The sequence below is a fragment of the Neopsephotus bourkii genome, unplaced genomic scaffold (genome assembly GCF_033783945.1).
Source record: "Neopsephotus bourkii isolate Nb327-2 ecotype Australia unplaced genomic scaffold, CSIRO-AGI_Nbou_v1 NB_457, whole genome shotgun sequence".
Lineage (NCBI taxonomy): Eukaryota > Metazoa > Chordata > Aves > Psittaciformes > Psittacidae > Neopsephotus > Neopsephotus bourkii.
This window is the reverse complement of record NW_026900959.1, coordinates 823,548-1,048,621: the sequence shown is the minus strand read 5'-3', so window position 1 is coordinate 1,048,621 and position 225,074 is coordinate 823,548. Positions and strand designations below refer to the sequence as shown.

At 50.2% G+C, this 225,074-nt stretch overlaps 13 protein-coding genes and 2 long non-coding RNA genes across 36 annotated transcripts in view; 9 read left to right on the top strand and 6 right to left on the bottom strand.

The window, feature by feature from the left end:
- Positions 1-10,225: 10,225 nt before the first annotated feature.
- Positions 10,226-24,546, top strand: LOC133210335 (uncharacterized). Of its 2 annotated transcripts, none has more exons than XR_009724917.1 (6): positions 10,226-10,365; positions 10,946-11,023; positions 12,043-12,210; positions 12,553-12,814; positions 18,735-18,859; positions 24,520-24,546. It is a non-coding gene; the product is annotated as an uncharacterized LOC133210335 (long non-coding RNA). The 2 variants fall into 2 exon arrangements; XR_009724918.1 differs by lacking the exon at positions 24,520-24,546 and adding an exon at positions 22,376-22,444.
- A 19-nt stretch (positions 24,547-24,565) lies between these two features.
- LOC133210334 (uncharacterized) lies at positions 24,566-26,066 on the top strand. Its single transcript, XR_009724916.1, has 2 exons — positions 24,566-24,674; positions 25,511-26,066. It is a non-coding gene; the product is annotated as an uncharacterized LOC133210334 (long non-coding RNA).
- A 6,199-nt stretch (positions 26,067-32,265) lies between these two features.
- On the top strand, positions 32,266-40,177 carry POLB (DNA polymerase beta). The gene is made up of 15 exons (XM_061349700.1): positions 32,266-32,371; positions 32,499-32,556; positions 32,654-32,720; positions 33,094-33,168; positions 34,048-34,106; positions 34,629-34,678; positions 35,077-35,128; positions 35,670-35,724; positions 35,808-35,880; positions 36,326-36,396; positions 36,927-37,013; positions 37,440-37,504; positions 38,028-38,167; positions 38,762-38,868; positions 39,088-40,177. The coding sequence occupies exons 1-14, from the start codon at positions 32,311-32,313 to the stop codon at positions 38,854-38,856; spliced, it is 1,008 nt and encodes a 335-aa protein (XP_061205684.1). The 5' UTR covers positions 32,266-32,310; the 3' UTR covers positions 38,857-38,868; positions 39,088-40,177.
- Positions 40,178-40,717: 540 nt separating this feature from the next.
- Positions 40,718-49,696, top strand: VDAC3 (voltage dependent anion channel 3). Of its 2 annotated transcripts, XM_061349707.1 has the most exons (9): positions 40,718-40,825; positions 42,667-42,738; positions 43,170-43,219; positions 45,700-45,852; positions 46,660-46,712; positions 47,298-47,525; positions 48,004-48,154; positions 48,967-49,024; positions 49,213-49,696. In XM_061349707.1, exons 1-9 carry the CDS (start codon positions 40,765-40,767, stop codon positions 49,302-49,304), a joined length of 918 nt encoding a protein of 305 aa, XP_061205691.1. In that variant the 5' UTR covers positions 40,718-40,764; the 3' UTR covers positions 49,305-49,696. The 2 variants fall into 2 exon arrangements, with proteins under 2 accessions (XP_061205691.1, XP_061205692.1); XM_061349708.1 differs by lacking the exons at positions 40,718-40,825; positions 42,667-42,738; positions 43,170-43,219 and adding an exon at positions 44,037-44,205.
- A 205-nt stretch (positions 49,697-49,901) lies between these two features.
- IKBKB (inhibitor of nuclear factor kappa B kinase subunit beta) lies at positions 49,902-61,096 on the bottom strand. Its single transcript, XM_061349688.1, has 21 exons — positions 60,948-61,096; positions 60,778-60,872; positions 59,993-60,110; positions 59,213-59,282; positions 58,218-58,306; positions 58,016-58,105; positions 57,593-57,717; positions 56,670-56,777; positions 56,258-56,387; positions 55,607-55,801; positions 55,254-55,368; positions 54,758-54,881; positions 54,353-54,504; positions 54,176-54,237; positions 53,377-53,486; positions 53,067-53,116; positions 52,435-52,534; positions 52,100-52,247; positions 51,808-51,935; positions 51,017-51,107; positions 49,902-50,517 (listed from the first exon to the last, which is right to left on the bottom strand). Exons 1-21 carry the CDS (start codon positions 61,050-61,052, stop codon positions 50,449-50,451), a joined length of 2,274 nt encoding a protein of 757 aa, XP_061205672.1. The 5' UTR covers positions 61,053-61,096; the 3' UTR covers positions 49,902-50,448.
- Positions 61,097-61,262: 166 nt separating this feature from the next.
- On the top strand, positions 61,263-73,875 carry PLAT (plasminogen activator, tissue type). Of its 6 annotated transcripts, XM_061349661.1 has the most exons (15): positions 62,453-62,712; positions 66,664-66,765; positions 67,060-67,099; positions 67,416-67,547; positions 67,925-68,038; positions 68,127-68,301; positions 68,811-68,902; positions 69,159-69,333; positions 69,662-69,747; positions 70,187-70,382; positions 70,862-70,998; positions 71,083-71,223; positions 72,425-72,573; positions 73,356-73,469; positions 73,679-73,875. In XM_061349661.1, the coding sequence occupies exons 2-15, from the start codon at positions 66,682-66,684 to the stop codon at positions 73,691-73,693; spliced, it is 1,650 nt and encodes a 549-aa protein (XP_061205645.1). In that variant the 5' UTR covers positions 62,453-62,712; positions 66,664-66,681; the 3' UTR covers positions 73,694-73,875. The 6 variants fall into 6 exon arrangements, with proteins under 6 accessions (XP_061205641.1, XP_061205645.1, XP_061205646.1 ...); XM_061349657.1 differs by lacking the exon at positions 62,453-62,712 and adding an exon at positions 61,263-61,400 and having other exon boundaries at positions 73,356-73,875; XM_061349656.1 differs by having other exon boundaries at positions 62,454-62,712; positions 73,356-73,875.
- Positions 73,876-74,347: 472 nt separating this feature from the next.
- Positions 74,348-81,924, bottom strand: AP3M2 (adaptor related protein complex 3 subunit mu 2). The gene is made up of 8 exons (XM_061349663.1): positions 81,566-81,924; positions 79,338-79,509; positions 78,814-78,951; positions 78,301-78,386; positions 77,640-77,773; positions 77,135-77,342; positions 76,381-76,525; positions 74,348-75,963 (listed from the first exon to the last, which is right to left on the bottom strand). The coding sequence occupies exons 1-8, from the start codon at positions 81,836-81,838 to the stop codon at positions 75,863-75,865; spliced, it is 1,257 nt and encodes a 418-aa protein (XP_061205647.1). The 5' UTR covers positions 81,839-81,924; the 3' UTR covers positions 74,348-75,862.
- A 3,160-nt stretch (positions 81,925-85,084) lies between these two features.
- On the top strand, positions 85,085-116,702 carry KAT6A (lysine acetyltransferase 6A). Of its 4 annotated transcripts, none has more exons than XM_061349667.1 (18): positions 85,085-85,214; positions 86,986-87,035; positions 87,149-87,916; positions 98,940-99,048; positions 99,601-99,716; positions 99,976-100,057; positions 100,238-100,373; positions 100,608-100,921; positions 101,451-101,569; positions 102,358-102,473; positions 103,567-103,708; positions 104,455-104,616; positions 105,072-105,165; positions 105,869-106,100; positions 106,825-107,035; positions 107,819-108,511; positions 109,285-109,600; positions 111,558-116,702. In XM_061349667.1, exons 3-18 carry the CDS (start codon positions 87,317-87,319, stop codon positions 114,143-114,145), a joined length of 6,030 nt encoding a protein of 2,009 aa, XP_061205651.1. In that variant the 5' UTR covers positions 85,085-85,214; positions 86,986-87,035; positions 87,149-87,316; the 3' UTR covers positions 114,146-116,702. The 4 variants fall into 4 exon arrangements, with proteins under 4 accessions (XP_061205651.1, XP_061205648.1, XP_061205650.1 ...); XM_061349664.1 differs by having other exon boundaries at positions 100,608-100,945; XM_061349666.1 differs by lacking the exon at positions 85,085-85,214 and adding an exon at positions 85,947-86,066 and having other exon boundaries at positions 100,608-100,945.
- Positions 116,703-122,606: 5,904 nt separating this feature from the next.
- ANK1 (ankyrin 1) lies at positions 122,607-175,715 on the top strand. Of its 8 annotated transcripts, XM_061349676.1 has the most exons (45): positions 122,607-123,560; positions 142,505-142,597; positions 151,049-151,150; positions 155,264-155,362; positions 156,175-156,273; positions 156,616-156,714; positions 156,797-156,982; positions 157,118-157,216; positions 157,728-157,826; positions 158,144-158,242; positions 158,438-158,635; positions 158,722-158,820; positions 159,148-159,246; positions 159,466-159,564; positions 159,671-159,868; positions 159,987-160,085; positions 160,164-160,262; positions 161,192-161,389; positions 161,561-161,659; positions 162,025-162,123; positions 162,413-162,511; positions 162,596-162,688; positions 162,771-162,843; positions 163,170-163,193; positions 163,877-163,961; positions 164,219-164,297; positions 164,567-164,664; positions 164,756-164,980; positions 165,320-165,474; positions 165,593-165,804; positions 165,888-166,092; positions 166,203-166,299; positions 166,816-167,044; positions 167,168-167,293; positions 167,382-167,501; positions 167,608-167,692; positions 167,860-167,934; positions 168,502-168,633; positions 168,760-168,906; positions 170,038-170,590; positions 171,151-171,409; positions 172,594-172,677; positions 172,938-173,087; positions 173,337-173,458; positions 175,014-175,715. In XM_061349676.1, exons 1-44 carry the CDS (start codon positions 123,435-123,437, stop codon positions 173,433-173,435), a joined length of 5,892 nt encoding a protein of 1,963 aa, XP_061205660.1. In that variant the 5' UTR covers positions 122,607-123,434; the 3' UTR covers positions 173,436-173,458; positions 175,014-175,715. The 8 variants fall into 8 exon arrangements, with proteins under 8 accessions (XP_061205660.1, XP_061205658.1, XP_061205652.1 ...); XM_061349668.1 differs by lacking the exon at positions 142,505-142,597 and having other exon boundaries at positions 122,608-123,560; positions 171,151-171,415; XM_061349673.1 differs by lacking the exons at positions 122,607-123,560; positions 142,505-142,597 and adding an exon at positions 143,069-143,214 and having other exon boundaries at positions 171,151-171,415.
- Positions 175,716-177,669: 1,954 nt separating this feature from the next.
- NKX6-3 (NK6 homeobox 3) lies at positions 177,670-180,493 on the top strand. The gene is made up of 3 exons (XM_061349711.1): positions 177,670-178,129; positions 179,816-179,985; positions 180,065-180,493. The coding sequence occupies exons 1-3, from the start codon at positions 177,769-177,771 to the stop codon at positions 180,293-180,295; spliced, it is 762 nt and encodes a 253-aa protein (XP_061205695.1). The 5' UTR covers positions 177,670-177,768; the 3' UTR covers positions 180,296-180,493.
- A 3,153-nt stretch (positions 180,494-183,646) lies between these two features.
- On the bottom strand, positions 183,647-191,602 carry GPAT4 (glycerol-3-phosphate acyltransferase 4). Of its 2 annotated transcripts, none has more exons than XM_061349696.1 (13): positions 191,563-191,602; positions 189,176-190,046; positions 187,276-187,345; positions 186,747-187,044; positions 186,501-186,575; positions 186,244-186,333; positions 186,052-186,145; positions 185,519-185,634; positions 185,289-185,344; positions 184,930-185,015; positions 184,661-184,789; positions 184,507-184,586; positions 183,647-184,021 (listed from the first exon to the last, which is right to left on the bottom strand). In XM_061349696.1, the coding sequence occupies exons 2-13, from the start codon at positions 189,338-189,340 to the stop codon at positions 183,913-183,915; spliced, it is 1,368 nt and encodes a 455-aa protein (XP_061205680.1). In that variant the 5' UTR covers positions 189,341-190,046; positions 191,563-191,602; the 3' UTR covers positions 183,647-183,912. The 2 variants fall into 2 exon arrangements, with proteins under 2 accessions (XP_061205680.1, XP_061205681.1); XM_061349697.1 differs by lacking the exon at positions 191,563-191,602 and adding an exon at positions 190,139-190,586.
- A 294-nt stretch (positions 191,603-191,896) lies between these two features.
- LOC133210387 (protein phosphatase 1 regulatory subunit 3C-B-like) lies at positions 191,897-193,262 on the bottom strand. The gene has a single exon (XM_061349709.1). The coding sequence runs from the start codon at positions 193,037-193,039 to the stop codon at positions 192,179-192,181; it is 861 nt and encodes a 286-aa protein (XP_061205693.1). The 5' UTR covers positions 193,040-193,262; the 3' UTR covers positions 191,897-192,178.
- Positions 193,263-194,743: 1,481 nt separating this feature from the next.
- GINS4 (GINS complex subunit 4) lies at positions 194,744-199,278 on the bottom strand. The gene is made up of 7 exons (XM_061349712.1): positions 199,142-199,278; positions 198,939-199,025; positions 198,568-198,681; positions 198,313-198,410; positions 197,914-198,002; positions 197,706-197,796; positions 194,744-197,626 (listed from the first exon to the last, which is right to left on the bottom strand). The coding sequence occupies exons 1-7, from the start codon at positions 199,232-199,234 to the stop codon at positions 197,530-197,532; spliced, it is 669 nt and encodes a 222-aa protein (XP_061205696.1). The 5' UTR covers positions 199,235-199,278; the 3' UTR covers positions 194,744-197,529.
- A 940-nt stretch (positions 199,279-200,218) lies between these two features.
- Positions 200,219-205,144, bottom strand: GOLGA7 (golgin A7). 4 transcript variants are annotated; one of them, XR_009724931.1, is made up of 5 exons: positions 204,949-205,144; positions 203,789-203,941; positions 203,280-203,489; positions 202,263-202,326; positions 200,219-201,497 (listed from the first exon to the last, which is right to left on the bottom strand). XR_009724931.1 is itself a non-coding variant. In XM_061349715.1 (5 exons), the coding sequence occupies exons 1-4, from the start codon at positions 205,057-205,059 to the stop codon at positions 202,279-202,281; spliced, it is 414 nt and encodes a 137-aa protein (XP_061205699.1). In that variant the 5' UTR covers positions 205,060-205,144; the 3' UTR covers positions 200,219-201,497; positions 202,263-202,278. The 4 variants fall into 4 exon arrangements, 2 of the variants coding, with proteins under 2 accessions (XP_061205699.1, XP_061205698.1); XR_009724930.1 differs by having other exon boundaries at positions 200,219-201,494; XM_061349715.1 differs by having other exon boundaries at positions 203,388-203,489.
- Positions 205,145-218,293: 13,149 nt separating this feature from the next.
- The window catches only part of SFRP1 (secreted frizzled related protein 1), an 11,131-nt gene continuing 4,350 nt past the window's right edge, over positions 218,294-225,074 (top strand). Inside the window, exons 1-2 of the mRNA XM_061349706.1 lie at positions 218,294-218,868; positions 222,579-222,656. Coding sequence (XP_061205690.1) covers positions 218,343-218,868; positions 222,579-222,656 — 604 coding nt within the window. The 5' untranslated portion in view covers positions 218,294-218,342. The remainder of the gene's footprint in view (positions 218,869-222,578; positions 222,657-225,074) is intronic.

The window sequence follows — 225,074 nt, the reverse complement described above, 5'->3', positions numbered from 1 at the left end:
GAGGACAGTGCTATTTTTTAGCCTGATTTTTACCTATTGCTGAAACAAATCTATACAAAGATGAGTGCCTGCTTCAGTTTTCATCCCTCCTGGTTCTTTCTTGTTTACCTCCTGTGTCTAGCTTAGTTCTTTCCCCTGATGTTTCTGCTGCTTCCCTCTAGTGAGAGTTTATGCCACTTTTCTCTGCTTTAGCTTGACGTTAATCTTTAATATGTATAGTCTGGGGGATAGAACAGTTTTGGGGAAGCAAAGGTTTGTCTAAATCATACCTATCTTGGACTGTCTTGTTTGAAGTCTTCATTCAGCTTTTATCTGCTGCCTGCCCACATGTGAGAAGCAATGAGATCCAAATGCACTGAAACACCTCCCTTCGTGCTACTGACTTGATTTTCTCCCCAAAGCATCTCCCCTTATCTCCCTTTCTCCTTCCAGTTTTTGCCTGGCAAGGCAGAACTCTCCTTAGGGCCAGAGCTTTGTGCATCCAGCTCTTTGTAAAACAGTCCTGATTGCAATCCCTATAACATCACCGTGACAGAAATAAAACCAGTATGCTGCTTTATCTTTCCCAGATCTGAGCTAGATTTAGGTCTGGTCTTGTGCCTCAGCATTCACTAAGTGCCTCCAAGCTTTCCTTTCCATCCAAAGCACACAGTACAGCAAATTCCTTGACTACTTTAGAGAAACATGGCTCCGAAAAATCCTGGGGAAGAAATTGTGTCTTTATTCAGAAATGTTCTTTTATTCCAGCAGGGCTAGAAGCCTGTGAGCTTTATTTGTCCCCTTGTGTTGGCTGGTTCTCCAAGCTTAGGGCATCTTGCATGGTCATGCTAGATTTCTTTTGCCATATGATTTTGTAATTCTGTCATCTCTGCTATGCCTCCACCTCCTTTTGTCCAAGTAATCTTCCAAGCAGCTTGGAGCATAATGGTAAGTTACATTTGATATATGGAGCCTCTCATCTACAAGGTGCCTGTGGTACTTCAGGACTGTGAACACAAAGCTCATGTCACCTACTGCCATTTCCAGGCAGCAGCTGTTTGCTACAAGTGTTAAATTGTTTAGGACAGGATGTACAAAGTTGGCAGTCTACCTTTCTATAGGCATGTGTTCACCCTTTACTTGCTATCACTGCATCTTGTCTGAGATCCCCTTAAACTGCAAGGGGCCCAAGCTGATGACAGCATAAGCTGTCAGCTTTAGAAGCAGTGTGCTTTTGGCAGTGTGCTACAGGGAGTATCTTTCTGATGGTAGCACTGGCATGGGCAGATAGATCTAAAGCCCCCTCAAGTCAAAGGCAATAGCTGGAGCTCCAGAAACTTGTCTGCTCAGGTTACTGGGCCCTTTTTCTTAGGGGTAGAAACTACCATGCCAGGAGAAATCAGTGCCTAATCTACTTCAGGAGCCTGTCATATAGTGGCCAGCACAGAATGTTCCAGAAGAGACATTTATAGTGTAAGTAGGTCCAGAAATCTACACATGATCAGACATACCTATGCAAGGTCACTGTACCCACTGCTTTTACCTTTCCCAAGCCGACCTATTGCCCTGCCAGCCCACCTCTTCAGCTGATGCTTTTGGCCAGATGGATGTCATCTTCTGCTCACTCCTTCTCCTGATGTACCTGTCTGCTCTTTTACCTATCTACTGTGTTATGTCTTAAGCAAGGTGGGGTTGGAACTGCCTTTTAACTCAGACCTGGGTAGAACCGAGCACACTGTGTTCCTAATTAAAATAGCAAGGTATTGCTATAACACCACCACCAAAGAACTGTGCTCTAGTTTTCTCTCCAATGGGTCTTTCTCTTAAGAACCTCAAATCACAAAAAGAGTTAACACCTTCCATGCACGTCGTACTACAGCAAAAATCACTATTTCTTCTTTCATTTCCATTAATCGCCTCAATGTTGCCTGTAGAAAAGTACACAGGTTGTACCACCAGACATAGGTGCCTGGGAGATACTAGGCGCAATTGTATGCCAGTAAAGCAACAAGCTTTAAAGTACGTGAGCATTTTAGTAATATGTTCTTTCTCCTGTCTCATTTTTGTTCCCTGGCTCTCTAATTGTTATTACTAAAATATACACACCGATAATTACCTTCCTCTGAGCCAGGCTTTTCTGACTGCATAACACAATTACTGCAACTGAGCATCTCATGGAAAACAAAGAAACACAAAACCCAAAGCCCCGAACAAACCCTGCCAACTGCCTGACATTTTAAAGCTCTGCTTCAACCACCACCAGTCAAGAATGGTAATTAGATACACAAAGCAAAATGGTTTTACATGTCAAGGACTTTAATTGAAGAGTACAATACATTTGACTTGATATTTCGATGCCAGAGGTCTGGGGGTAGCTTCATTTCCACATCCTTTCCATAAAGCATCATTGGACATTAGGAAAAGGCTCTTCACTGAGGGGGTGGTCAGTCACTGGAACAGGCTCCTCAGGGTGCTCACAGCACCAAGCCTGTCAGAGTTCAAGGAGCATCTGGATGATGCCCTTAGTCAAATGATTTAGTTTTAGGTAGTACTGTGAGGAACAGGGAGGTTGGACCCGATCATCCTTATGGGTCTCTTCCAATTTCAGATATCCTATGATTCCTATGAGTTTATTTATGCTCAGTGTGTGTCCCTGGAAGACTTATATGTGAAGTAGAAAGGTCTTTTCTATTCTGTGGCCTGAGCCTGTAGTGGGGAAGGAAAGATGCATTGTGCTACTTACTGCCCTCCAGACCCCTGCAGATGAGGCAGGTGAGGAATGGGGCCTCCAGAGTATCTTTGAGAGTAGCCACAGAGATCTGTGATGGTGGAACATCAGCTTGTAGATGACTTGGAAGGTCAGAAGCACTCTTTCTCCCATGCTGATGAATTAAAGTTTGAAAGAGCAGAGATTTATTTCTGGCATCTTTCACTGTTGCAGAAATTAGTGAATAACTAAAATGGGACATGACAAAGAATTTGGGTGAAAGCAGAATAAAAAGAAATGGGTTGTTTATTACACTGTAAAGCCATTTTGCAGGGATCAAATGATGTGTTGTGCTGTTCATTGTTCTCCAGACCCAAGTATAACTGCAAGCTGTAGGTTTTCCAAGAAACTGAGCACAGCCACAAGAAAAAACTTTCTTTTTCTCACTGATGCTTTCTAGGGAATAATCTGGCTACATATTAAATACTAATTAAGAATGTGACGGGAATCAGAAACTGTTCTGCTTGTATGGGTAGGTTATTATCTAGAGGTATAGAGTGTTTTGTGGTTGGGGCAGTAGAAGTGCACTTGTGCCTACTAATGCCATGTAAAATGAAGTGAAAGGAGCAGTGCTGCTCCCACAGTGATGCTGTCGCATCGCAGTCAGATGCCTGGCAATGGAGAGTCAGCCTTGGGAGCTGTCTTCTGGGTTCTGATCATAGTTCTGACACTTATGTTGCCTGTGTTTTGAGATAGTGAATATTTATCATTCCTGAAAACACTTTCTTAGCATTATATGGGGTTAATGACCTAATAAATACAGTCTTATTTCTGAGACATAAGACATTAGCAACTCCCCTGATATTTTACCCTCTCTCCATGTCCTATTGTACTTATCATAGTCCTTAGTTTATTTTATATTTATCTATATATATAAGGTGGTCTCTGGGTTTTACTGCAGAGTGTGGAACTGGTTTTGGACTGGGGCAAAGTGATTTTGAGAAATGCTTTGTGGTCCTTTCTGAGCTGTTACATGGTTGGTGGTGTTCACACAGGACTGGGTTTTGACTTGGGGAACTCGGTCATTCTTGGAAAGGCAACCAAAACATCAAGTGTCTTTATAGCTGTTCAGTTGTAGCAGTTTCCTGGTTTATATTGCTCACTAGGGATGACCAGTTCAAAGGCAGATGTGTTTCTAAAAATATCCACGTGTTAGGAAATCCTCATTCCCTAGAGCTTCAGAACTCAAGCACGTGGAGGTGTGAGTTTCCTTACCTTGAAACGGAGCCCCAGCGACCAGGCACAGGTTTTCCCAGGCTGCCTTGTGTCAGAGTGCCAGTGCACGCTGCTTTTTGGCAGGAAGATGGGGCAAAATGTTCTTTCCATACTGAAGAATGGACCCAAACTAAAATGATTTTTCCCTCCAACATTTTCCATACAAAACCAATGCAGAATTCCTGTGATGCAACATCAGAGAAACCAGCCTTGAGTGCGGGGTTTCACAATAAAACTCTGTCCTAAACTTAACATGGCATGGAGAGGTAAAAGGAGTAGTTACATCCCTTATTTTTAGGTGCTTAATTCTGTTCCTAGGCAATAGAGACAAGTAGCTCACAGTCCTCAGTACCTAGAGTAGGAGACTAAATGCTGACTAATTCAAGCCCTCGTCTCATAGACTGGAAAATCCCACGCAAAGAACAATGATCTGGGGGAGATCTGAATTTAGGAAGTATGTGTGTGTTTTTCTGAGTGTAGGGAGTAGTCCTCCTTTTGCTGCTTATTTGACTCTTTAGTAGAGCCTAAGGGAAAAAATGTCCATCTTGTCTAATATTTGAGCCTGGTTTACTCAGGATAATAATAAATAATAATAATAATAATAATAATAATAATAATAATAATAATAATAATAATAATAATAATAATAGAGGTTTCCAGTATTTGACACACGCTGTTGCTGAACCTTATCTTCACAGTGGTCCAACGTCCTGGGTCTCAAACAGTGATTCCTTTTAGCAAAGAAATGAAGGTGAGAAAGGAGGAGCAGTTAAATGGAGGGAAAAAAGATTGCTGATTAATTCAGTTCATCAGGTAAAGCATCAGTAGTATCTCACCGTATGCTTTTCTGCAGATAAACTTCCTTACAAAACCAATACTTAAGATAATAAAAAGAGGCCATGCTGATTTCCCAGTGTTAGCACTAACCTTGGAATACATCAAAAATCATGTTAAACAACCCACCTCTCAGAGGCTGGAACAGTGTTCCTTTGCTCGTATCAGCTGAGGTTAATTGCTTACTGCAGGGGGGGTGGCTCTTCTATCACAGTAAAAATACACCTTAAAAATGAGTTGTGAAAGCTCCATTTCAATGAGAGGACCTATGTAACTGGATTTTCCTCCTTTTGCTCAGTGTGATGTGGGAGACAGTGAACTGGACTAGAAATGCTGAGGTGATGGAGAAACCAGAAATGAATTGCTGTTCCTTGCAATTTTTCCTTCCCACGCACTACGGCACAAAACTCTCAAGTCATCAGAACTGTCCAGAACTGTATCATTTCTCTCAGAGACGAAGTGTCTGCAGTGATGCACAGTTGAAAAAGTGAATACAAGGCAGCAAATACAAGGGGTTTTGCATGATGCTGGTTCGAAGTCATAGACTCATTAGGGTTGGAAAGGACCTTAAGTTCATCTAGTGCAGGATCTAGATGTTACATCGAGGGAAATTCAGCCAGAGGCTCTTGCTGGAGAAAGTTAGCGCATCAGTGAGTTAGTATTGGAGAAGCCTCACTAACTTCATGGCCATTTGTGCAGTGGCCTCTCACAGGAAGAAGGCTCTCAATGACCTGTGCTAACTTCTAGCAGCTTCTCTTGGTCAAAAAGGACATTGAAGGCTTTGTGTTGGGACCTGGTAGGATAGCAGAAGAAGCACGAGTTCTCTCTTCAAAGATTTCAACTGGACCTGTGCGCATACGTAATCCCCTTCCTGACCTCTGTCCAAAAATATTCTTCTTAGAGCCAAGTGGGGGAAGATAAATCCGTTTTGTTATAACCCCTGAACTTTCCTATTTAATTTTCCTTCCACAGCAGAAGCAAAATCTTTCTCCAGAGGGGAATGACATCAATCCACCTGCTTTGGGATTGCAAGCGTTTTCCTTCAGGTCTAGCCTTGCTCTTTAATGCAGGTCCAGCTTACCTGAAAATAGCAAACAACTTCTGCTTGACAAAAAACAGCACATCAGTGCAAGAGAATTCACTTTCAAAATTCCATTGAGCCAAAAATGTTCTGATCAGCTGCAATTCACACTCCATTGGTTTCATTCTCCTTTTGTGCATTACTGCTGCCCAGTGGATTGCATAAACTCAGAAGCTAATTCTAAGCAGATGGACCTGATTTTAGTTGCTTTTTTTTGCCAGCCCCTCCATTTCTGTGCCAGCAAGAAATCCAGCCACACTGGGAAACATCCTCTTTTTACTTCTATACAAGGCAAACCAAAGCGTTTCTGCTGTAGCGTTAACTTTTTGGCTCCTGTTGCTTTCAACCAACAGCCACAGCTCTCACTTTAGGTCAGTGTTCAAATGGTTCCCAAGCTTTTATGCCTTTTCTCATTGAGCAAACAGTGGATTCATATTTCCATGCTTTCCCTGTTTCCCTGAGAGTAAAACTTTCCCTGTTTACTGGCACTCAATATGCCTGTAGTATTGAGCTCTTAAGGGCAGACCAGCCTGTCCTGGTCATCTGGAAATACCTAATACACTGAGCTGTGAGGCTGAAGTATGAACATCAGCACAGATCCAAACATTTGTGTTGGAAAGGAGGGTTTCTGTGGGAATTGCCAGGTTTGACACATTAAAATAACAATGCTAGCAAAATCAATAGAATATAATTAAAAAATGGTCATTTCAAACTACTTAGCTGCAGAATGTATTTAAAGTAGCAGAGAAGTTAACACAGTTAAAATAAAAATATAGCATAAGGAAAGGAAATGTTTCAGCTTATGCCAGGTGGTTATTTCCTTCCATGATCAATTCCCCAAAACTCTTGAAATTTAGGCTCTTTGGCCACCTGCATCTGGGAATTCAGTACATCTCTATGGCCTAAGAGATGTGCAAGTTTCACACTCTGAGCCAACAACAGGTATCACTTACTATTCCCTCCATGCAAGCTGGAAGGGGATGCGTACACTTGCTACCAAAGCATCGCATCCTTGATACCACCCCTTCTCTCTTTACTCCTTGATAGAATACAGTGCATTGAGGGCATGGCTGCTGTGTCATTGTTTGAGTTAAAATAATAAAAACACATTTCTAGCTGTGGTGGGAACACAGAAATTGGCTTCTTTAGCCCAGCAAAGTGCATCTTGTTCACTGATCTGTGACTTTCCATTTGTGCCCAACACCAGGACAGGAGTTAACTTCATCTCATCCTTACTGGCTACTCACTGCTTGTATATTTATACTCAAATAGTCCTGATGATTCATTGTTCTCCTTTGCAGAAATGATAGAGTATTTGGGAATAAAATCTCGGCAGCTACTGGTTTTAAAGCAGGGGTCCAATTTAAGGGGTTAAAAGGTACAGGGAACTGATGCTGCAATATATAGCCATTCATAGATGCCTTAATTCTAGCTCATGTTTCAAAAGAGTAAAAGTCACATCCATCATTCAGCTACCCTGTGTCTGACAGGGAAGTAACATGTTATCAGAACACTGGAGGCAGCTCCATCTTTGCCATACTGGAATATTAAGCAGTATATTAGAATATTAAGCAAAACAGCCCCAGTGAAATGGGAAAGTGTTATTTTACTGGGGGGAACCTGAGACAGAGATTAAATATTGTCTTCTGGGAGCATAGGATTGATCGCAGACATTCCAAGTAACCTTCTGCTCTACCCCTGTGACTTTCTCTTTCTTGTTGGTGCCACATGTCTGCAGCCAGCTATAAAACTGCTGCTGCTTTGGGTACTTGGCAAGACTTACAGCAGCTGGTCCATGCAGACTAATGACCCTGTCACAGTCAAACATAGTGCCTTTAAATTCAGTGCTGAGGAACGCTGGCAAGGTGTAAGGGACATTTGCTGCTAGACTTACTCTTTGGATATGTATGTGTATTTATTTCTCCCCATATGCTATAACACATTTCACACACATGACATTTATTAGAGATCCAGATTTAAAAAAAGAGGTATGGCAGTATGGGAAGAAAAGGATTTCTGGTTTTGGTACAGGGATGGGGAGAGCAAAGCTCTCTATTTTGAGTAAGGTCTCTACTTCAGTTGTAAAATTGAGATAAAATTATCTTTCTTTAGGGCTATTCCTAAACTAGACTAAGTGTCTGTGTGACGTTATCATAACAAAGCTGACAATTTAGTACTCAGGAGTTTATTTTTAACATCCATCTTATTATTGGCTCCTTCATCCTCACATCCCAGCAGCTGCTTTTATGGCTCTTCTGCCACAGAGGAGCAGTTGCTGCCTGGATCTGAAGGTCTGTGTTCAGGATGTGTGAGGCAGGATGTGTCTGTGAGCATTCACTCACTCAGGCTGAGGATCTGAAATCACTATGGTGCAAGGAATGAAGTGACTGTAGTTCTGAAATAGCTATAGTTTTAGCAAGCTGACTTGTTATATATAACATGGTGTATTGTGCATCTTTGCTTTAAACAAAGTTATGCTCTTGCATTTAGCTGATAGGCAGTTCCAAGGCTTTAATATTATAAAAGCTTGTCATTTGTGGTTAGCTAAAATTTCACTGTAAATCCATTAGGAAAAGAACAAAACAGAGAAGGAGAAACAATATATATAGAATCATAGAAAGATTTGGGTTGAAAGGGACCTTAAAGCTCATCCAGTTCCGACCTTCCAGGGATACCTTCCACTAGACCAGGTTGCTTCAAGCCCTTTCCAGCCTGGCCTTGAACACTTCTAGAAGGCCTAGAACATTTCCAGTTTCTTAAAGGAGGGCTGAATACCAGTGCAAGCTCTCCCAGGTTTCAGATTCATTTTAGGTTTTATTATTTGATACAAATGAGAAGTCTGTCTTGAGAAAACCTCAAAGCTCCTGATGGTTCCTGAATTCTCTGGTACAGTGTTTGTGTGCCCAGGTGACTGTAGTGCTTGGCTGTGGGCAGCAGGGAGATGTCTGACTCCACACACATTCCCAGCTGGCTGGAAATGGCAGCCTGAAATTGCTGCCTAAGGAAAACCAGTTCTTTTGTCCATCATCAAAAAGATTACAGCTGCTGGCTTGCTTACAAAAGCACAGATGGACACCAGCACCACCATCTCCAGCTCTGCAGCACTGTTCTTCCAGTTTATTCTCTATTTTGCTGATGTTTGTAAAGAGGCAGGGGTTCAGCACCTTCCAGCGGGGGACAATCTCACCATCTGAAACAGGACATTTCATTCTCACCTAACACATCAGCCATCCTGGGCATGCAGCCTGCCACAGCAAGGTAGCACATCTGACTACAGATCTCTCTCATAAGAAGTCTGCCTCCTTTTCTGGTGATCTAGAAGATTCCATTTCATCTGTAGGAATGTTCCTTGCCTGCTTTGAAACAGAGTTTGGATATTGCAGCAAATATCTCTTGAGGTAAAAAATACTGCTTAGGCAGGGAGCTAAGCAAAATTATTAACACTCTGCAGTCAAATGAAGGTGGATCCATCCATTTCCTTTGAATTCCTCTGGTTTTGTAATGCAGGTTTCACTGTAGGAAATGGACTAAACAATGTCCATGGGGCATATAAGAGAGAAAAGTAATGTATCCATTTTCCATTTTCATGAATTCGTTGCTACGCTAAAGATGCTCTAGGGGCACTGGTCTATTTGGGAGTGATGGTTTTGCTGGTTAGCAGCCAGGCACAGCAGTGAACTCGGACCAGCTTGGTTTACCAGAAAATCAGTGTTTTATGGTTGCCCCAATTTTTTGTTCTGCATTCAGAGATATTCCTGACATTGACTCATCTGGCTCGTAATATGGCCATGACTCAAAACATCAAGGTCAGGAAAGCACATGATCGTGATGCTTATCAAGACCTCCTGCCTGCACTGAATTTGGCCAGAAACCCCATAAGGAAAGCAGTGAGATAGCTTGTGAAATGACAAGAGTGATTTCTACCTGCTCAGGACTGACTCACACACTGCAAGTGATGCCTTGAAACCAAACTGGGGCTCTGTTGACAGGCATGGTGAGAGTGGATAGTCAAAGCAAAATGCAGTCAACTGGAGTTATCTATATTTAGACCTTAGGGAAAATAACTCGTTATAGTTTAACTGAGACATATGTCACTGTCCTGACTATCATTTACTCTGAGGATTCCCACCTTGGAGGGAGCAGGGAGTGGTTCAGTTTTTGCTGATGTGAGACAGTGGGAAAGGATAACAGGGCACAGGGTAAGTGAGGACCGTTCCGCTGGCAACTGGAAGAATTTTGGAATGCCTGTGGTTTAACCCAGGGTGAATTCAATTTCTGACTATTCTTCAAAAGCAAAGCCCATTGCCATGCAGCAGCAGAGCTCACGAATCCCAAGCAGACCCGTAGCAATGATTGCTGACCAGCTCTGCCTCCAGCCACATCCTTCCAGCCTACCTCAAGGCTGAGAACCTTTGCTTTGTGAGAAAATGTCAAAATCCAGGCAGCCTTGAGAATCCTGGAGGGGGAGAGGATCAGGCTTGATGGCAAAGTAAGGAACGAGTAACAGAGCATAACCATGGATTTCTAAAGTAACACAACTCATCGCTTGCTTCTCCAACTTGAATTCATGGGTCTAGACATTGCTATTAAGGGGAACAGAGTTGTGGGAATCTAAAGCTTTTCCTGCCTGCAGTATGATTTGTAGCAAAATGTATGGTAGGTACATTGAAGCTAAGGATCCTGCCTTGAGTTAACTTGTTGGCAAAGTACACAAATGCGGCTTCAGCAAGAGCTGACTTCTCTGCAAACTAAATTGGCTAATGTATGAACCTGCCACTCAGTTAAAGTGTTCCTGTCATCCCCCAGAATGCTGGAAATAAAAGGATATTGGATTGTGCTGCTAGACTGGGGTCCAGAAAAAGGTTTCATATTCTGAGTAATATTTATCTGAGTTCTCAAGGGAAGGTTTGGCTGGGTCACGTCTCAGATCTTTAAATCTTCCTGGGACTGACCTGATTTTGCCTTTGCTTTCTTGGTGCTCTGATGTACTGCATGTGCATAGTGCTGTAGTATCAGTCCTAAACCTCTGTCTAAGGGAGTCTTTACTGTATCAAAACCCTATCATGCAGTTTTCCCAGGCAGAAGGAAGACCTTCCTATCTGAGCTCCAGATCTGGGAAATGGCCATTCAGTAACACAGAGCCTGAGGTATAGTAATGCAACCATGCTGCAATAGCATGAATTGTCAATTTGAAGAGAGGAAAGATGTGCTAAATTATTAATGTTGATTGAGAATGGATAAAAATACCTTGAGAAAGGGTGAAAGTGTTTAATTGTTTGTGTAATGTATATAAATGTGCATATGATATCAGAAATCTGATGAGGGAGAAACCATACATGAAACCTGTACTCATCTTGCTGTTGTATCTCCCCTGATCCACTTAAAAATAGGCTGGACAGGGTACATCAGAAGGCAGAGAACAGCACCCTCTAAATTTCTCCATTACTGATTTCTTGCATGCTCTGAAATGCACTAACCGATCAACCAGGGAAGGGACTTGAACTGAAAACAAACCCAGTCATTTCTCTATTTTCCTTAATAGGACTTCTGGAACGGGAATCTTTGAAGGGGGCAGGGGTTAGGAACCTGCTCCTATGTAATTCAGTTGCAAAACAACCCTTTTTTTTAAGGTCTGAAGGGATATTCCTTTTGAATTATTGCATTGTAAACAGCAGCAAGATCCTTAGCCCATTCCTGCCTTCAGCATCCCTCCCCATCCTATTCTGTTGTGATCTGATTCCAGATCCCTATTTGCTGGTGGTGCCTGTCTTTGCATCTTCATTGTTACACTGCCAAACTCTGTTCTACCCCTGTATGTCCTGTACCCACAGATACTTTTAGTCTGGTCTCTCTTTTTCTTTAGCCCATTGCATAGCTAAGTGAAAAATGCAGCTCTGAGATAGGGAACGAGTTCTGTGATGCACATGATTATAATTACAGGAGCTTTTTCTTTCTCAAGGTACCAGGTATCAGCAGTCTGTTCATATTCAGGTTCTAATTAGCAGTACATCTTAGAAGAGGTCTTAAAATGGCTGTATGGTGATTTCAGCCTATCTATATGTTTATGGTTGGATCAGACTCCCAGGAGGTGCAGGAGGGACAAATTGACTCATGTTTCTAATAACTTCTTCATTTGTAAAAGCAAAGGGAATTGTATTTCTTTTAGGCTCTTTCCATCAATACATATTGATCACTTAACAAAGCCAGTCTTTGAGCTATGAAAGGCCTTTGATTAAAATTTCACTTGGCAGCCTCTTGGATTAGACATCTTCATGAACACTGGAGCCCCACAATATGAAAAAGGAAAGGAAATGAGGAGGCACTAACCTAAAGTGTAAGAAGTGGAAAATTATGTATTAAATGCCAGGCACGTACTCTTAGATACTACTGTGTCACTTCACATATTGTACAGTCAGTTAGGTTCATAGGGATGGATGTAATCACTGCAGAAAAAAATCTCAGGGGCTAAAAATATTCTGTTTAAAGCATTCAGACCAGTACTTGTAAATCTCACTGTGTTTGTTAAGAAGCTGTAGGTTTTCTACTACATTCTTGTGGTAATTGGAATTCTCTCTGCCTTAGAAAATTGGATTTGTTTTGAATGGGAAGCAAACTTTCTGCTACAAAATCAGTTCTGATATAGCTGAGGTTTCACCTTTCTGTTTGTTTTTGCCAGAAAACTCCATACCACATAGGGAGATAGCTGATATTACCAATAAATGCTACTGTGGATGAGTCAGCTGCAGAGGAGGGGAGCACTGTTCAAGTAACTGTCTGTAGAAAGAAAGGAAAACTCTTTTGAGATTCACCAAAAAGGAAGAAGGCAGCACTTTATTTAGCTGTAAAGCAGCAGTTGTGATCAGAGGTGACAAAAGAAGATTGGTTTTCTTAATGCAAGTGATCCATTCTGGCACTTGGAGGCTGCTAAGAATATCTAGGTGGGTGATTTAACCTTTTCTTATGTGGTTATTTAAGATGTTTCAGCAAGGAAGTCTTTAGGGGACAACACAGTTAATGCCACGTTGAGCTGTATAATGAATCTGATCAAGTGTGTTTGTCCAAAACATCATCCATTTTTTAGTTAGTGATAAAGAGTTGTGACCACAGTCATTCAGAGACAATGAAGTGGTAAAACCAGATCTTCTGCCATATCTCAGTAATGGGACTTCTCTGGGGACCTCCATTATCAAAGCACTAGAGGCTTGAAAATTACTCAGTAGAAATGTGATCTTCTCTCACAACAGAATGAAGCTGGTGTAGAGGAGGACGTCAAAGAAAGCAGAAATGACAGAATGTACTTAAAGTTATTAACAAACTATAAATTATTTGGTTTCGTGTGCTGCTTCCAAGTGCTAACACACTAAGTCAGCAAATCCACCAGAAAAGGTTTGCTTCAACAAAAGGTAATAAATGCCACTTGCTACTCTGTCCTAGGTGAGTAAATTAGAATATTCATCTAAGTCATTGCACCAATCTCTGCATGCACGTGCTTATATCTGACCTAATCACTTTGCTAGCCTTTGTAATCAATAGATACACGCATACACACAGATAAAATCCAAAGAACTCTGATTTCTATCAAGAAATGGAAGGTCCTACTTATCTTTCCTACTCTGTGAGAAGGTAATTAAGCAAAACCAACCGTTTCCTGACTGGGGGATCTCTCATGACCTCAATTAGTGCATGGGAAGGATGGAAACATTTTTTGTTCTATTTTAACCTAATTCTCTCGCCAGGCTTCTTCTTCAAAGGCTGCAGATTAATTTTTCTGATGGTTATTAGATCTTTATCTGTGGGTAAGACAAATAGCGCAACATCTGCAAAGGTTAATGCTAACTTGACCAATCCCCTCCTTTAAAAGGCAAAGCTATATTTCTGTGGCCTGGAGCTGCCAGTACTGCAGATGCTGTGCAGTTACAGGACACAGCACCTCATGGAGATGGCAGGACAGGAGAGCATGTTGCTGCGCACGGGCCAGTAGAGGTTATATATCCTGTACATAGGTGCAGAATGTAAGGACTTCAGCACTTTGGGGGGATCTTTCTAACCTCAGCTGTGAGTGAGAAGCTCTGTCACCTTGAGCTCCCACTGCAGGCAATGGGGATACACATTCATCTCCAAGCTTGGTAGAAGTCTCTGTATGGAAGCAGCCAACTCTCTGTTGCCTGTGAAGGAAGCCATTAGTGACAGCTTCTAGTCTCTCTTCAGTGGGTGTCATGAATCTGTGATCTCACAATTAGATCACAAGCCTCAGACGCCCCTGCTCTCTAAGTTGTTTCAATTAATCAAGGTGAATGGTTGTATGGCTGGAAGGCAGATTGTTATATGTGTAACTAAATCTCAAGTCACACAAGAGTTCATGCTCATAAGACAGGCAGACTTAAGTCTTTTTTTTTTCCTATCAGATAGGGATGAAATTAATTTCATTTATTAGCATAAACCCCAAGGCTCTGTAGATGGCTACAGTGACTGAATTTGGACTAATGTCTGAAATGCGGCCATTCCAGCCCTCTACAATCTGAGGTTGTCACAGCCACTGTGTTTTATAGCCTTGCTTCCAATCTGTTCCTCCCATGGCAAGGTCCCAATCATCCAATTATCCCAAGTGCCAATCTCTCTAAGACCCTGTACTAATAATCCTCAGTATTAACAGAGCTAGTGGCACTAAAATATGAGAGGATTGGTACTTCTCTACATAAAATTATCTCGATAAACTCAAAATCAAGACTGGATAATCAAAGGATTGCAGTAGCAGTTGGACAACTTAGAAGTATTTATTAGTAGTTTATATATTAAACTAGGCTGAATAGGTTGTAGGTGGGTTGTAGTCTATCTATAAAGGACAGCAGACAGTACTGTGTCCCACAGTCCTTACAAGCTAAACCCCCTCTTGCGTTTTAGCTCCAGAATAAATCATCCCACTTTTTGTTGCTACTACTCCTATATTCCAGCCTGAAGTAAATCTCAGTGAAGAACCTCAGGCAGCCAAGCAAGAAGGAAGATATTAGATAAAGGCACAAAAGTATGTAGACACCAAAGCTAATAGGCAGGCAAGTAATACGTAACAATTTAGATTGGTATACCTGGATTCCAAAGCTGATTGTTTGTATGCAGCCCCCAAATGTAACAGATTGAAATTAATCTATGACATTTTCCCCTTTGTTGCCTTATTAGTTTGGAAACAAAGATATTACTGTTGAATGGCCACTTAAAGACCTGAACAGTTCTCCCTCTGGGCTTTAATAATTAAACCCATTCAGTGAAGTGAATTCATTGCAATGCTAAAACAAGGTGGCTTCAAACCCACTAGATTTAGTGTTGATTAGAGTATTTCCCTAGGCAGTGATAAGCAGCCATCAGCTGACTCAGTTTCTTGCTAAGCAGGATTCAAGTGACTAATTCTCGTATCTGTGGAAAAAACCCCAACATTGTTATAAAGGAAAAGGTCAAAAGATGCACAAGCCAGAATTTGCTATTTAGTTCTACCCTAAGGCAAGCTTTAAGTTTAGCTGTGTCTGCAAAGTGGTTGTAGTTAAGGGCAGGATATTTTTGACACCCAAAGTGCCTACTCTTAGCAAAATCACTCTCCCTGAGTTTTAAAGACAGATGGATGGAGAGCCTGACAGAATTATACCCTCAAAAGGTTAAGCCTGTCAGAAACCAACCTGAACCACACTGCATTCACTTTGCCCTATACTGAGGCAAATACTGGCCACTGAAACAGAAACCTGCACATTCACTGCAGGGTGCTCCCAAATTCATGCAAAAGCTGTGAAGAAGAAACAAATGCAGAAGCACAAGCTGCTCAAACCTCCATTTGTTTCTCTTCCCCTTGCAATTCACAGCTTACAATGTCTGTATGAGAGCAGAGCTACAAATAAGTTGGCTGTTCATCCACCGTGAAATGATTTCTAAATTCCTATCCATTATCTGAGCAGGAAGAGGCACCGCTGTTCTAGTTTTTTGTGCTAGCAAAAGAGCTTCTAGTGACAAAAAGACTATTGAAGAGGATAGCTGGATGTCTTCTTGTTTTGCTAACTCTGTTGAGCTAGTTTGCAACTCAATGCCAGCTTCTTGAGAATGTTTGTTGGCCTCATCTTCTTTCAGCTGATTAGTTGGATAGAATGGTTTGCCTGGAGCATCAGTTAAGAGTAGACATGTTGTTAACGACTGGCATTCAATTTGATTCTGATTCCCTCCTAAGAAAACTTGAGATACTATAGGAACCCAACTAGTATTTTCTTCCATGTTTTCCAGACTTTTGCTTCAATATTTTGAGACAGCAGATGCTACAATTCCTCCAGTCCCATTCCAACTCAAGCCAAAACTGGCAGATATTTGCATATTTTACTAAGCTTGAGTGGTTCCAATCTACACTTATAGTAAAGATAGCTCTTCCATTACTGGTCACTGCTTATAGAAAGTACTTAGAAAGTTTATAGCTCCTATAGTACCATCTTTATAACAGTGAGAATATTTACTAATCCCTGTTTGAATCATTTAACCATATTCAGCTGTGATTTGCGACGAGAACTCTCACTGTCATTTCTCATGTGAAGGAGATCTACTCTATATGCTGCCAACAGGTACTTTATTTCACTTTCACAGCCCCTGTCAGCAGCAGGAAGGCATTTCTTATCTGTAGAAATTCCCAGGGGAAGTTAGTGACACAAGCAGTGGGAGTTGGAGCAGCGGCAGGAGCAGGGGAGCAGCGTGCTCTTCCCATGTCCTGTTGGTGGTTCTGATGACAAGTCTTTGGCAGCATAGGACGCTCACTGGAGCCAAGAGAGCAGTGGGCAAATTTCACTGTTTCTGTTTCTGTGGTTTGTAGGGATTTTTTAATCAGTTCATGCTCCCTTTTCTGCTAGAGCAAAGCTGTGGTGTCTTTGTAGTCAGAACTTTCTTTGTTGGCTTTCCAGAGTATTACATTGTTCGGCCAGACCTAAGTGCTTACAAGGATGTGAGCTGTGTTATTTACCATAAACCAAGAGGAAAAGCGTATGGAATGCTCCTGTTCCCCTGGCTGTTTTGGCAGCAAGGGGGCTGTAGATTAATTAGGAGTCCTGCTGGCTTCTTGACAGTAAAATCCTCAAGAATTAACTTCAATAAATTACTGAAATGTGAAAATAATTTGGTACAATCTAGGAATGCCTTGGCATTGCTGTGTCAGATTTAATAGCAATTCCTTGCACTTTCTGCTCTCTGGATGAGAGGTGCTTTATAAATAGAGGATGTTTATCTCAAGAGAGCTCAACTTGATGGGTGCAAAGCACCTATAAGACTGTAGGACTGTAGCACTTTCCCTTCTGTGGCCAACACACTTTCAGATCGCCATATTCCCAGTTTCACAATTATTGCCATTTCCATAACACTCAGTTGTGTTGATTCATCTGATCATGCAGCCACCCATTAAACCTGATTCTGTGAACAGCACTGTTTTAGTCAGATCTGCTCCATGGTGGGAGCACCAAATAGCTGGAGTGGCATTGTTGTGGGAAAAGCTTTTTCTCTCCAAGGGAAGGGGATAACAGGCAGGAGACATAGAGACCAGACCTCAATCCCAAGAAGGAGCAGCATGCAGAAAGAGCCAAGGGGACAACCAGGTGCACTGTGTGCTTAAAACCTGTTGTATGTTTAGACCCTTAGCTGGCAACAGGAAGATGGTGGCTTTTAAAGATAGAAGTTAGGGATTCTGAAGAGCACCTTAGCATAAGAGATGCCTAATTCCTGTTCCTCTCAAGGCATTAAACACCTCTGATGACCTTTCTCTTTTTCAAGCCCCAGGTTCCAAATGCATCCCCTACTCTATTTGCCTTGTTAGTTTTAGTGGCTTTTTTCCCCCCTGCATTTGCCTTCCACCTCTGTCTCAGCCTGTGATAGCTTTGTGTGTGCTGCTAGTAGTGTGCACAACATGAATGCTAAAGAAAGTTAATACATTAACAGCAACTGATGGAAAAATGCTGGATCACACCGGTAATAGCTTTTATTTGCTTTCCAAACACGTTTGCACAAAAGTGTTTTGCCAAGAAAGACAGTGAAAAGGAAAAAGAGAGCACGAGTGTTAAATATAGAGTGTATTTCTACATTGTGCTAATATCATCATGAGGACGTGGGTCATCCAGGCAGCAGAAACAATCTGAAGATCTCTGAGCTGAAGCATGTGATGTGAATAGCAGGGCCTTAAAGCAATGGCTGCAGTGACTGGTTTGTCACTGGCCTATTGCCAAGGCTGACTTACTGAAGGAATGGGTTGTGAATATATCATTTCAAAGCAGCTACATTGCTAAAAATCAAAGCCTGTACATGGTCATTTGAAAAGAGGTAAGGCAGCTCCATAGACCTGCTTGTTCCCCACAGGCTCACTCAGTGCTTTAAGCCTTTTCCATGCTATACAGCTGGGCAGAGGAAGAACATGGCAATTAGATGATTTCTCACTAGAGGGTGACAGAATCATGTGAGGGAAGCAGACACTACCTACCTAGCATCACTTCTGGTCCTAACTCACAGCTAGTGAGTTAGTAGGTTGTGAAAAAAAATTCACATCATTAAATGAATTAAACCATTTCAAGGACAGTGATTGAAGTTCAGCTCTGACAGGAAGAAATCTCTTCTCTGCCTGCAAGGGCAATTGGTGTAATTACACATGTGTCAATGAAATGAGGTAAAGAATAAATCAGTGTCAGGGTAGTAAAGCACAGCGCATTTCTTCCAGCAACATGAAGTATCTTATTGCATCAACATCCTTTATGTTTATTGATATCTTCTAGTTCTCAAATCTCCTGCCTTGTCCATAGGGTTGAAATTCCTGTGGTTTGGTTTGGTTTGTTTTTTAAACCCTCATTTTCCCATCTGTTACAGAAAATAACCCCTCTGTCCCCTCTGAGAATATTGCTGTCTGATGCAACATTGCAGGCTCCAGGATGGGAAGATGAGAACCACTGCACCCTTAACCCTCTTCTACCAAAGCATGTGATAGCTGTCAGGTATGTCTGTGCTCATATAACCTCTAAGTCCTTATTTCTGTAGGCAAAGAGCCAGTTGGACCCAAGATAATTGTTATTCTTAAATATAACCAGTGTGCAAGGTTTGAAATACTTGGAATAACCAAATACTGTAAAATGCAGGCTTATTGAGACTGCATCTTAGAGAAGGCTTTGTAAATAGCCATCTTCTGCTCACCTTCCTTTAGATATCTGTGCCATACTGATAAAGCCAAGACTGAAAAGCCCTTTTAGCTACAAACTAGGCATGACTGGTGGTTTTTTCTAAGATCTAGCAATGGATCATGGTTTAATTTGGTGTTTCTGGATTATACTATATTGAAAATAACTGTATAACCACCATAACAATTGCAGTAGTAATGTTCCAATTGCTGTAGAGCTCTAAACAATGGTCACTGCAGGGTTTTAGAGGCAGATCTGGTACAGTCAATAATGACTTTTAAGGCATGATGTTTGATCTCAGCATATGGTAGTCAAGAGAAAGCTTTCCATCTGTTTTCATTAGGTCTGATGGAGTCACTGTCCATCACCATTTGAGCACTGCTTTTAGAAAACAGACTGAACAAATACTGCAGTTTACACCTTGTGCTTAGTTCCAGTCATGTGCAGGGTTTCACACCTAACTTGCTCTTTGCTCTTGTAGGCAAAGGTACAAAGTTATTAGCAGATTTAGGGGAAGTAAAAGAACATAAAAAGCTGAAAATGGATAGACAGTATTAAAGACTAGCATAAACCCGGGTTGGATCCCTTAACCTTTTTAACAGGGTGATTTAGCAGTAGATGTAGGACAGTGAACTTCAGTCTGTGCAAAGGATTGAGTGCCATCCAGACACAGTTGGGAACTGTCTATCATTTGCTTTGCTGTACTCTCACACAGGAGGAAAGCATGCAAATGATAATGCCTACTTCTTACAATTCTATAGCTCCAACAGAGGAATAAACAAGTAAGCCCTCTAAGAAGTAACTTGTAAGAGAATTATAAGAATGCAGTAGTGGTTTCTGGTCTAGGAAGGAGAAAAAAATATTCATGACTTCAGAGGATAATTTTATGCCTCATCACAAAAGATCACCAAGGCCACTGAGGGGGAGTGAGGGAAAACAGCAGGCATTTTGAGGAAGAAACATGCTGTATTATAGTAATGAGGGTTTGTTGGTTTGTTCATTGGTTTTGTTCTAAATAAAACAAGCATTCAACTGAAGTTCAAAACCCAAGAAAAGGCTTCTTTTCCTCCAGTAACTGACCACTGGTGCTCCTTACACCTTCCCCCATGGTACACATCCTAGTTGTTACAGGTTTGGGCAGTGTACTTGACTTGTCATGGCAGTGTGTAAGGTCCTGCTTACTCACTGTGTGTTAAATGCACCACCGTGCTAAAGAGCAGCAGAAGTGCTCTGTGCTTTGCTCTTCAAAGTGCATCTTTGGACTTGTCTTTACTGCTGCATAGACTATGTATGTGAAGGGTGAATTCTACACTGAGAAGACACATAAAGGGTGTGAAACAGATTCCTCTGGGTTTAATTCTAACATATTTGTACCTAGAAACAGGATTTGTGCAGCTTTTCTTGGGTCTGCTTTCTGATCTGCTGCTGTGAGAGCTTGTGCACAGCCTGACCAGATGACACTGCATGCCAGAAAACAGCTCAGAAACATAAAACACCATGTTCTCCTAGATTTTCTGATATCCTCTGAACAACTCTATCCTTAACTGGGGTGTTGAATGCTTGTAATGAAGCAAATTCAAACAAATCTATGATTTCCTCATTTATCTCCCTCTCTGTAGTGTTCTAATAGGTGTGAAGAAGAGGTGTTGGCAGAGGTTGAAGTTTGCAAATGCTCTGATTGTCTACAAATGAGGCACAGTGTGGTGCTCACAAGACTTAAATAAAACTTTTCACTGGTAACACTGAGAGCATTTGACCAAAATAGTCAGTAACAGTTCAAAGGCTTGCAAGGAGCAAAGCATTGGTATTTATACTTCAAAGTCTATCTAAATTGAGGAACAGACCTAACTCTCTTGCTGAGTGGTGCCTGTGTGTAGCATATTTCACTCTTTTAATGTCTGCATCTCTCCTTAGCATGTTCAGAAATGAGTGAAACAAAACTGTTCTTGCTGGTACACGATAGAAACCCCTCAGATCTGATGCACAAAAGTAACCTGGTCCTGCTTTACTTTTGCAGCTGGTCTGGTGAAGCTTGCTAAAATAAAGCAGAAAGCTTAGGAATTGCTGGAAAGGCAACTTAGATTCATGAAACAAAAGCAATGTAGAGTTTAGCAGTAAAGAAAGCCATATTCTAAAGAACCTGAATTCGTTTAAATGTATGCAATGGCTTTCAGTGGGAGCAGAAGTTGGCTCAACATAGACTCATTTAATTAAACACTAATGATATTTTGGCAGACTCCTCCTAAGCCACAGAGGAACAGTCTACGCAATTAACTTGCAAAATCATCATCGATATTTGGCTGTATTTGCTATATTAAATAAAATGTCTATAGAAAGCTCTAATGGATTGAGTGAGCAATTTGTGTAGAAGAGGGCCCATGATTAAGCACCACAGAGCCATGGAGAAGAAACATGACTTCACAGAAATCCGTAGCAAAACTCCCACAGACATCAGTAGGATGAGATTTCACTCTGAGTGTGTGTGAAGGTGGGAACATTTGCCTAATGCTAGCTTTGTGCCAGCGTGCTATCAGCTCTATGCAAAACTGGCATCTGTTCCAGCATGCCCAGACCTTTGGCTAAAAGCATCTGCTACCTTCTGAACTGAATTCCCAAATCCCTCCTGTCCCAGCTCTGATTGAAATTCTGTGAGTGTGTGACTCAGAGCTTTCACTTGCAGCCTGGGGGAAAACACAATAGGAAAACCAAAGGTGAGTACTGAATGTGAAGTGATGGGAGGAGGGGTTGGCTACTCTAAGGAAGTTTTTGGTTTCCTTTGTTGAACAGCCTGCTAAGGGCTTCTTAATAGCATAAACCACTTCTAGGCTTAGAATCAAACACCTACTTAGAACTAGATAATTAGGTGTGTATCTTATCATCTGCATTGTGTTCCCTATAATGAACATACTGATGTTGTCTCATTGAACAGGTAGAGATTGCCACTTAGTCTGGATAAAGCAGAACTCACTTTACTGCCCTGAATCCAGTTAGTCCTAACAGAATGAGAACCAACACATCGTAGGCACACCTAGTAGCAGAATGTCCAGGAACATCTCACCCTGCTGTTCCTCAAAATCCAGGTTAGTCTCCTACATCAGGGTGTGCATCTTTTAGAAGCACTAATTTCAGTGGGATGGATGGATGATGCTGTTAATCTGCATTGCGAAGATAAAGGACTCATTTATTTCCTATCTCATTGGCACTGAGGGATAATTGAGACACGGTCTTACAGTCTGGCTCTTTATAACTAACAGAGTGAAGAAATTTGTCTTTTGAATTATACTTATGCTCATCTCCAAACTATATTTTATTAACAGTATTTTATTACCCTTGCAGTGTATAACTGAAGTAGTGGGGACCTGCCAACTGTGGTGTTCACTGACTGACATCTGATTTTCTACTGTGATTGAATTGGAGACAGTCCAATATTCCCAAGACTAGCACCTTCAAAATACTCCTGGAGTTCCTTTTAGCTGACTGGAGAGAATAATGCCTTGAGTCATGGTTATTGGTGTGCTATGTAATAAAAGCACAAAAAAGCATATCAAGGATGGTGACAGTGTCAAGGTATTCATGGTTACTGCAGTTATTGTCATATCTACCCAAAAAATGATGAAGACTTCTAGCAAGTCCTGCTGGGAAGGTAAGGATTTGCTATCTGGCATTAAGTCACACTCTCAGCATTTAGACCTATGTATATGCTCTCATCATGGTGATATGTCTTCTGGTTCTAAAATGAGCAAGATCCTATTAGCAGTGGGAACTGAGTGTGATTGGCTGGAGAACTGGAGATGTTCCAGTTGTGCTAATAATACTTCTTGCTTGGAGACAATAATAAGCCAGTTCTGTTAATTTTTTGCCTGGCATATACAGTGTGTGATGTACAATAATGTCCATAAGTGGGGTTTGTGAGTGCTGAATGCACACACTGAAGTTTTGCAAAGCAGCTGTCGGAATTAACTGGATAACAACTCAGATGGTTAATCAGCATGTGAATACATCAGGAACTGTGTCTGCAAAGAGATGTGCTATTTATAAACCCCTGGGGAGCTCTGCCACCAGATGGCCTTTTCTGAGCTGTGAGTAGTCCTTAAACCAGTTTGGGTTTGGTGTTTTACAGGATCATGTAACTTTTAAATACCTTTCTGAAATGGCTCATTCTGTCTCCTAGAGATGCAGCTGGGGTGGGCATCCTCATCTCCCTAATGGGAACACCTGTTTCAGGCCATTTAAGCCTTGTTTTCCTGTGATATGAATGGTTGCAGGTGGATGTTTTTGCACGTACGACCATGTTCTTTTCATTCCTATTCTACGTGGCACGTGTTGTAACCAAGTCACCTAATACATTAAATAGGGATCAATCAAGTTAAGATCAAACCTGTAAGTATTTAAAGATGCAAACGCTACTGATTTTAGCAGTTAAGCTCCTAGATAGGAATGAAGTTGACAGAATCCCAGACTGGTTTGGGTGGAAGGAACTTAAAGCTCCTCCAGCTCCAACCTCTGCCATGAGCAGGGACCCCTTCCACTGGAGCAGCTTGCTCCAAGCCCCTGTGTCCAACCTGGCCTTGAGCACTGCCAGGGATGGGGCAGACACAGCTTCTCTGGGCACCCTGTGCCAGCGCCTCAGCACCCTCACAGGGAAGAGCTTCTGCCTAAGAGCTCAGCTCAGTCTCCCCTCTGTCTGATGATACAGAAATATGAACATAATCAACAGAAAACTGATTTTTTGAGTTTAGTCAAGAACTAGAGGCTCATCTTGCATCTGTTAAATACTGAAAGTACACCAGAGCATCCTCTCAGTTATTTATTTTTGCATTGAAATGATTGCAGCATCTCATATAAATATCATTAGCACTCATAGTTCTAATTCTGCGACACTGAAGAATTTTCTTCCCTCCTTTCCTTGTTTCAATTTGTTTCCCCTTTCTCCCACTGTGACCAGGAATACCATGGCTTATTTTGCATGTGGTATATACGTTCCCACAAAAAGTCTGGGTTGGGAGAAGCTGACATTTTCCAAGAGAAATCCATTCCATGAGAAAATCTCCAACCAGCCCCTTCTCTAACTACATCCCGTTTGCCTTTTGTGGGCACAGATCCAGCAGTAATCACACAAGTATCAACAAAGCTCATTCCATGGAACTCACAAGAGACATCCTGACAGCAGAATCTGGCCTTCTGGAGGGATGTTACTGGGTTCTGGAAGCATATTGCTACCAGCTCTTTTCGACTGGGCATCACCTGGGTAGGTCATACACATTGCATGAAGTTCTGATTAAGCAAGTACCTCCTGCAGAGGTACCCAGAATCCAGCTTAGGCTTTGATGGTGGCCTTCACAAGCGGTTCCAGCTCAGCCTCTCCTATAGAGAGTGTTTATTATATGAATATCTACCTTATTCTGGGATGTTATAATACTCTCCCTGTGCAGCCAGGGAGGACTCCTTCATTTAAGTCTCTTCTTTCCCAATGAATACAGGTATAAAGAAACCACAATGGAAGCACATGGAAAAGGGTTATTTGGGTTTTACTGACAATTCCTGCTTGCTTTCTTCCCCTGAGGAATGTGTGGTCCCAGACTCAACTCCCAGCTCTGAGCCAAGTGCAGCAGATCCCTTTGAAGTCCTCCTGAAGGTAACTTGGCTTCCTATAGAAGTAAATCAATTACAGCATTAGTAAGGCTGGCAGGACTTTGCCACAGAGAATGGCAACGTTACTGCTAAATACAAACCATGTACACAAGTCACACTTAGCCAGCTACCACTCCCTGCATTTTTAACCTCATTTGATGACTTTGAGCGAAGAGAAGGGACTCGAGCACTGCAGGCATCTTTGGCTTGTTCTGACCAAAAGGACAGAAGAAAAAGAAGAATGGGTAGTAGTAAAAAACCCTGCATGGCTTTAGGAAGACAATATTTCATCTGAATTAAATTAAGTGGGATGAATTTCAATTTGGTATTTGTGGCACTACTGACTTTATTGATGGCAGTCTGCTTTACAGATTGCATTGATTCTTCCATTTCCCAGAACATGCTTTACTTTCTAATTGGGGGTGTGCACTGTAGCAAAACCAGACTTCAGCTTGCTCTTCATCAGCAGACACACACATCACAGGAAGGAAAGAGAAGGCAGAAATCCCCTTTATGCATAGCAAATGCTTTCCTCTGTGCTTGCAAAACTTAAAGTCATTGTCTAGAAACTTGCAGCACAGGATTCTGGGCAGGAATTGTTCCATACCCAAAAGCCTGCAGAATGACAGGAGCTTTTGCTAAAGTCATTCTTTCTGAACGTTGTCAGAGAACAAAATCTGATTTGCCTCACTATTCTGGTACAAACTGAAAGCCAGATATCAAAGTGGTATTTTAGAGTTGTAAGACAAGTATAGTGAAATGTACTTAACGTGGGCTGATTGATCTGTGTTGTGTTTCTCTTGTATTAGTCACATTTCATTGTCTTCTGCTGCTTTTCAGCAGGATTCTTAATGCCCAAGGGAAAAGCTTCTCCTTTCTCCATCTGCAAGAGCACAGTTCCCTTCCAGTGAAACCCAATGATCACCTCAGACCTGTCCATCTGGCCTGTACTTTGGGCACATACTCAGATCTGAAGTAGACTTCAAGTATTTGGAAGTCACAGTCAAACACAACTCTAAGTACTTTGCTGTACAAAGACAGCTTAGGCATATACAGCAAGCAAACTTTAGCAAAGCCTGGGGTGACTCCATGCTACTGCATTAAAAATAGGAACACTTCTGGTTCAAACATGTCTTTGGTTGTTCCTAAGCCAGGGAAAGAACAGTATTATCTATCATTCATAGAGCTCTTAACCTTTTGGAACAGCACATGTTGTGCACTATGTATATTTATCCATTAAAAAAGCCTGTAGGTTCGTTTTTCCTCTCTGACATGAAAAATGTGGATGGAAGCACTAAAGGCTTAGAGTGTCTCTGTGATTTGCTTGCTAAAGTAAACACGAGCCAATACTGTAACCAGATCACATACTTGTGGTGGAATAAAGTGACTAATTTCATTTTCAGCCACACTGAGAAGAAGCAGAAAGCGCACCAGGAAATAGACTGAGCTTTCTTTAGTGTGGGAATGAAAACACATGTGGGACCAGGGGGCCTGATGGGGATTTTTGGCCTCATTTTACCTGTCTTGGCCCTTGGGATACACTAAGAAGAATAGCTCAGAATGAGATCATAAAGTGGGTTTCTGTTTCTTCCTCACAGAGCAGTTACTACAGAACCAACCATTAGTGTTACACTGGAGGTGGGCTTGGTCCAGATTTACTTGCCCATCTTCTCTTGTGTTTGCAGCAGGGGGTACAGGATTTGTTGGGGTTCCTCTTGCTGTCAGTTCAGCGTTCAGATCCAGCTTTGACTCAGCTGCCAGGGATGGAGAAAGGCAGTGAGGCAGGAGGCTGCCAAGTCATCCTCTATTAGGCGTGAGCTCCAGCTCCAGGCAGCTGTAGTGGACCCCTTCCCTTTCCGCACAGGATGTGCCACTTCAGAATACAGTCCCGTTCCCATAAATGATGCTCAGCATTTTAGCAAAGTACATAGTACCTTTGCTCCTGCTGACTGAAGGAGTCACAAGCACTCTTGAAAGACATCCCTTGCTTAATATGATTACCAGTAAACACTAATGCTGGGCTTGAAGTCCTGTTTAAGCATGCAAATGACTTAATGATTCTTCATGGACCTGTGAGCAGCACATTGGGTTTTGAGGGGTAGGGGTTTATTTGCAGGGTTGTGGTCAGATTTTACAAACTAATCTCCAATAATTTCCATTAGAAATGACTGTTAGCATCTATTTTTGCTCTGGTAGCATCTGGGCAACCAGAATAGCCTCCCACCCTGCTGTTGTACAAAGTACTGAGCAAAAATCACTGCATGTACTGTAAGAGCACAACCTCCATTTAGTTTAGAAAGGGATGTTTCAAGGTCAAAGCATCGTGCTGTGGTCACCTAAATAAAACCTTTCTATCCTTGGATGCAATTGTGTCATTTTGGATCCATTTGTGGGACAGACAACATGTATCTGGGAAGATGCTTTAAAAGAATTTGAGAGGCTCTTGCCAACCTGAATCATTCATGCTAGTCACAGAGCTCATTGTAGCCTGGGAGAGACTGGGGGGGGGGATGCAATCTGTTTCTGACTCCTGAAATCTGGCTTGTGGCCATCAGGAGGATGCTTCAGAAGGAATTTCTTCTGATTAAAAAGAAAGGCAGGAGCTCAGCATAAAGCCATTTGACAAAGATGACCTCAGTTATCATCCCCCTGCTCCAAGGAGGAAAAGAGAACCTGGTGCCTAAAGATGAGTGAATGTTTTCTGGGTCTGGATAGATGCAATGCATGAAGGTGAGAGACACAGAGCAGCGCTACCCTGCTCGAGCAGCCTTTGCAGCTCCCCTTCACTGAGTGTGTGCTATGGCCCTGCCAGACAGGGCTGGGGCTCCACTGCTGTGCAAGAGCCCCTTCCACTCCAAAAGGCCTTGAGCAGTTCAAGTGCAGGAAGGGAAAGGACAGCGCTATCAGTCCCACTGCACTGGCTGAAGTGTGAAGGGCAGAAATGGCCCAGATCCTGGTTGAGGTCATCCAGGCAGCTTTCAGCAGACACGTCCCTTGAGCCCAAACATTTTTGCTTGGAAGCCACAGGAGGTCAAGCTATAAACCATGCTCTTTTCCGCACCAGGAGCTCGTTCCTGCCTCCAAGCACTGCTCTGTGCATGCACTGCAGAGGATGTCACAGTAAAAGGCAGACAAAGGCAGTAATGGTGAGAAACGCAAGCTGCAAGTGGCACTTAGCAGCTTACTCTGTGTAAGGGCAAGCACAGGCACAAGTAAATGGGCTCACAAATCCAGGCTAGGAGAACACACAGATTTAAGGCAGATGGAAGGTGAAGTATTCTTCCTCTTAACAAGTATCAACAAGCTAGTAATGAACCCCTCGTGCTCCCACCGCCCTCCCGCTTTGACACGCGCTGCTCCTGCTTTGCTTCGTGCTCCCTGCATCTGAGAAGTCCCAAACTGAACCAAGGAGCAGCCAAGCTTGGGGCAGCAGCCTTCACTGTGTGAATCACACCAGCAGCAAATGAGGTAGGAAACCATAGAACCTCCAGACACGGAGTTCAAGTCTCATTGGCTGGGTAAGAGGTGAGGCAGGGCCCTCCCCACTGGGAAGGCTCAGGTCTGATCCGTGCTTTGGGAGGTCTCTGGAAACACTCAGCATTTCCCTGCAGGTTCTCTCCTGTGCAATTGACTGATGCCAAAACTAAGGGGAGTTCCAGGGTGCCTCAGAGATACAGGAATGGGAAGCTGGGGCTCCCCCTGCACCCAGCAGTGTTCTAGCAAAGGAAGTCATTGTTCTGTCCTTAGGAAGAAAGCGCAATGCCTGGGGCAAGTGGGGGAAGTTGCAGTTTCTCTGTGCTGGGACCCATCTACCCTCATATCCTGATCTCCTAAAGCACAGAGGCTTCCCTCTGAAAGAAAGATCTAGTTTGGCTTTGAGTTCATGGAAGGAAAGCCTCCTTATTGCATTGGATCCGCTTGAGGCTTGCACGAAATCCACTGTGTAACTGGGAAATGAAAGAAAACCTGACATTCTTCAGTGAAAGCATCAGTTTGTATTCCCACATTTAGTCTGGGTACCAGGTTTGACATACGTCAAGGAGGATGCTCTCAGGGCCTGCAGACAGCACCAAGAAACCAGCACAAGTGCAGATGATTTATGCGCTCTGCTCTGAAGTGCTGTTGCAAACAAAAAGGAGGAAATAGGGGTAGATTTTAGGAAAGAGCAATGATGTGTGAGAGCAATGAGGTGCGAACCATGGGCCAGATCCCACGTCAACACCAGCACTAAGGCAGCTGTGAGTGGTGGGGGTTCTGTAACTGAAACCACTTTTGCTTTGCTGTCTGTGTAAATAAAAGACGTTCCTGGTGAGTTGAATCCTTGATCTGCAGCCTGCGGGCCGGGCCGGGGGTGATGTCCCCCTTGTCTCTGTCTATCAGAGCCCCCCTTTGCTTGGGGTGCGTGTGCCTGGGTACATGGCCCTTGTTAAAGTGAGGAGCTGCTCCTTGGGGCAGCTTTCACTCGGTTTCGTGTGTGTTTCTCTCATTGGAAGGGTGGAACAAAAGGGGGATGTGGGGGCAGTGATGTCATTTGGGGTGCCCCAGTGTCACTGGGGGGGGGGGGCGATGATTCGATGGAGGAGCGGATGGGGGTTCCTCTGAAGAAAGGGGGGTAACAGCTCGTTTGGGGCTGACTCCCCCCAAAAGACCTTTCCATAACAGGCTCTGCTTGTGGAGCCGGAGCCGCTGTGGTGGCCCCAGAATAGTGCAAACCCCCTGATTCTGGGTCTGCAAGGACTGGGGGGGTGCTGGGAGGGGATACCCGCACAAAACTGGGTACTGCGGGTGAGGGGGGGCCGCGGTGTGGGGCCGGGAGCTGCTCGCTGCTGCCATCCTGTGTCCAAGTTGCGGAGCTGCAGGTGGGGGAGCGCTGTGCAGCGACGTGTTCTGTTCGCTGCTGCCATCCTGTGTCCAAAGTGCGGTACTGCAAGTGGAGGAGCGCGGCGGGGCGGTGTGTTCTCTTTGCTGCTGCCATCCTGTGGCCAAAGTGCGGTACTGCAGGTGGAGGAGCGCGGCGGGGCGGTGTGTTCTCTTTGCTGCTGCCATCCTGTGGCCAAAGTGCGGTACTGCAACCAGGGCTCCACGCATGCCCTATTGCATCTGCTGAACGGTTCGCGGACGAGGTGGGAGGCAGAAGGGAGCCCGGCGGCGGCGCCTCACGGTGCTCAGTAGATACCCCGGGGCCATAGTGCCATGGGGCGCTCGTCCCAGCACGGGAATTGAGGGGTCCCAGCACGGGAATTGAGGGGGGACGTCGCGGAGCAGGGCCTGAGCAAGGGATGTGGCACCATCCCCTGCAGCCTGCGGGTCCCCCTTGTCTCTGGTGGCCCAAAAATACCCCCAAACCCCTCATTCTGGGTGTGCATAAGTTGAGGGGGGGGGATACCCACACAGAACTCGGTACTGCAGGTGGGGGGAGCGCGGTGTTGCGTAGGTTGCTCTCTCTGCTGCCATCCTGTGTCCGGCGTGCGGTACTGCAAGTGGAGGAGCGCGGCGGGGCGGTGTGTTCTCTTTGCTGCTGCCATCCTGTGGCCAAAGTGCGGTACTGCAACCAGGGCTCCACGCATGCCCTATTGCATCTGCTGAACGGTTCGCGGACGAGGTGGGAGGCAGAAGGGAGCCCGGCGGCGGCGCCTCACGGTGCTCAGTAGATACCCCGGGGCCATAGTGCCATGGGGCGCTCGTCCCAGCACGGGAATTGAGGGGTCCCAGCACGGGAATTGAGGGGGGACGTCGCGGAGCAGGGCCTGAGCAAGGGATGTGGCACCATCCCCTGCAGCCTGCGGGTCCCCCTTGTCTCTGGTGGCCCCAAAATACCCCCAAACCCCTCATTCTGGATGTGCATAAGTTGAGGGGGGGGGATACCCACACAGAACTCGGTACTGCAGGTGGGGGGAGCGCGGTGTTGCGTAGGTTGCTCTCTCTGCTGCCATCCTGTGTCCGAAGTGCGGTACTGCAGGTGGAGGAGAGCGGCGGGGCGGTGTGTTCTCTTTGCTGCTGCCATCCTCTGGCCAAAGTGCGGTACTGCAACCAGGGCTCCACGCATGCCCTATTGCATCTGCTGAACGGTTCGCGGACGAGGTGGGAGGCAGAGGGGAGCCCGGCGGCGGCGCCTCACGATGCTCAGTAGATACCCCGGGGCCATAGTGCCATGGGATGCTCGTCCCAGCACGGGAATTGAGGGGGGACGTCGCGGAGCAGGGCCTGAGCAAGGGATGTGGCACCATCCCCTGCAGCCTGCGGGTCCCCCTTGTCTCTGGTGGCCCAAAAATACCCCCAAACCCCTCATTCTGGGTGTGCATAAGTTGAGGGGGGGGATACCCACACAGAACTCGGTACTGCAGGTGGGGGGAGCGCGGTGTTGCGTAGGTTGCTCTCTCTGCTGCCATCCTGTGTCCGAAGTGCGGTACTGCAAGTAGAGGAGAGCGGCGGGGCGGTGTGTTCTCTTTGCTGCTGCCATCCTGTGGCCAAAGTGCGGTACTGCAACCAGGGCTCCACGCATGCCCTATTGCATCTGCTGAACGGTTCGCGGACGAGGTGGGAGGCAGAAGGGAGCCCGGCGGCGGCGCCTCACGGTGCTCAGTAGATACCCCGGGGCCATGGTGCCATGGGGCGCCCGTCCCAGCACGGGAATTTTAGGGGGACGTCGCGGAGCAGGGCCTGAGCAAGGGATGTGGCACCATCCCCTGCAGCCTGCGGGTCCCCCTTGTCTCTGGTGGCCCAAAAATACCCCCAAACCCCTCATTCTGGGTGTGTATAATCTGAGGGGGGGGATACCCACACAGAACTCGGTACTGCAGGTGGGGGGAGCGCGGTGTTGCGTAGGTTGCTCTCTCTGCTGCCATCCTGTGTCCGAAGTGCGGTACTGCAAGTGGAGGAGCGCGGCGGAGCGGTGTGTTCTCTTTGCTGCTGCCATCCTGTGGCCAAAGTGCGGTACTGCAAGTGGAGGAGCGCGACGGGGCGGTGTGTTCTCTTTGCTGCTGCCATCCTGTGGCCAAAGTGCAGTACTGCAACCAGGGCTCCACGCGAGCCTCCTGGGTGGTTCGTGGGTAGGCAGGAGGCAAAGAGGAGCCCGGCATCAGGGGCCTCAATGCGCGCCGCCAACCTGCAGTACCGCGTTTCGTCCACGAGCCGGCAGCACCGAGCACGGCTAAAGCGTGGCAGCGCTGCAGGGCACCCGAGAGCGGGCACCAGGGAGGCAGCACCGGACGGAGGTTTAGGTGAGCAAGCAGGGGTCGCCGTGTGGGCTGGAAGCTGGGCAGAGATGGAGAAGGAAGGAATTGTGATGGCTACAGGGCGAAGAGGCAGGACCCAAGGGCATGCACGGCGAGCTGGCACAGCGGAGGACAAGGGCACTGCAGCGGCAGCGTTCTGTGCGCTCCCAGCCCGACACTGATGCTTCACCCGTTGTGTGCGGCAGCGGCCGCCGGCAACCGCGCTCCGTGTCCCGCTGTGGAGGTGCTCGGGGCTCACACCCCGCTCCGCAGGGCCGCGGCTCCGCACCCTCAGCGCAGAGCGGTACCCGGTCACGCATGCGCGCCGGACCCTGTCGCACTCTGTGATGTCACTTCCGGAAGGGCCTCCCTGCGTCGGGTTCCGCCGTCACCCCGGTACCGGTGCCGGTACCGCCGCTCCCGGCCATGAGCAAGCGGAAGGCGCCGCAGGAGAACCCCAATGAGGGCATCACCGACTTCCTCACGGGTAGGGGAGCGGGCGGTGGTGCTGTGGGGCGGGCGGTGGTGCTGTGGGGCTGCGGGTCCGTCGGTGGTACCGTGGGTCCGTTGGTGGTGCCGCGGCCCGGCCGCCCTCACCGCCGTCCTCCCCGCAGAGCTGGCCAATTACGAGCGCAACGTGAACCGGGCCATCCACAAGTACAACGCGTACAGGTACCGCCGCCCTCCTCCCCGTGCCGGGGCCCAGCCCGCCCGCTGCGAGCCGGGCCCGGCCCAGCTTTGCCCGGGGCTGACGGGCTCTGTTCCGCAGGAAGGCGGCCTCGGTCATCTCCCGCTACCCCGGCAAGATACAGAGCGGGGCCGAAGCCAAGAAGCTGGTACGTGCCCGGGGGGGAGGGGGGGCACGGGGCTGGGGGCTCCCGGAAGCGATCCCGGCTGTGCCAGAGGTGCTTCCCGGTGCCGGGGCCGGGCTTGGGGCGGGGGATGCGGCGCGGCTGCTGTGTACTGGGGCTGCCGGAACCAAAGCCTGGTTCAGAGCTGTTGCCATGGGGAGCCTTCAGTGCAGCCCTTGAATCGCAGCGTGTACACTGCTCGTGTTGTGCCCTTGACGCCCTGTGTTCCCCCCCCCCCCCGGGTCATGGTCTTGGTGACCGCAGAGTTCTTCCAGGTCTGAATTCCTTTTTTTCCAGGTATAACGGCTTTCAAGTCATCTCGGAGTTAACCTGCTTGTCCTCCTCTCCCCATGTTTAGGATGGAGTAGGTGCTAAAATAGCCGAGAAGATAGATGAGTTCCTATCCACGGGGAAGCTGCGCAAGCTGGAAAAGGTGGGGTCCTTCCCCTGTGCTCTGCTTCTCAAGAGCTGCTGTGCTCTGTCACTTGCCAAGTAGAATCACAGAATGGGTTGGGTTGGAAAGGACCTCAAGATCACCCAGTTCCAACCCCTGCCATGGGCAGGGACACCTCACACTAAACCAGGGCACCCAAGGCTCTGTCCATCCTGGCCTTGAACACTGCCAGTGATGGAGCATTCACAATCTCCCTGGGCAACCCATTCCAGTGCCTCACCACCCTCACACTAAAGAGCTTCCTCCTTAGATCCAGTCTAAACTTCCCCTTAAGTTTGAACCCATTACCCCTTGTCCTGTCACTGCAGTCCCTAATGAAGAGTCCACCCCCAGCATCCCCATAAGCCCCCTTCAGATACTGGAAGCTGCTCTGAGGTCTCCACGCAGCTTCTCTTCTCCAGGCTGAACAGCCCCAACTTTCTCAGCCTAAAAGTAGCCTGCATGCTTCGTGCTGTTTCTGTTGTCTCTGGGGAGGCTGATGGCAAACCTAAGAGCAGTGGCCATGGAGGCCATGGTGAGCAGAAAGCAGGGAGCAAGGAGCTCATCCAGAACCTCAGAACTGCCTCTTTGTGAGGAGAGCGTCACGTATGGAGTCAGCATCTGGATGTGTTCCATGAGGAGTGGCAGTTGGACACCAGGAGGCTGTGAGGCAACGCTGCTCACCTTGGCATGGGTAGTTATCAGGCTTGGCACATACGGCATTATTGTGCTGCACAGGACTGCCTCTGGTGCTGCTTTGCACTGATTCACAGCAGCCTCCTAAGCAGATCCTGTCTGAGCTGTTTTAGCTTCCCAGGGTTTCTTTGCTTGTTGCAAATGGAATAAAGAAGGGCTTGGTTTGTTGTTTTCTTTCTGCAGATTCGACAAGACGACACAAGTGCATCAATCAGTCTCCTGACACGAGTTACTGGCATTGGGTAATGTTGTAGTGGAGCCATGATCAGAATTTGGCTGGGCTGCTTTGCTCTGTTGTAGGATGCAAAATGAGGCCTTGGGTTTTTTGAAGTGCTGCTCTGAAGCCTAATGAGACCTTTGTGCTGCTGCTGCCTTGAGTGGGTTCAGAGACTGTGGTTAAAGTAGTTCTTACCGTGCATTCAGCACTGGTATCTGAAGTAATATTGCCTATTGGGTGAGATGGGTTTATTTTCTAGATTGTTCTACATTATCTTTATTACATATCAATATACATTACTATTATATTTATTGCACATTGCTGTATAGTTACACCTGTGCTAAACAATGTGCAGGCCAAGGCCTGGATAAGCCACCTCAGCTGATCCAAAGCACGAACTGCAAATGTGGGTGCTGATTTTCAGAGGGCGAGCATCAGAAGCTACTTCAGGGATGGCCCTGAAGAACCTAGGCAGTGCCAGTGAGCTCTAATGGCCTTTTAAGATCTCTTGGTGTTCCTGATGGCTGATTGTCCCGTCTCTTTGCAGTCCTGCTGCTGCCAGGAAGTTTGTTGAGGAAGGAATTAAGACTTTAGAAGGTAAGTGTGACTTTGGGTCCTTGGTTCATGCTCCAGTGATGGCTCTTTCCTCACCAAAACTGCCTGTCACAGTGGTGCTGTGATACCAGCTATGCCAGAGTTGTGCAAGATGCTAGGGTTAGTGCACAGACTACAGGCAGCACACACGTATCAGATCACAGGGACAACAACAAGGAGTTTGGCTTTGGGGGGAATGGTTTATTGACCTCTTTATCAGGAGGTGCTCTGTGCATTCGTGCTCATTCTGTCAGCTGTGAGTAGTCAGCTTAAAATCCCGTTGTGTTTGAGGTTGCTGCCTTCCTGTTCCGTGTTCTTTGCTCGCATCGTCTTTGCGTTGGTGGAAACTCACTCCAAGAGTTTTATCCTCAAGTAACTTTGGTTTTTCTCAATTCTCCTAGATCTAAGGAAAAATGAGCACAAGCTGACCCATCACCAGCGAATTGGGCTGAAGTAAGCGTTCTTGGGTGCAAGTGCTTGGCTTTCCTACTGACTCTTTCAGATGCTACCATGTAATGTAAGGCTACAGAGGCCAAATAAGGTTCTGTTCTGTCTGTGTGCTCTACATGCTATTCAGCAGCCCTTCAGAGCTTTTGTTTCCTCAGGGCTGTATTTGACTTGTGAGCTTCCCTTTAGCTCTTCCAACATAGATAGCTCTGGCCATGGGTGAGGGACCTCCCTGCTTGCTGTGAAGGGAGGTTTTTCAAGAACCTGTTGTATTTTCAGAGAGCTGTGTCCATAGCAACCCATTGGTTATACAGTAATGTTACTCACCTCATACATACAGTGGGAATAATGTGCAGCAAAACCATCTTCTAAGCACTGTCAAACTTGCAGTTTGCTTAGCAGAATGCTTTCTGAGATGTTGGGTCAGAATGGGGAGCTTTTTGTGATGTGACAGTAATGTAAGTTGTGTTCTTTCCTCTGAGACACATTAAATTGACTAAACTGTGAAGATGCTGCTCTGGCCACTCTTTTATATTTCTATGTGCAGATACTTTGAGGACTTTGAGAAAAGAATCCCAAGAGAAGAAATGCTGCAAATGCAGGTAAGGAGGTGTTCATTGAGGTTGTGAGGCGCTGATGGCTAATGAATGACACCTCTAAACATCCATCGTTCATTTTTATATAGGAGATTGTGCTGAAAGAGGTAAAGAAGCTGGACCCAAACTATATTGCTACAGTCTGTGGCAGTTTTAGACGAGGTTGGTAGTCTATAACCTAATGTTTCCTTTGGGCTAATAAGCAAGACTCATTACTGTATATGTTGTTCTTCTAGGAAGTCTTTACCTGGCTTTAGTATTGCCTTGACTGGTTAGTTCAGTGATGAAACACTCGCATGAATCATTGCTTCTCCACCCTGCACCCATAAAGAGTAGTGTATAGTAACACTTGAATTGTTCCTTTGCTTTTTTTGTTAATGTTTGTGCTTCATTGCTGTAGAGTACAGCAAGAAACTCTTGGGTGTTCTCCAAGATAGGTGGGGATATGAACTTCCTGATGGAAGAATAAGGTTGTTTTTTTTCCCAAATATCTTAACTAGTGACTATTTTCTACCAGAAAAACAAGTTTAGAGGACGAGGTTAGACAGATGTCCACCAGTGTTAGTACACTTTGTCACACAACGAGGGATTGTTCTCACTTGCCCAGGTGCAGAGTCGAGTGGTGATATGGATGTTCTCCTGACCCACCCGAGTTTCACATCTGAATCATCCAAACAGGTATGTTTCTTTGCTACCGTGGGTCAGCACCGTGCATTACTTCCACAAGAGTATGTTTAAATTCAGAAGATGGGTAATCTGAGACTTGTACTGCAGCTTCTTGCATCTTTTTGTTACTCTTCTCTTGGATTGCCATGTTTATTTTGAGGAGTTATGCTCATTTCTCAGGTCTGTGTATTATATTGTGTTCCTCTTCAAGTACTATTCAGTACATTTATTCTTAGCCTTCTGCCTCTCCTCTTTGCTTCACAAAGATTCACCCCTCCTTTGAATTCGTGGGCTTTTACAATGTGATTTTACAATGCAAATGTGACATGGGGGTTTTGGTGGAAATTCTTCTATATTGCACCACTGTAATTCTATCAGCTTTCTGTATTATTGTTGTCTTTTTTCCCCTCTGCATCAAATTCCACATACAGTAATAATTATAATGATGTCCCTTACTTAGGTGGGCCATTGTATGGTAAATGGGGAAGATACTCTTGTTACTTGTAGAATAATTTCTTCTTCTGTCTTGTCACTGTTCCTAGTCGAAACTTCTGCATCAAGTTGTAGAACGACTGGAGAAAGTCCACTTTGTCACAGACGTGCTGTCCAAAGGAGATACAAAATTCATGGTAAGGCCTTTGGGTGGTGAGAGATGGAATGAAAAGTGGCAGAGGATTTGTCAGGAAACATTTGGTATTCGTTCTGTTAGCTTGAGCTTCATCTGCCTTTTAACCTGCTGATGTTTGTGCATGCTGAAGAGCATGGTAATAATTAGGGCAGAAGAATGGGACATGAGAAGTGATCTTTCCTGCTGTAATAAGTAGGAAGCAATTAGATACTACATTGGACTACAGTCTCTTAGCAGTGTAAAACAGTGCTTCAGGCTACTGTGACATCCAGCTCTTACAGTAAAACACTTCTTCAGTTCATTGGGAATTTAACTTTACTCTCCAGGATGACTGAGGGTTACTGGGAGGTTGTTAAGGGGTAGGGAGGTGAAAATTGATCTGAAATCTGTTTAATTTGGCTTTCTTGCTTTCCTTACTTTCTCACAGGGTGTCTGTCAGCTGCCAGATAAAGAAGATGGAACAGCCTATCCACACAGGAGAATTGATATCCGGTAACACGCCAGCATATCCCCAGATCAGGCCCCTGACTTTAGCTGTCTGCTACATAGTAGGCATTTGGATCAAGTTCTGCATTCAGATCTCTACTTTCACATTCAGAACATGGCATTTACTAGGTTTCTAATTCATATGTAGTATGAAAGCTGCTGTACAACTGCCAGTATCTACAGTGCTCTATTTTACTTCCTGACTTTGAGTCCAGTTCCAGGCTTGTGACCTTCTTTATCACACTGCTTTGACATTAATTCTTGGCAGGAGTGCAAGCTCCATAACCATGTAGTAGCTGGACACCAGTAACTTCTGAGTCAGGGTAGATGAGCTGAACCTTTCTTTGAGATGCTTTTAGTTTCATTCTTGTATCTGGCTTGTGGGAAAATCAGATGTATAGAGTTGCAGTAGATGTGCACATAAATAGGAAGTAATTCCAGAACAGCATCTGGATGGCTGAATGCCAGATGGCTTATACCTGTTATATATTTGTTCTACATCTGTACTTTTCTTCCACTTCTATTCTAGGCTTATCCCCAAAGATCAGTATTACTGTGGTGTACTGTACTTCACAGGAAGTGATATATTCAATAAGAACATGAGAACTCATGCTCTGGAAATGGGCTTCACCATCAATGAGTATACAATCCGTCGCTTGGGTGTCACTGGTCAGTCTTTGCACAGAGTGTTATTTCTAGTTACGTGTTTTCTGTGTTCTTAAATTGGTTTCTTGGTGTCCTGGAAATACCTCTGATAAATGCTGTAGTTCCTGCTGTTTTTCACTGTGTCCTTTCTGGTATTAGACACCATTACAGCAGGAGGAGGCAGCTTATGTATGGGCAGTGCTGTAGCCAAAGTTACCTCTTTGGGCCACCTAATCTGCTTAAAGTCTTACTGATCTAAAGATTGTTCATTCAGTGTCAGGCACAGCACATATGTGGTTTCCCACTCTTTTAACAGGACGTGATGCATCTTTTATTGTTTTGCTTTGGAGGGAGGCTGACTGTATACACACATGAGTATTGGTATATTTAACTGCATAACCACATGGCCGCAGAGTTAATTCATTACCTTAGTTCCTTTGACATTAATGAGAATCAATAGCTGAACACTCTGTGTAAAGGTCTGTGGGGGGTGTTTCGGTTTGGGTTTTTAAGTGTGTTTTACTTACAGCAGTCTTGTCTTAATCTCGCAGTGCATTTGCCATTTCAGGATTGTACAGACCTTCCACCTTTCCAATTGCATCTCTAATTTGGTTGCAGGAGTTGCTGGGGAGGCCCTGCCAGTCGAATGTGAAGAAGACATCTTTGACTATATCCAGTGGAAGTACCGAGAGCCAAAGGATCGGAGTGAATAACTGCTTGTTTAGGTTTGTAATGTAGAGATGTTTTCATAACAAAACTGTCTAATGTAGGCTTACTGTTTAATCTAGCAGCAAGAGTCCTGCTTCTGAAGACAGACTGCACCTCTCCTGTTGGTTAAACACAGCCTTCTTGAACTGATGTAGGCATCTGCCTGCTCAGAACTGTATTGGTCTGCTAGATCTTCCTTCCAAGCTGTTTCTAACTTTCTGTATCTTGTGTGGGAGACACCAGAATGTGAATCCTGAAGTACTCCTAAAGAATACCATTTCCAGCTACTGTCTGTATCTCCTTATCTCTGCATTATATGTCCTGGTGTGGTGCTGAAGCTCATGTTAAGCTGTTTCCATGTCCGTCCTTCAAAAACCTTTCAGTATGGCCATATACTAATGTGCCCATTCTTCTGTCACATATGACCCGTATTCTTTGTTCCTATGTTGTAGTACTATTGGTTGCAGTGACGTGTGTTTTGTTTGCCATTACCCAGAAGACTGGTCTGAGTAATGGAGGGATTTGCCTTCTTTTTTATGCAAACCAGTCAGCTCTGATTTTGATATCCCCTCTTAAAGCACTGTGAACGGTAGTGATTATTTTGGATGTGAGAGGAGGGCTCATCAAAATTGCATTACTAGTTGTGTGTGGGACTGGGATTCTGTTGGTTAACTTAAAGAACTTAATATTAAGTAAAACTTAATAAAAGTTTTAAGTAGCAAGCTACTACTTTGATGTATTACAAAGCATCAACATGGAATGTATTGCTGCTATTGTTTTTAAATACCTTGTAGGGATATAAGGCTAATGTGTTACAGAATTGCAAGCCTGAAAACGCAAGGCTTTTCTACATAGCAAAACTGAGTATTGCTAATTGTATTTAATACTTCTTGATACTTTAATGATTAGGTCTGCTCTCTGCCTTTATATGGGGGCAGAGAGGAGTTTGCATCTGTATTGTCAGACTACATAACCTGACTTGAATCATGAAACAAATACAAATTTAATACCTCTTCTTATTTTTATCTGACAAGCCTACAGAACAACTACATTTTTACTTGTTCTTATATAGTTAGTGTTGAACAGTCTTAGTAATGGAGATTATATCCTGGTGGTCTTGTTTATCCCTTTATTTTCTTCTGGTTTTCCTATGGGGAATTCAATTATTTTTCAGGGAAAAATGCATGTAGTTGTGTGTAAGGTGACCAGCAGTAACTCGGTATCATGTGAAGTCTTCTGATGCCTCATGGTGAAAATAGATGTAGCTGATGTATTCAATGTTTTCTTCGGCAACTGGTGGGAATAAACAAAACGATGATTCCATCAGGAATGTGTCATCCTTTTCTTCTTAGGTGTAACTTTAGGAGCAACAGCGAGCAGTAACACAAGCTCACCATGTTTACGCATGTTTCCTAGGCAGCACACAGCATGACACTGATGAGTTCTCTATGATCCTCAACAGGTAGACTGCGTGGTCTTGGGACTTGAGGCAGAATTTGCTGGGCTCTTCCACGTGGCACGTTCAGAGTGTTCGCTTCTTAATGTACAAAGCGTCCTTTTCCTCTCCACATCCTGCCCTCACCCCCGGGTACCCCTTTCTCTGTGCTGCTCTGTGTTACTCTGCCCTCCTCCTCCTGCAGAGCTGGGCCTGCAAAGGCCTCAGCCCATCACGGGCGGCGGTGGCTGCACCCTTGTCCTCCCCGCAGGGACTGTGTGCAGACGGGCCCATCCCGTAGCTTGGTCATGCGTGACCGCACGCACCTGCGGGCTGACCCTGCCGTTTATCACCGGTACCGGCTGCGGAACACAAGAGCGGGGGCTCGCGGTTGGAGCCGGAACCGGGCCTGGGCCTCGGGAAGGGCGGGGCCGCGCGGCGCCCACCGCTCCGCCGGGAGGGGCAGGGTGCGGGGCGCATGCGCAGAGCAGGCGGGCTCGGGGGCGCCGGGACCTGTGCTGGAGGCAGCGCGGCGGCAGGTATCGGCGGGGCCCGCCCGCCTCGGCCTGCACCGGTGCTCGCGGCGCTGCCCGGTGCGGGCCTCCGGGCCCTCCTTGGGGGGCCTGGCCTGAGGCGGGCGTCCCGAGGGTCACCTTGAGCGGCGGGGCCGGGCCGGAGCCCCGGAGGGGACGAGGGGAGGCGGGGTCCGGCCGGGGGTTCCGCGTCCTCGGGTGTGGCGGTGCGGTCGCGGTGGTGACCGCGGTGCAGCGCTCGCTCCGCAGTGCTGGCCTCCGCCCCGGGGCCTTGCCGCAGCACCGGGTCCTCGCACGGGGGCCGCGGGTTCGAGGGCTTGGTGGTGGCGGAGCCATTCCCAAGGTGGAGCGGAGCCGGCGGCGGAGGGAGCCCGGCGGGCCGCGCTCCGTTAGCCGTTGCGTAACGCGCGTCTGTAGCGGCCGGGGCGGAGGCCGCCCCGCTCGGGAGCGCGCCCGCGTGCCCGGGGCTCCGTCGTGCCGTGCTGGGCCGCGCTGTGGCGGCTCCGCGGGTTGCGCCGGGCCGGTGGGTTTGGGGCCTTCCGGTCACTCCGTAGGGCGCTGGACGTGGTCTCCGGTTTGCGGCTTCTCTGCAGGGTCCCGTTCGGTGTCACCTCTGAGCACCCCGGTCACTGCGCACCGCATCCGCACGTGGCAGCGTTAAGCATCGCTTGCGCCCAGCCTTGTATTCCTTGATGGAATTTGTCCTGCGGTTGCTGTGGAAGGGAGAATCAAAGCACAAGATTCAGGAGCCTTTGTTTAAAACCAATGAGTGCTGCGGCTTAGTCGCTGGCAAAACTGCTGCTTTTCCCACATTATATCGTGTTTTGGCTCCACCGTTATCGCATCTGGTTGATGGAGGCCGATTCAAATTGAGTGTTAATAGCTGTGGAACTGTGAGCTCAGTTACTCTAAATTCAGGCTTGCAGGCAGAGCTGTTGGTATTCCTTTTCCAGTTAGTCTTTTCAGTGACAAATGAGGGATTTCTGGTGTCAGGTGTTGCAGAGAATAGCAACAAATGCATCAGCTGTAAGAAAAGAGTTACCTCTAAAATCAATCAGTCAATCAATCAATCAAAAGCATCATCTCTGGCTGCTTTTTTCCCTTTGTTTTTGTGGACCAGGTGTGCCTTTACATTTATACAAACTTATTCCAGAAAGGGAAGGCCAGTTTTCCACTGGGGAAGAGTTTCCCTACTTAATGTGGATTTTCCAATGCAAAATGTGGTAACAAACATTAAATATGTCATATAAGCTGTGATCTCGCGTTATGCCCACGACATTATACCCATCCTTCCGAGTTTTGTCCTCCAAAGTTGTTGTAACAGTTACACCTGTTAGAAAATGCAGGGTTTGCTGCTGTGTAAGGACGTTGCAGAAATACCCACTGGTGGCTACTGGACAATGTACAGAGATGTCTCTTTATGCTTTACACATCCCTGAAAGAGCTTCCAAAGGAGTCACAAGTGCTTGGGGAAGCCTTTCCCTTTGTGATTGTTCAGTGCTTATGTGGCTTCCCCCCTTGGGTTCCCTTTCAGAGAGGGTCCTCTCACAAAAGCAGCGTTTGCTCATCATCAGAACTGCGCTAAGGCTCCCGTGAGCTCTTTTTGCAATGTAAGAATGTGTAGTTGGATGTATTACTGTTCCTGGGGTTAAGTGACTCCAGATGATGGATTTGCTTTCATAACTTCTTTGAATTGAAGTTCGTTTCTGACGCAGGGGTGACTTTCATGAACATCCTTCAAAGGTCATACAGAGGGTACTGCTCAAAGCCATTTCTAAATGCTTTGGATATAGCTTAGATTTTATGCTGTTAAACCTAAGATTCTTACAGTTTCCAATGTGTTTCAGATCCAATGGCTGTCCCACCAGCATACAGTGACCTGGGAAAGTCTGCCAGGGATGTATTCAACAAGGGGTATGGTAAGTCACGTGGCTGTGGTGGGAATTCAGCAGAGGCCTGGAGCATCCAGCCCCTTCTGATTTGAACTTCAGAGGTGTATCATGACAGTGCTGCAGTAGGCAGAGAGTTAGAGGAGAAGGTTATGAGTTTGACCTGAAGATGCCCTCCAGAACAGTCTATGAAGAGGGCTGCAGATTTTTACCTTCCCGTTTTTGTACTTCGAGACATTAAATCAGTTCAATGCATGTAGGTCACCATAGGAGACCATATGAGAACCAGACAGGTTTGAGGTAGAGTGTTAATCAGAGCAGCCTATTGTCTTAGTGACAGTGGAAATAATTGCACAATATTTGCATTCCTCCTCAAAGAATTTAAATGGAGACGTTCTGATATTAGTCCCTTCTCTGGGAGCAGTATGTTGATGTTTTTATCTGTACTCTTCTATTTTCAGGATTTGGAATGGTCAAGTTAGAGTTCAAGACCAAGTCTTCCAGTGGGGTGGTAAGTAGTGAAGACTTCCAACACCACCAGCACTCACTTTAAAACCTGTAGCTGACAGGTGTGGAACTGATGGAGTGTAGTTCTCCTGCAGCATGCTTTTTGCTGTGAGCAGGTTGCTTTCTTCCCCATTCCCCATTGCCACATCCCAAACGTAAGAGTTTCTTCACCCTCAATAGCTCTCATTTCTGGTTCTGAATGCAGTTGAGTTTCTCTGCAGATGTTGGTTTTTATAGGATTTTGAGTCCAGACTGATCTTTTATCCAAAAGGCAAAGGGACAAATAAGAGCCATGGTTTAACTGAATTTTCAGTCATCTCTGCTGTGCTTACAGTACAAGACTTAATTAAAACTAAGTAGTTCTTCTGCTGTACCCTTTGTGTAGACTTTGAGAGCATTTTGTACACATTAATGAAGATTTAGCACTTAAGGTAACATAGAAAATACTATGAACCCCACTTTAACGATGGAGAAGTGGAGCTTCCTCATGATTTCACAGGAGGGCTGGCAAACTAAGTTTTATTTTCTTAATTTTGGTCTCCATATATTGTTTACTAGATAAGGTTATTCTTACACTGAGTTTCAGATCTGTGTGTGCTCCCACTTGATGCTGTTCTGGTTGATAAGCTGTACTGCTTTTCAGCCTACTTCATAACCTTATTTACCTTAGCTCCCTCCTCTTGCATTCTTGTCATGAAATGGTGCAAGTCATTCCTTTTGTATTACTGTATTCTGTCTCAATTGAGCTCTTGATGGATTGCTTGCACCAGGAACGTGTAGGCACAAGGAACTCTGTAGTCTTTGCTGCCAGTTACTGACATGTCACAATATTTGTAGTTTTCCTGGCTGGAAGCTTTTATTCTCAAATAATATGGTAATGGTTAATTCTGCCGTCTTCTGAATGTGATGGAACATGGAACAACTGTATTAAGTTCTAAAATGGGCTTTTTCTTTTCCATGCAACCTTCCTGTTGGATGTTTATCCAGCTGGTAAGAATAGTGACTGTTTTGGCATGTTGGTTCTTTATTGCTTTGTCTAGCAAGGTTTTCTGTGGTGCATGTTGTTGTTCATAAACTGTTCCATTGGTTTTTAGTCCTGTTATCATCTGTGTCATTAAGTTTGACTGTGTCGATAGCTCTTAATCTGCTCTATGATCCATGTATGTAAAGCGATTTAGAGTCTTTGTCCAGTACTCCACAATAAGAACATTGTAAAAAAACAGCAGGAGGGAAAACAAGATAGAGAAGACTATTGATGCTATTGCTGTTGCTTCAGATTTTGTGCTTGTTAGAGTTTCTAGTGATCATTCGGCTGCGACAAAATGGGATTTGGGGGATGGAGGTGAGGCTAGGAACAAAACAAGAGACCTAATTTCTATTTGGGTAGTAATATTGCCTCTGATTGTTATGATACAGAAATGTTTTGTGTGTTTTTCATGTGGACTTGGAACAGAACAGAGGTAGTGTCTATTGATTGTAACTGTTTCATAGATTGTGAGTGGTTTGGCCTAGAAAGTGTGTGGTGTTCCTGAGGATGCCAGCCAACATATCCTAGAAGGTTATAGACCGATGGCAGCAGATGATGACTGTGTGCCTCCTGCTTCCAGAAGCAGATCCGGTTCTGACACTTGGCCAACAGCATAGAACAGCACGTTACAAAATACATATTATACAAAATTCAAAGTTATTGGTTCAATTGGACTAGTCAGTGAAGGACCAGCCTGATGGAGAGCTGTCAGGGTGTCCCTGGATCAGGTTATTTGCTAACACCATGAAGGAGAAAAGGTCTGCAGTATGAAGGTCCTTTACAAAGGGGTGAAGCTTCTGAAGTGTTGTTGCTGACTGAAGTAATGAGAGAGAAGTTGGGTTGGGAGCAAAGGTACTAAAGGCATCAGTATGCTATATGAAGAGCCTAAGTGACAACAGTATAAAGGGTAGGGGAAACAACAACGTTAGGGTTTAGTAGTGAAAAGCATCAATCACTATTCTCCAGAAAACTGCTGAATGGTGGAAAAAGGAAGAAGTATAGGAGATACTTGGAAAAATGAGAGAGACCCCAAATTTGCTTTCCTATTCATGTGGCAGTCTAAGTTGGATGCAGGATTGCACTCTCTTCTTAAGGGAGAGTGCATTCCCAGAAGAACTATGAAAGGTGCTAATTCATGCAGCACTGGGACAGTGCTGAGAAGATGATGAAGGAAATTTGACAAGATTTTGAGGAAAAATCAAATATAAGTAGCCTAAACAAGTTCCGGGGCTCCATCAGTGCACCTCAATAAAAGAAATATCCTGAACAGAGATGCCAAAAGGAGTAGCATTTTGTGATACAAACTGATTGGTTTTGGTGGTGATAGAGGAGGAGGATTTTGAGGGTTCTGTTAAAAGGCTGAGGGGTAGCAAGTCTGAGTGCTGGCACTTGACAAGGGGAAAAACTGAATGTGAGTAAATATCTGAGTGCTGAAACTCATGTTATGCTCTTGGCAGGAATTCACTGCAACTGGTTCTTCCAACACAGACACAGGGAAAGCTTCAGGCAATCTAGAGACCAAATATAAGTTCAAGGACTATGGACTTACATTCACACAGAAGTGGAACACAGACAACACGTTGGGAACGGAAGTTTCCATGGAGGATCAGGTAAGAGGAAGTAGATACTCTGAAGCTGTTTCAGCAGCTGGTATGAGAAAGCATTGAGCAGAGAACACTGAGTAGTTTTAGTTGCACAAAACTACCCAGAGTAATAAAAGAAGTTATTTGTATGTGCAGAATGCACAGGCTCAGGGTGGCAGGGTGCACGCATTCATTGTGCTGCCATGTAATGATCCAAAGATAGTTACTGGCATGTGAAATCAGGTGGCTGGTGGAAATAACATCACTATCATCCACTCCAGATATGAGTTTTTGTCTATAGAGATGCATGCTAGCTATGTAGAACTTTCACCACTGCAATCATGCAGGGAAATCAAAAGAGGGGTCTCATAGTTGAAATGTTCTAATAGGTAAGGACTTGAGTTTGGCTGCCTTGAATGTATTTTGTGAGGTTGAAGAGAAAGTTTATGGTTTGCAGCTTGTCGGTGCTTCCACAAAGGGCTGCTGGCATATAGCACTGTCAAAACAGTTTCAGCTTTATGCTTCTCACTTAGTGCCTGAAGCATAAGGTAGTGAAGTCAAAACCATTTTCTCAGTCTTTCTGTTCTCAACAGTGGATTTGAAATCTTCCTGCAATAACAGATACACAGAGCATGCTGTTACAGACCTCACTGTGTGGAGAAAAAGTCCCAATTTTAATCCCTTATCATACAGCATCTTTAGGTGTTTGTTGTAAAACATGGGAGACATCATGGTCATGTTTTGTCATCTCTATAGACAACAAGTAGAGCTGTAGCAACAGACTATAACAAATGATGTTTCAGCAGTTTTGAGCAGACCTGTTTCTCTTTGCAGTTGATTGAAGGATTGAAGGTGGCTCTTGACACTACATTTGTACCAAACACAGGGTGAGTATTTTTTGTTACCGTTGTCTAAGGAGTGCTACAATTTCCTGTGACTTTTAACTGGACATGCTTATTCTGGTCATTGTGTGAATGCTCAAAATCTGCTGTAGAATATTCTGCAGGCACTGTGGAGTATTTTGAAGGCAGTGGTTAATATCAGGCTCACAAGGACAAGGGCTGCTAAAAATGATTTGTCAGCTTTTTGGCCTGGGGAGAACTGAGCAGACAAAAAGTCACTGAAGGGAAGAAACACCAGCTACTGATGATGCCCTAATACATTGCTCTCAGTGGTGGAGAACACAATTTGAAACCTCATGGGTTTGTCAGAGCATTAAGCAGAAACACTTTTGTCTCTTTTGCTTCTTGAGACTTTCAAGGAGTTTGAGATGGTGGAGGACATAGTGGCACCATGTACATGTATGTACATGATATCAGTGTTACCCTAATCCCATGCATTCTTCAGCAGCTGCGAAGTTTTGAGTAGGCTTTACAGTTATTTAAGTGGCTTTAAGGGACACACATATATATATGAATAAAACTACATACATGTATGCTACCAGGGATAAACCAACATGTTTTTCTCTGCAGGAAGAAGGGTGGAAAGTTGAAGACCTCCTACAAAAGAGATTATGTAAATCTAGGCTGCAACATAGACATTGATCTCTCTGGACCAACCATCTGTGGCTGGGCAGTGTTGGGCTATGAAGGCTGGCTTGCTGGCTACCAGATGGCTTTTGATACAGCCAAATCTAAGCTTTCACAAAATAACTTTGCCTTGGGATACAGGGCACGAGACTTTCAGCTGCACACTAATGTGTAAGTATTACGTGAGCCTAGCAAAACGTGATCAGAGGAGCCAAACTAGATGAAAGGTGGGTGTATTTATCTATGTATGTATCTATACATAAATCAAGTTATGTGGATATCTAGATAAATATCTAGATAGGTAGATCTAGAGAGAGAGAGAGAGATACAACAACTGCAATGCACTAACAGTATTTTCACTCTTATTGTTCCCATAACCAACTGAAGTTTCCTGGAATTGTCCCTTTATTACAGGCTTGCTTTCTTAAGTCTGAATTTTGATTGGGATTTTTTTGGTCAGAATCTCCAGCTGTTGGAAAGTTTTATTCCACAAGTAAAACTTAGGGTTTGGGTAATAAACATGAACAGGAGACTGTCAGCTCCTTCTAGGAAGAGGGTGAGCATGGGTCCAGGGAAATACATGAGCTCTTGGTTAATTTTACGAGCTATGATTGTGAAGTCTTTGACACATTTGCATTTATTATAACAGGAATGATGGCACCGAGTTTGGTGGGTCTATTTATCAGAAGGTTAATGATAAGGTCGAGACATCAGTCAATCTTGCATGGACTGCTGGCAGTAACAACACACGTTTTGGTATTGCTACGAAGTACCAGCTGGATGAGAAGACTTCCCTTGTGGTAAGAATTTTGTTATAGGAATGAGTATTTCAAGCTGTTTAAATATTGAAGATGGTTGGCATGAAGTAGTGGCATTAAATAGAAAGCATAGTGCATGGTTAAAATTTAAATCAGCTCTTCAGAGGTCATATTTGAGATGATGGGAAACCAGTGCTAAAGCTTTTTATGCTAAATGCTAAAGGTTTTGTTCATGATGAAATAGTCACTAATCTTGACAAGTGTGCTTGGAGCCTGTACCAGATGTGTTTTCTAAAGGTAATAAGAGGATGCAGCATTTAAATAGTGCCAGTGACTCTTAAGTAATTGTGTGTATATGCTGCCACTAGGGACTGAATAGCATTTGGGACACTTCAAACCCAAAAATTAGTTCCAGGACAATTCAGCCAAGAATTAAAGGTGGGAAGTTCTTTTGTAAACTGATCAGAACTTGGGAATGTGAAAAAGGGTTTGTGTATTCCTATGTTCATTGCTCATTAAAAAACACAATCAGTACTAAGATAACAGGAATCTGAACAGGACAGATTTCATTAGCTACTCAGGGACTAGTAACTAGCTCCTTTCAGACCCTAAAGAGACAGTGGAGATGGGCATAATGGGTCAGAATTTGAGGCAAAGATTGGAACTATTAAGCTGTAACAGGCTGAAGATTTTTCTCTCTCCTTGAGGAGAAAAGGAAAACGTTGGAATACACCTCTGCTAGAGGTTAATCTACACCTAGCTAAAAGATTTAATGTGTAAGCTCAGGGTACTGGGATAGTTTTGTCTGGATATTTATACAGAGTGTGTAAAATATATGTATCTTGTCCCCGCAGGCTAAAGTGAATAATGCCAGCCTGATTGGAATTGGTTACTGTCATGCCCTCCGACCAGGTATGAAATCTAACTGCTAGCAGAAAATAGTATTAGTGCTATACTGTGAGTTATTTTACTGTCATGTTCAGCATACAATAGATAAATTAGCTAGAAATATTCCTGAGGCTCACAAAAGTAACCTATGTGCATGTACAGACATTCTTACATTATCAGTGTATGAAGGGTCTCATTATTTGCTTTCTTAGGCATAAAGCTGACCCTCTCAGGCTTGATCGATGGCAAGAATTTCAGTGCTGGAGGTCACAAAATTGGGCTGGGATTTGAGCTGGAAGCTTAATGCAGCTTAAAGTGAAGCTACAGGTGGTGCTCTGAAGGATAAAGAAGTGTACCCAGTATGTTTCGGCCTTAATATTACCCTGAAATTCCAAGAAGTGTGAACTTTCTATTCTTCCAAAGAGTCATTTCAGCCCAACACTGAAGTCCAGAGACTGCCAGCACATCAAAGGAAGACAGTTGAAGGCATGCATGGAAGTTGTGATGTTTGTGCCACATTTCACTTCAGTTTCCCATATGTTCCTAAAACCAGAAGAAACTCCCACATCTCCCCATTATTGTATTGCATCCTGCATGTCTCGCACTTCACCACCTTTTATCAAAGGTGGGCTCTGTGCTGTAGCGGCAACTTGGATTTACATCAGAATGAAATAAATTGGTCCCAGTTAGAACATAGTCTTTGTGTGTCCTGTCTCTCAATAAGCACAAAAGCTATGTCCATCCACCTCTGCTTCTTTCCTTTGGTGCAACTTTAAGTGTGGTTAATAGGTAACCTGCAAATACTTTGTTAAGCTGTGTGTACACTGAGGATTTCCTTCTCTGTGGTCTCTGGGGGTAATATCTTTCCACCACTCATGGTTTAGAAACCTGCACAGTGAAAGCAGCTTTTTCATCAAAATGTTATTGAGGGTATCAAAAAGAGCAAACCAAAAGTTTACATGTTTTAGATCATTTTCGTTCCCATATAGGAAACAAGTACCAGGTAAGTACAACCATTACACTTAAGGAAAAAAAGTGCAAATCAGCAAAGTTAAGAAATAAAGTTCACAGTTCAAGTATATTAGGAAGGTGACATCTACCAGTGACTGGGCAAGCTGACTGCACGCAGCGTCCGTTGTTCATCAGCCTAAAAGGCAGCAAAACAACCCCATGTGATGCTTAAAGGAAGATACATCAGGACAAAGAGTAAGAATACCTGCTGTCTTAAGGCACGATTCAGAACTTTTCCAAGCATTTAGAACAGGCATTTCCTACTGTGTCTTTGTGGACAAAAGGTCCAAGAGGTGGTTACTAAAAGCTAGGCCACGTGTATCACATAAGCAGCAGGTGAAAGTAGGAGGAACTTGAACTTCCCTTCTCAGAGGCAGCAGCTTTCCACAGTTGCCTTCCTGAAATAGCATGTCTTCAAAAAGGCAGGCGAAGTGATTTTACATCTGGGTTTGTTCTGGACTGTTCATTTCTTCTACCTGAAGCTGTAGCCAGCTCCAGTCTAGAGCCTAAAAGGAACAAACAGAAGTACAACATTGAATACAATTGAGATTGCTCCTGAATAAAAGGGAAGTAATTTAAAGGATTTATACTGTAACCAAGTTGGTCAACAGAGTTTCATGATGAACCATGAGACTGCTGTAAAGGAAACCCTTAAGCTGCTTGTTTTCTCTACTATCGAACTTTCTTTTTAAGATTCTGCTTCATTAAATAAGCATCCCTGCCCGCCAGTGTATTGCCATCAGCAGACCAGCCCCATTTTAAGGTGTTTGTCACAGCTCAGGTCCCCAGCACGTGGCTCCCCTTCTTAGCAAGCAGGGAATATATCAGTTCAAGTGGGGAAGGGGGTGCTTTCTATCTCCCGTAACTACTTTGTCTAAGAGTCACATACATATTTCTATTAGCTGTATTACTTATTACAAGCAATTATTTTAGTGTATTACTTACTACAAGTGTGAAACCATGAGCTTCCCCAGTCCATTTACAGAAGAGTATCAACTACATTACCATGAAGCTCTGCTCCTGATCCTTCATTGTGTCATGCATCACATTTTCTAGTTGGCTGCAGAGTTTCTGTGATTCCAGCAGTAGCTCCTCACTGAAAGGGACAATTATTACACAGTTATTTTCCATAGCGTTTTTGTTTGAAGACAAGCTGCCTCTACCTTGAAGAAACCTTTTTGGCAGGTATGCTGAATATTAACCTTTATCAGTCAGTCCATAAGCTAGTAATTCATATTGCAACTGGGAAAGTCAGTGGCATCCCCAGATATACAGGACAGGGGAAGGAAGCATCTTCCAAGCTGGAGTTGGGTTCTTACTATCCAGAGTCACTGTTAGAAAGTTACAGAACATCCCATAAAAGATAACACACAAATAAATCAACAAACCAAAGCCTGTCAGTCCAAATGGTGACCTTGTTCATTTAAGCAAAGCAGAGCTACACATGCTTGGTTATAGCAGTGTCTCCTTTATGATACAACTCGGCTACCATCACCTTACATGATGATGCTCCAACAACTGCTGTTGGCAGTGTACTTCAAGTAAGCCCAACCATTCCAGATAAAATGAGCCCTTTATTATTGCAGTAGGGGGGAAAGTAAAGCTATACATTATTCCCCATTTTTTATAAGGAAGATTCAGAACCCCAGGAAGCCCAGCTATAGGCAGAAAAGACTGCTGACAGTGGAAGCTGAACACACAGTGTAAAATAGAAAGCTTGTGTGTCATTTCACAAAGGGGGAGCCCCAGTGTTGTAGTGCTGGCATTAGCAATTACAGAGCTCCACGCTGCCTCACCTTTTCCTGACAGATTCTGGTAAGTTGTAGGTTCCAGAAGGGACCTGCAGTAGCAGGTGACCAGGACTACCAAGACGTGATGTGTTCATGCTCTCTGGACTGCCAGTAACAGGACCACGTACTTTACTCTGAAGAAAACACAGGAGATTCACATTGCAATTAGTACCCCTAAATTCCAGCAGCTTTGACTTTACTATGAACTCAACAGAGAAAAGAACCATACTAAAGGTACTATTAATGTCAGTAACCTGTACTAGAAAGCAAATGAAACTGGAGGTTTTATTTCACTTACACAAGCAATTTTCAGCAAGTTCCAGAGTTCTTTCTGGCGTTTCTCCTGAAGCCGAACAACTGTTTCCTCATCTTCATTCATCAGATTCATCACTTTCTCCACTCTGGGGAACAACTCCAGTGCCTTCTGCTTGCAAACTACAGTTTTACTATCACAAAAGTAAAATCAGATCACAAATGAGCCACTGTGGTAAGGGAACATTCCTGAAGTGTCTTCTTCCCTGTAACACTGAGCTCTCATGAGCTGTACACACACTCCTGTTTAAATCTCTAGAAGAAAACCTCTTGCTGAAAATGCTTTTAACCCTCAATGAAAGCTGCTTCTACAAAGCTCACCTCAGCTGAGCGTAAATGACTCGGACTTTCTTTTCAAAGCTCTGGATTGCCTGTAGGAGCAGTCGTACTATTTCTTGGCTGTCACCGCTTGTCCTCTGATCTAGAATGAGAGTCAGAGTGTTACAGAAAGGTTGGCTTACAGGACAGAGTGAGAAGATTCTTAGTGGTTTGTTTCTACTATTTCTTCAATCCTGAAACATCCCAAGTTCAGGGCATGCAAGTTTGAGAGGGATGAACTGCACTGGATTTTAGCCACCTTCTTCAGAATGATGAGGACTGAAACACAGACCTGGTAGGCTGGGTCTAATACCCAAAAGGTCTAATGTTCCCAAAGGAACAGCTATGTGTCTCATCTTTCCTGTACAGAAGCAGCACCATATGCTTGCAGCAATAGCTTGCTCTGAGAAGTGCTCCAGAAGAGCTAAGAGCTCAAAAGGTGCCAAGAAAGCAAGGCTGACCTTATTTAAAACTAAATTCTTGACTCTGAAACAAGGGGAGTCCAGTAGAGTCCATGTACAGCTAGCACACAGGCAGGCTACAATGCAGAGGAAGTTTTCTCAGTGCTCATTACTGCATCTCCAAAGTTACTATCCACACAAAGCAAGCTGACTTTGAGCTAAAATGTCTTTTACCTCTTGGCTTCTCTCTCAATCTCCGGTACAGCTCTCTGGCTTGTTCTTCTCTAGAAGAAAAAGGCACAAGAACACATTAGACCTTCCCTAGAGCCTAAATTACAAAGTACTTCGAGAACTCAAATCTTTTATACAGCAGTCTGCCATGTCAGACTGATGACAGGTAAGGAGTCAAAAGCTGTCTTCTAGTGTCGAAGTCCACCCAGTCCCCCCCAGTTTGGGCTGAAGAAACTCCACTTTCATTGTCTTGCAGTGAATAAGCTTAGCTAGCAATAGTCGTGCATTTGAAATTCAAGGTAGTTCAACTCACAAATCCTCCAGTGTTCCCCCTTGTTTACGACCCAGTGGGCTTCTCTGCAGGTCCACAATGTCTGTCTGCAGGGCCATCATCTTCTTCACTAGCTGATCTACATCATCCTCCTGAAAGCAAGGAGGAACATAAGCAATGGGACAGTTTTATCCTAGGAGATGTACCACTCACACTGGCTCTTCCTTTCTCATTTGCATGTCTAAACACACCTCCCATTTATCACTGCTTTTCCCTTTTTCTCTCAGCACACAACCACTTCCACTCCTGGCACCCCAAATTCTGGCTTTTCACTTGGAACTCGTTCCCATGCAGAAGCTGCTGCTTGTAGACAGTCATTCTGCCCTCTGCGTCCTCCCAGTAGAGGACCTCTCATTCCTTATCCTTGGCCCTACTTAGAGGGGTTATGCTTGTGTCAGAAAGCTGGATGCTTTGGATGCTACCAAGAAAGGGAAATTATTGCCTTTTCAAAACTCAAAGCTGATGCTTACAAGCATTGTGTTCAGTCCTCTAATGGTTCACATTCCCATTCAGTTTAACCTATTCCACACCTCTTTCAGCTATCCTGGCTCCAGGACTGGGTTAGCAGACAGCCAAGTGTAACTGTTGCCACGCCTCCTCTCACATTCCCCAAGACTCCTCTTTTTCCCCTAAGCCTTACAAACACAGTGAGTGCAAGTACTGATAATGGACAAATACGGTGCCACCTAAACCAAGGCAACATGACATCTGGAACCAGCCCAGACGCAAGAAGCTTCTACTTAAGGGAAGAAAGGATAAGCAGTCAGATTTTAAAACATACCCTCCCACAGAGTTCCACAGCTTGCTCCATCTCCTTCCAGGCGAACAACAGCTTCTCAGAAGCTACAGGAATGAAAGAAAAGTGATTGCTTTTGTCAGGTTCATACAGGAAAAAGTCAGAAATTCTGTGGTGATAAAAGGCATAAAAAGAGCTCTGTTTGTCAGATGCTATACTCACTAATTCCAAATTCAATCTGCTCTTTATACTTCTCCAGATCGATCTGAATGCTTGTTTTAAAGAAGTCCAGCTTTGCTTTCAGCTGCTGGGAAAGGGATGCCATAGAATTCTTCATCTTCGAGAGAGTACTATTGTAACGCAACAGATTCATCCTACATGGACAAAAAGAAGGCCCTATTACCTTCTGAAACCAAGAATGCAGACTTCCCCTTATATCAGAAGTAGATACTTCAGAGTGGAGCAGTGAGCACAAAAGCAGCTGTGCAGAGGTCGAAACTCTCAGCTTTTCATTAATGGCTCCACTCATGGGCTTCCCCATTGCAACAGGGTCCCATTCCTGTCCTTTCCCTTTCACCCAGGAGCAAAGGCAGAGATTTAAGTATTGTAGAGAAACTGGCACCGTACATAGCTGCTCGCTGTCCCTGCTGAAGCCGGTTACAGTCCTCCTTCAGCATCCGGATTGTGTGCCAGATCTGACCCCATACCTTCCTCAACTGGAAAAAGTGGAGATTCTTCTTTGGATCCTGAACTGGAAACAGAGTGGGGAAGAGAAACATCCGTATCAGCATGAAATCCAAAAGAAGTGTTATCCCATGACAAAACCAAAATGTCACTCCATTGAGGGGCATGCTACACCTTGCAAAGCCTACAGCTGGCTAACCCCTATGCAGCTTCTCCAGTATATCTTATATATACTTATATATTTTGGGGAAATGAAACACTTCCTTTCCCCAGTTATTGTGACAAACTGGATGAATGCTATGCCAGTTCATTTTACTGCTTCTTCAGCCCCAGTATGCAAAAGCTCCCTCTACTCTTTGCACGTGAATCACACCACAGAACACAGGCAACCCTCTCGAGGCCAAGAACCTCTCACATTCATGCTAGAGAAAGTCCTTACGGATGCAGTCAACGCTTTCTGGATGAGGACGCAAGGCAACCTGAGCCTCATAGGTAACTTTCTGGTTGTCGAAGAGGAAGAGGAGGTCTGTGTCTGCAGCTGCAGTGTCATTCACCTGCAGAAACACAAACGACCCAGTTAGGTTCTCTCAGAAAAAGCAAACCTCAGCACCACCATAAACAGAATGGTTCTCCTCAGTCAAAGACTGAGCACCAAAGGTAAGAGGGTGGCATTTGGTCTGTGTGGTTACCGACACAAAAGCCTGCTAGAATACCAGGGAGTGCTGCGCTGCCAACATCAGAGCAGTGCCTGCTGATTCACTCAGCAGAAAGGGAGGGAGTACCCAGACTCACCTTGCTATCAGCTGTATGTTTAGTGGCCAGCTTCTGGGAGAACAATGCAAGTCCAGCTTCCTGCAGTAGCTCCTGATCCTGTTCTGGGATACCCGTATCTAACTCGATCCTGGCCTTCACACTCTGCAGAGTCTCCTCCTCTGTCACAGGGTAGGTGTGTACAGTTCCCGTAACCATGTTCAAAACATGAAGCAACTACAAGAGTGGTGTGACATGAGAAGGGCTGAAGATGCAATCTCTGCTCAGACACGACTGATGTAAGACTGAGACACTGGGCACTGCTAAACTGTTCAAAGCACCTGCATTGCTGAAGTAACCTCACAGCTACTTCATAACATTATGCCGCAGTTCTTGTCCTCCATCAATCAGAAGAGAGGCCACATGGCAATTAAACAGCTTCAGTCACAGAATCCCCTATCAGAATATGGAAGCAAGCACACAGAGAAGCTATTTGCTACTCCCAGCAAGCTCAGGGAATATCTGTCCTCAGGTAAGCAAGATAAAACTGTCTGTCACTATCTGTCAGGAGACAGCTAAATCAAATTCCGTGCTGCTCCTCCTCCTAGGTCTATGATTTAAGCCTCTTCTCGCATGGGCTACAGGCAACTTCTCCTTGAAAAGCTTTTCAGGCTACACAGACCCATTGCTCACCTTCAAGTTCAAAATGTCATCCAAAGCTTTGAAACACCCATTGGGTCCATAAGTAGGATCTGTACCTCTTTGCCGTGGGTGCCACATTAACATGAGTTGCAGCCACTTCTCCAGCCTCCCAGCCAAAACACTGAAGGACCAAAATCAGGAGATCAGAAGAGGTGAAAGTGCATTTGTAGTTGCTATATGGCCTGGTTGTCACAGCAGGACTGATGAACAGCTCCCCCCACCCATCATAAATGCAGTGTTTAGAAGGCGAAATACACTCACAACTACACAAGTCTGACAAGGGACACAAGCATTGGGTCATGCACCCAACTTATTCTCAGGTTAACAAAGTAAGGCATACAATATAAACCTTTTGCAGAAGAAACAGTACCTCAGTGGGGCAAAACAGATTTCCAGTGCTCACCTGTTTAGATTGTTTGGGCAGGGTAAACTACTAGAAAATTTGACTTCTCCAGATAAGTCTTCGTAAACGACAATATCCAGCTCACTCTTCTGTCGTACTTTTGTATGCCTGATGAATTGAAGCAAGTACAGTGGTGAAGTAATCATCATAGAATAGTCTGGGTTGGAAGGGACCTTAAAGATCATCTAATTCAACCCCCTGCCATGGGCAGGAACACCTTCCACTAGAGCAGCTTACTCCAACCCCTGTACCCAACCTGGCCTTGAACACTGCCAGGGATGGGGCAGCCACAGCTTCTCTGGGCACAGGGTGCCAGCGCCTCAGCACCCTCACAGGGAAGAATTTTCTCCTAATCTATAGATCTCCCCTCTTTCATCTTGAAGCCATTCCCTCTTGTCCTATCACTTCATGCCCTTGTAAAAAATCCCTCTCCAGATTTCCTGTAGACCCCCTTTAGGTATTGGAAGCCGATATAAGGTCTCCCTGGAGCCTTCTCTTCTCCAGGCTGAACAAGTCCAGCTCTTTCAGCCTGTGTCCATAGGAGCTCCAGCCCTCTGAGCATCTTTGTGGCCCTCCAACAGGTCTACATCCTTCTTATGTTGTAATCCTTCTTATGTTATAATCACCTGCTTCTCCCAGCCTCCATGTTAGTAGGCTCTTAAAGCTCTTCTCAACGGATCTAATACAGATGCTGCTTTGGCTTCTGCTACCTATCCTGCAGAAGCCAGTCCTGATCCCAGACAGTGAGGATCAGGAACGCTGAACTTGCTTAGTAAGTCAAACTCCTGTGAAGGGAGTCAGTCTTTATAAAGGCAGGGAACATAGGGATACTACCCTAAGAATCAAGGGACCACATTTCTAGTTCCTGTAAACAGGACAGTTGCATTCCACGCCCTCTTATCACCCAGCCCCAGCTCACTCACCACTGCACTGGCTGCCAGTTGGGTAGGAATGGCCGGAATCCTGTAATGCACTCAAAGGCCAGTGTGCCAAAGCTCCAGTAATCCACTGTCACTGTGTATTTCTGCTGTTCCAGCAGCTCTGGAGCCTGAGACAGTTTACACAAATAAGACAAAGCCAACCATCTCTTAGCTCTCTCTATCCCTTAAGACATCATTAACATTTGTATAACAGATTAAAGGCTGTGCTGAATGCTTTGTCTCTCATGAGCTTTGGGATCCATGCAAGGAGGACAAGTAGAGGTTACTGGCACCTAAGGCTTCCTGTGAAAAGCCAGTGTCAGCAAAAAAACCCAGTCACCTTTGCCAGCTGCAGCACCCCAAATCCCAGCCTGATAACAGTTCACAATATCCCACTGCAAAACGGTAGCTGCTCTTCTGGCTTACCAAGTACTGTAGAGTCCCAACAAAGGATGTGCACAGGCTACCCTGATCCAACTCCTTAGCATAACCAAGGTCAATGATTTTGTGTATTAACTGAAACACACAACAGAGAATACAAACACTGGAGAGAAGTCCTCTTACAAGCACACCATACAGCAGAGAAAGAACTTGTCTGTGCAGGCAGAGACACCTAGTTCCTGCTTACCCTTTGCTCTCCCTGCTGCAGCACAATGTTCTCTGGTTTCAAGTCTCTGTGGATAATCCTGTTCTCATGAAGGTACCTGAGAGCAGAAGCTGGGAGACAAAGAAAGCCACTTTTAAGGAGTATAACTAAAAGTGCCCAGCATGAGCTCACTCAGGATTCATTTCTACCCAGTATAAGCACAGCTTTTGGGTCAAATCTTGTATCATCAAACACACAATGAAACTCCATGTACAAGAGGAAAAATCGGTGTCAAACACCTCTGGACACAGACAGCTTGCTCTCTGGGTATCGTTTCCTGGTCACTACAGAGTACAAGGATGAGGCAGCAGAATACAAATGCTCTGGGAGCACAAAGGAAGGGAGATGATGCCTAACAGCCACACCTGCAGTAAAAGTAATGACAAATGCACATTTCTCTTGCCAAAAGCTCACTTTCTAAGCGAACACCTGCCCTAAATGCACTTCTTGAGTATCTTCTCTCTAAGGCCTTAGTGCCTGCCCAGTTCTGCCTCAGCTGCTACTCTGTAAGACTACAGCATAGCTTGACCAAAACACTGCACCCCAAAAGCATCTGGACAGCACCAGGCAAATGGCACCAGAACTGTCTGAAATTCCCCGCAGTGGTTGCCCAAGTGCTAATGGAAACCCACTGATCACACACGCTCCAAAGGCCTGATAGTCAGCTGTTAAGCTAAGGGTGAAATCTGATGTGCAATGTAAACTGCAGTCACTTGGCCAGTGTTCAGCTATTCAGAACCTCCCAGAAGATCCCGAGTGGCATTTCTGCTGGCCAAGAAAACCCATCTCTACATTTGCAAGCACACAAAAAAATCAAAGGTTGGCTCTGCCACAGGGAGAATTGCAGAGCAAGACAGGAAACAAGTATACTCCTTAAAGGTCAGCCTAAGGTGGAGTCATTAAGCTCACTGCTTAATAGATTCAGCACTGAAAGGGCTTTCATACTTGAGACAACTGAAGGTACTGCTACCACTTACCGATATCAGATAACAAGATGAGAATAGCTTCTTCCCGCAAGCCACAGCAATTCTCCAGCTGATTCAGGTACTGCAAGAAAACAGCACAGAATAGTCTTTCCCTCCTTCATCCCAAGTGAAGTTCAGTCCCAGAAACTCTCACAGATGCAAGAAGTTCCAGTAACAGCAATGTAACTCTCTAGAAGCACAAAACTCTATGGGGTTGTGACTGTCAGCAGTAGCAATTACAGCTTCAGACCTTGGTCTAAGCACACAGGAGGAGAAAAAAGTGGGTGAAAGAAGCCAGTGTCATCCCCACTTGCTTCTACTTCCTTGACAGCCATTTCCCCTGTGCCTGACAGTATCAGCTCAAATCTCAGCTCTAAGCTCTGGGTTTTATGCCAAAGGTTAGAAAACCAGTAAGATTAGAATTAACCTCCTATGGCAGATAAGAGTTAATCACTTTCTGTAAGGGTACAGCCCACAGAGGTACCTGGCCCTGTGATGGTCTTGGCCATGCACCCTGTTCCACATCTCTCACACATGCTCTCATGCTCTATGTGCAAAGTCCTCACAGTGTCACTTGCAGCGAAGCAAACACAAAAAGCTTCCAAAAGCACTTGTTTTCAAAAGCAGAACCTGGTATCAAGGACCAACCCACCAAAACCTGTTGTTGCCGTGGCAAGAACTAGGCAGCATCAAGATGTGAAAACAGGTTTTACAGGGAAGCTTCAAGAGAAATCCTAGGATGAGCTGAGAAGCTGATGATGTGGCTTTTCATCACCACCACAGGGAGCTCACCTTGCGGAGGTCTCCGCCTTGGCAGTACTCCATGGCCAGCAATGGCAAGTCATTTGGTGCAAGCTTCTGCATCCCTTCAGGGACATCACGGGCAGCCACCACATTGGGATGGTTCAGCCTGAGGAGCAGAAATGAGGCAAGTGCGCACAGTGAGCAGAACCAGGGTAACCGCTGAAAAGTGTTCTGCAAGAGCTTTGCAGCATTGCGTGTTCACGGTCATCACACACAAGCCTACAAAGGCTTTAGTCCTTTTAGAACCTGTGAATTCTGAAGGTCTGTGATTCATCCACCCTTCATGGGCCCAGACTTATGCCAACTCCTTTAGCTTCACATACAGAGCATTCCTTCAAGGTCCTGAGAGCTACAGGCGCACGCCTCCCAATGGAGCGTGGCTCAGTCCATCACCAGCCTCCAGGAAAGACCCAAGCCACGACCAGAGCGCAGCACCCAAACCCAACCCAACGCCCAAAGGACAACCCTCAACGGACAGCAAGCCAGGCGGCCTAACAACGGTGCTTCAGGCGCAGCACAGAAACGCCGCAGGACAGAGCCCATGGCCCGATCTGCGGCCGCAAACGCAACGCACGGTTCTTTACCGCGGGGCCCCTCCGGAGCGGAGCGGAACCGAACGGGCTCCCCCCGGAAGAGGCGGCCGATGGCCCCTCCCGCCACCGCCGCCGTTAGAGCCGCGCTCCAGGGCCGCGCCCGCCCGCCCCGCCCCGGCGGTGATGGGCTCCGGGCCCGTCCGGGAGCGCCAGGCCGAGGCGCCGCCCGCCTCACCTCACCTCTTCATGATCTGGATCTCCAGCGCCCAGCGGTCGCGGTTGCGCGGGCTCAGCTCCTGCCGGCACTGCTTGATGGCCACCTGCTCGCCGGTCTCCTGCGGACACAGGGCGGGCTCGGCTGAAGGCGGGCCCCGGGCCGGGGAGGGGAAGGGAGAGCGGGCGCTGCCTACCTTGTTGTGCCAGCGGATAACGTTCCCGAAGCCGCCGGTGCCGAGGCGCTCCTTCATCTCCCAGGGGCCGCAGGTCTGCGCCTGCAGGGCCGGCGGCCGGCTCATGACGGGGCCGCGCCGTTCCGGCTCCACAGGGCCTGGGCCGCCTCCGCCAGCGCTTCCGGCTCCGGCGCAAGCGCCCGCCTGCCCTTAAAGGAGCCGCGCGATCGGGAGCTGGCACCGCCGGCGCTCCCGGGGACGGAGCCTCGGGGCACAGGGCAGCGGAGCGCCCCAAACGGCACCGAGCCGCTCGTCGCCGCGGTACGCCGCGTTCAGAGCCGCTGCACGGCTGAATGCGCGGGCCCCGCACGGAGGTGCCCCCGTCCCCCCGGGGGACGCGGGCCTGGGGCACGCTGCGCCCCGACCCTCGAGCAGCGCTGCCGAAACCCCTCCTGAAACCGGATCGAACTAGAGGTAAGCCAGTAGATGGTGCTTGAGAGGAGATGCTGGTACTGATGGTTTCCCCCACCACGAACAGCACCCACACCACTCTCTGGACAGCTATAGCGGCCCTTAAGCTGCAAAAAGTTGAGAAATAGTAGCTTCTGAAATCGTCCCCCATGGCCATTACTTTGTTAGCATCTTTAACCCAGAATTCTAGTAGCAACTAGCTGGTATCTTTAAAAATGACATGAGTTAGCCTTTGCTCACTCAGCAGTGTCCAGTCATCCTGTTCTCAACAACTGGAAACAGTCAGAGCTGCCCTTAAATCAGATTTATTTCTGGTTGTAATGCTCACCACCAGCACTGGGACTCTCAGAGAAAATATGTGATAATGTTGATGGTTTTCCATACATGGAAGAGCTAAATGTGCAGAGTAACCAAGGTTTCATCTTTGCCAATATGCAAAGTACCCATTGCCATGCTTCCCAACCGAGGGTGCTGTGCAGCTGCTTCCTGAAGATGGAGATCCCTCACACACTATTTCTTATGTCTGTGTTTATGCTAAATTGTATGAGGAACCTGAGTTTTAGTGAATCGGTTCCTAAAAGTTAGAACACATCCACTACTGTAACAACTGCATCACTGGCTGTTTTCATAACCCTGAGTTCACTTTGCCTCCCACACTGATAACCCAGTGCTTCATGACCACACACTGCTGAGTAGATCTTATTTTTCTGGGATGCGCAGCATCAATGAACGTTTAACTCTTCAGTCCCCAGCATGCAATTCCTTACTTCTATCTAAGAGTCCTTAGAAGTTCTGCTCATTGTCCCCACTTTACCTGGGAGCTCCTCTGACCATTTTGTCCCCATGGCACTGTCCATGGCATTCACCTGCCTGCCGAAGATTCCCAGTGGATTCCCAGCACACTGCGCTCTTTCTTGAAATAGGAGTTTCTCAGTACTAGAACTAAGCTACAGATTGCAGCTTCTCTGGTCGTGTTGGAGGTAACACATCTCACAGCCCCACGAGCACGATGTGAGGGATACTGAAGCTTAAGGTGTTAAACGGGGAAGCGTTTAGAAGACTGACACTGCTCTATTGAATGGGAGAGAGAAAGAACAACGCGGGCTGCTGTAAACCAGCGTCCCCCGAGCCCCGGGCAGGGTCCGCCCCGTCCCGGAGCCGCTCCGGGGGGGATGCGGGCTCCTGCCCCCGAGTCTCCACCCCCTGAGCGGGGCTCAGGGCAGGAGCCGCTGGGAGAGCGCAGAGCAGAGGAGGACAGCAGAAACGCGCTGCTCTGCAGAGCTCCATCCGCGGATACAGCAGAAAGAAAGCAAAGGTAGGTCCGGCTGTGCACCTGCCTCACAAAGCGCAATGCCCGGTTTCAGCATCAGTGGCATTGTCATTGAATGCTATTAACTCTTGTTATCTAATGAATCCCGCTGAAGCACCGCGGTGGTTAACTAACCGAGCTATTGCCTTGCAGCTTTGGAGGAGGTTCCTAACGCTGGGTACAGCTGATAGCTTTCAGTTATGCCAAGAAAGCTTCAGCTCTTGCAGGGGAAGGGCTGGCAGCCGCAGCTAGCAGGGGGGAGGTCTCGCATCCAAAGAACATTAGCAAGAGAAGTTAAAGCAAAAGAAGAGTTATGGACAAATACCTTAATGGTAAAGAGAGACCCAGAGAGCTAGGTGTGCAAGGAGAATCCATCCCAGCCTGGGAAATCAGGCTGTGTGCTTATCCCAGGCTCCCAACCAGGGTAATGGAGGGACAGTGAGCAGGAGGGCGGATCTTCTTCGGATCACGCTTTGTAAATGCAGCCAAAACCACAGGAAAATATTGAGAATTTCCCAAAACAAAGCCAGAGTTTGAAATATCCATTTCCTCCAATGCCTTCAGAGACTGCAGGAGCTTTCTCTTGTGGGGCTTTTACACAGTTCTTTTCCCCAAAGGCACAGATCTGTCTGCTGTTACATCTTAAACAGAAATAGTTCAAGTCTGATATTCATCTGCTCAATTTAGCAAAGGGATACAGAAGCACTGTCTCCAGAAGGCAGGAAAGGTCAGCAAGGATCTGCAGTCTTTCACTTAAACTAGATCAATATAGCTGTTCATCAGCAAGAGCCCTCTTAGTACTATAGATTCAGAATTAAAGCATTCTGAAATGCACATACTAAGTGATTGGAAGGCATACAGGGGTTTGGGGGAAGCTACTTTGGTTTCAATTAATGACTTTTTGTTCAGTCTTGATAGATACATTCTTTTTTAGGTCTTATTCCACACTGGTAAGATTATACACTCTTACTGCTTAGAAGGGCTGTTATTATCAACAAATTAGTAAGTGGGATTTCAAGTATTCCTGCTGATGATGCTTCAGCAAAGAGCGATACATTTGGGGTCTTGTATATCTTTACATCCTAATATACCTTAAAGTGTAGAATCAAACTATCAGAGCAGCACATCTAAGCCTCTGGCTTACTGCTAGAGGATTTTTGATCAGATAGGAAACAAAGGGTGAGAGCAGAAGGCAGGAGCTGTTTAGGGGAGCCCTACAGAAAGCACGCTGCTAGTGAAGTCTTGTAAACATGGTATTCTTCAAACAGCCATATGGTTTCAATTTGATAGGGCTTATCATTCAGAACATTCCAATTGCCTGCCCTGAGTTTTACCTTTCCCAAAACTGAAAACAAACATCTGGCAACATCTGTTGTCAGTTTTCCATGCATAACAGCCACCAGTGGGTGGACAAGCATCTCCCACGGACAAGGGGGAAAGGTGGAGGGGAGAGCCTGTACAGAGGCAGCAGGAATAAGTGCAAGTCCAGACCACTGCTGATTTAGTTCAGATTCCACTGAAGGAAATGCCTATTTTGAAGCCACTCTTGCAGCATTTTAAAAAGGTTTGCTATGCAGTGCAAGACACTTCCTAAGCGGTGAGAAAGGGCTTGAAAGTATATAAAAAAGTACCCTACGAAATCTGCATAGTAATACAAATCCCCAGGAGAGGCTCTGAATTACAAGGATCTCATTGTCAAGATAAGACTTGGAGTAACTCAGGTTCTTGGAAGCTGTTCCTGTGAATCTTTTCAGTCTGACTTGCAACTGAAGTCTTCTCTTTGTGTGGTCTAATGATGAGAAGCTAAAGGCTAAATTATCCTGCTGCACTCCTGGTTCTGCTTCAGAGACTGGGATATTTGTGCCTTTTGCCTTTTCTTTGAACAAGTATTTAAAAGAAACCAACACAACCCACAAAGAAACTCCCTCCCATTTTTAGCCTTGAATCCCAATTTATGACTCATTCAGCTGTTATACTCCAATTTCAGCAGCTATTATCCAGCTGCCTTCTCTGGATTCATATAAACAGAGTCTGCACTCCTCATTTCTGGAAGTAATTTCTCAAACAATTGGGTTACCTTTCTACTTGCTCAGAGATCTTATCATGGAGATGATAAAAAGGTGATAGCGTGGGAGGCAATGCCTGAGTATTATTGCAAATATTTGGAACTGCAGAGCAATCCTAGGGATTGGGAATGAAATTCTACCTTCTTGCCTGCTGCTCTGCCTCACTCCCAGCTCTTGGTATGCATAGGAGGCATTATACTTTTAAAGAAAGAGAGAAAATGGACCTCTGGTGCTGGACGTGGTCAAAGCAGGGGGTTCCCCTCTACATCACACTCTAGCCATCATTTCAGCCATCTAAGCTGACTGCTCTAGCAGTCTTGGTGAGTACAGAGGATCAAGCTAAATCTGTGATTACTCGTGTCTTATTCAATTGTAAAAAAAGAGCCACTGTTATGCATGCAGAGTAACTATTACTTTTAGGAAGAAAATTATGGGTTCAAGATAACCTGTGATAAAGTTACTTATTGTAAGGGTTCAGATTACACAGCTTTTAAGGACTGGAGTTGTCATTATTATTACTCAACTGTGAAAACTGATAATACTTTCCCAGTTTTTAAAAGACATACTGGACCTTGCTAGTTAATGCCATAGGCACCGTATCTAAACCTCTGACACTGTACAATCAGCTGCATTCATTATGCCATGAACAACAGCCTCCTCCCGCCACCGGTGTCCTGTGAGTGTACCAATAAATCCTCATTTAAAGTCCTCAAGTTCAGCAGTGTTTCTAAATATAACATAGGACTTTGCTAGCTACCATACATACTGGTGCTGCTGAGATCAGGCTTTACTGGAGCTCTTTTACATACACACATGTACATATGTATATACACATATGTGCAACTTCCATGGTTAGTACAAGGTCACCTAGATAAAAGAATGGGCAAAATAAATCCTCCAGGATTTTTCCTCCAGGGATTAACAGAGGAGCTGGAAGCCCACAGCAAAGCACATTGCCTTCATCAGGAAGCAGACCACCTTCGAAACCTTTTGATGCCTTTATCAGCAAAAGGTTTCTAAGGTTTCTTTGTCAGCAAAAGGTTTCAGCAACTTTACACTTCAGACTCCATCTGAAGTGTAAAGATGCTGAAGGGATTAGCAGAAATAAGAAGAGGTTGTGATTGCATAGGAGTGCAATGGATAAATGAGAGCATCAGCCCAAAAGCCAGCCTGCCAGCCAATTGGCATACTCTCCCTTTTCAGCAAAAGCATAACAACAATAGCAGAAACTAAAGGCTCCACTAGGGAGAAGCTTTAGAAATACTGAAAACCAAAGACATAGCAGCTCTGTCCCCACCTATCATCAACCAAAGCCTCCTTGCTGAAGCATCCTCGACACGGGAGAAGCCCTCAGTCTTGCCCAAAAACAACAGTCTATGCAGAAAATAAAAATCCTCTTAAATCACTGTTAGCACAGACTGACCCTTCAGCAAGTTTTTGAGTCCTTGCAAGAGATCTCTTAGGCTTCAGTGACCTGAATCTCAGTGAACAATCAGTACAACTCCTTCATTAGACAAGTCCATCTCTCTAGTAACACACGTGATCCTGCTGGCTTCCAGCAACCTTGAGAAAAAGGACTTGGAACTTACTTCTACCAGTGTTACTCCCCAGAAACATTCTCTGAGCTTCCTCCAGACCTAACAGTGTGTGCTTTAGCTTGTCATGTTTCTAAATTTATCAGGTAGAAGCACATCTGGGTCCAGCCTGACACCTTCCCTTGTCCAGGGTCACCAGGACACCAGTCCTGATGGCTGAGAACTGCACAGTAGAAAGCATGTTTTAATGTAAAAACAATTGTCATAATTTAAAACCTGTATTTAAACTTATGCCCTTGAACTCCATTCACATTGTAAAATGCCTTTGTTCACTGTCTTGGTTTTTGTCTCTGTAGGTAACTTGAGATTTGGACATGATGTGGAAAACATTCAGGATGGAAGGCAAAGTCCCATGTCTGCTCCTGCTGGTGGCAGCAATTGTGACTGCTCAATGCCAGGTAAGAGGCTAATGGATCAAATAATGCTCTTACCATTATTTGGTAATTGCCATATTGACTCCAGCTGTCTCCATCGGACAGAATGAGAATCTGCTTAGATCTATGGCAACTCCATGGTTTTATAGTTACCCACGCTGAGACACTAAAGGCACTTTTCACTGTACTGTCTGACAAGGAGGGCAGTTTCTCCAAGCTGTCCTGATTTACAAGGCCTCAAGAAGAGGATGGAGGCACTTTTCTCTCTGTTTTCTTAAGAGAGCAGTTACTCACAGAATTAACCTTCTTTGCTTGCAGGGCTTACGCACACGTTTCAAACGAGGAGCCAGGTCCAGAGGTAAGCCATGCAAACTACAGCTGTGTTACCTGGAGCTTTGTGAATGCAGGAGGGAAAGCAAGTGATGCTGAGGGAACAGAGCCTGAAAGCTGTTTGTCACGGTTATCTGGATGAGAGATTCAGAAGACGAAAGAGCAGACCATCAATACAATGCACAACTCAATGAATAAAGTTTTCCCCTCCCTCTGCTCTTCTTCAGAGAAAGAGAGGCTGTTGATAGCAGAGCTTTTCTCCTGGGAAGAGAAGGGAGTTCTTTCGCTCAGCCAGGTCTTTTCCCTGACTCTCTAAAAGAGGATTTTCCTTTCTCCAATTACAGCCATTTGCACAGAAAAATCATCTGGAGAAATCTACCAGCACAGGGGGACCTGGCTGAGGCTTTCAGGGAGCAGAGTAGAGTACTGTAGGTGCGACAGCGGTTGGAGTCGCTGCCACACTGTGCCTGTCAGAGGTGAGTATGAGGAAGAAAAAGAGAAAGGAAGTGGTGGGGGATGAGAGATTTTCCATCTAAGCATCCTAAAGAACTCCACTCTCAGGAAAGGAGTTATCAGAAAATTTGGCTTGAAATAGACTAGGATAGAAATGAAAATACTAATATGTACCAACTTAGGCAGGACTAAGAGGGAGTGGGCAAGAGGCTGAGGAAGGCTCCTAATAGCACGTGGAGAGAATGGAGCAAAGGAAGAATGTGAGCACTACACAAAAAGACTGTAAGCACATGCTAGACCAGCCTAAAGGACACTGACAGGAGAGGAATGATGGGTATGCATTGATAGCTTCTTACTTCTGTGAAATATAACAGTATTCTGGCTTTTGCTTATTCCACAGCCTGCACTAGAATGAAATGCTACAATGGGGGCCAATGCTCACAGGCATATTATTCCCCACAGCTCTTCATCTGCCAGTGCCACCAAGGTTTCTCTGGGAGGCAGTGTGAAATAGGTGAGTATAGCAACGCTACTGGCTTTAGTTATGCAGTACAGAAGGATGAGGTACCCAGAAGATGTACATTTTATTCCCTTTTGTTCAGATACTACAGTTAAGTGCTACAAAGATGCTGGAGTAACATACAGGGGTACATGGAGCACGACAGAGAGCGGAGCTGAATGTTTAAGTTGGAATAGCAATGGCTTGATGGACAGGAGGTACAGCAGCCGAAGAGAGGATGCTGCTGAGCTGGGACTGGGCAATCACAACTATTGCAGGTGAGGGGCTGATGGCACCCAGGTCAGAGCCACAGGAATCAGCCTAAAGGCTTGGAGCAAAGGAATGGCTGTTTGCAATACTCTAATGTCAAGCAAAGAAATAAAGTGCAGCCCATGAGTGGCAATTGCGATTTCTGTAGACATATCTCAGCTTCAGATCTACCTAGACTGGATGCTTATGGCAGACTACAAAATGCATTCATCTCTCACCCCATAGTCTTTCCCTTGTCCCTTTTCAGTGCCTAAAACTCCCTTTGTAGGCCAGTTTCCTGCAGCTCCAGATCCTGCTCATAAACTAACTTCACAAGCAGGCTATCCACTCCTGCCAGCTACTGGCTGTTTCATCCTCACTTACATGTACTCCACAATTAACATAGGAATCCAAATGTCTTCTGAAGGTTCAGTCCATCTCTTCACTGCAGAGCAGGATGAAGTTACCAAACTAGATTGCAGACATGGGACTAATAACAATAGCTTCATAATGATGCATAATATCGTAACTCTTTCAGAAACCCAGATGAGGATTCCAGACCTTGGTGCTATATCTATAAAGAGGGAAAGTACATCTGGGAATACTGCAGTGTGCCCTCCTGTTCAAAAGGTACATGGAGGGGGACAGGGAATGGACTTCACAGCTTCCATGATTCACTGTGTATCTAATGGTTCTCTGTGGCCTTGTGCTATTTCTGCAGCTTGAAAAGTTGAACCTCTAACATTAATCATGGTTAAGCTGTTAATATCTATGACACTGAGAGACTGAGATAAGTACAGCTAGTATACAGCCTTGACAGAAATCACAGTTAGGAAGAGCTAACAGGTTCACATCCATTAGTTAATATACAGCTTTCTTACTGAAGCTGGAAACAGCAACTGCAAATCTGGAAGAGGCACAGATTATCGAGGCAGCCACAGTGTTACCAGCTCTGGAGCTACCTGTTTGAGGTGGAATTCCCGAATCCTTGTCAACAAGTTATATACTGCTTGGAGAAGAGATGCTTACCAGCTGGGCCTTGGTACTCACAACTTCTGCCGGTAGGTAGTCACAGAACTAAAGCCCCACCAAACTTCCCTGTGGTGCTCTTAAGGGCAGGCTCTTTTATGTGGGTTATTTAAGCGTGGGAAGTACATTACTGTTGGGAATGAAGCTCACTGACAATAGTAATTTCCTGATTACAATAGTAATTCCACCTGACCTATCTATGCTTTTGTAACATAAGACTCCATAAATTCAAGTTCCATGTGGTCCTAGGGCCCTCTGTTATATCTAGAACACTCAGGTCACAGGCTGCTGCCTTTAGGTCTCCCCAAACTCTCTTCACACCTGATAATACAAATAGTTTTTCTCTTTCCTGTGTTGCAGGAATCCTGACAATGACAGCAAGCCCTGGTGCCATGTTCTGAAAGGAAATCAGCTCACATGGGAGTACTGCAATGTGCCTACTTGCTGTAAGGATCTGGCCCTCCTGTGTCTTCTCTTTCTTTTCAGCATTACTGTTCTGCATGTCATTTGTATTAAGCTCAAGCTTCTTATAGTAAAATAAGAGCTGGAGGGGGAACCTCCCTCACCAAAAAAAAACCAACCCCAAAACCAAACCAAAACCCCCTTCAACAGGTCCTTTTTAGAGCAGAAAGAGATTCTGTGGCTCCAGCCTCACAGAAGTGCCTTTTTCTCTGCCAGAAGGAAAGGGAGGACAGAAAAGGCAGGGTTTCCTTACTGTATTTTTCACATCAGAATACAAGTTTCCTAGGAGACAGGAATGAGTCAGTTACTACACAGTTCACGCCAGGCTGCCTCAACATGCACTGGCAGCTAACAGGCTCTTAACCCAAACTCCAAGCAAGAAGGCCTGAACAAAAAGCCTGTCTCTGGGTTTGTCACCCACAGCCACCTGCGGCTTGCGGCAGCACCGAGGACGCCAGTACAGGGTTAAGGGTGGCTCCTATGCAGACATTGCAGCTCACCCATGGCAAGCTGCCATCTTCGTGAAGTACCGCCGGGCGCCTGGAGAGCACTTCCTCTGTGGAGGAATCCTCATCAGCTCCTGCTGGGTTCTGTCAGCTGCTCACTGCTTTGAGGAAGGGTAAGTTGAGGATTCAGTACTGCTGCGGGGACCAAAACCAAGCAAACCCCAACAAAACCAGACTGAAATTGGAAGCATCCAGTCTTGCCTTACTAGAAAAGGCTTGGAATAAGGCTTGTCATTGTACACTAAAGAGTGTAAAGTTAGCTATGCAGAGCATGACAGACAGGCAATTGTTGGGCCAACTAACAGCGTGGCATTAAGGTATCACTGCAGAATAGCAAACAGCTGAAGAACAAAGCTGTCAGTACAGATGCAGATCCATCTGATACTTGAGAACCGCAAGGGGCTGGCAGAGGAGCTTTGCCATGATGGCTGTAAGTAGTGCAAAACCAAAGGCAAATCGGACACTTCAGGTCAAACTGCCTGGGTAATGAAGTAGTAATAGTGCTAAAACAAAGAGCAGAAGCTCCAGCAGCACATCTTCAAGAGAAGGGTGCACTCAACGTGAGCAGAAAGTTAAGATTCTTGTTCTTCAGCTTTAGTGCAAATCAGCTGAAGATTGTGCTAGGGAGAACATCCCGAGCCACTCCTGAGGAAAATGAACAGAACTTTCAAGTGAAGAGCTACACCGTGCACCAGAGATTTGACTCAGAAAACTTCGACAATGACATTGGTAAGAACTTTGCTGACCTAGTGACTCTGCAAAGGTTGTGGCTGGCTCCAGTTTGTGCTTAATGAAGTTGCTTTCCCTCTTCAGCTCTGTTGCAGTTGAACTCGGATGCAGAGGACTGTGCTATTGAAACAGACACTGTCCGTGCTGCCTGCCTCCCAACACCAGCACTACACCTGCCTGCCTGGACTGAATGTGAGATCTCTGGTTATGGCAGAAACAAAGAATGTAAGTAGAAGATATTAAAGTTTGTGTCCCCTGCCCTCAAAGAATTCAAGCCTTTAGCACTGCTTAATGTGTGGTCCCCTCAATTATCATATGGGCTTACATCAGCATGACAAAACATACGCATAGTAGGAGATAAACAAGTTTGGTTTTTTGTAAGTTATTTCATTGATCTTAGTTCTCTCAGCTGCATGGGCTCATAGTCTTTTCATATATATATCTGGGGTTATCTGCTAACACATGTGTGCTAATCACATGCAACTACCTGCAACTGTATAGTGTATTAGCAGATAATCCCAGACATATATCTGAAAAGGCTGGCTAATTGGTTTCTACGGTGAGCTACAACAAACAGGAATAAGACATGTCTGAAGGTATAACAGGCTGACTTGTATTTAAAACAAACAAAATCCCCCAGCTTGGATTTTACTGGTACTTTCTACTAATTTTCATTTCATTTGCTAACTTGTAGTCTGAAGAAACCACGGTAAAAAGACCTCATGATGATTTGAGTCCATAGTGGTTTTGGAACAGACTTTGTAACATGCAAGTGTGGCACGAAGTGCTTTTAAAGCCAGTCCTCAGCTTTGCTTACAGGGAGTGCAGGGTACACCCTTTGAGAGGGAAAGGATGCTGCAATTGTAATCCAAAACTAGACTGAAAAACAACAACCCTGCCAGCTTTCAGCTTTGTGCAGTCGCAGCTATGCAGAAGAATAAAAGCAACACCAAATCCCTTCCATTCCAGCAAAACACAAGCGTACATTCCTATCCAGTTTCTCAGTATTGTGTACAACAAGGCATCCGCTTTTTGTTAGTGCAAGCCTAATACTAAAAAGTCAGGATCCTGTTTTGTGCAGTTAGTGATTTTCATAGGCACTTGCTGTGACTTCATTTTGGTTGATGTAACTGTGCAAGGATGACTTACCCATCCATAAACCCCAGCAGTCTGTAGAACTTAGGCTTGTTAAAGAAGCAATATTCTCTCTCAACTAGACTGAAGCAGTTCTCACTCGCAAAGCAGAACCCCCAAGAATCAAAACTAGACCCTTTGGCAAAGAAATAATAGTTCACCCCCCTCTGCCCCCAAATACTTCCATTTACTCTCCTCTAAACTACAGAACCTGAACTGCTTTGGGGCTTTTTAAATATATATACACCTACACAGACATATTTATGTATTTATATTGTATTTTTTCTTCCAGTTTCTCCATTCTATTCAGAGCACCTGAAGGAAGGCCATGTGAGACTGTTTCCAGCCAGCCAGTGCACAACAAAGCATCTAGGCAACAGGACAGTTACAGACAACATGTTGTGTGCAGGAGACACAAGGAACCTTGATGATGCCTGCAAGGTAAACTCCATTCTGTCCTTGAGAGTCTGAGCTAAGCAAAGCAAAAGTTTCAGAAAATGGTTTAAAGTTGTTCTGTACTTGGCTGTGTGGAAGTTCTAGTAGACTTTTGTCAAAAACAACAGAAATGTTGGCTCCTCTTTGCTTCCCCTGCCCCTCATAGCTAGAAAAGCAGGCCACACTTGATCAGAACACCACAGACTGAGAATCCCAAATATAGGAAATGGCACAAATCTGAGCAGGAAACTCCACCTCAGCAGCATTTCCTAATATTTTCTCTTATGTGAGCAATGCAAAACACTCAGCAGGGTGTTCTGTAAAAGAATATGAGTGCTGCTCTACTGAGAAGTGCAGAAAATATAGTAATAAAAGCCAAAGATGGTGGGGAATGAGGAAAAAGGAGGCCATTCAGTCCACAGCCTTTCCATTTAAACAGCTCTTTAATACATACAGCCATATAAGCCACCCTGGATCGGTGAATAAGCTTGAATAAGAGTATTCCTCTTTTTGTTCTGACCAACATCTCACCTACATTTCATGAGAGCCATATGGAGTTGGATGCTTTAATGTTAGGTTTTTTGGGATGTCTTCCCATAAGGGGAGCATTGAGGGAGTCTAGAACACAAAAGGGCTTATGTGAAAGTGCTGTTACTAAGAGCTCTTGATTTTGTTAGCATACTACATAGGGTATTTCCATGGAAATCACTAAAGCCAGTGAGTGGGGGTAAAAGCAACACAAACCCAACCAGAAAGGAGATAGTTATTAACCTCCTGCTTCTCTGTAGGGTGACTCTGGAGGGCCTCTGGTCTGTATGAAGGATGATCGGATGTATCTCATTGGAATCATCAGCTGGGGAATAGGCTGTGGCCGCAAAGACATACCTGGTGTTTATACAAATGTGAATCGTTATCTGGACTGGATTCAGGACAACACGAATCCCTGAGAAAGAAAAATGAACTATCCACAACCCTGTGGCCATGCCCTCGCAGCTTCCTTCTTGGTGTTTTAAGGATACTGACAGTGCTTCCCTTTGTCCTATGGCTTTTCATACCACAGGAATGTGTGGGAAGGGCACATTCTCAAGTTTCTCTCCTTTCCTTGTTACAGGTTATTGGAAGCTAACACTCCTTTCTCCCCACATCCCCAGGCTTTCTCCTTGTATCAAATCACAAGTACTATCAAATTTAACTTATAAAGAGAGTAAACCAAGAGACAACACTGTGCATCCCATGAGCACCTATGTTGGTTTGGGAAGGGGTGTGAAATGAAGGCAAAGGGGACATTAAATTTCCTGAAAACTTAAATCTCTCATCTTATTTGGCTGTAAATTTGGAATACATTCCAGTCAGGCTGAAGCTCTATCCTTATACCACTTTACTTTGGTTATGTAAGTTTGTTTCAGCTTGATTCTCTGTCCTCAGATAAATGGTGGTTAAGTGCAGTTAATCTTCATAACTGAAGCACAGTCCTTAGCCTGCTGCTCAAAACTACTAGTAAACAGAAATGGTTTAGCTGTCCTAAAGGCAGTTTCAGTGAGGTTCCAGGAAGTGCTCAGTGCTCCTTGCAGGAAACACCAGGAAAAAAGACCACGAGATAAATTCATTTTAGCTTTTCAGACAGTGGCTCAGTCCCAGGCTCACAATCCCAACTGCATAATGACATTTACCCCCTAAGGCACCTGCTATCCACAATCCAACTGGCATAATTCACCTTCCTCCTCAAATACCAACTGTATTCTTTGTACAGCCCACACAAGCCACTCTGGAATGACACGTATGACATGTAAAACTGAACTTTATTGATGCCCTTGCTGAAGGTTGTATTTGCACTGAACATGCTCGGCATAAGGCCACCTGCTATGGCTTTCATCAGTTGCACTGAAACTTGCAATTCCACATGCAAGGTGCCACTCATCCACTGCAAGTATTCATCACACACAAATCAGAATGTGTGTGTTACCCTTTGCTTAAGAGTCACCTTGTTCTATTCACAAGCATGAACTGTACATGCTGTACTCCACAGCCAGGGACGAGTTCTGCTACCACAGAGAAAACACATTGGCATCTAGTGGCCAAAGAGCACATTACAGACAATATAGAACACTGCAGATGCCTCTCAGTTCATATTTATGCTGTAGAGAGATGCAGCACAGATTGGAATGAGGTCCTAAAGAAGAGATGGTCCCAGCAAAAAATCCAGTGTAGGCTTGAATCCACCTGCAGAGCAGCTGATTGGTACAGGAACTGGAATGAGGTAGGACAGCAAGAAATACTACAAAGGTACCAGGACACAATTACCTCAAAGACACACATCAGTGAGCAGAAGAACAGCAGTATCACCTTCATTTGTACTAGGCAGGCAAGAAGAGGTTCCAACAAGTTACTAGGAGAGTGGTTGTCTTCATTTAACCACAGCTTCAGTTTCCATCAGTGTGCTCATGCCTGCCTGTCTCTTTCCTGACTCTCCAGAGAAACCAGGAGAATCCCTACCTTCAAATACTGATGAAATAAGAGAAGGAGAATTACATTCAGATGTCACCACCCATGAATTACAAGACCGTATGTGCTGTGTCAGCCCTTTGTAGGATACCATCCTAAGATTTGGATGGGTTTCCAGTGCATCTCTAGAGATTCAAGATACTTGATGACCAAAAGAACTTATGAAATATGTAGAAAATGGATATACTTCTTCTCTTCCTCCCCCTGTGACACCATTCCCAATCTCAAGCTTCTTAAGTTCTCATGCTGGGTGGGACAATCTACCTTTCCATTTCTCTCAGCCCCTTCCAGGTAGAATGGCTGGATGATCTCTCGGCTGCCAAGAGCTATAGAGCTCTTCACCCTAACACCCAGTGATGGAGAAGGGCAAATGCTGGACCATCACACTGGAGTTGAAGTGTGGGGAAATTCAACTTTGTATCATCTACAAGGGCTAAAAGCCAACCAAAACGTAAGGAAGAGGAGTTACAAAAGGCAATAAAACCCTAGAATTTCCTTGAAGACAGCAAAATGAAGGTGATACAAGCATACACAGCTGACTTACTAATCCCAAGAGACCTGAACACCTCTCGCATCTGCCATTGTTCCAAATGCTTCAGACTCAGCTAGGGATGAGATGGTTTCAGGTCGACCTTACCCTTCCCTACTCCCCAGCACCCTAAGCACTGACTCTCCTGCTCATGCTACTACAGGCAAGGGAGCAACCCTGGACAGATGGATGGGGTAAGAGGCTGCATCCAACAGCCGGGGACAGAAGAAACAGGAAAGTGCTCTTCCTTGCTATCAGGATCCTCTATGTTCGTACTTGGAACTTGCCAGCCTTAGTCATGTATTTTATCCCCTTGAAGGGCTTGTACTTCTCCCCATACATGTCCAAGCGATTCACCTTCAGTCCTAAAGGCAAACAAACACAGCGTAAGACTGACTGCTGCCACAAGCAAAGCAGACAGGCCTTCAAGATAAAGGAACAGCAGATCATGCCAGCAGTGCAGAAAGCACAGGGAAAGTTTTAGGAAGCAATAAAAAGAATGGAGAAAAGCTGACAACTGCTAATCGTCAGAATCACTTTTTACCAACACATCTATACCCTAGAATCATTTATAGGTCTGTAAGCACAACATGCAAGGAAATGTAGATAGGCTGTTTCAGAGCATCAGAGAGAACAGGTCCATGTATCTGTAGTCAAACACACCATTTTTTTTTACTTGAAGACCATGTTTCAGGTAGAATGTACTTCAGAAGGCCTGCAGAGCTCCTTCAGGTACATGCAGAGCGAGCAAGACACAGCAGAGAATATTCAGAGTCACTTACCAGATATAGCCAGCTGCTGGATTTTAAACTGCAGGTTAATGGTGGGGTTTTCATCTGGTTTTGACGTCCCAGCTTGCAGGCTCATGCTCCCCTTCAGGCTTGGCAGCTTCTGGGGGTTTATTTTCCCCACATCCCATGACAGCAACTTCAAGGAGAAAAAAACTGCAGCAGTGAAACAGAAATGCTGGAACAGCCCCTGAAGAACAATCCCTCTCCTATGACAGCTTGAAATGTTTCTTTATGGAATAAGTCTTAGTATCTTGCCCTTCATATTAAACAGGCATAGTACAGGCTTGTTGTCCCTCTCTCTGCATGAGGCTCCTCAAAAGCCTATCACAAATGGCATTTCTACTACTTGTGCTACAGGCCCCAACCTGAATCTGCAGTATTTTCAAAGGACCAAGTCTATTGTGCAGCATTAGGTATGACAACTAGAAATCCAGAAGTTTGCAAAGCATCCACCAGAGCAATGCCTCATCATACAATACCAGTTCTTGGATTTTCTGCACACACCAAGCAACCAGGACCATAATCCATTTGGACAATGAGCTATTTGTTGTGGGGATTAAGACAATGTATAGTATGCAATTGTACAGAGAAAGTTCTCACCCCAAGAAAAGAGACAACCTTCGGAAAAGCAATGTTCAAGGAAATGTGCATATAACCATGAACAGCTCAACTTCATTTGCTGAAAGGTAATAATAAATAACAATATAATAATAAAAAAGAAGTTCAGTTCTCTCTTTCCTCTTACCTTTGTAACTGGATCGAAAACGTGTGTTCCCTGAGAGGGTGTGAGGGTCATATTTAAGACACCTTTTGGCATCTGGCTGGTGACAATCACTCCCTCTACAGTCTTCCCCATAGTCTGCTTCGGCCCCACTGTGATCTCAAAACGTCCCAGTGAGCTGCTATCACGGAAACTGATGTTGTGCTTAACGTAGACAGGAATTGCCACAAGACTGGAAGAAAGACATGAACAGAAATCCCTTGTCAGTCTCTCACCTCCGTCTTTGCTTTTTCTGATGCAGTCCTTGCCTTCTACACTGAAAACACTGGAAACCAATCTCCTCAAAAAAGAAGGAAATCCTACACTTGTTTGATCCCTTCCTACCCAAACCATTCTATGATTCTATGTATTTCTACTTCATTTAGCACTTGCCACCTGATCTTTAAAAGCAGTTCCTTGGGTATTTTTCCCTTTTACTAGCCAGGAAGATCCTAATTTTGTAATTCACAGCACTACATTCATCACCTACTTCTGAGCACTGACATGGTAGGAGAGCAAGCGAAAATTCCCATCAGGTGGAATGAAGGAGAGTATTCTCTCTGACTCCCAGCGCTTAAAACGCACACAGGGATGGAAGCTGACATCATCCAACAACCGAGGGTTCTGAAATAAAAGGCAGTCACCAGGTTAAGGCAGGCAGTTCTATTTAATATAACCCCATCTTCCATCCATGAAGATGCACCTCCCATTTGATGCACTCTGCCCACTTGATAGTATCTACATTCAGACATGTTAAGCTATTTGATGCTGTTACCTCTGCATAATAGCAGTACTTATTAATCTCTTATTCTATGTTAGGAAGTTCAGTCATGTCAAATAATTACCTCGATGCACACCATTAAAAAGACAGCCTTTAGGATATCTGCCTAAAACACCACTGTATCTCAAAAACTTAGTCACAGCACACACTAACAGTACTTTAAAAAAAAAGCCAAATCTCTTTAAATTCAAACACCTTAAGGCTCAAAGTTGTTGAAGTTCATTAGGAGCTTCCATTGACAGTTCTTTCTCTTTTTGTTTGGCATACCCACATTCTGATGTACTGAAATCCATCAGCGTGAGACTGAGATCCTAGCAGCAGAGCTGGAAAACCCTTTCAAGTACACTTAAGATATACCCTTGAGCTTTACCATAAAGGAGAGGGTAAGGTCTGGCATCCCAGTCAGCTTGACACAAGCATCAATCACCCCTTGGATTTCAGCTGTAATTGTGGAACCTGCAACAATAAAGTAAATGCAAGAGGTTATGCCAATCTGATCCAAAAAGTCCTCATGAGGAAAAACTATCAATAGGGAGGAACTGACACCAGCAATATCCATTTGAATGGTCAATGACAATAGCTCCCAGCTCTGACAAGACTAAGACACACAAAAACTGAGGAAAAAGAGCTATGAACAATTTTCATGCACGATTTTCACTCACATCCTATTTTCCCAATATAGAATTGCTCACAAGAACTCAGGAACAAGGACAACTGAAAATCCTGGTACCCCTCTAAAATAACACCTATGAGTTGTCAAGAGTCCAGAGTAAGAATAGAGCTTCCCAAAATTATGAGGCACCTCCGTTTTGAAGACCTAAATCTCTCTTCAAGCACTATCAGGACAAGTTACCCTCATCTTAGCCAGAAGCAACTTCCATACCTGATTTGTCAATGATTGCATCTATCTCCTCAACCACATCAAAATATGCCTCATTGTTGGTATATTTGACACCAGTGCGTCTCCAAGGCACCACTGACAGCTGTCCAGTAGGGAGCTGGTCACCCACATTAGTGCTTCCTGGAAGAAGAAAGGCAATCACAACCACCACAGAAGTTAGACAGTGCTCCAGAACAAGTCCTTGGCATTATATAACTTAACTGTAATTAATCTCTATCTCTTTGGAGGAGAGCAATTAGTCTTCCAGACTCACTGTCTGTAATCTACAACTTACATCTCTCTTATATCCAACTCTAAAACATACCACAGGAAGGCACACAGAAATGAAACTAAAAGCCACCCCAACAAAAAGCCCACAGCAAACTGACTAATCCAGGAAGTCAGGTCATGGTGGAACTGGAAATGTCATCTGCCTCGTTTGGATAAATAGAAGAATGCAGTGTCCTAATTCACTTCTGCAGGAATATTGCCACATGGTCTCCCCAGTTTATCTCATTTCTGTGTACCTGTAATGGTGTTGACGACTGTTCGCAGGATAGTGGGTGGTTTTATCAGTTCCTTAAGAATATTAGACTCTGTTGCCAATGGAAAGCCATTATCCAGCATCTCCTCCAGGACCTCATAAACGACCACCACATTGTCCTTGATCATCACCTCTGAACAGACCCCAAAATAATCCTGTGCAAAAGAAATAATGGTTCAACAATCTCTGAGAGTCTTAATGATCATTCAGTTAGCATCCTCCCATACAGAAATACATCCAGCCTCTTCTCAGAAACAACACTGAAACTCCATGTAGTAGTACAAGCACATCAGTCTGACCACTCCAACAGACACACACAGCTCCAAGCACACCTCTGCCACTGCTGTAGCAAGCTGGCAAACCAACACATCACTAGATGCTCTTATTTCCTTTCTATGTAGCAAGATCCCCTTTGATAGCTGAGGTTAGTGCTCGGAAGTGGCTCAGCTGCAACCGAGTGAGCAGCAATATTAATAAAGCCAACTTACTTCCTGCAGCCTCTTGCACACAGTGATGCTTTTCACCAGACTCCAGTGCCATAAATCCTTCCTGGCTGCCCTCACCTTTTCCTGCAGTGCTCTCTGTATTATAACTGCTGTTTAATGAATTCAAAGCCCCTCAAAGCTTTTCATTTCCTTTTGTTAGAATGTTTGCATATAAAAACACAATGATACAACTATTAACTTCAATTCTGTAAAGATTTGTTAGGATTTATTTTGATGTGGAATAGAAGGAAAGCCCAGCTTCTATGCTTAGTCTGTCTAGGGCCATGTTTGTCTTATAGAAGAACGTCTCTGAAGTCCATCTAACATGCTACCTGTGCTTTTGTCATTCTGAGTCCACTTGGGGTGTGCAGACTGCTTACACATCCTAAAATGCATGAAACTAACAGCAGAAGCCCAGTATTCTGAAAAGTCTAAAGAAGAATTCTATCCATGTAACAAAACTTCCTCATCATTTAAGAGGTGCATAAAGCAGAACATTAGAACACGAATCATAAAAGTTCCACAGACTAATTTACTCCCCAACTTAATTTCTCTCTGTTTCTTCAGCTCCTAATCACTGAACAAACACACCTTGCCCCATCACAAAAACCAAGATCCAAGTGACTGACACAGGACATTTATGACCTGAAGAGCCAACCCGCTCCCTGGCCTCAGTGAAGCACAATCCAGCCCACACTCGTGGCTTGACTGGTGCCTTGAAGCAGGAGCTCACATGACACTTGCTGGCCCAAGTACCCACATGTCCTGTGTTCTGGCAGGATGCTGGTCACAAGACATTCCAAATCCAGACTCCACAACAAACGTTTTCACTGTTTCCCTAAGCTGACCAGCAGTCATGTCAGCACAGAGGGAACATGGTGCAGTTCCTGGTGTCCTCAACATAAGAAGGATGTGGAGCTGTTGGAGCAAGTCCAGAGGAGGCCACGAGGATTCTCAGTGGCTGGAGCAGCTCCTGTATGGAGACAGGCTGAGACAACTGGGGCTGTTCAGACTGGAGAAGCTGCATGGAGACCTCAAAGCAGCTTCCAGTATCTGAAGGGGGCTACAAGGATGCTGGGGAAGGACCCTTCATCAGGGACTGGCGAAATAGGACAAGGGGTGATGGGTTCAAACTGAAACAGGGGAAGTTAAATATGAGGAAGAAGTTCTTTACTGGGTGGTGAGGCCTGGAACAGATTGCCCACAGAAGTGGTGAATGCTCCATCCCTGGCAGTGTTCAAGGCCAGGCAGGACACAGCCTTGGGTGACATGGTCTGGTGTGAGGTGTCCCTGCCCATGGCAAGGGGTTGAAACTGGATGATCTTAAGGTCCTTTCCAGCCCAAAGCATTCAATGATTCTGACTGCTCTGGGGAACCTCCTGTGAACTCCTGTGACTCAGGAACCAAGTATGCTTTCAAGAAGCATGGCTAGACATAAGCACACAGATTGCTAGTCACTAACCGACTAAAGCTACAGATCCCAAAAGCTCCTTGTGAGGACAAGGCCCTCCTGGGCTCGGTTCACAGCTCCTCGAAGACACAGGACTGCAAGCTAGAAACATCAATCTTGGTTGCTGAAAGGTCCTTCCTCACACAGGCTCATCCCGAATCAATCCGTCATCACCCTAGGCTGCATGCACCCACTGCAAGCCCTAGAGACCCTCGGGGGGGGGGGGGGGGGGGAATGGGGGGTACCGGGGGGGAGCAGCCGAGAGACCAACCGCACCTGGAAGGTGTCGACGACGCGGTGCAGGAACTCGATGACGAAGAGGGGAGGCACCTCGCTCTGGATAACGGCCACGAAGAAGATCTTGTGGCGGTAGACGCTGAGGAGGTAATGGTGCGGCGTGGGGATCACCGGCGGCACATTCTCCGCCTCCGAGGCCCTCTCCTGCGCCTCGAAGAAGTAGTCGCAGACGGAGCGGCTGACGACGCTCTTCCAGTGCTTCTCCAGGAAGATGTCCCCCGCGGCGTTGATCAGAAACAGGCTGTGGATCATGGCTGCGCCCCTCGGCCCGCACCCCCGGGCCCAGAGCAGCAACGGCCACCACAGCCTAGAGCCCACCCGGCCCCTGCCTCACGCAAAGCTCCGCCCCCCTACGCGCGGATTGGCGGAGGGAAAAGCTCCCCCCCCAACCCTAAAACCTCTGCCGGGCGGGGCTTGGCAGAGAGCGTTCTCATTGGTGTGATCCACTCACACCCACGCCCGATAGGCCGAGGAGAGGCGGGGATGGGGGGGGTGATGACGCGCCAGAACGGCTCGCTGCGATTGGGCAGCAGCTTGCCATAACTGCGGCCCGGACGGGAGCGGCGTCGGAAGGGGCTCGGCTCGGCTCGGCTCGGCTCGGCTCGGCTCGGCTCGGCTCGGCTCGGCTCGGCTCGGCTCGGCTCGGCTCGGCTCGGCTCGGCTCGGCTCGGCTCACAGCAGCAGGCGCCGGTGCAGGCCAGCGGACGCGTTATGGGCCCGGTGGGAGCAGCGAGCCCCTGAACTTCCCATCGGGCAGATGCCACCCCCGGTAATTTTGCGTTTGTACTGCTCTGCTGGAGCGAACCTGGACACAAGAGCGATGCCAAAGCCCCCGGCGCCCCGTTAGGTAACTGGATAAGCGGATAACCCTCATTACCGGGGCTGGCGGCGAAGCCCGTGGTCAGGGCTGCTGCGCCAGCACTGCAGGGTTCAGGACAGAGCCCTTACACCCAACTGAGCTTCACGACTGCGGGCAAATACCTCCGAGTCTGGAAGATGAGTAACCTGAATGGACCTGTGATGCCTGTGCAAAACATGGTCCTCCTCAGAGCTTATACTAGATCTTACTTTATCTTCATATGTTGTAGCTATTTTCCTTCCAAAAGGGGTGGAGATCAGTGTATTTGCTCTGATATTACTTTTTAATATATCCTTAAAGTATCAGGTAATTCATTAAGTGCTAATTGAGCTTTCTGCTATAGCAGAAAATAACGAAGGAGAAATGGCCTTTATATTAATTTCTTGGTTATGGTCATTATTTGTAACAAATGCGTTTTTAAGCATCAAATAATGCTTTTGAAAAAAAAAAGCCTAATTTAATGTGCAATTAATTCCACATTTGAGAGCAACAAAGGGGAATAATTTGTCATTTAATTACAGTGTTTCTAAATTTAAAATAATTATTTTAATACATCTCTAGTTTTAACTTAAAGGTATTCTACAGATTATTTTATCAGTCTATGAGAATATTGGAGAGAAAATGGAAGTCATACAGGTATTCCAAATGGAAAGCAACAGCACACAGGTAAATTGACGGATGACATAAAGCCTTTACACATTTGGTTCTCTGAGGAATTCAAAGCCTTTCTGTTTTTAACTTGGACCTTAAAGTCAGCAGTCATGGTATATGTCTTTTCAATACAGGCAGCTTGGTTTTGTCTCACTTTTGACTGTATCATGCACTGTTTAAAACCTGCCATTTCCCTCTGACTGCTTGCTCCCATAATCAAAACTGCTAATGTTTCACCTAGTTCATGATGTTGTCAGTTCTGTACTTTTTCCCCCACAGTTACTTCAGCTTCTTTTGCCATCAAGAACATTGGTGTCAATACAAAGGCAACCTGAGGGTAACTATTTCTGCACACCAAAGGAAAAGGTTATTGAGAGAAAAGGGGAAATACAGATCTGCTTTAAGATCAGGTGGGTTTATTATAGCATCTTGCTGGCACCAGCAGAGGACAATCTGTAGTTAACCAGTGTTTGCTGCTGCAGAAATGCTGCTTGGCTGCTTCCAGGCTGTCAACACAAAGATCATGTTTTGTTCTAAGTCAGGTCCCAGAGTGGCTCAGGAGCTAACATAAACTGGAACCTAAAAGGAGAACATGGCAGAAGATGCTGCCAGAAGAGAATTTCATTGTGTTGGTTGATTTCCTGACAGCTTGGAAACTCCCCATTGAAGGGCTTTATACTTCTGTATTATGTATGCCCTCAGAGAAACCTAAGGACGGTCACAGACAGCGCTATAAAGTGGTGTTGCCAAACCATGCACTGTCTTTATCATAAAACAATTCCTCCCATCTCCAGTTTGCCAGATGCAGGAATTCTGATGATTTAACCTGTTACCCTGTGCTGTGAAAATTAAGAAAGTAGAAGAAACCAGACCATTTTTCACATTTATAATAGTGAACAATCCCAATTCATTTTCCAAGGGAACTAATAATAACCTACTGCCAATTCTGAAACATAATATAGTCTACTATGTGTTGCAGGAACACAATTGGGTTTCACTGTTATGTACCATATCCTCTTAGTCTTTACTTTTGTAATTGGAAAATATGTTTATATCTCCATTAGCTTTGTAATTTATGGCTCTGGAAGCCATAAACCACCTGAAAACTCGGGAAGAGGTGGGAGAAGACATTAATTGCTAGGGAGAATCCAAGCCAATCGTGACAAGGCCATACCTCTATAATCTACATGGCAGAAACAGAACTGTTTGTACACTGCCTTGTATAAAAGCATCTCAGACTCCATTTGCTTCACGTAATAGGTATTTTTGTGCTGAAAAAGCTTGCTAAAAAATCAAAAGAGCCCCTTTTGCTCAACAGAGAAACATCTCACCTCAACACCCTAAACGAAGCCGTTCAGAACACAAGTTTGGTTTACCAACTCTTGTCTCCACAATGTTATGATTTTCTCTAAAACGGGAAGCTCACGTTAGGCTTTTAAGGCTAAAGAACACACGTGGTTAACTGCTCATGCTTTGGTGGAGCGGGTTTTACTCCACAAACTAAAAGGTATCGAAGACGCCAAAGTCACACAGATTACCTCACCAAGATGCCTTCAGCCGTGCACGGCGCTCCCCGGCCTCACGGCATCGTTACTCCAGGCCTCTCCGTCGCTTCGGTACCTTTAAATCAGGAAAAACCCCGTCACTATTCCAAACGCGAGCTTAGTTAAGCCCAAGAGATGGATTTCCCTCCCTACAGCTTCCAACCACCCGTTACCACAGCGCGGCCTCACCCCGGCCCTCCCACCGCTCCCTCCCGGCTCTCGGCGGCACCCGGAGCGTGCTCATACCCGCTTTGGCAGCTCCGGAGCGCGCGGAGGGGGGGGTTCCCCTCATGGCGGTGCCACCGCCGCCACCACCGCCTCCCGCGCCCCGGCCCCGGGGCGGCCCCGCCTCCCGCTGCCGCAGCAGCCCCGTCCCGCGGCTCTTCCCCGGCGGCGGCCGCTCTCGCCCCGCCGCGCTGTTCCCCGCGCGCGCCCCCGCCCGCCGCGGGCTGTTCCCCTCCCACGCCCCCTCCCCCCGCCGCAGAGCTCCGGACCCAAGATGGCCGCCGTGTCAGTTTCGGGCTTCGCCGCCGTCCGGCCTTTGCCTCTCGGTTCCCGTCTCTCGCAGGCCTCGGTGAGTAGCGCCGGCGGGACCAGCCCGGCTCCAGCGGTTGGTGCCGGGGAGCTCGGGACAGGCGGCCGGCGAGATCCGTGGGCCTGGGGAGAGGGAAGGCCCACCGGGCGCTCCAGGCTCGCGGCCTGTTCCGGCCCCGCCGCCGCTCTGCGCCAGGCCCGGACCCGGCCGCCCGCTCCCCTGGGGCCCGCCGGGCCTACACCCTGGGGAGGCAGTGGCCGCAGCGCGGCGCGGATGAGGCGAGCGGCGGAGGCCGGGGGGCTGCGGGCTGAGCTCCTGCCTGTATCTGGCGCGAGAGAGCGCGGCTGAGGCGGGCGCGGGCCCGGCCGAACCGGTACGAGGAGCCCGGCTGCGCTCCCTGTTTCGGTGAGGATGGAGAGCGGCGCAGGGCCCGGCGCGCTGCCGGTGCTGCGGCCTGCACGCCGCTTCTCCCGATCCCGCTGCTGCGAGTCCCTCGGCTTGAGGCAGTCGCACCCCTCGGGGCGCCGTGCGCGGGGCCCGCCCGGGGCTCGGGGTCGGGATGGGGACGGGCGGTAGCAGGTGCAGGGGCCGCTTGTCACGCAGATGTGAGCGAACGAGCGCTCCGGCGCCGGGGCCGTCCCGGTGTCGCCCCGGCCTGGCCGGGCGGTTACGTAACGCCCTGAGCGCGGAGCCCCGCGGAGCCGGGGCGCTGCCTCCTCCCCGGCCCGAAGTCCCGGGCGCGCCGCGGGTCCCTCCGCAGCGCTTGTCCGCGGGCCGAGCGCCGCGTCCTTGCTGCTCTAAACGGTAGTTGTGAGTATTCGCAGCGTGGAGCTGTGCGGTGGAGTCCGGTGTCTGCATGCGGATGCGTTCTGCGCTGCGATAAATTCTTCGGTACTTACTAGAAAGCAGAATGAGGGGACTGTGCTGATGAGTAGCTGGTGGCTTAAACTTCCCTTGCAGAAAATCGCTATTCCTTGTGATAAGCAATTTGTGAATCCTTGTTAGTGTACTTTTGCAGTAGAACTTCAGCACGACGTACTGTTATCACACTTGGGAAAAGTCTTTGTCAAAGACAACTCAAGGCTGTGAAGAGCTTTGCACCCTTCATCTGCATGTTTAATTAGCAGTGTCATAAGCATCCCTTTTTCATTGTGTATGGTCACCTGTTACTTAGTCCTCAAGTATTTTCAGTGTGCCTCATCTATACTGAAGATTATAATGTTATACTCTTCTTTTCTATGGTCTCTGAAAGTGGAACATTTAATTACAAACTCTAGTTGCATTTCTTCACTTTTTTTTTCCTGATGGAACATCTCTCATTGCTTTTCTTAGCAGGAGGGAATCAAACCTATGATTATGCTTCTGGAAGAGCTCTGAAAGTTTCTTGCTGTTTTCTCAAGGTTCTTGGGTATTCCTACTGCTTTCTGTTGAAGTTTCAGGCAGTGTCTTCCATGTGTGAAAATGAAGAGAGCTGATGCTTTTTTAAGATCTTTGTTGTGTGCCTCCCCCGGCCCCCAAATGTTCATTTATGTTCTGCTGAGCAATGATATAAAACTTGGTATAGAATTTAAACTGACTTACAGATTAAACCAAAAAAGGGCAGACTTTTTGCTCTAGGTTGTATAAATTATTTCAGTGTTAAAGCACACTTTTATTAGTAGTGAAGATAAAACCTTCAGTATTACTTCAGTGTTTCAGAACTGTAGTAGTAGATTAAAAGTCTGCTTTGTGTGTATTGATATTGGCTGCTAATTTGTTTTCCTCTTTTTTTGTTTCCATTGGCAATCTCTCTCTCCTTGTTTTCTTCCAGGCCTGATGTTACAGTTCTTCTGAGTGTGAGTGTACAGACCAGAAGCTGAGGTGAGATATGATGAAATCTTTATATATTTGTGGAAAAACTTTCTCTGAAGTCGTTATGGGATTTATTGGAAAGAATGAGGAAATTTCTAATTGTTTTGCTATTCTGTCTTCAGTGTGAAAGCAAAGAATGTTTGAGCAAGGAGGAGTAATTCAGAACAGAAAACGTGTATGCTATGGTTAGCTGGTTCCTGTCACTCGAGAATCTGTTTTCTCATCGTGTGAGACTTGTTCAGCATCGGGATAAAGGATAACGACTCTATGGATATACAGAATCCTTCACCATGGTAAAACTCGCCAACCCGCTGTATACAGAGTGGATTTTGGAGGCAATCAAAAAGGTAAAGAAGCAAAAACAGCGTCCTTCGGAGGAGAGGATATGCAATGCAGTGTCATCTTCACACGGTTTGGACCGCAAAACTGTTCTCGAACAGTTAGAGCTGAGTGTTAAAGATGGAACTATTTTAAAAGTCTCCAACAAGGGTCTCAACTCCTACAAGGATCCTGATAATCCTGGGAGAATAGCACTTCCGAAGCCTCGGAACCATGGCAAGTTGGATGGTAAACCAAATGTGGACTGGAATAAACTTATCAAACGGGCAATTGAGGGCTTGGCTGAGTCTAGTGGCTCATCCTTGAAGAACATTGAGCGCTTTCTGAAAGGGCAGAAAGATGTGTCTGCGTTATTTGGAGGTAGCGCTGCCTCCATTTTTCACCAGCAATTACGATTAGCTGTCAAACGTGCTGTTGGCCATGGAAGGCTTCTTAAAGATGGACCTCTGTACCAACTCAACACTAAAGCAACCACTAATGATGGGAGGGAGAGCTTTGAGTCTCTTTCCTGTCTCCCTCCAGTGTGTCTCCTTCCCCATGAAAAGGATAAGGTAAGACCCGGTTTGCATGGATGTTTTCTTGTCATCGATGAAATGTGTCAATACAGGGTCACAATTTGAGGTCAATGATTTGTTTAACTTGCATCTTGTAAGTTAGAAATCATTAATATGCATTTAGGATTCTACTGTGACTGAGAAATTCTGAGTGTAATCAGAGGAAGCGTAGTAGATTTGTACATGTACCTCAAAACTGTGAATGAACTATTGTCGGTGATTTACCTCTTAAAGCTCCCATACAGAAGGATTGAATGTATGGGGATAGGCTTGATCTGGTTATGTTTATAAAGCATAGGATGTGAGCCTTCTCATTGTAAGGTGAGGTGAGTTTGCAAAGCAAAGTTGAGATCATCTCCAGTTTTCATGTTTTCATTTGACTGCCAGTTAAACTTCTTATTGGGACATCGTTGATACAGTAGCGTGCTGATTAGCAGTTGTCATAGAGGCTTTCTTTGTTCACAATCAAAAAAGCACTTTCTGTCCCAGAACATCTTTGCTGTGAAATAGGAAGAAAAGGTATATAGGATATAGCAGTTGAAAAGTGCAGTCAGAGGATGTAGACAGTGGAAATGCTGGAATGAACACTCGTGGACTTCTGTTCCCTTCTGTGTGCCTCCCCTCACCTGTCTTAAATACAGTTCATTATACAAACCAAAGTATTTTTCTGTTGTTTTCTTGTATGCTTTTCCCCTCTCCTTTCTTCCATCCTTCTGCATGCCAAAGGTCTTTGACCCTCCATTCCTAATGATGAAGTTGTTGGAGTGAAATTCATACCCAGGCAGTATCTTACCTGTCCTTGTGTTGCTATAGAGGCAGTGTAAAACAGAAGTCTCTCTTGGTTTATTGAAGGCCCGTCTGCCAATAATTCATAACTTTGTACTACTGGTCTCCAGGGCTTCTAGAATGTGAAATTCCTTTTTTCTATCCATAACAAATACATTTTTCAGCAGTGTTGGATTTTTGTTGTTGTTGTAAATATCCACTTCAGGGATGAGCTGAGTGTGTGATGCTCCTGGTATTCCAGGTGAGCTTCACTCTCTGGTGATCTTCACTCTATTATGATCTATTAGGGTTTGAAGACTTAAAACTACAGAAGTTCTAATTTAGCTGTGGGAGCTCTATTGTGAACACAATACTTGGCTAGACTGAGTATGGTATTGTGAGCTGGTGGAACATAGGAAATAAGTATTACTGTGCTGGAAATTCCAGCAGCTTCCTCTATCCTTTTTTCAAGTGTTCTGTCTACAAATGTTTCCTATGTACTTCAGTGGTACCTGTAATGAAATCAGGGTAGCTGTGAAACGGTATGAAAACTGGATGTAAAGAGGCCTAGGACATGAGGTACCTGACTTGAGAGTGGTAGAAACAGTGGAAAATATGAGCTGTGCATATTATTATTAATGCAGCATGTTTTGCAGCCTGTTTGGTCATCTTCTAACATGCCAAAACCAGGGACTAGCTTGATACTCTTTCAGATGAACTGTTCCCTGGGGTTTTCTTAAAATAGGATATATCACAGAGTGGTGAGTGGGCTCGGGGCTACTATAAATGCTGAATTTGGTCTGTGGTTTGTTTTTTGTCCCCTGGAAGAATAGCTTACGGAGTTCTTGGGTGCATAAACCCATGCACATGTGTATGTATGTGTGTTTTGGGCTGTTAGATATGCTCCCTAATTCCTTTCCACCTGCTCAGGTCTGAGCAGCTTGAACATTCAAAGTATTGTTACTAACATGAGGATGCACAGTAGCTATAGCAGAAATTTTGCAAGGCCTTTCCTCAATAAATTCTTTTGGGCTTGTGCTTTGTGGGGTATTTTTTGTTGATTTGGTTGTTAGTTTTTATTTAGTTGTGGGTTTGTTTTCAGCGAGCATCCTCAACTCCTGCACTGTGTTCTCTCTGTGCTGTGTAACCCGTGCTGAGTTTTGTAGGAGTTTAAGGCGTTTTGAAGATAAGCTATTAAGACATCTCTGTAGATTCTGCCAGCATTAATTGACTGACAAGTCAGTGGAAGCCAAAACTTCAGCTCCTGCTCCACAGGAATTTTAAGGCAGTTTTGTTGGTGTTGTTTGGGGTTTGTGTGTGGGGGTTTTTGTTGTTTTTTTTTTTTTTGGGGGGGGGGGGAAGTTGTGCAGACACATAAGATCTGCCTTCACTGTTTTGTGTTAAATCTCAACCAATTATACAGATGCAAAAGACTTACTGCGCTGTAGTCATTTTCTTGACTTACTGGGTGCTTGAGAGTGGGGAAGGATTTTTGTTTTGTTGGTGGGTTTCTTTTGTGTGTTTGGTTTGGGTTTCAGTTTGTTTTCCTTTCTTTAATGGGATTATTCAGTACAGATCCTTCTGCAGTATGTGACAATGTTTCTCTTGATTCTTACAAGAGCCTTGGCAATGAAACATGAAAAAAAGCTCAACCTCCCAAATCTGAGAAATCCTGATGACCTGTGTCTTTGCTGCTGTTAGTCTTTTATCCTTGCAGAGTTTGGTCTTTAACATCCATTTAAGAGCTCTCCATGTCGCTCATGATCCAAGTTTATGAATCTTAAAAGGTGTGATAATTCTTCCTTTCATTTGTTCAAGTAGTTTCCACTGAGCTGCAAGTGTTTACCTGTGTGTTTGATAGTGGTGTCACTTTGCTTAGATGCCTAGAAGTTCGCATTCGGTTCTGGCTGTTTCCCTGTGCACTGTGAACCTGATGGGCACCTTGCAGGAGGTCTATGAAAGTCGAGGCTCACATGTTTTAAATGAAGTAAACATAAAGCTCCACTACAGAAGCTTTGGTTAGGAAACATTATTTGCCTTTATTCAGCTCATTTATTTTTTTCTCTGGTTGTTCTGCGAGTACCACATTCTAGTGTTCAAGGGCAAAACCAATGGCAAGTTATCATGGTTTACCAGGTAGTAATGACATGCTGCTTCCATGGTGGGTTTGAAATCCCTGGCCTAAAAGCACAACTTTGATGAAAACAAGCAAACAGGAAAAACCCCTGCTGATGGGCAGAGCTCAGTGCTGAAACTTGCTTATCAGTAAAGGGAATTCAGGCTGAAATTGTAATGAAAGAGAAGATGGTTGAGGTGCTGCCTCCTGAGTAAGTATCACACAAGCACTGTCACATCCACACATTTGGGTGTAAGGAAATGCAGATGTCAGGGCTCCCACTTCAGGTTACCCAAAGAGGTAATAGGTGTGGAACAATATATTTTCAGTGCTGAGTCCACCATCCATTGATCCTGTGCAGGCTGGACTCTTAAATAAGTAATCCTACTGTTAATTGCTACAGGAAATTTCTGGTTAAATATGCATGAAAGATTTCTTTAAAGCATAATCATCACCTGTGTTTCATTGTGTAATTAGTATACTTGCTATATATATAGTAAAAATATATATACTATATAGTATATATGTTCTATATATATTTAGTAAAACCCAGGATTTTTACTTTTGAAAGTATTTTGTTTCTTGTGGAAAATTTGCTCTATGCCAGTATTCGTTATGAGGAACAGGTTTATTTCATGAAACTCCCTCCTAATTGCTTTTAAAAATGCTTTTTCTGAGCTGGGAGAAGAAATTCTTTGGTGCTGCTTTGGAAACCATAATTTACCTTTAAATGAATGTCGGATTTGGTTTTGTCACCTTTATAAATGCTAAACAGAATGAACAATGATACTGTTTTAACATATACTGGCTATTGGGGTGCCATTGGGATTAGAAAAGCTTGATGCAAGTATGTAGGAAAAGCTTTGAGAGTTATCTTGATGAAGTTTTCTGTGCTATTTCCCCACCACTTTGTTGGGTTTTTAGTCGTGGAGGTTTTTCTGTTGGTTGGATTTTGGTCATGATTGGTGCAGGTGATGTAGAGAGGATTTAGGAAGTTAATCTTCCCCGAGCTGACACCTTGTGGCTTTGCCAGAGGTTACCAGAGCCATTGCAAAGATAGAACAAGTGCTGTTTTGCTCCTCAGCTGCTACGGTTTGCAGCTGAGTTTATTACTATTAAATGAAATTGTTGGTTTAAGTTAATGTTCTGTGTTGTGAAATTGAGCTGCTGCTGGAGGGCAGAGGAGGGAGCCTCTGCTCTCCTCTCGGTGGTGCCTCGGTTGTGTGCTGTCGTGTCAGCCCTGCAACCTGCCAGACCTTGTTTTAGCTGGACCACTAATGTGTTCATTTCTTTGCTGACCTTTTGGCACAAAAGGTGTGTTGCATTGCCAGACAAGAAAGGCTGATTTCTCTCTCCTACAGGCACTTAGTTTGAAATACTCCTATTTGTGTGTTTGAAGCCTGAAAACTAACAGGTATCTGATGCTTACCTATGGCTATCAAATGCATATTTATGTCTTTACTTGTGAGAAACTCCTTATGCAGTTGTATGTTGCATCTTCAGAATGCTGGGAGAAGGATTGTGGCTTGCAATACTTCAGGTCTTTTTTGATCAGAAACTTTGAAATAAATAAATTTGTGCCTTTTGTGTGTGTGTGTGTGTGTGTGTGTCTGCTGTTTTGTTGACTCAGAAGAGCTCACTGAACCTGTGCTCGTGTGGAAAGCCCTGGGTCATCTTACTGAACAGATCTCATTGGCACAGTAGTCTTTACTTACAGGGCTCTAGCACATAATAGTTAAGTCATATTGTGTTGGCACAGTACAAAAGTGTAACTGAAAAGTGTCTTGTTGTAGGAAGTTGGCATTTAGTGTGAAATAAGATAACACTCGAGAGAGCAGAGAATAATACTATGTGTAACAAATAAAGGTTGTGGTATACTAGCTACATGCTGAAAATCTTATTTGTGTCTTTTAGTCATTCCTAAACAAACGCATTCATGGGTTTGAGATTACAAAGTCATGACTGAGTATGATGGCAGCACTTACTACAGCGTGTATCTTCCTTTGGAGGCAAGCACCATGATTTTAAAACTGTGTAGTATGATGGTCAAGTTCACAGGAGGAACCCAGCCACAGCTTGAATACTGTGTTCAAACCCCTGCTAGCTCAGAAAGCAGTGCTTGCACAAAAGTCCAGACAAACTGGGTTACCTTGATAAATGCTAACACTGTTATGCCCAGAATGCATGTGCACTACCCTTCATGTCTTGTTTATCCATTCATCATCAACAAAACCAGTAATTATGTATTTAACAAGTAAGAATGAAGCGTATCACTTGTGTGGTCTGTGCATGGGGGTTTTTGCAGTAGGACTACGATTAACAAGGAGTAGTGGTGTGGTTTAAGCCAGCAGGTAGCTGCCAAATCTCACCAGTGCATTGGGATGGAGGAGAGATGGGGGGGAGAGGAAGTGAAATTTGTGGGTTTAGCTAAAGGCAGTTTAATAGGACAGACAAGGAAGGGAAAATGAATAATAACAATGATAAAATAATTATAATAACCAAAACAAGTGATGTCCAATGCAGTTGCTCACCGCCTGCTGAGCAATGCCTAGGAACTTCCTGAGCAGAGATCCCTGACCAGCTTTCCCCCTAGTTTATATATGGAGCATGACGTCCTATAGTCTGGAATATCCCTTGGCCAGCTGGGGTAGTTGTCCTGGCTGTGTCCTGGCTGGCTCCCAGCTTCTTGTGCTCCACAGCCTCCTCACTGGTGAGAAGCTGAAAACTCACAGAATCAGAATGGTTTGGGTTGCAAAGGACCTTAAGATCATGTATTTCCAACCCCCCTGCCATGGGGGTCCTTGACTTGGTGTAAACGCTGCTGAGCAGCAACATTATTCTCATTCTAAATCTAAAACATGGCACTGTACTGACTACTAGGAAGAAAATTAACTCTGTCCCAGCTGAAACCAGGTGGACTGTTTAATAGTTAATATAGTACTATTACAGTGCAAGGATTACTGCACTACTACAAGGCTACTACAGTGCAGTAATATTTAGTACTGTTGAAGAGGAAAGAGCTCTTTCTAGGTACACTGTTGTGAGGAACCAAGCTATAGTAAGATGCAGGTCTTAAGGCTGGAAGCTCTTGGTAAAGACAGCTTGTTCTGCTTTTGTTGATGCTTGTTTTCCACAATATGGATAGTATTAACTGATCTCCATTGCGCTGTCCTTGAAACTCCTTTATGTCAGTTAAAACTGGACATGGCTATAGCAACCTTTAAGTAAATATCTTCCTATTGTGCTGCAGTAGAGCTGTTGGTATAAAAACACTCTTCTGAAAGTGCTTCCTGAAAACAAAAAAATGGGGAAACTTCTGAGGCTGAAAAAGAGGAGGAATATTTACAGCAGATTGCCTGTGCTGCATTCACATGTTCCTTATGGTCCATTTCCTGCTTTTGTGTTGCTATTTATATGTGGTGGTACTTATCAATCACTTTAACTATGGGTTATTATACATGCAGCATCCGTTAGGCTTTCTCTCTTGGAATTAACAGTTCTAGATCCCAGTGTGCACTCGTGCATAGCACATGAAAAACTTATCTGTTTAGAAAGATCCGGTGCTTTGAGGGCATTATAGTTGTTTTGAAGGCCTTTAAGCATACAACAGCTATTGCTGTATTGTGCCTGCTTTAGGTTAATAACTGTTAATTCCATGTCTTAAAGCAAAGAACTGTCCCATTGCTGGTAAGGAAGTTGTTTGTGGATTGGTTTGTTTTGGGTGGAGTACATAAATGATCTGCAACCAGAACATTGTAATTACATTTTGAGAGCTCACCCTTACACTCCAAGGATGCTCTTCAAGCTTTGGCTCTCAGCTGGAGGAGGATTAGGAGAAGAGAAGGCTGTAGTTCTGTCTGAAACAAGTCGTGGTTGATAACGGATGGCCTCTGTCTGCACTCTGTGTAACTCTGCAAACTCAAATGCTGAAAGATTTCTTTGGGCTTGATTAGTGAAGAGGAAAAGTAGTTCTTAGTAATGGAGCAAATATAAGCAGGTCATGGAAGCTGTGGAGGATGCTGTGAGACTCGGCTGTGAACTTAAGGTGAAATGGTATGGAATGATATCAAGAGGGTCTCTGACAGTGTTCAGAGTAATGACAACTTAAAGGCAATGTTTGTGAGTGTGGGAAGACGTAAGGGTTGTGGTGTGTACCTACATCAATCGTACACTGCTGTGGAGGAAGTGGTTTTTAATGGCGTTCTCTGACATAGTTTCAGCAAAAGCTGAGGATAGGATAGCTGGTTAAGAAGAAGGAGGCTAATCCAGTGTGCTGGCTGGATCCCCACTGTTAGTTCTTTCTCTTCTGGAGATTGTTGACAGATAGGGAATGGCACAACTCTGAAGTTTGGTTAATAAAGGAACCTTATTTCTTACAGAGCTTTAGAGTGTAGTCAGGTAGGGAGGAAACTGGAAGCTGGAAAACATCACTAAATAAACAACTTGATTTCAGTGTTAGCTTTCTTATATACTGAGGGAAGAAACAGCAGAGATATGTTTGCTATACACAGAATCATAGGGTTGGAAAGGACCTTGTGATCATCCAGTTCCAACCCCTGCCATGGGCAGGGATGTCTCACACAAGACCACGTCCCCCAAGGCTCTGTCCAGCCTGGCCTTGAACACTGCCAGGGATGGAGCATTTACCACTTCTCTGGGCAACCTGTACGAGGGCCTCAGCACCCTCACTGTAAAGAACTTCCTTGTATCTAACCTGAACTTCCCCTGTTTTAGAGGAAAGATAATTCTGGTGCTCTTGGTCACTGTGTTGCAGTGCCTGAGCTTCAGAAGCTGCTGCTCATGAAGGTGCATGTAAAATCTTGAGCACGATCTTGGGGCAGAGCAGCTGCACTCACTTTGTACTGCTACCAGGTTCTTATTCTGTTTTAAATATGCATTCATAAAAATACAGTGCCTGACTGCCTCACTTCACCTGGGTTTGCTAAATCTGGGTACCTTTGTATGGGCGGCTTCCAGAATACAGCTTTGGGTAAAGAAGACTTCAGGCACTCGAGCTGCAGCATTCCTGAATCAGTGTCAAATGAAGGGAGTTCCTTTATACTGCAAAGAAAGAAGCTGGAGCCTCCCTTCCCTCCTGCCCCCCCCCGTTTCAGGCAGGAAGTCCTGGCATGTGATTCTGATTGTGACGTACAGATCTCAAATTGTTTTAATCCTCTGATTAAAGGACTTCTTAGCCCTGGGAAGGTTATTTAACAACTGACTGTCTAAATATTGCCAGTTGACATTCTCTGAAGTTCTTAGCATGTGCATGTTTAATAACAAGACAGTTTGAGTGTCAGCTCCAAGTCGTAGTCCCTTTTTTGGCAGGTTCTTAGATGTCGTAACAACTGCGTAGAATTCAGCCTGTATAGACTGAACTAATAGCTAAGTTATTACCTGTAACACTTCACTTTACTCCTGTAGCAGCATTTCAGATGCTCCCTCCATTGTAATTGTCCTTCATTTATTTCTTTTCATCAGGGACTGTAGCGATAGGACAAGGGGTGATGGGTTCAAATTAAAACAGGGGAAGGTCAGGTTAGATATAAAAGGAGGAAGTTCTTTTCTCTGAGGGTGGCGAGGCAGTGGAATGGGAGTTTCCTACTTCACTTTCCTGAATTGAGAAGACTACGAAGCAGATGGATTGACCAAAACTAAGCTTTTAGCATTCTTGCCTGCCTCCTCTCCATAAGCACTTCTCAGTAGCCATCTTTAGGAGGGGGTACAGCCTCTGAATCCATAGGGAGCACGTTTGGTTTCTAGACATCCTTTGTATAGTAACACCATGTGCCGAGAGGCTGGCAGGCTGCAGCGCACTGTCAGTCCAATTTGTTCTGGCTCCCTCCCTCGCTGAATCTGGTGACATCACACACAGAGATGTGCTTGCGAGAAAAACAGCAGAAGGAGTTGAATGGCTGCCAACAATGTGCAGTATGAAAGTGAGCTGGCTGCTCCCAGGCTTGTTTTCACGGCTCCCTCATTGTGTGCTTGCGTTTTCCACTTGCCAGGATGTTCTTTGCTGAACAAACACAGCAGCAGTGAAATCTCTCCGTACTTAGCACAACGCAGCCTCACGCAGCAGCGGTGGAGGAGCAGCCTCATCTCCACATTCAAAGTCATTCCTATTCAATAAATTATTGTAAAGCATCATCTCTGAGTTGGTTCTTCCAAAGCTTAACAGTTTTCACATGGGGACATCCACATTTGAAGGGCCATGGGGATGAACAGGGAATGCACAAATACTGGCTAGGAGAGATAAGAAAGACCATCTCAGACTGCCTAATAGAAGTTCTGTAAGGTTCTCTTTGATTAAATAAATTGCTCATGAACTCCTGCAGAGGATATATGGAATAGTTTACTTATACCCTGAAAAGTTGCATGGATGTTCCAGCTTTGCTTTCCCAAAGGATACAGGGTGGCCCCTGACATGAGGCCAGCTGCATTTGGGGCCGCTTTCTGGTCTTCCTGATTGTCTTATTCATGGCAAAATAAATTGCAAGACAGGCAATGGGATTCACTGCTGAGCTTTGCTAGTCAATGACTTAGGGAAAAATGAGACAGAGAGAGGACCATAACAAATACAATTGTTCATATCTTCTAATGTTTCATGAGGAATAAGCAGCTATTATGGTCACATAAGCATTTTATAAGTACCTCAGTCATATAGTTGTGTGTAACTGTATGAAGCTATCATTGAATCTAAAGCAATTCAGACGTGAACTGCTCGTACAATGTATTCACTATTGCTTGGATACAAGTCTGCAGGGGCTGCAGTAGTGCTGCTTTTTTAATGCAAGAAGTACACTAGAACTACTGAAACAGAGTCATAGAAGACCCCTTCAGAGCAAAGAGCAGTGGAGAGTATTGTTCCAAGAACCACGGTAGCTTCTTACAACCAGTATCTGACCAAATCCAGAGGATGACTAAATATGCCAAATTGTATTCAAAAGGATTCTAAGCCTTTTTACTGCAACTTTGTGGTGAATCCAGGTTGTTGCATTTGTTTCAGAGGACGTGCTCTTGCAAGGGGGATTAGACCAGATGATCTTTTGAGGTCCCTTCCCTTTTGAGAACCCTTGGGATTCTGTGACTACCAGATGCCAGACAGGAGTCACTGTGTGCTTTAGTCCTCGTGCTGATCTGCTTGTTGACATTACTCAAGGAGTTTTCTCTGAGCATTTCCTTATCTGAAAATAAGCCAGGGTGTTCTGATTGTTTCCAACTCGTGTGTGTTGTAAGGAGCACACCTTGGTCTGTGAATACACTGGGCCTGTACACCAAGTAAAGATAGAGCTTGAAGCTTCCAGTTTGTATTTTACTGTACTATAAACCAACCTGTTTTCTGCAAGAAACTCTTCTGAGTGTAGCTTTTGCTTTGGCTTAGCCACAGTAAAGATTCCTTTGAGTTCTTCTGGCATATGCTTCCATACAATAATTATGTGCATATGTAAGTGCATAATATACTCTGAAAAAGGTTTGTGTGAAATCACACATTCGCATGGTACAGCTATACAAAGAATGTGTCTGAAAACTTACCATAATCTATCGTTTTTTGTGCTTCCAATGTTTTAAATGTGATTTTTAGCAGATTTTTATTACACTTTTAAATTAAATTTTGCTTGCAAAATTGGAGTAGAAAGAATTATGAAAAGATTATGAAAGCCAGCACTTGATGTTACTGGAGATAAGACTCTCCTTTCGCTCTCATTAGTTGATCAAGTGCCACTTTAAAACAACCAGTTATTGTACTTGCTACTTCTTTGAGGAGGCTGTTACAGAATGTCAGTCATTTGGTTTAAAATCCTCCAGCTTATTTGAGGCCAAAGGTATTGTTGGCTAGTTAATACCTGTTTTTGCCTCATCTTTACATCTTTTTCCCATCTTTTTAACCCTCCTGAACATTTTTTTCCCTAGCCCTGGAATTCCATTCTTTTTTCCTTTGTAACAGGGTATATGCGTCTTGTCTTTAACCTGAATAGAAATGAGATCTCTACAGTTAATACAGTATTGTATGGTGAGGGCCAACTAAAATCTGTGAGGCAGTATCACACACTGTTTACCTGTTATATAAATGTGTCTGTGATTTTGTGTGTATCCTTTGATACACTCAGTGCTTTTCTTGTCTGTTTTCCTCTTCAGCCGGTTGCCGAACCAATTCCAATCTGCAGTTTCTGCCTTGGTACAAAAGAGCAAAATCGAGAGAAGAAACCTGAAGAACTCATCTCTTGTGCTGACTGTGGCAACAGTGGTAAGTGCCCATTTACAGTGCTGCTGGTAATAAGCCATCCTCTTGAGACAGAAGAGCTTGCTATAATGACTGCTACTGACCCATGCGTATGAGGAGTATGCAGCTGATAATAACCTTGCCACCTGAAACAAGTGACAAGTATAGAAGTCTAGTATAGTGACTGCTCCTGACCCAGATGTATGAGTAGTATGCATCTACAGGATATAATATGACTATCTCAGCTGAATCATGTGCTCCCAGAGGGGAGGCTGTTAAGTTAACCTAACACAAATACTTCATGTGGCTTGCAGAGGTTGCTCTAAAAATGTGGTAATGATGACCAGTTTTATCATGTTTCTCAATTCAGTTCTGAAAAATGAGCTTGCTGTTCTTTGTGAGCCTAACACTTGCTGTCTAAGATGTTGGGTTTGTATTTGTAAGTAGATAAGAATAGAAGCACTTAAAAATAGGGAGTATCTGGATAACCAAAATGATGCATGGGACTATGTAATAGATAAGTAATTTGTGAGCTTTCTGTGGTTTTACAGGTAGGATTTTCTCCTCTTTCTGTAGGTCATCCGTCCTGTTTAAAGTTCTCTCCAGAGTTGACAGTTCGAGTGAAAGCCTTGCGATGGCAGTGTATTGAGTGCAAAACATGCAGCTCCTGTCGAGATCAGGGCAAAAATGCTGTGAGTACAGTGGAATGTGGACTGAACGAAGAGGACATTGGGCTTGTGGATGTCCTGTTAAACTACAAAATAAAATCATTCTAGAGTCAAATAATTGCAGCTTTTGTGAGAGTCTGGTAGTCTTTGATACCTTTGAAATACCATGATAACGTCTGTAGTTGAAAACTATGTGTGTGTTCTCTGAGGTGGTGACAAATTCATTGAGGGCTTAATGCTGATGCACATCTAAAGAGAGATTAACTTTATCTGTCTTCAACAGGATAACATGCTATTTTGCGACTCATGTGACCGTGGCTTTCACATGGAGTGCTGTGACCCGCCTCTTACCAGGATGCCAAAAGGTGAGGACTTTGTGATGAAAAGAGCTTACGTATATATGTGATAATTGGGGCCTTTGTTACCATGCCTACCCTTGCTGTACCCTTTCTGTAACCTTTCTGTACCCTTTCTGGGCCTATATTCTCCTTCATGTTCTCTATAGAAGTCACTTGCATTCAGTGATGGGGATCTGTGTCTTGTAGGTATGTGGATATGTCAAATATGTCGGCCACGGAAGAAAGGAAGGAAACTCTTACACAAGAAGGCAGCCCAGATAAAACGACGCTATGCTAACCCAATAGGACGTCCCAAAAACAGGTTAAAGAATCAAAATACGACGTAAGTCTCTAAGGAGGAGCAAGGTGTGAGATTCAGTAGGACAGTGGGTATTTCTGGTGTCTGGCTTGCTCTGAGAAGATCTCTTTTACAGTTTCATTATTCTTTAATACAGAATTTCTCTAAAGTGCTGTGAAATAATAGAAGTAATCTCAGTGCTTCTTTTTGTCCAGGTTTTTTTTGTTTTACCACATTAGCAAATCTTCTCACAATATCTTTCCCTTTCTCATTCTTTAGATCAAAAGGTCCTTTCAGCAAAGTTCGGACTGGCCCTGGTCGGGGTAGGAAGCGTAAGATCACCCTGTCCAGCCAGTCAGCATCATCAGAAGGAGGATACCTGGAGCAGGCAGATGTCTTGGACTTCTGCAGAGATGGCAGCAGCACCCTGAAGTTTAACAAGAAAACCAAAGGGCTTATAGATGGCCTTACTAAATTCTTCACTCCCTCCCCTGATGGACGAAAAGCTCGAGGGGAAGTGGTAGACTATTCTCAGCAGTACAGGATGAGGAAGAAGGGTACCAGGAAGTCTAGCACTTCAGAATGGCCCACAGGTAAAGATTTTTCACCCTGCCAATGTAAGTATCCTGTACACCAAGAACATGTTCAAAGGCTAGGATGTTGAAATTACTAGAATGAAAACTTTGGGCTGAAAGTTAATGCAGTCAGTTCCCTTTGATGCATTGAGGTTCTTACAGCCTTGTTGAGTAGTTTCATAGCTTGAATTGTTCCTAAAGAAGCAGTGGAAAATATTCCACAATAATCTATGAGATTTAAAGCTTTAGAATAGTTACATGCATTAGCCTGGCTGGTGCTGAAAGAACAGTGGTGTATCTTAATACTTTGGGGGTGAGGTGAAGTGTCCTGTGGGTTCAGTTTGTTTTGTGGAAGGGGTGTTTCTTGATCAGTTTGGTCACAAATCCAGAACTGGTTCTTCCTTAATGGTTTATCTGATTAGAAAATCCCATAAGAAAAAAACTTGACAAAATGCCTGAATACAGCCAGATGTTATTTGTTGCTGCACTAAAAGCCAAGTACTCCTTGGTCGATGTAGGTGAAGACAATTTTCCTTCTCATTTACAGACAATCAGGATGGCTGGGATGGAAAACAGGAAAATGAAGACCGTTTTTTTGGGACCCAGGATGTCTTAACTGAAAAGGACATGGAGCTATTTAGAGATATTCAGGAACAAGCGTTGCAGGTAAAGTGGAACTTTCAGTATCTGGCAGTAGGTACCAAATCTCACCACAGCCCAAGAACAGACCCAAGAAATAGGTGAATCGGTCTGTCAGAGAAGCCAACGTGCGTGGTTTCTGCTGCTTCCCAGGAATGGGGAACTGACCTCAAGAGAGCTGAATGACAATACGAAAGTGAGCAAGAGAGGTTAAGGTGGAAATCTAAAATGCCTGGAGAGCTGTGGCTTCAGTTGTGTCAGAACATAAATAGCTGCTAAAATGTGTGGGCTATTGATAAAATACTGGATACTTTACTAGCAGCAATCTCTCTAGGCTTGTTCTAGTAGGTAGCCTAAGATGAAAGGAGATAAGGAATAAATCTGTAAACTGATGAGAGGAAAAAAAAAGTAGTAAATGGTTGTGGATCACAGTCAGGTAGTGAGCTGTAAGATCTTATTTGGCTGACTAGTGAAACATTCTGTTTAGCTTCTGAGTAAAACAGAAAGAAACATGGATCAGTTACTATTGAAATAACAAGAAAGGAAACAGAAACGTGACTGAAAAAAGATTGTATTCAGTTTTGCTGTGTACCCATGGTTGTTGCATCAACAGTGTGGAAGGCAGTGGAGACACCTGGTGTGACAATGCTTACTGATCATTCTTGTGAATCACATGCTTGAAGTGTCAGTGGTCCTGGGTTTTAGTGTCACCTCATTCTTTGTGTGAATGGACTGTACAGATAAGAATGTTTGAATTCAGCTTAGAAGCCTTTCCCTGGGAAATTCATGGCAACTTGTTTTTTCCCCTTGCATAGAAAGTAGGGGTGACTGGGCCTCCTGATCCACAAGTCCGATGCCCTTCTGTCATCGAATTTGGCAAGTATGAAATCCAGACGTGGTACTCCTCTCCATATCCACAGGAATACTCGAGGTGAGAGTATGACTGAACATACTTCTCCTTTGTTCTGCTTCAGTGTTTATGGCATAGCTGTGCCCCAGGTGGTGTAGAAATCTGAAGAAGATTCTGTCTGAACATAGCCAGAAGCAAAGTACACGTAATCCCAATACTTCTCATGGCAGTTAATAGATATTTGAAGGTGTTTTTAGACTGAGTCAAAAGTCGATCAGCTCTCTGCAACAACCTGCATCTGCTGTGAGCATTTGAATTGCCATGGGAATATAGAGATTGATTCCTAAGAACTATTTTAATGCTGTATGTAGTTCAGCCCAGCTAAAGAAGAAATGTTTAATGTTGCAAGTTTTGGCATCTGAAAGATTTTCTGCTGTGGTGTACATATAGTTGGTTTGATGTTCTCTTGTTTAATAATAACTCTGCAAACTCTAAACTTCAACTTGACTCATAAAGAGGAATAACTTCTAAGGGCTATAAATACAGAGAGAAAATGAAATAAAACTCTTTATCTTTTAATATGAGCATGTGTTCTGCCATGAGGAATTACTGTAGCTCTGCTAAAGGCAATGAAAGTAACTGAAAACAGCATCCCTGCCCAAGCTAGAGTATGTAAATGAACTTTAATCACAAGAACATTGGGACACTTGCATTCAAACTGTTCATGTCAATGCAGTATGTAAAACAGCTTTAAAGCAAACAGATGGTGGTGTGACCCGTTGCTCAGGGGTACATGCAGCTGTCTGTTACCAGGAGAGAAGGGAGAGAATAGGAACTATTTATCTAATCCATCCTAGTGTCACTAGTGCAAAACTGGAGGGGGTTTTGCTTTTTTTTCTAGGATTTTAATCCCTGCAGATATTTCTTCTGACATAATAATGTAAACGTGATTGTTCAGGATGTTGGAGATATATTTTTAATATACATTTCCTGTATGATAAATAAGTGCCATGACTTTTAAGTGTGGTAAGGTGGTTTTGGCCTAATTAGCACATGCACTAGGTCGGTATTTACTGGCTTTGTTTTCCTCAAGGTCTCTTCTCTGCAGGAGTGAAGGGTTTTATACAAAAGTCTATGTATTCAGTCTCTGATCTTTCTTTATCGCTGCTTCCAGGTTACCCAAGTTGTACCTTTGTGAGTTCTGTCTCAAGTATATGAAAAGCAGAACTATTCTCCAACAGCATATGAAAAAATGTGGTTGGTTTCATCCTCCAGCTAATGAAATTTACAGAAAAAACAATATTTCAGTCTTTGAGGTAAGTAAGACGACTAAGCCACACACTTTTATCTATAGCATAGTGTCTTTAGCACCCAGTTGTATGATGAGTTTTCCATAGCCCTAAAGATCTTCAGTCTTCAAAGGTTCAGTTGCAAAGAGTGAACTACAAGCAGCTAGTGGGAGCTGACCTCATGGATGGATTATTCATCCACAAAACACAGGAGAAGGCTCGCTGTGTCAAAATGCTTTTTCATTTTAGGAAAATGAATGCTTTCTCTTAAACTAATGAAGGTAACAGTGGCTTGGCCACAGCCTTTATGCTGTGGAAGTTTTAAGTCTTTTGAGACGCTTTTCATGCTGGAGAATGGGGCCTGTAGGGATGCTGGGGAGGGACTCTTCATTAGGGACTGTAGTGATAGGACAAGGGGTAACGGGTTAAAACTGAAACAGGGGAAGTTTAGATTGGATATAAGGAGGAAATTCTTTCCTGTTAGGGTGGTGAGGCACTGGAATGGGTTGTTCAGGGAGGCTGTGAATGCTCCATCCCTGGCAGTGTTCAAGGCCAGGTTGGACGAGGCCTTGGGTGATACAGTTTAGAGCAAGGTGTCCCTGCCCATGGCAGGGGGGTTGGAACTTGATGATTTTAAGGTCCTTTCCAGCCCTAACTATTCTATGGTTCTATTATTCGCATATTAGATGTTTCAAATGTATAGGTATAGCCAGATGAAGCACATCCTTGTATGACAGCAAATGGAGTGACAACCTTTTCCTCCTTTCTGTAAGGTTGATGGCAACGTCAGCACCATCTACTGCCAGAATTTGTGCTTGTTAGCCAAACTCTTCCTGGACCATAAGACACTCTATTATGATGTAGAGCCATTTCTTTTCTACGTGTTGACACAGAATGATGTCAAGGGCTGTCACCTTGTTGGCTACTTTTCCAAGGTAAGTATTTGGTTTGAACCCGTTACCTCTTGTTCTAAACCTTTTAGTTTTTTTGACAGAACAGGGCCAAGATTTCAGATAGGTTTTCTCAAGGTTTTTGTCTGTAATTGTTTTACTTATTTTTAAACAGCTTTAGTTGAAGCTTTTCCTTTCAGTCTTCAGAGCAGGACATTTGAGGTTAGATTTTAGGATGTTATGGTTATCCCGTTTAAAGGTTCACTGCAATAGGGCAATTTTTTTCAATGAATTAGGCTGATTCAGATTTCTGCTTTGAACTTTCTCTGCTATGAACTCGACATATGACCTTGACTCATGTACATTGTTGTTCCTAAGAAACTCTCTTGCTTTCTATCTCAGTTTTTGCCATAACCATGAGTAAGGGCTTGTACAGAACAACTTTGATTTCTCACTTGTTGTCTTTTTTGTTTTGTCCTAATTTGCTGCTTTTCCAACAGGAGAAACACTGCCAACAGAAGTACAATGTGTCCTGTATAATGATTCTTCCTCAATACCAGCGTAAGGGCTATGGCAGGTTCCTAATTGACTTCAGTAAGGAACTTTTTCTTCACTTTTTTTAGTGCATGTAGTTCTTTCTACAGAAATCCAGCCCTAAAACTGCACAATCTGTTGAAACCTTTGACATCTTGATTAAGTGAAGGAGTGTCTTAAGCAAAAAGTAGTCATAGTTATGTTTTAATTCAGCTTTGAGAGTAATAAGAGCAGACATACTGAGGCTCTGAAACTCAAACAATTCTCACATTCATACATGAATCTCTGCAAGTTCATAGGGAAACTTGCTACTGTAACTATATCTCTGGTGTTATGCTGAATGCAGTCCAGTATAGCCCATACTCTCCAGCATGGCCCTGAAGTTTGGCAGGAGAAAATATTCAAGTAACTGCTTTTAAATGGCTAAAATATGCTTTCCTTCTGTCATCTTCAAAATCGCTGTTGTAGTTGAAGGATATTCAGCAGCCTGGTTGTGTACTTGGAGTTTCTCGGTAGAGAGCTGCTGCCCTCTCGTGGCGTTGCCCGTAGCCAGTGTGTGATGGTGATGCAGTTTAGGACTCTCCATCACTGTCATTGAACAGGACTTTGAACCACAAAAACCCAACCAGTGTATCCCTCAGAATTAGAATCTGGACCTTGCAGGCAACATTCAGTTACTTTCTGGATAAAAATGCCTTTGTTGGGGTGGAAGCAGAAGCTGTATATACTAATTTCTTGAATTTCATTTCTTGTGTATCTTCAGGCTATTTGCTTTCAAAGCGTGAGGGTCAAGCAGGATCACCAGAGAAGCCCCTGTCAGACCTGGGGCGCCTCTCCTATATGGCTTATTGGAAAAGTGTAATATTGGAGTGCCTTTATCATCAACATGACAAGCAATTAAGCATCAAGAAATTGAGTAAGCTGACTGGGATCTGCCCTCAAGATATCACTTCCACTTTACATCACCTGCGAATGCTTGACTTCCGTAGTGATCAGTGAGTACAGGAGTCCTGTTGTATTTCCAAATAGCTTCCAATGTATTTGAATAAAATTTAATGGCATTTGGAGACAAATCTCATCTAATAAGCTTGCTTTTATTTAAGACTTAAGTATCCAAATGAGTGTACAAGTCAAGTGAAATACTTGGAATTATTTTTGATTCAGACCATAGCAGTTTGGGGAGTGGGGTTGTATTCTGTCGTGTTTTGTGTTAAACTTTGAACTTACTTGCAAAACTTGAAGTTTTAAGAACAGTTTTATGTTTTCGTTTCACAGTATTTTAACCAGTGATAAGTACTCCCGGCCCCTGAATAAAATGTACTCTGGTATTAGGGTTCTTAACTTCTTAAAGCAGTCCTCTTATTACCATTATGTGTCTTTCACCTTATGTTGCCTATTCTCCAAATGACATACCCCCTATCCATTTGACACATAATGAAAGTGGTAGCCTGCAGCTGAATATTACCCACGGAAGGATAATGGCTTCACTGTTAACAAGAAGTGGAAGGAATTTAACATTTTCTCAGTTTTCAGATGCTTTCTTTGGTGATCTGGTACTGCAAACAGTACTGTTTTAAGGAGCTTTCTGTCATCTGTATGTTACTCATGGCAGCACTGATTAAGAGTACACAGCTTTATCTGTAATACCTTATATCTGTTTCACATGACAGCACATACTGTGTGTAGCCTGTTGTTGATGAGAGTGTTACTGCTCTTTAGATTTGTGATCATTCGTCGGGAGAAGCTTATCCAGGAACATATGGCAAAGCTCAGAACTAATGTCCGACCTATAGATGTGGATGCAGAATGTCTGCGTTGGACGCCTGTTATAGTTTCCAACTCGGTTGTCTCTGAAGATGAAGAAGAGGAGACAGAGGATGGGGAAAACGAAGAGCAACAGCAGCAGAAAGAAAGAGATTCAGAGACCAGTGTAAGAGTGAATCTGTTACTTCTTTGTGGCACCTACATTACACTCAACACTTTTGCATGCAGTGCAAACAAGATTGCAGATGCCAAGCTTGGGCATTTGGCATAATTGTAAAAACCAGTACAGTCGTGATTAGTTCATGGGTCTTTTTAGTTTTAGATTAGAACCTAAAAATAGGGAAAACATTGAGTCTAGAGAAAGGTTAAAGGGTATTTCTGAAAACAGTAGAAAGGCTTTTTCTACCCTTAATGGTTTTTGCAGTCTGGGGGAGAGACAATGTTAAAAACCCCAAACAACCACAAAATCTGCCTCTCACTCTCAAGCAGCCTTGTCTTTAATCAGATTATTGAAATAGATTTAGGTTTGAAGGACCTAGTATTTGACAAATAGTATAAATAGAAATGAGTGAAACTAAAGTTTTAACGGTTCTCACCAAAGATTTTTGCTTCACAAAATAGCTTCAAGTTTGTCTCACTTTTAACTTTAAAATGAAATAAATCCTGTGATTGAATGTAGCAAGATGATGTTTGCATTCCATCAGGCTGCTACTGACTGAAGTCACTTGTGGGGAAGGTAATTAAGGCACATTATCACCTGGGAGGGAAGGAGCAGCAGTTAGTAGAATCACAAAAAGGTCAACTATTTTGTTGTTCTCAGCTTCTTAAAAGCCATTCTTATTCAAGTTTTCTGACTTCCTGCTCAAAAGGCTTTTGTGGACTCAGATTCACAATAGACTTGCATGCTTAGATAGGAAGTGTGAAACCTCTTTGTCTTTGTTTAAATCAGATGGTAAAATCTGTGTCCTGGGAGAAGAAAGAGCAAGAGCCTTACTCACCTACAGAGAGTGAAAAAAAGCCAGACATTGTTGCTCCAGCCAATTCTGCACGGCCAAACAAGCACATTTTCCCCCTGGATAGTCTTCCTGCAAACAGCCAGCCATCACGAAGAGGGCGATGGAACCGCAAGAGCAAGAAACTTCGGGAGCCCTTTTGTGACAAGGAGCCAATGTTGCCCATTGAGGATAAACCACCAGTTCCCAGTGGGCGATGCAGTGAATGTGAGGAGAAATCAGCAGCCTCCCAAGGCCGGTGCAGTGACTGTGAGGAGAAGTCAGCAGCCTTGCAAGGGAGATGTGGTGAATGTGAGGAGAAGTCCCCAGCCCCAAGAAGCCGATATGTTGAAGAGGAGGAAAAATGTGCAGTTTCCCAGGGACAGTATGGCAAAGGGGAAGAATGTGCAGTTCCCCGTCGGCGGTACAGCGAAGGTATGGAAGGGTGGAGAGGGCAGTTGAAAAAGACCACGGAGCCACTGAAGAGCAGATTCCCAGAGGACTGTGACAGGTTACCCCGCCGCTACAGTGATAGTGACAGGGCACTTCTGAGGTGTTTTAGTGAGAGTAGTGAAGAGGAAGATGATGAACCTGTGAGTCCTCGATCGAGCTCTCCACCTGTTCTCACCAAGCCAACATTGAAACGAAAGGTGTGTGCCTTATTTCTTGTCTCTGACTGTATCATGCGATCTGTTTTGTCATTATGTTGGTGCTTTCCGAAGGACTGTGCAATTCATGATGGGTGTGTTAAGCATACAGATAGCATCTGCTCAGTTTTCCAGAACTCTGGAGGGTGCTTTCTGCTGCTGCCTGTTTGTAGTGGTGGTTCTTGTTGAATCAGAGGTATGTTGGTGGGGGTTCTGATTTTGTTGGGTTTTTTTAACAAAAGCCTTATGCTTTTGATTTTTCCACCTTTAAAAGTGGTTATTAAACTTTTAGTCATGCAAAATAAAAACAGATAAAGCCCTACTTTAAAAGAAGCTGACAAAACACAAATGCTGTCTAAACAGCTAAAATCACAGCATCAAGTCTTTGGAATGGTTTACCAGAGATGTGAATGCTGTCAGTGTGACCAAGAAGATCCTCTCTTCATGGAATGCTGCACTGAGAAGTTCTCTTCTGTATCATCTTTGCAGCTTTATTCACATCTATGTTGTAGTGTTAATGAACTTTCAGCTGTGATGGATGGGCTGTTAATGTCAGCTGTATAAACGGTTTATACTATTACACAAATTGTGTTTGACATCTGTCTAACCAAAGGCAGGTGCCAGTCAGTATTTCTAGTGAAGTCTGGGCTCCAGAAGGGAATCCTTTGCTCCTGCTTAAACTGTTAAACTCTGCTGCTCATGTTTTCTATTTATCAGTGTCTTATTCCTACTGCATGTGATAAAATGTGTTCTCTTCTCCTGACTTCCACTCTCAGAAACCAATTCTTCATCGGAAGAGGCGAGTCCGCAAGCGTAAGCACCACAATAGCAGTGTTGTCACTGAAACCATCTCAGAGACCACAGAAGTGCTGGATGAACCATTTGAGGACTCAGACTCCGAAAGGCCAATGCCCCGATTAGAGCCTACATTTGAGATTGAGGAGGAGGAAGAGGAGGAGGAGGATGAGGAGGAGGAGAATGAACTTTTGCCCAGTGGATACTTTCGGCATTTAACCCCACCGGATACACTCAGGCATAGACCCTCTTCTAAGAGGAAGTCCAAAGATGAGGAGGAGTCTGATGACACTAGTGGTATGTTTGGTGGTATGCAGTTGAAAGTTTGATCTAGATACTGTGCCAGTGGGTGTCAGATGATACTAGCTCATGACAAAAGAAGCTGCTTCCCTTGTCTTGTAACTTCTAGGCAAAACATAGGGTTAGGCATAAATTACCAGTCAGACCAGCCTGAAACATTCCCAAGTCTTATGAAAATGTGGTGCATGCTTTTAACTATCTTATTAGCAATGACCTGATCAGAGGTCATTGAATCCTTTTGATTCAGCTTTCCTGATGAAACTGGTGTCTGTGAAAAAACCTCTGCAGCAGGGTCAGTTCATTTCTAAAGCCCTCAGTTTTCCAGAACAAGAGAAATAATAAGTTGTTCTCTAGCATGAAATAGAGAAATATGGGAAAAGGGGAAGAGAAGTTCTTTTTTTTTAAGTGGAATTATCCGTTTTTTGAAGGGCTTTAGTGCTAATGCTTTACCAAACACTCTGAAACTAGCACTTCCTTTTTTCCTGCCCAGTGATAAACTGCCTGTGGCAGATCCTTTCTTTCCTTTATTCACATTCCAAATATTTGTTTTATGGATGAAATTGCTCAATTTTGAATTCAGTGTTTGTTTTAAATTCATCTTTTAATACCCAGCATTTTTTCAGAGCACTTCTCGTTGGAGATACTTGGTGTAAATGCCTGTCTGAGCAAAGGGAAGGAATAACTCAGCTGCCCTACGATTAGGTTTGAAGAAGTGTTTGTGAACTGCTAGGAGTCCATTACTCGGTTTTACTTTCATTGCATAACTGTGGACTTAAAACAGCTCTTCTTGGGAAATTCATAGCCTGGAATCAGTAGCATTTTTTGAGGTGGTGGAAAGGGCCGAAATGTGAATAAATGTACCCTGAATACTGGGGAAAATTAATCCATCTATGGATAGATTGAAATATAACATATTAGCTGCCAGGAAGACAGGAGGTTTGGTAAATGAAGTGAAGGGCAGCTCACTGCTGAAGTCTGTGACAGAGTGTTTGAAGGTCATGTCCAGTAATTAGCATGGGTTTCTAGCCTAGGGGCCAAAGAGATTCAGATGATCCTAAATACATGAACCAGGGAATCTCAAGTGAAGTAGAGACATTCTGTCATCTCTTTATTTAGCCCTGGTGAAACTGCAAACAACCATCTTTACTCTGTTATTCACACTTGATAGACTGGAATAGTTCACAAGAACAGTCGTGGGCTGATTAAGAGATTAGAACAAATGTTCTGTAATAGATTCAAAGAAAGCGGAGGCAAAAGAGTGACTTGATCAAGTTGCAAATTGCTTAGGTGAGTAAGGAGATTTACTTATTTGATAAGAGAGATTTTCTGCCTAGGAGATAAAAGGAGAATTAATACAAAAGCAGATTAAGTAAATCCAGTGTCTGAAGAAGATAGGAATTCAGATGGTGAAGGGTGAGTATCAACTAGTGTCAGTGGTTAACTGTTGCAGCAGTTTACCAGCAGTTGTGTAAAATAAATCTGGCCCAATTCAGTTATCTGTGTCTCTGTTTAAAAGCATTTAAAAGCATAAAGCCCCCCCAAAAGTGAAAAAATATCCTTTCTTCTGCAGGTGCACAAGGTACGGATCTAAATAGAAACAGGGTTTTAATTCACCTTCATGTGTTCCCCTGCACTGGAACACTTTCATTTGTGAACTACTATATAAGTAACATTTGTCAAGGGTGGTGAGTTTTTCCAGGACTGTATCATACAGCCTGATGTTTCACCTGCATTGTATGTTAAAGGCTCAGGGCTTTGACCATGCATGTGCTTGAAAGCGCTGGTGGTCTTTGAGAATGTAGTGTGATTGCTGACAAGCAACCCTTGATCCTTCTTGTTAACCTTTCACAAGAAATCTCTAAGCTGGTATTGATACAAAAAGTTGATAAACGTGGTGGGAATGCTTGGGTCAAACCAGTGTGTTTGAACAATGTCTTTCAATTTGTGTTTTCAGGTAACCCACCTTTGAAACCATTATCTATGCTGAGAAAATGTGAAGATAAGGATTCTTCACTTGAGCCAGATACTTCTACACCCATGAAAAAGAAGAAGGGATGGCCAAAAGGGAAAAGCCGAAAACCAGTCCACTGGAAGAAAAGACCTGGTCGAAAACCAGGGTTTAAACTGAACCGGGAAAAGGAGCCACCATCAGCTGAGGATGAAGGAGTTGATGCAGTGGTAGCTAATTCAAAACCAGGGCGTAAGCCCAGACTTTCAGATCAAGAGGAAGGTGTTGAGCAGAAAGAAGAGCTGCCTTTTACTGAGGAAAGGAAAGAGGAAGATGTGAATGTGGAAGCAGAAGAGGTAGGAGAGGGAGAAGAGGAAGATACAGCCAGCAGTGAAGTAAGAGCAGTTTCTCCTGTGGACAGCAACAGCAGTCCAGTGCCAGAAGTAAAAGAGCCTGAGATAGAAGAGGAGGTAGAAGAGAAGCCACGGGTTTTAGAAGAGCAAAGGCAATCAGAAGAAGAACAGCAAGAACTAGACGAACCTGAGCATGATCATGAAGAAGAAGAGGAAGTTGCAGTAGTAACAAATCAAAATGAAGATCATGATGCTGATGATGAAGATGACGGTCATCTGGAGTCTGTAAAGAAAAAAGAGTTGGAGGAGCAGCCTGTTAGAGAAGGGGTGAAGGAGGAGCCTCAGGTGCAAGAGTGTTTTTTAGAAACAAGCATACCAAGCAGTAGAGAAGATACAAAAGAAAAAGACGAAACGGAGGCAGATTCTGAGGAAGAGCAGGCTTCCAATGAGACATCAGTAGGCTCAGAGCACGTCCCTGGGTCTGAAGACGACCATGAAGAAGAGCAAAGTAATAAAGAAGGGTTAATTGAATTAAAAGAAGAGGAGGAGATTCCTCACAGTGAACTAGATCTTGAAACTGTTCAAGCAGTCCAGTCCTTGACACAGGAGGAAAGCAATGAGCATGATGTAGCTTACCAGGACTGTGAAGAGACTCTCGCAGCTTGTCAGACTTTGCAGAGTTACACCCAGACTGAGGAGGATCCTCAGATATCCATGGTTGAAGATTGCCAGGCCTCAGAACACAACAGTCCAATCTCCTCTGTTCAGTCCCACCCCAGCCAGTCTGTCCGTTCTGTCAACAGCCCAAATGTGCCTGCTCTGGAGAGCAGTTACACCCAGATAAGTCCTGAACAAGGATCCCTGTCCGCACCCTCTATGCAGAACATGGAGACCAGCCCCATGATGGATGTGCCTTCAGTATCGGACCACTCTCAGCAGGTGGTGGATAGTGGCTTCAGTGACCTTGGCAGCATTGAGAGCACTACAGAGAATTATGAGAACCCCAGCAGCTACGACTCCACTATGGGAGGCAGCATCTGTGGGAATAACTCTTCCCAGAGCAGCTGTTCCTATGGAGGACTGTCCTCCTCTAGCAGCCTCACTCAGAACAGTTGTGTTGTCACTCAGCAAATGGCAAACATTGGCAGCAGTTGCAGCATGATGCAGCAAAACACTGTCCAGCCTGCAGCAAACTGCAATATCAAGTCACCTCAGAGCTGTGTAGTAGAAAGGCCTCCAAGTAACCAGCAACCAACAACGCAGCCACAACAGCAACAGCCTCAGTCACAGCAGCCACAGCCACCACCTCCACCCCAGCAGCAACCTCCGCTGTCGCAGTGTAGCATGAACAACAGCTTCACCCCAGCACCTATGATCATGGAAATACCCGAATCAGGAAGCACTGGTAACATAAGTATCTATGAGAGGATCCCAGGGGATTTTGGTGCTGGGAGCTATTCACAACCGTCAGCCACGTTCAGTTTAGCCAAGTTGCAGCAGCTGACAAACACCATTATGGACCCTCATGCCATGCCTTACAGCCATTCTCCTGCTGTGACTTCCTATGCAACCAGCGTTTCTCTGTCCAACACAGGGTTGGCTCAGCTAGCTCCCTCTCATCCCTTAGCAGGCACACCACAAGCACAAGCCACCATGACACCTCCACCGAACCTGGCGTCCACCACCATGAACCTCACGTCACCTCTGCTCCAGTGTAATATGTCTGCCACCAACATTGGGATTCCGCACACCCAGAGGCTGCAGGGGCAGATGCCAGTCAAGGGGCACATCTCCATCCGCTCCAAGTCAGCACCGCTGCCCTCTGCGACCGCACACCAGCAGCAGCTCTACGGGCGCAGCCCCCCTGCGGTTGCCATGCAGGCCGGGCCCCGGGCGTTGGCTGTCCAGAGGGGTATGAACATGGGGGTCAACCTAATGCCAACCACCCCGTACAACGTTAACTCCATGAATATGAACACTCTGAATGCCATGAACAGCTACAGAATGACACAGCCCATGATGAACAGCAGTTACCATAGTAACCCTGCCTACATGAACCAGACAGCACAGTATCCTATGCAGATGCAGATGGGAATGATGGGGAGCCAGGCCTACACCCAGCAGCCTATGCAGCCCAATCCTCATGGAAACATGATGTACACTGGCCCCTCCCATCACAGCTACATGAACGCTGCTGGGGTGCCCAAGCAGTCTCTCAATGGACCATACATGAGAAGATGAGCAAGATGAACTTGCATCCTAAAAACTGAAATATATATAAATAAAGGAACCTTTTATACTGACGAACCAGAGAAAATGGACCTTTTTCCAGTTAAAATATTGCTGTAGATTTAGAGGGATTTTCTTTGGTTTATTTTATTTTTTAGGAAGCCTGGTCTTTATTTTTTTGGAGGTTTTTGTTTTATTTTGTTTTGTTTTGTTTTGCGTTTTTGTTTTCTCACAATCCTGAAGCATTTTACAGCTAAAAAAAGAATCATTTACAGATGTTTTTTAGAGGGGAAAACATGCACAAAATCTTTCATAATTTAAAAAGAGCCTTACTTTGCTGACAATGTGGACAGAATACGTGTAACAGTGAAATCATCTTCCTAAATTTGTTTTATCTCAGTGTATGTCCTTTTCCCTCCCCTGTGCCCCTCTGTATTGCAGTTTCTAGTGCTGCAGTCATGTAAAGTTTGACATCTCAAAGAATAACAACCCTTCCCTCTAAAACCCCACCTAGCATTTCCTACTTCAAGCAGGAGGCACTCATTGGGAGACTTGGAAGGGGACACAGAGGAGAAAAGAAGCTCTTGATTTCTGCAGGTCAGGGGAAATCTTTCATCTGGAATTTTCCCTGCCTCCCTCACCCGCAGTGGAATTGGGAGTTACGTGTAAACAATAAACTCTTCACATTTGGTGTTTTTTGTAGATGAATTAACAGAAATTGTATGTTTCACGCTGAAAAGTGTAACGTGACTTGAAACTGATCCCATTCGCCACCCAGACACGCATGTTGCGCACACGTGCGTGCATGCACACATGTTCTGTCACTCTGAACTACTGGAAGCATCTCGAGAGAGAACGTTGCATCCCTCGTGCAAGTCACGAGGAGGGAGAACAGGGTGGGACATGGGTTTTAGGACAAGCAGACGGCTGCAGGTTCTCCTGGTGAACTGCAAGTCAGCCACAAGGCTGAGGTCCCAAACTCCTCTAGTGTGTCCTAGGAAGTGCTGAGGGTCTTGGCCTGAGCCTTTTAGTCAGGCTGAGCCCTGAAGGAGCTGTTTCCAGTGGTCTGCCTCTTAGTCTCTTTACTTGAGTCATCTTGGAAGATAACGTGTATGTTGTGACTTGACAGAGAGCCCTGTGGTGTCCTTGTCCCTTTTCCATTCCTGGCATGGGGTAGGAAGTTGCTGAATGTGCCGCGCTCTGGGGGAGTCAGGGATGTTCTTCCCCGATTCTGCCACTATGTTGGAGGCCTGGCTTATAGGAGTAGCCACACTTTGGATCTAGTGTGAGAAAAGAAGGGAATTGGCCTGTTTTACCGGAGTGAAACAGTCCAAACACCATAGTGGGGTGCAGGCAGCAGGATTTTGCTGTTTATTACCGCATAATCCAATTGATGTTCTCTTTGGCTACACTGCCGGCATGTTACCCAATACAAAAAGGGACGCCCCTTAATGTAAAGTTCTTTTTTATTGTATATGAAGTAGAAATACAGACACATTAATAAGACTAATTTCTTCTGTTTTTTAAACCAAAAGAGTCTAAAAAGAAAGTTGGGGTTTTCTTCAGATGCACTAAACCGGACTTTCCTCCAGTAGCTGCTTCACCAGAAAAGGCAGAATTCAAAGGACTTCCACTTTTTACTTCTGTTTAGTTTTGAGCATGTACAAGGCTGTGTAGGACCCCATTATCTCTGTATATACTATTCCAGTCCCAGATAACCCATGTAGAAAGCGCACTGTGCTGCCCTCTCCTTCCTAGATCTTCAGCTGGGTCACTGCTTCCTGATGGGGTGGGTGGGGGGGGTGGGTTGTGAGACAGGAGGAGGAGAAGCTGTTGGAACGAGGGCGGTGGATTGAGTTTGGTTTGGTTTTTGTATGTTTTTTTTACCAATTGGGCAGCTCCCTTTTCCACAAGCCTTTGTGACTGTAGAACTATTGTAGAGAGAAAAAAAAAATGTTCTTTTCTATATATAAAAAAAAAAAAAAAGAAATTATCCAACGCAGTAATCTTGGTACCTACCATTTTTTCACTTCTGTTTAAGAAAAAAAAAAAAATAAAAATATGTATTTTTAGCAAGATAACTTGGGTAATCTTCTAAAAGAAATTAAAAAATCTCACTGTTAGTGACTTCGATGCCTTTTAAAAGAAATAAGAGCTTTTTCATTTCATTCCATCTTTAAAGTTTTTTATCTTTGTTGTAGAATATTAAAAACTATTTTAAGAAAGATAAAAAAATTCTCTTTAAAGAGATCTCTAGAGTGTGTGAATAGGAGCTCCAGATGCCTCTAAAAGCCGCATGTACAAATGAAGCTGAGTCTATTCCTGTCTGTTTATATTTGCTTTTCCTGTTTTGTAACCTCTTTGTACTTTGTTCATGGTGACTTGTAAGCTAAGGGGAAGGGGTGCCTAGATGCCTTTGTAATTCTCCATGTCATACGCTCCTGGCTGGATGGTCTCCCTTCCTCTCCTTGTATGTAATATCACTTTTTTTTCCCCTTTCTAGCAAGTACTTTCAAAAGAACTCTGTACATTTTAACATAAAAAATAAATTATGTTGAGCCATTTTGGATGTCAGTTGTGCATGTGGCTTTTTTGTCTTTTACAGCCATCAGAGCAGTGAACTCTGCTCCTCGGGCCTGGGAATACGATCATTCCCTTTTGATCTGGAAGCGAGGTGGATTGCGAGATCTCCATCCGTGTTAATCTTTATCTGCAGCTTCTGATCAGAAAAAGGTGAAGAAAAAGCATTTGAAAGCATCTCCAGAAATCATTGTGTTTAAATCCATCTCTGCCCAAAGCTGCTTTTTGCCAGCTTTGTTTGTACAATGGCTTGAGAAGCTGTTGTGTGTTTGAAGCCCCCCCCACCTTCGCTTGCTCTCATCTGTGTCTTTACCATCAGGGTAGGAGAACTAGAGGTTTTACCCAGCAGAACGTACCCTGCAGCTTCAAGGCAGAATTGGATCCATCAGGAGCTCTGGTTTTGTCCCACTGTGCGCTCCTGCGAGCTGATGGCTCACACATCACTAGATGGAAGCAATGTTCCGCAATCACTGCCCTCATTCCCTGTGATAGATGCTGTAGCGTTGGCTCAGCCTCCTTTGGAGGTTCAAGGGCAGGCTGCCTCTTGTCTGTCACAAGGATGTCTTCAAGTGTGGTTGTCTGCCACAGGGAATAAGTGAAAAGGAGCTTGAGAATGAGTAAAACTAAGTTTCGAAGCGCTTTTCCTATCTCCAGTCCTCACCAAGATGAAATGCAAGTTGATGTACAGTGAGGATGATGCTGCATCTGCCTTCAACCTGGTATGTTTGTCCTTGTTTCATTCAGGCACCTGAATTTTCAGATCAAGCGTGTCAAGATACAGGTACAAGTTAATTGTACAGGGGTGCTCCTGGCTGTTTGGTTCATTTACTCTCAACAGCTCCCATGTTATTCCAGCATGAAGAAGAAACAGGGTGTCCTGTGAGTAAGGTTGTCACTGTTTTAATCACTTGTGAACTGCAGTGGGTGCATCAGCAGTGCTACAGGTAAGAGTCATCAGGCTCTTGGTAGATCTGCATCCTATGTGTATTGCTTTCCCATAGTCAGGGCTGGAGTTATGACTGCAATAACTATTCTGGGCCAGAAAGCTGTTTTCAGTCACTCACAGCCAACTTTGATTCTTTTAAAGCTGTTCAATAAAGGAAGCTTTGGCACTGTCCAGCAGCACAGTTCCGAGGAGGTGGGTGCCCCCCCAGTGTGTCCTGCTTTTCCCATGCTTAAATGCTTGTGGTTTGAGGCCTCTGGGGTTTTGTTTGTTATTTTCTGTGTACCCTGCATTTAGCAGATTTCATTTGAACATTAACACGCACTTGAATTGTTATCTAGCAGTGATGCTTTGATTTATTCCCAGTTCTCAGAAACAGCTCTCATTTTTGGGATACAGTATGGGGTTTGAAAGTAAAATACCAATTGAGAACAGTTGTATGTCCTTCAGCAGTTCAAACTGGCTCTGACTCCCAGAATTAATGTGCAGGGTGATTATACTGGAGTATAATTCTGCTGCTTTTGATAACTCCAGAATTAGAAATGGTCAAGGCAAATCACTTCAATGGAATACCAGCAGAGTTATGTTCTACTGAAATGCTTGTATCCTAAAGTGGCAAGTAGGGGCAATCCAAAGTCTTTATCTGATGCCCTGGCACCAGGTTATGGTTACACATGTTGGTATGTTTGAGATGTTTGTGATGCTCCATCACAAGCTCGGGGTGAGCAGGGTCAGTGCCAATAATAATTAAACTTCTTGTGCCTTTTTCAGTTCTTTAGGCAGGAATTTGGAATTCTTTTCAGAAGAAAAAGAAACTGTTTAGATAGGAACATGATTTCTAACCACTGATAACAACTTTCCAGCTTTGTAAGCCGAGGAACAAAGGTGAGTGGTTATGGAAATCTATGAAGAAGATCATGGGAAATGTGATTCTGGAGTTAATGGTACATAAATGGGAACTGCTACTTAAGAAATGTTCATTCAAAACATTATTCAGCAATATAGGTTGCACTGTTAATGGCCTCTGCTCATTTGAAAACAGCAAGAACCCCTGTTTGTGTGGGTTAACCTGATGATAACCACATTTGGGAGCCGTGAACAAGGTGACCTCTTTTTTAGCATCTTCCTGTGCAAGCTGTCAAATCCTGCTGTTAGAGAATGACCAAACAGGGGAGGGGAAGGGGGGCTTGAGAGACATTTCCCAGTCCAGAGCAGGGTTGAAATCAGACTGTCCTGAAGTGCAAGAACCATGGGTGCTTCAGAGCATGGAGTGAGCAGCCGCTGCTGCAGGCTCTGCATTGCCATGGGCAGGTACCACACAGTGAGAGCTGTTCCATTCAACATGGCCAGGTTTGCTCTAAATCTAATGTGGACCAAAGCGTTTGTTACCAACCCTTAGCAGCCAGGCAAGAGTCTGAATGCAGCCCACAGCAATAACCCACTGTCTGGAAGCTGAGTGATGTAAAGGAGGCTCACTGAGAGGAGGGTGATCTTCAGGGGGTTTGACAGTTCTGGGAGCTCATGGGGGAGATGAGTAAGAAAGTGCTAAAAAGAGCAGAACCATCTTCATGAATTTCCCAACCTGGGGAGCGAGCTGCTTGCTGAGATCTTCCCTCTGCAGTAGCACAGGAATGCAGATAGACAGAGGCAGACCAAGTTTACAGCAGCCAAGGTGGGGCCTGCAGCAGCTTTTATCTTTGCAGCTTGTCAGCTGGAATCAGGTACCTAAAAATAGCTGCCTGAAACTGAGCTTGGAATGTGAAATCCTCCTGCCCCTAACACCGAATCCCAGCAACTTCCCCAACATTGCCATGCACCCAGAGCAGGGCAGGACTCCAGTGATGGGTTTAACCTCTGGCAGCAGCTGCGGTACCTTGCAGACAGAGGCAGGAACTTGTTCTGTGCTTCCTTCCTGATGGGAGGCTCTGTTCTGAGGACAGCACATCATGACTTCGTTCGTTCTGTGGGGTTGGTTTCCTAAGGGTTCCCTGTCAGGATCTGTTTGTTCTCCCTTGCCAGATCCTTTGCCCTGTGAACTCTTTGCAGCAAGGTCTCCGTTGCTGTGTCTGTCATGTGTGTCATATAGAATGGTTTGGGTTGGAAAGGACCTTAAGCTCACCCAGTTCCAACCCCCTGCTGGGGACAGGGTTGCCTTGAACCAGACCCTGTCACTCAAGGCTCTGTCCAGTCTGGCCTTGACACTGGAAGGGATGGAACATATGCTAGAATCCCAGTCTGAGATGAGGTACAAGAGTGTTATCATAGTACAAACAATGTATTTTCAAGGTAAAAGCGATAAACATGGTGCTCTGTGCCAAGTCATTAAATCAGGTTCTTGATGAGTTTCTTTTTTACTAACATGTGGCTATTGCATACACATGGTACCCTTCAGCTGAAGGAGGGAGTCTGTTTACTGCACTTCTGTCATCCTGTTTCCTGCTTTATCCAACAGCAACAAGCAGCAGCAAGACAGGACGCAGCTCCGGAGCCAGATACTTCCCCAACAGCTGCTTCAAAGAAGAGAGAAATCACAGCTGGACAAAATAATGATGTGGTAAGTTCAGTGAAATTACTCCTGGATCCATTTCCCACTTGTCCTGAGTCCTTCTGAAGCAGCAGGAATGATGAAGATGAGCTTCTCTTCATGTACAGCGCATCTCTAGGGTCCCTTTCTCCCAGCCCTGTGCTGCTCCACAAGCTCTGATGATGGTCCTCCCTGGTAAAGACCAATCTGAAGATTGTGCTTGTTGGGCCTTGGGCTGACTTTTGCCTGAAGCAGAGAATAAAACCAGAACACCAAAGAAGGTGAGCAGTGTTTCTGAGGCCAAAGAAGGTGAGCAGTGTTTCTGAGGCCAAAGAAGGTGAGCAGTGTTTCTGAGCCTGAGTGGAGGGAAAGGGGGTGAGAGCATCTGTGTCCTTCCCTGTCTGCCTGGGATCTGTGTGGCAGACTTGTCCACCACCTTTGGAGAATCGAGGCATCCATAAGGACTCCTGCAGGGAAACAGTAGGGAAGATGTAAGGGGACCAGTAGGTAGGATGTAACGGGATCCCCAGTGATTGCCTTAGCTCTGCTCGCTGCCTGGAGGGGCTCAGCATGTGTTCTGTGATATGTCAGGCCAAAATCCTGAATTCAGAACTGAGGAGCTCATGAAAACATTCCTGTTGCTCCTCTGGGGCTGCATCTCCTCCCTCTGTGCAAGGCTTTCTGTTCCTTCCCCTGGACCAGCACACGTGTGGGTGACCCCAGTCCCTCCCGCATCTTCTCCCTCATAGCCCTGTTCTCCCACGGTGATCACTGCTCGTTTTGTGCTCGCTCTGTTGCGGCTTACAAGCAGTTAAGAGGTGGGATCTCTTCGTAGGAGGAGGCAGTGCCCTACAGGCAAACAGAGTCTGAGTGTGCTGCCATTGCCTGATGCCATTTGGCTGTGTCTGTAGCAGATGCTTTGCTGACATCAGGGTTACAAAAGGATGCCTGCGCCCGAGCGTGGCTGCAGCAGTGCAGGCCCTGCCGTGGAGCAGTCTGCAGTCTGAGCCAGCTTAAGCCTTGGAACCTGAACGGCAGGACCCGGGTTAGGGACGCAGGGATGCACGGATGCCTCCCTAGAGCCTTGCTGCCATGCTCAGTGCTCCTGAACCCCCCAGCACTGGCAGGTTGTGCCCAGACAGCAGTCAGTCCATGAGGTGGGAGCTGATGCTGTTGGATGTGAGCTGGTTCCAGCCCTGAGCTCCCTGTTTTGGAAAACCAGGGAATTACTCAGGATTCCAAAGCAGTGCAGAGCTGGGTCAGGATGCGAAGTCAAACACACAGAAGTGAGGAGTGTCACGGCCAACAACTGCTTTGCCTCCTGTGTGCCTGGTGTTGAGCACAGGTCAGTCTGTGTCCCTTGTCCTGCTTATGAGAGGTGTCATATAGGTCCTGGCACCTCCTGCCATTCACAGGCAGCTCCAATTGCATTTTGTGATCTCTTCTCTTTCTGCATGGGCGTTCATAGGACGTTGCTATATAAAGATGTGCAGCTGTATCTAGACTTGAGTGTATTATTTATCCATGTGGGTGCAGTACACAGAGCTAAAGCTGTCCTTGAAAAGCCTGGTGAAATGTGATGATTTCCTATTCTTCCTATCTTATCTATATATCCTCAGTCATCATATTCTTTAAAGCTATGTGATACACCAGCGTTTTCCCTGGGTTTAGCACCCTCCTTGGTCTGTGGCTGAGGCAACAGAACTGGGGGAATTTTGAAGGGAAAGAAATGCAGGGAAACTGATTTGGACAGCAAAGTGACCTGTGAGTGTCTGTACAGCTCAGTCTGCATCCCACCTCCTGGCCAGGCTAAAGAACCTCTAAGTAGGCTGTAAGACTGACGAGTAGAAATGGTCATTAATCCCTGCTTCATCATCTTTTGACACAAAAGGGACCTTTTCTGAGCAGAACTGGAGGGGACTGTGCCAGAGAAGTGCAGTGCTTCTGCCTGGGCAGGTAATTCAGTGCTGTGCCCATGGGTTTACACACAGAGGGGCCAGAACTGAGCTGATCAATCTGTGCTGCTCAGAAGTGCCTGAAGAGTGAAGCATCTTTGCTGCAGGTCAGACTGTCGTATTGTGGTGACCAGCAAAGAGCCCACCCCGGTTTTACCCTGGTCCTCCCACACTAACGCCATGTATAGGAACCAAAGCTGCACCTCCAGGCCTGACCCTGGCTGCCAACGTGGGATTGTTTGTGCCTTTGGAAGGCAGCTGCAAGGGGAATGCATGGATGTGTGTGGCAAAGGGGTAGTGACTCCCAAGAAGCCTTGGCTGAAAGGACTTGGGCTCTGCTGATGCCTGGATGGGCAGGAGCTGGTGGCTCTGGTTTACCTTGCTGGTGCTGCGTAGTCAAAGAGCAGCCTGAGCCCTTGGTTTCTGTCTCCCATTCACAGCCAAGATCCCTCCCCTCCCCTTGCTGCTCACTCAGTGGAGAGATGCGAGCAGGAAAGGATGCTGTTAAGCTGCACTTTGCTCCAGTACTTGGCACATCCTTTGCAACACCGGCTGTGTTCTGAGCAGAGATGCTGCCTGCCTCCGAGCCGATGCAGTGATTCCCGACTGCTCCCCTTGAAAGGAGCTGGAATCATAACCCAGGGAGTGAGCGACTGATGCGGCTGCTGCACTGAGAGTGACTGAGAGGAAGGGAATTGGAGAGACTGGAATATGTGCCTGCCTCAGCAGCACTGACTGCAGTGGCGAAGCCACTGACGGACAACATGCAGGTTACTGTTCTTTATGCATTGCTACAGAGAACCCAGAAGTCGGGATGAAAGGCACCAGCCTCCTTTCTCATTGCTCCTCTATTGTCAACATGCATTAATTGCTGAGAGTTATTTTCCTCCCTGTGGCTGCCTGCCTGCATCTCTTCTCGTCCTGCAGGAAGAGACAGTGAGGGAGAGAAGAGCACAGCACCAGCCCGGTGTCCTGTCCCACAGGGGGGATGCTGCAGGATGTGCCAGTGCAGTCAGGGGCTGCTGCAATGGAGCACAGAACCTCTGGAACAGCTGGATTTAGGATTACTAATGCTTTGTAAAGGTGTCCCAGACTCCATCTAGCAACTAGCTGGAGACATCGGCTGCCCTTTGGGGCTCTGCTGCCTGCTTTCTCTTTGCCTCTCATTCACCGGGCTCCCCCTCATCTGGGTCGGCAGCGTTTGCGCTAAGGGAAGGGACTGGTTTTGGCCAGGAACCGGAGGGTTCTGCGTGCGGAGGTGCAGGGGTGACTGTGGAGGGACCCGCAGCCTGACCGGCCATGGCTCAAGCAGCGAAGCAGCTGAAGAAAATCAAAGACATTGAGGCTCAGGCTCTGCAGGAGCAGAAGGAGAAGGAAGATTCCATCCGCAAGCGCAGGAACCGCTCTCGGGACCGCAAGAAAAAGGTCAGTGGCACTGGGGCGAGCAGCCCCGTATCCATCTGCCCGTGCCCACGGCAGCGAGCGCTGTCGGTGTCTATGGGGACGGGGGAGCGGGGTGGAGGTGGCAGAGGGGCAGCTCGGTCCCTGTCCAAGCCTATGTGCAGTCAGCTCGAGGAGCAGTTTGCTGAGCAGAGGACAACTTTTGGGGCCAGGAACGTGCTGTTTGCCCTGGCAGCTTGAGGGGGTGGAGTGGGAAAAGGAAGGGAGTGAGGGGTTTGTGAAGGCAGCTGAAGAGCCTCATTCTGCCCAAGATTAACACTGATCTCTAAGGTAAAGCTGCTGCTCCCAGCTCCATGCAGCTTCCCAGAGGTGCTCCGTGTGTGCAGAGCAAAGGGGCAAGAGCCCCCTACCCCTTTCTCTAATGCCTGCTCCATGCCCTGCTTGATCCCTGCCACAGTCTGGGCGCAGGCACAGCAGGAGCAGGGGCAGCTCTTTGTGAGCTGTTCCCTGCTCAGGGCAGGCTGCATCCGGAGTGGGACACAATCATCCCTCCCAGCACAGCTGCGTTCCGGACTGGGAGCAGCTCGAGCAGGGGGGCAGGAGCAAGGAGAGGGGCTTCCCCCTCTGCTGACACCAACGGGCTGGAGCCTTGGGGCTGTTCCTCTGTGGCAAGTGAGTGCCAGGGGTTTCTTGCCACCAGGAGCAGGGTTGTGGCTGAGAGAGCCTTGCTGCCCCTTAAAGACCTCTTGACCTGAATGTTCTCCCGACAGCAGGGCCCGAGGGTGTATGTGCTATGCACCAGCACAGGGATGCATGAGGAGGGAGGTGACACCAAGGGTAACCAAGGATATCCATGAGAGGAGGCACCGGTACAGGGATGTCTTAGTTGGGCTTCTCTGCCTATAGCAAAAGACTTGGAGACTCCCATGTCCCCCCCTGTGAGCAGGAGCCTCACAGCAGAGCTCTGCTGCTTGGAGCATCTCACTAGCTGTGTCCTGGGAAGAGTCCTGCTGAGATGCTGGGGACAGGCAGCCCTCAGCTTCCTGCCACAGCGCTGGGTAAGTGCTGGGCCAGGCTGCCAGGGTGGTCCTGGGCGCTGGGATTCCTGGGTCTTGTTCATCCTTGTTCCTGGTGAAGGCTCTCTCCGTGGCTCTTTGGGAGAGCACTCCACTTCCCTTCTCCCCTCGCACCCCAAAGCACAGTGTCCGTGTGTCCTGCTGATGGTCTGCTGGACTTCTTCATGTGGAAGGGACCGGAGAGGGCACCTTCTCCCCAGCTCCTTATGAGAGACCCAAGCTGCCAGGACACGCTGTGGTGCAAGCAAGGGGGCTGGAGAAGCATCACTCAATGCACCCAGGGTGTCTGGTATCCCTTACAGTGATGACCCAGCTTCAGCAGGATCCTCTCTGGGATGGGGAGCACAGAGCAAGGTCTCCTTACAGGAATCACTGCAGGGCTCTGGTGCACTGAGGAGCTGATCTTCAGCTCTCCCTTTGCAAGGGGTGAACCCGACCACAGGCAGGGTGGGCAGAGCCCTGGTTACCTCCTGTTCCTCCTGGGGCCAAAGCTGGCTGTGAGGATGTTTGCTTCTCTTAATGCCAGGGCATCCAAGAAGGGGTCTGTGTCTGCAGGGGGCCACCAGTGGACACACTCAGGAGGGATGTGAAGCCTGCAGACAGATAGGAAGTTGAGTGTGGGGTCTCCCAGGTGCCACAATCCCACTGAATGCTGCCTTCTCCAATGGGAGCTGCAAGGCTTTTCCCTGTAGGGGCTCTGTTACTCGAGGCTGACCATCTCTTGTGTTGCCAAAGGGATGCTGGGGGGGTCTGTGGTGAAGCATCACCAAACCTGGACAGTTTGCTGTTGGGTCCAGCCACCTCTCCCTGTCCCCAGAGCCTGAGTGTCCCCTTGGTGGTGCTTTACTGGAGAAGGCTCCTTGGGGCCAGTCTGGAGGCAGTCCCAAGGTGCTGTAGTTTCTCATTCTGCTTTGCTGCAGCGGCTGGGGGGGTTTAACCCGTGTTAGCCTGGTAGTGCCCTGCATGGGACCCACGTCGTGGCGATGCAATAGGCTCTGGCACTGGCTGCTGGAATGGACTGAGACCATGGTCTTGGCACTGGGTTCCTCCAGCCCTGCCTGTTGTTGTCTCTTGCTCCATACACAAATCCAGGCTCTTCTGGGCAGAGGCTGTTGGTTTCCTCTGTGTTTGGACACTGCAGCGTGTCAGTGTCTTGCCTTATGACCGAGCCCACCATGCACCGCTGCAGTGCCCGGTGTCAGCAGGGATGTAACCTATGGGTTACATGGATGGGTTACAGCCAAGGCAGGGCTGGCACCGCAGCAGGCAGCGGAGGTGGCCAGAGGAAGGAGATGGTTGCCCCAGAACAAGTTTCTTCTCAGTGCTGATGTTACGCCTTGGGGCATGAGAGCATTGTACCTGTCGGTGTTCCCAGCCGTTTCTGTGGGCTCCCATGACCTGCATGGTTGAATCCTGCAAGAACCTTGTGTCCTGGGATACCTGGAGGCAGTGAGGGCTGTTATTTAATGCTGTGTTGCCCAAAACCCTTCTCCTTGGACCAGAATTGTATTTATTGCTTAGTTTCCACGACACTTTCTTGGCTTCTGTCTCAAGTGTAGGTAACGATGATTGACCTTGTACTGGCCATTTCCATGCTGTGCCTCTCGTTTGTCCCTCAGCACAGGGACAGCCCAGGTTTATCACCTCCAGTATTCCCTACCTTTGTAACTCAGGTGCTCAGAGCTGGTGTTTCATTTGAGAGGGGCTTCACAAGGATTTAAGGGATGGGATCTTGTCGCTCACCCTGTGACAAGCACAGCCGCACTTGTGTTTTGGGCCGAGCTGCCCTTTAAACAGCCATGTATGTGCTAAAGACATGTCCATGGGCTCTGCAGCATGGCTGGAGGTTGCCTCAGTCTAAGGGTGACACCAGGGAGCAAGCTTTCAATACCCCCGTCTGTTCCCACGTTTAGTGCTGTGCTGAACTGGGGGGATTTATGAGGTCCACCATAAGATGCCGGTAGGTTTTCAGGGTTCCCTATAGCCAGGGGTTAGGGAGAGCAGCCCCAGACCAAAGGAGGGTGTCAGTGGAGCAATACAAGTTCACTGCCAGGAGGGAATTTGCCAAGCATCATCTAGGTTGGCTCCTTGCTATTCCTGCCGCAGTACCCTAGCTTCAAATCACTGCATTTCACTTGGGTGGCCAGGTCACAGGGGACCAGAACCACTCCAGTGCAGCTGCTGGGCTGCATGGGGAGCCTCTGCTGGGGCTGCACTGCAAGGCCCGAGGGGACAGGCGGTAGCAATAGGTGCTTTGGCTGCAGCTCCCTGGCCCTTCTGTGCAGTTCTGGGAGGCAGCGATGGTCAAGAGCACTTCCTTCCTTTCACAGCCCCTGTGCTGCGGTCAGGCTGCCTCAGGAGGCAGAAAGCCCTCACTTGGAAGGCACTCGGAGCACTTGAAGGTGCTGCCTTCTGCAGGGTGAGCGGGGAGCAGCCCAGAACGCTGTGGGTGTGATGGGTGGCTGCGGTGTGTGGGGCAGGCTGTGTGAGCAGGGAGCAGCCCAGAACGCTGTGGGTGTGATGGGTGGCTGTGGTTTGTGGGGCAGGCTGTGTGAGCATCAGCCACCGAGCCCTCCTGGAGCCGCACATGGATGGCTGCTGCAGTTATTCACTAAAGGTGGAAAATGGACCACATCCTCTTCCAGGGATTCTGGGTTACAGAAGGCCCTACATGTCCAAGCCCCACATGGGGCCCTCGCTACTTGGCTTCCCTTTGCATCTACAAGCAGAGTGCAGCTGTACCAAAGTGCCCCAGGACCTGTTGTGGTGCCTGTGGTACAACCTGACCAGCTTAGACTGAGACTAATGATAAAAAGCAAGTTAAGACATGCATGGCAATCTTTCTTCCTATTGAAATATGCTTCTTGTGGTACCAAATTCAAGCGGAATAGCCAGTGAAGCCTGACGAGGGGCAGAGACCTTCATCTGAGGAGTGCAAAGAGGCAGATCCCCCTCTGTTGGCATGTGGAATTCACGGAGCAGGAAGCTGGAACCTCTAAGCCATCTATGAAGAGCCTGCTATGTGGTAAATAGGAGAAACAGCACTTCAGTAACAGCAGCAATGCCAGTAATGTCCAAAGAGCTCCTGGAGTGCTCACACGCGTGCAGTCTGTGCAGCACAACTGTGGCTGCTGGATTCAATAACAGCCTGATCAAAAGCTCAGAAGGAAATGCCTATGATAATGCTATCAATATTTAAATGATAAATTAATAGCGTGAAAGATGTGATGCTCTCCATGTACTGAGAGGATGTAGGTTTTGCCTGGCCATCTGATAGGATAGAATAGAACAGAGTCGAGCAGAACACAAAGCTGCCTGAATTTACCACTTTTCTTCTTCTTTTTGTGGGGGTTAATGAGGAGCAAACTGCTTTTCTCTTCCCACTTCTCTCTGGTTTCTTTTGCAAGTGTCCAAGGCAAGTCTTTTTCTATGGATCTGTGAGCATCTCACCCAGTGCAGTCTGGAATGGTGAAAGAAAATCATTCCTGATGAGAAACTCTCTGAATAAGCTCCTTGCCTTTCCCCCCGGCCCCAGTTTTCCATTCCCTATAAACAGCACCCAGACCAGTGTGGGGTTTGGGACCCTCCACAGTACAGGCTGGCACCGTGCTCGGTGCAGCGCTGCTTCTGGACGCTGCAGCAAGGAGTCTTGTGGTGCCCATCGTTGTGCACTGAACTGCATCCCAGCAGGAGAGGGGAAAGGGAGATGGGAATGTGTGCAAAAGGGTTTGGAATAGGTGGGAATGAGAGAGAGAGAGAGGTGCTTCTCTTTGGCAGGAGCTGTGGTGGAGACAGCTCTTCCACCAGCTGGAATGACATGGTGGGAAAGGGCAAAGGAAGCACAGAGGATTCAGTGTGACCCGGGGATGGGTAAGGAGCAGATGTGAGTATAGGCGGCTGACATGGGCTGTGGGAAGAGACTCCAAGCTGCAGCGTGTGGTTTGGATCCTGGATGGGCAGCTCTGAGGAGATGGAGGTGATGTGAAGGATGCTTTTCCATGAAGGAAGAGCTGTGTGTCAGGAAGCAAAGGGAATTTGGGAGCTGGAACCAGTCAAGTGGCATTTGGAACAACAGCCCCAAGCTCAGCCAGGCAGAGGAGCCACTACGGATGGTTCCATACCAATGGGACAGTCACATAGGGTGACCATGCTTGTGCTTGTTGTGTGACGAGCAGAAGAGCTCGCTCGCCTGCTGTTTGCTGTGTCAGGGTGGGACTGAAGTCCAAGCTTGGGATCTCTGAGGTGGGAAATCCAGGCACCTCTGTCGGAATGATGCAGTCAGCACAAGAGAAACTGGGGTGGGAAATCACTGCTTGAGCACGGCCAAGGAGCCACTGGGGCTATTCCCTTGTTCCCTCTGCTTGCTGCCATCCTTTCCAAGGGTGGCCACAGAGTGGGAGCTGTCAGCTTGCACTGGATGTAGTGGGGCTGCAGGGAAGGGAGTGATGGACAGGAGGAGAGGGACGGGTTTCAGCAGCTCTGATCTGCAGAGCATCCCCAGGATAACTGGACTCCTGAGCACCATTGTGTTCTCCTTCCCTGGATGTCAGGCCTGGTGCCATTACTGGACTGGGGTACCTCTATTTCTGCATTCAGTGGCTGTATGTGCTGAGGATGTGACGTGGCCTTCATCCACCCAGGGCTTCTAACCTGCAGGCTGGAGCTCATCAGTGCCATACAGGACCGTGCCACTGCACAGTCTCAGAGCTGCTTTGTCCCTTCCTGTGCCTGTAACTTCTGTTGTCCCCCAGTGCAAGTGTTGTCAGTCCCATCAGCCCGAGCTCCTCCTGCATCTCCTTGTGCTGCAAGAGCAGTGACTGTGCAGACACCTTCCCTGAGGAGCTGCCCAGCTCATGGTGCAGCAGACATCGAGGAAGGCACCTCCATGAGGACACCGGGTGCTCCAGCACCTCTTTGCTTGGCGTGTCTGGGCTCCAGGGCTCTGCAAAGGAACTGGTACCCGGAACATGATGCTGCTGTGCAGTGACAGGGAGAAGGGGAATGAGATACAGGAAAACCAAAGACTTTGGGACTTGAGGAAGCCCCTAGCTTTTAACCAGAGGGCTAGCATAGGCAGGGAATTGCAGTGTGTGACTAGGAACAGGCTCCATTGTTAGCTATCTGCCTGTTGTGTGGGCTTTCAATGGGGTTTTTGGATTGAAGGGGTTTTATGATTAAACCTTCCTGTGGGCTCTGTGCGTGCTGGGTCCAAAGCAGCAGCTTCCCTGCTGCAAATGTCCACGGTGTAAAGCTGGGAAGGGGTTTTCTCTACATAGCTGCAATCAAACTGGGGTGAAGCACGAGCTCCATCAGCAGTGATGCGGTGCACTGAGAGATGCAGGCGTTGCACCCCACCTCTGCCCAGCGCCCCATGGAGCTGCTCTGTGTGCCTCCAAGGTAGCTGTGACCCTCCCGGCTCTGCCAAGGTTGTTGGGAAGCAAGTCCCATGAGGACGGGGGGAGCATTGCGTCAGCTGCCTGCGCTGTCAGGAGACTCAGACCTCTGATTCATAGGAGCTTAATAAATATTTAGCTCTTGCTTTCGGCTGGGTTGGGAAGCACAGGGGCTGTGTGTGACGGTGCTTCCTCTGAGCCTGCCTGACCTGCTGCTGGAGCTCTGTACCGATGGGAATGCTGTCAGGATGGGAACCAGCATCACACTGTGCAGTGCTGCTCTGCTGTCTGAGGCTCTTTTCTCACAGCCCACTAAGGTTTCCACTCCATCTCTGTCTGGGACTGAATCAGCAGGAAGAAGAGGCTGTCTCAAACTTACCTTCGACTAAACTCTGTCCCATTTCACTCGCTGCTGCTCACAATCACCCTCTAGCATGAGTCTATGAGGTTGCAATGCAGCATGCACTGGTGGAAGCGGGAGCATCTGTGCTCTTTGCAGTGCTGGCGTTAATGGCATCTTTGTCTGCAGGAAGGGAAATGGCAATGAGGAGATTACCCTGCTCAAAGTTCCTTCCCAGTGGGGAGGTTGCAGGAGTTTCTGGCTGAGCAGTTTGGTTTGTTGCAATGGGCACAGACCAAGACCTCTCTCAAACGGCCCCATTGGAAAAATCAGAACATTTATATGGTAGCAGTTCCTCTCTGGTGTTTGCCTTCTTCTTCTTTCACTGTCATGGATTCATAGAATAGTTAGGGTTGGAAAGGACTCATCTCCCTCCAACCCTGCCTGCCTTGCCCTTCGCAGGACGTGGTGCCACAAGAGCTTCGTCTCTGCCGTATAATGCACCACGTTTGACTTGGGAAGTGCATCCCTTCCCCAGTAAGCAGTTGTCCACAAGCACTAACGTCAGTTGTAAGCGAAGAACAGCTTGTACAGTGCTCAGGGAGCGAGGCATTTTGGAGGCTGTGCCCGTGTCCTTCCCTGACATTTCCAGGCAGGAGGGAAAGGCAGCGCTGTGCTGGGAGGGGGAGCGGCTGGAGCATGAGCAGAATACAGCATCTGGATGGGAGGGATGGCAGGTCAGAGCTGGCCCTGCTGCTGCTGCTGCTGCTGCTGGTGCAGGAGGAGGCACGGGGGGAGGCTGGGGCCGTTCTGCACTGCTGCTCTGCAGGCTCTTTAATTATTCAGGTACTAATGGCATGTCGATGTGCTCGGGGAGCCCATCGCTTGGCGGTGTACGGGAAATGATGGGAGCCACGTTTGGAGCCCTGTAGCACTCAGGGATCTGCTTTGCCCCATAGAGCAAGAGCTTCAGGAGGAGAAGCAGCAATGGACAGTGCCCTCTGTGAAAGTCCTGTGGGGCTGGGGTAGGAGCAGCCTGTAGTGTGCTGCAGCTGAGCTCAAAGGAAAGCAGCTTCACAGAGGGCTAAAATTAGAAGTTTAGTCTGAATTCTGCTCATTTGTGTTAATTGTCTGAAGTGTGTCAAGGTTCTTCAGAACCGTACCCTCTCGGTGTGGTCCACAGAGGTGCAACATCACTGGGGGTGTGAGGGAAGGGATGGGTCAAGGATTGCAGAGGTTTCTGGGTTCCCTGCCCTACTTACACCTCCAGCTCGCAAGATGCCATGAGGGTAGATGCTGAAACCGTTAGCCTTGGGTTGGATGGACCCAAGATGAGTGGAGGGCATCCTCTTGGTGCAGCTCCTGGCACCTTCTCCCTACCAGAGCACTGCTCAGTAGGGCAGAACCATACCCACGTTTCCTTTCCAGCCCAACTGTGTCACGTTTGGAGCCACCACACTGCAAACAGCAGCAAAACCCGAGCTCCCTTCCCCTGTGCGAACCAGACCTTGCTGACTGGTGAAGCGTGGGGGCAGAGCTGAGCAGGGGCTGCAGGGGTAGGGGACTGTGTTCAATCTATGGCTTTGAAACGCTGCAGCATCAGGGAGAAAGCTACGGCAGGAGCAAAGCGGCAGGTACCCACCGGAGTGCCGCGGGAGGCGGAGGGAGAGGATGCAGCAGCAGGGGAGCATTTAGGAAACAGATGAGGTTTCTATATATATATATATACAGAGATGAGGAAAGAAGGGAGTGTGTGTTTGTGTGCGTGTGTCCAGGTCACTGAGAAGGCTCCTGTTTAAGCACAAAGTACTGCAGCAAGGTGACAAGCAGAAATGAAGGCTCTGGTTCTTCACTGTGCTGTGGTGACAGCGCTTTTTAGGGCTTGTAGGGTGCACTCCTGTGCGTATGTTGGACCTTTTAAATGGGAAAGGCAGAGAACAGCGCAGAACCCTTTGCAGGGTATAAACTGTGTTAGGTTTTTAACTGATGTGATGGTCTCTGCAAAGCAATTGTAAATATTTCCACCTTTGTGCGTTGTCATTTATCCAGAAAACTTCCAGATACGCAGCAGGAAACGCACAGTGCATTCAGAGTCCATTTAGTGCTGTCAGGATGCCATGCCTGGAGTGGGGAACACTGTGTTTCCCCCCCAGGACTTGCTGATTGCAGCACAAAGCAAAGAGTAAGATAAATGCAATGAGAATGTGCTGCTTTGGTGGGTGAGACAGGCAGGTGCAGGGTGAGCTGAGGACACGTCAGCTTTAACAGTGTCATTCCCGGCTTGCACAGAGCATCTCTGAGCGCAGGGAAGATGCTGCCCCTTGGTGCGGGTACCCCATGAGCCCTGCACAGGTATCTGATGCCAGCCATGGGCAGCCAAGCGCTGACTGCTCCATCTAGGTCTTGTTCCAATGCTCCCCCCATGGCATCTGGTGCTTTCATGCACCTCGAGGCAGTGCAGATGCCTGGCATCCTAATGCACTGATGGGATGTGGCCTGTCATCTATTTAAGGCACATCCTGGGGAAGAGAAGAGGGTTGTGTCTGTGCTGTCATCTCTCAGGGACTAAACTGCTTGCTCCAATGGACTGACCCAGCCTGTGGTCACACACACAGGGCCTCGGAGCCTTGCCTTGGGAGAGGGTTTTGGGAAATGCTGTTCTAGGCTTTCAAAGCATTTGACCCTCCCATCTTCAGTTGAACTCAGTGTCTTCTCAGCTTAGAATCATAGAATCATAGAATGGTTTGGGTTGGAAAGGACCTTAAGATCATCATGTTCCAAACCCCCTGCCATGGGCAGGGACACCTTGCTTGATGCCCCAGCTGCAGGCACTGCTTTTCAGGCCCGAGAGCTGTGTCCTAGCATGGCATGCATCACTGCTCAGGTTAACTGAAGAGCACATGGCAGTTTCCTCCATAACCCAGCATTTAAGCTGTCATTTACAGGTTAGCTGTTGTGAATGGCAGAGACCTTGGAATCTCTTGTGCAAAGCTGAAGGGACATCTCATAAGGCACGTACCATCAAACTCCTCTTGTCTGGCAGCCTTCTGGGTGAAGGGCTGGTGAGGTTCTTGTGGTGAGGCTGTTGTGCTGCTTCCTAGACTGTGCCTTGGCTGTGCTGCAGGAGGGTCTATCCTGGGCTCTCTGGCTTAAGAGTTGTGAAGAAAGAGATGCTTTGGATGGGCATTGAACATGAATGGCTTTGCTGTTAGAGCCATATAGCCCATTTCACCTCATTGTCCTCTATTTAAACCCAAAGTTAAGCTGGCGTTATCAGCATCCAGAACCCACCAGCCTCTTTAACACCTCATATGAGTTGGCTGGGAGGGGCAAAACCTTAACAAGCAACACATCAAACCTGTGAAAACATTGCCACACAAGGCACATTCTTACCCTTCTGCAGTTGTCCCTCTGTTTGCAAGCGTCACACAAGCTGCAGTGATGGAGCAGAGAAAGGGCTGCTTTGGGCTGTGCCTTGCTTCTGCTGGATAACATCTGTCAGAGCTTTAGGCAGGGATGAGATGCCAACCAAGCTCTTTCTTCCATTCATCTAAATGGGGAGGGGAGAGTAAAACGGAGATGCCTTTGGTTTACCTGGGGCTCATATGTACTCTGTTGATGACTGAAGCGTGAGCTTTCTGTGTGTGCTGTAGTCTTATGCACACCTTTGCTAGGCTCTTACTCTGCTATCTGAATCAATAATAGTTGACTGTAATATTTTTCCATGGATTTGCTTATAGGAGTAAATGGTGTGTTCTTAATAAGATGCTAACTTCAACAATCCGGTGTCTTTGACTTGTGGATCTCTGCATGGAGTTTCTTTTGGCTTGGGGTGTTGGGGCTCCTTTTCTTCCTTTCCTTCCTTTCCTTCCTTTCCTTCCTTTCCTTCCTTTCCTTCCTTTCCTTCTTTTCCTTCCTTTTCTTCCTTTCCTTCCTTTCCTTCCTTTCCTTCTTTTCCTTCCTTTCCTTCCTTTCCTTCCTTTCCTTCCTTTCCTTCCTTTCCTTCCTTTCATTCCTTCCTTTTCCCCCTCCACTCATCTTGTGGTGTATGAACGTTCACAAGCTGGCAGTGGGCATGGGGAGCACAGTGCGGGCTGGTGCTGTGCTAGAGAGCTCTCAGAAAGGGAAAACTTACCTGCTTGGCTTTTGTTGTTGGACTTGCTTTCACTGCAGTGGGCAGTGTTACGATGCTGCCTCCCATCTGTAATGCTGAAGCGGAAGGTTTATCTGTGGGCCGCTCTCTTTGGCACGGGGCTGTTTCAGCTCGAGGAGATGCCCGCAGGCTGTAATTTCCTCAGCTTTTTCATTCTTCAGCTCTTTTCCTGGCAGCATCATCTCGGCTCGCAGTGACAGGAGGTTTGGTCCAGCACAGATTGCTCAGTGGAGCATGCATAGCAGCTCTGCTGCTTGGACGTGCCACCGCACTGATGCGGAACAACACGCTCCTGTTAAAGAGCAAGAGGCTGGTCCATGAGCTGGCTCTGTGAGCACTGGGGGATGCTTCCTCTCAAGCCCTGCTGTCAGATGGCTGCGGAGCTGAGGTTGCAGTAAGAGGAGCTGCAGTATCACAGGACAGAAGTATAAGGTATCTGCTGCCCATCGGTCCTGTATCAGCAAAACTCCTTCTCAGAACTTGTGAGCTCATCCCTTGCCAATGGTGAGCTATGCCTCTCGGATGTGCCAGAGGAGTTGTCTAAGGCCAAGCAGCAGCTCCCTGAGGCACGGACAGCATCACTCGATATCCATCCCAAATGCCGAGGCGGCAGCATTCCCTGTGTCCTCACACTGTTTCAGCAGGGATCAGCAGCAGCAGCAGCAGAGAGGCCACATGAGGGATGTTTATTCTGTGGGTTTTGTCCTGCCACGGCCACTTTGGGTAAATTACAGATATTTGGGCATCTTTCCCCCATTCGCTCTGCTTTAAACTCATGCTTTTTGATGCTGTGTTTTACTTGTCTCTGCTGGCTTTTCTGTGGCCTTCCTCATTCCCCATTCACTGCCCTATGGCCAGCGCTCTGGTGGTGCTCAGCTCCCAGTACTTGCTGCTGCCACTGATAACTTGGAGTAACAGCATCCTTATTTTTGAATCACTGAGAGGTTTGGGGGGGGATTTTTTATTAATAACCCAAATTACCCCTTGAAACAGCAACTTGTCTGATGTTAAATATTAAACTCCACTAAGTGGGTGAACCGGAGCTCGGAAACAGCAGCATGCTGGTAATGACTTGCTATGGCAGGAGACGGTAGCGATGCCTGCCAGCACGCATTAATCCTTGCTCCTTGGAGAGATCTTCCAGGGCAATCAGGTGCTCCTCCGCTGCTCCCCAGCTCCGGAATGGCATTTTGCATGCTTTGAACGGATCAGCACATCAAAGGCTGGCGCATCCTCACTCTGGCGTTGCCATGGCAGCGCCAGCGGAGAGGATTTGGATGCTTCTGGGATGGGATCGTGCTGCTGGGTGTGCTGGGACAGAGCAGGGCTGCTCCCCATCCATGCCATGATGGACATGAGTGCATCCGGTGGGTCTCCTGCTCTGTAACAGGGCGGTCTGCCCCAGTCTAGGGCTGCTGTGATGCAGACCTCTGCATCTGAACTGCTCACCTCAGCTCGCTCTAGTCTGGAAGAGAAGGAGGGAGTCCTTCCCATGCTGCACCGCTTGTGGAAGTAGGTCAGCTGAATTGTACCCTTAGAAATGCTTGTTTCTCTCCACTGCTTCTCAGGGGAGCCGAGACAGCAAGCCCTGCTTCAAGCGTTGACTCTGTAGGTGCCTGGTGCTGTTAGGATGCCTGCCTCCGGTGCCTCTGCTGTGCCCTGCACGTGCTGGGTACAGTGGGTTTCCAGGGGTGAGCATAGAGCTTGAAACCCTGTGAAAACATGGCTGGGTTTAAGTGGTCACAGCTCTGACCTGTGCCTGCAGGTACAAGACGGAGGCGTTGGGGTGCACATCAGAGGCGCAGGAAGGCAGGCAGGAGGATTGCTGCTGACAGGAGTGGAGCAAAGACCATGGCAGTGATCCTAACCAATTCAATTTCCTCTTTCTGCATTTACCCTGAAGTAACTCGGAGCTGATTTCTCTGCCAGGCTGCAGGAGACCTGTGGGAGCACAAAACCTGGTTTGTTCTGTAGCATGGCTTCATAGGAGCACATCGGGCTCTCCACTGCTGCCTGGGTGCTGACTTGCCAGTGCCTATTCCCTAAACTCTGCCTGGTCCTGCTCTGCAATGCAGAATTGGATGCTGGACTGAGAGCAAGAGCTGTCATCCACTGCTGACATGCACAAGTTTTGCAGCTTTTAGCTCAGGGTAAGCTGATCCAGGAGCCATTATTCACTGGTCTTGTTTTTGTTTCCTCTCCCTTCCACCTGGGCTTTAGTTCCCTTTCCCTAAAATCACAGAACCATGGAATCACAGAATGGTTGGGGTTGGAAGGAACCTTTAACGATCACCCAGGGATTGCTGGGACATCTTTCACTAGATGGGGTTGCTCTAAGCCCCGTCCAACCTGACTTTGGGCTCTTCCAGTGATGGGGCATCCACAGCTTCTCCAGGCAAAATGGGGCAGCTGAATACGTTCAGTCTGTGCTATTCTACTGGCACAGGAGCAGATTAAAACATGAGAGTGTGCGATGTCCTCCCTCACCACCATCCTGTCTTCATTTGCAGCTTGATTTACGTGTCTTATGTTATCCCAGAAAGCATTTCAACAAGCCATTGTGAAGCTGCTGCCAATACATCAGGGCTGGTTCATGGCTGGTGCATCACACAGTTGGTGCCTTTGCCTGTGCTGGAGTGATGGTGACCACTGGCAGCTTTGTCCTGCTGGGACGTTGCACCCCATTGCAGAGCTGGAGAATGATTTGCTCAGATCCCATTCTCCAGAGGAGTATTCCTCAGGCCGTGAAGAGCAGGATGCAGTGAAAAGGGATTAGTTTCTTATATACAGAGACACAAAGTGGTTGATCTCCTTCCATTCTAGACCAGCAGTGAGGCTCCCGTTAGCTCTGCTGGGTCAGTGGAGCTCTACCCTGACTCCTACTCGGCAGAATTTCTCACTTCCCAAAGTAGTGGATGAGTATTTCTGGGACTCTGCTCCTCTCATCCAGAGGCATCTTATGTAATTGAGGCAGACCTTAGGAGAAGCGATGAAATCATCCCAAATGCTGATGGGCGCGAGTGGGGCTGTGGGCACGCAGCGATGTGCACGTCTTTTGTGAATCATTCATTAATTACCCTTAAATGGAGCTCCTGGGTTTCAAGTGGCTTTTCTGCAGCTGAGCATCTTCAGAGCACTGCAGGAATGCTGTGAGCAGGATGCACAGGCCTGGGCTGTTGTTCTTGCTGTAATGCTCTGAGCAGGTTGTCCAGGAAGGCCAAGGCTGCTCAGTAAGTGAATCAATGGTACCTGGAAAAGCTAACCATGAGGAAAAGCTGCCTGGAGTCATCAGAACATGGATGGATATGCATCCAAGAAAGCATTTGGCTCCTTTGCTTGCTCAGCAAGGGGATGAACAAAGGCACAGGCTGCCAAGGTCTAAGATGCCTATACAGAATTGGGCTCTGGGAAGGAGTAGGGATGTGCAGTTGCACTTCAGACCTCAGGGCATTAACTTCCAGCTCAGAAGGCTTGGATTAAGCTCTTCAGGAAGAGCAAGGACAGCAGGATTGCGATGCTGGTGCCTTACCCACTGAGACAGTGCTGACACTGCAAGGTGTTCAGTAGGAGGGGTATGGAATGAGCATGGGCATTTCTCTGCTGCTTCCATTTGCAGCCTCCTGTGGTGGTTTAAAACATGGCTTTGAGCTCGGATTGTTCCATATAAAGGGTTTCAATTACAGTAAAAGCCCAATGTTTTTCCACCTTCATCCCTCTCAAAAGTCTCATTAAGTTGGACTTCATTCTGTACCAGTATTAATTGCCTCTGGGCAAAAGCAACCTCATGCATGGCACATGCTTCTGCTAAATAGTAAAGCATCACCAGAGCACTGGAAGGGATGTCATGGGAAATGGGAATCCTGTCCCCATTGTAGGGGCCAAGACTAAATCTGCAGCCTTCATTTTCTGTGTCTATTGCCTGTCCTTGGGGCTCTCTCTTCCAGTTTCCAGCCCTCATTGCTGCTCAGGGCCCAATGTCCACTCCTTGAAACTCTTTTCCCTGACACCACCCCAGAGCAATGAGAGAGATGCAGAGAATGGAGACTTGCCATGACTTGTTTTCCTTTGGTTTTGCTTGACCCTGTGCCCACAGATCCCTGCTGAGCTGCAGCACTGCCACTGGTGTTGCTTACAAATGGCTGGGCTTAGAATTCCACCAAGTTTCTTGGTGATGCTCCTCATCGTGTGCATCCTGCCAAGCTGTGCACCAGCTCGGTCCAGAGGGAAAAGCCGAACGAATCCCAGCCAAGTGTGGGGTGAGCGGTGATTGGGATTCCTTTCCTTTTTGGTGCAAACCTCCCTGCCCTGTTGTTCGTACTGAGCCCCTCAGCAAGCTGCAGGAAAACATCAGATCACAGGCATGCAGCTCATTTCTGGCTGTGATTTTTAAACCAGAGCCTGCCTCCTCTCCTCTCTGAGCTCCATGCGGAGCTCGGGGAACCTGGCAGGTCCAGGGTTGCATACCTGGAAGGTGAAGCCTTTTCTTGCTGGTTTAAGCCCAGAGGATGAAAACATTTAGACAGATCTGAAGAGAAGAGGTTTACACAAATGTTTCCCAAGTTACTCTCCAACTGCCTGCACTAACACAGCTAAGCATGAAGATCTTGGTGCAGCCCATAGCATCCAGGTTCACTGCAGACCTCAGGGGCCAGGTGGCTGCTGAGGATAAAGGTACAATGAAAGCGTGGGGTGAGATCTGAGCTCCTGGCTCTCCTGCTCGGTGCTCAGCAGCAGAGCAGAAGATTCCTTTCCAAGAGGAGCGGTGCATCCTGCCAGTGGGGACTGTGCTTTCATCTGCTCTCGCAGGCGGTCAGTCTGCACTGCCTCCAGGCATGCACTGTAGCCAAGTGCTTGGGTATCTCTCCATCCTGAGATCCCCAAATAGACACCACACTCACGCATCTTAGTATAGCTGTAGTCTTGTGATTACAGCAGGACCAGTGGATCCAATAGGATCAATAGCTGGGATGCATTAGCTGCAGCCTGATAAGGGTTTTATTACATCTTTCAGATCGGTATGTACCTGAGTGAAAGCAGAAATCTGCATCAGAAGCAGTAATTAAGAAGTGATTTGCCCTTGGCCCATATTGCGGGCATAACGCCAAAGCCTGAGTTCCCAGAACTGGGATTGTTCAGATCCAGGCTGAGTTAGGTGATGGTTTTTGCTCTCAGATCTCTAACAGGGAGGGAAATCAGTGCACGTTAATCCTGTGGGTGAGATGTCTGCTGGTCAACTGGATCTGAGAGCTGCATGGCAGAGGTTGCTGAACACCACCTTGGTAGAAATCTTCTTCCCAGTCAGGATAACACAGGACGAGGCCATAGCATGAACAATGGGCCATGAATATCCCTTTCCTTTGGGAGTCCTGCAGCTCTTCCATGTCTTCACCATGTGAATGTGACTTCCTGAGGGTTTGTGCCTGAATGAGCATAAATAAGATAAATCAGCGTGATGAAACTTAAACTGCATTGCTTGACTTATCCAAGTGATGAGCAAACACCTAAAGACTCATGTATAAGACACCAGGGAGGCTTGTGCTATGAAGCTGTGTGCCCAGGGTGTGTGCAGGGCTGCCTAAACGTCCTGATTTTGGGAGAGGGAGCAAAGGCTGGGAGCTCTGCATGGCAAACCTTTGTTCCCATCCCACCACAGAACCTGGCACAGCTCCTCTGCTGTAGAAAGCTGAAGAGCAGGTGTCCATGCGGACCTTTCACACGCTTCCTGTGTTGCTCATGGCTGATGATTCCAGCTCTTTGGAAGCCGTGGGATTTGCCATCTGAGAGGTGAGGCACTGGACTTGCTGTGCAGTGATGGAGCCACGCGTGCCCCAGGAAAGCAGGGCTCAGAGGAGCAGCAGTGTTTGAGAGCATCGCTCTCCCTTATTGATGCCCACATCACTGCTGCTCTCTCCGAGCAGCCTGCCAGCACCAGCAGCGCTGCTTCTCTGAGCACCTTCTGTTACCCATGGCTGGGCAGCAGTGGCACGGCCGCCAAGGGTTTAAATTATTCAGTTGTGTTGCTGACACAGCTTGAAACCTGCATGCACATCCCGAAGAGAACAGCTTGGTGAGCAGAACCAGGGAGCCCAGCGGCCCCTTGGGGGCATCAAGAGGTCCCAAGACAGGAACACAGGGGGAGAGTTGTCCTCTGTAAGCAGAAAGGGGACATGTTGGAGTGATGTGAAGCCATCACATAGCCTTTAGGGTACAGCGAGTGCCCAGTGGAGCTGCTCTCCTTCAGTGGCATCAGCCCCATGCGCATCCTGGTATCATATCTCAAACTGCACGTCATTCCCTGAGCAAAATACATTGAAGCCCACTGTTAAAGTTAGTTAACGTGTTTGAGGTTCTCTGCTGCATACACTGCCCATTCCCTTAAATGAAAGGGAAAGAACAGCTGAGGATAGACCAGCAGAAGCCAGCAAAGTGGGAGATCACTTCTCCAGTTACATGGAAGATAACAAGGCAGAGGAAGGAGCCTTGCATTCCTCCACAGCTACATCATAGGGCAGTTGAGCTGCTCCAAAGGTCAGAGGCAAACCATGTATCCTGAACAACCAAACCTCTGTAGCTGAAGGAGAAGTTTCCTTTAGAGACATCTTCCTTTGACATTCCTGACAGCTTCTCTCCTCCCCATTGACTTTGCCTGCAGCTGCTGCTGGGATGCAATGTCTTTATCTCAGGTGTAAACCTGGGATACACCAAGGGATGCTGAGTCTCATCCCAGGAACCCTCTCAGGACAGCAGAGGGAGAAATGACTCTTCCTGTGGGTATCAGATATTATAGCATCCAGGGAACAGCACTTAATACTGGAACCCTGGCTTGCAAAATGCCCTGAAGCCCACAGAGGAGCACTCTGTGGGAGCTGACAGCCGTTATTTGCTGTAAATCTGAGCTGCTGTTTCTTAGAGAGCATTCCTATTGTGTCTGTTGTGGATCAGTTCCCTCTGCAGAGCGCCAGTTTAACTCTGTGTTAGCTTTTGGGGGTGCAACACATTGACCTGTACAGTCTTGGAGGCCTGTAAGGGGATGTCTGTATGGATGTCACTAAGGAGAGGACATGGTGTAAGATCTTAGGGAATGAGCAACCAAACCCATATCCGTTCAGGCTCTGGAAACAGGTAAGTGTTAAGGAACTGCCTGAGACCATTTGAGGTGTTTTCATGGAGAGATTGAGAGCTATTCCTTCATTGGAGCTGTATTGGTGTGGGCCAGGCTCTGATATCTCAGACAGGGCTGTTCCCATGCTGTTGGTTTCTCCAGGGCTGCAAGCCGTGTCCGAGGTGTTCCCGTTGGGTATAACAGGCAAGGCAAAGGTGACAAAGCACCAGTAAAGCAAGCTGCTGGAGGGAAGGGTTCAGATGGATCTGATTAACAAGGGACAGCAATCAACGTGGCAAAGAGACTCCTGAAGTCAGGCACTTCTCATCCCTTACGGCTGCAGAAAGGCTCTGCCTTAGGGGCAATGAAGACCTGGGGGACCTGGGGGTATCGCTGCCTACCAAGTGGCCTGGAGGCCTGTGCCAGAACACCCTGTGTGCCATCATGGTGCTATTTCCTGCTCCCTCCCTCAGCCAGGCTGTGAGGGAATCCCAAGCGCTGTGTCCCCCCTCCTGTACCACTCATGGGGAGCCTTGCAGTGCGATGCTGCCCTATAGGAATTCCCTAGGGACACTTTTCCCTCCCTCCTGAGTGCCACAAGCTGTGTTTATGCTGCCCAGCCCTTTCCCAGTGCCATCACCTTACTGGGATGAAGTGCCTTGTCCTTCCTGTACCTGCAGTCCCAAAGGGGCCGGGTGGATGGTAGCTGGCAATAGGAACCAAGCCATGCTCCCGGCACTCCCAGTGCTCCCATTGCCGGGGTGTCCCCAGCCCAGTGTCCGCATCCAAGGGTTCTCTGCCCCGCACGGTGTCACCCCCAGCACAGGAGCGGGTGGGACGGGAGCGGTCTCCAGCAGGTCTGTTCCTGGGGACAACTGGTGTGACTGCCTTGCGTGTCTTTCAGAGAGGGCATGCACCAGCCACTGTGGACCCCTTGCCTTCTTGCTGCAAGCAAGGATCTCCTGAAGGGATGCTGGAGCAGGAGTCTGCTGTGCAGGTAGAAGGGGGGAAAGGGGCGCGTTCATTGTATTGCAGTGGGCTCCGGGCCCTACAGAGGACCTGGAGCTGCTGTCACTTAGACCTCATTCACTACTTCTGTTCCATCCCCGTGTCCTGCATTTGGGGCCAAGGTCTGCAGAGACCGGTGACCAACGCGGGGTCTTCTGGCCCAGCCTGGTCAGTGCAGCACAAACCACAACGCGGTTCTGGCCACGGAGCTGCTGCCCTGTGGTTTGTATTGGTTTGTGTGGCTGCAGGCTCAGCTTCCATGTGCTGGTCGAAGAGCAGGGCTCACGCTTCTGGGCTCCTCCTTGTTTACAGCCCATGGGCATGTTTATGAAGGGTGCTTCAGGCACCAGCCTCCCTCAGCACCCGTGTCCAGCCCCAGGCCCCTGACGTGGGATGTGTAATCTCCAGACTCCAGACAGGAGCTCCCCGTGGTGCAATGGGCACGTGTGATAGAAGGGTGATAGGGCAGAGCCCTGCTGCTGATAAACTCCTCCGGTGGGGCTGCTTGCACTCGGTTTGGCTGCAGCGTTCGGTGTGCGAGGCTCAGTGCAGTGTCCAGGCTAGGCTGACCCCCCTGCAGCGATGCCATGCCTGCATTACCTGAGGGTGAGTACTTGGGCACGGTGAGGGGCTGGGGGGAGAGGAATCAGGTCAGTTCTCAGGGTGCTGGTTTGCACCCAGGAGTTGTCCTGGCCGGTAACATGGACTTCAGTCTGGTCCGGAGAAAATGGCCCTTGTCCCCAAATGATTGCAGCTAAACGGATCAGAAACAGCAGGAAGGGCTTGGTGCCCTTCTGAGGCTGCTGGGAGCTTGCCTAAGGTGATGCTGGGAGGCAGTGGCAGAGCCTGGCATGGAGGCTACATCCCCCCTGGTGCTGTACCTGCCTCATCCTTCTCACCAGCGCCTTGCTGAGGTGCCCCCAAGTGCTGGTTCTGTAATGGTAAATGTTGATTTTCACGTTCCCATCGTTGCTGTTTCACCCAGCGAAGCTCTGGAGGGGCTCATGGGATGACATCCCTTTGCTCTCCAAGGAGCCCATCCTCCCCAGGCAGAGCTGTACAGCCAGGCCTGTGCTATAGGTGCTTTCCTGGCAGTGCTTTCATCCCTGCATGGCTTCTGGAGGCTGCACCCCAAGCACTGGCCAGGCCAGCCTGGCCGCAGCACATCCCTTGCAGCCATGGCACTGTGATGCTCACAGCATGCAGCGCAGGCAGGCAATGCACGTGTGGATGAGCCCTGCAGGAGCAGAGCTAGGGACAGTGACTCAGAGCAGGCTGCAGAAGCGAGGAGCAGGTTATAAGCATCGCTAGGAAAGCAAAGGCAGTTTCTCCATGAGCCCCCGGTGCAGACCCCAGTGGCATGGGCTGGACTCCAGGGCATCTCCTGAGTGCCCATTGCCCAGGGCAGGCTGGAAGCTGGTGTGTGAGGTGTGCCCCAGTCCATGGCCTGCACCGGGCGGGTCAGAGCACGTCTCTGCTTTTCCCCTTGCACTGGCACCTGGTAGAGCCCTCCCAACTGCCTGGTGTCCATACGGATGTCACAGTCCGAGGGGAGGAAGTGCATTAGGGAAGCGGGAGACAAGCAGCAGTTACCAAGGTGCTGCACCTCTCTCAGCAGCTGTAATCCTTGTTATGGTGGAGTGCCTGAGCGAGAGCGCTGCTGTATTGTCTTCAGTCACAGTCTGTGTGTTTTCTGGTAGGTAAAAATAGCTTTTCTTTTTCGGGATATGCAGGGAGCAGAGGCTCCTGCTCACATCAGAGCAGAGTGACAGCTTTCCCCTGGATGCGCACGGTCCCAGCTGGCAGGAGCTGTGTTAATCCTTGCCTTGCTTTGGCTCTGTGTGGAAGGAACGCTGTCCTGGGCTCCAGGTCCCTGTCTGGACCTCTGGACCCTGTTCCTCTCCCCACTCACTGCTGCTGGACCCAGCACTGCGCTGCATTGGGGAAGTGATGGTTTGCACAGGGCAGGACAAGGTCTTAGTGCTGCTACTCGGAGAACTCCTTAGCAGCAGTTGGGAGCTTCCATAGAGGTGGAGGCTGTGACACGTTATCAGAAGGATCAGTCTGCTGCACAGGGGCAGCTCCCAAGCCCTTGTTGAGCACTGATTAAGCTGTTTCTGGTATCCCCCCCTCACAGACCTGAACCCGTTCCAGGTCCAGCAGCCAGCCAAGGGGACCATGGAGGGGGGGAAGGAAGGAGCCAAAGGGCTGCACAATGTCTGTATCTGAATGTGGTCGGCAGGGATGGAGTTAACCCTGAGCTGCACAGTCCAGAGCTACCTCTCCTGTTCAGTGTTCAAAATGGGCTTGCCAGAGGTGGTTATGTAAAGGAGGAGGACTGAGCATGATGCAGGGGCTGGTCTGAAAGCCTGCCCCTCTACAGTGCTTTCAAACTGCAAGTTGCCTTCCTTCCTTCCTTCCTTCCTTCCTTTTGCTTTGGGACTTCTCCTCTGCCCGTGGTGCCGAGCTCTCTTCCAGCTCTAACAGCCCCTTGCTGCTGGAATGAGAGCACATCCTTCATTTCCTGCATGCTCCCGAGATACTTGGGCTCCCCCTTGCATTCCGGTCTGGGATCTCTGCAGGGCACAAAAGCCATCAGCCTCTGGTACATGCCCTGGGGCTGTTGTGGAACCTCCGCTGGGCAGACAGGAGCTGGTGCATGGAATCAGAGCAAAGCCGATGCCTTGCAGAAGTGACCTCTCGTGTCTTGACTTCTCCTCAGCCCTATTAAGATATGCAAACCTGCCCTAAATCCTGTGGGCAGAGGCGAGGATGCTTGGAGAGCAGAATTTGGCCATATGGGTTTATCTGCCTTCAGTCCTGTGGGCAGGGATGAGGATGATGAGAATAGAATCCGAGCGTATGGATTTATCCTTTTATCCGATGGATTTTTCCCAGTGCTTTTGCTTTTCCCTTTCATCTGGGTTTGCAGCCTGTGCCTGGTGGCCTCTGCTCCGCGCTTTGCTGCCTGCCTGAGGCTTTGCTGCTGTGGGCTCTCTGGAGATGCTCTCTGAATGCTGCCTGTGCCACTTGGAAGGCAGAAACCTGCCAGGAGGTTTTGTTTCCAGCACGGAGAGTGTCAGGTTCCTCTGAATACAGGAAGGGGAGTTCCTGTAAGGCAGACAGTGCGACTGCTGCTTCTGAGCATCCCAAGGTGAATCTCCAGTTCGGTTTCCCTGGCCTTCCCTCATCATCTTAGGCAGACCTTAGGTGCCATCTTTGACTGCTCTTGATCTCTGCAGCTGCTTTATTGTGTTTGCAGGACTGCCATATCCTTCTCATGTGATGAGGAAGGATCCAGGTTATCACCTGCAGACGCAGCACTTGATGTCTGTAATGCAGGGAGGTCCAAATGAGCTCCAGCTCCAGAGGAATCCCTTGGTTGGGAAAGGAAACCCCTAGACTGCTGTAAGGTTTTGCTGTCTCAAGGGTGAGGATCATGCCCACTACTGGACACAAGCCCAGATAAGCCAAGAAATGTCAAAGCAAACAGCAGGGGCTGTTGCAGGGGCTCTTGTTCTACCTCCCCAGCTGGCAGCACTGACCTTAGATGCCAGCACCCTGGCACTAGCAATGGGAAGTGACCGGATGATGTCCTAGGTGTGAGCTGGACCTTTCCCCACACCTTCTAGGTAGGATACCCATAGCAAAACCTGGCTTTGGTGCCAGGGTTCACGTTGGCATCTCACTGCTGGTCCTGGGGCTCTTTGGTTGTTGGGGTGACGGTGTGCTGCCCATCCTGCTGGGTGTTGCCTTGCTGCAAAGGCTCTGGGGAGAGATTGTGGCCCTCCTGTTGCTGTTTGTGTGCTGATCACAGCAGTTTGCACATCCCAGCTCGCAAGACGCCTCGGCTGACTTTGCTCCTCGTACCCAGATGCAGGGGGGCACATGTGGCTCTCGATAAGGGGGTTTGGAGCAGCACATTGATGCTTACAGCGTGCAGAGCAGGAGCTGCTAAGCTCCTTGTTGGAAGGAGCACACGGCTTCCAAAGAACACAGAAGAGGAGATGCAGGGTTATCATTCATGGCCAAACGCATGAGACAGCAAGGAGCCGGTGTAGCGGTGTGATTGCTTTCCAGATCTTTGCAACCATAGGAAGCTTTTCACGCAGCAAAGCCTGCTGCTCCCCACTGACAATGCTTTCCAGTAGCTAGGCCTGGAAGAAACAAAACTGAATGAGTGCCCGGGCTGGCTGCCTGCCCCAAGGATGGCTGCATGGGCCTGGTCTGCATCCCTCTGCCTCTGCCATGCAGGGACTAAGGCAATGCTGCCACGCAGCTCCATGCAGAGCAGACCAGGCTTCCCGGCCAGCAGGTCCCACAGCCATGGGGCAGGGAGCATCTTGCTCCCCAAGGCATGGAAGTGATTTGTTATTTGGAAGTCTGCATTGGGATTCCTCTTCTCTGGTGTAAGAGCTGCCATTTTCCACATGAGACCAGAGACTCTGAAGGCAGAGACCAGGGAAGAGGAAAGGCAGGGGCTGAGTGATGGAACTGGGGATAGAGACTCTGCATGGTTCAATTGCAGGGCAGCTCTGGCTGTGGGATACCTTTGGGTAGAGAGTGAAGAAGATACAGGCATTTAAAACCCTCATGATGGCTGCATCTCCCCCTCTCTTCCCTCCCTGTAAGAAGTCCTCGCATCCCTTCCAGTTGAGCAGGGAATGGGCTGGGTTTGACACCAGAGCACCGCTTCTGCAGGCAGTGAGCAGGTCTGATGGGTACCAGCCGCTGCTGCCTGTCTCCTGCCTTGGTGCTATGTGGTGGTGGCGTGGCATGGGTCAGAGAGCACCTAGGCCCTTTCTTCTGGCATCTTTGGTCCTGTCCAGAGCAGGAGCTGTGTGTGAAGGGGTCCCACCTCCTCTCGAGCTCCGCAGCAAGAAGCCAGCTCAGCCCTTGCTCCTGCTGGGTGCTGTATGTGAAGGAGTCGCAGTTCCTGCTCAGGCTGCCTCACTGCTGCTGCAGACAGAAGGGTAAGCAGGCAGAGAGGGTGCAGAGCAGGCAGGATGCACATGGCCCTTCCAGCAGCGTGGCTGCTCGCTTCCTGCACACATCCCCAGGCTCTTCTGCACTTGGGATTCACCCGCTTGCAGCAGGTTCAGAGTGGGCTCCACACAAGCAGGCGATGCACGGAGCCTCCCTGCCCTTATCAGTGCTGCGCAGATGGAGCCCGGCCCTAGCGGGAGCCGGAGGCAGAGCCAGGCGCTGCCACAAGAGATTAGAGCACAGCCAGCAGACAGAGCGGGATTACTGAGCCTGGGATGCAGCCCTTGAAACCCAGCCTGAGCCTTTGCTTTGGCACCGCTTCCCCTTCGCTCATTGCCTCAGACACAGATAGGATGCAATGGCTTGGTCAGGTCCAGGCTTCTCATGCTGGGGAAGGCGTTAGGACATCGGTCCAGCAGCAGGAACGCTCTGCAGGGCAAGGCTGTGAGCAAGGCAAGGCTCTTTTAATCCTATTCCTACCTGTGGATAGGAGCAGAGGAGCCAGGAGAGGGAAATGGGAAAAGGTAGCAGGCGAAGGGAGCCTTTTCCTGAAGGATAAAGGAAGGGAAAGAGGACAGAAGCACAGCCCGGAGTGCTGGGCTGTGGCTTTCAGCTTAGAAGGTCTTGTAGCACTCGTAATATCCAGATCTGAGGCGTCTTCCTTAGGGAATTGCTGGCAGCAGCCTCCTGACACTTCACATCCTGAATGTCTGAAGCCTGTGTATGGGGGTTAGCTGCCATATAAGAGTGCAAGAGGTACACGGCAAGTGAGGCAGCTCCTTTTTCCCCCTGGAATAGCTCCTTTTGCTAGGAAGGCAAAGGGGAATGGGAAGAACTACTCCAGACTCCAAAGGAAGGAGAACCAGTAGAGGCAGTCTGTGCATCTGGAAGCAGTTGCTGTGTATCCTGAGGCACACGGATATACTGGGAGCTGCAGATACCATGCCCATGCTGCGCTTGGTGCTTATTAGTGGATGGGAACTGTGCAACGTGTGCGTGCTTGTGTTGAGATACATTGGTGTTGTGCTGGCTGGGATGTGTGTGTATCCTCCTGATCCACACATCTACCTGTGCCCAAAGGGTCTCCGCGTGGGAGATGGCAATGCCCCAATGCCTTCACGTCCCTGGTGAGGGCCAGGTCAGTCCCACCATGCACACTGGCATCAGAAGGGCAGCGTGGCTGCAGATCTGTTCCCTTTGGAGCTGAGCTACCCCTTCTTGTCTGGTTGCATGTGTTCATCCGACTGCTGCTGTCTGATCTCTGCGTCCCTCTTTGCATCCCCGAGCACGGGGAGCAGAGGGGCAGCACCTCTGGAGCGCTCCAGCCCCAGTGCATCCTCCAAGGGCCTGACCCTCAGCATCCAGAGGCTGGGAGGGAACCGGGACCCGTCTCCTGGGTGGCAGCTATTACCTGTGAAGTGCTGGCTCCAGGGCACGTCTGTGGGGCTCGCTCCTTCTCTGCTGTTCCCGAGGCAGCCCTGCCCCGTTCCCCGCACTTGGCAGCACTCATTTGCTTTCCGGAGGCGGCTTGGTATTAAATATCCTGTCTGACACAATAATGGAGAGAAAATGAACAAATTCCATTAGCGGCTGGCGATCCCTGCAGGGTCTGCGCCGGAGCGAGCTGCGAGCCTGTATTTTTAGATAGAATGCAATGCAACTCACCGGCTGTCTCAAAGCTGGGGAGTAGATAACCAAGGAGGGAGAAGGGGGACGTCAGGCTCAGGTTTCAGCTCAAGTGCCGGACTATGGCAGCACGAAAGGGCAGGTCCGGTCCAGACGTGGCTGTGAGTATGCACCGCTCTTCTTCATGCCCGCAGAGACCTCTGCTTTGCTTTTCTGCCTGCTTTCTGCCTCTGCTGCTGGGGCTTTGGGAGACCAGAGCCTCTCTCGTTAATCTTCACAGCTCCATGTGTGTCCCAAGGGTGGGAGAGCCTGGCTGAGCTGCGCTTTGGCTTCGCTCTTGGAGGTCTGTGCTGTGGTTGGCATGCAGGCAGCAGAGTTGAGGTGCTGCCTTGCCACTGATCCTGACCCGAGATGCAGAGGCTCCTAGCAGGGTCTGGAGCTGGAAGAGCTCTTTGTGTTCAACCTGTTGCTTGAAGCCTGTCGGTGTTTCCTTGCTATAGCCAGCACGCAGGGCTCTGAAGGCAGGCACCCAGTGCTAAGCACAGCGCTAGTGCTGCCTTCTGTGCATCATCCCCTATGACAGGAGCACTGCTGTGAGCCGGGGGGCACGTCCCCACTGGACCAGGCTATGCCCTGGGCTGCTGGCAATGGAGCCAACTGGCACAGGAGCCTGAGCATCGGCACATGGAGGCTGTGCCAGGGCGTGTATGGAGGTGCTGCCTCCACCACTGTCCCTATGAGCCCCCGGCACTGGCCCTGCAGGAGGTAGCAAGGCAGTGGTCCCAGGATGTGGCTGTTGCTCTGGGGTAGGAGGCTCAGGCAGATGGGCTAAGGGAGGCGGATGGAGGACAGCAGAAGGCTGTTGTGCTGCTTCAAAGCCTGAATTCTAATGGCTAAGGCTGCATCATGCTGCCTATATCTGCTTCCAGTGCTGTCCTCTGTGACCATGCCACTTCAAGCTCCTGTCCAGGAGCTTGCTAAGCCTGGTGCTCCCCTGCAGCCAGGCTGTGGCACTACAGGGTGGGCTGGGATGGCAGGGTATAGGCTCTTGTAGCACAGGAGGTTCCCTGGTCAGGGTCAGCGTGAGTGGTACAAGAGGGGTTCTGATTTGCTATTGGAGCTTAAGGCAGAAGAGGGTATCCTGTGCCCTTGCTGTGGATGTCTCATGGCTCTTTAGGCTGGACCTAGGAGGCATCCACTGGCGCAAGGTCCCAGCCTCACAGCCCCACATCACTGCATTTTCACCCTGTTGCTCTCCAGCATCTGGTGAACCATCCCATGGTCTTCATTTGCTGCCTTACACTGCTGAGTAGCTTCAAGTACTGCTGTGTCTTGCCTGGGTTCCAGTGGTGCCGGGAGGCATTGCCTTGCTCCTGATGGAGGAGAACGCTGTGACTTCCCTGGCTGGGGGTGCCGGTACTGAGCTCACTGCTGCGGCCACCCGCGGTCTCTGTTGGACAGGGATGGGCTCACCACGGCTCCAGTCCCTCAGCCAGGATTTGGGCATTCCCTGGGCCAAGGGAGGCTGCCAGGGTTGCAGGAGCCCCTTAGAGCATTCCCCCTACCCCATCCGCAGTGCTGGGGTGAGCTACAGCCCTCACTTGGCTCTCCTGTGGATGGATGCTCTAAGTCCAGGTCCCAACCGTGCCGCTTCCTCTCTGACTTGGGTCCTATCAGTCTGTCCCACCTTGACCTGCCCAGGCTCTGCTTTATCTGCCTGGTCTCTGTAGTTACGTTCTCTGCGGCTGATGAAGAGCTGGCCTTGTGCTGGTGATGGGGGAGAAAAGAGGGACTCTGAGTCTTATTCTTTGTCTTCTTTTCCCCAAAGGCCGATGCTGCGACCAGCTTCTTGAGAGCTGCAAGATCCGGGAACCTGGACAAAGCCTTGGATCACCTCAGGAATGGGGTAGATATTAACACCTGCAACCAGGTAGGTGAAACCCACAGGGCTTCTGGTTTCATGTGAAAAGGTGCCCCGGTGGCTCGCCAGGCCCAGCAGCAGTCACTGCACCCCTTCCTTGCGCTGCTCCCATAGGATGGAGGCAGGGAGGTTCCCCATGTGCACAGCTGATGGAGAGCACATCCCCTGATCCCAGTGTGCCAGGGAGAGGAAGGGATCACCAAAGGGTCATCTGGACCCGTTGTCTTTGGGGCAGGGAGGGCAGCAACAGCTTCAAGGGCCTGGGAGCCTGGCTGGAGCTCAGCAAAGGGTCTTAACAGGTAAACAGAGAGGGAGGCTTCTGTAACTGGGACAGATGAAAGGGGCTCATGTGCTTATCAAAGGGCAGAGCAAACAGCTGTGAACTGTGCAGCACAGGGGCTGGGATGCTGCAGGAGCCACCCCTGGGGGTATTCTCCCTGCTTGCGATGCTCGGGCTTGACACAAGCAGGGGATGCTTCCAAGTTGCCAAAGGAGATGCCTTGGTGCTGGCCCCTCCTAGCCCGGAGCAGGGACGGGTTTGCCCCAGGGGAGCAGAGGCAGCGTTCGCACATCACCAACGGAACGCTCTGTACCCGTGCGGCTGCCAAATGCAAGCGGCTCATCCCGACCCGGGGCTGCGGGGAGAGACCGGGCTGCTGGGGATGCACTGGGGGGCCAGGGAGCCTGCGCCAGGCCGGTGCTGGGGAGGCTGACTCAGCAGGGAGCACAAGCGCCTGCTCTGCTTCAGCATCGAGCCCCCGCGGGAAGCAGAGCTCGGACCGGCTGATTCGCGCACTGCAGAGGCCGGTGCCGGGTACTGCAGGCGGGCTCCCCAGGGGATGCTGCCAGCTCCCGTTCCGAGCCATGGCACCGTGCAGGGGTCCTGGGCACACTGAGGCTTGCATCCTTGCTCTGCCCGGCTCGATGAGGCTTGGGGAAGGCTCGGAGATGCTCATTTTGTTCATCGCTGCGTTATCTGGGTTGTTAGCTCATAATCAGCATCCAGATACTTTCAGAAGGCTTCTACCCCGGGGCTGTGTGGGGCCATAAGGGATTTAGATCAGAGAGGAAGAGGCAGAAAGTTTTCAGTTTCAGAGTCCTTTGAATCCGTGGGGTCCTGCTGATGGGTTTAGAGGCCCTGAGCCCGCATTTGTTGCACAGGGTTTGAGAGAAGGCGAAATGAATAGGGACAATGAGGTGTTTAATGTACTCACTGCTCCCTCTGGGAAAGCAGGAGCAGGGAGATCCCTGTGCCGCTCTCCTCCCAGGATGGATGCTGCTGAGGATGCTGCCATGTTCCTATATGCCCTGTGGGAAAACCCTCTTTGCCTGGTCACCAATGGCTTGAGCATCCCCTCCTGCCAGTTCTCTGGGTGCCTGTTGGGTGTCACAAGCAGGGCACACCACGGGTGCTCACTCAGGCCTGAAAGCAGAGGGGGTATTTCTATGTGTACTGCTCCTGTACCGATCTAGGGCAAAGAAATGCATGGTGCTGGGGAGGGCTCTGCAAGGAATTAAACCAGGGGCACCCATGTACAAGCTAGGTGATGGCTTTGAACTACTTCTTCACCCCGAGGGATGGTCAGTCATCAGCTGCCTCCACTGATGGGCTCTGAGTCCTGTTTCCAGCCAGATTGTTGGTGTTGATGAGGGGATGTAACACCTTGATGGGCAGCACATGGCTACAACAGCACGAGACTGTTCTTTCAGTGGCACCTTTGCACTGGTTCCTGCCATCTCCCTGAGGTTAGATGGCACTTTGGGGTTTCCTTCTGAGGAATATCAGACCTGTGGGAAAGGTCCAACCTCACATGTCCTGTATCAAATAAAGAGGGATATATGTGGTCAGACCTATCCCACAGGCCCTGTATTCTTACTCAAGTGCAGAGACCTTGACATGCCATCTGATCTTCATCCTGCCGCTTCATCCCCTTCATTGCTGCCACCTGCATCAGTGTCCTCATCATCCACCTCTCCCGTGTCTCCAATTCCTGCATGCTCCCATCGCATCCCTGAGGAGCTGGAGGCCTGAGGATGAGCACATCTCACCGCCAGGACCCTCTCCAGCAGGGACCAGCGGCTGTGCTAGCACATGGGTACCAGAAGATGTCTCTGCTGGGGTGGTCAGCCTCAGTCCTGATGGGCAGCCCTGCTTTGAAGTGCAAAGCCCTGCCTTTTGTGCCTGTCTGCAGCTGTGTTTGTCGCATTGGCAGCCAGCAACTGGGGTTCCTGGGAAGTGTTTATGGCACTTAGTGAGGGAATGCAGCACCTTTCCAATGAAGCACATCCTGTGGCGGTTCTGGGTCAGATGAGCTGTCAAGCCAAAAGCAAATGTGCCAAGCAGCCCCTATTGCTCCTGGAGCAGCAATATCCACTGGGAAACCATGTGCTGCAGACACTGCATTTATTGCTGTAAGAGAATAACGATTCCTCCCAGGTTTGCAGCATTCAAAATGTTATTTGGGAATCCCTTGCTGAGGGGAGCAATGGGGCATCTGGGTCAGGAGTTTAACAGAGAAAAACCAGTGTACCCAGCTTGTGAGCTCATGAAGGTAAGGGTGTCAGTGACCATCTGTATGGGGCTGTGCAGGGGTGGTGCAGTGAAAGAAGCTGGGCTTGACTGAGGTGATGGGCTCAGTGTAGCCTGGCTGGGGAGCGTTTCCTTTCAGTGGCTGTGCTCTGGGGATGCTGCAGAATTCCCTTGGAAGCAGCTCTTTCGTGCTCAAGGCTCGAGGGCACAGAGAAAGCCTGTGGGGTTTGGGGGTTTTTCCTTCTTGTGTGGTAATCAGAGTTGAGCAAAAGAACCCGTGCCTCTTTGTCTGTGATTCCTCATAGCTGGTGCTGTGAGTGAGAGAAGGTGGAAAACCCTATTCCAGCGTGATAGCGCTCTCAAAGCTGTTCCAACTGAAGTATTAAGGGCTGGAACTGGAGCTTCCAGGCATTTTCTGCTCCCCTACATACACTGAGGTGGGGATGAAGCAATTCTGTGAAGTGATCATCCAGTACAGGAGCTGAAACAGATGGCGGGGAGGTGGAGTGCTTGGGCAGGACTGTGTGCTCCCAGGGAGCTGGCACCTCTCTGCCCCGTGACAGCATCGCATAGGGGAGAGTAAACATAGTGCATCCACCTGGGAGAAGAGAGGGACAAGGGGAGTTTGCCTTATGGGAAGCAGTGACATCCGAAATTGCCTGCAAGTATGTGACCTCTTTGCCAGGAAAGATCCCAGCCCTTTTGTTGCTATCTGGGAAGTGGAAGAAATGGAAATAACGGAGCAGAAGCTGTCTTAGCAGCCTCTAGGGTGGTGACACCTCCTTCTGACAGCCCAGGGATGCTGCAGCCCTTGGCTCCTGTGCTCAGGCTCCATGTGTAGGATAAAGGGAAGCTAAACTAGGGCACAGGCAGAGATGCTCCTGAGAAGTCACTTCAGTTGTCTGAGAGCTCGCTGGCACTGGCAGAGCTTACAGCCAGCACTGCATCTGCATCCCTTGCTGCTGCTGCACCGTGAGCATGGGCTGCATGATGGGGCTTCAGAGGGCAAAGCCAGGATGAAGGCAGCTGCTGGGCTGGGAGCTTCTGAACTGATGGGGATTAAATCTGGCTGCTGCTTGATAAAATCGTTGCCCCATGAAGAGCTGCTCACTGCACTTGTGTCCGTGTAAATGCTAAAGGTTTGTAGGTGCATTCACACAGCAGCTCTGGTGCACATCCCGAGCTCTAGGGCTTAGGTTGGAAAAGCAATCGCAGGGAAAGGCACCCCCCAAGGAAAGTCACTTGAGCAAAGAGTGGAGTTGGTATCAGGGCTGTGCCATGAGTGGGAAGGACTGAAGCAGTGCCTGTGGTGCCAGACACACACACATGAGCTGCGGTGCCACCCATCCATAGGGAATGTGTGTTGTGCTCATGAAGGAACCTCCAGCATTACTCAGCAGCTCGGTATTCCAGTGCCCTGGCAGCATGGGACTTGCTGTGGCTGTGCTGGGTGCCAGTGCGTGGCTCAGGAGCAAGGCAATGGACCTTCTCCAATGTGGGCCAAGTGCCTGCAGTCGTGTCTGCAAGAGAGCTCGGGGTAAGGGGTTCCTCTGAGGTCACTGATGCCCCTCTCCCACGTTTGCTCCCTCCAGAACGGGCTGAACGCCTTGCATCTGGCCTCCAAGGAGGGACACGTGAAGATGGTGGTGGAGCTGCTGCACAAGGAGATTGTTTTGGAGACAACGACCAAGGTGAGGACAAGGGAATCCGGTCGCATGAATCACAGCTCCACACCCTGGGCAGTGAATCAGGCAGTGCTGCTGGAGGAGATGGGGGGCTCCTCTCCCCCATGGGGACCACTGTGAGCTCAGGAGGGGAGCGAGGAAGCCACGGCGAGTGCTGTCCTTACATCCCCTGGCTCTGGGTCAGCCCCCGTGTGCTGCAGCACGGAGGTGGCCTCGGTACCACTGTCGCAAGCCTGTGGAGCTCTGCTGCTCCGTAAATAACGCATCATTCCCTGCTTGCATCATTCCCTCCTTGCATCATTCCCTCCTGGCGGGGAGCGGTGCTCGCTCCGTGACAAGCGACACAACGGGGCTGACAAACGAGCAGCCTCCAGCACCATCTGAAGGGCTGCGGGAGCAGGGGGGGGGGTTCTTGGCACCTCCCCGTGGAGCCTGGTGCTCTGCCGCACCACCCAACGGCACCGAAGAGGCTGTGTCTGCGGCTCCCCATCCCTCGGCTGGGCTGGGATGCTCACTGCAGCTTTGCCTGAAGGCTGCCAGCTCAGCTCCCCCATCCTCCCTCCCCTCCTGGTGCTGGAGGTACACGGAGCCTGACAGCGCATACAGCTCTGGCTGCCAGGAACTCCATGGGGAAGATGAAATCACTCTCTTCTCAGTCCAGCAAGTGTGCCGGGTAGCTGCCTGGGCTATAGCAGGGATGGGGAACGGGCTGCAGAGCCCCACAGCCTTCCCCTGGGCAGCTGCTCTCTTTGCACATCCATTGTGTGTCAGGCCCACCTTTCCCCAGCCCCTAAGCACTGCTCCACGGTGTCTTTCAGAAGGGGAACACAGCCCTGCACATCGCTGCCCTGGCTGGACAACAGGATGTGGTCCGGGAGCTGGTGAACTACGGGGCCAATGTCAATGCACAGTCACAGGTAGAGTGAGCAGGGATGCGGTAGGAAAAGCACCCAGTGTACACGATGGTGGGAGCTGTGCCCGGCTTGAGGCAAGGGGGAGCAGTGGCAGGGAGTGGCAGGCAGCATCTCCTGGGTTGGCTGTTGCTGCAAAGCATCCTCTGGGTTTATGTGTGGGGAGCCTGGAGCTGTAGCTCCCTATGACTGCTCAACCCTTGCCATTCCTTTTTCACACCCTCACTGTGTGTGCTTTTGCCCCAGTTTATGAGCTGGGGGTGTGGGTGTTGATGGGGTGTAGGTCTGCAAAGAGCTCGAGGAACTGGAGGAAGAGCTGTGTTGATGCGCATGGCCTTGTGCTTGCAGAAAGGCTTCACACCCCTCTACATGGCAGCGCAGGAAAACCACCTGGAAGTTGTCAAGTTCTTGCTGGAAAACGGAGCCAACCAGAATGTGGCCACAGAGGTGAGACCCTTGGGAACCCCCTAGGGCCGTGCTGGATGTGGTGCCACGGCTCTCCCCTTCCAACCTGGCCTCTCCTTGACAGGACGGCTTCACGCCGCTGGCCGTGGCTCTGCAGCAAGGGCATGAGAACGTGGTCGCTCACCTCATCAACTATGGGACGAAGGGGAAGGTCCGCCTGCCCGCCCTGCACATCGCAGCCCGCAATGACGACACTCGCACGGCTGCCGTGCTGCTGCAGAACGACCCCAATGCCGACGTCCTCTCCAAGGTGCGTGCCTTCCCCATCCTGCCCCTGCGAGCTTTCCCATGGCCCTGTGGAGAACAGCAGCTTGGTATGCTGTGTTTGTCCATCCTTTCAGCAGGGAGCATTCTGGCTGGGCTGATCCCTCCTTCTTTCCCCTAGACTGGGTTTACCCCCTTGCACATCGCAGCCCATTATGAGAATCTCAGCGTGGCCCAGTTACTGCTGAACCGTGGAGCCAGTGTCAACTTCACACCCCAGGTGAGCACATGACGGGAAGCTGCTGGGAGTGGGAACCTGCAGCCCCAGAGGAGGATGCAGGGTTTTATACGTGTATATACACATATATATTTATATAAACATCTATAAAAAGTGTGTAAATTTTTCCTTTGGACATCCCATATGACACAAACTGCTGACAAAGTCTGAGGGTAGCATTAGATCCAGCCACACCTGGCCTCCATCAGGACTTTAGAAAGCAAGTGGGGGTCTATTCTGAACCTCGTGACTCAGTAGCAGGGTCTCCCTACCCTTTGTGCCTTTAGTCCCCTCTTTAGCTCAACTTCACCTCGATTTCTCTCTGTATGCTTCATCCATGTACTACGTAGTAGATGGAGCCTTGCCATGGAGCTCTGTTCAGGCATACCTTTATAAATCCTGTTATACCTTTATGAATCATATTAAAACCACTGATACCTTTCATGGTCATTCCTTGAGTGACCCTAAACCAGCCATTGAGTGCTCACCCTAACGGACCTCTGTCCTTCTGCAGAATGGGATCACTCCCCTGCACATAGCCTCGCGCCGGGGCAACATCATCATGGTGCGGCTGCTGCTGGACCGCGGCGCCCAGATAGAGACAAGGACCAAGGTGAGCCTGCTTCTGCATCACCAGCAGGTACATGGGTGGTCCCCCTTGCTGAGCTCCTTGTGCCCAGGGAGCAGTGCCCAGTGCATGTGAACACCTTGCTGGGTGTGCAAGGGAAGGTCCCCTCTGCACTAAGGGGATGGAGCAGGTTCATGTGGAGATGCGAGGAGGCTGCATGGCTGCAGCGGGGGGGCCTTCAGGAGAGGAAAAGCTCTGTTTTGCCCTATTTTACAAGCTGAGTCCGAAGTCCCTGTTACCTCTCCTGCCTGAGGGGGAGCCTTGCCCTTCCTTGCCCACACCGAGCCCTTCTCTCTCCGCAGGATGAGCTGACCCCTCTCCACTGCGCAGCTCGCAATGGACACGTGCGAATTGCAGAGATCCTGCTGGACCACGGCGCTCCCATTCAAGCCAAAACCAAGGTACCCAGGAGACGCTGTGGGGTTGTGCTTGGTGCCAGGTCCCAGGACAGGATGGGGTGGGGAACAAGGCTTGTGCACCACTGATGCCACCCGTGGCAATGCTGAGGCTGAGGTTTTGGCCTGCCCGATGGGTAAGGGGCGGTGTTGTGGCCGGACCCTCCTGCCCGGCGCTGATGCCCCTCTCCATGGTCACAGAACGGCTTGTCGCCGATGCACATGGCAGCGCAGGGCGACCACCTGGACTGCGTGCGCCTGCTCCTGCAGTACGGTGCTGAGATCGACGACATCACCCTGGACCACCTCACGCCCCTGCACGTGGCCGCGCACTGCGGGCATCACCGCGTGGCCAAGCTGCTGGTGGAGAAGGGGGCCAAGCCCAACTCCCGAGCGCTGGTGAGTGACCCGGGGCAGGCACAGGGCTGGGGTGCAGGCAGGGAGGGCTCTCACAAGTGACCCTGCATCCATCCCTCCATCTGCAGAATGGCTTCACACCCCTCCACATCGCCTGCAAGAAGAACCACATCCGGGTAATGGAGCTGCTGCTGAAGACAGGGGCATCCATTGATGCTGTCACCGAGGTAGGTGGGATGCAGCCAGCTCCATCAATCCTGCTGCTGCCGGTGCAGAGCAGGGGGTGATGGCCTTGCTGGCTCTGCTGGTCCCCAGGCACCTTCCTCATCAGAGCTCAGAGCTCTTTGCAGCTCAGGACATGCTGAGCTTGGCAGCATCTCAGGGCAGGGAACTGCAAGGGGGGGCTGTAGGTCTCCGTATTCCACTCAGGCTGCTGGGATGAGAGCTTTCCCCTGTGCTGGAGCATGCCGCAGGGACAGGGAGGAAGGGGCAGGAATCGATGTTGGCAAAGCAATCATCCCCCATCTTGGCTCCTGCCCCCTTTCTTTCTGCAGTCCGGGCTGACCCCCCTGCATGTGGCTGCCTTCATGGGGCACCTGCCCATCGTCAAGACCCTGCTGCAGCGTGGAGCCTCTCCTAACGTGTCCAATGTGGTGAGTGCCACCATGGCTTGGGAACTCGGCGTGGCAGGGTCCAGCAGGAGATGGGGATCCCTGCTCCCTCTGCAGCCCCTGCTCTGTGCCGGCAGGAGGAACCAGTAGGGAGCAGACAGGGTTGTGGGCACTGCTCCCCTGTGCTCAGACCAGAGGAATGACTGCAGGAGGGCATTTACCCTCCTGTGGCCTCACCACTTTATCCTCTCCTTGGTGCAGAAAGTGGAGACACCCCTGCACATGGCAGCCAGAGCCGGGCACACAGATGTGGCAAAGTACCTGCTGCAGAACAAAGCCAAAGCCAACTCCAAGGCTAAAGTAAGTACTGAGAACCTGTGTGATAAACCACGGGTGTTGGTTTCTTTGCTCTGTGCAACGTCAGCAGCATGGCAAAGGGACTGGTCCACATCCGCCTCCCTCGCAGGATGACCAGACCCCCCTGCACTGTGCTGCGCGCATCGGCCACACTGGAATGGTCCAGCTCCTGCTGGAGAACGGCGCCGACCCCAACCTGGCCACCACGGCGGGGCACACACCTCTGCACATCACCGCCAGGGAAGGGCACGTGGACACGGCCCTGGCCCTGCTGGAGAAAGGAGCCTCGCAGACCTGCATGACCAAGGTGGGCTGGGGGCAGCGTCCCTGTCCCAGGAGGGGCAGCATCCTCCTGTGCGGCGGCGTCGCGCCGGTGCTGTCCTCCCCATCCCTGACGCACTGCGATGGGCTGCCTGTCTCCTCAGAAAGGATTTACCCCTCTCCACGTTGCAGCCAAGTACGGCAAGGTGGACGTGGCAGAGCTGCTGCTGGCGCGCGAGGCTCACCCCAACGCGGCAGGGAAGGTGAGCGATGCTCCTGGGGGTGACGTGGGGCACGGAGAGGCTCTGTGTGACCTGCCCGTGCCCTGGCCTCCTCCCCAGAACGGCCTGACCCCGCTGCACGTGGCTGTGCATCACAACAACCTGGAGATCGTCAAGCTGCTGCTTCCCAAAGGGAGCTCCCCACACAGCTCAGCATGGGTAAGGCTGGACGGCGAGATGTATTGGGTGAGGAGGCCAGCAGCATCCCTCAACCCACTGTCCGCAGCAGTGCGGAGCGGTTGTGCTGGTCCAGGACAGGCAGTGTCAGGGATGATCCCTGCTGGCAGCGCTGGGGATGTGTTTCCATGGCGAGCCCTTGCCAAGCAGCGCTGTGGTCTGGCAGCTTGGGAAAGCAAGCACAAATGTTTGCATGCAGCTACGCAGCAGTGAGTCAGAAAACCCAAGGGCTCGTGCGACTCATCCCACTCTGCCTGAGGATGGGGAAACATCTCCCCAGGGAGCAGAGCAGCAGCCTCCCTTTCCCACAGTGTTTGCAGAAGCTGCATCCTGACAACACACAAGTGGCTGCCGGTGCCATCCCTCCCCGTTTGGCACTCGGCTCTTCCCGGCGGGATGCGGGAGCAGCGGGAGCAGCCGGTACCGGCACCAGTCCCTGCTGCTCTGTGTCATTGGGCAGAGCTGTGCTCAGGGCCCTGCAGGCTCTGCCTGAATACTAATGCTGCCTGTTGAAGTCTTGCTCCACACCTCAGCCAGACACGTTCTAGGAGGGCTCTGTCTGCCCTGGCTTCTCTCAGCTCCGTGTGGCTGAATGCTGCTGCTGTAGGGATTAATGTGTGGAGAGCTCCAGCACAGCCAATACCGGTTGAACTGGTACCTAAATGACTGCAGGAGGGCATTTACCTTCCTGCAGCCTTACCCAGCTGAACCTCATCTTTGAAACCCCTGTGCTGATGGGGCTGAAGAGTGGGATATGGCCTTGGTGTCAGGGTTGGTTGCTGTCAGGAGATGGTTCAGGTGTGAGGCTGCATCCCTGAGCTCTGGAGGATGGGAAGGATGCGTTGGCCTGGAGGTAGGGACAAGGTGGCACTTTCTGGTCTGAGCCCTGCCGTGCACCTCTCTCCCTGCAGAACGGGTACACCCCCCTGCACATTGCTGCCAAGCAGAACCAGATGGAGGTGGCCAGGAGCTTGCTGCAGTACGGGGCTTCTGCAAACGCAGAGTCCATGCAGGGAGTCACCCCCCTGCACCTGGCATCCCAGGAAGGGCACGTGGACATGGTGGCACTGCTCTTCTCCAAGCAAGCCAACGGCAACCTGGGCAACAAGGTGGGTGGTTGGCATGTCCTGCTTGAGGCAAGCAAGCAGTGAGGAGCAGACAGCGATGCTCCTTGCTGACAGCGTGCTGGGCCTGAGTTAGAGTCCCATAGAGCTGCAGTGGTGGCATTGCCACTGTCAGCGATGGCATTGCCACCGTGCTGACCCCTGCTCTGTCTGCAGAGTGGCCTCACTCCTCTCCATCTCGTGGCCCAAGAGGGACATGTGGTGGTTGCTGATGTTCTGGTGAAACACGGAGTCACAGTGGATGCAACAACCAGGGTAAAGTAGTGCGCTGACTCTGGCTGTGGTCCTGTAGGCCTGTTATAGGAGGAACAATGCTTTTCTTTTTGTGCAAGAGCCCCCCCTCTCGCAGGCATCCTTATCTTGTCTATATCCTGGGAATCCTTCCTCTTCTCCCCCCCTCTTCCCTGAAAGGCCAATTCCTGCCTGTTTGCACAGCTCATCCCTGCACTCCCGAGCACAACGTGGTGTTCTCTGCAGTGTGCCCTCTGCCCTGGTCCTGGCTCTCATCCTGAAGCCCCATCCTTCATCTATGGAGGCTTGCCCATGGGATGAGCATACCCAAGCCAGAAGGGCAGGAAGCATCACTGATGGGCAGGCTGAGAGCTGATTTCTTCTTCCAGATGGGCTATACTCCGCTGCATGTGGCCAGCCACTATGGGAACATCAAGCTGGTGAAGTTTTTGCTGCAGCATCAGGCTGATGTCAATGCCAAGACTAAGGTACAGAGATGTCCTGTGTTCCGAGCACCCTTCTGCTCTGAGTGAGAGCAAGCGGGTTGATGGGGAGGCTCAGCCTCCCTCCCTGCTTCCACTTCTCCCTCACATCACTCCTCTATGCAGTAGCTACAGCCCTGAGCAAATGCTGGGTTCTGTAGAGCCCTTTGCTTACCCCAGAAAGGAGGGAGCTGCCCTAAGCTCCACTCATGAAGCACAATGCAAGGTCTGGGGGGGCCTCCTGGGGCTGCAGGCACCCATAGGTGATGGCAGCCCCCTCTGTCCTCCCCTGCAGCTGGGCTATACCCCTCTGCACCAGGCAGCGCAGCAGGGCCACACGGACGTGGTGACCCTGCTGCTGAAGCACGGAGCCTCTCCCAACGAGATCAGCACCGTGAGTACCACGCTCACCCGTGTCCCCTCGCCCCCATGGCCAGCCCCGGTGGCCGCTGCTGACCCCTCTTCCCTCCTGGCACAGAACGGCACCACTCCTCTGGCCATCGCAAAGCGCCTGGGCTACATCTCGGTCACAGACGTGCTCAAGATCGTCACGGAGGAAACAGACATCCTGGTGAGCCCCGGGACTGGGACCAGTGTGGGGCTGGGAGCAGTGCAGCAAGCTCCAGTCTCTGACTCCGCTCTGCTCCCTGCAGTCCGTCGGTGACAAGCACCGCATGAGCTTCCCGGAGACTGTAGACGAGATTCTGGATGTGTCAGAGGATGAAGGTGAGGGAAGGAGCTGGGATGCTCCATCGCGGAGCTCTGCTGGATGGGCACTGGTGTTCCGACGGCCGGGGAGGGGGGAGCTGCGTGGTCCCACAGTGGTCTTGCTCCAAGCTCCTGGGGTGGCACCTCCCGGCTCGGGTGCATCCCTGCGCTATACAGGGGTATGCTTGGACCTCTCCGTGGTCCCACACCCCAGTGCAGAGAGCCCTTGGGCATGCCGAGCCGTCACCATGCCCTCCTCTGCAGCGTGGTACCAGCTCCCAGCCCGCCTGCGGCTGGTCCCCTCCCACCGAGACCTCACCTTTCTGCCTCTTCTTACTTTGCAGGCACTGCTCATGTCACAGTAATGGGTATGAAATGTGTCCACCCGCCCCAGCTCAATGGCCCCATTTCACCCCATGGCCACTAACCATCCGCACGCCACCTCCATCCGCCGCGCCGGCCAGCACCGGCCCCGCCATCCCGCCCTGCCCATCCGTGTCCGTGCTGCTTGCTGTGGTGTGACTGCATGAACGGGGGCAGCCCCTCTTGGCGCTATAACCAACGTCCAGTGCCCCTCCGCAGCTGCCCCTTGCCAGGGCAGGCATGAACCAGGGGGCTCGGTCCCCTCGCCATCACCCCCCTGCTTTGGGGGGTGCTGGATTCCCTCCCGTAGGGCCCAGGCAAGAGCCTGGTGGAGTCCCTAGCGGGTGTTAACGGGTCAGCAGGCAGGGTTTGTGGCTCTAAGCAGTGTTGGGGTGTCCGTCCTGCGTCCCCAGCGCTGCCCTTGCTCCTCTAACAGGCACGCAAGGGCAGGGTGTCCCCTGCAGGCTCTGCTGTGTGCGTGGTGCTGTGGGAAAGGGGTGCTGACAGCTACCACAGCCCCTGTCCCTGACCCACAGAGACCCCATCCGGCAGAGGGCAAAGCTGCCCCTTGGCTGCCTGAGATTGAAGGGATGAGCGTGTGTGGCAGCAGAGATGTGCCCTGAGGAGGGATGGGTGCAGGGGCTGGATGTCCTGCCTTTCCGCATGCTGAGCCAGCGCTCTGTTTCAGAGGAGGAGCTGATGGTGCCAAAGCCCAGGGACCAGGAAGGCAAGAGGGAAATGATGGAGATTGTGACCACGACGACACTGGAAACGTAAGAGGCATGGGATGGTGGGCAGGGAGTGGGTACAGGGCACGGGGCCAGCCTGGTGCTGGGCTGGGATGCCAAGAGGACAGGGACAGCTCTTAGTAGGGAATGGGCTAGCAGAGCAGCCATGGGGTTTCTGCACCAGGACATGGGCTCACTGCTGGGTTTGCCTTTATCCGGTGGCCCTGGCACTCTCTGAGTACATCCAGGGGCTGAGGGGCCTGGAACTGCCACTTCACTGCTGCCATTGCCCTCTTCTGCAGGGTGGAGTTGCCAACCATCCTGCATGTCCCCTGCGTCACACCGGAGACCGTGGTGACCAGAGCAGAGGAGACTGAGCAGGTAGGACCTGTGGAGACAGGAGCTGACTGCGTGCTGCACACACGCTCAGTGTCCCCACTGGAGTGGGTCATGAGTAGCATGAGGCACAGCCTGCCACGGCCCCATAGAGCATCTCCTACCACGGGAGCTCCCATCACCACAGAGCCAAGCCATGGAGCGGGTGGTGGGGATGGACCTGATGGAACGGGGAGGGTTGTGACCCTGTGGAGGAGCAGGCACCCCCAGAGAGGACCCTGTGCCCATGGCGGGCTCTTCCTTGCCTTGCTCAGCCTTCCAAGGAGTTCGATGAGGACTCGCTGATCCCCAGCAGCCCCGCCACCGAGACCTCGGACAACATCAGCCCCGTGGCCAGCCCGGTGCACACAGGGTGAGAGCCCGGCCCTTGCGGCACGCACGTGTGCTCTGTGTGAGCTCGGCCGCAGGGTGCCCACCCGCCCGTGCCTCTGTGCCCACTCCAGGTTCCTGGTGAGCTTCATGGTGGATGCCCGCGGCGGGTCCATGCGGGGCAGCCGGCACCACGGGCTGCGCGTGGTCATCCCGCCCCGCGCCTGCGCCGCACCCACCCGCATCACTTGCCGCCTGGTGAAGCCGCAGAAGCTGCCCGAGCCCCCTCCGCTGGCCGAGGAGGAGGGTCTGGCCAGCAGGATCATCGCCCTGGGGCCTGCCGGTGCCCAGTTCCTCAGGTGAGCACATGGGAATGCAGCACATGGCCCTCAGGGATGGGGATGGATCCGGGAGGGGCAAAACCTCTGCCCACCTCTGTACTGGGGGTCTGGTGCAGGAGAGATCCTGAATGCATCTTGTTTGTGGGATGGGTCATTCCAGCATAACGGAGCAGTGGCTGTGCTGTGGTGGGAATAGCCCTGACCAGTGCAGTCCTACTGGGCACAGAGCCCTGAGTCCCAGTGCTACGGGTGTGCACAGTCCTGCCCTCTCCAGCGGCAGAGCCCAAGGACCGCTTTGCTGCCTGCATGTCCCGGTGGCAGCAAGTGGATGCAAGCACCTTCCCCTGTTCCCTGCAGCCCTGTCATTGTGGAGATCCCACACTTTGCCTCCTATGGGCGCCAAGACCGGGAGCTGGTGGTGCTGCGCAGCGAGAATGGCTCCGTGTGGAAGGAGCACCGCAACCGCTATGAGGAGGGCTACATGGAGCAGCTGCTCAGTGGCATGGATGAAGGTGAGCTCCATGGTGCTGGGCAGGCAGGGGTTTGGCACAGAGCAGCTCTGCACAAGCTGCTCTGGGCAGTGGGATGGGGCTGAGTGTGTGATCAGTGGTGGTCGTGCTGCCCTTGCAGAGCTGGAGAGCCTTGCAGAGTTGGAGAAGAAGAGGGTCTGCCGCATCATCACCACCGACTTCCCCCTCTACTTCGTGGTCATGTCACGGATTCGCCAGGACTGCGACGTTATCGGCCCCGAGGGAGGCTGTTTGAAAAGCACACTGGTGCCCATGGTGCAGGCCACCTTCCCGGACACGGCTGTCACCAAGCGCGTGAAGCTGGCCCTGCAGGTGAGCCTGCTCCTGCAGGCGGGAGCGAGCAGCATCCGCAGCGCAGGGGAAGCCGGTCCTGATGCGCTGTGCTTGTGCCGCAGGCGCAGCCCGTGCCCGACGAGCTGGTGACAAAGCTGCTGGGGAACCAAGCCACCTTCAGCCCCATCGTCACGGTGGAGCCGCGCCGGAGGAAGTTCCATCGCCCCATCGGCCTCCGCATCCCGCTGCCGCCGTCCTGGAAGGACAACCCCCGGGACAGCGGCGAGGGTGACACCACGAGCCTGCGCCTGCTCTGCAGTGTGATCGGTGAGCACGCAGCCGGGGCTGGGGATGCAGCTTCTGGGAGCCAAGGAGAAAGCGAATCCCTGGGGGATGCAGTGGAAAAGCTCCGCGCTCACCCTTGCTTTCTGCCGCAGGGGGGACAGCCCAAGCGCAGTGGGAAGACATCACAGGCACCACAAAGCTGGTCTATGAAAACGAGTGTGCGAACTTTACCACCAATGTGTCTGCAAGGTGAGTCCAGGGTGGGCATGAGCTCATCTGGGCACATCTGTGGTTCCTATTGGGGTGTAGCTTGTGCCCTTGCCCCAGTCCCATTGCAGGGCAGTGAGACACCCGTGTTGCCCCGTGCCCACTGGCAACAGAGAGAAGGGCTCATTCTTTGCACTGGGGTTGGGTTCCCATTACTGATGTGGCTGCTCCTGTATCCCAAGCTCTATGGGCACCCCTATGGTGCAGGTTGCTGTAAGGGGCCAGTGTTCCCTGACACTGATCTCTGCCCATCTGTGGTTCCTATTGGGGTGTAGCTTGTGCCCTTGCCCCAGTCCCATTGCAGGGCAGTGAGACCCCCACTTTGCCCCATACCCACTGGCAACAGAGAGAAGGGCTCATTCTTTGCACTGGGGTTGGGTTCCCATTGCTGATGTGGCTGCTCCTGTATCCCGAGCTCTATGGGCACCCCCATGGTGCAGGTTGCTGTAAGGGGCCAGTGTTCCCTGGCACTGGGAGCCTGACCCATCCCTCCCGCAGGTTCTGGCTGGCCGATTGCCCGCGCACAGCCGAGGCCGTGCACTTTGCCACCATGCTGTACAAGGAGCTGACGGCCGTGCCCTACATGGCCAAGTTTGTGGTGTTTGCCAAGATGAACGATGCCCGGGAGGGCCGGCTGCGCTGTTACTGCATGACCGATGACAAGGTGGACAAGACTCTGGAGCAGCATGAGAACTTCACCGAGGTGGCCCGCAGCAGGGACATTGAGGTTTGTCTCCGGATGCAGGGGACAGTGATGGCAATGGAGGGGACTGGTGCAGAGAGGATGCTGTCCAGGGGCAGGAGAAGCAGCCCTTTGAAGGGTCTGAGCCTGTTTTCTGCTCCTTGGCAGGTGGTGGAGGGGATGCCTTTGCATGTTGAGCTCTCAGGGAACCTGGTGCCTGTCAAGAAGGCCACTCAGCCCCGCACCCTGCTCTTCCAGTCCTTCCGGGAGAACTGCCTCAGCATCCCCATCAAGGTACGGGGAGGGTACCCAGCAGGTCTGGGCTGCCCACTGGGACCCCTGCACTCTCCCTGTGCCACCTAACCCAGCTCTCGGTGACCAGGTTCGGGACAGCAGCCGGGAAGCCAGCGGCTCCCTGTCTTTCCTGCGCAAAGCCATGAAGTATGAGGACCTCCAGCATGTGCTGTGCCACCTGAACATCAGCATCCCGCCCTGCAGCAAGGTCAGTGCACCGGTGCTGGTGCTGCAGGCTGGCAGCTCTTTGTCCCCACGGCCCTGCTGCCCCCTTGGCAAGCTGCTGACCCCTTGTTTTGTGCCTGCTCTCCCAGGGCAGCGGCAGTGAGGAGCGCAGGAGGACGCTGACGCTGCTGTCTCTGCGGGAGCGGTACAGCATGCTGAGTGAGACCAGCTTCGGTACGCAGCCAGCGCTCGGGATGCCCAAGCCTGGGCTGACCCTGTTGTGCTGGTGGCAGCTTCCCTTTCCCTGCGGGTTTCCTTGGTCCTGCCTCTATACAAGGCTATGAGACCCCCCTTTTCCCTTCCCTGCACAGCTGAAGCTGTGATTCCTTCTTCTCCTCCAGGCTCCCTGAGCAGCACGGACAAAGCAGACCAGAAGATGGTCGATATAGCAGAGCAGCTGGGTCTCAGCTGGGCTGGTGAGTCTCTGAGAGCCTCTGAAAGCCATAGGAAGGCTGGAAACAGGCTGTAATGGGGAGTGAATATGCTTTACACTGTCCAGTTGGTGTGCACGCAGTCTGCACTGGCAGGCTGGGGCCTGTGAGCACACCATGGCACTGAAATGCACCTCCTTGCAGCTGTACATGCATTCACAGACACACACACAAACACAGGCACCAGGCCAGGGTTTTGCTTGAGTCATGCACATCGCTGCTGTCTGTGGAGCCCAGCGCTGTCACTGCAGCCACACATCCAATAGCAGGACCTGTGCTTGTCCTTAGCACGAGATGCTGCTGCCCTGGTGACAGCCAGGCTGGGCAGAGGGGCTTCAACCTCTGCTCCATCCCAGCTCCTGCTTCTGTGTGCGGCCAAGTTCAGTTGTACGTGACCAGGACAGGGTTAGGGTTAGGGTTAAGGTTAGGGTTAGGGTTAGGGACCCTGTGCTGGGTCTGCCTGAGCCCTTCACAACATCCCTCAGCCTTTGTGGCTCGGCAGCTGGCCGTGGGTACCAGTGGGGTGATGCTGAGATGCGGTGTCTCCCCCAGAGCTGGCCCGCGAGCTGCAGTTTGGGGTGGAGGAGATCAACAGGATACGTGTGGAGAACCCCAACTCCCTGCTGGAGCAGAGCTTAGCCTTACTCAACCTCTGGGTCAGCCGCGAGGGCAAGAGCATCAACAGTGAGTACCTGCGGTGCCCTGTTCTACAGGGCAGGGTTTGGCTCTGCACTGCACCCTGGCCTGCCTGGGGGGGACTGGGCATGATGCTGCTGTCCCCCCTGGTGCTGACACCGCTTCCCCCTGCAGTGGAGGCTCTGTACACGGCGCTGAGGAACATCGACCGCAGCGAGATCGTCAACACGCTGGAGGGCTCCGGGCGGCAGAGCCGCAGCCTCAAGGGCAGCTGGCGCTACACGGAGAGGGACTATTCCCTGTCGCCATCCCAGATGAATGGTGAGCCCATCCCCGGGAGGGCACCGGCTTCTGGCCTGCAGGAGGGCCCCAGGGCAGAGCCAATGCAGGCAGATCGAGGCTGGTATCTTGTGTAAGCAGTGGTCCCTTGATCACAGTGGGCACAGGGCTGACAAGCACAGCCTCATCACTGGGGTTTATGGTGCGGGAAGCTTGGCTCTGCCAAAAGGTCTCAGGAGGGATGCACACACGTTCCTTATCCTGATGTCTCTTGGCTGGTGGTCCCACATGGACCCCTCCTGGGGAGCTGGCACATGGCACAGGGACAGGGCTTCGTGCTGCTGTGGCTCACGGCTCTGTCCCTCTCCATCTCTCACCATGCCACCTAACACCATGCGGTGCGGGCACTCCTGAGGGTCACTTCTTGTCACCCTCTGAGCTCCTCCTGGCCTCTCTCACCTTCCTCCACTGCCTGTCTCCACTGTCTCCACCTCAGCTCAGTCCTCTGGGAGCCACATCCTGCTCCAGTGACTGCATGGCACCAGGGAAGCTCCCCTCATGCTGCCCACCCCTCCTGCACTGCCCTGCGCTCCTTCCCTCGCTGGCCCTGCACTGCTTGCCCCAGCCACACAGGGGAGAGGTGCCCTGGTTGTGCTGGGGTCCCCATGCTGGGGCTGTGACAGGCAATCCCTGGCTGCCTGGGGAGCAGAACGGGTTCTCTGCTGATCATCAGGGTGGAATAGAGGCCAACGGGGTGGCTTAGAGCTGGAAAAGGCTGAGCCTGGGTGTGTTGGAGTGCCTTGCTTGGCTGTAGTTGTATCGGTGCGCCTGGGCTGTGCATATGGACCAGTGTAGCAAAGAGGGCACTGTGTCCTGCAGTATGGATTTGGCATCATGTGGACCCCTTGCCAGTGCTGCCCACCGGTTATGGGCAGCCTCAGGAGTGGAAGGGAAGCATGGCAGCACTTAGAAGCATAGAATCACAGAATGGTTTGGGTCGGAAAGGACCTTAACATCATCCAGTTCCAACCCCTGCCATGGGCAGGTACACCTTGCACCAGACCGTGTCACCCACGGCATGACCATCGCTGTCCTTGGAGCCCTTGCCCTGTTCCCCTTCTCCCCCACTGTGCTTGTGCGTGCTGGAGATGACGCCTCTGTCTGCCCGTATAGGTTACGCTTCGCTGCAGGACGAGCTGCTGTCCCCTGCCTCCCTGCATTACACGCTGCCATCCCCTCTGCGCGCCGACCAGTACTGGAATGAGGTGGCCATCATGGATGCTATCCCCGTGGCTGCCACCGAGCAGGACGCCCTGATGGAGATGTCCGACATGCAAGTGTGGTCCTCGGGGCTCACCCCCTCGCTGGTGACTGCTGAGGACTCCTCTCTGGAGTGCAGCAAGGCTGAGGACTCGGATGCCACAAGCGAAGGCCGCTTCCCCGGGCAGCTTCTAGCAGATGCGCATGGCCCGGACCACATGGGCTCTATGGACCTGGTTGAGGATGACACAGTGGACTCAGACGCCATGAATGGCTTGATTGACCTTCTAGAGCAGGAGGAGGGGCAGAGGCCCGAGGGGAAGATGCCGGCCGGTCATCGCCAGCCAGAGACTGGGGAGCAAGAACCGGAGAGTGAAGCCTCTTTTGTTTCAGTTCAGCAGAAGGTGCAAGCCAGGATCACAGCATCGCCGACTGTCACCCGTGTCGTGGAGACGAGTGAAGACAGGTACCGTGGCTCGGGGTGCAGGGTGGCTGTGGGAGGGGAGCAGAACTGCCTTGCCAGCTATTGCCCTGTGCTGGGCCAGCTGCAACCATCTCCCAGCTTTGCTTGCATCCCTGATGGGGTCAGCATCCCCGATGGTGTCAGCATCCCTGATGGTGTCAGCATCCCTGATGGTTTCAGCATCCCCGATGGTGTCAGCATCCCCGAGCATCCCTGGCACAGATGCTCTGAGGTGCCCCTTGCAGGGCACTGGGGAGGGACCGCAGGCAGGCAGGCAGCCAGGTCCTGCATGTGGGTCCTGTCCTCCCGCATTCCCAGTGGCAGAGCCCAGTGTTCCCTTAGATCCCGGCAGCCAGGCTGTGGGGCAGGGAGGGGAGAGGCTTGTGCCCTTTGTGCATCTGTGTTCATGCTGCTTCTGCTGGGTGCCCATCAGTGCCGCGAGCGGGGAGCCCAGCGCCGGCCAGGGCTAGGCTGGTGCTCGGGGGGCAGCACTCCATGGCGAAGCTGACTGCCTCTCTTTCTCTGTCTTTCTCTCCCTGTCCCTGTCCCTCTCCGGTGCCCAGGCTGAGGGACTGGAATGCAGAAGGCTCCTTTATCTCCTGCCTACAGGACCTGACAGAGGGCTCCTGGCAGGAGGGGGTCACCCGAAGCCTGCTCCCAGCGCACACCACGGCCTCCGGGGCACAGGGCCAGGAGCAAGAGCAGGTCCTGGTGCCAGCCGTGGAGCTGATGCGGGTCAGCTCCACAGAGGACAGCGACTGGCAGCCCCAGCACCCCCCAGGCGGCTGGCAGGAGGAGGCAGAGAGCCACTTCTTTGGGCAAGTGAGGGTAAGAGCAGGGGGACCCGGCCCCGCAGGAGATGGAGACGCAGTGGAGATGCAGACACTACGGACAGCCCTTTGCTGAGCTTGCTGCGAGGCCAGCCAGGAGGCACAAGTCTCCTGGCATGCTCTGTGCCCCTCGGGGTGCCTCTCAGCCCAGAATAGCCTTGCTGAGCTTGATACCTGAGCTCTAGAGCTCCATTTATAACCCAGCCGACCTCCCTGCCTGCTTCCTTATTGAGTATCTGCCCCGGCTGCCGGCCCAACAGCCTGCTGGAGCCAGAAATAACGCTGGTCTGGGGGCCAGGCTGGGTGGGGGGCATCCTGATACAGCCACACAGAGCCGGCAGGTACGAGGTGAAGGGCAAACACCTTTCCCTTGGCGAGGGTGCACTCAGCCACCGTGCCAGCATAGCTACACTTGGACCCGGTTGCTCTGCAGTCACATGCGGGTCCAGTGACCCCCAGCTCCGTTTATCCCATGACAGCACCGCACGCCGTCCTCCCACCATAGCCAGGCTGTTGGCTACTGGTGGAGAAGGAAAGGGGACGGTGTCTGTCCCGGTTCCTGCCTGGCTGGGGATGGGTGTTGCTGTCACAGCCCTGGCCCCATGACTGGAGCTGTGAGCGCAGGGGCCGCACCAGCTGCCCGCTCCCTTCTCGCCGCCCATCACCGGAGCCGCAAGCTAAAGTTACAGCAGCCCCATTGCAGCGCTGGCCCCACAGCAGCCTGCGGCCCCGAGGCGCTGCTGCGGCCCCAGGGGACCCCATAGAGCGTGGCTGGGCTGTGAGCAGCGAGCAGGATGTGGGCTTTCCTGGCGCAGCTGCTGATCGCGCTGGTGCTGCTGGCCTTCTTCCTGGTCAGCTGCCAGAACGTCATGCACATCGTCAGGGGCTCCGTCTGCTTCCTGCTCAAACATGCCCACCACGAGCTGGACAAGGAGCTCGGGGAGAGCCAGGGGCTGGCGGACGACGAGGAGGCTCTCTCCACCAGGGTCGTCCGCCGGCGCGTCCTTGTGAAGGTAACGAGAGCCCGTCCAGGGTGGCTGCAGCAGAGCAGTGAAGGAGCGGAGCGGGGTGGGAAGAGGCAGAGGCTGCGGGTGCGCGGTGCCAGTGGTGGTGTGCATGCGGAGCGGCTCCTCTCACCCCCCTGCCATGCGCTGACGCCCCCCCTGTCCCCCGCAGGGGAATGAGGTCCTTCACCTCCCTGGAGAGCAGGTGACGGAGGAGCAGTTCACGGATGACCACGGCAATATCATCACCAAGAAGGTGAGTGCCCGCGGGCAGGATGCGCACACGGAGCTCTCCTCCTCTCCCTCTGCCCTGCCCGTCCTGGCAGCCCCGGGGCCCCGCACAGGGCACCGGTACCCGCCGTCTTCGGTTACGGTCACGGCACCGCTCCAGCCAGCCCCTGCGCACGGCATGGGGCAGCGGCTGCGCACCACGTGCGGTCCATGGCCAGGCAGGGCAAGGAGGGAGGCCTGGAGCCGCAGTGCGAGCGGTGACAGGCGCTGTGTGGGGCTGCGCAGGTCATCAGGAAGGTGGTGCGGCAGCTCGGCCCCGGCGACACGCAGGAGCAGGAGGAGCTGGTTCTAGAGGGGGACCCCCATGACCTGGAGGCTGAGGATGATCACTTTCTGAAGTACTCCATCCTGCACCGGGACGGGCTGGGGGCCAAGGTACAGTGTGGCTCATAGCCCTGCCTTGCAGGCTCTGCGGTTCCATCACTCTCTGTCCTTCCTTCTGCCCTGCTCTCCTCTCCTGTTTCCCCTCTAAGGCTTCCAGGGGCGGCTCTTGCCCACTGCTCCAGTCGTCTTGCTCGATGTTCTTCTGCCAACTGACTCTGCTTTTCCCTCTCCTGTCCTCTTCTCTATGTGTGTCTGTTCACCCGGGGGATGTCCTGCTTCCTGCCCCTGCGGCTTCCTCAGGAGGAGGTGCGAGCGCGTGTCCCGAAACCAGAGTTCTCCGGGGGCAGGATGGGGGCTCAGATAGTGAAACGAGCCAGCCTGAAAAGGGGGAAGCAGTGACCCCTCAAATGGCCTCTTTGGAGGTAACCCCACCTTTGCTCTTTCCCTCTGTCCCAGCTCCCCATGCTGCTGCCTGCACTGAGCTGCTGCTCATGCACATCCTCCTGGGGAAACGTGCAGAGGGGTTATTATGCTGCAGCAACATGCTGCGAGTGGGCAGAAGTGAGCCTCTGATGCTTAAACCAATGCCGGGATGCAGTAGGTGCAGTGGGTGCAGTGGGTACAGTAGGTACAGTGGGTGCAGTACGTGCAGCCTGTGCAGGGAGTGCAGGGGGTGCAGTAGGTACAGTGGGTGCAGTACGTGCAGGGGGTGCAGTGGGTACAGTGGGTGCAGTAGGTGCAATGGGTGCAGTGAGTGCAGTGAGTACAGTGGGTGCAGTAGGTGCAGCGGGTGCAGTGGGCACAGGGTGCCACTCTACAGCACTGTGCCAGCCTCCATGCTCAGCACTCCACTGTGACCACCGTGCCAGGGCCAGTCACAGCACTGCGGGTACTCGGGGTACTGGTCCCCAAGGGCTGTACTGGCTATACTGGGCTGCAGCAGAGGGATGATCTGTGTCCAGAGCCGCACAAGGGGGCGGGACAGCATCTGCATGGGGTCTGAGCAGTGGTGCCCCCCTCGTGTGCAGCCTTGTGGCAGACGAGACCGTTCCTCGCAGCCTGGTGCCCGGCTTCTCCCTCGCAGGGTGCGTGGGGCAGCGGCACGGCCGCTGCCATCCCCGCATCCGGCACCAGAGGGCGGCAGCGAGCTCCGCTGGAGCTCCTATGGACGGGGACGGGGTGCAGGACACGGCAGCATCAGGGCAGTGGGGATGCAGGAACAGGAGGGCAGGAGCCCGGCTTTGGCTCAGGACGTTTCTAGCACTGATCCCCAGTGTGAGCACTGGATCACCCTTGAGTCCTGTGCGTTCCCCCTGCCTTGGTCTCCCAGAACAGCGCAGTTCTCTTCACTGCCTGTCCTCTGGCCTCTGCTGTACACGCATGGCTGTGTCTGTCTGTCCTCCTCCCACTGCTCTTCACTGTGTGTGTGGGCTCCCTGTGGGTGCACGGCAGTCAAGAGGTTTGTGCTTGTGGATGCATGTTCAATGCAGACCACATCCCATAGCTGCTGCCCACCCCATTCCCCACAGCCCCTGGGTCTGCCTCTCCACGGGGCAGTGCTCCTGCTGCTCTTGCTGTCACAAGTAGCATGTGGAAGGGCCCAGGCTGCATTGGGGATATATGGGGTCTTCCCCACTGCTGTGAGTGAGCTGGTTGGCCTGGCCTCCTCTATCCCAGAGCCTGCAGCAGCCCTCCCAGCTCCTTCCCAGTGCCGCACTGTGCAGCTCAGCTCCCACTTGCTGTGCTCCGCACAACCAGTACCATCTATGCCATTGCTGCTTGTTCCAGGCAGGGCACTTACTGGTGTTCTCTCGCTGTCTCTCTGACACCCCCCAGTGCTTACCTTGTATTGGGGCAGGATGGGTGCGTGCAACGAGAACAAGAAGGGGCTGGCACTGCCTTTACCTGGCTGCCCCCATGGGTTTTGCTCAGCTGTGCCTGCTAACCTCATCTCTGTCTCTCCCTGTATGTCTCCAGGATCTCACCTCAACACCAAACCACTGAGCTCCACACACGTTCTGACACATACCTGAGGAGGGGAGGAGAGGAGAGGAGAGCAGAGAGTGGAGGGGAGCAGGGCTGGCTGTACATGTTTCTATAGGCTAATGGCATGATTTCTGTATGAGACATACTTACCGTCCTATCCGCATGACTGACTGACTGCAAGACGCATGAGCTACAGTACTTCCAACCGGCGGGGGGGGGGCTCCGTCCCTGCCCCGCTGCTGCCAGAGCCCAGGGGCAGCAGCACGCACCCGGGGCATCCTCTCAGCTCCTGTGGGAGGCAAGAGACAGCAACCGAGAGGTGGGCGACTGCATCCCTGTGCCCGTGCTCCAGCTGCAAGAGGGAGGCTGGGGCAGCGCGGAGCTGCTCACCTCGAGGAGAGGGGCTCCTCCCCCCGCACCCCCATCGCCAGTGCTGCCTCTGCTGGACTCGCTTCTCATCCCGCTCCGTGAGTGCTGGGTTCGGGGGGGAGCAGAGGGGTGCAGGGAGCACAACTGCCCCGGGCAGAGGGGCCGGTGCAGGGCTGCCCATCCGCTCCCCAGCGCAGGCAACGGCTCCGGCCAGGGCAGGGCTCTGGGCTGAGCACTGAGCTCGTTGCTTGTGTTGGAGGTGTAAACTGTACAGCAATCAATCAGCCTTGTGTATATGAACAATAAATACTATGCAAACCCCTAGGGACACTCTAGCAGTATGTACAAAGCACTCGCAGCTCTGCTCCCAAATACCTCTTCAGGCTGCAGGACAGGCAAAAACCCTTGGGGTACTTGAGCAGCTCTGGTGAATGGAGCGGGGAGGCAGTGGAAGGGCTGCAGGCTGCCCCGTGGCCCTCGGCTGAGCCCGGCCCCTTCCTGGCCTGACAGAGGGGCCCACGGGTGCAGCCCCATTGGGCTTGCAAAGCCCACTTTGTGTTGGTGAAGCTGTAGGGCTGTGCTGAGGTGCTTGGGGCCCAGGGAGGATGGTGATGAGACAGAGCAGGGGATGCTTGTGGCACACACAGGGCTGTGCCCAGCTCTGCTCAGCACAATATCTGCTCAGGAGATGAGCCAGGAGCTGCACTACGCACCCTGCGCAAGGGCTCTGCAGGGACCCCCTGAGCGCGGTGGCCCTGGGGATGGTCCTGGGAGGGTCAGCAAGCCCAGAGGCACGGGGGGCTGCTCCCCTGGGTGCTGCAGCAGCTCCCCCCCCCCCAGCCAGGGCAGCCCGGGGGGGGGGGGCACTGCTCTAGCAGATGGGCAGCATCGGGCAGAGCCCCCCGTGCAGCTCTGAGCGGTGCAGCAGGTTGGATCTGCTGCAGTACCTGATCCCAGGAGCGCAGGGTGCAGGTAGTGGCAATAGGTCCCATGTCCCTGACTCTGTCCGTTACCAACGGGGGGCCTGGCCCTTGGAGCACAGGGGTGTGGGGACCCCTTGCTCTCTGCCCTGGAGGTGGCTGTGGAACCTGAATTTGCTCTCTGTGGCCACATGCAGAAGGAGCCCACTTCCAGCTCCAGGCCCTGGTAGGGCAGCCCCGCGTGTGCTGGGAGGAAGCCGACCTGCAGCAAAGCAAACGACCCAGCTTAGCCTTGGAGAGCAAAGCAGCCCCTTCCCCACCCCGGAGCTGAGCCGTAAGGCACAGCCTCTCCATCCATCGCCCTCACTGTGTACAGTGACCTCCCCAGACCCACTGCAGCAGCCGCCTCCGTAGCATCACCGTAGAGATGTGTGTGGGTCCCGTGCTTTGGCCTCGTAGACGCCTTAGGGAATGTGCTGCGCTGCAACCGCGCCAGACCCCTGCGGTGACATCGCTTTGCGCTCAGATTGCTTGTAGGGCTGGTAGGGGGAGGCTGCACCCGGCACTGAGCCTCGAGAATGCTGCAGCCTGCACACTAGAAGCTTTTTAGGAGTTTTAACAATTACTTTTATTTCCTTTTTTTAATTGTGATGGAAACGAGCCTTTTGGATCTCCCTGTGTAGCCCCTGATGTATAGATCATTCCCCTATACACCAGCTATCGGACTATGAATTAATAAAGAAACCAACACACACCCGGTCTCTCGGCTCTTGCTTTTCCAACCCTGCGGGAAGGACCGGGGAGGCGGGGGGGGGTCCCTGTTGTGCCCGGTCCAGGCGGGCAGCGGCTGCTGGTGATGGGGGAGCCGGGGGGTGCCGGGGGCTGGCTCCGGGTGCCTGCGGGCGGAGCGCGGGTGCGCACCGGGGCTCCCCGCCCCTCACCGCGGGTACCGGCGGGGCTCAGCCCCGCTGCGGGGTACCGGTACCGCGCTGGACAGCGCCCGGCCCCGCCCCTCCTGGCCCCGCAGCCAATCCCGCCCCGCCTAGGCCCGCCCCGCAGCCAATCCCGCGCCTCTGTGGCCCTCCTGGCCCCGCCCCCCGGCGCTGTCCAGCGCCCGCCGCCGCTTTCAAAGCGCAATTTGTCTGGGCCGGGCCAATCGCGGGGTGGCCCAGCAGCGCAGCCAATGGCGGCCGAGACCGCGGAGAGCAAGCCAATGGCAGAGGAAGCGGCCGCCCGCGCAGCCAATGGGAGCGCAGTATTCTAATAAACCTCATCCTTATCAGAGAAATGTTGGCGCTCCCCAAGCCCAAGTTGAGTGTCCGGTACCGCCGCCAACGCCGGGTCCTGCCCGAGCCAGCGCGGACCCCGCGGCTGCACCCCCGGTGCGGTGGGGATGGGGCGGCCGCTGCGCCCCCCGAGGGCAGCCGGGTGCTGAGGGGCGCCTCGACGGCAGCGCCATGGATGCCAACCTGCCCGGCACCTTCCTGCTCAACGGCCCCGCGCTGGGTCCCTTCCCCGAGGCCAAGGCGCCCGTCTGCCAGTACTCGGTGCAGAGCTCCTTCTACAAGCTGTGCCCGCCGGCGCTGGGCACCCCGCACGGCATCTCCGACATCCTGAGCCGCCCCGCGGCACCGGGCGGCAGCATCGTCCCCAGCTACCCCCATGCGGGCGCATTGAACGGACTGAGCTCCACCGGTGTCTACTATGGAGCGCAGGTGGGGGCTCTTCCCAAGGCCGGCAGCGAGTTCCTGCCACGGGGCCGGAGCTGCTGGGCAGAGGCAGCCCCTGACTGGAGGGGTGCCCGGCAGTGCGGCGGCCGTAAGTACAGCGGGGCCAGGTGGGAAGTGATGGGAGGGAGATGCAGGTGCCCCATAGAGCCCCGTATGTTGGCAATGGGGGGCACTGCCCAGGCTGCACATTGGCGAGTGTGCCATGCAGCTGCCATAGGGATGGTCCCAGCACCGGAGCTGCGGGGTGGTGGGAATGGTACCGCGATGCTGGATGATGGGAATGGTCCCAGCACTGGAACTGCTGGGTGGTGGGAATGGTCCCAAGATGCTGGATGATGGGAATGGTCCCAGCACCGGAGCTGCTGGGTGGTTGGAATGGTCGCAAGGTGATGGATGATGGGAATGGTCCCAGCACCAGAGCTGCTGGGTGGTGGGAATGGTCCCAAGATGCTGGATGATGGGAATGGTCTCAGCACTGGAGCTGCTGGGTGGTGGGAACGATCCAGAGCTGCAGAGGTGTTGGCTCAAGAGCAGCTCCAATGGGAGAGATTAACTCTTTGCTCAGCCCCCAGGCAAGGACAGGCAGAGCCCATGGTCCTGGAGATCATCTCCCATCGCTCCAGCAGCCCCACTGGGGTCAGTGCCCGGCTCAGGGCAGCACTGTTGAGAGCTGGAGGGACCCTGGAGCACATCGCATGGGTGGGATGGGGGCACCCCCTGTCCCATGGGGGGCTCTGGGGCTCAGCACCCGCAGCCACGCTCCCTTCCCCTCTCCAGGTGATGCTCTTGGAGCAGACGGGTCGGGCAGCTCGGGCGTCCGCTCCCAGCACAGCTTCGAGCCGACCAGCTCTGCCTGCCTTCCATCCTGCATCCTGCAAGGTGCGGGGCGGGGGACGCGGGGTTGGGTGCTGCATGGCTCTGTGGTCATGCGCTGCTGTAGTGACCCCCAGGCAGCACCCATCAGTGCTGTCCTCGAGCACTGGGGCCCGCACCGAGGGCAGCTCAGCCCCCTTGGGATGGGGTTGAAGCCTTGAAGCCAGAATATGGGGTTGATGCAGAGGGGAGGCAGCGCACAGGGACTCTGATGGTGCTCAGTGCCGTGGTCAGGGAGAGGTGCCCGGAGCTGGGCATTGCAGAGAGCCCCAGTGCTCACCCTCCTCTTCCTCCTCTCCACAGCCCCTGTTCACCTTGGTGCTCACCCTCCTCTTCCTCCTCTCCACAGCCCCTGTTCACCCCAGTGCTCACCCTCCTCTTCCTCCTCTCTGCAGCCCCTGTTCACCTTGGTGCTCACCTTCCTCTTCCTCCTCCCCGCAGCCCCTGCTCACCTTGGTGCTCACCCTCCTCTTCCTCCTCTCCACAGCCCCTGTTCACCTTGGTGCTCACCCTCCTCTTCCTCCTCTCTGCAGCCCCAGTTCACCTTGGTGCTCACCCTCCTCTTCCTCCTCTCCACAGCCCCTGTTCACCCCGGTGCTCACCCTCCTCTTCCTCCTCTCCACAGCCCCTGTTCACCTTGGTGCTCACCCTCCTCTTCCTCCTCCCCGCAGCCCCTGCTCACCTTGGTGCTCATCCTCCTCTTCCTCCTCTCCACAGCCCCTGTTCACCTTGGTGCTCACCCTCCTCTTCCTCCTCTCCGCAGCCCCTGTTCACCCCGGTGCCCACCCTCCTCTTCCTCCTCTCTGCAGCCCCTGCTCACACTGGTGCTCACCCTCCTCTTCCTCCTCTCCGCAGCCCCTGCTCACCCTGGTGCTCACCCTCCTCTTCCTCTTCCCCGCAGCCCCTGCTCACCTCTCTGACAGCATCCACAAGAAGAAGCACACGCGCCCGACCTTCACCGGGCACCAGATCTTCGCCCTGGAGAAGACCTTTGAGCAGACCAAGTACCTGGCGGGGCCGGAGCGAGCCCGGTTGGCCTATTCCCTCGGCATGACCGAGTCCCAGGTGAAGGTGAGTGTGGGTCCCCGCGCGGCACCGAGCGCACGGCACCGGTGGCCGCTAACCCGGCCGTGCCCGTGCGGGTGGGCAGGTCTGGTTCCAGAACCGCCGGACCAAATGGAGGAAGAAGAGCGCGCTGGAGCCTTCCTCGTCCTCGCAGCGGGCGGGGGGCTCTGGCGGCGAGCGGGCGGCCTCTGAGGCTGAGGATGATGAATACAACAAGCCCCTGGACCCCGACTCGGATGATGAGAAGATCCGGCTGCTGCTGAGGAAGCACCGCGCCGCCTTCTCCATGCAGGGCTTGGGCACGCACAGCGGCTGAGCTGCCCCCATCCTGCCCAGGGATCGGGGCTCATGGAGCAAGCACAAGGGGCAGCACAAGGCGGGGATGAAATAAAGGTCCCGGCCCCAGCCAAGTCCCAGCGCTTGCTTCATGGGGCTGGGCTAGCACGTATGGGGCAGGGTCAGCATGCCAGGCAGGGGTAGGGGCTGCGGCTGCGGTGCTGTGTGCAGGAACGGGACAGCCTTTGGGGCCGTTTCCCAGGGTTTCTCCCCGGTGCTGGGCGTGCACCAGCATTGAGAGGCGCTGGTTCAAAAGTCACTCGTTGGGGCCTCTTATTGGAACCTCTTAGCACCAAATAAATACCATTTATCTTAACGGTGTGCGCCAGAGCCCATTCAGCTGTCGGGGCTGCAGGATTGATGTGGCGTCAATAGCCCTGCTGTGTTTGCTTGCCAAGCTGGTGCCCCCTCTTGTGCGGGGCTGTGCTTACACACCCGTGGGGCTGCACCCCCTGCCCGGGCTCCCCATGGCCCAGTCCTTGCACACCCATGCAGGGCTCTGTGTCCCCCAGCAACCACCCCGGTGCCAAAGGGGCTGCTGAGGGCACAGGGCTGGGGCCGTTGTTGAGCTGCGAGCCGAGGGTGAGCAAACAGAGCGCTGTGTCTTGGGAGGAAATCAATAGGAGATAAGGTGCTGGGGCTGGGGGGGTGCAGCCAAACGGCCCTTCCCTGCAGCCATGGCCAGCACCTGAGGACAAGCTGGTGGCCAAGCCCCGAAGCCCCCAGAATGGGCTTCGCAGTGGCCTCGTGGGTTGGGGCTGCCGATCCATCCGCATGCGCCCCAAGGCCCACATTGTGGAGGGGCTCCATTCTGTCCCGTTCTATCATTTCCTGGGCTTGGGGACACTTTACAATGGGCCCTGACTGTGGGGCAGCACTTTCCCACCACTTAGAGAACACTGATTCCCCCCCCATAGCTCCCTGTCCGACCCCACAGCGAGCGTGGGGCTCGTAACACTTCCCATTGCGCTACCTCAACGGGACAAAGGGGTGGCAGAGCTGGGGGACCCTTTGCAAAGCCGTGGTGGGCATGGGTCCTAGGGGCAAGCAGGAAGAGCCACGTCACGGCTGCAGGCGGTGGGATGCTGGTGGGACATTCTTTTGACATTTTCTAAGCTGGCGCGGCGCGGCTGACAATTTTTAATGTACTAAGTGCCTGGTCCAGTGAGCTGATGGATTGGTGCTGTGCAGATCAATAGGAAACAGAAAATTAAAACAATTTTAAAGTGATTAAGTACTTTAACACCTGTCTGATGCCACGTCAGGGCCGGGAGACAAATACAGCAGGTGGCAAAGGGCCTGCTGCAGCCACGCGGAGTGACAAATCACAGCTGCATCCCCGCGACCGAGCGGGTACCAAAGGGGTGCGGATGCTCCGTGGCCCTGCGGTGGGTACCGGCGCAGAGCCTGTATCAGCGATGAGCACCAGGTCCGCCTGCCCCAAGCGCCGTGGCCCCGAGGCGGGTGGGTGCAGCAGGGCCTGGCAGGCAGATGGATGGCAGCTCCGCTTCAATTCCGCATCCCTTTTCTCGCAGACAAACCCCGTCGGATTTCCATAAATCAAAGCGCCACACTGTTTAATAAAAATTTATTGACTTACAAGTGATTATTTATCAAAAGGCCATTAATAGCGGCTGCGGGGATGATGTGCTGCTGGGTGGTGCACGGAGACTAATAGCAAATCAATGCCAGCAGCCCCACAGAATGCATATGAAGGCCCCCGGCCCCAGCGGGCTGCATGGCTGCTGCAGCCGGAGGCAGCAGTCCCTACCCCGCGGGCAGCCCCGTGCCCCCCCCCCCCCGGTTATTTATCGTTTCCAAATGAAATGATCAATACTTTTAATCTAGAGCTAAATTTATTAACTTTCTCACCGGAGAGAGACGTTATTGACTGGGGGCGCGAGCCAGGATGGATGGGTGGATGCGTGCTTCCTAACCTGGCTCCCTGGCTCATGGGGATGGTCCCCAGCGCAGCGGGACCCGCAGGGCTGGAGATGCTCCAGCACATCCCCATGGATCTGTGGCAAGGAGCTGCTGCAGGACCCCCAGCCAAGGGGGAGCAGTGGGGCCACTGCAGCAAAGCTCAGGCAGGCAAAGGCAGGGCTGGATCGTCATCGTCCCTGTGGTGATCTACAGGTCTACAGTGCCAGCTCTGTGGGCAGAGGGCTCAAGCAGGAACTGGAGCACATACTGCTCCTATAATGTGTGGTGGAATGGTCCAGGTAAGCCCTGAAGGTAACACACACTCAAGGTTAACTCCCATAATGCTACACCCACTGTTTCTTATGCAGCTGAATGGTGATGGTCAAAAACCCAACTGACAAGGATGCACAACAGCCTCGTCTGGTAACAGCCATCAATGGGGGGCTTCTGAACTGGTGGTGGGAGCTGGATAAAACCAAAATGAACCCAAACCCTGGTGAATAGGCCCCTAATGCCACAATAAACTGATGAGGCAACGGAGAGTGTTAGCAATGAGTACAGGAGCATCAGCAGCACACTTCAACCCACTGGTGCTATCATGGTCTAGTGTGAGGCATCCCTGCTCATGGCAGGGGGTTGGAACTGGATGATCTTAAGGTCCTTTCCAACCCAAACCATTTTGGTTCTATGATTCTATCATCTCCTGCTTGGTTTTACTGCTCTGGATTTGGCATCTTAGGTGGAAAGGAAAACTGAATGCCACGTCTGTGCAGGTAATGCATCCCTCGGTGTAGTTACCTGAAGAATCACACTTTGAGCACTGCAAGAAGCAAAAGCGAATCAGTTCAGTATAGAAATATCTCCCCAATGTTAACAGATGCAAGAGTTTGTAGGAACATAAGGAGAAGGGGAAGTCCATGGGATGGATGCTCAAATGTGAGCTGTTTCACTGAGTCATACACAAGGGGTCCCACCTCCAGCACAAGACTTCAGTTTCCTTGCAACGAGCTGAGATGATGTCTGTGCACGTTGGTGCTTTACAAGATCAGACCCCACTGTGTCCCTCAGGAAGCACTGGGAAGGGGGGCTCCTGCCCCACCACTTGAGGAACCCCAGTAAAGAGCCTGTTACTCTGATGCTGGAGCAGCAAAGGCCTGGGCCAGGCTATGGCAGGAGGTGGCCAAGGGGAAAAGGAAAGGAAAAGGTTTCTCCTTCTGGAAGTAAAGCTGGAAATGGCCTCAGAGGCCACGTCCTGCTCCTAAGGAGCTTCTGCTGCAGGCGTGAGAGGCACAGGCTCACGCAGAGCCCCTTGGCTGCCAAGGCAGCTGATTCCAGTGCAGTGATTGCCACTTGTGCCCATCAACAGCAGAGCTCCCCCGGGCCCTGCACACACCACATGGAAGCGGACGACACCAGAAGTGTTTCATTTAATACTGGCCCCCTCAAGGGGCTTCACTGTAACAGTAACAAGAAGGCATCTTTGCCACGAGCTGCCCAGGGCCCCCGGGCTCCAGGCAGCAGTAACGGTGCCTCTGGGAGAGAACAGCCAGAGGATGCAGGAGCAAGTCCAAGCAGCCAAAGTCCCAAGATGCGGAGCTGCTTCAGGCGAGCCCTGGCTCGTGCTGGAGGCAGAGGGCTCTGGCCAGGCCCAGGAGCAGCACTGGAGGGGAGGGCTCACGAGCGGCTCCGGTCTTCGTGGTTCCCTACAATCATTTTGCTGTAGAGCTTCTGCTGCTCCTCCTTGAACGTGTCCTTCACCTTCTCCCTCTTCAGGCCTCCATCCCTAAGGGAGAGAGTGAGGCCATGAGAGCCGGGGCTGCTCAGAGCAGCTATGCTTGCACCTTTCATTGCCAGTCCCCTGCAGACCAACCATCCCCAAGGGCAGTCACATTCACCACATTCACCATGGCCCCACATGGTGCCTTCAGGAGCGTGAGCTGCTCTGACACCGCTGCAGCAGAGTCCCTCTGCCTCCCAGGCACCCAGTGCATGGAAAAGCTCAATGCACTTTGCTGAGCAGCACCAAGTCAGAAGCCCGGCATCCCAGTGTCAGCTGGATGGGCTGAGTGAAGCCACGGTGCCCAACACACAGAGCAGAAGCAAAGGCTTTGCTCCCTGCTACAGAAGAGCAGCTTTGGAGGCCACAGGCAAGGTGTATCTCCATCTCCCCATAGGCCTACTCTGCCCAGTGCAAGACAAACTTAGCTCTGCAGCCCACAAGCACACACCAGGACCCAGGCACAAGGAACCCCTCCTTCCTGGACTCACCAGAGCAGATCCACAAGGCCCCCCTGCCTGGCAATGGCTGACTTCACTCGGTTGGCAAACTGGACAGCATCCTCTTCAGGCTGTGGCAGAGAAGGGTGGTTCAGCAGGAGCAAAAGAGGCAGCAGATGAGGGAGCACAGCATCACCAAACTTACCTGCCTGGTCATTGGAGGCAAGTACCAGACGCTGCAGACGATGGCCCAGCTGGTCATCATCCTCAGGAGGTAGGTCACCATGCCATACTTGCTGCTGTTCCAAAAGGCATCTCCAAACTGAGGGTCATACTGCAGAAGGCAGAATTGGTCCTGAGAGCCTGGCACCCTCCTGAGGCTCCAGGTTCCCTCTAAGCCCTCCTGGAGCCCTCCACTTCCCCATGGCCTCGGAGCAGGCTGTTGAGCCACAGGTTGTGTGTAAGGCCGTTTACCTTGATGGCCACAGGGTAAACCGTGGCTCCAATCTCAAAGCTCCCCTTTTTGAACATCATCACGGATGTGTTGTTGATGCAGGTCCCTGTAAGAGGCAAAGCGGTTCACAAAGCTATGCTATATACCCATGGGCACCCAGGAATCACCCCCTAACACACCCTCCAAACCCTGCTCTGTGCATGGATGTGCCACAGGGACATCACGTATCTGACCTCACATTCTGGGCTCAGTCAGCTCTAAAAGCCCCCTTTGCCTCAGTGAAGGGTCCCAAGGCCCTTGGCTGCATAAGAAAGGAAGGAACAGGGATGCTGATGGCCCTCTCCATGAGGTGCTTGTCTGGCCTTGCTCCACAACTCACCTTCTGGGAAGATAAGGATGGGCAGCTTGCTCTTGTCCTGGACGTGCTCTGTGAGCCTAAACAGGAGAGTGGCATCTATTAGCACGGGGCACAGAGCCACTGCACAGCACATGCCTTATCCTGGAGACTATGTGGGGCCAGCAGCACCGTGTCCCAGCACCCAGGAGGTGGGGCAGGGGCAGCCCCCCCTTTTCCATCCCTCAGACCCCCCCCATTTGCAGCTCTCCCACCTTTTTGCGACGAGGTGACGATCTTTGACCTCAGAGCGCTCAAACCAGACGTGGGGACAGGCCTTGACCATGGCTCTCTGTATGACCCCCATGAGCCCCCCGTGGATCTGCCCCACCTGAACAGGGCAAGAAGACACAAGTTCCATGAGAGCACACACGAAAGCCAAGGCAGCTCCTCAGCTTCGCAGCCAAGCTGAGGTCCATCTTTCTACCCCTGCCCTGGAAAGGCTGAGAGGAGAAGTCCCAGGCTCTGATGGAAAGCCAGATGCAGCAAGCCCCAGTGCTTCCCACACTGCAGGGGATCCAACTGGGAAGTGCTTTGCTCTTCCATGGATAGCAAAGCCCAGAGCTCTACTTGCAAAGCAAAGCCTGGGGCTTTGAGTCCCAGGCTGAAAGCCACACACACCACAAGGTATCTGTGCACAGGGGCTGAGAGCACCCTGTGATGCTCCAAAGCCTCTTGCTGCCTACTCCTTGTCCCGTGCAATGTGCTTGGTGCTCCCAGTGCAGGCAGGGTTGGGAGCAGAGCTTACCATGGCGTAGTAGCCATCGCTGGCCAGGATGATCACATCGATGGGAGAGGTGTGATTGGCCACGCAGATGCCTCCATTGCGGGGTCTGTTTTCTCTACATGCAAAACCAAGGCAGAGGTGAGGAGGCAGGAAGGAAGCGTGAGGCCTGGCATGGGGCTGGGAAGGAGCCTGCAGCAGCCAGGGCCTCCTTACCGGTCATGGTAGGTGATGATGGCTGTGAGGGCACGCACACAGATCCGGTAACACATCAGGTGGACGTGCTTGCTCAGGAACTCCTTACACCTGCATTAGGACAGTGATCATCACCCCCTGTCCTGCAACCCGCTCTGTAACAGCACCACCCAGGCACAGGCCACGACATCCAGCCAAGCCTTCACATGTCTCCCATAGAAACACATCCAGGGTTATGGATCCCATCCCATCCCCTCCTCCCTCCGAGATGAACTCACCTTCCATTTGGCAAATATCCCACCACTGTAGTACCAGTCACCAACAAGCTGATGCCAGTGAACGCCAGGGCTATCCTGCAGAAAGAGGGAAGCTACACACTAGTACAAGGCCACAGGTGCTGCTCATCAAGTGGCCTGCCTCTCCTGGTCATGTTGAACAGGGTCCATGGGGCTTGGGGTCCAGTTACACTTGGGGACCGGCCACCAGCCCCATCCCAGCAGGCGGGTTCCTGCAGCAGCACTCACCTGAGGGGCAGAAGGAAGCAGTAACGGATCAGCACACCCAGACCCCAGAGCACAGTGAGGCGCAGGCTGATGTACTGGAAGTTGTAGTTGGTCCTGCTGAGCAGATTCCAGGATTCCAGCTCTTCAGCTGAGAACCTTTTGGTCACTTCATCATCCATGATGGTCTCGATGCCTTTGCGGCAGAAGTAGAAGATATCTGAGAGCTCGAACTCGGGGGTATCCAGGGATTTGCCGCTGCCGCTCCGGCGGATCTCCTTGATCTCCTCTTCCAGTGATGTTGGCTCCTTTGCAATGATACCTGCAAGACAAGCAGCTCTCAACAAAGGGCTCAAAGACCCTCCATAGGCTCCCTTCCTTCCTCCAGTCCTCCCAACCTTCAGACTATTGAGCGCTCCCTGCGTGCTTCCCACCCCTTCCTCAGGAAATGGACCTCTCCATAGCTCCCTCCGAGCCATCTACATGGAAAAGGCTTCCCAGCTCTGAGACCCCACATTTACCCCACGTGTAGCCACACAGAGCAGGATCTTACCATTGACATAGGGCTTGTATAACGGATGGTTCTTCTCCTTGGCACCACGCTCTATTCTCAGTGTTGCCCACTGCAAGAGACACACAACAAGCAAGATTGACCAGGCCTGCAGCTCCAATTCACACTAACCTGGTTTTACACTCAATTGCCAAGGAAGACCATGGGTAAGGGGAGAAGATGGGGCTAAAGCAGCTGAGCATGCAACCGGTGCTACCTTTCAGCCCTCATTCCTTCCAAGCTCAAAGCAGAGAGTGTTTTCAGGCTGATGACAGGATGGGATCCATCCATCCTGATTCAGGCACCAGCTGCTGCTGTTCCTCAGCTCAGCACTCAGGACGCAGACAGCTCGCTGCCAAATCCCATGCCCCTTATGTGGATAATTCCCTTGTCCATAGGAAACTCCCTCAGCTTGTTCTCAAGGGCACCAGGCTGGATGGGTTTCTGGCCAGTTTTCCTGCCTGCCCTCCAAGTCACCTTCTCAGCTTCATGCTCTTCTTGGCATTATAAAGGAGAGCAGAACAAGCTTCTAAAGGAGGATGTGTGTACATCATGCCTATTGCTGCAGGCTACCTGCTCCACCAGGGCTCTGGGAAGGGGAAGCCACTGGGAGCTCCTGGCATCCTGCTCCCAGCCCATGCCAGGGTGAGATGCGGAGGCAGCCATGGGCATTGCTAACTGCAGCTCATGCAGCAGCCTCCCCTGCCAGCAGGAGGAACTGCAGGGGTGCAGGAGCTTGTCTGGATGTGGCCAGCCCAGAAGTCAGAGGAGGAGCGGGGCAGAACCCTGCCAGGGATGGGGCAGCCACAGCTTCTCTGGGCACCCTGTGCCAGCGCCTCAGCACCCTCACAGGGAAGAGCTCCTCCCTTATCCCCAACCTGAACTTGCCCTGTTTCAGTTTGAACCCATCACCCCTTGTCCTCTCATGACACCCCAGAGGACCTATCATTACAGTTCAGCTCCCAGCTCAGTCACTACATCTGAAGCCAGGATTTGAAGCATCCGTGTTAGCACAGCACCGTGCCAAGCCCAAGGTCCTCCCATTCAGACCTCAGGCTATTGGGAGGACTCAGAGCTTAAAGAGCTGAACACTGCAAGCTCCAGGGCTGCCTTCCCATTACAGAGATACCCCTGGGGCAGCAGCTGTACCATAAACCCTTCGTGAAGGATTGAAGGACACATTTAAGAGCCTAAAACCTCCCTGTGAAGCACAGGGCATCCCTTTTCCTTTAGCCTGAGCTGCCAGGGTGGTGCAGGCTTTAAGTACCAGGAGTTTGGCCAAACTCCTGGCCTCACCAGGAACTTGCTCCAAGGAGAAGTGCTGGCTGGGACACAGGCCATGGAATCAGCCTGCCAAAGGCAGGCAAGGGGCAGCATGAGCCCAGGCTGGAATATTCCACTTGGGGTTTTGTCTGCAGATGAAATGTAGGGTCTACAGGGTTACAGACATGGGCAGAAGGGTGCTGAGAGCTCTGGGTTCTGCTCACAGACCACGCAGGGCTTGCAGTGCAGCAAGTCCTGGTCTTCCTCATCCAAACACGTCCTGGATGGAGCCTTGTCCCTCCCCATCACACCCTACACCCTTTTGGCTTCTTTCCACAGAGAACTGCCTTGCCTGGGACATTAACCCACCAAAGCACACTCCTGCTCTCAGCACACCCTACTGTACTACTGCGTGCTTATGGGCCACACTCCTGCCACTTTACTTGAAGGCTTATGGATTAATTACAGGGAAACACAAGGCCATGAACAGTGGTTTGGAAACTGCACTGGGCTGAGATGACCCAACTGGCTCACGCGGCACCAGCCCATCACCAACAAGCAACCTCAGGGAGCTGTCAAAGCCTCTCCCCCCGCATGCCAGACCCTGCAAAGCACACAAAATGCTGCAGAAGGGACTTACCTGAAAGATCTTTAGTAACGTTTTCATGTAAACCTTGCGGATGCCAAAGGAGACTCCAAAAATGGCTGGCACAATGATGAAGACCAGGAGCAGGGTGAAGAGGACAGTTATGGATATCCCCAAGAGGTTAACAACCAGGCTGTCAAAGGGGAGCAGGAGGAACATGGTGAAGGGCCCAGGCAAGGCTGGTGCCCTGCAGCCAGACACAAGGGCTGCCCGCAGCGCTCACCCAGTCCCCCTGTTAGTCAGCAACAGTCTCACACACAGAGCGAGTCCGCAGCCGGCTCCCAGACCCCATTCCAAAGTTCACATCCTTTTGGGGCTCTGTGAGAGCAGGAACGCAACCGGAGCAGGGAGGGAAGGTGGGAAAGGAAGCAAAGAGTCTGCCAGGAGCCCCGGTGAGTTCAGACAGCGCGGGCTGAGGAGCTCAAGGAACAGGGAACACGCACACGGGTTCCATGGGCACCGCAGGGACCCAACTGTGGGAGCCGATGTCCTCCTAAGGAGCCGCGGAGCAAGTCCTGCAGTGGGGCAGCTTGGGAGGGAGCCTGCAGCAGAATTGCCTTGTGGCTGCTGAGGGCATGCAGAGCCTCTTCACGGGGACAAGGTGGAGTCCATCCCTGAGCCGGCATTGGAGGAGATGGAGGGAGTTGGCACTTGCAGGGCAGTATCTGGAGCTATTCTTGTTCTTTCCGTGAGGACGCAGGCACTACGGCAGGTCCCTGCAGGACGCCTGGAACCAGTTCAATTCCAGAGGCACCCACTCACACCGAGGGGTCATCAGAGACAGGACTGGCACCCGTGCCCCTGGAAAGCTCTTCCAACAGCGGGTTGGCTTCTTGGCAGACGAGGCGCTCACATGCCAGCAGCACTATGGAGGAAAGAGAAACCCAAATCAGGCAGGTCACGCAGCTCAGAGGGACAGCAGCAGGCCAGGGACAGTGGGCTCTCAGAGCTGCTCACATCACCCAGCGTGGCTCTCACGACAGCAGACTCAGGCTGGGCACTCCAGAGACTGCCTGGCACTGGCACTGCCTTGGGAATACCCCCCCCGTGCCACTCGTGCTGTGTTTTCATACCATCAGCTCAGGGGGGCAGAACCACACCTAGAGCACGGGGTGTTGCAGTCAGGTCCCGGGACAGGAAAGCAGCCAATGGAGAGCCAGAAAACCCGTCCTCATGACAAGAATCTTATCACCCCTCTCATTGCAGAGGCATCCAAAGGCACTGAGGAACCAGGTACCTAGATTCCTGGGAAGGCATCACTTCCTCTGCTCCTGTACACCGCAGTCACTAACAGGAAGTTAGCCCAAGGGGAGGATTACTGCTGATGATGAACCAAAGGGGAACTTGCCAGGGCACAGGGACCAGTCAATGCTCTGGCACCCGGCACTGCAGCCCTCCAGGGGAGGATGCGCCCTGCAGCACGGGGTGGATGAGGCCACCGAGCATCACGCTAAGGATGGGATTTAACAGGGACCCGACAAGCACACAGGAGGAAAGCCTGGGAACAGCCTCCTGCTCTCCCGTGTGTTCCAGGTGCCGGCTCAGTGCTGCTCTATAGCAGTGCTAACGCTGTAAGTGCTTCAGAGGAACACGCATGAACCATGTCCGGGGAGAGGCAGCTCCGCAGCCACGTGTGTCACTGCCCATTACACCGCGCTGTCACCGTGTCACTGCCCATTACACCGCGCTGTCACCGTGTCCTGCCCATTACACCGCGCTGTCACCGTGTCACTGCCCATTACACCGCGCTGTCACCGTGTCCTGCCCATTACACCGCGCTGTCACCGTGTCCTGCCCATTACACCGCGCTGTCACCCGTCGGCACCGGGACTCGTGCTCTCAGACCGGTCAGACCGGCCGCTGCATCCCTGGCAGGGTCACCGGGGGAGCCACGCGTGCAACCCCGCCCGCTGCCACAGCCCCCGGAGCGGGCAGGACCCGCGGCCCGGCACCGGCCGCCTCCGGGCTGCAGCTCCAGGCATTCACCGGGACACGGCCCCCGGGCACAGCAAATCACGGCGGGGCCGGGGCTCGGCCCGGCGACCTTCGGCCTCGGCGGCTCCGCGGGGACGCTCCCACCGGATTCCCGCTCCGCGTCCGCGGGCCAAGAGGCGGCACCCGGAGCGCTGCGCGCAGCCGCCCGGGGGCCGGGCCGGGCTCATGGCCCGGGCGCGGGGGGGCGCAGGGCTCCGAGCGGCGCGCAGGCCGCGCTCCCCGAGGCGGGCGCCGGTTAACGGTCCGCGGCCCGGCCCGGCCCTACCCAGGGCCCCAGCGCCGCCGGTGCGAGCGGGGCCCGAGCCCCGCGCGGGGAGCAGGGAGCGGGTGTAAGGGCAGCGCGGCCCCGCGACCGGACGGCCCGAACCGGGCCGGTGAACACTCACCTGCCGCAACCGTCGCCGGGCCCCGGCCCCGCCCCCGCCCTGTGCCGTGCGCGCTCCCCGCCTGCCGTGCGTGCGCTGACGTCAGCGCGCCGCCCTCGGGGCCGCGCCCGTAGGAGTGCGTCGGCACCATCGTGTCGGCAGGGGGCGTCTGGTACCGGTGACACCGGCAAAGGGGGCACGGGCAGAGAACAGGCAGAGGCGGACTCTCGAGTGCCATCACTTTATTAACCCCCGGTACAGCACCAAGGACCGGAGGCGCTCCCCGCAGCTCGGGGCCTGCCCGCACGGAGCCCCGCGGGGCAATGGTCCCGCTGCCGCCGCTGTCACAGTCCTGGCCCCTGCCACTCCACACAAGGCACTTGGGCGGCAGAGGGGGCCCAGCCTCGGGTCATGGCCGTTCCTCGTCGCTCCCCTGCCCTGGAGAGCCGGCGGGCAGGAGGCACAGGGAGCAGCAGCTCCAGGCTCCACAGCAGGAGCCAGCAGGGAAGAAGCTCCCATGGAGATCAGCAGACACCCGGAGGTGACAGAACCCTGAGCGCATCCTGGGCAGCTGCCCCCTCCCCAGAGACCCCCATGTCACAGTCAGAGGCAGAAAAGACCTGCACCCTCTGCTCTCCTACCAGTAGGGAGCCTGGGTCTCTGCACGCCGCCAGCTCTGCAGGTGGGACAGGACGAGGGCAGCTGCCCCAGGGGCACCGAGGGGCTCCCAGCCCGCACTCTTGACAGCACGGGAAGGCGGGCACATCACCCCCACATGGCAGATCTTGTAGTTCCTCCCGTGGTTGTTGTCCCAGTGGATCTTCTGTCCACACTGGAAGGAGATGCAGAACTCTGCAGCCCTACGGGAGACAGACGGCTTGGGCAGCAAAAGCTCAAAGGAGAAGGTATCTGTGTCGGCTGAGCCATACGTGCTATGTATGTACTGGCAGGAGATGTCTCGGAAGCTCTTCCAGCCATCGAAGGTGATGCGGACCATAACCTTCTTCTCATACCCAATGTTTCTGACCTTCACCGTCCCGGACAGGGCACGGTCCTGGATCAGGCAGTTCTCCAGGCAGACAAGGTTGCTGTGCAGGCGGCTGCGGAAGGCCAGGTAGTCTGCAGAGGGCTGTGGGAAGTCCAGCACGTACCTGCACACTTCTGGGTGCGAGGCCCGCAGCCAAGGTCGGAAGCAGGCGAGGTCAGACAGGGCGTGCTGCAGGTCACACAGGTCCTCCTCGATCTTTGAGAAGAAGCGGACAGCCGTCAGCGAGAGCCCCTTTGTGTCAGCGAACACGACCCTCTTCTTCTTCTGGCCCTTGCTGCTCCTGGTGTGCTCCCTCTGCTCAGGCGCAGGTTCCACACTCAGCTTCTGGTTGAGGCAGGACCGGAGGGGTTTTCGCCCGCGGCTGCCCCGCAGCTCCTCGTAGGAGTTCAGCAGCTTACGGATGGGGGGCGAGTGGCCCAGGCAGAGCCGCACGGCCAGGTCCACCGGCATGGCTGCGGGTGCTCAACGGGCAGGAGCCTGGAGGCGACGACGGGGTCAGACGGGGCCCCCACAACCCCCGCTCCCCGCGCCCATCGCCTCCCGCCGCCCGGCTCCGCTCCGCTCGTCTCAGGCAGTGCGGCCCCGGGCGCGCCACGGGCCAGGACACCCCGCGCCCGCAGAGACCAATCAGCGGCCGGAGGCACACCCCTGGCGGCCAATGGGAGCTTGGTCCCGCCCCCTGGAGGCCCCGCCCACCGCGCGGATGAGCCCTGGGGACGCGGCCGTTAACGGGGCACCGGGACCCCCCCGGCCCTACCGGTAACGCCCCGGCTGCGGGCCTCGGAGGAGCAGCGCGGAGGGAGCGCGCAGCACCGGGCTCCTGGAGGTGGGTGAGTGCGGGACCGGGTGCGGGGCAGGGCCCTGAGGAAGCTGCAGGGCACTGGTTTTACAGACCCATCCCTGTGCAAGGGCTGCTCCCTGGGTACCCGAGTCCAGGCTCAGTCCTGCCCCAAAGCGAGTCCGACTCAGTCGTGCCTTACCCCAGATCCCTGCCCTGACAAAGGAACCCACTGGCAGCGGAGCAGGCAGGAGACACCGCAGTGTCCCTCACTCCCAGCGCTGTCCTAAACCACGGTCACTGGCCGGCTCACATGTGACTCCTTGACAGAAAGGACTATCACCTAAATCAGATCACCCCTGCCCTGCACCACAGCTAATCTCTACAGAGCCATTTAGGTTAAGCAGGACTGATTGTTCCTGCTGACAGCACAGATTTCCATCAGCTCATGACACAACCTCCTTCTCGGCATTTACACGTGGCTCCCCATCACCATCACGACCTGAGGCACCCCTCACAGGATGGCTGGAGGAGCGAGCTCCAACACAGTGCTTGGCTGGCAGAACGCTCTTGCTCTGCCCTGGCCAAGGCAAAGAGCAGTGAGAGCAGAGGGGCGCGTACCTCTGGAAGAATATGTGGCACTTGTGTCACTTTTGGCCTGGGGTGGAGCAGGACAGTGATCTTTGTGGGTGAGCAGGAGCCAGACCCACTGGTCTGGCTGGGCTGCAGGGCTGGAAGTGTCTTTCCTTCCACTGGAGCAGCTTGCTCCAAGCCCCTGTGTCCAACCTGGCCTTGAACACTGCCAGGGATGGGGCAGCCACAGCTTCTCCGGGCACCCTGTGCCAGCGCCTCAGCACCCTCAAAGGGAAGAACTTCTACCTAAGAGCTCATCTCAATCTCCACTCCAGCAGGTTAAAGCTGCTCCCCTTGTCCTGTCCCTACAGGCCCCTGGGGCCAGCTCTAACATGGTTCTTGGTGCTAGGAAATCAGCAGTACATCCTTCCCCTTAGCTCCTCCACTGCAGTGACTTGGGGGAGTCTTCACAGCCAGGAAAGAGCCCCCCCTGCAATGGAAGCACTCACCCCACCTTGTCCCCCTGCACTCAGGAGAGCAGATCCGGCTCAGGGAAATCACAGCTCACCAGCAGTGCCCTCCTGGCGACCTCTGTCCCCATCCACCTACTTTAGAGCTAATCACTCAGTAAACCCAAGCCACCTCCACCTTGAGGGTGCAGAGAAAAGGGGATGTATTTGAGCCCTGTGGAAGCTGGAAAAGTGGCTTTCACTCTGCGCTTTCTCTCCCAGAGTCACAGATTAAGGTGGATGGACTGCTGGGTCTTCTCCATCTAAAAAGCACAAGCTGACAAAGACACTTCCACTTCTCCCAGCACATACAGAAGCACTGTAAGGTAGCATCCAGCCACGCAAGTGTCCCGGTTTTCATCATGGAAGGACACAAAAAGCAGACAGCAGCATTCTTGGGTACGCCACAAGAGAATCTCACTGTGAACTTGACTGATTCCAGCCTCATGGCCATCCTCAAACCCCTGCACAGGCTGTGACAGCAATAACATGTGCCAGCCAAGGGGCTCCAGGGAGGAGCTGTACTGACAGCACCCTGGAAACCAGCAGATCCAGTTGAGATTCAGCTCCTAGAAGGGCACAAGTGCCTTTTCCACTCCTACTGGCTGTAGCCACAGGAGACGCAGCAGAGGGGCAGGTACCAGTGGTGTGGACTATCATTCAATCAAGTTTAATAGGGCCAAGGAGAAAGTCCCCCAGCCATGCCACCAGACACTGTCCTCACAGCTCTCCTGCAGCAGGGGATTAGTGATGACTTTGGCTGGGAGCTTCAATCACCTCTGCAGAGCTGCAGACACGCACAGGACCTGCAGTCCTTCCTCAGGGACTGTCCTACTGATTCCTCAGGATTAAACCCAGCCTCCCCTTAATGTCTATACTTACAAGAATCCTCTTTACCTAAATGGATTCATTAGGAGCACTATAAACCACACACACGAACGAGATGGAGTGTCACCCCCTGCCTGGCAGAGCAGCATCGGGCTGCTCCTCACAAGCCACCATGCAGGGAAGACACTGCCTCAAAGGAGGAGCTGGCTTCACCTCCAACTACAACAGGCATGCAACAGGTCAAGAGGAGCTTTTCCTCTGCGTAACCAGCTCAAAAGAACTGCTTCCCCCTTGCTCCAACAACTGTTTGAGCAGAAGAGATTTCAATAGCAATGAGAAGCTGTAGTGGAAGCCCTCACTCCATCACACACAGCAGAAAGCTGCTTTCTCCTGAGCCCATGATGACACTTGCTGTTTTAGTGAAACTGGCCACCACCGATCTTAAACAAGCTTCAAAATGAAGCTTTGTGTTTGTGCTATTGATCCAAGTGCCCCTGCACAGAGAGCTGAATGCTCAACTACAGAGCACTGGTCTGATAGGAAGCAGCACAAATAACATACAAAGCAGAGGAGGTGACATAAAAGAGACTGATAATCTCATGCTGCAGCAAGAGACCATTCTGGGAAAGCTCTGCCAGCCTCCTCCAGTATCTTTCTGAACAATATGAGGGCATCATAAGCTTCAGAGCTCCTCAGAGCTCTTCCACAGCCCTCAGCTGCTGATCACACAGACCACGCTGTCTGGAGTTCATTGACCAAGGCAGCCCTGAGCTAAGGATTAGCTACAATAATGGTGCAACCTCCCAGAAGTAAGCCAGCCCAAAGCAGCAGGTTGGAAAAGGCTGGAAAAGCATCAGGGCCTCATGATCCCCCCCAAACGCTCTCTGTGCTCTGGCTTTGTGCAAAGTCTGCACGTGCAGTAGGACCACAGATGCAACCACCAACCTTTACATGGGCAATACAAAGACCCCGTGGCTCTGGCACAAGCAGCCCAAACGTGAACCAGCTGCTCTGGTTAGGAAGAGGTTTGTGACAAACCTGCAAATGCTGCTTTGATTGTGACTGCATCATTCACAATGTGATCAAGAGGTGCTCACTCCTCGGCCCAGGGCAAGGAATGCCATTACAAGCACAAGGGCCAGGCAGCAATTCCAAACCCACGCCTGCTCTGGAGGCAAACATCAGATACTGCCATGGCAAGGGCTGGTTATTGTCAAAATGCCAGGGAAAAGCTCCTCTCTGGCCACATTAGACACAACTGTATCCACACTGGGATTGCATGGGCAGAACAGAGCTCATGCAGCCTCCCTTCCCCGAAGGCAGGGCCTTTCCAAGGAAGCACAGGCATGCTGTTTGGCTGCATAACAATGCTTCAAGGGAAAAAACCTTAATTCCTAAGCTCATGGGCATCTCCCAGCTGATAAACTCTTCACTCTCCCTTCTCACTGCAGGTAAGTGGTGCAAGCACCCAACCCTTGGCTCTCCCATGATGTTCCCTTTGCTCTGAGCTGCAGTTTCCATCCTTACCGTGTTCCCAATCCCTCCTGCTCCTTCTGCAATAACCAAGATCTGCTCTGCCAGCAAATATCTTTACATGTGGTGGTTTTTTGCTCAATACATCATGTGTCAAGGATGGTTCAGAGGAATCCCCCCTCCACCCTGCCTCTGGTTCACCTCAGAGCAATCAGCCAGTTGCAAAACAGCCAGGGTTGCACAGACCCTGTGACAAGATCAAAGCAGATGGGGGAAGGCATCATTTACACAGCTGGTTGCCACACTATTCGGTCACTGGCTAGCCTCACTTAAAGAACAGTGATAAACTGGAGCAGGGATGAACATACAGCTGAGGGTTTAAAAGAGAGCACCCTGCTATTTACAAAGGCTGTATTCACTCTGTCCACATCTGCTGCCAAACCAGCCTGGGGTCTGGAGAGGCAGCAGTAACACTCAGCCCTCCCCTGGGACTCTCAAGGGGATGGTGGCAAAGCCTCCTTGGAAGGAGTGCTGTGACACAGGCTGCCCTCGCTCAGGAGCCTGGTTGTACCGCAGGCATGTCACAAGCCATCAGGAGATTGATGAGCTGTGGGGGCAATCAGCAGCAGCAGAGAGGAAGATGTCCTGCTGCTTTATTTGCATGCTGTGGAGGGTACCCCTTCCAACACTGCTGCTGTCCTGCCCCAACATGCCACATCCAAAGGGAATGTGGATGGGAAGACCCACGGCCCACCCTAATCCTGGCCTCACACTTACCCTCAGATGAGCTGCACTGCTCCTGAGGCCACCAGTGGGGCAACGACCTTGTAGCGGATGAGATGCTGGGAGCCCTCCTCCAGGTCAATGGTGTAATCCCTGCCAGAGACAGGCGTGGGCTCAGGATAGCTCTTCCACTGGAACCTGCACCACAGCCAGTGGGGAAGCACCCTCCTACCTCTGCTCATCCATCTCCGGCTCGACTAGGATGTTCTCCTGCCGCTCCAGCACCCGCAGGAACACGAAGGAGTCCAGGTTGGGCTTTGGAACTGCAGACAAAGGATTGAAGGGACAAGCTCAGCACTGGCTCACATTCCCCTGCACAGCTCGGAGCTTCCCCCGCAGCCCTGCTGCCACGAGATGACCCTGAGTCAGGATGTGCTCACCTGATTTTAGCAGAGCCACCTTTTGCAGGTTGGGTGGCATGTGTCTGAGGCCCACGTTTTTCAGATAGGTCTCTGTGTTTGCCATGTACCTGAAACAAACGGTTGGAGCACTCACTGGTTTCATCAGCTACAACTCTGCAGGGAGAGCATCGATACAAAATGCCAGCAACTGACATCTCCTGGCCCCAGGCACGGACAGTGACAAGCCTCATGGCTTGCCCTGCTCACTGACTCAGTGTTATCAGAGTTGCTTTATTTCCCTCTGTCTTTGTCCATAAGAAACCTCCTGGTAAAACCTGTGATTCTCATTGCAAACAGGCTCCAGAACTGTTGAGGATATGACACCAGTGAGGTTTATAACCTACAAAAGGGAGACAGATCGATCCAAAACCTACTCACTCTTTAGCAAAAGCAAATTCCTCTGGTGACAGAATGGAAGGCTCCCCTTCGGCTCGAGACTTCTCCTTCTCCAAGACATGGGGGAAAAACTTCTCTATCTGATATTGAGACAAAAGCCAGGCCTGAAACAGACTTTTCCCAGTTAAACAGGTATCAACAGTGTGATCCTCAGAGGACACAGAGTGAGCACCTTGTTGAAGCAGTAGAAATGACTCCTGAAGTGACCCTTTCTCACCCCGTGCAGCACAGCCTTACCTTCACCAGCCTACACCGCAAGTAGCTGCTGAGCACATAGCGGATCCGTTCAATCTCCATCCGATGAACGCTCACCTTCAAGTCTCCTCCCTTTGCCCGTTTCAGGTTTGCCTCCTGTAAGAAGAGACATGAAACGGTTGAAATGTCAAAGAAGGACCGGAGAGGACGATGGGGTTTGCGCATAGAGCCCACAAAACCAGGCTGAGCTGCTCCTCTGTACCTCACAGGCCCCTCTGCACCTCAGTCTCCTCTGTACCTCACAGCCCCCTCTGCAAGACAAGCCCAGAGCAGGCACCCAAAGCACCTCACCTCAGGGACCCCCACAGTAACCGCGTCCCCCTGTCCCCCCACCTCAGCCCCACAGAACCCACCATATGGTCCAGCTGCTCCACAACGCACTCGATGATCTCCGGTTTGCTCTCCAGCAGCTCCGGAGCGAACTTCTCGTTCAGCCAGGCCTGGAAGCGGGGGGGGCACACTGTAAGCTAGGAACAGGCCTGCTACGTGCCGCGGCTCCCAGCGATGCCACAACCGCACTGCTCCGAGCCTCCTGCTCAGGGCCCGGCCCACAGACCTGCTCCAAGGTGCGGATGAGCTGCGCTGGGGTGAGCTCCAGCTCCTCGCCGCCGCCGTCCGAGTCCGGCCCCTCAGCGCCCGCGGCCGCCATGGCCCCGCAGCCTCCCGCCACTCGATGCGGCCGCTCCGCGCAGGCGCGGCCCCGCCCCGCGCAGGCGCGCCCCCGTCGGGACAAGATGGCGGCTGCCAGCGCCGAGAGGGGCGTATCAAACAAAGCGGTGTTAAAAGTGACCCGAACGGTACCAAAAACCGAACAAAACGATGCCAAAAGTGAACGAAACGGTACCCAAAGGGACCAGAACGGTGTCAGAAGAGAGCAAAATGGTAACAAAAGGGGACGCAACTGTCAAAAGGAGACAAAACGTTGTCAAAAGCGAACAAAACTACCAAAAGCGAACAGAGCTGTGACAAAATTGAACGAAACAGAACCAGAAGTGAATAAAAGGGCACCAAAAGCAAAGAAAATGGTGTTAAGTGAACAAAACTGTATCAAAAGTGAACAAAATAGTACCAAAAGTGAACAGAATGGTGTCAGAGCAAAATGGTAACAAAAAGGGACAAAATTGTCAAAAGGGGTCAAAACACTGTCAAAAGTGAACAAAACAGTACCAAAAGCGAACAGAACTGTGTCAAAAGTGAATAAAATGGTACCCAAAGTGAACAAAATGGTGTTAAGTGAACAAAACTGTATCAAAAGTTAACAAAATGGTACCAAAAGTGAAAAATTTGGTACCATAAGTGAACAAAATGGTACCAAAAATGAACAAAACATTATCAAAAATGAACAAAACTGTGTCAAAAGGGGACAAATGGTATCAAAAGTGGACAAAACAGTACCAAAAGCAAATAAAACGGTACCAAAAGCAAACAAAACGGTGTTAAGTGAACAAAACTGTACCAAAAGAACGCAAAATGGTACCGAAAGCGAACAAAACAGTGCCAAAAGTGAGCAAAACTCCAGAATCTATCCCAAAACCATGCTCTGTGCGTTGACATCCTGCTGCCTCGGGAGCGAGAACGGCCCCAAGAGCACTTCTTGGCACGGAGCAGTGCGACCACATAGGACACAAGACACGGTTTAAGAAAAGATTTACTAATCCATTAGTCCTTCTGCCAATATCGCAACAGATGTGAAAGGCAAACACTGTTACAGTTTAGAAAAAAAACAAGTTTTATACAATTAAAATATTAAATATCAAAAGAAACAAAAAAATAATCAGTGGCTGAGTAAGAAGCTGGAATTTCAGATCCAGAATTAGCACCTGCAGTGCCACCAACAGCCAGAGCGCTCCCATGCTGCTTTCCTAGCTCCTTGGATTCCTTCTACAGCTGGACAGTGACGTTCAGACCCTGGACATCCTTGCTTTGATAAGGGAAAAGGATATGATATTAAGCCAGCTCAGTTTGTAGGAACTTTACTTTGGCAGGTATTGCTGAGGAATGTCGATGCAGGGGGGATACTAATGCACAGTTCTACTTGCCAATAGTGTGCCAGCAGATAGGATTAAGAAACCATCTTACACGATATCTAACAGTTTGTGAAATCAGTGTTTTCCTTATAAATTATAGATAATAAATCCAGAAAGAAACAGTTTTACACTTCACATATTAATCGGAGGAAGGGTAGGTGTCGTTATGTTTATTGGTTCAGCATCCATTTTAATGTACTTACTGGCTTCTGAATGAATAGACCCCCTCTTCTGGCGAGCACTGACAGATGCAATAACAGCACAGATACAGTAGTAAAAAAACCACCAGTATTCAAGTCCAGCTATTCCTCCCCTTCCTAGGGACAACCAAAACACTGAAAACAAGGAACACTTTGCCTTCGGGTTTTCCATGGGAATCAGCACGGGAAGCGTTAAACACTTGTTGCCTTGAGTCCCTTCTCGCCAGGCAGAGGCACTGTGCATCCCCTCACTCCAACACTGACCTGGAGGGAAGGAAATTCCCAACTCCAACTTGCAGCTTTCCAGAGCTTCTGATGGGCAGAAAGGTTTAAGAACTAGGGAGGAACAGCACTGCGCATACGTTGACTAAAACTAGCCTGCTGCTGGGCAAAGTGCCCCATTTCTTTCAGAAGAGTACATAGCTTTACCACTTCTGCTTTTTCCTGGGGGACACCCCCCCGCTTAAAACCAAAACACACCTAAAAAGTGATCTCATTGTCTCATTGCTTAAAAGTTGGCCACAAAATGGATGCTGACCAGCTGGGTCACCTCACGTGGAGCAGTTTGAGGAAGTTAGTCCTTGTAGTAGATGGCACTGTGGATCTGGCAGCAAAGAAAGGAATGATGCTCTAAAGTAGGAGGTAGGGGAACTTTGATACAGCAACTCCACTGTTGAGCTATCTGCTAGAAAAGAAGTTTCACATTAGTAGAAAGTATTGCTAAACAAACCCAACAACCCCCTACACAAACCTTTCCGTGGCTGGATTTTGTTATCTTAGGAAGCAGTGGCAGGAAAGGCAGGGTCTGGATTCCATTTGTCTAACAGGAAATAAACCCTTTACTTCTTTCTGCATAACAGGCAGAAATAGTTGCAATCTTTTTCTTCTGCACACACTGACAACAAGCTAGGCTGAGACAAGCACCCCAAGCTCTGCAGAGTACCTAAGGCAAGGAAGCCAGTTCAGGTTTGAGCTGATTTAGCACCATCAGTGATTTTTCTCATGCTGTTAGTACAAAAGCTGCTTGGGAATCCAAAACAAGCATTTAAATAGTGACCTATTTTGAAGTCTAGATTTGTCTTAAGTTAGTCTGCTCGGAACCTTATGACAGACTTCATCACAATAAGAAAGACCCTTTTATCTACACACCAGAGGACAATGACTGGACATAATACAGCACTAGTCAGGTTTATGCATGCTTATCCAGTCAAGACCCAAATGTCCCTAAATATGAATGTGGTATTGTCTGATCTGCATTGACATTCAGTGGCATTATGCCAAGTATTGATTGATATTTCCACTCATTCAGAAAAGCTGGTCCACACAAGATTTGGGTGAACAGCCTTTCAAGACACACCGTGGTGCCTCAGTATGACACAATCTACCCCTCTGAGCACAGAAACCAGGTTGAGATGGGTTGAGATTGATCTAGTACTAGGTTAACATGTACCTGAGACTCCACAGTTTTATCTTCCGCTGGTCATACCTCTGTCTTCATAAATGGTAATTTCAATCTGCACAGAAAAGCTGTTAGGGAAACATACTATAAAAAGACGGTGAAAATATAACCAAAAAGAAGGAATAAGATATTAGAACCTTTGATCTTTCAAGGCTCATTTCCAGAGCTACAAAGCAAACAGAACAGCACACAACAGAGGCCAGGTCAGGTCAGTGTGTCCTGACAGCAAGAACACAAGCTGCTGCATGGGTTTGAGCCCTGCTACCTTCTATTTAATGTCAGGAAAAGCCATGCACTAGACAAAACACTTCCACACTCCAGCTACTTAAGTCACTAACCAAATGGAAAATGCTTTTACTGAAGTTCAATGGTTTTAGGGTTTTGCTGTTTGTGTTTTCCCCAGGTTTATGCAGAGAACAATGCAGAAAACATCTTGAGGATAATGAAATCATGTAGGTGATAGCTATCAGCTGCTTAGACAAATACACAATAACTCAACCACAAAGAATTCCCCTTAGCATGCATCTAAGGGACAAGGCTGTGTTTCAAGCTGTTCCAGTCTCGATACCCCTGGATTTGTCATGTGAGGATCTTTACTACTGCTGAGACAACAAGGAGATAAATGCCTGCAGCCTGGTTCCAGCGTTGAAAAGGCTGGAAGAAGCCACAGCAGAACAACGTGCGAGGCTGCCATCAACTTATGGTGGTGACACACAGCAAAACCTTCACCAGAACCTGAGGACAGGGCTGCAAATGAAACAACAGCCACCTCCTGCTTCCACATCAACAGTTTCTATCCTACCAAGTTGGCCAGTTTTGCCCCAATGTGACAAACACCTTTCTAGAGGTCACTGAAAGAGGTAGTTTATTGATACATACAAGGTTTTCAAGGCAGCCTCAAAGGACAGGTTCCAACACTGCATTTTAATTGTCTTGATGCAACAAATCTTAATGTACCAAAATCTGACCAGAGAACAGCACACGATGGAGAAGAACAAAACTAAACACCTATTCTGCTGTGCCACAGATAAGCATGACCAGAGGGTGCCACACTGAGATCAAGCACATCGCAGATGGACAAACCAGGAGGCAATGGAAGCCACCACAGAAGGATACAACTCTTAGTCCTCTTTCGATGGGGTCTGTCAGAAGGAGGCCCTGAGGAGCATAGATCTTCTCATTCTGTTCCTGAATGAACTTGGCAATTTTCTTTAGAACCTGGTAACACAGCAGCACAGAAGTCAGTGGGTTTCCCTGCATCAGAGTCCAAGCCCCAGCAATACCAACGTTAGGGGAACCTAGCACACAGCTTGAGACAGGACTTGCAGGATTCCGGATGTACAAGCAATCATTACATGACTCAACCTAAGTCTGATGTATCTATGCAACAAGGTCCAGAGTGCATGGGGAATTTGTCTGCAGGTCACAACAGAAAACCCACCAAAACACAAGGGTGGCTGCAGCCCATGGGACTCACTCACACTGCCTTTGCTACCGGGGCAGGGAAAGCAGCACACCTTTTCGTAGTGTGTTTCCATGCACAAGAAGATGGTGTAGGCGGTCAGGCAGGCGAGACACCCTTCAAGGTAGGATTGGCCCCCAAGCTTTTCAGCTTCTGCATAGAGATTGTTCAGTGTCCGGACAGTCTCTTCAAACTGTTGCCTATCAATCTGCAAGAGAAGTCACGTTCAGTTGTCACACTCTGCACGTTAGGAACTCACTGATACCTTCAGGCATCTACCTTCATTTAGTGCTTATTTGCACTTCCACGCTTTGCAGCCGCTGTTTAGAGCCAAAGTCTGAAGGACACCAAGTTACAGACCTGTAGCTCTTCGTTAAGGGCTTGCCCAGAGATGAGACCAAGTCTTGATTCCAACACAACATGAACACAAAGCAGTTAAGAGTAACAGAACTAAAGAAACATGCACTTCAATTGAGGGGGGCTTAACTCACATGCAAGGAGAACAGCCTGGGAGTGGACTGACAGAGGCAACTCTTGTATTGACATTATACCAATAACACCTTGGTGCTGGTCAAACAAGTTCTCAAAACAAAGCAAAGCAACGAGGAAGAGGAGCAAAGTGCAGCAAGAAAAAGCATTAGCAAGGAGTGTCTGTTGCTGTCAGTTACATCCGAGAGCATGAAATGAAATGCAAGTACTTGAGACGGCACTTGTGGGGCTCAGCACAGAGAGGACAGTGTTAGCAACAGCCACACAACACAGGCTTTGTTCTCACATAACAAACACACTCTATTTTCCTACCAGAGAAGACAGCTGCGTGCCTGAGGAGTAAAACTAGCTCAAAACACCAGCATTTCACAAACACCGAAGAGAAGCATTTTTAGGTACTTTTAACGTGGCTTTTCACTTCAAATTCGAAGTATTTCCTTACCATAATCGACTAAACCCGCCATTTAAACAACAAAAATAACCCCAAACCCGGTTTTCTGCCCTCCGATAACATCCAAAGCAGGATGTGCCTTTGGATCTTGAGACCGTGCCTCTCCCAGTGCGCGTTCAAACGCGTTCGCCACCTCACAGACGGGAGCCGGTGGCACAGCACCCCCGGGACGGGGACAGAGGGAGAAACCGCGTCCCCCTGCACCGCACAGGCCGGGCCTCGCTGGAGGAGCGAGCGGCACCGGGCCCTGCCCGCACCGCCGGCACCCGCCTTACCCTGTTCTCCAGCTCGGCCGGGAACTTGCTCTGGAACTGGCAGCGGGTCCCGCCGCTGTAATCCCGCTGGATGAACACTTTGCCCGACACGGGCGCCTGCTGCGGCCTCATGGCTCCGCTCCACCGCCGCCACCGCCGCCGCTCACCTACGGCTGTCGCGAAAGCGTCGGGAGCGCCTCCGGGAAAGGGCGGAAGAGCCGCCAAGCGCAAGCGCCGCCGCCTCACCGGGAGGGAGTGCGCATGCGCGCCTCAGGGTCCTAGTGCCTCCTCCGCGAGTTCCCCCCTCCCATCACACACAGAGAGAACACCCCCGCCTGGCACACATGGTACAGCCCCCCCCATGGCGCGGCTGCGGCACGGGCAGGCACCAAGAGGGGTCCCGGGGGGGGAGGCACCGGGAGCGCCCGGTCCCGGTGCTCGTCTGACGGTGTCCTGGTGTAACCAAGTGGAGCTGCCTTGTCCCTGCGTGGGACAGGGATGCGCTCATGAGGATGGGGACCCCCATGAGCAACATGAGGTTAAGAGCTGCAGCAAGGGGCTTGGAAGGGCTGAGTGCTGCGGGTAAATGGCCCCTGGATCTCGGGGTAGCGATTAGGGTGAAGGTGAACCTCTCTGCGAGGTAGAACAGCGAGTGAGTGCCATAGAACCCTTCACACTGCAGGAGCTGGAGGTCCTGCAGCAGCAAAGTCCCCCACATCAGCCACAACTGGGAAGCAAGTTGGATGCTCCCTGTGTAATCCTCGCTCCTGATCCTGTCCCTTGTGCAAATGAAGCTGATCTCTGGCCTTCAGCATTCCTGGGAGTCTTTTTCCCCCTCTGGACGTTGTGAAACCATGGATGATGGGATCCCGTTCCGAGGTTCGGAAGTCAGCTAATCGGGGACGTGTTTATTTACACGATTAATGGGAATCATCGCTTTGTGAGCAAAAAGTAAAGGGAAGCAAAGGCTTTGGGGCTTTCACTGTTTGCTGAGCGCAGCTGCTTCTCCTCAGCCTGCTGCTATAGGGAAGAGCTCCCAGACATGCCAAGGAGGAATGAACTCCAGTGCAGACACGCTGCCCTGGGCCATGCTCCACCTCTGCCGGGTCAGAGCGGCTCCCATCGCCGCAGCCCTGCTCTGATTCCCTGCCGCATCCCTGTGGGAGCATCGCTGAGGGGAGATGCACAATGGGAGCACAATGAGCAAGGTCTGGACCAGCCCTGCCCAAGCCTGGGGTGGGTGTCTGGGAGGTCCTGGCACCCCCATGGGGCACCCCAATGCGGACACACGAGCCCAGCCCCATGGATCCAGGTCCCTGGGCACGGTTCCATTTCAGAGCAGAATTCCCACAGAGAGGGGCTCCTCTGCACAGTAATAGGGAAATGCTGATGCTTGATGCCCACCCTCCAGGGAATCCCTCTTCAAAGCCCTCAGCACTGACTCCATAGGGAAATCACCCTCCTAAACATCACACAGGGTGGCTTTTAAGTGGAAATGAATGTTTTTTCACCATTAGATGGAGCAGATATAATCAGGGGGGGACGACAGCCGTTGCTATCTTGCACCTGACAGGCAGGGATTACTCCATTGTGCTCTGCTGTGGTCTTCATTTCCTCTTGCTAAGAAGCTGATAACCTTTGCTTCCCCCATCCCAAATGTGTTTTCAAGAGGAGCTGCTCACTCTATGGAGTTTGAGGGCAAATAAATCCCAGGAGTGGCTGCTAGGCTAAAGAGGGAATATGCAGAAGGGTGGCAGACTGTGCCTATGGCTGCCAGGGGTGTGGAAAGAGGCACAACACCTCTTTCTGTTTGCCTTTAACCTTTGTCTTTATGCTCTTGAAGTGGAAACTGCACCGATTCCTATGGGAGGTCACCAGATGCATCCAGCAAGGGTGGATTTCACCATCCGTCGTCTTGGTCCTATGCTGAGCACTTGGGAGAGCTGGGGCCCAGTTTGGGAGTGTCTGAGGCTTCCATGAGCCCCATTTGCAATTCCCTTCGCTGCTTCATTCACGTCACACCAGAGCCTGGTGCAAGGCATTGTCCTTCCTCCGCAATGGGACTTTTGATGGCCAAAAGGAATTCAATGCCAGTGGAGCCGCATGGAAACATTAACCCTTCAACCTCAGCTTGGGGGGCACCGAGCAGTCAGAATGCCTTGGTTGGGGTGGCAGAGAGAGGTTACAGCTTCCCCTTTGGATGCCTATGCATGAGGACTGCGTGGCTTCGGGACACAGCTTCCAGATCTGCTTCCCCACCAGTGTGCAGCACAGATTCCATGACTGATGCAGGGTGATGGAATATCCCTTGCCTTGTCTAGCAAAGCAGTTCTGGGTTGGGATTCCCACTCTTGGAAGCTGATTTCAGCCTTCCCCAGGGACAAGGGATGGATTGGGATCTGCCTGGCTAAGAGCAGTGTGGCTGGTTTGGTTCCTTAGGCTGCAGGTCTCCCCTTCCCACTCTGTATTCACAGAGGGAGAAGGTTTCTGATGGAAACAGGCAAAACTGGATATACATGCTGGAGGCAGGAGCTGGATGAACTCATGGAAGGGTGATGAACTGCCAGACAGCTCACTGGTGGCCAGCACGCATCCTCCATCATCCCGTGCCTCCCTGTTTCCAGGCTGAGAGGCTGTAAGCAGTGGGGTGGTGCAGGAACCCCTGTGTGGGCTCTCTGATCTGCAAGGGTTCAACATCCTCACATGCATCCGGTGCTGAGGTTGAGGGTGTTGAACCATGCTACGGTTCAACGAGGAAGGGATAAACATAGGAATGATGTGGTCAGTTTATGCATATGATAAGTGGTCTCCATGTCATACTCTGGGCAGGAGAAGCAATTTTGCAACAATGTATATTAAATATACGTATGTGTATGGTATATATGTACATTTATACATATATGTTGTATTTATCATGTATGTATTTATCATATATAGAATATATTATAAACAGCATTATCCCTGTCACCAAAAACACGCTCCAAGGACACATCTGCACAGATGTGACACCGACACTGCCGGTGTGCTTATGAAAGGGAGCTACAGGGGGAAAGAGGAACCAGGGGACGTGAACCTGCCTATCAGGCTGCTGCTGATCTTGCCTCATCCTCCTGCCTCGCCACCCTCTCCCACAGGAGCAGCCTGAACTAATTAACCCTCTCACACTCCATAATGAAGGCTAATAAACACCTAATGGCTTTGCTTGAACAAACAACCAGGCACAGGCCAGAGGAAGCCCCTGGTCCGGTGGTGCAGGGCTGGGGGTCCCTGGTCCTTTGCACCCTTGAGCCAGACCCCCCTGCTGCAGAGTGGGGTCCGGTGCTCAGTGCTGCATCCCTGTGCTTGCTGCTCTTGCCTTGCCTGGCCATGGGTCACCTCCCTGCAGCCAAGCTCTGATGGAAACACACTCCAGAACCCTGTGCTTAAAACAGGGCACCAGATGGACTGCGTTTCCCTAACCTATAGCTGGTTCCAATGTGCAAACAGTTAAGATTGTGATGTTAACATTTTCTCGGATGCTTTTATGTGCATACAAAATACTCTTGAAGGATGTGCATTTGAATGCAAGGTTTATCCAACTGCAGCTTTCCTGGAATTTATAAAACCATACAAATATGTTTTCAGGGTGTCTAAGATGCTGCTGGCCTCCGTCTAGTAAACTCTGAAGCCCTTGCAGTGGAATGTAACTGCTACTGCATCGAGATGTCTCTGGAATTCTTATGATGAGGGAAATGCACTGATTCTTCAGTCCTGTGTCTGCTCACCTCTGAAAGCAGTTAATACACGGCCCATGTCTGCACTAAAACCTTTTGCTTTCTGCCAGGGGCTAAAAGCTTGGCTTCTGCAGCCATGAATGGCTCAGAATCAAAGGCCAAAATCCAACTCAATAGCTCTTCAATGGACTGAGTTGCTTTGCTTATCTCCCAGCAAGCACTCTCTTACCCCTCATGGCAACTTCAGCCTCTTGTAGGTGGTAAGTGAGAACCTGCTTCTTCCCTGGCTTAACTGAAAACCTGGATCAAGAAAGGAGGTAAATGGAATTCAGTGGGTATTCCTTTAAAGACATCCACTGTTGTGCTTTTGGAATAGAAAAGATGGCAAGCACTGGGAATCTCACAGGTCTGCTGTGTGAACATGAAGGCAAAGCACGGAAACGTTCACGTGTAACCTGTTTCCAAGAGATGCATGCGTTGCATTGCAGCATTTTATGATTCCATATAGAAATAGTTTAGAATTAGAGACTTATTCAGAGATGGTGAACTCGAATAATGTGCTTAAAATTACAGAACAAGAGTACATGAAACCATAAAGGAAAGCAGTAAATTCCAGGCCTTGGTATGAGGTGTCCCTGCCCATGGCAGGGGTTGGAACAGGACCTTAAGGTCCTTTCCACCCCAAACCATTCTGTGACTCTGTGTTTCCATGCTCCCAGCAGCTTCCCCAGGACAGGACCACCTCAACTCGAGTGATTGGATTCCTCCTGCGCTGTTGGTGGGAATCCATTCCACCCTTTCCCCGATGCAAGGAGCCACTGAGCTTTGGGATGCGTTTTGTGCCCAAAGCCACAAGAAGCCTGTTTGAGCAGCGGGATAAGCCCCTGGCTCCCACTGCTGAGCTCAGCTGCCAGGAAAGTTCCTCGGGAAGCAGCACAATCTTTGTTTGGCCATTAAAGCAGAGAAAGAGCCAGGGAATCTTAGGAAATGCTTGAAACGATTAGGTGATCTTAACTCTAAGGAGCTAAACAGATGCAAAGCAATTCCCCCCCGGCCCCCCTGCCCAGCCCCTCGTGCTGCTGTAGAATGTAATCTCATTTCTAAACACACAATTACAGCAAATAAAAAGCAAAGAAAAGAATCATTAATTTCTGCTTCCTCATGCAAATCCTCTGACCAATCATTTAGGGATCAGGGGCGCTTCAGCTTCTTGTGCAAATTCCAAACTGAAGGCCTGGCAGAGAAAAAAAAAAATGGGGGGAAAAAAAAAAAAAGGGAAAAAGCAAGTGAATGGATTTACTTTTCTAAGAACCAGAATTAACAAAGGTTCCATTTTGCATGGTTCTGCGCCTGGCCAGACAGCCCTTGCTGACAAGCTCTCAAAAAACATGTGTTGGGCTGTTGAAAAGGCCCCAGTGTTGACTGACAGACAATTGAAGTGACAAATTGTTCCATTGTACTTGGCAGGGAGAGCGCTGTATTAGATAATTAGGGCGAGGAGGGAAGCGGCAGGTCACAGGTCAGAAGACACGTCTGACCCTGCTTTCTGAAAGCCCTGAATGGAGCCCGCGCCCGGGAACGCAGCGTGATGCTGCTCCTTCCTTTGCGATGATTAAGAGCTAAGGACGATGGAGCGAGGACTGGCTCCCTGCACGCCATGGGATCCAGTGGTACCCAAAGCATCACTTGGCTGTGCAGCACACAGCGCTGGGTATCCTTTGGCATGGGTGAAGAGGTGAGGATCCCATGGGAAGACGCAAGCAAACAGTGGAACAGGCTGAGGAACGTGCCACTCGGCTCAGACCCACTCACACCACTGGGAGCATCTCGACAGGTCTGTGGTTTGAATTGGCAGCAAAACACACAACATCCATCTCGGAATTCCATCCCAGGGCATGGACACCTTCCTCATGGAACCCATGCAGCTCAGTCCATGGGCATCAGCACGACCAAACTGCTGGGGTGTTTTCTTTGCTGGCTGCAAATAGTACAGCTAATAATTATTGAAGCCTCTCTCCCACCATAGAAATGAAATATGGCATGGAATCACAGCACAGCTACTCCATTGAGAGCGCTGCTCGGCTGAGTAATAGCAATAATTCAAAACAGATGAGCCAAAGGCTCGAGCACTATAGACCCAGTATCCCGATGTGCCCTGACCCCAGGAACTCGCTGAAAGTTACCTTGAGACTCGCCAGAGCTCTTTGTAACTTCTGTGAGGGTTATTTATTGCAAAGTCATAAATATTTGCTATGGATTTTCTCCATCAATCCCCAGAATGAATGAGGTTAGAAGAAATTTATGTCCTCGGATTTTGGGCATGTGTTTCTCAGGCCGAGAAGGAAAAAATGGGATCTCCATTGTGCAGAGGACGGGCTTTGGGCCCTGTTGCTAATGAATTCCCTTCCTCAAATGGTTTAACATGCACAGTACAGTGAGCAGGGGGGAGGGAGGGATGAAATCTCTCTTGAAGTCCTCCATAAACTCATTTATGGGGGAAGGAAAAGTCTTTTTCCCTGTTCTCCCACCCGGATGACCTCCGAGCCCATTGAAAACCTGGCATTTGGGAGTGGTGGTGCAGAGGAAAGAATCTACCTCAGTTCTCTGTGCTGACCTTTCATGGTCCCACATCACCCCATATCCATGAGCATGGACTGGGATGGGGAATGGGCACTTTGCCTGCACCCTCATTTTAATCCCTGTGAGAGCAGGATCCTGCACCTCCTTTCCAACTGCTGTGAAGTGGTTGCATGGGACACTCAGGCAGCCTGTGTGTCTCTATGGTGACTCACACAGTCCCATGTCCGTCTGTCCAGCCACCCAACAGCTCCTGAAAAGGTTTGCATGAATGAGCTGATCTAGCTTTGTTTCTGCTCCCATGCCTTGCCCTTTACCCTCTGGCCTTTGCCCAGCTCCATGGCCAGGGGAGCGAGCGTTTGGCCACAGATCACTGCACATCTGTGATGCCCATAGACGCAATGAGCTGGGGCAGGGGCAGCACCAAACACGGCACCTTTCTCCTGCTGCCAAAAGATTTCAGTGTGGGTCCAGCACTGGCAAAATGGATGCTGCTTCCCCCATATCCATCCTGCTTCTCTTCCACTGGGCCTGTGTAATGCAGCAAACAGAGGCCCGGCCAGCACTGGCTTCCCCTGCAGTGAGCCCTTGGGTAGACCTGGCAGCTCTCAGGTGGGGCAAGGGGATGCTGCCACTGCTGCAGGACTCTGCAGGGCCTTGTGTGTGCTGCTAGGCTGCAGAAGCGTGGCCCCTTGGCTTGGCTTCATCTAGGACCTTTCTCTTGCTTGCTGGTGAGGCTCCTGGGTCTGGGTCTGTTGCACTGCATCCAGTCACAAGATGCTTTCACATCCCTCCTACCCCTGAGCGATGCCAGGCACTGACCAGGTTAAGGAGCTGAGCATGTCTTGCATCCAGCCAAGTGCTGGGAGGCAGCCAACAGGCTGGAGAAGGCATTCCCAATTGCCTCCTCTTCTTCCACATGTATCCCTAGGCAGAAACAGCCTCCTCTTTCACTTCTTGCCCGTTGCAATAGGGAAGTCTGTCCCATGCAGTTTCCCTGCTCGCAGGTCATGGATGAGCTGGGAATGCCGGAGCCCTGTGTGGATTTCGTGGTGTAGCTGCATGTCTGTTAGCATCCAGATCACAGTGACAACACATGCAAACCCAACGTGTGCTCAATGAGTCTGTGCTGGGTAATGTGGTAGTGGGAAACATTGACAGAGGGAGCATGACACCAGGAGCTGTTTGCTCAATCAATGATTTACCAGATGTGTACACTGTACTAAAGGCTTGTAAACATCCTTTAATGGCCAGCTGTAAATCCAGGCAGGAGCAGTGCCAGCTTCATCTCCATTGGCCGTGCTTTAGGACACCAGCGAGAGGGCTCTGAATCACTGCGTTATGGGCTCTGTCAGCTCTGCAATTGTGTATGTAAATCAATGAACTAAAGTCCTTAGGCCAGAATTATGTGGATGTCAGGAAAGGTTTTATGATCAGCAGCTTTTCCTTCCCTGCGTTCCCTGCAGTTCCTTGTCTGCCACATCTCCAGAACATGGGCTTTCCATCCCAGTGCCCCAAGTGCATGGCTGTGTTTTCACTGACCAACTTGGAAGCCTCTTTTGTTAACCGCTGAAGCAAAGCGTCATTAGCGAGAAGTGCGGAGCGTACACAAAGAGGAACTTGCCAAATTACTAATAAGCAGAAACTCCATCCATCTTAATGAGACAGGGTTAAGAAAATAGCAACCTAGAAGACACACAATGAAGCCTTTCCAGGCTGTTTATTTATCCATGTTAGGAAGAGGTTCAGACACTCCATCGCTGGTGCTGCTCGGGGACTCTCGCGTGCTTTCCGAACCAAAGGCTGCTTCTGCTCTTGTGAGTCACTCAGCACCAGCAAGTTAAGTGAAGAAGGGGATGGGGGGCTCAAAGGGAAGGTGAATATCTGGCCTCCACACAGATGAAATGACACCGCAAGAGAAATGCTGGTTCCAGGCCAAGCTTGTGCTGGGCAGCAGATGAAGCGCAGGGCTCGTGGTGGGAATGGGAACTGGTGCTGCAGGCTGGGGAGGGGATGCTGCATGGTGCTGGTTATATGAAAGCAGAGAATCTGATTTGGTTTGGGTTTAAGGGATCTTAAAGGGCATCCAGTTCCAGCCCCTTGCCATGGGCAGGGACACCTTCCACTAGAGCAGCTTGCTCCAGGGTGTATCCCTGAACACTGCCAGGGATGGGGCATTCACCACTTCTTTGGGGAACCTGTGCCAGCACCTCAGCATCCTCACAGGGAACAACTCCTTCCTTATATCCAACCTGGCCTTCCCCTCACTGAAGCAGCCACAGGTCCCTGTCTGCTCCATCACCATGGGCCGAGGCCCCATCTCACTGTGATTTATGGCTCCCTGGGGACAGGCACCACTTGCCAGGTTTCTGTGGCAGCACGGAAGGGGTTTGCACCATTCCGAGGTGCCTCCACACCTGTGATCCCAGCCACATACTTCTTTTGTTGGCTAAGGAGCGACTTGCAGCCCATTTCACACGAGCAGCTCAGCTGCTGGCTATTTTACAGCACTCGCTCTATGTTATTCAAACTTTATATACGCTGCAGACCCTCTCAGCAGCCTGCACCTGGTCCAGGGCAAAGCTGAGCCTCAGAGAGAAGAATGTGCTGTAATGCAGCAGGTTATTACAGGATAAATATTTATAAGCCCCTGTAAATATTTGCCATCAGTTCCCTCCTGGGACGAGGGGGCAGACGGTCAGAGTTTCAGCGGTGCTGAAGGCATTAGCTGTTGTAGTTCTTTATGTGCTATCTCAGCTAGTAAAGCTTTTGTTGATTGTGTTCAGTTATAGCATTTAACGGTGCTAATTTCACACTAGCAGGAGACAGCGGCTGCAATTGGTGCGTGCCTTGATCCTGGCCCTGCTTGATGCAGCATCCTTTGCTTTGGGATTGAAAGCAAATATTCCCTTGGGAGCGCAGGAGCTGTCCTGCTGCGGGAGGAGGTGGTGCTGGGGTGATAGAGGATGTCCCATGTGGGGATGTGGTGGGTGGCCACATCCCTTCCCTGGAGCAACGTGGGTACCATGAGCCCTGGCTGGTCTCATCTCCACCATCACTGCCGCCTCTGTTGGGGCTGGGGCGGTGGGAAACCATGGCAGAAATGCCAGGGCAGGCAAGGCCATGACTCCTCCATGCCCTCAACCGCAGCGGTAAAACAATGGGCCCTGGGCCCTAGCGCTTGTGGATTGTTGCACGGGACTATTTGGGGGCTCCACTTTGCTGCTCATGCACGAAAGGCAGTCATTTGGCAAAAATCAGCTCAGTTAGCAGGCATTGTTCCTAAAGAGCCCAGAGCTGAATGGGCTCAGGGCTAATATATTCTATTATCCCACGCCTGCCTGTTTCCCGGGGTGGCACGGAAGGAAACGCGCATTCCAGGGCTGTGCAGCCAGGGCAGAGCAGGGAGGCCAAGAAGGGGCGGAAGGGCACGTCCACCCCAAATGTCCCTTCAGTGCTCACGGATGGGGGATGTGGATGTGGATGTGGATGGATGCGGTTGTGGAGGGATGTGGACATGGACGTGGATGTGGATGTAGATATGAATGTGGATGTGGATGAGAATGAATGTGGATGTGATGTGGATATGGATAGATGTGGATGTGGATGGGTGTGGACATGGGCATGGATGTGGATGTAGATATGGATGTGGATGTGTATGAGAATGGATGTGGATGTGATGTGGATATGGATAGATGTGGATGTGGATGTGGATGGATGTGGATGTAGATGGATGTGGACATGGACATGGACATGGATGTAGATACGGATGTGGGTGTGTATGAGAATGGATGTGGATGTGATGTGGATATGGACAGATGTGGATGTGGATGGACGTGGATGTGGATGTGATGTGGATGTGGATGGACGTGGATGTGGTTGTGAATGTGATGTGTATGTGAATGGATGTGGACACGGACGTGGATGTGGATGAGAATGGAAGTGGATGTGATGTTCATATGGATAGATGTGGATGTGGATGGTTGTGGATATGGATAGATGTGGGTATGGATGAGAATGGATGTGGGTATGGATGTGGACATGGATGAGAATGGATGTGGATGTGGATAGATGTGGAGAAGAGGGATCTTTGGTAGGGGCAGAGTGCATGGTCCAGCAGGCTGTGGGTGAACAATGGAGCCAGGAAGCAGCGCAGTTAATGGGGCTGTTCAAAGGGGAGGGGAGCACTGGGGAGAGCCAAAACGGGGCACATTGCAAAGCCTCTCATTATTCCATAAGAACATGTTCACCCCTGTGGGAGCGGCAGCAATAAATGGCTGTAAAGCAAAGCGAAACGATGACATTAGAGACTATGCAGAGATTTCACAACCAGTGGGTGACATAACTGTGAATGGGAATGGCTGCACAGGCTTCCCTCTGAACAGTTAATGCCCAGTTTGGAAGGGGTTTGTTGGAAGAGCAGCCCTTTCTGGGCAGCTGCTATTTAAGAGGCCTTGTACTGTGTATTAAGCAATTTAGTGGTCTAGACCAGAGCTGTTTTCTTTTTTCTGCCTTTTTTTTCCCTTATGCTTTTTTTATTTTTTTATATTTTTTTTTTTTTAAGAAAACCGATTTTCTGGGCAGTTGTATTCCAGGGGACAATTCCTTCTGGGATTCCCACCAAGGCTGCTGCTGGGGATGTGGTATCGGATACAGAAGAGAGAAGGGAGCCAGCAAAAGGCCCTTCCTGGGTTGAGTTAAGAACTGTCCAGGCTTTGAGCGTGGATGGGTTTTGCAGCCAAACGCTGTCCTGTAGCCTTCCCACTTGGATCAGAAGCACTGGCCTGTGGCCTGGTGAGGGTCCAGCCAGCCCAGGGTCAGTGCGGGGTGCTCCAGCATCACCCATCACTGCAGTGCCCATGAGAAGGATGTTTTCCCTGCTCTGTGTGGACTCAGCTGAGTCCCCATCCTACCTATGATGTCTCCATAGCTGTCATGTTTCTATGGCACTGCTCAGGCTGTAGTATGCTGCTGTCACACAGAGGATGCTGCTGTCACATAGAGGATGCTGTTAGGGATAACCAGAATCCTGGCTGGTTTTATCACAGTGTTACCGCTGCCTTTGGAGAGCTCCCCAACTTCCCAATCAGAGTTTCCCCAGTCCCCATCCTATCTATGATGTTTCCATCACTATCATGTTTCTATGCCTGCAGGGATGCTGCTGTGTTTTCTACATTCTCATGAGATGTCTCAGTGTTTCTAAACTGATTTGGGTAAAAGCATCTCCTAGGCTCTCAGAGTTTCCCAAGGGATGAGGAGTCCATTCTGCAGCAGTTTCTTGGTGCTTTCCTCCCGTTTCCTGAGCCCAAGCAGCAGGAGAGGGTCCGCTCCATCCAGTTGCCTCTTCAGCTGCTGGCACCTATGGCGTAGGCTCCTCTGGTTTACTGCTGAATTCTCCACTTCATTAGCAGTGCTAACTGGCTTCTCTCTTCTGCAGGTGAAAGTGGCTCTTTCATGCTTCCAGGCAGCAGAGCCTCTTCCATTTACCTCTCAATGAGGTGTAGTTCCTGTCTTAAACAGCACAAGCTGTTGAAGCAAAAGGCAGCAAGAGTAACAGGAGCGTTGTATGAGTTTGGAGGAGGGAGCCCAGGGCAACCCAATGGCCAGATCTTGGGCACATGGGGACTGAGATGGCTCCTTCTGCCCCAGCTTGTGAGGAGGGCCACAGTGTGCCCAGCCCTTGGCTTTGGAGGGCAGCAAGGCACTGCAGGCCCTCTGGAGAGCAGCAGCCCATGGCTGCCCACTGCGGTGGGATGCGTGGCTGTAGCTGTGGCCTGAGAACCTGGCAGGAGCCATCCCCTCATTGAACTCTGGACCTGTGGCTGACAATGCTGCTCATCCACTTACACATGCCCTTTTCTTGCACAAGGTGGTGAGGGACTGGCACTGCTGCTGGGGAGCAGAGGATGCTACTGGGGAGCAGAGGATGCTGCTGGGGGAGTAGAGGATGGTGCTGTCGCACAAAGGATGTCACTGGGGAGCAGAGGATGCTGCTGGGGGACTAGAGGTGCTGCTGAGGAGCAGAGGATGCTGCTGGGGAGCAGAGGATGCTGCTGGGGAGCAGAGGGTGCTGCTGGGGGACTAGGGGTGCTGCTGGGGAGCAGAGGATGCTGCTGGGGGACTAGAGGTGCTGCTGGGGAGCAGAGGATGCTGCTGGGGAGCAGAGGATGCTGCTGGGGGACTAGAGGTGCTGCTGGGGGACTAGGGGTGCTGCTGAGGAGCAGAGGATGCTGCTGGGGAGCAGAGGATGCTGCTGGGGGACTAGAGGTGCTGCTGGGGGACTAGGGGTGCTGCTGGGGAGCAGAGGATGCTGCTGGGGGACTAGAGGTGCTGCTGGGGAGCAGAGGATGCTGCTGGGGAGCAGAGGATGCTGCTGGGGAGCAGAGGATGCTGCTGGGGGACTAGAGGTGCTGCTGGGGAGCAGAGGATGCTGCTGTCGCACAGTGGCTGCTTTCACACACCTCCCGCTGCCCTGGCAGGACCGGAGCCTGCTTTCCCAGGTGCGATTCCTCTTTAAGAACCAGACCAACTTCTCTCCTGGTTTGTTGGTGCTTTCTTTTTTTTTTTCCCAAATTCCACAGGTTTTGCTGGAATTTGTCCACAGGGAAATCACTGCACGGCCCAGGCCAGCTCCTCGCGCACATCTGCAGGCTTGCGAACGCCGCTGCGGAGCGCCTGGGCCTCGGGGCTGCTGTCCCGAGGGGGCCCCGGTGCCGCCGAGCCCCGCCGCTCGCACACGGCACCTGCCGGTGAACCGGGACCCGCTGCGGGGGGACCCGAAGCACGGAGCTCCCTGCCCGGGGGCGCTCGGCGCCGTCGGGGCCGGGAGGGGCGGGGCGGGGCCTAGCGGAGCCGGCCGCTGATTGGCTCCTGAGGCCATTGATTGACACCCGCGGGAGAGCGCGCGGCGGGCGGCGCCACTCTGATTGGTTGCCGGGGGTTCACAAACCCGCGGCGCGGCGCGGCGGGGCCAGACCGGGGCCGGGACCGGGGCGGGAGCGGAGGCAGCGGAGGGGTCGGGGCGGCTCGGAACGGGAGCGGGGTACGGGGAGGGGGGGGCCCCGGGCAAGGCGCAGCAGAGGGGCCCCGGCAGCGGGCGGCGCCGTCGGGGCTACCGTCGCGGGGATGGGCAGCGTGCGCGGCGCCGCGCTGCGGGCGCTGGTGTCGGTGGCCGCCGGGCTGGTGGCGTGCGGCGGGGCGAGCGAGTACGACTATGTCAGCTACCAGTCCGACCTGGGCCCCTACCCGGGCGGGCGGTTCTATGCCAAACCCCACCAGTGCGTGGCCATCCCCGCAGACCTGCGGCTGTGCCACAGCGTGGGCTACGATAAGATGGTGCTGCCTAACCTGCTGGACCACGAGACCATGGCCGAGGTGAAGCATCAGGCGAGCAGCTGGGTGCCGCTGCTCAATAAGAACTGCCACATGGGCACCCAGGTCTTCCTCTGCTCCCTCTTTGCGCCCGTCTGCCTGGACCGGCCGGTGTACCCGTGCCGCTGGCTCTGCGAGGCCGTGCGTGACTCCTGCGAGCCCGTCATGCAGTTCTTTGGCTTCTTCTGGCCCGAGATGCTCAAGTGTGACCAGTTCCCCCAGGATGATGTCTGCATTGCCATGACAGCCCCCAATGCCACCGAGGTCTCCAGGCCCAAAGGTAAGGTGGGAGCGGTGCTGCAGCCCTGCTCCTGGTGCTTGGCTCTGGGTGGATGGGGCAAGTGCTGGTCCAGGAGGGGCCGTGCAGGACTAAAAGGGTCTTGGGGCAGGAGGAGACTCACTTGAACGCTGGTCCTGCAGCCCATGAGGAGGGCAGGATCCCTTTATCCCAGAGCCAGGCCCTGGGGCAGATGGTGCAGGGGCATGGGGGGTGTGTGTCTGCTCTGGTCACTATGATGGACCCTCCATCCTCAGGTGCTGCTCTGCCCTGGCAGTGGTTTCTCTCCCGAGCTGGGCTCCTGCTGTTGTTGGCAACACAAGGATGTGCCATGTGTCCCCCTTGTCCGAGAAATCACTGCCTGACCAGGGTCAATAGTGACAGTAACACCGGCACAGTGTTGAGCGATCCCTGCTTCCTGAGCAGCCCTGGGATGAGAGAAGAAGGGGCTGGGGAAAGGGGACATGGTTCTTATTTGCTCCCATGTGTGTGGCAGGGCTGTTGAGTGCAGCCTGCCTTGTATGTGCGAGTTGCAGTGAGTGTGGCTTGCTGCTCAAAACTCATAGTAACTGATTATCCCGGTGTGCTCCGGCATTCCGCATCGGAGCGCTCAGGGAGGGATGTTTGCAGAGGGCTGTAATAGTGCGATGCTTTCCCGTGTCCAGAGCCCCATCGGAAGGGATGGGCATTCCTGGTTTCACTTGCAGGCGCTTGGGGATGGAGGGGGGAACCTGCTTATGGGGCTGAGCGACTGCTGTGGCTTCTGGAGCTCATCTGGAGGTGATGTGGCCCTTTGCAGTGGTCACTGTGTGCAGTTACCATCACAAAGGCTTCACGTTGTGCTGTGCTGGGAGCGCACCCCCAGCCCACAGGGGTTATCCCGCTCATCCCAACAGGACTCAGAGTGATGGAACAGAAGGGGAGCAACCTGTTGTGTCTCGACAGGGGCATGTGGAGGCAATGGGGTGAGATGCGTGTGCCAGTGCCGGGGCTGAGGTTTGGCTGCTCCCTTTGGATCCATCCTCTCCCCCGGCGGCACCGGTGCTGGCCTCCTTGCCATGGCTTGTGCTCGCTAATGCCATGGCTGGAGGAAGCTCTTTGTTTTCCAGGAAGGCTCTAAATTCATGTGTCCCGTGTGAACCTAGACCCTTGGTCAAGACCACAGCCACATCCTGTGCTGGGGGTACAAAGGTCACCTTTATTCCCTAGGGATCGCAGCCAAGCTGCTCCTTGGGCAGCCGGATCTGAGCTCGCTGAAGAGCTGCCCCCTTCCAAGGTCCAAAACACCGCCTGAGCTCTTTGCAGGTCGTTCCTTCATGGCTGCATTAATCCCCCGAGACCTGGGAACGGGCTTCTAAATAAGCAGCATCTGCAACTTTCCTTGTGCAGTTTAACTTATTGATCACCTGTCTTGATAGCACCACTGAGGTGGGATGCTCAGGTGGGACCCCTTTGGTCTTGAGCACTGGGCTGTGTTTCCTGTTGATTCCAAGGGGGTCAGAACCCAGCAGTGTCCCCCCTTTTCTCTGGGCGCTCGTAAGAACGAGCCCTTTCACTGTGCTTTCCCCCCCATTAACACCTCGAAATTGGAATTTGTTCCTGCCTCTCAAAGAGCTGACCTGCAGAATTCCTTTCTCCTTAAGCACGAGGCGGTAAAGCCTGCAGGCCCGCAGGATGCATCAGGGGAGTTGCAGATTAATATAGTATTACACATTCCTTCTCCTGCCCCTGGAGTAAGCTGGCTCTAAAGCCAGGCATTAGAAAATGGTCAGCAGGGAAGAAGCAGGCAAAGGCTGTGCTAGGAGTAGAGGTGTCAATGGCAGGAGGTGGCTGTGCTCCTGACCGTGGTGTGATGGGGTGTTCCATAGGAGGGAAGCATTCCCCTTGGCATGGGGCACATCCCTGCCATGGCGAGCACTGGGTACCATGGCACCCCCTGGCACTGCAGGGATGCTGGGGCATCCACAGGGAAGAGGCTTGTCCATGGGGAGCAGAGCTTTGGCAGGTCCTGTTTGTGGGAAGGGGAGGGATGCGCTGCCCTATGGATGGCTGCTGGCCCTGCTGCAGCACGGTGGGATCCCTTGGTGCCAGAGCCTTCCTGGGGCTGCTGGAGCAGAGCCCGTGTTCCACCAGGGAACAATGACTCCGAGTTTCCAATTTATTCCCATTTCATTCCTTTGGCTGCCTGGAAAGCTCCTAGGGCGGGCGCAGCGCGTTGTCTGTCTGGCCCGTGTGGGCTCAGCCACTGTCCTAGTGCGCCCTTTGACTGCTGAAGCACATGGAAGTGCTTTGCACAATGGGATGCGTGGAGATGAACTGATGCTGCCAGGTACCCATCTGTTCCCAGGGGTGGTCCCCAACACCGTCACTAACTTGGGCACTGCAGCAGACACTGGGGCTGTCGCATCCCCTCTCCCTCTCATCCATGTGCAGCCTGGGGGGAAGCATCCTGATGCTGATGTTAAAAATAGAGCGTTGGAGACGTCATCACATCCCCGAAGTCTGGCTCCTGCCTCTGTCTCTCTGGGTTGAGACGGGTGAACGTGACATTAGGGTGGTGGAAAAGGCATTTCCCCAGGAGACAGGCGGCTCTTTGGGATGGAGGCACCAGCTTTTGGGGCCTGCAGACATTGGGGCTATTGGAGGGCCGGTTGCTCTGCATGTGTGATTAATAAAGACGTGGTGCATGACCCCAGGAATTAGCATTTGGCACAGGACACATTGGGAGGGAGGCAAGAGGGGAAGAACAAGCCACAGAAAACAAATGTCTCGCCTGAAACCCCGGGGGGCATCTGTGGCTGGGGAGGCTCTGCTCTGTAGGTGGCATGGGTCGTGGCTCTGCACCCTCCCTCTGGTGTCTGGTCCAGCAGCGCTGTGGGTTCTGGATGGGGCGAGCGCTCCGTCTGCACGCAGGGACCTGCAGATGTTTCAGCCCCAAGAATAACTCCCTTGTGTGGGAATGAGCCCTCGTCCTGCTGGACCACGAGCAGCATCTCCTGGCTCAGCCAACTCAGCCTCACAGACCCGTGCCTCTGGGTGGTCTCTGCTCCACTTGGAGATGGGAGCCTGGAAACGGACCTCAGTGTCTGGGTGATGTGAGCTTTGCTCCGGGGATGATCCCAATGAAACCTCCGGGGCTGGAAACCATCATCCCAAGGGGATGCTGTGGAGGCTCTGCTCCGCTGGAGCCATGGGGCTGTGGGGTGTAGCCGGGCCCAAAACACAAACAGGAAGATGTCTGCTCATGGGGTTGTGCTGGAGGAGATTCTAAAGCAGGGTGTGAGAGCTATGGGTCCATCACCAACCAGTGCTGCTCTATGGGCTTGCCATGCAGCTATCCCCAACACTAAGGGGGAGCCAATCCTGACCTCCCTGCCTGTGTCTGGCTTGGGCACCGTGTGCCTGCTTGGCACAGTGCAAGGAGGGAGCGTGAGCGGGCTGTGGGCCATGCCCCATGGCGAGTGGCTGCCCTCAGCCGAGTGCCTGGCCCTCAACACCCCTCTCCTTGCCAGCATTGCCCTCCCTCTTGGCACTGCCTGTGCCTGGCCATGGTGATGCTGGAAAGGGGCTGGCAGGAGGCTCCCCTGACCCTCAGCAGGGTGCTGCTCTGTGGGGCTGGCACCCCACAGCAGGCTGCAGGGCAGTGGTATGGCAGCGCAGTGCAGCCGGTCCCTTGAGCCAGCTCCTCACCATCTCTTCTCTCCTCTTGCCAGGAACAACCGTGTGTCCCCCTTGTGACAACGAGATGAAGTCGGAGGCCATCGTGGAGCATCTGTGTGCCAGCGAATTCGGTAAGGAGGGATGCGGGGGCACCGGAGGGATGCTGCGGCTGGATGCTGGACCGCTGTGTCCCTGCGTGTTGTGACCAGCGATGTGGCCATGCCTGCAGGCAGCACTGTCCTTCCCCGAGGCCAGCATGCCTCTAGATGTCAGTGTCGGCGCGCATCAGTGGCGGATGGGACAGGGCTGGACACGTCCAGGATGTGTCCGGCTCCTGCAGCCCAGTGCACCCAGGGATGGGGACAGTGGAGCCCAGTGCTTGTGCTCCTCCATCACCCACCTGCGGTGCTGAGCATCCCACCCTGCCCCAGTGTGGGGTCATGCGCTGATGCAGGGATGCTGTGGGGCTCCTACTGCAAGCAGGGAACTGACTGGTGTGGGTCTGGGGATGGGGAAGAAACAGCAGTGCCTTTTCTTTGGTGGGCTCAGTGGGGTTTGTAACTTAACCCTTTGGCTATATGCTTGCAGGACTGATGGGTAGCATGGGCTCTCATTCTGCTTGCTTGGAGGAGTAAAGCAGCTTCCTCCAGGCTGTTACTGCTGGGTTTCTCTTTATCCAAGTGCTGATGTCAAACCTGAGTGTAGAACACCCAAAGCCACGCTTAAAGAATGCAGAGCTACTCGAAAGCTGTGTCTCAAACATGTTGTGAAAGTGAGTCAGACAGTTGTAGGTAAACAGAACTTCATGTAAAAGCAAAAGCATCGCAGGGACAATGATTGGCTTTCTGAGATCAAACCCAGCATTAACTGGTTCTGACATCCTTTCTGGGGTATGTAACTTCCCCAGAAGGTTATTAAAGGCATATTGAACAAGGTGTGCATTCCTTGGGGATTAGCACTTGGATATGCCCTGCGCCAGAGCGCGCTGTGCAAACCCAAACCTGCTCTGCGTGCTGGCGCGTTCCCCTTTCTGCTGGGAGTGAAGGCTGCTCTCCTGCGGGTTTGGAATGCCGGGAGCCCCGAGTTCAGCCGGGGCTTCCCCTAACAGGGAAAAGCATCACCGGGAACACCCATGTAAGAGCTCCCAGGAATGGGCTGGGTGATGGAGTTCAGTGGCTGGGAATGGGGTTTGCTTTTCACCCCACCATGGGGCTGAGCAGGAGATGGGGTGAACAGGAGCTGCCCCATTGCATCCCTGGGGAGAGACTAGAGGCAGCTCTGTGCTCTTGCATGGGGTCCCCATTGGACTTGGGGACCTCTGCTGCTGATGGGTCAATGCAGTACTTGGTGCCTTCCTACACAAGGAGCAAGCTGAGGTGATGCCCCACTGATGGGCAAGTGCAATACAAGTTCAACCCCATCCTTGGCATCAGCCTCTGCTGCTAAATACCCTCCCTGAGCTCCGGGCCAGTTACACAACAGGGAGCAGGGGCCAAACCAGAGGAATTCATGGCCTCGGAGATGCTGAATTGCCCACAGAGCGTGTTGGTTATGGGGAAATGTTGTGGTGACAGCATCCAGAGGATGGAAACGTTCCTTGGCAAGCAGTGGGCAGATATAGGGTTACCGGGTACCAGGAGCAGCACAAAGAGGGGAGAGCGCTCGCTGTGCCTTCACGATGGAAAACTGGTTGTGGCTTGGATAGGCTGCTGTCACCCAGCTCCTCCCTGCCACCAGACCTGCTCGCATGGGTTTTCACTGATGGAGGTTTCACTGCATTCCTCCTTCTGTCACTGTGGTTTTCCTCCCATCCAGGAGCTGCCTCCAGATGTGCGCAGCTGGAGCAAGTGGAGAGATGTGATGCAGGTCTTCCCTATGAGGGAAGGCAGTGCAGGTTGCTCCTGGGGATGCCCCAGCGTTGACTCCAGGATGCAAAGCACAGTGCGTGGCCCTCGGATCTGTGTTTAGTCGCTGTCGTGGGGTGATTTCTCATTGAGAGCTGTTTATCTGGCACTAGAATAAACTGAGGTTTCTCCTGCACATCCACCAAGGCAAACGCTGGCAGTTGACAGGTTGCAGACCCTCGTCTGAGCCAGACGTGTACAGTAAATGTTTAAACTAACGTGTGCTGCGCTGGTCCCTGCAGCAGTGTTACTGTGGGGTTGCACTTCTATCCCAGTTACAGATGGGACACGAGGAGCACTTTGTCCACTGTGGGTGTGCCAGGGGCTATGTAACAGCCCTGGGAGTGATGCTGGTTTGGAGGACAGTGAAGGAAGAGAGCATCCAGCTGTGAGCATGGGGAGACTGGGAGGAAAAGGGACCAGGAGAGGGCTTTGGGTGAGCTGCTGGGGCAGCATCCTCACAGTAAAGAGCTTATCTCCAACCTGAACTGCCCCTGTTTCAGTCTGAACCCATCATCCCTTGTCCCATCGCTCCAGTCCCTGATGAAGAGCCCCTCCCCAGCATCCCTGTAGCCCCCTTCAAACACTGGAAGGACCATTTTGGGGGCACTGGGCTAACTGGAGCTGAGCTTTTGGTGCAGCCCT

Coding starts and splice junctions, on each gene's coding strand:
- POLB (XM_061349700.1), top strand. CDS start 32,311: ATGAGCAAGCGGAAGGCGCCGCAGGAGAACCCCAATGAGGGCATCACC. Junction 32,721..33,093: donor GGGCCGAAGCCAAGAAGCTG/GTACGTGCCCGG, acceptor CCCCATGTTTAG/GATGGAGTAGGTGCTAAAAT. Junction 34,107..34,628: donor ACACGAGTTACTGGCATTGG/GTAATGTTGTAG, acceptor GTCTCTTTGCAG/TCCTGCTGCTGCCAGGAAGT.
- VDAC3 (XM_061349707.1), top strand. CDS start 40,765: ATGCGCAGAGCAGGCGGGCTCGGGGGCGCCGGGACCTGTGCTGGAGGC. Junction 48,155..48,966: donor ATGAGAAGACTTCCCTTGTG/GTAAGAATTTTG, acceptor TTGTCCCCGCAG/GCTAAAGTGAATAATGCCAG. Junction 49,025..49,212: donor CTGTCATGCCCTCCGACCAG/GTATGAAATCTA, acceptor TTGCTTTCTTAG/GCATAAAGCTGACCCTCTCA.
- IKBKB (XM_061349688.1), bottom strand. CDS start 61,052: ATGAGCCGGCCGCCGGCCCTGCAGGCGCAGACCTGCGGCCCCTGGGAG. Junction 54,505..54,757: donor CAGGGACAGCGAGCAGCTAT/GTACGGTGCCAG, acceptor TTGTCCATGTAG/GATGAATCTGTTGCGTTACA. Junction 54,238..54,352: donor GCAGATTGAATTTGGAATTA/GTGAGTATAGCA, acceptor TCATTCCTGTAG/CTTCTGAGAAGCTGTTGTTC.
- PLAT (XM_061349657.1), top strand. CDS start 66,682: ATGATGTGGAAAACATTCAGGATGGAAGGCAAAGTCCCATGTCTGCTC. Junction 67,548..67,924: donor CCACACTGTGCCTGTCAGAG/GTGAGTATGAGG, acceptor CTTATTCCACAG/CCTGCACTAGAATGAAATGC. Junction 69,748..70,186: donor CTGCAATGTGCCTACTTGCT/GTAAGGATCTGG, acceptor TGTCACCCACAG/CCACCTGCGGCTTGCGGCAG.
- AP3M2 (XM_061349663.1), bottom strand. CDS start 81,838: ATGATCCACAGCCTGTTTCTGATCAACGCCGCGGGGGACATCTTCCTG. Junction 76,526..77,134: donor TTTTCGATCCAGTTACAAAG/GTAAGAGGAAAG, acceptor TTCTCCTTGAAG/TTGCTGTCATGGGATGTGGG. Junction 75,964..76,380: donor CCAGCAGCTGGCTATATCTG/GTAAGTGACTCT, acceptor GTTTGCCTTTAG/GACTGAAGGTGAATCGCTTG.
- KAT6A (XM_061349664.1), top strand. CDS start 87,317: ATGGTAAAACTCGCCAACCCGCTGTATACAGAGTGGATTTTGGAGGCA. Junction 87,917..98,939: donor TTCCCCATGAAAAGGATAAG/GTAAGACCCGGT, acceptor TTTCCTCTTCAG/CCGGTTGCCGAACCAATTCC. Junction 104,617..105,071: donor TTGTTGGCTACTTTTCCAAG/GTAAGTATTTGG, acceptor CTTTTCCAACAG/GAGAAACACTGCCAACAGAA.
- ANK1 (XM_061349676.1), top strand. CDS start 123,435: ATGGCTCAAGCAGCGAAGCAGCTGAAGAAAATCAAAGACATTGAGGCT. Junction 162,512..162,595: donor CTCCCAACGAGATCAGCACC/GTGAGTACCACG, acceptor CTCCTGGCACAG/AACGGCACCACTCCTCTGGC. Junction 164,981..165,319: donor GCCGGTGCCCAGTTCCTCAG/GTGAGCACATGG, acceptor TGTTCCCTGCAG/CCCTGTCATTGTGGAGATCC.
- NKX6-3 (XM_061349711.1), top strand. CDS start 177,769: ATGGATGCCAACCTGCCCGGCACCTTCCTGCTCAACGGCCCCGCGCTG. Junction 178,130..179,815: donor TGCCCGGCAGTGCGGCGGCC/GTAAGTACAGCG, acceptor TCTTCCCCGCAG/CCCCTGCTCACCTCTCTGAC. Junction 179,986..180,064: donor TGACCGAGTCCCAGGTGAAG/GTGAGTGTGGGT, acceptor GCGGGTGGGCAG/GTCTGGTTCCAGAACCGCCG.
- GPAT4 (XM_061349696.1), bottom strand. CDS start 189,340: ATGTTCCTCCTGCTCCCCTTTGACAGCCTGGTTGTTAACCTCTTGGGG. Junction 186,146..186,243: donor ATCATCACCTACCATGACCG/GTAAGGAGGCCC, acceptor TTTTGCATGTAG/AGAAAACAGACCCCGCAATG. Junction 184,587..184,660: donor TGCCTCCAATGACCAGGCAG/GTAAGTTTGGTG, acceptor TCTCTGCCACAG/CCTGAAGAGGATGCTGTCCA.
- LOC133210387 (XM_061349709.1), bottom strand. CDS start 193,039: ATGCCGGTGGACCTGGCCGTGCGGCTCTGCCTGGGCCACTCGCCCCCC.
- GINS4 (XM_061349712.1), bottom strand. CDS start 199,234: ATGGCGGCCGCGGGCGCTGAGGGGCCGGACTCGGACGGCGGCGGCGAG. Junction 198,003..198,312: donor GAATTTGCTTTTGCTAAAGA/GTGAGTAGGTTT, acceptor CGTTTGTTTCAG/GTACATGGCAAACACAGAGA. Junction 197,797..197,913: donor GGTGGCTCTGCTAAAATCAG/GTGAGCACATCC, acceptor CTTTGTCTGCAG/TTCCAAAGCCCAACCTGGAC.
- GOLGA7 (XM_061349715.1), bottom strand. CDS start 205,059: ATGAGGCCGCAGCAGGCGCCCGTGTCGGGCAAAGTGTTCATCCAGCGG. Junction 203,942..204,948: donor CGGCCGAGCTGGAGAACAGG/GTAAGGCGGGTG, acceptor CTTCTCTTGCAG/ATTGATAGGCAACAGTTTGA. Junction 203,490..203,788: donor TGGAAACACACTACGAAAAG/GTGTGCTGCTTT, acceptor CTGTGTTACCAG/GTTCTAAAGAAAATTGCCAA.